The 238,936-nt window shown below is 38.8% G+C and overlaps 6 protein-coding genes and 1 pseudogene across 13 annotated transcripts; 6 read left to right on the top strand and 1 right to left on the bottom strand.

Moving 5' to 3' along the window:
- On the top strand, nucleotides 25,315–31,021 carry SIKE1 (suppressor of IKBKE 1). Its single transcript, XM_005677832.3, has 5 exons — nucleotides 25,315–25,561; nucleotides 25,796–25,901; nucleotides 26,973–27,115; nucleotides 28,463–28,576; nucleotides 30,159–31,021. The coding sequence occupies exons 1-5, from the start codon at nucleotides 25,403–25,405 to the stop codon at nucleotides 30,258–30,260; spliced, it is 624 nt and encodes a 207-aa protein (XP_005677889.2). The 5' UTR covers nucleotides 25,315–25,402; the 3' UTR covers nucleotides 30,261–31,021.
- Nucleotides 47,880–83,183, top strand: CSDE1 (cold shock domain containing E1). Of its 4 annotated transcripts, XM_005677836.3 has the most exons (21): nucleotides 47,880–48,011; nucleotides 54,939–55,333; nucleotides 62,303–62,449; nucleotides 64,076–64,274; nucleotides 65,824–65,933; nucleotides 66,331–66,423; nucleotides 67,048–67,145; nucleotides 69,510–69,591; nucleotides 69,879–70,007; nucleotides 70,117–70,242; nucleotides 70,849–71,061; nucleotides 72,733–72,873; nucleotides 72,963–73,127; nucleotides 74,168–74,275; nucleotides 74,853–75,028; nucleotides 75,648–75,760; nucleotides 76,754–76,873; nucleotides 79,589–79,767; nucleotides 80,600–80,763; nucleotides 81,320–81,452; nucleotides 81,871–83,183. In XM_005677836.3, exons 3-21 carry the CDS (start codon nucleotides 62,312–62,314, stop codon nucleotides 81,916–81,918), a joined length of 2,535 nt encoding a protein of 844 aa, XP_005677893.2. In that variant the 5' UTR covers nucleotides 47,880–48,011; nucleotides 54,939–55,333; nucleotides 62,303–62,311; the 3' UTR covers nucleotides 81,919–83,183. The 4 variants fall into 4 exon arrangements, with proteins under 4 accessions (XP_005677893.2, XP_005677895.2, XP_005677894.2 ...); XM_005677838.3 differs by lacking the exon at nucleotides 62,303–62,449 and having other exon boundaries at nucleotides 47,884–48,011; XM_005677837.3 differs by lacking the exon at nucleotides 66,331–66,423 and having other exon boundaries at nucleotides 47,884–48,011.
- NRAS (neuroblastoma RAS viral oncogene homolog) lies at nucleotides 82,724–93,165 on the top strand. Of its 2 annotated transcripts, none has more exons than XM_005677834.2 (7): nucleotides 82,724–83,432; nucleotides 83,929–84,056; nucleotides 86,104–86,282; nucleotides 88,241–88,400; nucleotides 89,044–89,167; nucleotides 89,488–89,529; nucleotides 89,635–93,103. In XM_005677834.2, exons 2-5 carry the CDS (start codon nucleotides 83,946–83,948, stop codon nucleotides 89,161–89,163), a joined length of 570 nt encoding a protein of 189 aa, XP_005677891.1. In that variant the 5' UTR covers nucleotides 82,724–83,432; nucleotides 83,929–83,945; the 3' UTR covers nucleotides 89,164–89,167; nucleotides 89,488–89,529; nucleotides 89,635–93,103. The 2 variants fall into 2 exon arrangements, with proteins under 2 accessions (XP_005677891.1, XP_005677892.1); XM_005677835.3 differs by having other exon boundaries at nucleotides 83,305–83,432; nucleotides 92,146–93,165.
- Nucleotides 104,704–127,389, top strand: AMPD1 (adenosine monophosphate deaminase 1). 2 transcript variants are annotated; one of them, XM_005677842.2, is made up of 16 exons: nucleotides 104,704–104,856; nucleotides 106,154–106,165; nucleotides 110,692–110,872; nucleotides 112,640–112,805; nucleotides 115,834–115,999; nucleotides 118,833–119,052; nucleotides 119,516–119,645; nucleotides 120,702–120,896; nucleotides 121,182–121,313; nucleotides 122,009–122,172; nucleotides 124,040–124,166; nucleotides 124,349–124,512; nucleotides 125,611–125,731; nucleotides 126,399–126,572; nucleotides 126,742–126,852; nucleotides 127,214–127,389. In XM_005677842.2, exons 1-16 carry the CDS (start codon nucleotides 104,736–104,738, stop codon nucleotides 127,370–127,372), a joined length of 2,343 nt encoding a protein of 780 aa, XP_005677899.2. In that variant the 5' UTR covers nucleotides 104,704–104,735; the 3' UTR covers nucleotides 127,373–127,389. The 2 variants fall into 2 exon arrangements, with proteins under 2 accessions (XP_005677899.2, XP_005677900.2); XM_005677843.2 differs by lacking the exon at nucleotides 106,154–106,165 and having other exon boundaries at nucleotides 127,214–127,383.
- DENND2C (DENN domain containing 2C) lies at nucleotides 130,279–219,827 on the top strand. Of its 3 annotated transcripts, none has more exons than XM_018045947.1 (19): nucleotides 130,279–130,386; nucleotides 179,609–180,623; nucleotides 181,991–182,127; nucleotides 182,548–182,660; nucleotides 183,443–183,613; nucleotides 190,086–190,182; nucleotides 194,344–194,388; nucleotides 196,242–196,429; nucleotides 199,514–199,623; nucleotides 201,220–201,289; nucleotides 201,822–201,899; nucleotides 202,497–202,637; nucleotides 203,102–203,250; nucleotides 203,724–203,901; nucleotides 208,999–209,040; nucleotides 210,324–210,429; nucleotides 216,293–216,529; nucleotides 216,758–216,844; nucleotides 217,900–219,827. In XM_018045947.1, exons 2-19 carry the CDS (start codon nucleotides 179,800–179,802, stop codon nucleotides 217,929–217,931), a joined length of 2,805 nt encoding a protein of 934 aa, XP_017901436.1. In that variant the 5' UTR covers nucleotides 130,279–130,386; nucleotides 179,609–179,799; the 3' UTR covers nucleotides 217,932–219,827. The 3 variants fall into 3 exon arrangements, with proteins under 3 accessions (XP_017901436.1, XP_017901434.1, XP_017901435.1); XM_018045945.1 differs by having other exon boundaries at nucleotides 216,290–216,529; XM_018045946.1 differs by lacking the exon at nucleotides 130,279–130,386 and adding an exon at nucleotides 174,541–174,627 and having other exon boundaries at nucleotides 216,290–216,529.
- Nucleotides 220,787–234,177, top strand: BCAS2 (breast carcinoma amplified sequence 2). The gene is made up of 7 exons (XM_018045943.1): nucleotides 220,787–220,983; nucleotides 221,090–221,182; nucleotides 223,776–223,846; nucleotides 226,142–226,303; nucleotides 232,108–232,158; nucleotides 232,680–232,760; nucleotides 233,868–234,177. Exons 1-7 carry the CDS (start codon nucleotides 220,891–220,893, stop codon nucleotides 233,992–233,994), a joined length of 678 nt encoding a protein of 225 aa, XP_017901432.1. The 5' UTR covers nucleotides 220,787–220,890; the 3' UTR covers nucleotides 233,995–234,177.
- On the bottom strand, nucleotides 228,739–230,092 carry LOC102189535 (annotated as a pseudogene).

The raw sequence follows: 238,936 nt of genomic DNA, 5'->3' as shown, positions 1-238,936 counted from the left end.
CATCCCTACAGTCTGATGAAGGCCCAGAATTTACGTCCAAGGTCACCCAACAGCTTGTCCAATTCTTACAGATACCCTGGAAATTTCACATTCCATATCATCCCCAGTCCTCAGGAAAGGTAGAAAGGATGAATAGAATAATCAAAGAAACTCTTACCAAATTAATCTGGATTGGACTAAACTTTTGCTGATTGTTCTCCTCAGAGTGCGGGCTTTGCCCAGAAAGCCCCTGGGGCTGAGCCCCTTTGAGGTGATGTACAGAAGGCCCGTGCTTCCTCCTAGACTCCCCCCGAACCTCCTCCCATACCAAGCTTCCTACACTCCCCTCTGCTGGAGGAACTCCGCAATGCCCTCTGGAAATACATCAACCACAATTTGCCTGCCCCTGCCCCCCAAATCCCCTTGCCCCCTTTACAAACTGGGGACATGGTCTATCTGTCAGATAATCCCCAGGGTGACCTAACCCCAAAGTGGCAGGGACCATTCAAAATTATCCTGCTTACCCCAACTGCAGCTAGACTCGAGAAGGTCACCTCCTGGGTACACCTCTCTTGCCTAAAACGGGTCACTTCTGATCCTGTGCTGCCCTCCTTAACTGACCCCATCAGGTCTCCCTCATAGGACCCACCTCCTTAAAATTCACCCAGCGACAACCTCTGTCAGCCATCCAAGAAGACGCTGAATGACCTGGACACTCATAACCTACAACTGTTCCTGACGCAACAGCTCCAACCCTGATATAACAGAAACATGCCTAGACAAAAGCCTGTAGTTAACTCTTATCACGTTATTGAAATAGACAACTCACTTTGCCTGAGATGTCAGCCTTAGACAGATTAGTACAAGTTCAAGCCAAAAAAAAAAAATTGAGGGCAAAGAGACCTTTTAAATCTTAAGGCAGAAAACTGTGAGATCTCTGAGAGTAAAAAAGGTTTGTGGAAAGTGAAACCCAAGAAGAAAGTTCTATGTGTGGTACATTAAGAGAAAAAGAAGTGTGGCTTTACAGATGGCTGTCCTATGAATGGGCAAATAAAGTGATGAATACAGAAAGTGTAAAAAAGCTTTGTGGCAAGTAGAAGAGTTTTGTGCATGATACAAATTTCTTAAACTGCCTTTGCAAAACAAACAAACAAACATAACGTTTCTATCCTATTACCCACTGGAGACATTCCTCAAAGAAGAAGAGGTAAAACAAATAGTCTACTCTACCCCGAAGGAAAACTTTCCCACAGAAAAAGACGAGCTGTCATAGCCTCTTTTCTGATTGGGGCTGGCATAGCAGCTGCCCTGGACACCGAGATTCGGGGCATCTCGACCTCGGCCCATTTTAACTACAAACTGTCCTAAGAACTTACTGAGGATATGGAGCAAGTAGCAGAGTCCTTCGTTTCAGCCCAAAGGCAAATTAACTCATTGGCTTCTGTGGCCCTACAAAATAGGCGAGCCCTGGACCTTCTCACCGCAGAAAAAGGAGGGACCTGTCTTTTTCTAGGGACTGCTGCTATTTTGTTAATGAAACGGGCATAGTCCAGGGCAGAATCAAAGAACTTAGAGACAGAATTGAACGCTGCAAAAAACAGCTACAAAACCTTTACACCCCAAAACCTGTTCCAACAAGCCCTCCCTTGGTTACTCCCTTTCTTGAGACCATTGGTACTTATCATTTTATTCCTCTTATTTGGACCCTGTCTCTTCAATCTCTTTCAAAGTTTTCTCCAGGAACGGATTTGGGCCATCTCTCGAGCCCAAGTCAAGACTGTTCTTTTGCTTGAAACTCTGACAGCAAGAATAAAAAGTCAACACTATGGCCCATGGACTTCCTTCCTCCCAGACTACAAACCCCTGACCCTCATTTATCAGCATGAAGAAGCCCTGAACATTAATGGTGCCCACATCTCTTTCTCTTTTTATATATATTCCTTAAGGTCTGGAATGAAGGAAAGTTGCATGGCTCAAGGTAGCCTGGAGTTAAAACTCCCCTCCAGAACTTTCTCACCAGAAGAAAAAAATAGACATTAGGTTGATTACACTCAGCTCCAAGGCGACCCAGCCTCTGGCCGATCTCCAGAACTCCTCGCCCCAGCCATTTAAGAGATAACTACTCCCAGCAACCTTGGAAAAGAACAGGCCCCCTTAAGACACTAGCTTTCTACATACATGCCTATATATGTTTACTCTTTTCTTACATAAGTGCAGCAGCTCACTAACCTGACAGCTGCCCCTTCTCGCCTCATTAAAGGTGATCTGTTCCTGTAGAGTGCCAGTCCTGCTCTTTTTCTGAACCTTGCCTATTCTAGCTCCGGACCTTACAGGAGGTACATGACCTCGGGAAGTGAATGAAGATTTCTGGAGTGAGATTTCACTTAAATTGAGTTTAAAGAGTTGTTAAAAATTGGTAAGACGAGGCAGGAGTGGAAGCAATGATGAGGTAGTGAAACAAGCTCACTGGAGAAGAAAAAAAAGGTTGGTTTGTAACATTTGATAATTTCCTTGGTGTATATATTCCTGCTGCTGCTGCTGCAGTTAAGTCACTCAGTTATGTCCCACTCTTTGCAACCCCATGCACTGTAGCCTGCCAGGCTCCTCTGTCCATGGGATTTCCCAGGCAAGAATACTGAAGTGGGTAAGGCAGATTCTTTAATACTGAGCCACCTGGGAAACCCCATATACACTTCTGGCATGGCCAATTTTAAGCTATCAACATGATGTCATATAAACATAGAGTTAGAAAGAGGTGCACACAATTGGCTTTCATAAGAGTATGAGTACACAACACTAAGTGGAAGGTGTGGGGGAAACAGCACACGCAATAAAAAAATAAATACCAATTTTCTTTCTTATACAAGACACTTTACCGTGGAGAAAAGAGCCAGTGGATCCCCTCCCCCACCAGTTGTCACTGCAATTAAAGAACAATGCTCAGAAACAATAACTGCATTTTCTTGGCATCATACCAATGATGAGCACCACAATGATTAGTTCAACTAAGGAACTTCTAGACCTTGTCCTGTAAAAGCAGATAATATTATTTGTCTGAGATCAACGACAAGTAAATGCAGAGGTGTGATTCAAACCCTAAGTAGCCTAAAGAGGATGCTTTTTCTACTACAGAAATCTTCTTTACTACCACATCCTGTTATGATACTTGGAAAATCTTCACTCCCCCATTAGTCTGGAATCAAATTTTTCAGAATCATTTTTGTAAGATGGAAAAGTCCATTTGGTTTTGAAGGAATTTGAAAGCCAGTCTTTAGCCCATACACTGATGATTTTGACAGGGTGCCAATACCATTCAATGGTGACAGAATAGTTTCTTCAACATATAGTGCTGGGACATCCCAACATCAACTTGCAAAAGTATGAAATTGGACCCCTACTTCACATCATATCAAAAAAATCAACTCAAAAATGGGTGATGATGGATAATGACCTAAACATCAAGATCCAAATCATAAATCTCTTATAAAAAAACATAGGAATAAATTGTCATGATCCTGGATTTAAAAATTGCTTTTTAAATATGACACCAAAACTATGAGTAACAAAAGAAAATATAGGTAGATTGAACGTCACCAAAATTAAAGACTTTTGTATGTTGAAGAACATTACCAGTAAGGTGAAAAGAAAATCTATTGAATGTTAGAAACATTTGCAATCATACATTGAAAATGGTCTGGTATCCATAATATATAAAGAACTCATAAATAAAAGAAAAAACTCAATTTAAAAGTGGGCAAAGGACTTGATTAATTAACACGGAAATGCGAACCAAAACCACACCACCATCTCTAGGGTAGCTATAATAATTAAAAAACAAACAGAAAATAAATGTTGACAAGCCTGCAGAGAAACTAGAACCTTCCTACATTGCTTATGGGAACGTAAAATGACTCACCATTTTCGTGGAAAATCATTTGGTGATTCCTCAAAAAAGTTAAACATGGCATTGCTACCTGACCAAGCAATTCTACTGTTAAGTACATACCCAAAAGAATTAAAAATAGGAACTTAAATAAATACATGTTCATAGCATCACTATTCATTTTAGCCAAAAATGTAAACGTCCATCAATAATTGAATGGATAAACTGTGGTATAAGGACTTCCCCGATGGTCTGGTGGGTAAGACTCTGCACTTCCACTGCAGGGGGCATGGGTTTGATCCCTGGTTGGGGGAGTTCTGCATGCTGTGTGGTGTACAAAAATAAATGAAATAAAGTAAACATGCAATGAAATACTAAGCCATAAAAGGAAATACTGGTATATGCTATAACATACATGAATCTCAAAAACTATTATGAAATGAATGAAAGTAAACACAAAAGGTCACATATTGTATGTTTCCATTCATATGAAATATCCAGGATAGGGAAATCCACAGAGACAGAACATGCATGTGTAGCTGCCAGCAGCTGGGGGTGAGGTGAATGGGAAGTAATAGTTCAGTGGGTATGGGCTTTCCTTTTGGGGTGATGAAAATGCTTTGGAACTAGAGGTGCTAGTTGCACGACACTGAATGTACTAAGTGCAACTGGAATGTTCACTTGAAAATGGTTACTATTTTGTGACATGAATCTTACCTCAGTTTAAAAACAAGAAAGTCCTTAATCTATAATTGAGGTTCATGTTAAGCAAACAAAAAGATTGTCTCAAAGTTGCTCTGATTTTCATTTTCTGTTAAGATCAAATGAATTTCATTTTGTGTTTTGGAATTGTTCTATTGGGTTTGAAAACTATACTATATGTGGCTTTCAATCCTAAACAAAACAGTAAGAAAGTTACAAGATTGGTGGTTTGGGGTTTTTTCCTCAAGTGTTTTAAAACATTTTTGAGATTTTTTAATAGTAAAAGGAAATCATATTTAGTACAGCTGGATCATTTCTACATAATTGGCTTTTCATCCTTGATCTGGGTTTAAACTGTTTACCCCCACTTTACTATTTAACCATTATCAGCTTCATTAATTAAATAGAAACAACCTCTAATCATTTATAAAATGCATGTCAAAGAAAATTTAAACAATAGGATCTGAGCAAAATAACATCTCTCTTTTTTTCTCAGTTTTTTTTAATATAAATTTATGTATTTTAATTGGAGGCTAATTACTTTACAATATTGTATTGGTTTTGCCATACATTGACATTAAAAGCTGCTCTTTAAAAGCTGCTGCAACTAATCATAGGAGTTTCCAAGTTATTTTGTTGTTGTTTTCCATTTATTATGAAAGAATATTGAAGACCTACAGCATTTCTCTTGGTGTAGTTATCTGAACTCTTTTAAACAAAAATAATTCTTTTAACAATACTTTTCATTGATATGAAAAATAGAATTTTTAGCAGCTTATTTATGTCTATAAGCTATTAAAGTCAGATTCCTATTTAATCAAGCCTTTAGATACATCTATTTGAATAGAATACTTTCTTATTCTATTTAACTTTTAGTTGATTGAGTAAAAAATAGCATGGGAGACAGTTTATGATATGCTTAAGAGAGTGTACAAGCAAAATTATCAGTTTGTATATCCATAAACAAAATTAGATTTAACTATTCAATTCCAAAAGATTGTTCTACTGCTGCTGCTGCTAAGTCGCATCAGTCGTGTCCGACTCTGTGAGACCCCATAGACAGAAGTCCACCAGGCTCCTCTGTCCCTGGGATTCTCTAGGCAAGAACACTGGAGTGGGTTGCCATTTCCTTCTCCAATGCATTAAAGTGAAAAGCGGAAGTGAGGTCGTTCAGTTGTGTCCGACTCTTAGCAACCCCATGGCCTGTAGCCTACGAAGCTCCTCCATCCATGGGATTTCCCAGGCAAGAGTACTGGAGTGGGGTGACATTGCCTTCTCCGAAAGATTGTTCTACTGGATTTTAATGAGATTCCCAGAAAGCTGTAAGTGATTTATAGGAAAATATGCTCCAATCTTGTAATTTTTCCCCCCAAGTCTTCGTATTTTATAGAGTTGAGACTATTAGAAAAATAAGGCAAAAAACTAGAATGCTAGTTCAAAATATAAGGGATAATGATGAGATGCAAACTTTATATATATATATATATATATATAAATGATGCTAGTGACTGATCATCAGTTGAACCTGTGCTTTGAGTTTCTTCTCTAGTTCACAATTGCACTTAACTGATTAAGGCGTCAGTCTGTAGCTATGGAGAAGGAACAGCTTCTTAGGCTGATTCCGTTAATCTTTTTCTGTTACTATCCCACTGGACTCTTGGTCTGCAGCTATCTTCTTCACTATTGCATTCCTAGTGCCCATTACAGGGCCTAACTCACAATCAATGCTCAATGAATATTTCTTGATTTGAATAAACAAATAAATTAAGAATGAATGGCAGCTATGCTAAACAGCTGAGTTAACTATACAGGGAGTGAAAGTAAAGATGTAAAAAAGTAATGCCTCTGGCATTTTTTTTTAAAGCAAGTCAAAATACCCAATTAAGGACTTCATTATTTTACACCTTCTGTTTTGAATTCAAGATTTATTTATTCTTATTTTGTGGGAGGAAAACTGAGCACTGGTAGTTGACAGTTTATGTATCTATTTTTAGCGCTTTTACTCCCTGGGCTATAAATTGGTTTTATTCATATTTATCTAATGAATTAATCATATATATACAGAGACCATGCTTATTTTTATTTCCCTGGTGCTTAATACATTCACTTGCACATAAGATATAATCAATAAATGCCTATTGAACCCAAAGTTGATACTTTCTCTAAAATATTTTCCTCTTCATTTTGTTTCTAGTATATTAATGTATCAATAGTACAGTCCTTTCAGAATACAGAAATTGTAGATAATAGTAGGGACATTTCTATGTATTTATAACTTATGCTTAATACATTAAAAAAATCTTATTGATTAGCATTGGTTTATGAAGAAACAGCTCCAAAAATGTATGGCTTCTAATTAACACTAAATAATATTTTATGATATTTCTTCACTCAGCTTTTACAGAATATTGTACATTTTTAAAGATCCTATTAATAAAATAATCAATGAAAAGTTAATTATCATAACAATCTCAATTTCAAAGGTGGGAAATTTTTCCTATCTAGAGAATTTTAAAAATAATGCTGCCCAGTATTTTCTCATAATACTAGTGAAAATCTTCAGAGAAAAAAGTATTATTTTTCCTCCAAAGTGGCAAAGGTATAGGACAACTTCTTAAGGGTTCTCATTTTGAGGGGAAAAAAAAAATCACCTGGTTTAAACAGCCAGGTAAATCTCCTTTGTGTGGATTAAAGAGCTGAATAATATCAGAGAAAAATTGAAAGTCACTGTTTATAATACTCACAGTCTTTACCTGGAAATTCACCTTTGGTTTTAGGCTGTCAGATATTTTGTATAAATACACTTTAAAATACAGAATTCAGTTTTCTAAGACTTCTTTTCATTATGCTTCCCCTTTTCCTTAATCAATATCCTATTTGGCATAATGTTATAGAAATGCACATGGTTTGTGCAGACCATTTAGTTTTGTTTTAGCTTTATCAGCCTATTTTATTTAATGGGGTATTAACAGATCCACTCAGGCTCTAACTGTAAAGATAAAATATAATTCACATTTTTAACATAGTGTTTATAAAATTTTATGTAATGCTTATAAATTTTTGTGTAGTGCTTACAAATACTTGGCATTTCCTTTTTTATTAGTACCAGAGTTAGAATGGGTATATTGAAAATTATCTATGAAGGAGGATAGTTATTATTTCTTGTTTTTTAACTAAATTAAGTAATTCTTTGTTAGCAGCCCTCCTGAGTCCTGCCAGAATGGATTTGTATTATTTTGATAAAATGCATGGTAAGCCTAAAAAGAATAAACGTGACAGAAAGTAAAAGCATTAGAAGGAAAAACAGTGTAAACTATTGTTTTAGTGTTAACTAATATAGTTCTCCAGTACTCTTGCCTGGAAAATCCCATGGACGGAGGAGCCTGGTGGGCTGCAGTCCATGGGATCGCGAAGTCGGACACGACTGAGCTGAGCAACTTCACTTTCACTTTTCACTCTCATGCATTGGAGAAGGAAATGGCAACCCACTCCGGTGTTCTTGCCTGGAGAATTCCAGGGACAGAAGAGCCTGGTGGGCTTCTGTCTATGGGATCACACAGAGTCGGACATGACTGAAGCAACTTAGCAGCAGCGGCAGCAATGTAGTTCTAATTTTTTACGACTAGTGAAACTAAAGTGTCAGAGAGGGAATTGTTCAAGAAACACTTTATCATTTAATCTTCAGAATTTCAAGATTATAGATTTGACAGTATCAGGAACTGGTTTATTAAACATTACATGAACACTCTAGATTAAAGGATTTTCAGGGATTTCCTTGGATGTCTAGTCGTTAGGAGTCCTTGTGCTCACTGTCAAGGATGTGAGTTCACTCCCCAATCAGGGAACTAAGATCTTGCAAGCCATGAGGCCAAAATAACAATAACAAAACAATTTTCAGATTAGAATATTTTAGCCCTCTAATCACAAATTGCTGCTGCTGCTGCTGCTAAGTCGCTTCAGTCATGTCCGACTCTGTGCGACCCCATAGAAGGCAGCCAACCAGGCTCCCCCGTCCCTGGGATTCTCCAGGCAAGAGTATTGGAGTGGGTTGCCATTTCCTTCTCCAACGCATGAAAGGAAAAAGTGAAAGTGAAGTCACTCAGTCGTGTCCAACTCTGTGCGACCCCATGGACTGCAGCCTACCAGGCTCCTCTGTCCATGGGATTTTCCAGGCAAGATTGAGCTCAATTACAGCACACCTGAATAGGGAGTTCTTAACAAATATTAACGACTGCCCTAAATTTGTTGCCACTTGACTATAAACTAAGCACTTCTCTGACTACTAAAACAGAAGATAAATAAAATATAAATCGTTTCTGATAGGAAGCAGGACATGTATGTAGGTAACAACTATAGAGGGTAGAACATAGTAAGTGCTAAGCAGACAAAAAATTATAAGGACACAGCAGAGGAAGAAATAAATAATTAGCATAGTCCACAATAAGCATTTCCATGGACTATACAGTCCATGGAATTCTCTAGATTGGAATGCTGGAGTGGTAGCCTTTCTCTTCACCAGTGAATCTTCCCAACACAGGGATCAAACCAGTCTCCCACATTGCAGGCAAATTCTTTACCAGCTGAGCCACAAGGTAAGCCCAGACATTTGTAGATGACATTTATCATTCTTTCTAGATACCTGGTACCTGAAACTTTTCACTGTTTGGAAAAGTTCCTCTCCTTATGATTCTTCATAGGGTGGAGCCCAGATTTCACTATGTAAACTAAAAATGTGGCCTTCCCTGAAGCGAGAACATGGGCCCATGACTTAGTTCCAACTGACCAGATATTTCCCCCACTCTCATTCTTCCAAATAGCAAAGATTGCACAGAACTCTCCATGGTAGTAGCTGAAACTGCAAACAATGTTACAGGAGCAACTACAGTAGACATATTTAAAAACTCTCTGCAGAACAAACTGAAGCACCTAGTAATAAAGATGGTGGTTGTAATATTCTCACCAGACAAGTGGTTGCACAACTATGAAGCTGATTTTCCAGTCTTCCTAGTGGATCTTTCAGCAAACCAATATGCTTAAAGCAAATGACTTTCCATTCAAATCAACCAGAATTTTATTATTTAGCTAGCATCTAAGAGGGCTTCCCTGGGGGCTCAGCTGGTTAAGGACTGGCCTGTGAATGCAGGAGATACAAGAGACATTGGTTCAATCCCTAGGTCAGGAAGATCCCCTGGAGAAGGAAATGGCAACCAGAGGAGCTTGGCAGGCTATAATCCATGGGGTCACAAAGAGTCAGACATGACTGAGTGTGCACACACACACACACACACACACACTCAATATCGAAGAATGTTGGTGGACACAGCACTTGATAAATGGTAGCATGCTTTTCTTGTGTCAAATTGCCATCTGCTACCCCAGGATGTTCAACAGGACTTTCTAGTATATGTAATGCAATGGTCTCTCAGTTCAGCTAACCATCAGAATCAAACTGAGGAGTTTTTAAATTCAAGCTAATGGAACTTGATCAAGGGGACCTGATGGCATCATTCATTCATTCCACAATATTTATTGAACACTTACTATTTTTCAGGCATTCTGAAGGTGCCAGGAATCAGTAACAGCAAAAATAAACATTATCTCAGATCTAGTGGAGATTACTGTCTTATGGGGAAACAAAGTAATCTCATAATCATATTGATGAAACATCACTATAAATAAAATAAATGTGTGAAAAAACATAGTTTTATGACCACATGTAATAAAAGAAACTAACCAAAACTGAGAGATTTCAGAAAACTTCCCAGATGAAGGATTGAGTTGAGATCTGAAGAAGTAAAGGCATTTTATTTAGTCCTTGAAGGATCTCAGGCAAATATGCAAGAGTGAAAGTGTCAGATCAGTGATCAGATTAGATAACATGTTTCATGGAACTACGAGAGAGCTAGTGACCAAGAGAGAGCAGCCACCTCTTTATTTTTTTTAATGGTTCTTTTTTGTTGTTATTATTGAGATATGTTGACATAAAACACTTTCAGTTTTAGGTGTACAATATAATGATTTGATACATATATATATTTTGAAATGATTATCAAACTGAGTCCAGTCAACACCCATTACCACACATAATTGCATTTTCCCCTTGTGATTAGACCCCTCAAGAGCTACTCTCCTAGAAACCTTCAAATATACAATATAGTCCTATTAACTATAGTTACCAGACTGCAAGACTTATTTATTTTATAACTGGAAGTTTGTAACCTTTTTCCACACTTACCAATTTCACTCATATGCCATTCCCACCTCTAACAGCCACAAATCTGTTCTCTATATCTGTGAATTTAGGAATGTTTTTTGACTGCTTGGTTGTTTGTTCATTTTTAGGTTCCACACATAAATGAGATCTTTTTTCTGTTTGACATTTCATTTGGCATAAGGCCTCAAGATCCATTCATATTGTTGCAAAAAGCAAAATTTTATTCTTTTTTAGGACCGAATAATATTCCATTGTATACATACACCATGTTTTTTTTTTTATCCATTCATCTGACTATGAAGATTAACATGAAGAGGAACACACCAAGACACATTGTAATCAAACTGACAAACATTAAAGATAGGGACTTCCCTAGTGGTCCAGTGGTTAAGAATCCACCTTGCAATGTAAGAGATATGGGTTCAATTCCTGGTCAGGGAGCAAAGATCCTACAGGCCATGGAGCAACTAAAACCTGATGTAGCCAACTACATAAATATTTTTTAACAATTAAAGGTTTCCTTTGAATGCTAAAAGCATCAAAGGAAAAGCAAAGAGTCATATACAAGGGAACTCTCATAAGATTATCAGCTGATTTTTTCAGTAGAAACTCTACAGGACAAAAGGGAGTGGCACAACATATTTAAAGTGATGAAAGGGGAAAACCTATGACCAAAAATATTCTACCCAGCAAGGTTCTCATTCATACTTGATGAAGAAATCATCTGTCAGTGAACTAAAGTCAATTCTATATCTTGGCTACAGCGTGTATTGTAAATATTACGGTGAACATGGGGGTGCAGATAGTGTTTTTTTCTTCACATAACTACCCGGAAGTGGAATTGGTGGATCATATTATAATTCTATTTTTAATTTTTTGAGGAACCTACATACTATTTTTCATAATTACTGTCAGTCACCTCTTAAGGGGGTTCAAAAAGATCAATATTATCAAGGAAAAGTCAAACTTCTAAAAAGGAAAGGAGATAGAAAATATGTTTGAAAAATTCAGTCAACTGAAAATTTTATTCACAAAAGAAAGGATGTTTCTGAGGGTACATCATTAAGACATCAGTCTCTAAACCAGCATACTGATAACCCTGGAAATGCATAAGACATCCTTATATCACTGAAGGATGTTCTTGAGAAGTCGATTTCAAGAACTCTTTTTTACAATTGATCTATGTGAGAATGGGCCTATATTCATAATAATAATTATCCTAGTTTATAAAAGGAGTATATATTCCTCATCCAATCCAAATGTTACCATGATACTTTCCCCTGTGTCATATTTCCAAAGCATCAAACAAAAGCATAAATGAAAATACCAGTTTGGGAGAAATCTCCTCTAATAAAAAAACAAAGCGCACTAACCCATCAGACAGCCTGTTTTTCTTAATAAGACTTAGCATTAGATATTGGGTATTTTGGTCCACATAGGGATATTCTGAATTTAACAGATGAATAAGTATAAAATAGTGAGAATTTTTCTTTTATATATAAATGTAATACATATTTATATATGTTACATATATATGTATAATATAGAGAGCTGCCTGTGGCTCAGATCATGAACTCCTTATTGCCAAATTCAGACTTAAATTGAAGAAAGTAAGGAAAACCACTAGACCATTCAGGTAGGACCTAAATCAAATCCCTTATGATTATACAGTGGATGTGACAAATACATTCAAGGGATTAGATCCAACAGACAGAGTGCCTGAAGAATTATGGACGGAGGGTCCTAACATTGTACAAGAGGCTGTGATCAAAATCATGCCCAAGAAAAAGAAATGCAAAAAGGCAAAAGGGTTGTCTGAGGAGGCCTTACAAATAGCTGAAGAAAGAAGAGAAGCTAAAGGCAAAGGAGAAAAGGAAAGATATATCCATCTGAATGCAGAGTTCCACAGAATAGCAAGGAGAGAAAAGAAAGCCTTCCTCAGTGATCAGTGCAAAGAAATAGAGGAAAACAACAGAATGGGAAAGACTAGAGATCTCTTCAAGAAAATTAGAGATACCGAGGAAACATTTCATGCAAAGATGGGCACAGTTAAGGACAGAAATGGTATGGACCTAACAGAAACAGAAGATATTAAGAAGAGGTGGCAAGAATATACAGAAGAACTATACAAAATAGATCTTCATGACCCAGATAACCACGATGGTGTCATCACTCACCTAGAGCCAGACATCCTGGAATGTGAAGTCAAGTGGGCCTTAGGAAGCATCACTACAAATAAAGCTAGTGGAGGTGATGGAATTCCAGTTGAGCTATTTCAAATCCTGAAAGATGATGCTGTGAAAGTGCTGCACTCAATATGCCAGCAAATTTGGAAAACTCAGCAGTGGCCACAGGGCTGGAAAAGGTCAGTTTTGATTCCAATCCCAAAGAAAAGCAATGCCAAAGAATGTTCAAACTACCACACAATTGCACTCATCTCACACGCTAGCAAAGTAATGCTCAAAATTCTCCAAGCCAGGCTTCAACAGTACATGAACTGTGAACTTCCAGATGTTCAAGCTGGATTTAGATAAGGCAGAGGAACCAGAGATCAAATTGCCAACATCCGTTGGATCATTGAAAAAACAAGAGAGTTTCAGAGGAACATCTACTTCTGCTTTATTGACTATGTCAAAGCTTTTGATTATGTGCATCACAACAAACTGGAAAATTCTTCAAGAGATGAAAATACCAGACCACCTTACCTTCCTCCTGAGAAATATATATGTAGGTCAAAAAGCAACAGTTAGGAGTGAACATGGAACAACAGACTGGTTCCAAATAGGGAAAGGAGTATGTCAAGGCTGTATATTGTCACCCTACTAATTTAACTTCTATGCAGAGTACATCATGCAAAATGCCAGGCTGGAGGAAGCACAAGCCAGAATCAAGATTGCCGGGAGAAAAATCAATAACCTCAGATATGCAGATGACACCACCCTTATGGCAGAAAGCGAAGAAGAACTAAAGAGCTTCTTGATGAACGTGAAAGAGGACAGTGAAAAGTTGGCTTAAAACTCAACATTCAGAAAACTAAGACCATGGCATCTGGTCCCATCACTTCATGGCAAATAGATGGGGAAACAGTGGCTGACTTTATTTGTTGGGGCTCCAAAATCACTGCAGACAGTGATTGCTGCCATGAGATTAAAAGATGCTTGCTCCTTGGAAGAAAAGCTATAACAAACCTAGACAGCAATATTAAAAAGCAGAGACATTGCTTTGCCAACAAAGGTCCATCTAGTCAAAGCTATGGTTTTTCCAGTAGTCATGTATGGATGTGAGAGTTGGACTATAAAGAAAGCTGAGGCCAAAGAACCGATGCTTTTGAACTGTGGTGTTGGAGAAGACTCTTGAGAGTCCCTGGACTGCAAGTAGATCAAACCAGTCAATCTTAAAGGAAATCAGTCCTGACTATTCATTGGAAGGAATGATGCTGAAGCTGAAACTCCAATACTTTGGCCACTGGATGTGAAGAACTGACTCATTGGAAAAGACCCTAATACTGGGAAAGATTGAAGGCGAGATGGTAGGATGGCATCGCTGACTCGATGGACATGAGTGTGAGTGAACTCCAGGAATTGGTAATGGACAGGGAGGCCTGGCGTGCTGCAGTCCATGGTGTTGCAGAGTCAGACACTATTGAGCGACTGAAATGAACTGAGCAGATAATATATATAAATAGAATATTTGGGAGATTCCCAAATATTTTGAGATACATTGACTAAAATCCACAGGTAAATGATGTGCTTTATTCAATTAATTATTAAAACAAAATATATCAAATCATATAATTGAATAGTCCAGTTAGCTAATTATCATCTTATAAATATTTAGTATTTTTTAATCAAATTTTACTTTAAAAATGAATTCAGATATAAAGAACAAACTAGTGGTTACCAGTAGGGGAGGGGCAAAGTAGGTAGGGGTGAGGAAATGGGTATAAGATAGGCTGCAAGGATGTATTGTCCCACACAGGGAAAATTGCCAATAGTTTGTAAAAACTGAAAATGGAATATAACCTTTAAAATTTTTATGAAAAATAAAAAATTTAAAAAGTCATAGGAAAGTATATTTATATTTATGATGAGAAATCACAAATAACTTAAAAATAATAAGTAGGTCAGTATTTCTTCAGAATTCTTGTAGAGAATATACAAACGTATAAGGAAAGTGTTGTGCTCATCTTTGAGTGAGCATGCATGGTGACCACAGTTGTTTTGGGCAAGCACTATATTAAAAAATATTTTTAATCTTTAGGTAGGGTTGTTATGGGGAGGCATACGCTCAAATTCTTCACCACAGAGCCTTCTACTTCCTATTATTAGCTCTTAGCTTCATTAACTAATTTGCTATTCCTGGTATGACCCCTCTTAGGCTAGAAATAGTATGTATTTGGAATAATACCAGGAGGTAGTTGTTGAGGGGCAGTTCTCCAAGGGTCTCTCACATTTATACACATCTTGCAACTGATGCATTTACTTCCCTTTATTCATACCATCTTTTCAAAGGTATTTGACTAGAAAACAACCTTTAAGTATAAGATAGCATTTCCTTCCAGACCAAAAGGAAGGCATGCTTACTACCCTTTATAAGATATTCACGTTCCCTAAACTCCAGGTTTTCCTATAGAAACCCACCACATGTCAGGTGTCATCCTGACCCCTTTACATCACTTTGTGGGGAAGCATTAAAGTGCTGATGCTCTGGCTCTTGTTATTGCAGAGAGTAATAAACTACCCTCATCTCTGACCCAGGAATTTCCAGCATTGTTCCCTCTAGTCTTTTATATGGTTCCCTCTCCAGCCTCAGGCAGTTTCCTAATATTCTTATGCTAATCAGTTTTTGGCTAAAGAATTTAGGTGGACTCTTCCTGAAGATCCAGGGCTGGGACTAGGAAGAGGTAAGAGAGGTGTCCAGGGCAAAAAAATTTAAGGAGGTGTTCACGTTGGGGCTCAAGCAAGAACCTAAGAATAAGTACCTCCTTGAAGTCTATGACCTGGACATCTCTTTTGCCTCACCCTAGTCCTAGCCATGTCCACATCTCCAGAGCACTCTTTCATTCTCCCCCTCCCTCTTCCTCTCTCAGGCTTTTTTCCCTCTAGTATTCTACCCCAAGAACCCTGGGATGTTGTGAAAAGTAAATGTACTAATATCTGTAAATGTTTGTGTGTGCACATGTGTGTGTGTGTGTGTGTGCTAAGTCGCTTCAGTTGAGTCCAACTCTGTGTGACCTGATGGACTGTAGCCCACCAGGCTCCTTTTTCCATAGGATTCTCCAGGCAACAATACTGGAATGGGATGCCACGCCCTCCTCCAAGGGATCTTCCCGACTCAGGGATTTAGCCCACGTCTCCTGCATTGCAGGCAGATTCTTTTACCACTGAGCCACTGGGGAAGCCGCTGTATATATTCATTGCATGCTTAAAACACAGAAAGTGCTCAAAAATGTTTATTTTTTGTGATTATTATTATAGGTATTTCGTGTTTTTTGATAGATACATTTGTTAAGTTTTGTTGCTGTTTTGTTTTTCTAACAAAGATGTTCCATTAAATCAAATTCACCAAAGAATTTCTCTAGCACTTTTTAAAGGAAAAAGATGACATCTAATGATATCTGGAAAATGCTCACATTGTTTAGAAACTGCACATTACAATTCTAAACCTTTATTAAAACCATATACAACCTTCTAAATGGAAAAGCTGAAACTTTGGCATCAGTCCAGAGAAGGAAGTCAACTACATAATCATTACTACCTCATTTGAGAGTAACAAAGCTAAAGTTATAACCCTGCCAGTACTCCCCACACATACACACATCATTCACAAGTGGGAAGAAAAGAAAAGAAAAAAAGTAAGCAAGCATGCTTACTTCATTCAACTTTCCGAAATATGTCAAAAATTAAAGCCACTATCTTCTTGAGAATTGTGGTTATATTGTGTGTGAAATTTAAAAACCTAATGTATCACCAGCTTTGTCTCCACTTGCTCTTACAGGACCTCTGTCTTCTAACAAAATTCACATTTATATTTATGGATGTCCACTCCCTGGGCTTGGCTTCCCTTGTAGCTCAGTCGGTAAAGAATCTGCCTGCAGTGCAGGAGACTGGGGTTCGATCCCTGGATTGGGAAGATCCTCTGGAGAAGGAAATGGCAACCCACTCCAGTATCCTTGCCTGGAAAATCTCATGGACAGAGGAGCCTTGTGGGCTGCAGTCCATGGGGTCGCAAAGAGTAAGGCACAACTGAGCGACTAACACTTACTCCCTGGGCTCAGCGGTAAAGAATCTGCCTGCCAATGCAGGAGATCCAGGTTTTATCCCTGGATCAGGAAGATGCCCTGGGGAAGGAAATGGCAACCCACTCTAGTAGTCTTTCATGGGAATTCCACGGACAGAGGAGCCCAGTGGGCTATGGTCCATGGGGTTGCAAAGAGTCTTAGCAATTAAACAACAACAAAGAATGTGTTACATGTGATAACAGACAGGACCAAAGACTCTGGTTTCACATTGTTTTGCCCCTCCTATCCCAGAAAAAGCCATAGTCTCTGCTAGGTGCTTTCTACTGGATGGTTCTGCCTTTATCAAGCATCACTCCCACTTCAGTTACATATAAGTCCATCCACGAGATACCATCCCCCCAGACCCACTGCCTTCTTCTTCAGCTGGTCCTCATCACTGATTCCCAAAGACCTCATTCTCAATTTGTCTCTAAGAAGTCAAACCATACTATAGAAAATTGTAAAATCATGGAGACTGTGCCATCACACAAGTATAATTTCTAATTTTAATCAGACCTCTAACACCTCTCATTTATTTTTAACCATTGGAACCTCTCCTTCTATGAGAGATTACAAATCTTCTACGGTAGACTGTAAAAATGGACTCCATCTTTTCCCTCCCAGAAAGAAGTGGGGTATATTTCTCCATCCTGTGAATGTGGGCTGGCCACATGATTTGCTTTGGCCAGTGAGACACTGTGGTATACATGAGTAAGCAGAGGTGAGAAAACACTTGCACATTTGGACTTGTATTGATCTTGTTATTCCATAGCCACATGAACAAGCTATGGCTAGCCTACTACAGGATGAGAGATCAATGACCAGTCACCACCATCACTCCAGTTAACAGCAGGCCTACCATCAGACATGTGAGTATACCAGGACCAGCTAGACCAACCAATCACAAACTAGAATCAGCCAAATCTGACCCATATGAGAAAGACAACTCAAAAGACTAGTGAGCAAAATAAATGACTACTGTTTTAAGCCACTAAGCTGTGGGGTAGTTTCTTATGTAGCACTAAACAAATGGTATATACCTCTGATTCCCTTCAGTAATTGCTTTATTCCAAACACTTGCATCACTTAATAACCATGCCCCACCACTGTCAGCACCTGATTTTACCTCCTTTTTTAATGAGAAATACACTTAACTCCTCACCCTACCCTGATACCACACTACAGTGTAGTAGTAGAGAGTATTGATTCTGAAGCCAGACTCCCAACTCTTATCTTGTCTCTAAAACATATAAAAAGTAAGACAAAATTACACATTCCTTCTCTGTTAAAGTAGGGATAATGATAATACCTACCACATATAGTTGTTGTGAGAGTTATTTATCAAGAAGCCTTTAGATAATTTCATTGCACATAGTGAATGTTCTAAAAATATAAGCTACTATTACTTTATTGTGCACTAACCAATGATAGGGGACTGGAATGCAAAAGTAGGAAGTCAAGAAATACCTGGAGTAACAGGCAAATATGGCCTTGGAGTATGGAATGAAGCAGGGCAAAGGCTAATAGAGTTTTGCCAAGAGAACGCACTGGTCATAGAAAACACCCTCTTCCAACAACACAAGAGAAGACTCTACACATGGACATCACAGATGGTCAACACCGAAATCAGACTGATTATATTCTTTGCAGCCAAAGATGGAGAAGCTCTATACAGTCAGCAAAAACAAGACTGGGAGCTGACTGTGGCTCAGATCATGAACTCCTTATTGCCAAATTCAGACTTAAATTGAAGAAAGTGGGGGAAATCACAAGACCATTCGGGTATGACCTAAATCAAATCTCGTATGATTATACAGTGGAAGTGGGAAATAGATTTAAGGGACTAGATCTGATAGAGTGCCTGATGAACTATGGATGGAGGTTCGTGACATTGTACAGGAGACAGGGATCAAGACCATCCCCATGGAAAAGAAATGCAAAAAAGCAAAATGGCTGTCTGGGGAGGCCTTACAAATAGCTGTGAAAAGAAGAGAAGTGAAAAGCAAAGGAGAAAAGGAAAGATACAAGTATCTGAATGCAGAGTTCCAAAGAATAGCAAGGAGAGATATGAAAGCCTTCCTCGGTGATCAATGCAAAGAAATAGAGGAAAACAACAGAATGGGAAAGACTAGAGACCTCTTCAAGAAAATTAGAGATACCAAGGGAACATTTCATGCAAAGATGGGCTCGATAAAGGACAGAAATGGCATGGACCTAATAGAAGCAGAAGATATTAAGAATAGGTGGCAAGAGTACACAGAAGAACTGTACAAAAAAGCTCTTCATGATCCAGATAATCACGATGGTGTGATCACTCACCTAGAGCCAGACATCCTGGAATGTGAAGTCAAGTGGGCCTTAGGAAGCATCACTACAAACAAAGCTAGTGCAGGTGATGGAATTCCAGTTGAGCTGTCTCAAATCCTGAAAGATGCTAGTGGAAGTGATGGAATGCCAGTTAAACTATTTCAAATCCTAAAAGATGATCCTGTGAAAGTGCTGCACTCAATATGCCAGCAAATTTGGAAAACTCAGCAGTGGCCACAGGACTGGAAAAGGTCAGTTTTCATTCCAATTCCAAAGAAAGGAAATGCAAAAGAATGCTCAAACTACTGCATAATTGCTCTCATCTCACACACTGGTAAAGCAATGCTCAAAATTCTCCAAGCCAGGCTTCAGCAATATGTGAACCATCTTGTCCGACTCTTTGCGACCCCATGAATTACAGCACGCCAGGCCTCCCTGTCCATCACCAACTCCTGGAGTTCACTCAGACTCATGTCCATCGAGTCAGTGATGCCATCCAGCCATCTCATCCTCTGTCGTCCCCTTCTCCTCCTGCCCCCAATCCCTCCCAGCATCACAGTCTTTTCCAATGAGTCAACTCTTCACATGAGGTGGCCAAAGTACTAGAGGTTCAGCTTTAGCATCATTCCTTCCAAAGAAATCCCAGGGCTGATCTCCTTCAGGATGGACTGGTTGGATCTCCTTGCAGTCCAAGGGACTCTCAAGAGTCTTCTCCAACACCACAGTTCAAAAGCATCAATTCTTCGGCGCTCAGCTTTCTTCATAGTCCAGCTCTCACATCCATACATGACTACTGGAAAAACCATAGCCTTGACTAGATGGACCTTTGTTGGTAAAGTAATGTCTCTGCTTTTCAATATGATATCTAGGTTGGTCATAACTTTTCTTCCAAGGAGTAAGCATCTTTTCATTTCATGGCTGCAGTCACCATCTGCAGTGATTTTGGAGCCCCCATAAATTAAGCATCTGAATGCCAACTTTTTCACTCTCCTCTTTCACTTTCATCAAGAGGCTTTTTAGTTCCTCTTCACTTTCTGCCATAAGGGTGGTGTCATTTGAATATCTGAGGTTATTGATATTTCTCCCGGCAATCTTGATTTCAGCTTGTGCTTCTTCCAGCCCAGTGTTTCTCATGATGTACTCTACATAGAAGTTAAACAAGCAGGGTGACAATATACAGCCTTGACATATTCCTTTTCCTATTTGAAACCAGTCTGTTGCTCCATGTCCAGTTCTAACTGTTGCTTCCTGACCTGCATACAGGTTTCTCAAGAGGCAGGTCAGGTGGTCTGGTATTCCCATCTCTTTCAGGATTTTCCACAGCTTATTGTGATCCACACAGTCAAAGGCTTTTTGGCATAGTCAATAAGGTAGAAATAGATGTTTTTCTGGAACTCTCTTGCTTTTTCCATGATCCAGCGGATGTTGGCAATTTGATCTCTGATTCCTCTGCCTTTTCTAAAACCAGCTTGAACATCTGGAAGTTCACGGTTCACGTATTGCTGAAGCCTGGCTTGGAGAATTTTGAGCATTACTTTACTAGCATGTGAGATGAGTGCAATTGTACGATAGTTTGAGCATTGTTTGGCATTGCCTTTCTTTGGGATTGGAATGAAAACTGACCTTTTCCAGTTCTGTGGCCACTGCTGAATTTTCCAAATTTGCTGGCATATTGAGTGCAGCACTTTCACAACATCATCTTTCAGGATTTGAAATAGCTCCACTGGAATTCCACCACCTCCACTAGCTTTGTTGGTAGTGATGCTTTCTAAGGCCCACTTGACTTCACATTCCAGGATGTCTGGCTCTAGGTGAGTGATCACACCATCGTGATTATCTTGGTCATGAAGATCTTTTTTGTATAGTTCTGTGTATTCCTGCCACCTCTTCTTACTATCTTCTGTTTCTGTTAGGTCCATATCATTTCTGTCCTTTATCGACCCCATCTTTGCATGAAATGTTCATAAATTTAACTACTGACCCAAAGATAAAAGGGACTGTAACACTGGAAAAGATGATCATAGAAAACAAAATTTTAGTTATCATTCCCCTAGAATCTACTGGCAATACTTTATGCCAGAGTGTTTCCTACCAGTGATCTCTCTCATTTATCCCTCTGTGGCCAGAGTTGTAGAACGGCAGCTGTCCTCTCAAAATCAGGGGTCACTTAGCATCATCTTTTCCTTTCCAAGCCATGAGCTCTCACTCTTTCTCAGACCCAGCCGGAGAAAAGGTTGACCTCTACCTAGGGGCCACATTTTCTCCTTAAGGATGATTGATAGCGGGAACAAGGATTGAATTCAGAAACGATCTTCTGTTTCCCACCATGCTAAGTATGATATGGACCCTGGCTCCAGAAAATCAATCCATAATAGTTGACAGTATAGTTTCCAAGTCCGACTCATTCAGTCTTAACTAGGACCATGTGTGGTTCACTGACTGTTCTACTCAGACACTGTTGTCAGATGCAGTCCAGTTTCTTTTACACACCTTTCCTCCAGGTAATAGTGAAAAGAATTTCAGACCTTCATGCTCCTGTTGTGGACTGTCCTCCGAAGTTATTATAAGGAAATACTTATAACAAAAACATGCACACTCCTAAAGAAAAATAATAATTATATTATGTTATAGAGAAGCATAAGACTGGAAATATCAAGAAAACTTTTAACTGTAGGCAGTTTTATTAAAATGCAATATATGTGCAAAAGATACACATAATTCATTCAAACCCTAGTGTTAAGTGATATACAGTATATGGATCTTAATACCTTTCTAAAGTATTAAGTTTTCTGAATCTCAGAAAACATCATGTCCCAAGGTTTTGAATAAGGAATTATGAACTTGTATAATCAAAAGCTGATTTAGGGAAAGTGGTCAAATCTGAAAAGAAAATTTTGTGCTCGCTAGGTAACACTAAAGCTCTCTGATGCATACGGCATTGTTTAAAGGAAATCTAGGGTTACTAGGTGACTCAGAAGGTAAAAGAATCTGCCTGCAAGTCAGGAGACCGAGGTTCAATCCCTGGGCCGGGAAGATCCCCTGGAGAAGGATCTTCTACCCACTCCAGTATTCTTGAGTGGAGAATTCCCTGGACAGAGTAGACTGGCAGGCTATATAGTTCATGGGGTCACAAAGAGTCAGACACAACAGAGCAACTAATACTTTCACACTTTCACAGAGGAAATCTAACACGTGGTAATTGTGAGGATTATATAACTGAATCACTATAAAGTCCTTAGAATACTGACAGGTGCAGAGTAAGCACTTAATAAACATCAGTGTTACTGTCAATACTGATAGCAATTATGATATAACTCTTTCTACAGACCAGGTGTTAGAGATGGTTATGATGCTACGATGTGTTACTAAGTCACTTCAGTAGTGTCCAACTCTGTGGGACCCCATGTTCCACCAAGCTCCTCTATCCATGGGATTCTCCAGGCAAGAATACTGGAATGGGTTGCCATGCCCTCCTCCAGGGCATCTTCTCGATCCAGGGATCCATACTGTGTCTCTAAAGTCTCCTGCATTGGCAGGCAGGCTCTTTACCACTAGCGCCACCTGGGAAGCCCTACAGAAGCAAAAAGCAAGAATATCTTCCAAACTTTGGTTTCCCAGGTCAGGAAAAAGTGGGGAAGGACAAGATCTAGACAGAGCAGAGAAGGGCAATAGGAAAAACCTTCCACAGGATAGAATAATAAGAGGTAGAATTCAAAAGTGTTGATTAAGTACTTTTGTGGCTTTTGAATAGACCTATAAAGTCTTCTTCCAGATTTTATTAAAAACAGATCGTATGAGTGTAGCAATAAGAGAATTATAGAATTCCCCTAGATTGTCTCTCCTATGGGCCACTGACTGTTGTGCATACTTAGCACCTCACCTTTGCATAAGGTAAATGTCCTGTAAGGCTGTGGTTCAGATGGTGAGGGAAAGTGTAGGAGAGCACTAATTGCATGGAATTGTGGTTTTAGTAAAAGAATATATTAAAATATTGTTTGCAAATTCTGCAACAGTGGGGTAAGTGGGCCAGCCGTATTATCTACAGGAGGTGTGGTAGGCAGATTTTCTTCCAGAATATACTGAGAATACAAAGGTAAAAGTCAGTTCTCCTCTCCAACTCCCTTCTCTGACCTCTCACTACTGTCGTGGCACTGTTGCCCTTTCACTGGGTTCCTAATTCTGTTACTACCTTCAACTATTTATAAGAGTTTGAATGCTTTCTCCCATTAGAATATAAACTCCCTAAGGGTCAAGACTTTGCGTCATTCTCTGCTGTATTTCCAGACACTAAACAGTGCCTGAAACAAGACTTTTCAAAATATTTACAGTAATAAAGTAATCAATGAAAAAGAACAAAGCTCAACACACAAGCTTGACAAGGTAAACATAAATCAATACAGTAGCACAACTCATTGCTGTTCTGGTTCTATTTATTTTCATTTAATAATTGAGCTAAAATAGAAAAAGATAAGTAAGCAGACAATGACTCTACGTCACACCCATTAAAATGGCTATTGAAGAAAACAGAAGAATAACAAGTGTATGCAAAGATGTGAAGAAATTGAAACCCTTATGTACTGTTGGTAAAATGATGCAGCCACTGTGAAAAACAGTTTGGTCATTCCTCAAAAATTTAAAAATAGAATGAACTCATGTCCCAGTGATTCCACTTCTGGATATACACTCAGAAGAATTTAAAGGAGGGATTCAAACAGATATTTATACATGTGTTCATAACAGCATTATTTACAACAGCAAAAAGATGAAGGCTACCCAAGGGTCCATCAGTAGCTGTCATTGCTGAGTCATGTCCACGGGTTGTAGCGCACCATGGGATTCTCCAGGCAAGAACAGTGGAGTGGGTTGCCAGTCCCTCCTCCATGGGATCTTCCTGACCCAGGGATAGAACATGAAGTCTCCTGCACTGGCAGGCGGATTCTCTACCACTGAGACACCATGGAAGCCTGTACACACGCACACACACATATATGAATATTAGTCAGTCTTAACAAGAAAGGAATTTCTGCTTGCATGGATGAACCTTGAGGACATTATGCCAAGTGAAATAAGCCATTCACAAAAATGACAATTATGATTTCTATGATTCCACTTGTATGAGGTATCTAATGTAGTTAAATTCATAGAGACAGAAAGTAGAGGAGTGGTTGCCAAGCGCTGGGAGGAAGGCAGAATAAGGAGTTGAAGTCTAATGCTGTTGTGTTTAGTTGCTAAGTAGCTTTCCACTCTTTGCAACCCCACAGACTGCAGCACACCAGGCTTTGCAGTCCTTCACCATCTCCCAGAGTTTGCTCAAATTTTCATGTTCATTGAATCAGTGAAGTTATCCAACCATCTTATCCTCTGTCACCCCCTTCTCCTCCCACCCTCAACCTTTCTGAGCATCAGAGTCTTTTTCAGTGAATCGGTTCTTAGCATCAGGTGGCCAAAGCACTTGAGCTTGAGCTTCATCATCAGTCATTCCAATGAATAGTCAGGGATGATTTCCTTTAGGATTGACTGATTTGATCTTGCAGTCCAAGAGACTCTCAAGTCTTCAGTTTTGCAAAATGAAAAGAATTCTGCAGATGAATGATAGTAATGACTGCATAACAACTTAAACGTACTTAATACTATTGGTTAAGATGATAAATTTAAAGCGTGTTTACCACATTAAAGGAAAAAAAATTTAAACGGTGATAACAATCCACATCAATCAAAACCAGTAGGAACAGGAGAAACTCAAGACTAGCCCAGGCTTAACACAACTTGACCACCAGGCAGTGGAAACAGGAAACCAAAGGCGTGACAAGGGCAGTCCTCTGGGGCCCTTGCACAGGGCGAGGATGCGAGGAAGCCACAGGTTAAAGTCGGTCACCAGCCACGGAGGCTGCCACTGCGCAAGCGCATATCGCGGCTACCGCCGAGGCTCCTTTTAAACGTACCCGGAAGTGACGTCTGTAAAGCTGAGACTCGCTCAGGGACGCGCTGAGTCCTTGGCACCGGTGAGCGGTGTTCTGACTGCGGTCCTGGGGCCGCTATGAGCTGCACCATCGAGAAGATTCTGACAGACGCTAAGACTCTACTGGAGAGGCTGAGGGAGCACGATGCGGCCGCCGAGTCACTGGTGGATCAGTCAGCGGCTCTGCACCGGCGGGTAGCCGCTATGCGGGAGGCGGGGACAGCGCTTCCGGACCAGGTCAGGCAGAGGGTATGGGCCCGTGCCCTCGGGTTCTGGGCACTTGAGGGGTGGAGGATGAGGTAAAGTGGAAACTCGGCTTGGAGTTTTTTCCTGGCCCCAGAGGGTGGCTGTGAGACCTTTCTGTGGGGTCGGGGCTGCCAGTGCTGTCCTGGAGTTCTGCCTCCTACCTCTCCAGTTGCATCTGCGGCTGTTCTGTTTACGGCGCGATTAGTTTGTCTCTTGTTTGTCCAGTATCAAGAGGATGCATCCGATATAAAGGACATGTCCAAATACAAACCTCACATTCTGCTGTCCCAAGAGAATACACAGATTAGAGACTTGCAGCAGGAAAACAGAGGTTAGTCAGGCCTTTTTGTGTGTAATGATTTTCTCATATCCAGTAATATTTCAAAAGTTCTTGCGAAAATGGCAAGTCACAAAAGGGCACATGCTGTGGTGGTGATTTAGTCGCTAAGTCGTGTCCGACTCTTGCGACCGCATGGACTGTAGCTTGCCAGGCTCCTCTATTCATGGGATTCTCCAGGCAAGAATAATGGAGTGGGCAATCCACTCTAGCACCCTTGCCTGGAAAATCCCATGGACAGAGGAGCCTAATAGGCTACAGTCCATGGGATCGCAAAGAGTCGGACACGACTGAGCGACTTCACTTTTCACTTTGCCATAGCCTGTGATGACCCAGTAGCAGTAAAGTTTATTACATTGCTCTTTTAAAGGTCATCTGACTGATTTTGTATTTAAACGCAGCTTATCCAAGAGGTGCTTAGTAAAGTTGAATTATTATTGCATGGCTTGTTAGGTGTCTGGAGATGGAGGGTTGCATAACGGAAGAGTTAATATCCTCAAGGGTTTAAGATTTAATGTTTATTGAAATAAACATTAAAGCTAAGATTGAAGGAATTTTTATGTTCTTATGCAAGGTGGAAGAGCTAAATTTAATCCTCAGGTGTATATTCTTGGGCTTGGTGAATATATTGTTATGATAGTAGTATGAATAGTTATTTGTATATAAATTTACAGAGGGCTTTCACATATATCATGCAATACATATATGTATTCTCATATGTTCGTTTTGAAGTAGACAAGCCAGGTTTTTATTATTACAAGGCAGATAAGAAATAGGCTCAGAGAGGTTACATGATTTAAGAATAGTAATCTAGTAATTCACAGAATTGAACTTAAACTCATGTCTTCTGATGCCACATCCCATGTTGATTCTACCAGATTTTGCTGCTGCTGCCTGGAAAGATATTTTTTGCATAGACCATGACTGTTGAGTTTTGTGGGCTTAAACACCAATTTACATCTTTGGGTTCATAATATTTCATGCATGTCATAAAATCCAGCTGTTTGAGTTTGGCTTTAGGAGGTATCTCAGACATCACTGCCAAGTTATTTTGTTTTTTGATAGAGCTGTGGGTTTCCTTGGAGGAACACCAGGATGCTTTGGAACTCATCATGAGCAAATACCGAAAACAGATGTTACAATTAATGGTTGCTAAAAAAGCAGCGGATGCTGAACCGGTCCTGAAAGCTCACCAGTCTCACTCTGCAGTAAGAAACTTTGATGGATAAATTCTAAATGAATTGAAATCTTGACATTGTTTTAGATCATGTGCTTGCTTTTGAAGTAAGCTTGTTTTCCTTTCATGTTTACCACATTTGCTGTAGGTTTTAGTATAGCTTTGTAAAGATATGAGTAGAAAAAAGGGGGTAAAGGGCCTTTTATCTGAGTAAGACTCAAGTTCATCCCTCCACCAAGATCTCTCTTCAAGATGTTAATGAACACTACGTTTTTCCACTGAACAATGTCAGTTAGCGTTAAAGTGAAAATGAAAGTCATTCAGTCATGTCTGATTCTTTGGGACCCCATGGACTATACAGTTCATGGAATTCTCCAGGCCAGAATACTGGAGTGGGTAATCTTTCCCTTTTCCAGGAGATCTTCCCAATCTAGGGATTGAACCCAGGTCTCCTGGATTGCAGGCAGATTCTTTACCAGCTGAGCCACAAGGGAAGCCTGTTAGTGTTAAAGGTAATCAGTAAATACTTGAGTTGTTATTATGGTACGTTTCACTAAACTGTAAGCTCCTTGCTTGTAAGGAGTGTGAATTTATCTTTTATCCCTAACATAGTACTTGTCATATAGCAGGAGGGTCAGTAAACATAGCATCATACTATGTTGTTAGGAGAGAGAAGTACGGTTTAAAAAAAAAAAGGCGTAGTTTCTATACTCTCGTTGCTTATGGTTTATTTTGCGAGATGCAGTAATTGTTCTTAAGTTTGTAGAGTGCTTTAGAGTTGTCTTTGTATGTTTGCATGTACTATATTATTTAATCCTAAATTAATAGATTGACACCTCACTATTTGCTGCAGTGGAATTTATGGAAGATAAGTTTCATCTTAGATTCCATTGAAAGCATTTTAATTAGTTCAACTAAATAAGGTCATAGGGAACAGGGATCTTTTAAATATGTGAATAACTTTCATCTGTGGTCCAAAGGAGAAAAACCTGATCCTTGAAGAAGACAGAATTTAGCTTATATGAAAAGCTTGCTAAGCGATATGTCCAAAGATAGAATAAGGTACCTTGGAATATGGCAAGCTTCCTGCCAATAAAAGTATTTAAATTTAAGTTAAAAAGCCATTTAGAGATAGCGTCCAACATCTAGTGGATGATTAGACTAGAGTCAATCTTCTGAAAATGAATTATCTGTGAATATCACAAGATAAGTTTATTATGGCTTTACCTCTGAGGACTTAGATTGTAGTGAAATTACTGTAACCTCTGTATCACAGATTAAATGAATTTTTAACATCATAATACGCATGTTCTCATGAACTTCATATCTGCTTTAAAAAAATGACTTTTTCACTCTTTTATTCTGAATATCTTCACAGGAAATTGAGAATCAGATTGACAGAATCTGTGAAATGGGAGAAGTGATGAGGAAAGCAGTTCAAATGGATGATGACCAATTTTGTAAGATTCAGGAAAAACTAGCACAATTAGAGGTAAGATTATTGCTATTTTAGGTTCACAATATCTTAGGGAGTTTTCAGAGTCTGAAAAGTATGACATCATTATATATCACTGCAGTGTATTGATGTTTCCTTTGTGGTCTGATTTAAAATTAAAACATCCTCCATACCCTTTTGAAGAAAGGAAATGTATTCAGAAGCAAACAATGAAAATGCTTATTGGCTAGAAATTGATATATCATACTGAGAGGGTAAAGGGAGTGGAAGGGACAGATTACAGGTGAGCTAAAGTCCCTCATTTGCTGTAAAAAGAACTCAAATAGATACTGTTTAAACATGATGATCAGGAAATAGCAGTACAAGACATATTATTTAGAATTATGGAAGTAAACACCTAAAGAAATAGATAAAAATATTAAAAGTGGTTGCCTTTGGGAAACAAAACCAAGGGACTGCAGACTATTTTACAGGTAGTTTTGATTTTTTTTTAAATCAATTTTTATTTTAAAGTCTTGATTTTTTTTTTAAGCTGTTTTAAGGTAATGTTTTGATTAAAATGGGAATAATTTACAAAGAAAGGCCTGGAGTGTTATGGGGCCCATACAATTGTTAAGAAGAAACATTACAATAGATGATTTGAATGTTCATTATTACAAGTTCTGCCTTGGGCCCTTTGAAAATTACCAGAGAGAAAAAGACAGGGTCCCTCCTCAGAGTCTAATGATAGCAATAAGACTAATAATTTTTTTTGGTATGAAATGGTGTGTAAATACGAGGAGAGAGATACAGGGTATGTCTTGGTGAAACCTGAGAATGCTGTGGTTTACCAGAATTTCCTGCAGAGAGAATAAGGATGAAGAGCGCAAACTGCCGTATCTGGAAATCAAGGGGAGTGGCAAAGACCCAGTTAGGATAGGAGTTAGTTAAAATGATAGAATGACCTTGTCTATGCCATCCCTAATTTACTTCAGTTATGGAAATAGCCCTAAGGAAATGTGAGACAAGTCTTACTTAATACTTTAAGTGGAAAAAATGTGGGCATCAGATTGAAACCAGCAATACCACATGCAGGTTCTCTGAATATGGGAAGGTTTTTGGGCTTTTGGGAGCCAGTGTCCTCATCGCAAAGAGAACATGGACGCAGACAACAGTGCCTCCCCTGCATATTGTATGAGATAATATATGTAAGACACCCATGCGGAACCTGGCTATGTGCCCAGTAATTATTTTCCCCCTTTCCTTGCTTTCTCCAAAACTATAGGACATCTAGGAGAGAAGGTTAAGCAGAATGAAAATATTATTAGGGATTTGAAAGATAGAAGAAACACTAGTAAAACTTGTGGGAATCATAAAGATTTTGACAAGCAGTGAATTCCTCTAGTGGAGCGGGACCCTGTTTTTTTCATGTATAGTCTTAACACGTGGCATGTGGAAATTACTCAGTAAATGTCTTGTAGCTGAACAAATAAGTAGAGTTTTAGGAACTTCTCAGTTCTTTTGTTTCTTTAAAACTTTTAAAAGTAAAATACTTTCTGTTTCAAGCCGCAAACAATGGGTTCTGATACGGTTTGACAGAATACCTGAAATGAACATACACTCTTTTTTTATTTCCCAGCTTGAAAATAAGGAACTTCGAGAATTATTGTCCATCAGCAGTGAGTCTCTTCAGGTCAGGAAGGAAAGCTCAGTGGACACTGCTTCCCAAGCCATCAAATAATTCAACTTCTGAATAATGCCTGGAGGTTGTTTATCAAGGAAGGAAGTTACTAACGCTATTCGAGTATTGTGCGTTCAGTGTCTTGCCTCAGACTTGATTTAATGTTGATTAAATGTATCAAGTGGCAGTTTACAATTTGCAGTCGAAAGTGGCTGTCCACAAAATAGTTTTAAGGTGTGTTAGTAAAAATACACACTGAGTTTCACTGTTCGTTTCTGTAAGAGACTAATTCTCATTTCTGGGACCTTGATTTATATAAACTGTGTTTTCAGTTCATTTTTTTTCTTTCATATCTCTGAAACTTATAGCATTTTGTTATAAGCCAGCAGTTTTATTTTATATCAGATTATAAATTGCAATTCTAAAAATCTTAAACACAGATTATCTTTTTAAGTCTATTTGGCATAAACCTGGATTTTTTTCCATTTGAGAAAAATAATACAGCTCCACAGAAGTTGATTGGCAGATTCTCTAATTTGTAATATAGATTCTCTAATTTGTAACATCATTCACCTTTTATGAAGTTTTAAGTCTCTCTGGTGCTAAGAGTTGGCACCTTATGGCCTGGTGTCTTTACTCTTGAGAGAACCTATTGCTAGTCCCCACAAAATATACTTGAAAGTAAGTCAACTGTTCTTGTCCAGTGATAGTATAATCATCGTATTGTTCAAAGAATGTTGAAAAATTTGTCCTGTGTATGTGTATACACATACATGTGCTTAGTTCAGATGCTGAAAATAAATTTTATTTATTCTGTTTGATATTATTAGTCAATTTTTCAGTTTTGTCCTACTTGGAAATCTTCAACTTGGATAGTTTATCCAGTGTGAAGAATATATAATAGGTTTATTCACATCATAGTTAAAGGTACTACATTCTGCAGTTTAATTTATATATAACTTGTAATTAAGAACCATTGTAATTAAGAACCATCACTTGTTTGGATGTCTTTCATCACTGGTACTAATAGTTGGCTTTTTTTTAAGATCCACTTTTCACAAGGAAGCAAAGTTTTATCACTTAATGAGAGTTTATTTCATTTCTGAAAGCTGTGTTGAGAGTCAAATGCTGAGTGATCAGCTAAGCTCACTTGTCATTTCATTCCCCCATCTCAGTTTACTCATATTTCAAATTTATAAATTACTCATGTAATACTATCAATTTAGGTTTGCCACCAAATAATTGAAATAATGAATGCTAAATCTGTCACTATTTCTCAGTTACCCTAAGCATCATACTGCATGGGACAGACACATCATTAGAAAGATTTTTGTTAGTGCTTTGAGTGGTGTAAACTTTCTTTTGTAATGCCATAAAGAATTAACACCAATTAAAACAACAGAATTTATCCAAGATATCCTAAAAGCATCTGATCCCAGTAATACTAACAGACTTTGCCTACAGTGGTAGGCTATAACGAATTGGTATATGTCATTTTTTAATTTGTCAAATTTCTATTCAGAGTCTTGCAAACAATTTGAAAAGCATTTCCACCCAAAGTGTGGATGTTCTTATCTCATTTCCTAACAGTATGTACATTTTTAGTCTGATCATTTATTTGCCTTGAAGTGTATGCCCTAAGTGCCACCGTGTCCCACAGTTCCATTCAGGAGGCAGAAAAATGCCATTTGTTAGCTGTCATGGCCAATTTTTGGTGAAAATGATAAATGACCCATTAAAATATAACATAGTGTCCCTTTATCTGCTCTATGTCCCTTTAGAGATGTTTATAGAGTTCTTTACATCTCAGATATCAGGATAAATCTAAATGCTAACTTTTCCCTTAAATCAAAAACTTAAAGCTTGAGTCTCAACACCTCTCAAGACCCTATATAATATAGAGCCTAGCTGGTGTTCATACTATGAAAATAGTGTGTAGTTAAAGAGGAGAAAGAATGATCTTGACTTTGGTTTGTGTATGAAAGTTTACTTTGCAGTTGATGAAGGAACTTGACTGGTTTCCAAATTTTAGTACAAACTTACCTTTTCTAATAAAAATCTCATTTTGAGAATAACAGCTAATATAACTCAGTAATGAGTCAAATTATTAGAAAGTGCAAAGGTTTATTTTCACTTATATAGAAAACTGTCAATTAGGGCTTTTCATAAATACTTCCTAATTATCACATTATAGTTAGTATAACCAGAAATAGTTATTTCTGAAATGGTGTTAGAGATCTCCTCATAGTTAGAAATCATAAGTTACATGATTACAAGTCAAATTGTAAAATTAAAACAGTTTGGAAGTATCCTGAAAATTAAGTATTATTGATACCTACCTTTATTGTGTTAGTCATTAGTTATATCTGACTCTTTGTGACCCCATTTACTGTAGCCCGCCAAGCTCCTCTCTCTGTGAACTTTTATTAGTATCATATGCATAATTTGATTCAAACATTGAAAGTCTATTTCAGTGTTCCTCAAAATGTGGTTCACTAACCTAAAATAGAAGTTGGGGGGTGGAATCTAGGAATTTATCTTTTAATAATCCCAGATAACTTCTAAGGACATGAGTTTGAGAATGTCAAACAAATTGACAAAAATATTGAGTGTTTTCAAAGAAAAATCTGGTAGAGGAGGCAAATGTGATAAATAAAAGGATGCATTGAGTACAGAGGAGGAGCTATTTACAACTTGAGAATCCTGTAGAGACAAAATAATGCTGAAGAAGCTGAAGTAGAATGGTTCTACGAAGACCTACAAGACCTTCTAGAACTAACACCCAAAAAAGATGTCCTTTCCATTATAGGGGACTGGAATGCAAAAGTAGGAAGTCAAGAAATACCTGGAGTAACAGGCAAATTTGGTCTTGGAGTACAGAATGAAGCAGAGCAAAGGCTAATAGAGTTTTGCCAAGAGAACGCACTGGTCATAGCAAATGCCCTCTTCCAGCAAAACAAGAGAAGACTACACATGGACATCACCAGATGGTCAATACCGAAATCAGCTTGATTATATTCTTTGCACCAAAGATGGAGAAACTGTCTACAGTCAGCAAAAAAAGACTGGGGGCCAACTGTGGCTCAGACCATGAACTCCTTATTGCCAAATTCAGACTTAAATTGAAGAAAATAGGGAAAACCACTAGACCATTCAGGTATGACCTAAACCAAATTCCTTATGATTATACAGTGAAAGTGAGAAATCGATCGAAGGGATTAGATCTGATAGAGTGCCTGAAGAAATATGGATGGAGGTTCATGACATTGTACAGAAGGAGGGGATCAAGACCATCCCCAAGAAAAAGCAAGGCAAAATAGTTGTCTTACAAGGCCTTACAAATAGCTGTGAAAAAAAGAGAAGTGAGAAGCAAAGGAGTAAAGGAAAGATACACCCATTTGAATGCAGAGTCCCAAAGAATAGCAAGGAGAGATAAGAAAGCCTTCCTCAGTGATCAATGCAGAGAAATGGAGGAAAACAATCCAATGGGAAAGACTAGAGATCTCTTCAAGAAAATTAGAGATACCAAGGGAACATTTCATGCAAAATGGGCACAATAAAGGACAGAAATGATATGGACCTAACAGAAGCAGAAGATATTAAGAAGAGATGGCAAGAATACACAGAAGAACTATACAAAAAAGATCTTCATGACCCAGATAACCCCAATGATATGATTACTCACCTGGAGCCAGACATCCTGGAATGCAAAGTCAAGTGAGCCTTAGGAAGCATCACTACAACAAAGCTAGTGGAGGTGATGGAATTCCAGTGGAGCTACTTCAAATCCTAAAAGATGATGCTGTGAAGTGCTGCACTCAATATGCCAGCAAATTTGGAAAACTCAGCAGTGGCCACAGGACTGGAAAAGGTCAGTTTTCATTCCAATCCCAAAGAAAAGCAATGCCAAACAATGTTCAAACTACTGCACAAATGCACTCATCTCACACGCTAGCAAAGTAATGCTCAAAATTCTCCAAGCCTGGCTTCAACAGTACGTGAACCGTGAACTTTTCAGATGTTCAAGCTGGATTTAGAAAAGGCAGAGGAACCAGAGACCAAATTGCCAACATCTGTTGGATCGTTGAAAAAGCAAGAAAGTTCCAGAAAAACATCTACTTTGGCTTTATTGACTATGCCAAAGCCTTTGATTGTGTGGTTCACAACAAACTGTGGAAAATTCTTCAAAAGATGGAAATACCAGACTACCTGACCTGCCTCTTGAGAAATCTGTATGCAGGTCAGGAAGCAACAGTTAGAACTGGACATGGAACAACAGACTGGTTCCAAATAGGGAAAGACCGTATACATAAGACTATATTGTCACCCTGCTTATTTAACTTATATGCAGAGTACAACATGAGAAACGCTGGGCTGGAAGAAGCACAAGCTGGAATCAAGATTGCTGGGAGAAATATCAATAACCTCATATATGCAGATGACACCACCCTTATGGCAGAAAGTGAAGAAGAACTAAAGAGCCTCTTGATGAAAGTGAAAGAGGAGAGTGGAAAAAGTTGGCTTAAAACTCAACATTCAGAAAACTAAGATCATGGCATCTGGTCCCATCACTTCATGGCAAATAGATGGGGAAACAGTGACAGACTATATTTTGGGGGGCTCCAAAATCACTGCAGATGGTGACTGCAGCCATGAAATTAAAAGACGCTTACTCCTTTGAAGGAAAGTTATGACCAACCTAGATATCATATTGAAAAGCAGAGACATTACTTTACCAACAAAGGTCCATCTAGTCAAAGCTATGGTTTTTCCAGTAGTCATATATGGATGTGAGAGATGGACTATAAAGAAAGCTGAGTGCTGAAGAATTGATGCTTTTGAACTGTGGTGCTGGAGAAGACTCTTGAGAGTCCCTTGAACTGCAAGGGGATCAAACCAGTCCATCCTAAAGGAAATCAGTCCTGGGTGTTCATTGGAAGGACTGATGCTGAAGCTGAAACTCCAATACTTTGGCCAACTGATGCAGAGAACTGAGTCATTGGAAAATGCTGGATGCTGGGAAAGATGGAGAAGGCAATGGCAACCCACTCCAGTACTCTTGCCTGGAAAATCCCATGGACGGAGGAGCTTGGTAGGCTGAAGTCCATGGGGTCACGAAGAGTCGGACACTTACTGAGGGACTCCACTTTCACTTTTCACTTTCATGCATTGGAGAAGGAAACGGCAACCCACTCCAGTGTTTTTGCCTGAAGAATCCCAGGGATGGTGGAGCCTGGTGGACTGCCTTCTGTGGGGTTGCACAGAGTCGAACACGACTGAAGCGACTTAGCAGCAGCAGTTGGGAAAGATTGAAGGCAGGAGGAGAAGGGGACGACAGAGGATGAGATTGTTGGATGGCATCACTGACTCAATGGACATGAGTTTGAGTAAACTCCAGGAGTTGTTGATGGACAGGGAGGCCTGTCGTGCTGCAGTCCATGGAGTCGCAAAGAGTCAGACACAACTGAGCGACTGAACTGAACTGAGAGACAAAAATAGTAGGAGAACTAGAAAGCTGGGTCCTTTCTAGTTATTGTAAAATCTCCATTTCCAGTTGTACTTCATTTTATAGATAGGCAGGTACACAAGGAGATTATTCAAACAGAATCCAAGATTCAAATGCAGACTTGAAACATTCTTAACCATTAAGATTGCTTTGAATGCCAAATACTGTTCAGAATTCAAGTGGTTCTTGATAAGCAAAATCTACCCTTATTAATAGTGCAAAAGAAACACCACAGCCCACATACTAGAAAATATCATGAATTTAATAATTGAAACCTGGAGAAGGAAATAGCAACCCATTGCATTACCCTTGCCTGGAAAATTCCATGGATGGAGGAGCCTGGTGGGCTATAGTCCATGGGGTCGCAAAGAGTCAGACATGACTGAGCAACTTCACTTTCACTTTCAGTAATGAGACCTAATTGTCATCTGTTTTCCAGTGTGTGCGTGCAACTGAAAGGACAGTGTTTAATCAGTGCTTAGCAATACTGACTACATACAGGAAATGGTGTGGTTCTGTCTTTCAAATCTGCCTCTTTAGCATGTTTTTCATCTTTCATACTATTTTCATGTTGCAGAAAGGTTGCTGCTGTGCCAGAAGTCATGTCCATGTTTGAAAGCAGGAAAAAAAAAAAAAGGAGGGGGGAAATAGCCTATGCCAGCTATACCTATTCTCTTTTATGAGGAAAAGCAAAGCTTTCCCAGAAATCCAGACAGAGTTTCCTTTGTCTTATTTGCCTGACCTGTTAAATTGTTAACTTCTAACAGCAAAGGAGGCTGGGTACATAGCTGCCCCAGATAAAATCAGTATTCTGTTAGGAAAGAGTATTAGAAAGCAGCTAACGACAGTCTTTACACTGAATAGTTTTTAACCATTGTGTTGAATGGCCAAGGAATGGGCTGCAGAAGATACCTGTCATCTCTCTTCTGGCTGCCCATTATCCTAACTCATACTATAGTTAGGGAACCTATCACCTAATGAGGCAGGACCTTACTCCCTCTTGACAAATTTTAAAGTGTCAGATACTTGTTTTCCCAGCCTCTTTGCAGCCAGGGAAGACAGCTCTGCCTTAAAAGTTAGTGATAGAAAGAGGGAGAGCTATGCAGAATTGTTTGAGTAAAGGCAGTGATATACATCACCGGCTTCTACATCCAGCTCCACAGAAAGCAACAAAAAAATAGCTGCACTGACAACACTCAGTATCCAGTGTCAGCAAAGTCCATGGTGTAGGCTTCAGTGTCTCTGCCCAACAGTGGAGACGATGCGGTCTTCACTGAAGCTATTATCTGAAGTGATTATAGAGGTTGTATAGTCTCTAAATATGGTTTTTAGGGTATCCAGAGATCCTGAGGATTACTTATTACCTTTTACTAATGTCACTGTTAAAATTAACCTGAATTGACTATAATTAAGAATGGAACCCTAACTGATAAATAAGCATAGTTTAAAAAGCAACCTTTTGAATATAAATTTTGTCCACACTTTATACATAATTTTACACTTAATGTTTTAATGTAATTTTTTACTTGCAAAAGGATGTGACATGCATATAAATTACCAAGCATAATAATTCATCTCCTAGTTTAGGAAACAGAGCATTACCCATTTGTCACATTTATTTATTTGAGCTCCTCTCCTGTCTCTATCCCTCTGCTCCCTCTTTTTAATAGTTTTGTCACATGTAGAAAGACCTGAAACATGTATCTCACCCTGAGGTGACATTTTTAGTTTGTTCCTTTTTAAGCTTTATGAAAGTGATATCAAACTGCATAGTAGCCTATGGGGATTTTATTTTTTTCACTCTTGGTTATGTTTCTAAGATTCATTGTGTTGTATATAGTTGTCATTCATTTTCATTGATGTATAAGATTTAATCATGTGACTACAGTATATTTTGAAGGGATACATACAGATAAAATAATAAAATTGTACATTTTTTTAAAAATCCTTGATACTGTCTCCTACTTTATAATTCTCCCTCCATATACCTTACTGATATTATACACATTTCACTATAAGCAAATGTATTTCATATTCTGTAATTATTTCACTTGAAGTTGTCACATGTCAACTTTCAAGGTGAATTAAGGAGTATTATCACTAACATGCATAGTGGAAAACAGGTGATGCTTTTTTTCTGTCGCTCTTCAAGAATGCTAAAGAGGAGGTGGAACCTTCAGAGCTTTGATGAACTACAGTTCACATTTTGTCTAGCCTCCTAGAAATATGTTTTTTTATGTTACTGATCCTAAGATTTATTTATATTTCATACTTTAATGTCTCTGAAATTGGGATATGTCTTGTACATGTAGGGGTTGTGGTCTAGTTGATTCTAAGCATAAGGAAAATTGATTTGCATTTCTGGCGGCATGACTGGACAAAGGCAAGCTCTTGATAGTTCAGTCAACAAACTAAGAGCTATTTGAAAAAGGAGTGGAGGGTTAGCTGTTTTCTGTGAACTTCTCATTAACACTTGTAAAATCAAGAGTGCATAAGAATTTAGGAGTATGGTTGTCTTATTTTTCTGTTGCTATATAACAAATCACCACAAGTTTAGCAGATTAAAGCAACAGCTATTTATTATCCTACAGTTCTGTAAGTCAGAAGTCCACACAGGGCTCAACTGGGTTTTCTCAGGATCTCACCAGACTGAAATCAAGGTATCATCCAAGGCTAGCATCTCATCTAAGGTTCTGGTCCCTCTCCCATATTTAAATGGTTGTTGGCAAAATTCATTTCCTTGCAGGTGTAGAACTCAGAGGCCTTCAAGGCCAACAGAAGATCATCTCTGACTTTCATTGTCTTCCAATTCTAGACCCCCTTATAAGAGCTCACATTATTAAGCCCACATAGAATAAGCTCCCTCTTGATTAACCCAACTGATGAGATACCTTAATTACATCTACAGTGATCCCTTTTGCCATTAAGGAGATATAAGTGATATCCTCTAACATCTACAAACTCAGACCATGCTCAAGAGGAAGGAATTATAGAAGGCAAATGTACCAAATGATGGGAATCTTGGTGGCCATCTTAAAATGCTGCCTACCACAGTGGCTTTTGGAAGCTTGGAATAAAATTGTGGAGACAACAACTGGTGGCTCCGCAATAAAGAACCCGCCTGCCAGTGCAGGAGACCGGGATTCAATCCCTGCAGTAGAGGAGAAAATGGCAACCCACTCCAGTATTCTTGCCAGGAACATCCCGTGGACAGAGGAGCCTGGCAGTCCATAAGGCTGCAAAGAGTCGGACAGGACTGAGCACACGTTACATACTCAGCATTAAGACAACAATGAAATGCTACATTACCAGTATTCTTGGTGGCCCCAGAATAATAATGTGTAGAAAAACCTGCACATCTATGAGACCAAAAAAAAAAAAAAAAAGATTTATTAGCAAGATCCACCAATGCATGCTAAAATGAGTGAACTAAAGTTCAATCAGAAAAAGGATATTTGCATAGTCTCCGTATCAGTTTCCCAGAGTTGCCATAACAAATAACCACAAACTGGATGGCTTCAAACAACAGAAATCTATTCTTTCGCAGTTCTGAGGCTGGAAGTCTGAAATCAAGGTGTTGGCAGGTCAGTTCCTTCTGGGGGCTCTGAGGAAGAATGTGTCCCATGCCCCTTTTCTAACTTCTGGTAACTCCTGGCATTCCTTGACTTCCAGATGCTTCTTTGCAATCTCTGCCTCCAAGCTTATATGTCTCTGTGTCCAAATTTCTTTCTTCTAAGGATGCTAGTTGTTGGATTAGGGTTTACCCTAGTTCTGATTTCATTTTAACTTGACTATTTGCAAAGATACTATTCCAAATAAGGCTACATTCTGAATTCTGGGTACACATGTATGTTAAGAGGACACTATTCAATCAAGCATGGTCTCAGAGTATCTCCCCCACAATATTTTATTATTATAAAGGGAAAAACAGTAATTTTACCATGAAAAATGCAGGCAGACAACACTCCGACCAATTGGTTAGGTAAACATCACTAATAATACTTTCAACATCATATAAGCCCTGTGTAGAACTAAAAAGCCTCTTGATGAAAGAGGAGAGTGAAAAAGTTGGCTTAAAGCTCAACATTCAGGAAACTAAGATCATGGCATCTGGTCCCATCACTTCATGGGAAATAGATGGGGGAAACAGTGGAAACTGTCAGATTTTTATTTTTGGAGGGCTCCAAAATCACTGCAGATGGTGACTGCAACCATGAAATTAAAAGACGCTTACTCCTTGGAAGGAAAGTTATGACCAACCTAGATAGCATGAGCTTCCCTGGTGGCTCTGATGGTAAAGTATCTGCCTGCAATACGGGAGACCCCTGGGTTGGGAAGATCTCTTGGAGAAGGAAATGGCAACCCACTCCAGTATTCCTGCCTAGAGAATCCCAGGGACGGAGGAGCCTGGTAGGCTACAGTCCATGGGGTTGCAAAGAGTCGGACACGACTGAGCAACTTCATTTTTTTCATTCATTTAGATAGCATATTCAAAAGCAGAGACATTACTTTGCCAACAAAAGTCCGTCTAGTCAAGGCTATGGTTTTTCCAGTGGTCATGTATGGATGTGAGAGTTGGACTGTGAAGAAAGCTGAGCACCCAAGAATTGATGCTTTTGAACTGTGGTGTTGGAGAAGACTTGAGAGTCCCTTGGACTGCAAGGAGATCCAACCAGTCCATTCGAAAGGAGATCAGCCCTGGGTGTTTTTTGGAAGGAATGATGCTAAAGCTGAAACTCCAATACTTTGGCCACCTCATGCGAAGAGTTGACTCATTGGAAAAGACTCTGATGCTGGGAGGGATTGGGGGCAGGAGGAGAAGGGGATGACAGAGGATGAAATGGCTGGATGGTATTACCGACTTGATGGACGTGAGTTTGAGTGAACTCTGAGAGTTTAGTGATGGACAGGGAGGTCTGGCGTGCTGCAATTCATGGGGTCGCAAAGGGTCAGACATGACTGAGCAACTGAACTGAACTGAGGATGCAATGAGAAGCATACATGACCTCTGTAACATTCTTTCAAGTGATGTATAATATCAATCTAAGCAAAGGAAACATCAGACAAAACCAAATTGAGGGAAGTTTACAAAATAACTGACCAACATTGTTTCAAAACATAGTTCATGAAAGAAGGAAAAACTGAGGAAATGCCACAGAATGGAGGTAACTATAGTATCAAGTGTAGGGTGGGATCCTGCATTTGATTCTGGGAGAGAAAATGGATGTTAAAGAAACTGCTGCTGCTGCTACTGCTAAGTCGCTTCGTGTCCAACTCTGAGCGACTCCATAGACGGCAGCCCACCAGGCTCCCCCATCCCTGGGTTTCTCCAGGCAAGAACGCTGGAGTGGGTTGCCATTTCCTTCTCCAACGCATGAAAGTGAAAAGTGAAAATAAAGTCGCTCAGTAGTGTCCGAGTCTTTGCGACCCCATGGACTGAAGCCTATCAGGCTCCTCCTTCCACGTGATTTTCCAGGCAAGAGTACTGGTGAAACCCAAATTAATTTTGTAGTTAATATTATTGTGTCAAGGTTAATTTCTTACGTTTCTAGAAAGCTTATTATGCCAGTGATCGAAAAACAAAATTTGAATGAGGCTTGAAACTTCTAATCCAATTCTGTGAATATAAAGAATTATATTGTTAAAAAAAAACAGGAAATTAACATGTGATACAGTATTAAAGTACAGATTATATTCAAACCTTATAAAATTTTATGCTAGTGTCTGTTTTCATACCTTATTCAAGACTCCACATTGTATTTAATCTCATTGAGCAGCTTTAGCTGCATGTAACAAATTCTGTTAAATTCTCTTTTCACTTTTAATCTATTACAAATACTTTTCTAATTTTCCTTGTTATGGCTTCTTAGATATACCCCTCCTTTAAAAGTGGGCATTAATGTCCAAATATAAGGGATTTTTTAAAAGTATCTTTGATATTAATGCCTCATTTAAGTGCTTTCTTCTCTGCAATCACCCACTGTTTTTTCAGTCTTCTAATTTTCAGTGAGGCTTTCAATGGCTAAATCAAAGATCTCTCTTGGTAAATGTCTCACTGCACTTGAAAATATGTAGGTTATTTTCAAATATCTTTTGATACTAATCTCAAACATAAGTCCACAGTAATAAGAGAACAGACTCTGTAAGATTTCAATATCTTTAGACCAGGAAATTTCTGCACCTGGTCTTATGTCTCTGGATATATTCCAGTGTCTCCTAGTTTATAGTTTATAAACTAGGGAACTTGAATAGAATTTTAATCTTACTGTTGTGTGAAAATTTTGCAGATCTTAATTATTTCGAATTGGTTCTTAATGCTTCTCAGGTCTACTATATTCTTGTGCTTCTCTGTACATTCATTCAATTAATTCTGAGAGTTTCATATGGAAACTCCAACGAAAAATCTTCATATATCTACTTAAAACAAGCAGCTATAATATATAGTGGAACTATGTGTAGCTTTGTTCTGTATTTTCCAAGGCTCCTGTAAATGTTACCATATTTTCATAATTTAAAAAATAAAAAAAGATAATTTCTTACTTTTCAAAACTGCTATGGCGAGGTAAGATTAACATACTAGAAAACTGGGTGAAAGGTTTATGGGAAATTTCTGTGCTATATTTCTAATTATATTGTGAGCCCAAAATTATCTCAGAACAAATAAGCATTCGCCTCATTACTAATGAGCCTGAGCATAATTTCAAATGTTTATTTGCCTATACAGAGATTTTAAAAATATAGACATTTGAGTTTTTCCTCCATTTTCCTCTGCTTTTTTTCTTATCATTTGATATGTATTAATTTAGTATATATTCATGATAACATTGTCAGTTTTATATGTCCCAAATATGTATTTTCCTAGTCTGTTGGTTTTTTATTTCTTTATGTTTCTTCAGTGTATGACATTTTAAAAATATGTTAAATTTTATTACTAAAAAGAAGGAGATTCAGAAGAAGAGAGCTGGACTCTGTAGAGCAATTTTAGGAATGCCTTAATTTATTTACTTTGCTTATTTTTTTTTTACTTTATATACACACAAGTGTGACACATGATTAAAAAAAGAAACTAGGTCTAAATAACTTTTTTGGTAAATTAATTTATTTAATTGGAAGCTGACTATTTTACATCTAAATAAATTTAAAAGAGCTATTTTAATAAATACAAAATTCTAAGTAATAAAACTATTATGTCATAGTGAACTGCCTCTTTTTTTGGCTGTGCTAGCACGGCTTGTGGAGTCATAGTTCCCCAAGCAGAGACGGAGCCCATGCCCCTTGCAGTGGGTGCACAGAGTCCTAAACACTGGACTTCCAGGGAGTCTCTATGTCAGAGTGAAAAGAGCAACACTTTTTCTTGCTGGTACATAATAACGATGTACCACATAATCAATACTGTCTTTTCTTCAGTTGCTAAGTTGTGTCCCAACTCCTTGTAACCCAATGAGCTACAGCACACCAGGCTTCCCTGTCCTTCACTATCTCCCCAAGTTTGCTCAAACTCACGTCCATTGAGTCAGTGATGCCATCCAACCGTCTCATCTTCTGTCGCCCCTTTCTCCTTTTGCCCTCAATCCTTCGCAGCAACAGGGTCTTTTCTAAAGAGTTGGTTCTTTGCATCAGGTGGCCAAAGTATTGAAGCTTCAACTTCAGCATTAGTCCTTTCAATGAATAGTCAGGGTTGATTTTCTTTAGGATTGACTGGTTTGATCTCCTTGCAGTCCAAGGGATTCTCAAGAGTACTCTTAGAGTTAGTTAAATAAGTGTAATTCATTCATTCAATGAATATTTATTAAGCATTTACTGTTATCTCAGTCACAATTCTAGGTTTAGAGGATACAACAAAGAAACAAACACAGAACTAAAGCTTACATTGTTGTTCAAGAAGTAGGGTAATGAAAACTTAAATTCACAAATGTGTTAATTTTGGAAAGAAATACATGTTATAAACAAGAGAGTTCCAGAACAACATTTACTTCTGCTTTATTGACTATGCCAAAGACTTTGACTGTGTGGATCACAACAAACTGTGGAAAATTCTTCAAGAAATGGGAATACCAGACCACCTGACCTGCCTCCTGAAATCTGTATGCAGGTCAGGAAGCAACAGGTAGAACTGGACATGGAACAACAGACTGGTTCCAAATAGGGAAAGGAGTACATCAAGGCTGTATATTGTCACCCTGCTTATTTAACTTATATGCAAAGTACATCATGCAAAATGCCAGGCTAGATGAAACACCAGCTGGAATCAAGATTGCTGGGAGAAATATCAATAACCTCACATACGCAGATGACACCACCCTTATGGAAGAAAGTGAGGAACTAAAGAGCCTCGTGATGAACGTGAAAGAGGAGAGTGAAAAAGTTGGCTTAAAACTCAACATTCAGAAAACTAAGATCATGGCATCTGGTCCCATCACTTAATGGCAAATAGATGGGGAAACAGTGGAAACAGTGACAGACTTTATTTTGGGGGACTCCAAAATCACTGCAGATGGTGACTGCAGCCATGAAATTAAAAGACGCTTTCTCCTTGGAAGGAAAGCTATGACCAACCTAGATAGCACATTAAAAAGCAGAGACATTACTTTGCCAACAAAGGTCCGTCTAATCAAAGCTATGGTTTTTCCAGTAATCACGTATGGATGTGAGAGTTGGACTATAAAGAAAGCTGAGGCCAAAGAACTGATGCTTTTGACCTGTGGTGTTGGAGAAGACTCTTGAGAGTCCCTTGGCCTGTAAGGGGATCAAACCAGTCCATCCTAAAGGAAATCAGTCTTGAGTATTCATTGGAAGGACTGATGCTGAAGCTGAAACTCCAATACTTTGGCCACCTGATGCGAAGAACTGACTCATCGGAAAAGACCCTGATGCCGGCTGGGAAAGACTGAAGGCAGGAGAAGGTGATGATAGAGGATGAGATGGTTGGATGGCATCACCGACTCAATGGACATGAGTTTGAGTAAAACTCCAGGAGTTGGTGATGGACAGGGAGGCCTGGCATGCTACAGTCGATGGGGTTGCAAAGAGTCAGACATGACTGAGTCACTGAACTGAACTGAGCTGAAAGACAATAAAATAAGCTAATATTATGAAGAGTAATGGTAATAGTGGTAATATGGAGAGTAATAGTAATAGTGGGCACTTTTACTTTAGAAAAGATCTTTGTGAGGTGGCAACATTTGGGCTTGAATGATGAGAAAGTGCCAAATATCTAATGATTTGGGGAAAGAGCATTCCAGGCAGAGGCAAGAGGAAAGGTAAGAATTCTGAAGTCTGAACAAATTTGTAATGCGGAGTCAGTGGATTGAAACACAGTGAATCAGGAGTTACAGACTTAGCAGGGACTAGTTCATTTATAGCCTGGTAGATCATGGTAAAGAGAAGGCAATGGCACCCCACTCCAGTACTCTTGCCTGAAAAATCCCATGGATGGAGGAGCCTGGAAGGCTGCAGTCCATAGGGTCGCTAAGAGTCGGACACGACTGAGTGACTTCACTTTCACTTTTCACATTCATGCACTGGAGAAGAAAATGGCAACCCACTCCAGTGTTCTTGCCTGGAGAATCCCAGGGACGGCGGAGCCAGGCTGCCATCTATGGGGTCGCACAGAGTCGGACACGACTGAAGCGACTTAGCAGCAGCAGCAGATCATGGTAAAAGAGTATGGATTTTATTCTAAATGCAATTGGCTTTATTTTTAATTAAATTTGAAAAAGGCTTTGCTCTATGCTTTTCTCTGGCTAATTGACAGATGTTATGGTTATTACTTTTAGTGTGGAGCTTAGCTTGTCCACATAATTCTTCTGTTAAATGCAATGTTGACATTTTAAAGGGAAGCATTATATTAAGCTTTCGCCCTATTCTTATTTAAGCTCTAATAATTGCTATTCTTATATGTTATTCTCAAAAAATCACTTTAACTGTTTGGGGGCTTGCTGATGAATAAAAGTTTTGGATTTTGGGGTTCTAAGATTAAGTCTTATTTGCATTCCTATAGAAGTAATATTCTTTATGAAAGTTTTTGCTCTAATTTGTGTTTTCCTGTTCTGAAATTTTGAATAAAATTCTGATTATTATTCCTTAATGGACTTAATATCTTCCCCAAATCTGTGATTATCCTTTTGTATAGGAAATGATTTTCCAAGTAACTTCACAAGCTTGTGCTTTAATTAACTTCAGTTAAAAAAAATAAACATGAAAACATTTTGTATTTTTTACTTGGCTTCAAAATTAATTTGAATAAATATTATTGCCTTAAAATGTGATCTAAAAATGAAACCTATCTCTACCTAAAAATGAAACCTATGAGTAGTACTTGTAGAAAGACTAAATCATTTAAACCAGTGATTTAAATCAAATTACTCCATCTGTTACTTTTTTTAATGCTTGGAAGCTAAAATATATGCTTCTGGGTTTATACATATTTGCATTTGTCTTAAATATAATTTGATACTAATTATGGATCAAGGGGGAATATAAAGGCAATTGAGGTGTACCAGAATAAAGACGATAAAATGGTTTCAGGTCTTACATGGTTTAAGATCTTTAGAAGTTACGTGTGAAGGTAGAAATTGAGAGTTTATTCTCATTAATAGGATTTGTACTTATAGAATTTAGTGAGACTACTATTTTTTACATTTTCCATTGCTGTGATATTTGAGACCTAATTCTACTTTTAGCCTGGCTTCACATGACCTTATTTCTAGTGCATGAGCCCAGAGCAGTTTCTCTGTAACATTAGATTAGAATATCCAAATGGATCTATTACTGGGGTGGAGAAATCTCAAGTTAAGATTCAGACAGAGAAAACAAAACAGCTAGTCTGATGTATTTACATTCTGTACTTCCCAACAGAACACTCCACTTTCTAACGTCTTACATTGTTGTTCAGTGCTATTCATTCAACAAACTTTTGAAGGTTGTCTTTGTCAGGCATTGTTAGGATAGAGCGATGCAAAGATGAATGTCACAGGCCCTGTTCTGAAGTATCACTAGCTAGTATAAACTAGCAAAAACAGAGTGAGCTTTCATAAAAGCATTGACAGTGCAGCCTGGGAAAGCTGGGGGGTGGGGGTGGGGGTGGGGAAGCTTCAAAGAGAAGGGGCATCTTGTGGGATAGCAGAAGAGTTGGAGAAAGCATCTTTGAACATCGGAAGTAAGATACTACCTCCTCTTATAATCCAAGGTTACATACTGTCATAACACTGTGCACCTCTCCTTCATTGCAGTTATTTCAATGTGTATGTTCAGATTTTGGTTTTGTGATTAAATGATGCTAGACTGAAAGTTCCTTGAGGACACCACAATGTCCATTTGTTGTTACTATTAAACATCCCAGCGACGACACATATAAGATGCAGGACAAATAAGTATTGAGAGGGAAAGTAAAGTGGGCTGGACAAATTCTCAGAAGCATGACTGGTCATTTTTTATTCAGTGTTCTCAAGTGAGAGAGCCACAGAATGTGAAAAGCATTCCTCTCACCAAAGAGGACTGCCTGATCTTTGGCAAGGTATAATTCATTGAACTTTTCTGTGGCCAGAATTAACATTTCCCTCCTACCCTCTCTCCTTATGAGATAAATCATCCATTTACCCAGATTTCAACCTTTTGGTTACCAATTCAGCCCCTTGGATCACACTATGAACACCTTCCAGTAACTAGAAAGGTCAGTTGAAGGAGTTTAATGGCCATGATACCTCGCTCACTGTCTGTTGCAAGCAACATAGTTTATGGGAGATAAAGTTCTCAGGGTGTTCAAATTAGCTTGCTAAAAATATAACTCTATACTAAATAAAATTCCAGTCTAATGTAGCAGACAAGAAAGCCTCCATTGTGAGAAAAATGAAACTGCGGTTTAGGAACTTCTGGATTATCGCTGAGTAAAGAGAAATCCTTTATATGACATTTCTGATACGTCCTCCAAATTGTTCTCCCTGGAGGTTCACCCTGGTCTCGCAGCCTAAAGCATATTCAAGTTTGCAAATATCAGAGACACTGAAAGTCACCCAACACCCCGCCCCGTGCGTCCCAGTGGAGTCAGTAAACAGAGATTGATTTCCGCAGCTCAAGGGGGAGGAGATCTAGAGGAATTTAGACACCACCTCCGTTGTGGTTAAGCACAGCGCACTGGCTGGCGTCATTCAGCCCTCGTGCGCAGGCGTACTAAGGACACACTCCCCCTCCCCTTCCTGTGCACGCGCTCGGAGCCTGCAACTCTCGCGAGAGAAGCGAGATTTATTCCTACGTACCGGGCCGTGCTGCTTATGGCGGCGCTGGAGAGGGGGCGCTGAGCTGTTGGGGTGAGTACGACCTCAGGGTCCAATTGGGGGTAGCAGGAAGCCAAGTTAAGGGCGGATGAAAAAATCAAGACAAATGGGAGAGACCTCTGAGTCAGGGTGGGCACTCCTAGAGCTCCGGGTAGATAACATCTCGCCCTGAATCCCCACCCCGGGCTTTTCCACCCGTTCCCCGTTCAACTGTCTAGGCCTCACATCAGGCTGTAGAGCCGAAGTGAAGATTGGAGGCCAGGCGCCAGCGCGTGGTGGTGCTGGTGTCTAAAGTGGGGGGAGGGAGCGAAAATGGAGGCTCCGACCGCAGCCAAGATGGAGGCAGGGGTGCGGGGCTCGGGCGCGGAGGCTGCTGGGAGTTGTAGTCTGGCTGTTTCCCCCTCTGCTGCTTGGTGGGAGAAACGAGAACTACAAGTCCCGGCGGGCGGGGCGAGGGGGTGGTGGCGCGGTCCTTTGTGTGAGACTGGAAGAGCCGGAGGCAGAGGAGAGCGGCCTACTCTGACTGTGGACACTATAGTTTCTTAGCCATCACCTGCTTGCGGATCTGCCTACCAGTACCAGAGCGCAGTGCGGCAGTGGCCCTTCCTTTGTGTATGAACTGAGACCCCGCTCCATCTAAGTTGCTTAGAGACACCTCCTTTCTTCGGCCACTTCTGGCACGCTAGCCCAGCCAAAGTGTCATCTTTATTGCCATTCACCCGGAGCTGTTTATCTTCGGTCTCAACCCCAGCTTCCCCGTCTAACCCTCTCCTTTAGCTTCTTGAGAAAGAGAACCGGCCTCTGAACTTAGGCACAGGGCTCTCACCCCGCTAATTCTAGGGTTAAAACAAACTCTTTTGAGAGCTCAGTGGCGTTCTTCTTACCACCTTCTCTGGTTCTTATGGTGTAAGAGCCTGGCCCATATTGTGCAATGAAAGGCTGACTTCGTCATTCTGTGCAGTTTTTTTTAGAGCTCTGGTCGCAGACACTTTGAGGTTCTTACCATTCTATCCTAAGTAGGAAATCTTATTGCCACTAAGAAATCTTAGTTCTTTGTGCTTTAAGGTTTTCCTTTGGAAACACCCGGATAGCTCCTCCCTTGCTTAACTTACAAGTAAGGCAGGGAACACTCTAAAACAGCCTACATTCCGCAAATACAAAAGACTGAACGTTGTTGTCCGAGGTAATTTCCTTGTTTTGCACCTACAATGAGCGAAAGAATGTGGTCTTAAACAGTTGGTAGACAAGATAATAAAGCAGGAGAGGACGCCCAGAGATCCTGTGATAGTTAAATCTTGGAATATTTCCTGTGAGAGATCAAGCTTTTTATCAGGATGGTGTGAACTGGCAGCTTTTGACTAGAGCTATTAATCTGTAAAATGTAGAGATCAAATTATTGGCGCAAATATTAAGTTACTCTGTTTAAAAACGCTGAGTAATTTTCATTTTGAGTTTCTAGAAGGTGAGCATTTTCAATACTACATTGAGGGCCAGTATAATGCCTTGTGTCATTTTGGTACTAACCAACATTGGGTATTCATGGTGTGGGTCAGGAGGGGGTTTATATACTTAAACAGGCATAGGCTTGAGTCATAAAATCTTAAAAAATTTTCAACCTTGTTTTGTTTTTTTCCTTTTAGCCATAGGCCCGAAATAAAAGAGATGGTAGTGGTTTGAGTGATTTTGCAGCTGCTCTGGATGCTTACCATCGAGATGAGTATTTATAGCAGCTGAGTTGAAAAGCAAAGCATTTGAGGCGCAGAAGATAGGTTTTCCTTTTTTGTAAATAAGTTCTGACTTAACAGGTATGACCTTTAGAGTTTGGTTGAAAATTCTGGTAAATTCCTACCAAATAAAAAATGAGAATGTGAAAACTGACTTGTCCTGCTTTATCTTACTCCTATTTTCCCTTCTCTCCACTTACACACGATGTAGGGCCAACATTTTTAAGATTATTTTTTTCTTTCAAATTGTAAAATACAGAACAGAATTTACCGTTTTAATCTTTTTTTCAAGTGTACAGTTCTTTAGCATTAAGTTCATTCACATTGTTTTGAGGACCATACTTTTAACAAGGTAGTTTAAAAATGGAAATGCTCTGTGGACACATTTTTAAGGAGTTGAACTTGAGGACTGTATTACAAAATAAAAATCTTGATCTTGTAAAATACAAGGCATTGGTTTATCATCTTCTTCTCAAAAAACAAAGTGGGAACTACTTTGAGATCTTTAACCCAGACTGTCTTATGGAGAGCTCTAACTTGTAGAATTTTTCATAATACGGAATTACAGCTAGAAGAATTATAACTATTCTTAAGACTTAATAGCTGGAATGTCTTCAGTGGTGACATTGCTGTGTTGGGAGTAACTTGTTTTCTTGAATCCCATCATTTCTTGCAGTTAAATACTTTCTGCCAAATTACGATTTTTAAAAATTTCTTTGTCTTGTATTGGAGTGTTTTCCGCTTGCATGTGTGAGTGTCTAGTTAAAAAACTGAATAATTCAGAACTTCTTTTCCATTTACTTAGATGTTTCTCTTCTGCTACATTATTTTAGAGGTATTAAACGGAGTATGGTGCATTGAAAGATTATTTTGGGAGCATTATATGTCCTTTTATACTGAGGTAAAACATTAATGTATAGTTGAAAATAAATTCAGCAATTTATTCACATCGAACCTGTGGACTATCCATTGGTTTGCAGTTGCTGCTGGTATATAACCGGTTAGTTGTTTGGACTTCTGCTTTTTGGATGTAATGATAGTGTAAACTGCCAATTGCAAGCTCTTTCTCTGGGTAGGTTTGCTACGTACTGCTGCTTTTCATCAGCGAAGGTCTTTGGCCAACGGCCTTACATTTGCTTTTGCTTTATTGGGCATGCCAATGCCTTTTCCCCGTAATTAGTCTATACCTGCTCTGGCCAGTGTGGTAGCCACTAGCTTTATGTGGCCTTCATGCCCTTGAACTGTGCACAGTTCTGAATTGAAATGTGCTGAAATATAAAATAAGCATTCAATTTCAAGGAATGGTAAAAACATGTCAGTTGCCTGTGGGAAGTGATGACATTCGGATTTGGCTAAATAAGCTACTTAATTAAAATGAATTTCACTGGTTTCTCTCAGCATTAATATGATTACTGGGATATTTGTAAGATCCATATATGATTTGTACAGTATTGCTGTTGGACAGTGCTGGTCTGCGCTGTTCTCATGTTTGTGTCTGGAGCATTTCTTCAGCTTCTTTCCACACTGCCGTTTGTCCTGTTTCAAAGTATTAGTGTATATAAAAGAAGTTAAGTGATGGGAGGGTATAATTGTAAGTGTCTAGTAATCACAATTGTTTCTACTACAGTGAACCTATACAAAAAGAAAGTTGCGGCAATTTGATGTTCTTTTATTTCCACTCAACATGGTGATGACTTAAATTGTTTTGAGGTAGTTAGTTATCTAAATTTTTATCACTTTCCTTAGATCCCAAAGTGAAACTGAAAACTTAGATAAAATTAAACTTGTCTTGAGTTACTGTATCAAGAAATACGAAGTGAGGGGAAAAAAAGAATTGTGAATTTCAGAGTTAAGGCAGGAATGAGTATTAGTCATATAAATCAACAGATAGCCTTTTCAGTTCCCTGCTGTCTGTTTGGGTCTTTGCTGTTGTTTTCAATGAAACTAATTTGAACAGAGTGGATTAGGTGGAGAGACTGGTTTATCATTTCTTTAACATTCTTCCCAAGTGAATGCTGTACAGACTTTGAGTATAATTTGTCAAAATGATAAACTAGGTTATATGATAACATTTTAGATGAAGTAATGCTGTAAAAATGTACTGGTTCAACATATGTATTATTTTAGTACCTACTATGTGCCTGGCTTCAGCTAGCTCTTTGAGATAAAGCAGGTAACTAGAGGAGACAGTAAATAACAAGACAGGTGATGATAATTTTAAGGAAGGTGAAATAGGGCATGACTGTTTGGATTTTCAGTTCAAGTAAAAGATTTGGCGTTAATTGCTAAAACAGCAAGGCATAGTTGTTGATAATTAGTGGTGATAGTGTTCCCATACAGAGCAAAGGGAAAGAAGTTAATTACCTAGTGGTCAGGAAGACTCTCAGATCCACATTTAAATTTCTCCTTAGTTTTTGTGGTTTTGGGGGGGGTTTTTTGGCCACACTGCAGTATATGGGATCTTAGTTCCCTGAGCAGGAATCAAACCCACGCCTGCTGCAGTGGAAGCAGAGTCTTAACCATTGGACCGACCACCGGGGAAGTCCCCTAGTTTTTAAAATTAGTGCTCTGTATAGCAAGTGTCTGGGGGGCAGGGGGGTACACTTAGGATTAAAGCAAAATTATTTGTCAGTACCACCCATGAATCTAATAATCTTGGCATGAGTGAATAGCCAGTTTATTTCAATTCCAGGTGGATGTCTTTTTTCAAAGAAGAGGTTACTTCTTGGTTGGATAATTAAGACTGTCCAGTTCAGTAAAAACAAAGTTTTTTGCAGTTGGTAGAAAAGTATACCAACTTGAATTGTCTTTTGCTTATTATCTATCATTGTCTTTTTGCTATATTAGTTTCTGCTGTGGAAAGTTAGCAGTACCTAGTAAGGTGCTAAAGTGGGCTGTGGTAAAGAAAGAAACTTGAGTTTGTCTCAGAAATTTGAAGCATATCAAAGGGACATGATACATAAACCTGTAAACCAAGTGCAGAAATGATTTGGTACCAAAAAGAATGATGCCAGCAGTGGGAGTTAATGCCTCCTTTAATGGGAATTAGATAATCTGTGCTAGAATGGTCAAGAAGGGATTTTTTTTTTTTTGGTAACATTTAAGATGACAAAATATATACTTTGTGGCAAGACCCATATGCACAAAGACTGGAATTCAGAAATCTCCCAAGAGTTATCTTTTAAGAATTAGGAAGGAAAATGCACCAATCTAGAAGAATTGGAGAGCAGAAGAAAGATGTAAAGTAGAACAGAACACACCTTGAGTGGTGGTGGTTAAATGCTGGCTGGAAGTCAGAAACACCTTGGGGAAATGGGTGGAGGAGGAAAATATCCCAGTGCCTAGGACCTAATCCCAGTTAAATTCGAATCTCATGTTGGGATCCAGGCTTCGATTCCCCGCACACCCCCCACCCCCAAGTTGTCCGGGTGCGTTGGATTTGCAGTCAGGATTAAGAAATTCCCATTTAGAGTGCTGGGAGAATCACTGAGGTTTTTGTTGAAGGAGATGAGTGAGATGAAATTGGAATTTTAGGTAAGTCAGTCTGGTAGTGTTACATGACAGAATGTGGGAAGAGTTGATACTGAAGTTAGCAAATGTGACTGGATAAATAGGTCATTGAGAACAAAAGATGAATATAAAAGATAGCTTGAAACATTGATAAGACTTGCACCATTGGGGGTGTAGATGGAGAGGGAGGACTCGAGGGCCATTACAGAAGTGGCCCTGAGGCAGGCCAGTCAGATTACTGTTTAAGTGGGGACTGGACATAGGCTTCCCAGTGATTTGAGAACCATTGCTCAAAGAAGTGTCTAGTCTGGGTAATAGCTGAATGATCCAAATAAAACTGAAAGATTGAACAGATGTAACATTTGATATTTGAAGTTACAGTATAAAGTCATGGAATATTTACCCAATGGCGGTAGATCAGCTGTTACTGACTTTTCGTTTTGCATTGTAGAAACTGAAATTCAGGGAGCTTAGATAACTTTGTAGCATTTACTGGTGATTAGTATTGAGCTCTCCTCCTCTAAGCTGTTTTACCAGCTCTGACCTCACCTTGTAGTCATTCTGATTTCTGATGTTCTTCAAATATGCTGTCCATTTCTCCACATATCTAAAACCAAATCCTCCTTTACTTTTCCCTGTATGTCATTTTGGTTAACAGCGACTTTTAGCTGACATTTGAGGCACTGCAAAATAATCATTTTTGTACAGCTAATAAAAGCACTATTTTGTGGTGAAATAGACATTTCATTTCTCTTTTGTTTTCTTCTCAATTGTTTCTCTTAAGACATTTCTTGCCTGCTTATGGCAACAACTCAAATGAGATGTCTGTTTCCTTCATGAAGTCATCTCACAGGATTTCAGGACTTCATACTGTCTCATCAAGAACTAACGCGCTCTGTTTCTTGTTATATATCAAGTTGAAATGCTTCATAATCTGGCTCTGATACATCTGTCACACCGTATATCTCATTTTCACTTTAACCCAGCACTCTGTTCTAGCCAGGCTAGTCTATTGATTCCTCTGAAACAACAAACCACACTTGTAACAGTCATTCACAAATAAAGCCATAGAAAATCAGGTATAGAAAATCAAATACATGGTCTCTGCTCTCAAGGGGCTTATGATTTAATTTCATATTCTGGTTTGGTTTATGTTATAGTTTACGCCTAGGATACTCAACTGTTTTCTTTTTCTCAAAAATCTGCCTGTTTCTCCTAATTAAGCTGAAATAATGCCACCTCTTTAAAAGCCTCTGACCATGTAGCTTTAATGCCCAGCTAGTGATGAATAAACCATAAATAGTATTTCTCAGATCGTATGTTAGTAGTAGATATCCATATATTAGTTGAGCAGATTAATTTTGGACATTTTGTCCTATGATCTGATTTTTTTCTCATGTGTAACTCTGTTTTTCAATAAGAGTATAATTCTCTGAGGACAGGAAATTCATGTTGTCCACAGTTCATAACACAGTGCTAGGTAGTTACAAAACACTACATTAAGTAGAACATTATATAACTGACTTTGTGAGGAGGGCATATCAATAAAGAATGTGAAATAATTTCAGGGTTTGAGTGTACAGTACCACAAAAGGTATCCATTAACACTTGAGAGATTGCTTAAGTGATGAATGTGTATGCTTCCAAGTTTTCTGCATTGCTTGGTTCTAAGTTAATGAGATGAGCTTTTCTATTTTTACTTAATGTCTTAATTTCTTATCTCTAGTATGAAGTGTAACAGAACAGACTTTACCACCTGAAACTGCTGCTTCAAGTTCAGATCAGGCAAGGAACAAACCTCGAAACAACCAACAAGACCAAAGAAGAGTACACTTAAGTTGAAGACACAACACTTGATCTGAAACAAGAAGTTTGTGCCTACTCAACAGCTTTGAAAGAGCACTTCCCAACGCTGCTAGTAGTCTTTGTTTTCTTCAGTGCTGTGCTGTGACATTGCCCGGTGCAGCAGCAGTTGTATTCTTTATTAGCTTGATAGATCGTTTTCTCTCGCTCTTTTTTTTTTTTTTTTAATACTAGCAACTTTCATTCTTTGAAACGTCTGCTGAAAAAGAAGAATCAGCAAATACTACTGAAAGTGCAATATTTGATTATCACTGCGAGGTAGGTTTATTGTTTCCTATTGGCAAGAGTTAGTTTATAATTCTGGATTTCCTAGTTAAGTATAAAATCTTAATCTACTCGCTTCTAAAAGTATTCTGAAAACAGTTTATATTTTTCAACTCTTCGTCTGAAAATATCAACACTAGTTTATTTTATTTAACTTAATTGTCTTTTCTTAGATGAGGACAATATTTATGGCCAGAACTGGGATTTTTTTCACCCAAGATGATATTTATTCATATATGCAGGTCTCTTAATTTGTTGGTCTCATAGAAAGAGAACTCCATTGGTACTATTTAGAAATTAGGGCTTCAGAAAGGAAAGCCCTTTGCAGTCTTGTTTGAGGTAATCTTGGGTAAAGAAAATCTGCAGGAAAAGGGATGTTTGAAGGTGAGTAGTATTTTGTTAAGAGAGAGAAGGGTCTTTGGTAGAGATATAGAGAGAACTGAATGAACCTATCTGGGGAGATCTGAAAGCCCATGATGTATATTGAGTAGTCCGTTATGAACAGAGTAGAGAATACAGTTTTATGGGGCAGAAAGAGTAACTGGAAAGGGATGCTTGCCAGAGAGTTCTAAAGGGCCCTCTATTTTGGCTTTATTCTTCAGGAAAGATACCAGCTGTTTATAAGCAAGGACTTAGTGGATTTTGTAGTTCAAACCTGAAATAGTTTATTAATTCAGATTTTAAAGTTATAAATTCACAAGTGTATCTTTAAAAGACAAACGGTACTGCTTTTAAGGGATAGGTTGACAATAGGAAGATGTGTTACAAACAGTGGACAGAGTGGAGGGAAGATAAAAGCTAGGGTAAAGGCTGAGAAAAAGGTAGACACTGCATGTTTTAATGGTAGAAGTAATAGTACTGGTGACCAGTTGAATGTGAAAATGAGGCTGGAGGGAATTAATTTAGTCTATCCAGCTGTCCAAGTTAGAATCCTTTGTTCATAGAAATAGAGAAGTTCAAGTGGGGACTTGTGGAAATCTATTTTGTTTGTAAGATAGTAATCTAAAGTTGAGGAAATATTATAGTATGAAATGCTCAACAGTGGTGGTTTGGGGGAGGTAGGATTGTGAAGAGCAGTTGTTCCTTTTAAATCTTTAGTTTCTAGATTTTCTGAGATCAGAAATAAAGACTTGGAATTGAGAAAGGAGTCATCACTTTATAGGTAATTCAGGAAGAAATGCCAAAGAGAAGAATGTTTAAAGAAGTAAAGGTAGCCAGGAAGGCAGACCAAGGAAGATAATTCCGGGGAGCACTTGGTAGTAATCCTTGTGTAAAATGCACGCTTCTCTGGCAGCTCAGTGGCAGACAAGCTGCCAGCAGTGCAGGAGGCGAGGGTTTGATCTCCGGGTCCGGAAGATCACCTGCAGGAGAAAATGGCTACCCATCCCGGTATTCTTGCCTGGGAAATCCCACGGATGGAGGAGCCTGGTGGGACACAGTCCGTCGGTCACAAAGAGTCGAACACGACTGAGTGACCGAGCATGCATGCATTGATCAAATAAGATGGGGAATGAAAACAGATCATTCTTAGATTGCTGTCTTACAAAAGCTTCATTACTGTTTTAAAAAGCACCTGGACCCGTATCTACAATTTATTTAAAGGTTGAAAGCTTAATTGTGGTAATCACCTTACTGTGAACCAGCATTATTTCTTAATTTAGAACTACCAGTAATACCAATTTATTTAAATTACCCATAAACAGACATTTAGTTACTTAGTTTTGGCTATTTTACCACTTGCTTTTTCTGTTTGTTTCTTCCTCCCTCCTCGTTTGACTTTTTAAAAATAATTTTAGACTGCTACCAATTGTGCTGAGTTAGATAAAATAATGGAGATTGAAATTGCGCAGCTTTTATCTTTATTCAGAAGGGTAAAAGACAAGATGCTAGAGCTTTGATTGCCTTGACATGAATTGTAGAAATGAATTTAAAGTAGAAATGCTTTTTGTTTAACCTAATCTTTGTATTCTTTTTCCTCTAGTAAGCAGTTTAGTTTATGATATAGGCTAAGTACTAATACAGTAAATATTTACAAACAGGTAAATGAGTGGGGATATTGACATTAAAACATGTTCTCATTGTACAGTTGTGAATTCCAGTTAAAAGGAGTGCAGCCAACGAAACAGATTTGGTAATGCAATAGATCACAGATTTTTTTTAATTTAATTTTTATTGGAGTATAGTTGGTTTACAATGTTACATTGGTTTCTTGCTGTACAGCAAAGTGAATCAGGCATACGTATACATATATCCACTCTTCGTTACAGATTCCCTCCCCATTTAAATCACCACAGAGCATTGAGTAGAGTTCCCTGTGCTATACAGTGGGTTCTCATTAGTTATCTATTTTATATTCAATAAATAGTAGTGTATATATATGTCAATCCCCATGTCCCAGTTTATCCCACCTTCCCTACTCCCTTGGTAACCATAAGGTTACTCTCTATATGAGAACCACGTTTAAGAGATGTTTGTTTGTTTGTTTGTTTTAAGACAGTTTAAAGTAGTACATAATTAGGAGTGAATAAATACTGAAGAATGGGATTGACCCTAAAAAATACCAAAAAAGACTAAGGTTTATAAGAAGTTTGATTGACATGTAAAGATAGACATGGATTGTTTTGGTGAGTATTTTGATCAAGACAGTTTTAAGATGACAGAAGGAAAGCAAAGCTAGAAACATTAAAAGAAAACTAAAGCCCCCAGTGAGTAAGGTGACAGGGTAACTTGCTGGAGTGTGCTAGTAGTTAATGGAGACCCATGACCAGGAACTTCACATGTCGTGATTGATTTTCAAAGTCAGGTGTGCAAACTTTCCAGCTTGCTCTTTGTCCATATCAAAAGTCCAGGAGCACAAAATAAAAAATTTTCAGTAAGATTTGACAGAGTATCTCATGATAGCATAGTGATCAGTATGTAAAGATATAGATTGCATAATAAACATTAAAAGACTTTGAATAATGGACTGATTTTCAAAGGGGTCTCCACATATGTGCTGCCAGATTCTATCCTCCTTCCCTTTCAAGACTTAGTAATAAGTAGTTACATGTATATTTATGTATAAGCATCATTCCAGGCTTTTTGTATGAAGTAACTAACCCTATTAGGTTTGTTTTTTCTTTAGTAATTGATCAGTTATAAGAAATAGGAGGAGAAAACCTCATTTTACTGATTTATTAAGAAGTAATATAGAGGATTTTTTTTCCTAGTTAAATGAAGTTACTGAAACTTTTTAGTCTACAGAATCAAGAAACATAATCACTCAGCACTGTCTGTATTATATTATTGGTCACAGTACAATAAGAGAAGTAGTGGCATGTACCTCAGTGGATAATTATTTAGAACATATCCAGAACACAGCAGTTAGTCTGAAAAATGGTTGTGTTCAGAAAACTGAAAGGAGCAGAGGAAGTTAAGGGAAGGTATGTTTAGATTAAGAAAACAGTCATTTTCTAAAACTGTTGTACAGTGAAATAGATTGGGGTTTTTTTGGTAAGAGTTTTATTTGAACATTTGCTGATTTCATTCGGGCAGTGGCAAACTTTAAGTGGTAAGGAGTGCTCCTACAATAGGAGCAGGGGAGAAGACTTACAGAGAAAAAGTGAAAGCAAGGATGTTATTGTTTGTAGCTTAAAGCCCAGTTGTCTGTGATTAGGTGACCTTGGTTTATTTTTGTTTGTTTTTAAATTTTTATTGGAGTATAATTGCTTTACAATGCTTAGATTTGTTATATTGCAAAGTGAATATATTTAGCAATATCCCCTCTTTTGTATTTCCTTACCATTTAGGTCACCACAGAACATTGAGTAGCGTTTTCTGTGCCAGTAGGTTCTCATTAGTTCTCTATTTTATATATAATATCGATAGTGTAAATGTGTCAATTGCAGCCTCCAATTCATCTGATTCCTTTCCCCCTTGGGAAAGGACTACCTTTTCTAAACTAATGCAAGCCCAGCAGACTAGGTTAGCAAAAACAGAGAAACAACTCAAGAATTGTTGCAAGAAGAAAAAGTCTAAACTTGGACTTGGCGATGTCTGTTTGTTGTGTTCACTACTATACAAGTAGAACCTAGACCAGCACTGTGACATTGTAGGCACTCATCCTGGTTTAGTGCCTATAGCAGTGGTTAGGAATGGGAGTGGTGGGGTGAGAAGGGAGTACTGGATTCTGTTCCCGTTTACCAATTTTACCTCCGTGCCCTTAAAACACCCTCCAAGTATTTTCTTGTCTGTGAGTATTAAAGTAGATTTTCATGGTCTTTTCCTTTTTAAAATACCAGTTGAAATCATATAAATATTTTTTGCCATTATATAAATTACTGTGACTTATTGACCCGTTGTTAAACTTTAGATTATTTCTAGAAATTTGTTATTAAAACAGTTTAGTGAACACATTTGTACTAAAGCCTTGTCCACGTTTCACATTTCCTCAGGATAGGTTTCCTGCAGTAGAATTATTAAGGAAAACACCCCCATGTTTTGGTACATGTGGTTAAATTTCAGAAAGATTGCACCAGTTTACCGCCATGAAAAAATATTAGCGTGTTCTTAACCTACTTTCTCAATATTTTTAAATCTTTTCTTTGGTAGTTTGATAAATGAATAATTTGCTTTATCTAAATATTTGCTTGCCACAATTGAAGCTTACATATTTTGTCTTTAATGAGTAATCTTTTAAGACTAATTTATTTGTCTTCCACAGTTCAGCAAATGAGTACTTCCTATGTGCTAAACACTGTAGCACTGGAGATTTAGCTTTGAACAAAAAGTCCCTGTTCTCATGAAGCTTATATTCTAGTAGTTTAATTCTTAACTGATTTGCTTAAATTCTTTAACAGTACACTTACATATTTACATGTGCTTTTGTTCTCTTTAGGTTTGAGTGTAAAAGTTTTTACTTCTTACATAATCGAATATAGATCCTTTCCCTTGCACCTTTTTCTTTTGACTTTAGATCTAGAAAGTCCCCTTTCCAAAATCTTTATAAATACACGCATTTTTATTTAATATTTGTTAAGACATTTAACACAGTTCATCTGAAATATACTTTTTGTATGCTATGAGTTGAACAACTATAGATTTTTCCACCTATTTTTTTAAAAAGCCAGATAACATTTATATACTGGTTCATTCCTCTCACCACCACCTCCTTTTTTGTTGTTGTCTTTAATTTTTTATAAACAAGCATCTGTTGCTGAGCTACCTGCTTTTTCCATTGAATTTCTTTTTTTATGTAATTGTTTGGTTTTATATGTTTTTTCTTTTTTAAATGACCTGCCATTTTGTCTAATGGTGTTTTCTTTAAAGTTTTGTTGGTGCTTGTTTAAAAAAGAATTTAAGTATACTGTTAGGAATTTTATTAAGGGTTAATGTACTGTCTTATCTAAAGTTGCTTGAATAATACATGGTTTTCCATTTTTTTAAAGTAGTTCTCAAATTGGATAAAGGGTCGAGAAAAAACTTAAGATACTAGGAGAAAAGAGACGTTCTGTTTCAATTCTGTTTTGATGTATTCATCTAAAAGTGTGATGAGACTCAAGCAATACAGCCTAAATTCCAGTACCCTCCCTGGGGAACAGTTTAGTCTTAGAAGGAAATGACAGCTGTAATCCCTTCTGATTCTGGTTCACTTTCCCTTAGGGTGAGAAAAATGAGTTACTACCTCCTACGTTTAGCTAGACTGCTAAGACTGGAGATGTGGTTTTTGCAGCTTGCTGGCCTATGTATTATAGATCATATCATTGCATTCTTACTTGAATGGTTAGAACTATAGTCTAAACGTGAAAAAAGCAGAGATTGAAAGTCATGATCTAAGTCAGTGATGGTGAAATAGTGGTTTTCAAATTAATTTGAAAATGTACATGTGTATATTTTTATAAATTGTGTGATTATACTTTACTTGCATTACAAAGCAGTGGTACAAATAGGACAAAGATAAAATAAGTAGTATTATAAAAGTAGTTTACCTGTTAACAGAAACTTGCCAGCCTCACTCAAAATACGTATCTGGATGCTTAGTTTGTAAGTGTTTAATTTAAAAACTTTATACTATCATGAATTAATATATCTAAGGCACAGTATGGATTTTGTGTTTTATCACTACTATTGCTGGCATAAGTATCACAGTCTTGATCTTAGTTTTTTGTGAGACTTGTCAGATCTCGTTAATGGAGATTTATTTCATAATGTGGAAGTACAAGAACTAATGCTCGGATTAGAAGCATTGGCTCCCAGTACTCTGCCTTTGCTTGCTTATCAGCATTATCTTCTGTCTAAGATTCTTCTCTAGGAATCTTTCTCAACACTTTTTCTATTTGTGAGGGCAGTATAATTAAACCAAATAACTAAATTTGTATGTGCACTTAGTTGGGGAAATGTAAATTTAATATGCTGAAAGTAAATAAATGAGGGCTTCGCTGTCAATCTCCTGTGAGGCCCTCCACTCAACCTCAGAATGCTTTATGTTTGACCTGTGATCTGATCTGACAAAGCAGTTCAGCCAAGCCTTTTCTATAAATACCTAATGACCATTTAAAAAGCTAATTGTTACCTCTGGACAAAATATATTTATTCTAGTTAAGATTCTTCCTACACACCATTGAATTATCCTGTGTATAACCTTCTTTAGGGAGACAAATGATTGAGAATATTGGATTCTGTGTGAAGTTGGGAGACATTTTGAAGACTTTGGGCTCAATTGTCTCAGTGTAGCAACTGCCAGACTTACAGCATCTTAAAAATTGTAAATGTTGTGGATTAGGGATTAAGTAAGTGCTTTAAAAAATGTATTTCAGTTTGACCTTTTAATGTTAATGCTATAATTTATTTTGTTGATAGAAATCTGGTTAAATGATTTCTATTTTGCTAGAGTAACCTAATGGTAAAGGTAAAGATATGCAGGTTGACTGTCAAATGTGTGTTAAATTGTTACTTAGTTATAAACATTGTGTTATGTTATCACAGCTGTTTGAGATGGAGAACCTTTTTACTGTGTCATCTGATCCTCATCCCCCTCCTGCAGCCCCTCCTTCACTTTCTTTACCTTTATCTTCATCTTCTACCTCATCTGGGACTAAAAAACAAAAGAGGACCCCCACGTATCAGAGATCTGTAAGTCAGGGAAGCAGTCATTCTAGCTTTTTTCTTTGTGTTAAGAGCATGACTAAGAAGCGTCACTCAGTTTGATTGAAATACCCTGCAAACTCACTTTCTAACTTCCCTAAGCATTTCCTTCACCTTCAGTCTTAAAAGGTAAGTTTGGTAGTTTAGGGCTTGCTACTCAAAGGGTGTCCAGGAAGCAAAAGCATTGATATCCCCTTGGGAATTTGTTAGAATTAGATAATCTCAAACCCCTGCCAGTGAGTCAGATTTTGTATTTTAACCAGATCACTGGGTAACTTCACTTTGACATGCCCTAGTTTAGAGTCTGTATTGTGCATATAGTTTTGAATCCTCTGTCTTTGACTTTTGCAGGTCATTTAATTTCAGTGTCTATTTCATCATTAGTAAAATAGGGACAGTATTACATTCTCCTGGGGTTTTGTAAAAACTAAATGAGTTAACACACATCCAGCACAAAACAGTGTCTACCATGAAAGAACTGGAACTAACCACCCATCAATGTGATGGCTTTGTTTTGCATGATTTGGCTATCCCACACAGTGTTTAACTACTTGAAACTTGGGTTTATCTTTTGATAATTTCAGTGGTCTTTTTTTCCTAATGAAAAATATTCTTAATGCCCAACATCAAACAAGTGAAAGTGCTTATGAGTCAAATTTTCAATGAAAAGGTCTAAAACTAGTTGTAAAGATGTGGGTATGTTGCTATAGATCAGTGATAGATCTAACCTTCCCTAGGGATTTTGTCCTGTGTCATGCTTCACTTAAATAAAATGAAATACCCACTGTGATAGACAGTATCTGATGATTAGATAGGTCCCAATACATTGCATTTAAATAGCCACTCTTTTACTGTAAGAGTGTTTTATTTTGCTTTATCTAATCATAGAAACAAATGACAGTATTTGGAGATTTCAAAGGTGTCTGAAACAAATGAAAAGATTTCTTTTAATTGTGCCTATGAAGTGATTGATGATTTTAGGATTGAAGAGCTCTTGTTGTCTTGAAGTTCTTAGAAAACTCTTGTCTAACTCACTGTTTTCAGTCGTCTTCCATTAAAAGACCTGAGCATGCATGCATTTTCTAGTTTGAAATAAGTATTGCATAGAAGGTTTCTTTTATTCTTTTTACTAACTTAAGTAATTGCCTCCAAGATGCATGGCTTACCAAATAGCATCAAGGTTTCTATTTATCTTTCAAAATAAGTATTAATAAATTCCTTAATGATATGTCTTGGTAGGTTGGTTTTCCATCTCTTGAGTATTAGTTCCCTCTGTCTGATGTTGTTTTAGTAATTTAATTAAAGGTAGATTTTACTTATGTGGTTGTTTTGTCTTAATATTTAAACTCCAGAAATTTGATTTGTGGGAAGTGAAAATCCTACCATAAATTGGGACGGTTCCCCAAAATAATTTGAATTACTTCCTCTGAAATGTTTTATTGGCTAAATTAACATTTCAATAATAAAAACACATAATCTTCCCTTTATTTGTATTACCTTTATTTTCTTTGCCTTTTCATATTAAAAGTTTAGTGATTTGTTAATCAGACGTGGTATGCTACAGAGAGAATGTACAGATCTGTATGTATTGAGTTCTTTCTCTTTTTAAAACAGATGAGCTTTGATCCAAACCTTCTCCACAACAATGGACATAATGGGTACCCCAATGGTACTTCAGCAGCACTGCGTGAAACTGGGGTTATTGAAAAACTGCTAACCTCTTATGGATTTATTCAGTGTTCAGAACGTCAAGCTAGACTTTTCTTCCACTGTTCACAGTATAATGGCAACCTGCAGGACTTAAAAGTAGGAGGTAATTTGTCGGTTCTCCTTTTTATAAAACTGATCCCAAATTTTTCTTGCATATCAACTTATTCCTGACAGTGCTATGGTTTTGGCCTTTTCATTGTACCAATTACTGAAGTTTGTCTATATAAATCAGCAGAATCCTGATTTCGCTTGTGGTGGTGATCTTTTTGAGGGATGAAAGAGTTATTGAGTAAGATACCTTTGAATATTTTTTAAGTAAATACTTGGTAGATTTGTTACTCCCCATAATAATGATTGTTTGGCTATTAGGTTTTAAGCCAGTAAAATATTAAACTTTATAATGTTAGTTTTAATTGTTTTGCCAGGTCCTAGTTTGTGTAGTAGCTGAAAAAAAAAACAACTCTTACGATGTCACCATTGAACTGTATGGAAATTCATTTTGGCTGACACCATAGAAATTACTTTCATGTGTAGAAAAAGCATGGCTTATTAAAGGACTGAAGTTACAGGGTCTCTGTGTGTTTTAAAATATCTTTGAGAAAAAAGAGCAATAGTTAACTCATTACTGACCAAGGGATTTTTGTAGAAACCAGTGTCTGATATTTTTATCTTGACTGGCCAGAAATTAATTCTGTCATTTCACTAACATGTAGTGGGTTATTATGTTCAGTAGTTAACACCTGACACACCTGTAAAGGCTTCTCCAGCACCATGAGTTTCATTTTCACTTTCTGTATCAGAATCGGTCACTAAGGATTTTTGTGTTTTTGTTGGTCTAATAGTCACATCATCTGAACTATATTTTGAAGAACTGTCATCTTCTGAGCCACTTGTATATATGTCTCTCAGATAGTGAGGGAAATAATCTTTGTAAAATTCACCAAAAACATTCTTCACTCAAAATTCTGCATTGTCATTTAAAAAATTTTTACAGGGATAAACTTGTATTTATTATATACATAGGGTTGGCACAAAAAGCAAAATGAATGATAAGAACAGTCGTAACTTGTGTAATGAACCTGTGGTAAATTTTAAGATCTAACGACTTTGAACAGTGATGTTGATTATCTTTCTCTAAAAATGTATTGATACATCTCTGGTCAATGTGTTAACGTGAATATCTGGCATTCCAAATATTGTACAAGAGTGTTATATTGGTTAATCCTCATTTTACAGATGAAGTAAGTAAGGGTGTAGAGGGATTTTGGCGGAGGGGGGAGGAAGCTTGCCAAATCATATCATTACGTTGCACCATTTGTAGTATGTGTGAGTGCCATGAAAACTAAGACTGAGATATGACTTAGTCTGAAGCAGTGGTTCTGAAACATGAGTGTGTATCAGAGTTACCTACGAGTCTTGTTAAAACATAGATAGCTGTACCTGATGCCCAGAGTCTGTGTTTGAGTAAGTCTGGAGTGGGCCCTGAGAATTTATTTACCTGTCTGCTATGCTTCAGGTGATGCTGCTGCTGCTTCCATTAGTCCAGAGACTACACTTAGAGAAAAAACTCAAATGCAGCATTAAGTTTAACTTTAAAGAGAGATTCCATTTTACCAAAATTAGTTCAACAAATATAACACTCTTTATTTTAGATGATGTTGAATTTGAAGTATCATCTGACCGGCGGACTGGGAAGCCCATTGCTGTTAAACTGGTGAAGATAAAACAAGAAATCCTCCCTGAAGAACGAATTAATGGACAAGTTAGTGATTTTTATGTTTATATTTTCTTAGGGCCCTGAATTTGCTTATCTTTCACATTAGAAAAGGAAGATTCACCCCATCTCCTCAGTTTGCACGCAAGAGAGATATAGTATATAAAAGTTACTATTTTAAAATTATATCAGAAGCACTGGCATTTCTTGACCTGAAATAAAAGTTTGGTCAAGAGTCATTTGGGTTTTTACATATAACCCTAAGTATATACTTACAGTCAGTTGATGTACTGTAAGTTGAAACTTGGCAGCATGACATCCTCTGTGGATCATATTAAAATGCATCCCTATGTATAGTATAGAGGATATTAAAATTCAGTTTATATTGCACAGTGCTGCTCCTGAAATGATTAGCAATGGAAATTTTTTTTTTTTTGACTGGTAGGTTGTGTGCGCTGTTCCTCACAACTTAGAGAGTAAATCTCCAGCTGCCCCGGGTCAGAGTCCAACAGGGAGTGTATGCTACGAACGTAATGGGGTAAACTTGTGTATTTTTCTTAAACCTTTGCCTGATCCACCATGTGATCTATAAGCGTACTTTAAAATTCAAAATAGAAAACGTAAGCTGCAGTTGATTAAAAATCAGTTTTAAATTTGGTTTCAAAGAGGCTTTGAGTGCAGCATAATCAAAAAATTTAAAAAGAAAAAAAAAATCCATAGGACTTCCAAGTGTCTTAGCTTGCCCAAGTGTGACCTTAGTTAGAACATTAAGGTAAAATGCTTCTTTTACTTACTTTTTGGGGGGGTTGTGGGAAGGGATCTTTTTTCTGGTTCCTTTTAAGCACTAACTCCAGCTTTTTTGTTTGGAATGCCTTATATAAAAATTGTTTTTTTGAAATGTAACTACAGCCTCTGGGCAAATGCTTCCACGTGTTTAAGCTTTTTGAAGTTGGATTGCTGCTCAGCTGTGGACTCGCAGAAGTCATCAGCACCTTGGAGGGAAAGTGTTTATATGAATAAGTTAATGTACTTGTCAAAAAGCCGTTTAATATTAAGAGATTCGGTTTTAAATGCCAGTTTAAGAAGTATTTAACAAAGTAAATCACATTATACAGTGAACATGCATCCTGCAATATAGTAATAATAACTTGTTAATTCACAGGAAGTGTTTTATCTGACTTACACCCCTGAAGATGTTGAAGGGAATGTTCAGCTGGAAACTGGAGATAAAATAAACTTTGTAATTGATAACAATAAACAGTAAGTTCTTTTCTCCCATTTAAGTGGATTTTTTCTTTTTGCAGTAAGAAGCTTGAAGTGAGTCAAAAACCTTACTTGTAAATCTGGATAATGTTCATGATCTTTTAAATTGTTATTCATCAGCTAAACATCTGAGCATTAGCTCTATGGTAAACACTATGCAGGGTGTCAGAAATAGGAGGATAATTAAAACATGATCAGAACTTTCAAGGATCTCTGCTGGAGATCAGTGAAAGTTTTGGCCAAACAGCAGTGCTTGAGGCACACTTTGAGATGAGGAGTCACTAGGGAAATGAGAAAAACATTCTGGGTAGAGGAAGTAGCGTTTGGGCAAAATGGCCGAAAGTTTGAGTTGATTGAATTGACTGGATCATAGAAAGATGAAGTTTGAACTTTATTCATTAGTAACAGGAATCTTTGAAGGATTTTAATTGGGGAAGTATGGTTTCAATTGTTGGAAGTGGTGGGGATGGTAGGCTTTTGGAGAGTAGGGTTGCTCTAGACAAGAGGCAGAGATGTGAGAGTTAAATATGAAAGATAAGGGGTTAATATGGATAGGCCAGTGGGTGGTAGGGTATAGAACTCAAATCACATAAGAGAAAAAAAATGACCAAGTTTAATAACTTGATAGAGGAGTATATTAGATCTAAGGGAAGAGGAATTCCAGATGCCATTTTTCTTGCTTAGGCTACTAGACAGCTAATGATAGCAGTAACTGGACTTAGGAGGTACAGCAGAAAGATAAAGGGTGGGAGAAGAATTATGCTAATTTTGGCATTTTGAATTTGAGGTGTCTGTGGGTGAAGATATTAAATATGTAGTTGTATGTATAGATCTGAACAAGCTAGTGACAGGCAGGAGATAGAGCTGTTGAATTCCTTGGCATAAGCAGTTAAGGAAAATGTAGTTAAGAAAGCCCAGTGATGGTTATTTTTACTTTAGACTGAAAAAGATAGTTACAAGCACAAAGGGAACTTAAAAATAGGAGAAAGTGCTGGGAATGGACTCTGAATGGCAGTACAGAATAAAGTTCCAGTAGTGTGTGCAGAATTATTAGCCTTGAGCTTTACCTCTTGTAAGACTAGAAGAAATCAGATTGAGTTACAGGTCTGGGTATTAGTAGTTCTAGTCTGAGGCCTCAAATTATATCTCAAGTAGGAAACTAGGGAATAGGGCTTGAGGTGGATGGGGAGCCAATGAAAGGGCTTTATTTAATCTTAATAAACTCTTGAATGTGCTAAGCTCTTGTACTAATTATTTATGTACAGTTGTTAATCCTCAGAACAGCCTTACCTGATAAGTCTTCCATGTGTAAAGTGAGGTATGTTCTCATAAAGTAACTTCCCTAAAGGCACACAGCTTTTAAATTGACATTTCAATCCCAAATCTGGTTCTAAATAAGACCTTTTCACTGTAGTGAGTTGCAAAAGCACAGGATTTTTCCAGCATCTTCTGTTACTCTGTTAAGTTTCTGAAATAAAAAGGACAATTGGGCTACACTTTGTCCATGAAGAATTAAGGGAAGTAATAGACCAATAACTTGGTCTGAAGATCTTTAAAAAAACACCAACAAATACTCTTCCATCTTAGACAGTTTGTGCCATCTTTAAGGGCTTCCTGGTAGCTCAGATGGTAAAGAATCTGCCTGTAATGCAAGAGACCTGAGTTCGATCCCTGGTTTGGGAAGATCTCCTGGAGAAGGGAATGGTTACCCATTCCAATATTCTTGCCTGGAGAATTCCACGGACAGAGGAGCCTGGTGGGCTACAGTCAGTGGGGTCACTGTCAGATTTACATGCTGCTGCTCAAAGATGGGGACAGTTTAGCAACATATGACGTCTGTCTTTTCAGTGGAGGTGAATGTCACTTTTTAAAGCTTAGCAAATGTCTCCTATAGTCACTGCATTTACTCAAGGTTTCTTTGCTGTATAATTGATGAAATAGCTACTAAATTCAGTATTCATTGCAAACAGGACCATCTCTTATTTATCTTGTTTCCCCATATGTTTGTTTGCAGTACATAATTCCTACTCAGTGTTTGTTCATGTAATGGCCTTTCTAAAACCTTAGCATTCCCCATCTGATGGCATCCAATTTGTGGACTTATTTTCAACAGCCCAAAAGGAAAATGGTTACATATATTTGTGCCCAGTTTCAAAAGCTAGGAAGTTTGGGCAAAAGTCCTTTGCATGTGAAGCTATATGAAAAGGATTGTATATTAGGAAATCTTATATTAGTGATGATGCAAAAGTCTTGAGGGCTTAGAAAACTATTGTTTCTCTAAAGTCATCATATCTAACCAGATCAATGCATTTTCTACCCCTCTTTGTTCCCCACCATCCCCACCTGATTCTTTTTTTCCAGTACTGGTGCTGTAAGTGCTCGTAATATTATGCTGTTGAAAAAGAAACAAGCTCGCTATCAGGGAGTAGTTTGTGCCATGAAAGTAAGTGTCATCAAATTTGACAAACTTGAGTTTTTTTCTTTGGCTGTGTTAAGTCTTTCAAACCCAAGTCTTTTGATTTTCCTCTTTGTCTATCCTTTAAAAAATGTTAACTTTAAAAGCAATCTGGTTACTAATTCTTTAAAATGGCCATTTCATTGGTATTAATATTAGACTTTACCAAATAATAATGTTGCCACTTAAAAGGCTTCTTAATTGTAAATTGTAATCATAAATATATATGCTGAATAGTGCATAATGTTTTTTTTTTCATATTTGTTTGCCTCTAGGAGGCATTTGGCTTTATTGAAAGAGGCGATATTGTAAAGGAGATATTCTTTCACTATAGTGAATTTAAAGGTGACTTAGAATCCTTACAGCCTGGAGATGACGTGGAATTCACAATCAAGGACCGAAATGTAAGATAGTTAAATAGCTTGATCTTTGACCTTCCTTTAAAGTAAGTAGTTAAAATTTATGAAACACTTGAAATGACATGTGTGCCCCCCATGCTCCCTTCTGGTTTAGGGTAAAGAAGTTGCAACAGATGTCAGACTATTGCCTCAAGGAACAGTCATTTTTGAAGATATCAGCATTGAACATTTTGAAGGAACTGTAACCAAAGTTATCCCCAAAGTACCCAGTAAAAACCAGGTAAATAGTCTTTTTTCAAGAGAGTCATCTTTTGCATCATCAGAATGGTGTGGTATACAAAAGTTTTATTATATTCAATTAATGTAATTTTAAGTATATAATGTGTAGAATTAAACTAAATAGGAACCATTGGTACATTCATGAATATGTTGTTTATTAGTTTGTTTTAGCTGGGTGATGTGGAGAAAGGGGCCAAAAAAAAATTGCTAGTTAGATGGGAGGGAAAACAATTCATGTGTGTGTGCTTGGGCCCCAGTTGGGCTTTTTTGTATGTATGGGGTCTGGGAGGAGTGAAGAGATGAGACCAGTGGTATCATTGTTAAGGAAATGTAAAACATAAGAGATTGGTTTTTTTTTTTTCCCTTAAATAAAATCTCTCAGTATCAGAGTGCAGGATCTTAACTGCAGTATCATGAGTTCATGGTTGTGTCATGTGACCCCAGAACACAAAAGCTTTCAAATTGAACATAGGTTTTCAACACCTTTTTTTCCTTTAGGGAATTATCTATTATAAATAACATGGGTTTACTGTGTGTTCTTCTTGTTTGACTTAGAACTAGGAAGGATGAGAAATCTCCAGCTAAAATAGTTTTTCCTTCTCATCAGAATGACCCATTGCCAGGACGCATCAAAGTTGATTTTGTGATTCCTAAAGAACTTCCCTTTGGAGACAAAGATACAAAATCCAAGGTGACGCTGTTGGAAGGTGACCACGTTAGGTTTAATATTTCAACAGACCGTCGTGACAAATTAGAACGAGCAACCAACATAGAAGTTCTATCAAATACATTTCAGTTCACTAATGAAGCCAGAGAGATGGTAAGTGTTAGACATTATTAGATTCGTATCCAATGTGGAAGGTAGGTGGGATGATGTTATATGTAAGTTTGTAATATGGTATTGAAAATTCTTTGAGGCATGACAGTATTGAATAGTTAACTACCTTATTAAGGTGATTAAGAATACAGACATTGACTCAATCTTGGTTTGACACCTAACTCTCCCAGTTACCTTGAAATAGATGTGAGAAGGTTTTAGAATGGAAATTTGGAGAGGATGATTTCTAAGGTCTTTTGAGAATCAGTGCTTCTCTGGTCCTTAAATATGAAGACTGAGTTGATTTAAGTTCATCATTGTAGAAAGTAGATTTTTCCAGATTGTTCCATAAAATACTCCACAAAGTAGGTTTTGTTTTTACGGTAGGACTTGCAATTTTTTATTAGTGAATGTATGTCTGGAAATGATGCCAGTGTTGCCCAAACATATTTTTAAAGTTCAGCTTTCATGAATTAGTTTTATCAAATGTAATATACATTTGGTGCTGTTTAGAGTTAATAGCTACAGCAGGGCGGTGGACTGGTCCTCAGCCTGTTAGGAACCAGGCTGCACAGGAGCAGGTGAGCAGCAGGCAAGCCCTCTGCTCCCCATTGCTCGCATTACAGCCTGAACCCCCTCCCTTCCCCCCACCTCTAGGTCCTTGGAAGAGTTGTCTTCCATGAAATGGATCCCTGGTGCCAAAAAATTTGGGGACTGCTATCTGTAATATTTCCCAGTGTTGTCGGTAGGACTGGATATGTTCAATGAAAATTGAAGTTTCTTGACACTTTCTTAACCATTAGGAGAGCTGACCTTGTTTGACATTTGCAGTGTTTTCAGAAAAAAGTTTCTTAGAACTGTTTTGCTTTACAGTATGGAGAACATTGTTGAATAGCTTGGTTGTCATCAGGATTTAGCGAGGATTAAATGTCAGAATGTAGCTTAGGCTATCTTTAAGACTGATTATAGAGTAATCATCTCTGTAATATGTAAATATGCAATATGTAAGTCATTGGTATGTTGATAGTAATTATGTTTCAATAACTATTCATGTATCTGTCATGTCCAGTTACTCTGGATATAAGGCCTTTACAGAACTGATAATTTAATATGAAGGGAAAAAACCATGAGGATGAGACTTTATATAGTTTATTTTTCAAACCTAAATTTTAAGTCCTCCTGTGCCTAAACTCAAAAGATTTTTGAAATTGAGATTATAAAGTTGTTGACTTTTGAGGTATTTGAAGTATTGTTCTGTAGATTTTTAGTTTCTGGAAGTTACAGTGTCATAAAGCTTGGGCATTATTTGGAATCCATTATTTGCCACTTAGTAGTTATGTGCTTTGGGCAAATTGCTTAACCTCTTTCAACCTCAGTTTCCTCATCTTGTTAAACAGAATATTTTTTTGACAGTTGAAAATTAAATGGAATATGCTGCATACATTTACTTCAGAAATAATTTTTCTACTGTTTATTGGCCAAGGAGTAGCATCTGGGGAGTGTCAGTTGCTGAGAGATTATTTTCTTGAAATCAGTGAATTTGTATTTAAATGGAAATTTTTTAATGTGGATACAAGATTTGGATATTTAATTTCCTAACATTTAATGTGATGATACTTCCAAACTTGAGTGTTGTCTTGACAGTCTTCACAGCCAGTATTATTTTGGTTTCAGGGTGTAATTGCTGCCATGAGAGATGGTTTTGGTTTCATCAAGTGTGTGGATCGTGATGCTCGTATGTTCTTCCACTTCAGTGAAATTCTGGATGGGAACCAGCTTCATATTGCAGATGAAGTAGAGTTTACTGTGGTTCCTGTGAGTAGTTTTTGAGAAAAGTATGAGCGGTTTTCTTGGTCCTTCCTTTTTCAGTTTTAAGTTACTTTTTTTTTTTTTATCATTTGTAGGATATGCTCTCTGCCCAAAGAAATCATGCTATTAGGATTAAAAAACTTCCCAAGGGCACGGTTTCGTTCCACTCCCATTCAGATCATCGTTTTCTGGGCACTGTAGAAAAAGAGGCCACTTTTTTGAATCCTAAAACCACTAGCCCAAATAAAGGCAAAGAAAAGGTAAGTTTTAATCAAAATGATTTTTGCAGTTTGTCTCTTCTCTTTAAAGGAAACCACTGTTCACACAATAATGGAGTGTTAGTCTTTCAGAATTCTCTATAATAGGAACAGTGAATCAATCTAAAGCAAAGTTTTTAATCTCAGCAATATTAATATTTTGAGCTGGATAATTCTTTGGGAAGGAGGAGGTGGGTAGCTGTTCTTTGTGTTTGGGGATGTTTAGCAGCATCCCTCACCGGCTTTTACTCAAAGGCCAGTATCTTTTCTCCCCGTGTGTGACAGCCAGACATGTCTCCAGAATCTGCCAAATGTCTCCTGATCACTCCCAGTTTAGAACCACTCATCTGAAATGATAGTGCTTGTCATCCAGGAAATTTAAAACTTTGAAATTTTGGTAGACTCAATTCATACATTGGGACTCCCCATTTTTTAAAAAACCCACTGAATCTAAATATGAAGCTATCCATAAGATTATTTTTGCTCTTAAGTAACAGATTAAGAATTGTATAGAAACAGGTTAATTCAAACAATTTTAAATGGCTGCTGTAAAAGGTCAGTAAGGGATCTTTGTCAAAAATTAATTCTTAAACTGACAGCATCTGGGACAGTTTCACTAAGGACATTGACATTTAATAGGTGGAGATAAATGAGGAAAGGATATTCCTCACGGAATAGAGGTACAGATGAGAAAGTCTCAAGGTTTCTTTATAAATGTAGCACTAATTAATTTAACAGGAAGATAGGGCTTTTTCTTTGATTTCTGATTGGCTGTGAAAACTAGCATAGACCTGCCAGTAAGTTCTCCCTCTCAACGTTAAAATTAGGATAAGACTTTAAGACCAAATGATAGCAGATTGAGTTGGCCTTGAGTTAAGGTAAGACCATGTTTTTATTCATACGAAAAATATGTATTTTAGAGAACCCTAGATAAGAAATTTCTGCCAGTTCTCTGGCTCAGGATTCTATAATAACTGTAATTGTGTTGATACTGTTTTTTCAGTTCTTGATTCTTTTTCATTGTTTTCTGTCTGTATCTCTAGGAGGCTGAGGATGGCATTATTGCTTATGATGATTGTGGGGTGAAACTGACTATTGCTTTTCAAGCCAAGGATGTGGAAGGATCTACTTCTCCTCAAATAGGAGACAAGGCAAGATAGTTCTTCTTACTAGAGGAAGGAGAGGGAGGGAGAGTTAAAGGTCATCATCTTAATCTTAAATCCTGAAAAAATGGTTTCTTTAAATTTTATCAAGTTGTGCTACAATTCTTTTGTGCATACAAGTTTAATATATGAACATCTTCCTATTTAAAAGCAGTTTACTCAATTAGAATAGGGTCCAGCAAGCTTTTGTTAAAAGCTTTTTGAGGAGTTAAGTGTTTAAGCATTAGATATGTCAAAAGAATTACCTTATTTAAAATAAATCATACTGGTAAGAAAGTTAAAACATCAAAGTAAAATCATACCAAAGGTTTTTACATTGCAGTTAATTTTTGTTGTACTTGGTTGGAAATGTCTGGTTTTCTCATTGACCTCCTTTAGAGAAAGTGAGATCTATAAGGAATACACACTGGAGAGCAACAACTTGATCCTTGTGAAAAATGGAATGAGAAATAAAAGTAATACTTCTTTATTTATACGGACTATTTAAGTGGAAAGCAAGGTGTGGGGGAGTTGTCATTTCCAGTTAGTGTGGAAATGTCATAGTAAGCATCCTTATTTTTCACAGGTTGAATTTAGTATTAGTGACAAACAGAGGCCTGGACAGCAGATTGCAACTTGTGTGCGGCTCTTAGGTCGTAATTCAAACTCCAAGAGGCTCTTGGGTTATGTGGCAACTTTGAAGGATAATTTTGGATTTATTGAAACAGCCAATCATGATAAGGAAATCTTTTTCCATTACAGGTAAGGATTGCCTTTTAAGAACTCAGAGCTTCCATTCCTTGGTTTTAGAGTAAAAAATATTAATATTGGGTGGTTATGTAGTTTTTAATCTCAGGATTTCATATTGGTAAAATTTTGGCAGTATATACAGTTGTCTACCTCTATATAGAAAACATGTGGTCAAAAGATACAGGAAGACCTATATCTGCTTTGAACATTGTATAGGACCCTGTCTACTTCAGTAAAAGAGTTCTGTTTTATATGTTGCTATGAAGAGAATTGTGTATTTGATTTGGTATTACAGCATAGTGGTTAGCCATAGCCCATAGTGTGGGCTCTTAGAACCATACAGTTTCAGTTTGAATCCAGGCTCTGCCACTTAATAGCTATGTTAACTTTTATTATCTTTTTATTGAATGAAAATAACCTCATAGCATCTTAGTTTCATTTTCTTAAATCTGGGGATAATGGTACCCCTTCATAGGATATTCTTGAAGATCATATGAGTCAGTGCTTAAAACCATATCCAGTTTGTAAGCACATCATGAATATTATAATAGAAGAAATAAAAGCTGCTTGCTCCCATTGATGTTTGTGGTAAATATTTATTCAAATGTCATTTCCTTCCCCTCCCCTGCAGTGAGTTCTCTGGTGATGTTGATAGCCTGGAACTGGGGGACATGGTTGAGTACAGCTTGTCCAAAGGAAAAGGCAACAAAGTCAGTGCAGAAAAAGTGAACAAAACACACTCAGGTAATGAATTGTGACTTCTGCTGCAGTCAAAGGCCAATTCTTTTGGTAAAAGGGTGAAGGGTAAGGTGGGAGAGGGAGCAAAGACCCTATTGTTCTAGGTCAGTGATCTCCAGGTGTGATCCCTAGATAACAGCATCATCACCTAGCCACTTGTTGGAAATACATGTTCTTTGACCCCAACCCTACTGAAACTTTGGAGATGGGCACCCTGTTTTACCAAATCCTTCAAGTGATTTTGATGAACACTGAAGTTTGAAAACCACTGTTCTAGATTATTTAGGTCATTTTGAGTTTATTGTCAATTCAATATCTCTTTTTCAGAAATAACCCCAAGATAATCTCCAGGGGGTTGGCGAGGGAGGCTTTCCTCTGGAAGATTTATTTAAATAAGAATGAGTTCAAATGTGAAAAATAATGGGAACTTCAGAAAATTGTTGCTGTTTAGAATCTTTGATTTCTTGCAACTTCCTTTTTGGGTTTTATGTAATACAATTCCCCAAATAACACTTTCTCTTGATGTTTTTCTAGAGAAATGGGAGTTAAGAATGTTCATTCACTTTAACAAATACCTAGATGTATGCTGTGTTTTAGATACTAGGGGTACAGCAGTGAAGAAATAAGACAAATTGGCAAACAAGATGAGTGAAATACTATGTGTAGTATGTTCAGAAAGATATTAAGATAAAATAAGTTGGAGAAGTATGTAAGTATTGGGGTTGCCACTACTTCTAGAGACCAGGGAATACCTCACTACAAAGGTGACATCTGGTCACCTGGAAAAGGTGAGAGAGTGAGACCTGTTTAAATATGAATACTTATTAATTCTTTGAACATCTTTAATAAGATTTTAGAAGTATTTTAAGACTAGCAGACAACCAGCTAGCCCTCTATTAACATTTGTCTTGATGATTTTTGCTTTTTGATTTTTAATCCTATGAAATAGTATTTCCATATAATTATTGCAAAAGAGGTATACATGCTTTTGTTTTGTAGTGAATGGCATTACTGAGGAAGCTGATCCCACCATCTACTCTGGTAAAGTCATTCGCCCCTTGAGGAGTGTTGATCCAACACAGAATGAGTACCAAGGAATGATTGAGATCGTGGACGAAGGTAAGAACATCTTTATCATGTTTTGAAATTTGCCTTACCTTCAGAAGAGCATGTCGAAGATTTTAAAATGTGGTGTTGCATTTGTCCTTAAAAACTGAATTAAGGAGAAGTGATTTATTTTCCTACCCATGCTTGGCTTTTATTTTTTTTTATTTCTTGGAAATGAGATCAGCCTGGATTTATGTGAATAAATGACTGATATGTGAGCTACTGACTGAGTTATAATAGACTAAGAACAAAATCTCACACTAAAAATATACATTTAATGGTTGATAATCAGACATTGACATTTGGCTGGGTTTAATACAATTTTGTTTCTCCTCTATTATTCATTGGTTATTTACATCAGTGTTGACAAAATGTCCTAGTAACTATTCAATTCTATAAACATTTTTGCTTCGTCTGTTACTTACAGGATACCGTGAGGATCCTGCTACTTGTCTCTAGGTCAGGGCTCCCTATTTTTCATTTTTCTGCCTTTTTTCCCCCAATCTTTGACAACTCCCTGAGAACTGCTGTAATGGCTTGCTCCAAACAGTACCAGAAAGACCAATGGGTTTGCAATAGAAATACAGTAGGGCATACTGGATGGTTAATATAGCAGAATTACTATAAGGATGAGGTTGATAAGAGGGTTTGAAATGCCAACGAAAGATGATAGCTTGATTTAAAAAGAATAAATCTTGTGCCATCTGGGAATCACAGAAGAACATAAAGTGGAAAGAGCAGGTCATTTGAGAGAAGGAAATTAGCCTTGATGAACCTGTTCTTTTATCACATGAGTTCTTAGGAATTTCTTTATTCTGTGAAACCAGTATCCTCATATATGCACATCTCCAAATATGAGTTAACTTTATAGCAAATCATCATTGAACTATGATGCCATGATGATTATCAAACCCTTAAAAGGGCCATGTGGGTGTGGGCAACTAACTTTAACTCATGAGATAACATCAAAATACCCTTTTTCCTCTCCTTCATTTTCCCTTTTTACTTTTTTTTTTTGCATTCCCAACCCCTAATCCACTTACTCTTCAACTTACTCTTCTTACACTTACACTTATGCTTTAGATACAGTCTAAAAGCAAGGTTTTGTAGAAAAGGAAACTTTCCTGAAATCACCAAGCCTAGAGTTTCTGGGACTATACAGATCACATTTTCCCCACTTGGTGGTGAGAACAGCTCTTTTAGGAAGACAGCTAACCTAATATAAGACCAGGGTTTCAGTGCTGGACAGACGTAGATCTGCACACAAGCTCTTCCACTTGCTAGCTGTATAACCTTAGACAAATTAAATCTTTCCTTACTCAGTTTCTTCATTTTTAAAATGAAGATAATATCTTCAACTTCAAAAGGTTCTATAAAGATTAAGTATGAATCAGTATAGTAAGTGTTTAATAAATGGTAGTTACTACCAATATCACTTAGTCTGCTGCTGCTGAGTTGCTTCAGTCTTGTCCAACTCTATGCAACCCCATAGACAGTGGCCCACCAGGCTCCTCCGTCCCTGGGATTCTCCTGGCAAGAACACTGGAGTGGGTTGCCATTTCCTTCTCCAATGCATGAAAGTGAAAAGTGAAAGTGAAGTTGCTGAGTCGTATCCGACTCTTAGTGACCCCATGGACTGCGGCCCACCAGGCTCCTCCGTCCATGGGATTCTCCAGGCAAGAGTACTGGAGTGGGGTGCCATCGCCTTCTCCATCACTTGGTCTAGTTGTCTCTAATACTTCTGTATGACTTGCTCTATTGGCAGTGTCTCCTCAAAGTTTTTAGTTCCTCTCAGTTTGAAAAGCAAATCTTCGCTTGCCTCTGTAATCATCAAGAGAATGGTTACATGCATTCCCAATTTTGAAGCTACTTCTTCATCTGATATTTTTACCTTCATTTCTACTTTTGTTGATTTAGTGAATTCACTATCCAGGTGAACTGATAGGTAGCTGATTGAACCCTTTGGCCTGGTTTTTATCTGTAGCCTGCCTTGACTTCCAGCCAACTTCTATTCCAGGGCAAAGCTCAGCAAATAAGATGACTTGTTTTTATTAATAAAATTTTCTTGAAACACAACCACAGCTGTTCATTTACATACTGTCTTTGCTTTCTCACTGCCAACAGCAAAATTGAGTACTTGTGACAGAGACAGGATTCTGTAAGATTAAAATATTTACTATCTGACATTAAGAAAAACTGTGATGGGCCATCTAGGAGAAAAATGGCTTAGGTTTGAGAGCGCCACAATCAGAACAAAGAAAGGAGGTGGAATGCCAAAAAGTTTGTCTACATTGTGTTTTTGCTTGTGCGTGGCTTGTTTAATGCCCAGGTAGGTATGGATCAGAAATGTTTTTGACTCGCTTATATTGTGCACTTGGAAAGAAGATAATCCAGTGGATCATGTGAGCAATCCACAGTGCTTTAAAATTAGGTAATGAGATGGTAAGTGATAGTGTTGTTGGAGTTTTTCATTTTCCCTATAAACTTGGTTTAAAGCTGTTCATTAGCTAGTACAGTGACAATGAGCTACAAGTTTTCCTTCATTTTCATGGTAGTATTTAGCATTCAGGATTTTATTGAAGCTTTAAAGTAGAATTTTTCAGGTATTAAAAATCTTAGTGAATATAATATTTTTAGCAAATTATTTATAAATTTATTAGGACCATCAACAGAGAGGGCTGTTGTGAAATATTAGCTTTTAGACTTTGTACCTGTTTCTCCCTACAGGGGATATGAAAGGTGAGGTCTATCCATTTGGCATAGTTGGGATGGCCAACAAAGGGGATTGCCTACAGAAAGGGGAGAGTGTCAAGTTCCAGTTGTGTGTCCTGGGCCAAAATGCACAGACTATGGCCTACAACATCACACCCCTGCGTAGGGCTACAGTGGAGTGTGTGAAAGATCAGGTAAGTGGTAATACCTCTGGATCCAATTCGATCCTTTTATGAGTTGGTAACCAAACCCTTGAAAATTTTTCAGCCAAGCAGGAACCATCAACATTCATTTTGTTTTTATTTTTACTTTATCTTCCTTTTCAATGATTTGAAGAGCTTATTAAAAACTGAAAAACCATATTTTAAAAATGGCAATAGTAGCAAAAGGAAAGTAAAAGTAGTACTAATAACTAACATAATGGGGAAAATAAGCTCAGAGTGAGACTTCCAGAATAGAAAGACATATTAACAGCTTTTCATACTTGAGTTCAGAGCTTCTTTAGTAGACCACACAAAGAAAGAAACCATGTATATAGAAGTTTTCATAAAGTAAACTTTGGGCAAACAAAACTATTCCTGGTACTTAAGATCTCAGTGGAATCTGTGAGTCCTTAGAGAAGACTTTTTTTTTTTAATTTCAGTACAGTGAATATAAACATTTTGTATGGCTGTTTCTAGTAATACCATAACCCAGCTTGATTTTGGAAGGGAGCAGAACGAGCATATGTTCAAATAACAACTTCTCTGATTTTGCTTAATTCAAAAGCTTGGTTCATGCATTATATGTAGGCACAAGATGACCTTTGTTACTCTGGCTGTGCTAGAGTGAATGGCAGTGATTTCAAAGATACATTTCTTCCCTAAGTTTTGCAGACGAGGCAGCTGAAGTGGAGCATCAGCATTGACACCATGTTTTATAAATCCCCTTCTAATTAGGGTCATGCATTGTGCTTCATTCAAAGTGAGTTTCCTTTTCCCTCCTATGGTGTGTCTTTTTTACACTACTGTCTTTTTAAATTTTCAGTTTGGCTTCATTAACTATGAAGTAGGAGATAGCAAGAAGCTCTTTTTCCACGTGAAAGAAGTTCAGGATGGCATTGAGCTACAGGCAGGAGATGAGGTGGAATTCTCAGTGATTCTTAATCAGCGCACTGGCAAGTGCAGTGCTTGTAATGTTTGGCGAGTCTGGTGAGTTTGTTGTTCATTAGTAACCTCCTTTGACTGTCTTTTAACTTTTGTAATCTCTGCTTTATCATGTTTCTTCACTTTCCACCACTGCTTTGTGTAATTCGCTTCTGCAAGTTTCTGGTTATTTCTTCATTGTCTACATTTCATAGTTTACCATTTCTGGCACTATTTTGTTTTAATAACACCATTAACATGAGAAGAGCTAAGAGTCTCTGGAAATACTTCTTCATATTTTTCCTTTTCTATGGTTTTTTTTCATACCCAGTACCTTGTTTTATGTGTCTGCAGAACTGGTCTTTCTGATTGTGGACTAGTCTAGGGATGAACCTCACCCAAATGATTCTTTCAGCTCCTACACAGTAATAAACCTTGAGTTGGAAGTAAAAAGATAAACCAAGTTGTCTGTCCTGTCTTGCTAGCCAGTTGGCTAGGTGAGGCAAGAGTCCCCCCTCATTAACACTGAGTCATTTGGGTATTAGGTAGAAGACACATTCTACATGTATTTACTTACTTCTCACCAAGTGTTGCTTATTCTCATCTCTTGACTTTCTTATAGCGAGGGCCCCAAGGCTGTTGCAGCTCCACGACCTGATAGGTTGGTCAATCGCTTGAAGAATATCACCCTGGATGATGCCAGTGCTCCTCGCCTAATGGTTCTTCGTCAGCCAAGGGGACCAGATAACTCAATGGTATGAGGGCATACAAATTTTAGCGGGGAAATGGGGGCAACTGATAAACCAACATACTACTTGAGGTCATATTTTAGTATAGTTCAAAGGGCTTAATTTACGAAAGTGCTTCAAGTATCACTATCATAATCAGTTAGGATTCCTGCCTATTGGGTCAGCCTCTAACATAATGGTTACTTACAATAAGAGGAACATTTCTGATACTTTGAACATAGTTTAGGTAATAGATCAGGAAAGCTTACTATAGATTTCCTCCTCTGCAAAAGAATTGGTGGTGATAGAGAGTAAACTTTGGTATTGTATATTAATATCACATATACATATATGTGATATATATATCATGTTACATTTTGGGATTGTGAATGTACCATGATTGTCACACACCTGGTTCATTAACTGCAATTTTATTTCTTCACAGGGATTTGGTGCAGAAAGAAAGATCCGTCAAGCTGGTGTCATTGACTAACCACATCCACAAAGCACATCATTAATCCACTATGATCAAGTTGGGGGGATTCTGGTGAAGGGTTCTGAATATCTCTCTCTTCATCCCTCCCAAAATCTGGAATACTTATTCTATTGAGCTATTACACCAGTTTTAACACCTTCCTCGTGTTATGTTTAAAAAAATAAATAAATTTAAGAAAACCATTTTAAAATTATGCACAGTTGCAGCCTGGAAAACTTAAGGTGGCGCCTTATAGTATCAATTTTAGGAGCTTTATTTGGTGCATTTAACGCAACTGGTAATTGCAAAATCCACTTCGCCTGTGTAAGAGAAAAATATAGACTGTTAACTTGTTGGCCCTATGAAATTCTGCACTTGATAGTTAGTATATACTCTACCTTCATTACTTCTGGCAAGATTTCTGCCTTAGCACTCAGTTGCATTCTTCTTCCTTTTCTGTTTATTACGCTTTAATTCTGAGGACCATATGAGGGTAGAATATATTAAAAATTACCAAAATTTGTATAGGCAAAAGGCAAACCATTTCCTTAAGTTGATGGCCAAATGTTAAAATGTTATTTTTCATATCATTTATAATCTTGTCACAGTCCACTTAACGAAGTTTGGTTAGATTTCAGTGAAAATTATCTTCCAGAGTAGGTTTTTTTTTTTTTTTTCTTCTGGCATGGGGGGTGGGTAACTTTACTACAATTAGTATGTATGGTGCAGAATTTCATGCAAATGAGGTGTGCCAGCAGTGTGATAATTTAAACGTATTTAAACAAAAAAAGACGAATGCACAAACTTGCTGCTGCTTAGATCACTGCAGCTTATAGGACCCAGTTTCTTTTACTGATTTCAAAACAAAACAAAAGAAAAAAATAATAAAAAAGTTGTGCCTGAAATGAATCTTGTTTTTTTTATAAGTAGCCGCCTGGTTCCTGTGTCCTGTAAAAATACAGGCACTTGACCCTTGGTGTAGCTTCTGTTCGACTTTTTATCACGGGAACGGATTGGTCTGATTTCTTGGCCCTCATCTTGAATTGGCCATATACAAGGTCCCTGGCCAGTGGACTGAAGGCTTTGTCTAAGATGACATGGGTCAGCTCAGGGGATGTGGGGGAGGGTGCTTTCATCTTCCCCGTTGTCGTTTGAGGTTTTGATCTTCTCTGGGTAAAGAGGCCATTTATCTTTGTAAACACATAACATTTTGCTTTCTCCAGTTTTCTGTTAATGGCGAAAGAATGGAAGCGAATAAAGTTTTACTGATTTTTGAGACACTAGCACCTAGCGCTTTCATTATTAAAACGTCCTGTATGGGAGGGGCGGGTCTGGGTGCGGTCTGCCGCGTGACTCCTGGGTCAGTGGCCCACGTGGCCGGGGCGGGGACTTGGGCGCAGACTGATTACGTATCGGGCGGGGCCGGAAGTGCCGCTCCCTAGTGGGGGCTGTTCATGGCGGTTCCGGGGTCTCCCAACAACTTTCCCGGTTGTGGTCGTAATCTATCCGAAGTGGAGGCAGTGGAGCTAGAGGTAAGGCTCTGGCGTGTGTAGCGTTCAGCTTTCGAGCCTAGTGATAATTCCTTGTTGCCAAAAATCGAGCGGAATCTACGAACTGGAAACAAAGGCCCTGGGCGGGGGTGTCCTTCGAGTTGAGCCCTACGGGGGAGTTCTCTGGAGAAAGGCGGGGAGCGGGGCGTACTAAGAAAGGGAGACAGCCTGGCGGCCGTTCCCCAAAACAGAAGATTTACAGGAGGAGTAGGAAGGGGGGTTTCCTTTACCTTAGTCTGAGGGCGGGGCCCAAAGTCTTGAAAACGAGGGTGAGGGTAGCTGGAAGATTAATCCAGAATTCTGAGATCCACAGTAACCTGCAAGTGTTTTTGCACTACTGAATCACTTTGAGAACCAAGTGGAGATGACCGTGTACGGAACCAATCCATTTCAAATTCTGGTTTTAGTTGCTGTTGATTACAGAAAGCTTTGAAGTTCTGTGATTCGCCAGTTAACCCTAATTGCTCCTTTCCCACAGGTTCTTGCTGGTGTGAAATGACTGAGTACAAACTGGTGGTGGTTGGAGCAGGTGGTGTTGGGAAAAGTGCACTGACAATCCAGCTAATCCAGAACCACTTTGTAGATGAATATGATCCCACCATAGAGGTGAGGCCCAGTGGTAGTCCGCTGACCGTACCTCTCTGTTTCCATTTAGTCTTACCCATTCCCTTCCCTGTACCCTTTAGCTAAAGGAATGATCAGAAGAGAAAAAGTAATTTGGGGCTCTGTGTTTAGTAATACAATAAATTAAGCTTTTTTTTACATGTTTGTGGGAAAGAATTCATTTTTATTAACTGCTGAAGATTTTATAAAAAGTTTACAATTTTTATCGTTTTGTAAACTGTTGCAAAGTCATTGTTGAACTCGTTTAGTTTCTTCATATGACAGCTCTGTTAAAAAGAACACAGGTCATAGTATAAGTATCTGAATAATAGCAGGAAGGAGAAAAAGGATTGAGAGATCTAGGTGTTTCTTACATAGTTGGAAGCAACTGAAACTGTGGGTTGAGGTAGAAAGAACATGAGATTTTGAGTCACTGTGCCTTGGAGTACCGTCCTATTTTCAGTTTTAGTTATGTGATAGTGAGCAATCACTCTCTTCCTCTAGTAAAGTACCATAAATTTGTCTTGCCTGACACACAAGCGATGTGAAAAATCAAGTATGTTAAATTTTTGTGGATGCTGATGCAGTGTAATTATTACTTATTTAAGGATTCTGTTGTGTTTGTAGGAGTTCATGTTACAGATTGATTTCAGTAAGTGGTATCTAAAACCTTTTACATAAATAGTTTGTAATCTTATTCTAATCCAATTTAGAAATGTAAAACTCTAGAGATTATTTTAATCCACACCCTGGTCTTTGTACTACCTAACCACTAAGTGTTTAATGCAAGCTATCTCTAATATAGGCATTCTTAAAAATTAGTCCTTGGCAAAATTTTATTTTAGGCTTACCAGCTTTAGTATTAATGGTTATAACGTTTTGATGTTTTTCAAAGTTTTATTGGTTAAAAGATAGTTTACATAAAGTAAGTCTTATAGCTACAGCTCAGTGGCTTTAAATTTGTGTACACCATGTAACCATCACATAGATAACAATATAGACTGTTTCCAATGCTCAGGAGAGTTCTCTCATGCCCCTTTCTAGTCAGTAAACCCCCTTGTCCTGCCAGGAAATAACCACTTCTCTGACTTCTGTTATCCCATTTTAGTTTGACTAAAACCTATCTTTATCATTTTAATTTTGCTTATTTCCCTAGAGCACACATACACTTGACCATATTTCATGCTTCAGGGAAATTTTGGCGATGTGAATTCTCTGTTAATTTGAAAGTATATTGCAGTCCTGAAACGCAGTAAGTTACTGAGGAGCTGTTGAATAGGCTGGCAAACTGTGTTACACACTGTTTCTGAAGCCAGATCTTTAGTGTGTGATAAGGTTATTTTCTTTGAATTCCCAGAACATAAACATTTAAAAAAAGTAAAAATTTTGTGTTTGAGCCAAATTGATTTTTTTTAATATGATCTGAGCATCTCTTTCTTCCCAAAGAATTAGTGTACCTTAACCTTGTTTGGAACTTTCAGGAATTTGATTCATGAATATTGGAAAAATACTCATGGGGATGAATATTCCCAAATATTCATGATGACAATCTGTCATGATGAGAAAAATAGTTTGTATTATTTTCTGAAATAAATGATATTTGTGTATATAATCATGAACACAAAAGACACTGTATCTTAGGGCAAGTTATAATTGGTGGAGATATGTTTAGAATAGTAAATTGACAATAGACAACTCAAACGAGAGAAGTGCAGTTCATACTTCAGTGAAATACACTGTGAACCTAATCTCTAGTCTTATCTGCAATAGAACTATCCTTTGAATTACCATGTTTTCTTCATCTTTTCCAGGAACAGTGACCATATTTTCTTTTCTGCAGGCATATAACATTTGGGACTTCTTCCTAGGGTGACCTTAAGTACTTTCTATGTGATTATGTATATATTAGCAGTTTGAGGGACAAAGCAAAGAGACAGAGTTGGGCTTGATTAGAGTTTATTTAACCTTGGCAGTAGCATTGCATTCCCTATGATTTTTAATAAAAATGGAATCTCCCTCTCTCCCTACCCTCCTACCCTCCACACCCCAGGATTCCTACCGAAAACAGGTGGTTATAGATGGTGAAACCTGTCTGTTGGACATACTGGATACAGCTGGACAAGAGGAGTACAGTGCCATGAGAGACCAATACATGAGGACAGGCGAAGGCTTCCTTTGTGTATTTGCCATCAATAATAGCAAATCATTTGCAGATATTAACCTCTACAGGTACTAGGAGCATTGTTTTTTCTGAAAGGATCATCTTTAAGTGTGTTCTGAAGTGTTGGGGTAGGGATGAGGATACCACACTAGGGAAGATACAGATTTTTAATTATGAAAAGAATTTCTTTTAGGTTGTGGTATTGGGAACCTGGGGTTATTACTGAAAGTTAATACTGGGATTTGTTTTACATAATCTACTTTGGTTAGAATGCATGGTAATACATGCATGGGGCTTGCTAATGGTAGTGATTTAGAGCTAGAGGCTTTGTTATGAGAGATCACAAAGAAATCTCGAGAGCAGAAGATCCCTCTGAAAAACATTCTTCAGTAACAGAGACGATAACAGGAAAAAACAAATGGGGAGAAGGTAGATAAAGATAAAAGCGGGACAGAGGAATGTAAAGATGGCCTTTCTGCACAGAACCTTTAACTTTCAAAGCTCAATTGGACCATATAAATTCTGGTATGACATTCTTATTTTACAGAAGTAAAGTTCAGAAGGAGGTTTGTTAGGTTTCATAGTCATGATTGTTATTAATAGACCCAGAACCAAAAACCCAGGGCTTCTATTTCTTAGACCTATGCTTTTTAAGCAGAATAATATAGTGGTTAGGAATATAAACTTTGCCTGGGTTGCAGCTTGGCTCCATCATCTCTTAGCCATGGAAGTTTGGGACAAACTACTAAATCTCTGAGCCTCCTTATCTAACAGTATGAAGACAGCGGTACTTACTCAGAGTTGCTGTGAAAATTAAATTAGTTAATAAATATGGGAATCCCTCAGAACAGTGTTTGCCACAGAGTAAATGCTACGCAAGTGTTCTGCTGCAACCTTGAGTCCTGGTGTACACTCCAACCATATGAAGATGGCAACTCTCAGAAACAAGTCCAAAACTGGTTTTCTTCCCCTAAACCTGTTCTACTTTCCATTTTCTCTCTGGAATTAATAAAAGCACTGAATAAAATGCTCAGTACTTGACAAGCACCTAATATTTGCTAAATTTCTATAAATCATTTTCCTCTTAAGCCCTCTTGCATTATCCCCTCACATAGGGTACTGCCGTCACCCCAAACAAAGCTCAGTTCTATAGATAGCCAGTGAAATGGATTTCAAGTTCATGATTGTGTGTGTAATTCAAAGGGAGAGTCTAGACCAGTGCCGTGCAGTATGGTAGACACAAGCCATTTGTGGTTTTTCAAATTGAGTAGAATTAACAATTCAAGAATCAGTTCCTTGGTCCCACGTTAGCAACTGACTTTTCAGGTGTTCAGTAGCTTCATGTGACTGGTAGACATAGCTGGACAGGGCGGCTGGAGAATGTTTCCGTCATGAGAATACCCGTTGGACAGGGTTGGTCCAGAGAATCTGGAGCAATAGTTTCCACACTGCTGTGTCTTGTGTCTTGTCGTTGAAGAGAGTACTATCAGTTGGGAGTTTCAGATCTTTTAATCTGCTGTTAATAAGAGCAGTTATAGTGTGTTCTAATTTATATCTTGGACTTCCAGCTGTAATTTTGTTTGAAGAAAATGTTTGGACACCACCCATCCAGAGAAGTGGATAGACTGTCTTTCATTAAATACTGTCATACTCCAGGAATCTTCGAAAAGTTATTTGGAGGCAGTAAGCTTTACTTTTTATACTTCAGACCTTAATCTAGAGTGTGATTTTGAGTTACCAGTTAAATCCAGAGCCCAGCTCTTCAGAGAATCAAGAAACCTAAAAGGGGCCTGTGTCAAGATAGAAAGTGAGCTGGTACTTGGCTTCCTTGTGGCTATTGCAAGTCTAAACCAGTCTTCTTAGTATGCAAGTAGTTAAAAAAAACAACAAAAAAAAAAACAGGGAAACGCAACTAGAAGCCAATAGGGCTAGCTGAAGTTTGTTAGATTTTATTTTTTACTTCAGACTGTTTATTCCTTCCTAAAAGTTTATTCTTATGTTACCATAATACATTCCCTTCTTTTAGAGAACAGATTAAGCGTGTAAAGGACTCGGATGATGTACCTATGGTGCTAGTAGGAAACAAGTGTGACTTGCCAACAAGGACAGTTGACACAAAACAAGCCCATGAACTGGCCAAAAGCTATGGGATTCCATTCATTGAAACCTCAGCCAAGACCAGACAGGTATAGTACAGCTTTCAGCATCTGGCAAGGGCTTAAGGCAGAAAAAGTTTGACTGATGGACTCTTTGCTAGAGATGTGATCTACACTCTTTGTTGTTTGGGTTGGTTTTGGTTTTGTTTTGTTTTTTATGAATTTGACTGCATCGGGTCTTAGTTGCTGCATGTGGGATCTAGTTCCCTGATGAGGGATCAAACCCTAGCCACCTGCATTGGGAACATGGAGACTTAACCACTGGACCACCAGGAAAGTCCCTGGTTGGGATTTTTTAATAGACTTCTATTTTTTTTAATCTGCAGTTTAAACCCAAAATAAATTTATTAATATTCTGATCTGGTTTCTTTTTTACGCCTGCTTTAACATGCACAAGTATTTCTAAATGAAGACCCTTGATTAAAGATACTTAAAACATTAGTCCTTTCTCCATCAACACCAGCTACTGTTTAAGGTATAGGTGCATGAATGTCATTTTTGCAAAAAGTGCTGTTTGTATATCAGCCTGCTAATGTGATACAGTAGGAATGCTCAGCCTATTTTTCAGCTAGTAATTGAATAATTGCAATTTTAAATCCACATAAGGAAATACAAATTAGAGCTTACAGCTTGGGTTGTATAAGCTGCCTTTATCATTTTCTCTCTTTTATAGGGTGTTGAAGATGCCTTTTACACACTGGTAAGAGAAATACGTCAGTACCGAATGAAAAAACTCAACAGCAGTGATGATGGCACTCAAGGTTGTATGGGGTTGCCATGTGTGGTAATGTAACAAGGTGAGCGAGCACATAGTCTCTTGATGGAGGTATAAGTACTATTTAGGCAATTTGGAGGAGTATTGCTGTTATCTTTTCTGTGTTGCTATTTAACTGAGAGTTTCACCTCACTTAAAAATCTAAAATTAACTGCTTTTCTTTTGGCAGCCTTTCTGAGAGTACTGCAGCCTAAACTGTTTTAAAAACATGTAATTATTTTACAGAAAGCGTTACCTTTTCAATAATATTAGAAATTAGAAGATTTTGTTTATGAAAGATAATACCAGAAGCGTAAAGGATCACTATTTGATGATGACATGATGTGTTTTCTTTTCTCATAGATACTTTTAAAGTTCTCACATCAGAAAAGAGCCACTGTCAAGGTAGGGCAAGTTTGGAAATGAATGTATTATCATTTATGTTGATTTCATAACTTTGTTTTTCCAATATTCTATGTGCCATTTATACAGATTCCATCTTTATTTCAGCTGCACTGACACCCTGGTCCTGACTTCCCTGGAGGAGAAGTAGTTCTGTTGCTATCTTCAGTCTCAAAAAGAAGCTCCTGCTATTTCCCCAACTCTCAGTAGATCAATAGAATATTCTCTGAGAAGTTCTCAGAATAACTACCTCCTCACTTGGTTGTCTGACCAGAGAAATGAACCTCTTGTTACTCCCAGTATTTTTCCACCCTGGGTTCTCCCCCAGCACACACAAACACACCTCTGCCACCCAGGTTTTTCATCTGAAAAGCAATTAATACTCTGAAACAGAGAACCAAACTGTAGAAACATGAAATTCTGTAGAAAACAATGTCTTGAGCTCTAAAGTAGCAACTGCTGGTGATTTTTTTTTTTTTCCTTTTTATTGTTGAACTTGGAACTATGTTGGTTTTTGGAGAAATGTCATAAATTAATGTTTTGCTGAGAATATAGTTAATGTTGCTCTTTGGTTTGTTTGTAATGTTATCATCTATATTCTATAAACTGGCATCTACTCTGTATTTAGAAATACAAAAATGAATACTGAGCTTTTGAGTCTACCCTCATCTTCTCAACTTTCTTGCAATTAAATGTAACTTTCACGATGAAGTGCCTTTTTCCTGGAAGTGACTTGTAGACTTCCTTTACAATACTTCAGTGGAATAGATGTCTCAGAAACTGTCATACATGAAAATGAATGTCTGAGATATGTCTGTGACCCATCTAGCTTTGAGGGAAAGATACACCAATATGATAGCAGATGCCATTTCTTACATCTATAAAGTTGATTTTCTGGAGACCTATTTTGGGGCTCTCCCGAGAGAAAGATGAGACTATAAATGATTAGGAATAATTTCACTTAATTTTTACCTAACCTCCACTTTTTTTTTTTTGGTAGTTTACTACCTGCAAAACATATAATTTGTTTCCTTTTAACTTACAGATAATCTAGTGTTCAATGAACTTCCATTCATATTTTAATTTGGATCATATCAGGAAGTCTACATTTGCAGGTGTTCACAAATTGTAAAGTGTGACGCAGTTTTATTTAATAGCTGTGATCAATGATTTTCATGCCTCAAATATGTTAATAGACACATTTTCACTGTATATCATGGTATTAATAATTATTGATGTATATAATTGTCCTTGGTCCCCTTCTCTGTTTGTCACCTCATGGCAGTGGCTTGATTAATTATTTCAGCTGAGTAAAGCATGGTGCTAATAGACCAGGGTCACAGTGTCAAAACTTCAGTGAGCCAATTAGCATCACAGAGAGAGAAATTCTTTCACATTTGCTCACGATTAACTCCAGCTAATAGTTTTGCCAGATGTGTGTGGTTAGTCCTGCAAGGAAAGGAGAAGTCGGTTAATACAAATTCTTAACCAGGACTGGAAAAACTTGTTTTCCTGAGAAGGGTCAGCTTAGAAGTCTTTATCTGGACTCTATTTTTAGCCACATGGAAATCAAATTAAGCTGATCTTTTTTCTCAAGTTTTTGAGAGTGAGGATGCCTCAGATCAATATTTTTAAAATATTCTTTATTCTTACGTTCTTTTAAGGGTTTAAAACAACATTGAATAATTAGTCTGGGCATACCAGGTAGCAAGCTGATAAGTTTGTGCTGAACTAGAAGTAGCCTTTGGATTGAAATTGCCGTTTTGAGAAGGGATAGAAAATATAATTAATAATTATGAGAATTTGGAGACTTGGCTTTTCTATTTGCAGATAATATCCTAATGAAAATAGACTTGGATAACTTTTGATAAAAGAATCATTCCAAAATGGCCACTTCTGTTCTCGTCTTCTAATGTGTACTTACTGAGGTCCTCTTCTAATAAGAGTTGTCATTTATTAAGCAAATTCCACATTGCCTTGAAATGAATTTGGAAGAGAAGGAAAAATCATACTGTACCCAGAGAATGAAAAATCCAGAGAATTGTGCTCCTTAGTGTTAATTCTGAAGCTTTCATAGTCCATACCCATAGACAGAAACTCTCTGCCACTTTGCTTCTGCTCCTCTTGGAGCATTGCGCTGTCATTTCCTTGGGGATAGACTGAGGCTTGTCAACTCGGTTGTATTGTCTTCCTCCTCTTCCTCTTGTCTGTGTGAGTGACAGTGTGACTCTTACTAATGTCGGATGTGGGGAGGTGGGGGGGAGTAGCTCATTTTAGGCTCTTGCACCCTTTACTGGTGTATGTTTGTATCTTTTAGTTTTCTCAAGTATGTTCTAAGCACAGAAGTATCTAAGTGGGGCCAAAATTCAGACTTGAAAATGTCCTTTTAATAGCTTCTTAAAAAGTTATACACTTTGGTGTGAATTTTGGCACTATAGAGTGACAAAGTTTTAAACGCTGAATAACTTCAGTTAGTGTGTTATAGTTTTTAGAATATGTTTGTGATTGCTGAAAACAATTATAGTTTACCTCAAAATATGAAAGTCTCTTTCCCCAAGTTAAGTGCCTGGCCAGCTGTCATAAATTGCATATTACTTTATGTTTGTTCGTTTTTTAAAGGTTGCACATTCAAGATTGTGAAAATAAGGTGTTCTGTCCGAAAGCTACCATGCCTGTCTGTAAATGAATCCATTGAGTGCTGTACTTGTTCCAACAGCTTACTACAGAATGCTACTTGGTAATATCATACTTGTTACAGTGTTCACTTCAGGAGTGTAATAGGTGAAATGATCCTAGGTATGTATTGTAGTGGGCCCCCTGTTTAGTCTTTCATCATCCTTTAAACTGCTGTGAATTTTTTGTCTTGACTTGAAAGCAAGGATAGAGAAACACTTTAAAGAGATACTTTGGTTTTTTTCCATTCCAGAATTGGTGAGCATAGTTATATTTTGCTTTACATTTACAGTCATGAACTCTTGAGCTGGCAGCTACAACCAAGAACCAAAAAAGGGTGCATTCTGCTTCTTGTAATTCATCTCTGCTAATAAATTATAAGAAGCAAGGATAACTAATTAGAAAAACTATTTTATTTGGGTGGTTTCTATAAACAAGGGACTATAATTCTTAAACATTATTTTTCATTTTTGCTGTTTCTTTAAGAAACCTAATGTGCCACGACATTATTTTAAGGTGTTTCTTAAAAGAATTGTTTTTAAAAGTGTTCTCATTTTCAGAGTAATTGTAGATATATTTCAAAATATAAGTGATAATTTTTAAAGGCCTGAGTACTGACCTAAGAAGCAATTGTATGAATTCTCTGGGGGGAAGGGAGGAGCTCAGTGAAAGCTGTATGACTTTTATATTTCTGTGCCATCAAATAAAGGTAAAAATGTCTATTGTGCATTTCTGCTGTTCAAACAGAAACTATTGGCCTCCTTGGCCCTAAATGAAAGGGCTGGTATTTTAAGTTGACTATTTTGTTGTAAATTAATCCATCCTAATTTTTTAAAATTTGGTTGAATGTTTCCTTGTTAAATGTTTAAAAAATAAAAACTGGAAGTTCTTTGCTTAGTCATAATTGTTTTTGCCACTGATGTGCCTTTATTGAAAGTTAATATTAAATTCAGACTTGGGATGTGATGTTTGGACTATATTGGAAGGTCTGAGTTCCTCATTTTGTCAGTATAAAATAAGTCAGAGCCTGCTTTAGTATGTGAAGTATGATTCATAGCTATATGTCAGATTCTCACACATTAACATGAAAAGCTAGAAACTACCATTGGATCTTTTGATCTATCTTTGTGCACTATTGCACAGTCTACCAATGTTGGTAGGTTGTTTTTTTTTTTAATTGGAATATAGTTGCTTTACAATGTTGTGTTAGTTTGTGCTGTGTAGCAAAATGAATCAGCTATACGTGTACATATATCCCCTCCCTTTGGATTCCTTTCCCGTAAGATGTGCGCTATTTTTGATGGTTGTGTAAGATTCCGCTATATGAATGAACTATAATTGATTTACCTAGTTGTCTGTTGATGGATTGTTAAGTCATTTCTGGTTTTGGGGGGGGCAGTGTGTTGGGGAAGCTATTATAAATAGTGCTGAGATAAACATCACTGCACACATACCCTTGGGCACATCTTCCAGTTTTTCCTTAGGATAAATTCTAAGAAATCGGATTGCAGATTCTGAGGTTTCAAGCTTGAGTCTTGGTGTAGTTTTGAGAGCCAGAGAACATGGGTTCCAACTATAATTTTGCTCCTCTAGCCAGTAGTTTCCTCATTTTGCAAAATAGGGAAGTTGAATAAGGATATCACAGATTTCCCAGTCCTAATTTAGGAGATATAAAAGAGTGATTTCAAATCTAGACTTTTTCAGTCAATACCAGAATACAGTGATTATGAGGACCTTGGTTCATTCTACCAAAGACATCAAATTTATTTTCACTTTTTTTATTTAAGGGCAGAGATGTGGATCATTAGTATTTGACTGATTTAATCTTATGGAAACCAAATTTAGGCAACAAAATAATGTTTCTAGCTACTGGGATGAGTATAAATACTTTAGATGGTAAAATGTATATGCCAAACAGAATCATAGACTTGGTATATCTAAAACAGATTTCCCCCTGAGTCAGTTACCTATGCCTCACATCAGATGTTTTGTTCTAATATTTGACCCCCAGATAACTGAGAAAGAGGAAAGAATATTGTCTTACTGATGGGAGCTGCTGTTTGCTTAGCAAAATGAAGCTATAGAAAAGACAGACGATGAAAAAGCTAAGGAAACTTGTTTATTTGGAATATAAGGGGACCTCCCTTATATCTCTGTGCTTTTAAGGTTTCTATTCTTAGAGCTAGCAATTCTCAAGGTCATTAAAAGGCCAACAGTTGCATGAGTTATTTGATATCCATAAATACATGTAAAGGGGCCAGGAGGTCATGCTAGTGATCATTTTGCAAAACCACTTAGGACACATTTCAGATTATGTCCAGCCCATGACTTGAGAGCATGGAGAGAATCAGTGTCTAGTATCCAAATGGAAGGGTATGCTTTTGTAATGCTCCCATTGTACTCTGGGCAATGAAATGTGGTCTTATACCTTAGTAAAGGAAAACTGGAACTCTGGGAGCATCCTAGAACATCCAAAATACAGATGAATAGCCTTTGCAGTGCCAAAGGGAGTATCAATGGTTCAGATTCGGGAACTGGAAGTAGACCTAGTGAATTAATCATTCTTATCTGGAGACGTTGCGTTCATGATTTACTTGGCATTTGCACCGAAGTAGTTTACTTATTATCCTATAGCGGGGAGAGGGGAGGTGTTTTCAATTTAATGTTTAATCTCTTAAAACTAGCATAAATACAGATTGCCATCGGTTTGTAGGTGTCATATAAAGAAAACAAGGGATAGTGCCTGTAGTATTGGGGGTTAAGGTGATGATAAATGTTTCTAAAGATAGAGGCAGCTACATGCCTAACCAGGGAGGATGTGGTTGAAACTGAGCAGTTGCCTGCTAGAGCCTTCAGATGCAGAATGCTGAAATACTGTCCTGGTTAGGAAAAGCAGTCTTCTAAGAATAGCTCCTGTGGATGTGATAAAATTGGCACTGTTGACACTTTCTATAGGAGCTCGAGATGTGTGAGTTCTGTATGATACTTGTCTGGGGGAAAACGGCACGTTGTTAAAGTCCAAAATGAAACTCTAGCATAGCCTATGAACTGAAGTTACCAAGGTCTATGTCCCTGTTCTATAGCTTATTCTCTGACATTTCCTCTCAGAGAACCAAGTTCAGGTTCCACTGTAAGACAGCCATGTGATGTTTTTCACTGGCTTGGTAAGTTTTCCTTCCTAATCTACTTAGCAGGTTTTTATTGAACCTACTACGTGCCTGGATGCTGCGCTACTCTGAGTGTACAGCAGTGAACCAGATAGACTGTCTCCTCATTCATTTTGTATTGAGAAGAAATCTCAAAAACAAACATTTCTTAGTTGAAATTTGGTGATTATTTCAAAGGAGAACATTGTTCCCTGAGACACAACTTGTCTAGCCTCGCTGATCCAGCTGCCACCCACATGACACTGCCCAAGGTCACCTCCTTCCTAATTTTTCGGAGAATAATCAAGGCTACCCAAGAGGCACTAGAACCTGTCTCAAGCTTCATTGCTTCCTGAGTCTCTTCTTTTCAAGTCAAAGCTCTCAAATAAGGAAATTGTATATTGCTTCACAGTTTCAAAGTGTCCTTACATGCATCTTGTTAAACCTCCCATAAAAGCTATGTGAGAGAGGAATGGTCTTTTTATACTGATGTAAATCGCATAAAAATAGATGGATTTACTCCAGATAATAACCCTTGAACAACACACATTTGAACTGGGCAGTTTCCCTTATACGCAGATTTTTTTCGATAGTAAGTACTACAGTACCGCACAGTCCAAGGTTGGTTGAGTCAAGAATACAGAGGAACCATGCACACTGAGGGCTGACTGTAGGTTATAGGTGGGTTGTCAACTTCGTGCAGAGTGGGCGCCCCTAAGTCCTGCGTTGTTCAAGGGTCAGCTGTAGTTTTCAAACCATGCTGCTCAAAGCCCTTGAAGTATCATAAAGGAGATGTCTGAGAAAGCCTGAGTGGGTGGGGTCTCCTCTTCCTCCCTTGTCCTTCACCTCAGGCTCCATTTTCATCAATTTTGGGATTTGGGGTGTTTTGTGTTTTTTTTTGCATATTAGCGAGATATTTTATTTTTATAGGCTTAAATATCAAGAATGACAATTTTTAATTTACCTGAAATTTGGTATGAAATGACCTCATCTTTCAAGTAGTTTCACTGATTTTATAATAGTAATAGAATCTGCCTTAAAAAATTGAAAAGGATTAGAAACCACATGTAGAATTGCAGTTAACCTTTACGCAAAGTTAATCACTTTAAAGTTTTGTTATTGTTGTTCTGTCATCTTTAGTGACAGATTCTTATGCACAGAGTCATAATTCATATGCACACTGTCATCTCTGTGTGTGAAAATTTTGTAATTTTTCACAAACCATCTAGTTCTGTACCTTATTCATTTCACTTAATATAAATTCCACACCTTTTCTATGTCAGCATATTTATAGCAACATCTTTCTTTTGAAAAGTATGTAATACTATAATTTATATAACCTCTCTACTGACATATATAGGCTGTTTATTTGATGATTTTCTCGTATCAGATATCATTATATTCAACATATATTTGCCAGCATAGGCATGGAGCAAATTCCCACAAAATAGTTGTTTGTACTTGCATTTTTTGTTTTAATACGTATAGCCTTACTTTTCCTCCAAATACTTTTTAAAATCATTTATTTCTGGCAGTGCAGAGTCTTTGTTGTTGAGTGCAGGCTCTCTAGTTTCGGTGAGTTGGGGCTACTCTCTGGTTGCGATGCCTGGGCTTCTCATCGCAGTGGCTTCTCTTGTTGCGGAGCACAGGCTCTTGTGCATCCCAGCTCAGGAGTCGTGGTGTGTGGGCTTGGTTGCTCCTCGGCATGTGAGATCTTCCCAAACCAGAGATCGAACCCATGTCCCCTACACTGGCGGTAGATTCCTAATCACTGAACTACCAGGGAAGTTCCAAATAAGGTTTTATGAATAGATTCCTTCCAACAGCACATGAAAGCATGTTTTATCCCAGACCTTGGGCAACTCTGGGACGTATCAAAATTTCAAACTCTCACCAGATTAATATGTAAACTGTGGTATTTTGTCTACTGTCCTATTTGCATTTCTTTATCAGTATAAGCATTTTCATCTTTTCGTTTTAGGCTTCCATTCAAGATTTAATTTGAACATTTCATAAGTAAATGTTTAAACACCCTTCGACTTCACCGGTCTCCTCCTACAACCATCTGTCAAGCTGGAATCACTAGTCACATCCGCATGTCTAGGTACAAAACCAAACACTCTGGGCACAGTTATGGTCATTGCACAACTAAGCAAGAGCGAGGCCATATATAACACCATGGTTAAGAGCCCTGACTCAGGAGCCAGACATCCTGAGCTTAAATCCCACCTCTACCACTTAATAACTATGAGACCTTGGACAAGTCAGTCTTTGTACCTGAATTTCTTCAACTGTAAAATGGAAGTAATGATACTTCCTCAAAAGATTACTGTGAAAATTAAATGCATTAATATATGTTAAAAAAACAAAAATACCTCAGAACAATGCTAAGCATTGTTGCTACTGCACAGACCCCAGGGCATGCTTCCCGTTCTCCTAACAGAACACAGTATACTGTTGATGCTTTGATTGCTTTGTTAAAAGCAAATTGCTGAATTTTCTTTCCATTCGAGAGACAGAAGACAAAGTCAGTTTGTCTCATGGAAAAGGATGAATCTTACAAATTTGACTTCTTCATTTTTAGGCATGCGTGGGAAATTATGACTGACAAAGAGATGAGGCTGAATCCGGTAAAATACCATAAAATTTCATAATTTGATTATGTTCCAAACTAAAACTCATCCCTTAGGTTTAAGTTAACTTTTACACACCTTTAAAAGGTGACCAAAAAAGTCCACAGTTAAAAGGGTTGTTATATTCCAAACCAGAGTTGTGAGGAACTCAGAAGTGCTGCCACTGAAGCAGTGTTACAAAGGATTAAGCTTATCCTGAACATTTACTATGGTACCCTGAGCCCTATAGAACGCTTCGGCACCTGAACCGTGAGTGCCTGTGAAGGCATTGAAGGGGGTGAGGTGAAGAGCAGGTTGGAAAGGGCTGGGAGCTCCCTGCAGGTTTTGCAGCAGGGAGGGAAACCAGCTATAGAATAGAAGGAGGGATTTCTGGACAAAAGCTGTGCACATAGCTGTTAAATGTCTGTTACCTCCTCCCTGTAGAGCCTCAGATTACAGGTGTCTCTAACTCGATAAAATACAAGAAATCTCAGCTTTAAAAAATAGTCTGTAAATCTGTTACTTGGTACTCTGAATGCTTTCCATTGGAATAATGTTCTAAATGATGGGAAGAGTGAGCTCCAACCAATGTAGCCATAATTTGGCTGAAATATTTCACATTAACAATTTCTAAAAGACATAAAATAGTTTTCTTTTGCTAAAAAACTAAAAAAATTAAACGAGACATTTATATACCAAAACTTGAAGAAAAAGCAAGTTTAATTACAGAAGAAGAATGAGTAGAAAGATTTGTCTCATTTAAGAGAACATCTGGACATTTTTATTTAAGGGCTATACATGATAATAGGACCAGATTATGTTTTGTTTTAAATTCATTTTTTTTTAAATGATAAAAATACTTGTTCATGGTAGAAATTGCAAATAAGACAAAAGAAAAAACAATCGCCATCATTCCACTGCCCAGACAGAACATTTGTATAAGTTGTCCAGGGTGTTTTCAATGTCTATACTGATAAATAAATTAAATGTCTTTCTGGGACTTACCTGGCAGTCTGATGGTTAAGACTGTGCTTCCACTGCAGGGGGCATGGGTTCCATCTCTAGTCAGGGAACTAAGATCTCTCATCCTGCGTTGTACAGCAGATAAATACAGAGGTGGGAGAAGAGGCCCTGGTGAACAGCTTCCAGTTTCCACACCTTTTCACATGCAGCCTTGTAGCCATGCTCAGCACCCACCCATTCTGCAGTCAGTGATCAAGCATGGTAAGGGTATAGAGTTGGACTGGTTCTGCTCAATCCTGAATTCCTACAGTGGGCAGTCTTTGTGGGAGCTCCCCATTTGGCTGGCTAAGATTTTTTCAGACTTCAATCTGAGGCTCGTCAGTCCCAACCATACTGAACTAATTACAGTTCCTCAGGTGGGTCATGAATTCTTGAGTACATCCTTGGAACTTCTCTGGTGGCACAGTGGATAAGAATCCACCTCCAGGGCCGGGGACACAAGTTCAATCCCTGGTCCACCCTGGTCCAGGAAAATTCCACAGGACGCAGAGCAGCTAAGCACTTGGGCCACAGCTACTGAGCCAGCAGTCTAGAGCCTGTGAGCTACAACTACTGAGCCAGCATGCTACAACTACTGAAGCCCGGGTGCTTAAAGCTCACGAACCCCAACAAGAGAAGCCACCAAAGTGAGAAGCCCTCGCACTGCAACACAGAGCGGCCGCCGCTCACCACAACTAGAGAAAGCCCGCACAAAGCAACAAAGACCTAGTGCAACCAAATAAATAATAAAATGTTTTAAAAAGTGCATTCTATGAACAAAGGACTGGACTGTAAAATAGGTGGATTTATAACAAATATCTGAAGAAGCACCAATGGAATAAGAGCATGAAATAGCAAAGATGGTCCCATAGGTTCAAGGAACCTTGTTTTCTCTCTGCTGCTGCTGCTGCTGCTGCTAGCACTCTGTAATCATGGGGAAGTCTACTCAAGAAGTTCTTCCATTCATATGGATAGAGTCTTTGATGATAGAGTAGAGAAGTATTGCTGTTGCTGCCGCTGCTAAGTCGCTTCAGTCGTGTCCGACTCTGTGTTACCCCATAGACAGCAGCCCACCAGGCTCTGCCGTCCCTGGGATTCTCCAGGCAACAACACTGGAGTGGGTTGCCATTTCCTTCTCCAATGCGTGAAAGTGAAGTCCCTCAGTCATGTCCGACTCTTTGCGACCCCATGGATTGCAGCCTACCAGGCTCCTCCGTCCATGGGATTTTCCAGGCAAGAGTACTGGAGTGGGGTGCCATTGCCTTCTCCAAGAGAAGTGTTGGAGGTATCTAAAAATCTATACTACCAATCTGAACAGTTCTGAGAAATGATCTACTCCTGCCCTCCATTATATTGATAGAATTGACTGGAAACCATCTCTCATCATTAGAAATCACCTTATTTTGTTTCACAACACCCATTACTACCTGAAGTATTATCTTATTGCGCATTGTGTACCAGAATATAAGCAAAGGGCTTGTCTTTCTTGTTCACTAAATGCCAATGCTCAGCACAGTGTCTAGTTAGGTTCAAAAGTTGAGGTCATACTACTGGTAAGAGGAGGAGACGGAATTGGAACTGAGGTCTTGTTTACGTTAACCACTTAAATTTGGTCTTCTTAAGTGCCCAAGAAATTTGTTGAAACAATGAAGAGTTAGCAAATGTTTTTGAACTGAAAATATAATGATCAAAATTATGTTTCATCAAGGTATAGTCTGGCAGCATTTTTGCTGGATTGAAGATGGGAAAAACAATTAGAACCTATTGCAGTCATCTGAATTTGAAGTCATTCGTGTTACTCAGAATTACATTGGTTGCTAGTAGCTAAAAAAGAACCCTGACTAATCAGTGGGTAAAACAAATTTATTTTTCTCATATGTTAAGAAGTCTGGTAGTGGGCAGTCCAGGGCTACTTTGGTGGCCTCAGGGCACTCTGTCCCTTTCTTTCTGCTCAAGTGTTCTTCACATGTGGCTTTTGTCCTGCTTGTAATTTGTGTTATGACAACAGTTGATTTGCACTTACCCTACCCTAATATTTTCTTATTATAGGCAGGAAGAAGAAGAGCAAAAGACAAAACATATGCCAACTGAGTTGGCCTCTTCTATTTACTTATTTTTTTAATATTTATTTTTATTGGAGAATAATTGCTTTATCACGTTGTTACTTTCTGCTGTACAACACAGTGAATCAGCCATATATATACGTATATTCTCTCCCTCTTCAACCTCCTTTCCACCCACCTACCCCCGTTCCACCCCTCTAGGTTATCACAGAGCATCAGGGTGTGCGCCCTGTCCTATATGGCCTCTACCCACTAGCTATTTTACACATAGTGGTGTGTATACATCAATGTTACTCTCTGAATTCATCCCACCATCCCCTTCCTCCACTACCCTGTATGAGTTGCCATTTTTTTAAAGAGCTTTTCCAGGCAGCTGACCCAGCAATTCTGCTATTCTATTGGTCAGACTGTGTCACATGGCCACTCTCACTGCAAAGAAGTCTAGCAATATAGTTTTTTGGCTGAGCGCATTGATAACACTTGTCAACGTTACTTAACTTTTGTTAATAAAAAATAGAAATGATTTTTGAACAGACAACTAGGGTATCTGTCACACACAAAAAAATGGGAAAATTAGAGGGCAACAAATAAAGGGAAGAGTCATTTGAAGGGGAAGCAGATTTGAGAAGGAGAATGTTTGGTTTGGATATGTCAATTTGTCAGTTCCGTTGGGAAATCCAGGTAGAAATGTCACACACACACAGAGTTCAAAAGGAACAAAAAATATTTTGGTTCAGTAACAACTTTGTAATGTATTCTACTGTTGTTGATTGAAAGCAGAGGATGGCCAAAAAGCAAAGCTACAAAATGGTCTCTTTTGCAGACAAAGAGGCTTATTCCAGCTTTCAGTAGGAAAGCAAAGATAAAAGATTATTCAGTTCAGGCCCACAATTCTGTTCCAGATCCAAAGTTCCACACTGATATTACTGTCTTTAATACACACTGTTACAATTTCATAAATTCTGCTGAGTCTACCAAAGGACTTTATTTACCTAACAGTAATTGTCGCAGTAAATATCGCAAAGATATTGCAGGTTTTGTTCCAGAACACCACAAGAAAGTGAGTATCGCATAAAGCAAGTCACACATTATTCCTGGCTTCGCAGTGCGTGTAAAAGTTAGGTTTACAGTATCTTATAGTCTGAAGTGTGCAGTAGCATTATGTCTAAAAAACAATGTACATATCTCAAGTTTAAAATACTTAATTGCTAAAAAGTGCTAACCATCGTCTGAGCCTTCAGTGAGTCTTAATCTTTTTGTTGCTGGAGGATTTGCCTCGAAGTTGGTATGGCTGCTGACTGATCAGAGTGGTGGTTGCTGAAGACTGGAGTGGCTGTGGCAATTAAATAAAACATTAATGAAGTTTGCTGCATCAATTGACTCTTCCTTTCAGGAATGATTTCTCTGTAGCATGTGATGTTATTTGATAGCATTTTACCTACAATAGAGGTAGGAGGTTATATCATTTACATCTATTGTTTAATGTAGCCACCTTCATTAAATACTTAGGTATATCTTCTGGATAACCTGCTGCAGCTTTTTCATCAGTATTTGCTGCTTTACCTTGCGCTTTTATGTTATGGAGACGGCTATTTTCCCTTAACCCTCATGAACCAATCTCTGCTACCTTCAAACTTCTCTTCTGCAGGTTCCTAATAAATCTCAGCCTTTGTAGAATTGAAAAAAGGGCCTTATTTGGATTAGGTTTTGGTTTAAAGAAATGTTGGGCTGGTTGGATCTTCCATCCAGACTAAAACTTTCTACATATTAGCAATGAAGCTGTTTTTCTTTCTTACCATTCATGTGTTCACTGGAGAAGCACCTTTAATTTGCTTCAAGAACTTTTCCTTTGCTTTCACAACTTGACTAACTGTTTGGCACACAAGGCCTGGCTTTTGACCTATCTCAGCTTTCAGCTTTTCTAGCTTTTGATTCAAAGTAAGAGACATGGGACTCTTCCATTCACTTGAGCACTTAGAAGTCATTAGGGTTATTCAGTGGCCTAATTTCAATATAGTTGTGTCTCAGAGAATACCAAGGCCCAAGGAGAGGGGGAGAGATGGGAACCAGCCCGTCAGTGGAGCAGTCAGAACACATACATTTATTAAGTTCTCATTTTATATGAGCGTGGGTTAATGGTGCCCCAAAACAATTAGAATAGTAACATCAGAAATCAATGATCACCAAACACAAATGATAATAATGAAGTTGGAAATAATTACCAAAATATGATACAGCGACATAAAGTGAGCAAATGCTATTGGATAATTGGTGCCAGTAGACATGCTCCATGCAGAATTGCCACAAAACTTCAATTTGTAAAGCAAAGCACTATAAAATGAGGTCTTCCTGTATTTAGGTGTAACCCGGACTTTGTGTTATTGTGAAAGGAGCGTGAGATTTTGGTCCAGAGCGCCTTAGCTTTGCATTAACAATTGGAATGCTTTGGGCAGAATACATCTCTCCTCAGAGCCTAAATTTTCTAATTTGCAAAATAAAAGTAAGGTACTCCTTGCCTTACAGAGTTCTAAGAATCATCAAATAGATAATATTTGATAAGTGCTTTGGATACTATAAAATGCTGTATGTAAGAAGGTTGTTCTCTTTGTAACAATATATTTAGTGAAGGTACCTGAGCACTCTAGGCTGCAGTTGTGTTTCCATAAGATTTGAAGTAGGATTTCCCTGGTGGTAAAGTGGATAAGAATCTATCAGCCAACGCAGGGGCTGTTGTTCAGTCGCTGAGTCATATCTGACACTTTGTGACCTCATGGACTGCAGCACGCCAGGCTTCCCTGTCCTTTACCATCATCTCCTGGAATTTGTTCAAACTCATGTCCGTTGAGTCAGTGATGCCATCCTCTGTCGTCAGCTTCTCCTGCTGCCTCCAGTCTTTCCCAGCATCAGGGTCTTTTGCAGTGAGTCGGCTCTTTGCATCAGGTGGCCAAATTGTTAGCTTCAGAATCACTCCTTCCAGTAAGTATTCTGCGTTGATTTCACAGGTTCAATCCCTGATCTGGGAAGGTCCCACATGCTATGGAGCAACTAAAACCAGTGCTCCACAACTGCTGAGCCTGAGCTCTAGAGCCCACGAGCTGCAACTCCTGAAGCCTGTGCACAGAGAAGCCACCACAATGAGAAGTCTTCACTGCAATGAAGAGTAACCCCTGCTCGCAGCAACAAAAGAAAGTCTGTGCACAGCAGGGAAGACCCAGTGCAACCAAAAATAAGCAAATACTTTTTTTTAAAGATATGAAGTAAATTTACCACTTACTAAGTAAATTCTGCCAGGTGAATTTCTGCTAAGTCAGGGATATATCTTACAAAAGTGTGTGTGCGTGTTGAGAGCTTGATGAATGTATCAGCATATTCACCAACCACAGATGGCTGTTCTCAGGACTGAAATCCTGAGAACCTTGACTTTCCAGAGCCTGCAAGACTTCGTTGTGTTCTGCTAGGGTGGAAAATAGTTATCAGTGGTCCAGTCAGAGAAGAACACTACACGTTGAGAGAATCCAATCCGCAGGAAGATTTAGAGAGTATTGCAATGCAATTCTTGGCCCACCACAGATATCTTGCCTAAAATCCCAGGGTAAACACTGAAGGCTTCACCTGTTATTCACTGTCAGTGCCTAAAGCTATAAATAGGTCTACAGCTTGTCTATCTCCTTTTAGAGAAGGGTCAAATTACAGGGGCAAAGCAGAATAATAAAATGAATGTCAGCGTGTTTTACAGTGTCAGTCGGTCGTCCCTCCAGTGTCGTGTCTCTTGCTTTCTGCTTTGCTGCCCCAGCACACAGGATCCCAGCACAATGCCTCTGTTGAAACTTCCAGGTAGGTGTGCAGAAGTGTTTGCAGAGTTCAGTTCTTTTGATGTGCAATCGTTCCTTTAACTATCATTTCAGGTCTGGGAATCCTTTATTTGGGGTTCATAGTGTTTTTAATTAATACACTTCAGGAAGAGACAAGACAAGGTTTTCAAAGGGTTTCTGGTGTTTGGTTTTAGGAGGGAGGTAATCTAAAACTGTGTCATGTAGTAGTAGCATTCTTGATGATCCTGATGGAAAACTATGTAAGAGATTGATTATCTACTCTGTTGGTCTAAACAAAACCTGTGCTGCCACACTTGCGAGAAGGATCATAAATAATGTCTTTAGCAATAGTATTAGCTGAAAATCCTGAGAGTAACAGCAGTTTTAACCCAATCTGTATATTCTGATGGTTCACAATCCAGGTTTGCACACAGAATAATTTTCAAAATAATAATAAAAGTCTTTTTCATTATAAAAGTAATACACAATTCATGTGAAATAAAAGAAATTTCACTGAAAAATAGAAGTAATAAACACTCATTTAGAGACATTGGGAAATCTAGAAAAGAAGTAATTTTTTTAAACCCACAATCCCCATCGTCTAAAGGTAACACTTTTAACATGTTAGTGTTTTTCTTTCAAACTATATTCTTTGCAAGTGTAAAGAATTAAAAAACACACTCACAGTTGAGATTATATTATACATGTGACTTTGTATCCTATCCTTTTGGCTTCACATGATAACTTAATCATTTATCATAGTACTCTAAACTCTTCCTAAACATCTCTTTAAATGGTTCTATAATATTTCCAATTTTCTTAACCAATCCCTAGGTTCTTTATGATTTTTTAAGTATAAATATGCTCTGACAATAATATTTGTACCTAAGCTTTTTCCTCACTAAGGATTATTTCAGTAGAATAGATTCTCAGAAATAGCTGCTTGGTAGGTGTTACTTGTTTACCAAATTATCTATTTTCATTTACTTGCTACCAGCATTGTATAAGATTTTCCATCCCTCTTGATCATGTTTTTAAAAATCACATTTTACAAAGCGGACTTCTTTAAAATTATAAACATAAATTTAAAGAGAAGTTAGAAAGGAAAAGAAAATGAAGAAGTATATGATGACTACATCCCCAGGGTTTTCTAATGGCAGCAAGTTGTAGAAAAACGGAAGAATGAGCTCTAATAACACATCCCACCACCCCCCTTCCTTGTACCAACCTACCTATTTCTATTCCAAAGCACTGATTAGTAGCCATGATTTCTGAAAGTTGTTCACATATTTTATCTTGTTCTATTTTACTTCATACAGCTGAAGGAAAACGTGAGTATCTGGGGCTATTTTCCCTGCCATTTGCCAAAGTATCAATATTTTAAGGATACCATTCTTTAATTCAGAAATATGAATATTTTTCAGCAGTGTTTATTAATGATATCATTGAAAACCAACAAAGATTTATAATGACCATAGATCTTCCAAAGCATAGCAAATGAACTCATGGATTTTCCTGACTCAAAAAAAAAACAACACAAAAACCTACATTTTTGAAAAAGACGCTTAGACATTAGCTAAGGGGATCTACTGAGTCCTGCCTTAGTAAACCCTCTCATGGTGAATTTTTGTGATCAGATAACATAAAATCCCATTTTTAAAATAAAATTATAACTTTTTATGTACACTACCTTCCATCTCAAATCAGACTTGTCCTTTGACCGACTAATAGTACTCATGATGCCTCTGAGTTCCTCTGAGATGTGATGCGGCAGATGAGAGGCCTATGACCCATCTTTCCTACATATTAATAAAGCACTGCTGAGAAATAAGCATGTTTTTCTGGACCTGTTAGGTGAAAAAGCAAGCATGATATTCATTTTCTCAAGAGTCTTGCACTTCCCATGTTAATAATAATAATCCCCAACTTCTGCATAGTACTATGCAGTTTCTTGTTTAATCTTTATTAAACAAGTCTCTGAAGTTGACGTTGTTATTATTAACATTCCTCTTTTATGATGATGAGCATTGAGGTTCCTAGTGATGCTATGATTTGTCCAAGGCCACCCAGCTGTCGCAGATACTTTTCCCCACTTGTAGCCCAGGGTTCCTTCTGCTTCACCACTCTCGTTTCGGTCCTCTTACCTGCTGCTGCTGCTGCTAACTGCTTCAGTCGTGTCCGACTCTGTGCGACCCCATTGATGGCAGGCCACCAGGCTCCCCCGTCCCTGGGATTCTCCAGGCAAGAACACTGGAGTGGGTTGCCATTTCCTTCTCCAATGCATGAAAGTGAAAAGTGAAAGTGAAGTCTCTCAGTCGTGTCCGACTCTTCGCGACCCCATGGACTGCAGCCTAGTAGGCTCCTCCGCCCGTGGGATTTTCCAGGCAAGAGTACTGGAGTTGGGGGTCCTCTTACCTATACTCTGTCTAAATGTGGATGTCCTAACCTCAAGACATTGCCACTCAGATGTTCCATTATCTCAAACATGCTCAAAAAAGAACTCCACGATTATCTATACAAACCCAAGGGAGCCCATAAATTAGGTTGTCGCTCAATCTTATCTACTCACCTTTTGAAATATCAGTTTCACCTTTTTCTTTCTCTAATCACCACCACTCCCTAAAGTATTTTTGGAAGGCAGGGCTCTTGAATTAGGAATCAAATTTCAGCTGTGTTACATGAAGGTAAAACAATTGGTTGATTTAGTGGAAGGAAATATCAATCGTATAATTTTTGGTGTTAATGTAAGCTACTTCTTGAGAGTAGAGTTTCTACTTTTCGACTGTCTATAGTGACTTAGGGAGATACAACCTTAGTAAAAAACAGTGTTTAAAGACATGAAACAAATAGACGTGTGCAGTCCCAAATAATGGATGCTTGTTTTGGAAGAGCCAAATCTCGAGCAAGTAGGATTTGGTTCTTGGGGCTCTGTTTCCATACTGTATTTCCTGAGGCCTCCCAAAGCTCTGCCACTGACCCATCATGACAAATCAGTTGCACACTCATCTTCATCCTCCTCCTCTTCATCATCATAGCCAACAGGCCTATTTCCATTCGCTCTGCATGGTGCCTGAAACCTCTTCTGATTTCTGCTTGTCATTGATCCTTGAGGTGCATGTGCTTGCCTGTGACGCTGCGGGAGGAATGATACTATTTCTTGGAAACGGTTGCGGGATGGGGAGGCAGTCTCAGGCCATCAAATGCATCTGCTTGGTGTTTTGTTTGTTCCTTTGTGGATCATGGCGCTTGCCAAAACAGTAGGCATAGCATCCAACGATGCTTTTCAGTTTCAGGAAGTGCTTGAGTTTAATGAGACAAATAGATGCATGAAGTTCAGCCAACACAGTGGGCTTCTCCATTACTCTGCTGTGACGAGCCAGGTTTGAAAACTGGCTGACCTGACTGTTAGAGTTGGTGAAGTTATGAGTCAATTACTATCATTTCCAGTGTATGCTTCGGCCTGTACTAAGCCATACCATTTATCACTTTCTTAATACCCCAAAGCGAATTCAAAATACCAAATATCTGTCTGATCAATGGTACCGAATCATATCATTCAGTTTAATCTGGTGTTTTATTTTCCTTTAAAAAATGCTTTTAAAAAAGCGTTTTCATAGACATTATCTCACCTGATGTCGCAAGACCCTTGTAAGGTTTGTAGGTAATAGTATTGCCACTTTATAGATAAGGAAACTGAAGCAGAAGAAGGTGTAGGAGTTGGTAAGTACAGAACAGTACTTGAATACATTACACTTACCTAAGTTATAATTGAAAATGTGTCATTTTGGAGACTTGTATTTGAAAATGTGTCATTTTGGAGACTTGTATAGATGTCAATGGGCAAGAGTGGGGGATCTATCTTTATGCCTGCAGTTTGCTTTGTTATTACATAAAGAATGTTTTTGTCTGGAACTATTACTCCAAATATCTAACTGTATGCCATTCTCATTATTTGCTCCCTGCTCTTTTCTGGAAGTACCAAGAGATTTTTATAATTATTGGGTTGACTAGAAAGTTCATTAAGGTTTTTCCCTGAGATCTTATTGGACCAGCTCAGTATCAGAGGTAAAGACTACTCATACAGAAACAATTGGGTATCTGGAAAATAGAATGGAACTTAACAGAAAAGCAGATACTTGATGGCATCACCACCCTATACAATAAAACTGGTTCTCTTTTCTCCTAAAAGTCTTGGGGTTGTTCATCGCCAAGCTAAAGATCATTCTTCCACCCATTGTAAGAATGGGAAAATTACAACATGTAAAAGTAAACTTGGCATTCCAAAGATCATTTATTATGGAAGCTACATGTCCACAAGAAATGGGATTCCCAACACGGGGCAGTAAATTTTAGTAACTCCCTCCCCTGACATCACCAAGATGTCAGGATTTGAAAAAAATGAGGTTGTGATGTGTGACAGCAACACAATTTCTGTCTTAGGAGGAAGAAAGGCTCTAAAGTACACATTTATTTCTCAAAACTACTGATATCGCTGGCTCTCTTTAGTAAGAAAACACCAAAGATCAACAACCCTACCACATCTTTATTTTACTTGTTTATTTGTCCATGCCCTGCAGCATGCAGATCTTAGTGGCTCGACGAGGGATCAAACCTGTGCCCCCTGCATTGGGAGCCCAGAGTCTTAGCCACTGGACCACCAAGGAAATCCCCCCACATCTTTAAAACCATCAGAAAAACTCTACCAACCTAATGGGAAGGACTATGCTGCAAGGTTACTATGAAATCAAACTTAGTCCCACCAGAAACAGGTGATCTTAGGTGCTAATCATATAAGAGCCCAATCCCATCTTTCAGTTCAGTTCAGTCACTCAGTCGTGTCCAACTCTTTGCGACCCCACGAACTGCAGCACTCCAGGCTTCCCTGTCCATCACCAACTCCTGGAGTTCACTCAAACTCACGTCCATTGAGTCGGTGATGCCATCCAGCCATCTCATCCTCTGTCGTCCCCTTCTCCTCCTGCCCCCAATCCCTTCCAGCATCAGGGTCTTTTCCAATGAGTCAGCTCTTCGCATGCAGTGGCCAAAGTACTGGAGTTTCAGCTTTAGCATCATTCCTTCCAAAGAACACCCAGGACTGATCTCCTTAGAATGGACTGGTTGGATCTCCTTGCAGTCCCAGGGACGCTCAAGAGTCTTCTCCAACACCACAGTTCAAAAGCATCAATTCTTCAGTGCTCAGCTTTCTTTATAGTCCAACTTTCACATCCATACATGACTACTGGAAAAACCATAGCCTTGACTAGATGGACGTTTGTTCGCAATGTAACGTCTCTGCTTTTTAATATGCTATCTAGGTTGGTCATAACTTTTCTTCCAAGGAGTAAGCATCTTTTAATTTCATGGCTGCAATCCCATCTTTAGGACCCTCCTAAAGTGTGCTGTGGGCTTCCCTGGTGGCTCAGACAGTAAAGAATCTGCCTGCAATGCAGGAGATCTGGCTTCAATCCCTGGGTCGGGAAGATCCCCTGGAGGAGGAAATGGCAACCCACTCCAGTATTCTTGCCTGGGAAATCCCATGGACAGAGGAGCCTGGCAGGGTACAGTACATGGAGTCACAAAGAGTCAGGCACGACTGAGCGACTAACACTTTCACTTTCAAAGCGTGCTGTAAGTATCTGACTTGTGATTCTGAGAATGAATTTCCTAGCGACCCACACAGAAACCCACTAAAGAGAAAATAGGCATTAAGCGCCATGAAGTTCCTGGCACACTTGTCAGAGAGCAGGGCAGACGTGTCTCCAGGGCAGTCCTTAGCACTGTGCCTTACATGTAGCAGAAACCGTTAGATGAGTTCTGAGAAAGTGCTTGAAGACTAACACATGAAAACCTCTTCTAGCTATTGATGATGCAATGCGTAGCTTTGCTGAAAAAGTGTTTGCCTCTGAAGTCAAAGATGAGGGAGGCCGCCACGAGATTTCCCCCTTTGATGTGGATGATATCTGCCCAATTTCTCAACAAGAGATGTTTGCTCACATGTTCCATCTGGAGGCTCAGTCCACCTCTACAGAAGGCAGGAGGTAAGCTGTATAAGGGGAATGCTTCATACCCTGGGACACATGGAAGGGGAAGTGTCAGGACCAATGGTTCACTCTGAATGATGATTCAACTTGGAGGAAAAACTCTGCCAGAACTAAAAATCCCCCCATCCACCCAGACACACACACACACAAACACACTATATCCTAGGGCAAAGTGACAAAGACTAAAAAAGAAGAAAACAGTGGCCTTCCTACCTTCATCCTCATCTGCCTTTAGTTGAAGCCTCCCTATCCACCCAAGCCCTATCCAGGTGGCTCAGTGGTAAAGAATCTGCCTGCCAATGCAGGAGACATAAGAGACCTGGGTTTGATGCCTGAGTTAGGAAGATCCCCTGGAGAAGGAAATGGCAACCCACCCCAGTATTCTTGCCTGGAAAATTCCATGGACAGAGGAGCTTGGTGGGCTACAGTCCATGGGCTGCAAAGAGTTGGACACAACTGATCACACACACATCCACCCGAGCAAGAGGAAATGATCTACCATGTGATTATTGTGATTATTCCAAAACAAAGTGGGGGATGGCTGCTGTGCACACATTCAATTTCCACACTATCAGTGTAGAAACTGGAACTCAAGAGCCTCATCTTCAGACTCTGTTCTTAGTCAGCCTTACTGCTGTGCTCCCTGACAAGAATCCTTCTCTCTGGCTAGTCTGACCTCCTCCAGGCCTCAGGATACAGCCCTTTATTTTTGCCCTCATGTCCTGCCCATCCTATGCTTGCGACGGACCCATAGTTACTACCTTCCCTGAACAGATCCCTCTCCGCAAACTCTATTTTCCCTTGTTTGAATCACTCTGGCACTCACTACCTGTTGCTGTGTGCCACAGTTTAGTCTTCAAACTTACTACTGACCACTTACTTGGAACTCCCTCCTCATAGCACTCCCCTCACTACCCAACTCCCCCTTCCCAGCCAGCTTCACTGGGAAAGATTGTCCTGCTGTCCTTCCCTTCATTTGATGTCTTTAAGGAAAGAACGGGCTTCCCTGGTGGCTCAGCTGGTAAAGAATCCACCTGCAATGCAGGAGGCCTGGGTTCGATCCCTGGGTTGGGAAGATCCCCTGGAGAAGATAAAGGCTGCCCACTCCAGTATTCTGGCCTGGAGAATTCCATGGACTGTATAGTCCATGGGGTTGCAAAGAGTTGGACATGACTGGGCGACTTTCACTGTCACTCTCAAGGAAAGAACAGTAATCCACCTCCTTTAGTTTCCCCTGTAGGACCTAACACAGGGTATGTGCCAAAGTAGAAACTTAATGCAGACATGTTGATTTGAGGAAGTAACATTGAGTAAGCAACTTAAAAGTTCCAGGTACTGTGCTAAGCATTTTCTAGACATTAAATCTCACAGAATTCCTATAGAGTAGACATTAATACACCATTTTTTTAGATAGAGAGACAACTTCACAGAATTTAAGGGACATGCACAAAATGGCACAGGTACTAAGTGACACGGCCTGTGCTAATGCAACACCCAGACTGGCTGTTCTGCACTGTGCAGAACAGTGTCGTGCTGGGAGTCTTCTGGTATATTCCCTAAGGCCCACTATTCCCAGGAAAAGAGGAACACTTAGGTGACACCTCCTTCCATTAGATCGTATTCCTGACTCCCAGCCCACATGGAATTTTCACTGTTTGTCTTCAAAATAAAATTGTTTCAAAATGATAAAACATCAAATTTATCACTATGAAACTCCCAATGAAGATAAAGTGAAATCTTTTTCTTTTTCAATTTCAAACTCAGAAAAAGGCGCTTCTTCGGACGGAAGACTATTAGTTTGTCCGTTCCACAAACTGAAACATCTTCCACCAAACTGTCCCTCATCGATGAGTACATTTCTTCGTCTCCCACCTACCAGACTGTGCCTGATTTTCAGAGAGTGCAGATCACTGGCGATTATGCCTCTGGGGTGAGTTGCTTCTTGCCTCCCAGATGTAGCTGCTGGGAGATACTCAGCTTCTTTTCTTCCTCCCCTTCCTTTTGAGGAAGGTGTTAGCTCACTTGCCCTTTGTTATACTTCATTATCTCATTCCAATAGCAATATGCTATGAATTCGGGAAATATTTTATTTTACTTATTTTTGGATGCGCTGGGTCTTCATTGCTTTGAACAGCTTTTCTCTAGTTGCAGCAAGCAGGAGCTACTCTTCATAGCGGTGAGCAGGCTTCTCCTTGTAGCTTCTCTTTTGTGGAGCACGGTCTCTAGGCACAAGGGCTTCAATAGGTGCAGCACACGGGCTCAGTAGTTGCAGCTCTTCGGCTTAGATGCTCTGCGGCATGTAGAATCTTCCCATATCGGGGATCGAACCCGTGTCCTTGGCATTGGCAGGTGGATTCTTATCCACTGTGCCATCAGGGAAGCCCAGAAAATTTTACTGAAGTATTGCTGATTTACAATGTTGTGTTAATTTCTGCTGTATAGCAAAGTGATTCATATATATATATATGAACATACTTATGAATATATATATGAATATATATATTTTTCCATTATGGTTTATCACAGGTTATTGAATATAGTTCCTGATGCTATACAGTAGGATCTTGTTGTTTACAACATGCTATGACATGTTTCTATTTTGCTTTGATCATCTCACATAATTTCTCTTCCTTTATCTCATTTGCTTGCCCATGAGAATATGCAGTAGAATGTGGCTGCATATTGTGTGTTACAGAAAACAGTGGACAAATTTTGGCAAAAGAACCAACGAGAGTAGCTACTGATCTAGTCTCACTGAGGTATCATAGAGCAAGACAGGGAGCCTCAGGAAGGCATGGAGGCTCTTGGTGGAAACATGTACCCAGAGCAGAACTTGGATGGATAGAAGGGCTGCAGGTAGCATAAACCAATCCAAGAAAACAGCTCAGGAGAAAGAGAGGGGGAAGAGGAAAGAAGCATAGAGAGACTGATAAAAGAAGATGAGAGAGGGGTTAGAACATTCTCATGGGGTTATTGTTCTTCCACCGACCGTCTTCTCCAATTTCACTGCAGATGCTTACACAGTGGATTACTATTTGCAACAGATACTAGTATGCCACAGCGATAGTAAACTCATGTTGCAAACAACTTGATCTGCCTGTCCTGTCCAGAACAGTTGTTCAATTAATAAATCTTTGCCACATGAGCTTGCAGAATCAGCATCATATTGGTGAAACTTCTGTTTAGCCATCAGTCTATGCTCCAAATATAGTTTTAATGACCAGTCCTAAGCCCTCTTATCATGTAACTGACCCACTTAATGTCAGTCCCAAGATATTTAAAAGTGACAGAGCAATCTGAGACAACCTAAAGGGGTGGGGTGGGGTGGGAGGGGAGTTTAAGAGGGAGGAGATATACATATACCAATGGCTGATTCATGCTGATGTATGGCAGAAACCAACACAACATTGTAGAACAGTTATCCTCCAATTAAAAATAAACCAAAAAAGTGACAGAGAAATGAAATGGACACTGTTTTTGTTTATTTGTTTTCTGTGTGGTAACATGGGTGCTCTACAAGTGGCAGAAATTTTAGATGCTAGATAATTGAAATGAAATGTTTGGTAGCAATTTGGAAGAGTCCAAAGTTCCATAAAACCACCAATATTAAGAGACAAACTTGATCCCTATGTGCTTAGTGGAAATGAAAACAGGAATGAAAAGAAAGAAGATGAGAAAAAGGACAAGGCTCATAGAAGTCGGGGAGTAGCTTCTCCTCCTATAAAAGCTGCAAGGCACCTGAAACCTTGGCCTAGAGTTTTTAAAGAACCAAGTATGTGGCTACACCTGTTGGCTGAAGGTGGCCAAACTGTTGAGCTGCACTTCACCTGGTCATGGTCTGTACCTGACCGTGGTCTTCACCTTCGTAACTGAACAGAGAGATACAGGGGGGAGTTAGAGTTCCCAAGGCCACTCATCCCAGATAAACAACAATTCAATGTTATCAGTCCTTATTGAGCACCTTCTCTGTGCCAGGCACTGTGCGCTAAGTGCTGAGATGCAAAGGTGAATAAGATCCAGCTCTTGTCCTCAAGGAGCTGATCGGTAGTCTGTCAGATGGCAAAGAAACAAACATGCCCTTGGAAGCAGATCCCTTAGACCTAGTACCCCTGTCAGAATCTCCTGGCTAAGGTCAGCAGGTCTTTAAAAAGAATTCAACTGTTTAGGATCAATAGCTGGACCTCAAGCCATCAGGGGCAACCTTATGTTGGGGTTGGTCCCAGAAAGTCATCAGGCTCTGATTATGAGCATGCAATGATTTCAAATTACAACTTCTTGGGCATGCCAGGCCTGGCCGGGAGTCAGGTATGGGGCAAGAGAAATAGACCAGTTTAGGAAATTTGCTGCAGTTCTAAGAAATTTTTACTCTAAAATCTTTCTATTTGTAATTCCAGATTAAATTTTCTTTGAAACCATCCCAAAGAATGAGTTCTTACAGGATGATGCTCTGTCGGTCTCTAGCTACAGAAGGCAGTGTGTGCATGGAAGGGTTTGAAGGCCATGTGATACCTTATTCCTCCCCCAGTATTTCCCACACTGACCAGCAAGTGGTTTGAGTTCTCAAGTTTGACCAACTTTGTCTTTCAACTGAGGTACTATCTTCAGAAGTGCATACTTAAAATGTTTGTCACCGGGAAGAAGTATTTTCCATGTTAGAATGGGTTCTTTTCACCATATTTGTTGGATGATTGCTTATATCTAACAAAAACCAAAAACAAACACGGGACTTCAAGGAAAGACTCATAGGACAGATATGCCTTGGTAGAAATAGAAGAGCTAGAAAAACTTCTGAATCTGCTCCTGGAGGGAGACCAAGGGTCCAAGTCAAGTGGGAAGCCCCTGGGTGGGCAGGGGAGGCTCAGCAGGGCCAGCTCACCAGGAGAGCTGGGAGATGCCAAAGGCAAGCTTTACCCAATTCTGCAATTTTTATAAGTGCTACTCTGAAATTTTCTTGGTAGGTTACAGTTGAAGATTTTGAAATGGTTTGCAAAGGTCTTTATCGGGCATTGTGTATACGGGAGAAGTATATGCAGAAGTCATTTCAGAGGTTTCCAAAAACCCCTTCCAAGTACCTGAGGAACATTGACGGTGAGGCTTGGGTAGAAAAAGAGAACTTCTATCCAGGTAAGTAATTTTCTTATATAATTTCTGGAATATAGTTTGAGGTTTAACTTGTTATTGTTCAGTCGCTCTGTCATGTCCAAATCTGTGACCCCATGGACTGTAGCCCACCAGGCTCTTTTGTCCACGGGATTTCCCAGGAAAGAGTATTGGAATGGGTTGCTGTTTCCTTCTTCAGGAGATCTTCCTGGATCAGGGATCAAACCCAAGTCTCTTGCATTGGCAAGCAGATTCTTTACCACCAAGCTACCAGGAAAGCCCTTAGGTTTAACTACTAATGATTAAATGTGCTCCCATGGTTTTAGGTCTAAACCATAAGTTCATGGTTTATAAACTTAAGGTTATAAGTATAAACAGTTTGAAGTATCATAATCATCTTCAGCTCCATCCTCTCTTCTGCCCCAAAATGCCCAATTATCTGATTCAGTCTGTACAATATCTCTCAGAACCTCCTCTTTTCACCATTCCCCAAGCCTAAATTTAGGCCCATATTTCTCTTTGTCTGGCTCATTGCAGTGGCTTCTTAATTACTCTGTTAAATGCTAATCTTGTTCTCTCTCAGTTCATCCTCACTTTGGTACCAGTTACTATAACACAGATCCGAGCACATCCTTCTCCTGACAAAAGTCTTTAATGCCTCCTCCAACAAAGTTAAGTCCAGTCTTTAGACTGGCATCAAGGCCTACACCACATCTGGCTTTCTTCTGTATTGGTTGTTTTTTTTTTAATTAAACAAATACTTTTTTTTGGCCATGTTGCACAGCATGTGGGATCTTAGTTCCCCAGTCAGGAATCAAATCCATGCCCCCTGCAAGTGTGGAGTCTTAATAACTGGACTGCCTGGAAACTATCTATCTTTTATTTGTCTATTACTTATTTATTTTTGGATTTGCACACTCAGTTTGGTTCAATCACTCAGTCGTGTCCAACTCAATCTATTTATAAACTTGCCTTCTTTACGCCTTTGAGCTTTTTGTTCTGGTCGGAAGCCATTTAGTTCAGCACATTCCTGCGCCTGTGCTGTCTCCACGCTGTTCCCTGTGCCCCACTGCCCTTCCCTTCACTTTTTACTATGTGTTCCCATATCCAGATCCAATGTCATCCTTCAAGGTATTGCCCAAACATGATCATTTCCTGCCTCCCTCTGGATAAAAATAAGCTACACGTTTTGACTTTCCATAACATTTTATTTACATGTCTCATTTTTGACTTTCTGTCTAGTATTAAGTACATATTTAAACATAATCAAATTTCAATAATTTCACAATTTAATAATTTCCATAGTATAATTATATCATAATTTATGTAATCAATTCCTATTTTTAAGCACTTACATTTCTGACTTTTAAAAATTTACTTCCAACAAGGTTACAATAAGCATCTTTATCATTAATAAATCATCTTTGTGCAGTTGCTTTTTATCTTTAGGAGTAGGCTTCTAGAATTGAAATTTCAGACAAGGCAAATATTTAAGGTTTTTTAACTATCAAACTATGTTGTTAAAGATTTCCAGTTCTAGAACCTCTTCTCTTTAATTCCTTTTATTATTAAAATCATATTAAACATGTATCCAGTTTGATAACTGGATTGGTTTGTTCATCTTCTATAATATTGACATTTAGGTTGCTTGTCTCACCTTTGTTTCTCCTAAATTACATTTTATATCTCTAGTATATTTAAGTGCAAGTATTTGAAAGTTGATATTTGACACAGTAATGTACTATTTTATTTCTTTCGTGTTCCTTATCTCTCAGCTTTGGGTAGAAAATATGCAAGCTTTTTCTTTCTATATTATTTTTCTTACTCTGACCTTTTAGTCATCACTTGCAAACAGCAGATTTTCTGATGTCTTGGACACATACTTGTTGAAAGTAAAAGGAGTGCTCTAAAGGCTATAACAATGTGGAATTTGTCCTCAGCTTTCTGAGGTTGAAATTGTTAGCAGTGGAAAGAAGGGGACTTTCATCCACATTATCCCTTCTCAAATCCTTTAGCAAAAATTTCATGTGCTTTACAAAGTGGGAAATATAAGTAAATAAGAATTATGTTTAGAATTTATATTTTCATTTGTATTAAAACCACTCTAGATGGAGTACAAAGGATTTTAGGGCAGGGAGACTATTTTGCATGATACTATGAGAGCAGATACATGTTATTATTCATTTGTTAAAACTCATAGAATGTGCACTACCAAGAGTGATCCCTAAGGTAAACACTCTGGACTTTGGATAATAATAATATGTCAGTGTAGCTTTGTTGATTCTAACAAATGTACCATTCTGACTGAAAATGTTGATAGTGGGAATGCACGTGTGAGGATAGGGGTATATGAGGACTCTGCACTTGGTGCTCAATTTTGCTGTGAACCTAAAACCACTCTGAAAAATTAAGTTTATTAAAAAGTAGCCATTCTAAATAAAGACCGATAGAGACGGTTTAAATAAGGGAAAAGTCCAAATTCTACTTTTTAACTCTATTTTTATTTCTATGCAATCATCTCATATGTTAATAAAATACTCTATCAAGAAGTCTTTGATAAACAAGTTTATTAAATAATTAAAATGATTTGTAAGTAGTGTAGCAAATTAAATAGCATTCTAAAGAACTTGAATATCATTTTTGCACTAGATAAAATGTTAGGCTTATTTTATACTACTAAATTAGTCACATTTGAAAAATAATGTAAAAATGAACTTTAGCTTAGCTTTGGATAACTACAACTTAATGACGTATAGAATTCCAAACAAATGAAATCTTATAGTATTTAATTTTGGCTATTTTTATGTGGTCATTCATTCTATATGCTGATATATTATTGTGTATTTCATTGAAAAAGTCTTTACCCCTCCTATGAAGAAGGGAGAAGACCCTTTCCGAACAGATAACCTCCCAGAAAACCTGGGTTATCAGCTCAAAATGAAGGACGGTGTGGTTTACGTCTACCCTAATGAAGAAGCAGCCAGCAAAGATGAGCCCAAGCCACTTCCTTACCCAAATCTGGACACCTTCTTAGATGATATGAATTTTTTACTTGCTTTAATTGCCCAAGGACCTGTGTAAGTGTTAAGACCTAAACAACTGCTACTGTTACTACTACTGATAGTAAGACTAAGGATTTATGAAGAGCTTACTATGTTCAAACACACATTAAATGCTTTGTATGCATTGTTTCTTTCACTCTTCATAATCATTGCATGAGGCGGATATTTTTTATAACTCTAGATTAATAAGCTGAGACTTTGATGAGTTGAGTAATTTGCCCAAAGTCACACAGGTGGCTAAGCCAGGATTTGAACCCAAATCTTCCCTCATTATCATTTATGTCCAACTTTGATGAAAAGATTAAGTCCTTGGAACCCAACACTTTTCAAATTAGATGAATGCAGAATAAGTCAGTTCCATTTGGAAACAAACATAATTGTTTGTGATAAAGGTGATAAGGGTACTGATGGTTTTGAAATTGACTGTGTTCCTTAAATGTCTGAAATTTTTTACAATTAGTGATTTAATTTTTCACAGTAAGACCTATACCCATCGGCGCCTGAAGTTTCTCTCGTCCAAGTTCCAGGTCCATCAGATGCTCAACGAGATGGATGAGTTGAAGGAGCTGAAGAACAACCCCCATCGGGATTTTTACAACTGCAGAAAGGTAAACATGTTTGCTGCTCAGAGATCATTCCTGGACAAAAACATTAATGCAATTGTTTCTTGAACAGGATAAGAAAGATACTGTTTTTCTGATTAATGTAAAATTTCTACAGATTCAGAGGAATTTAGTGAAAGCAAATAGATTATGTCTAAAAGATGCAAATGCCTTTCCTACTGTTTTCCACATAGACAGGGTTACCACATTATTGCCATAAAAGTTATACTTGTCATCAACAACCAAAATAACAAAAACAAATAAAACCTCAAAAGCCACTCTTCTAGGATTTAAAAGGTCTTCATTCTAGTCTTTTTCCTTCTACTTCCTGACTGTAAAACATTGGGGGAAGTGATGAAATATTTCTGAGTTTTGGTTCCCTCATTTGTAAAATTGGAAAATATATCTGCTCAATCTAGCTCACAGGAGGACTGTGAATATCAAATGATCCAAACCTTGTGGAAAACTAGTCAACTACAAACATTTCGAAGACGTGCTCTGATCATTTAAATGATTGCAAGGACGTGGGGGTAGGAAATATATGAACAGAGATTTGGGACCAAATCGTGGCTCTGTCATCCGTATAAGCTTGGGCACATTGCTTAATCTATCAAAACTTCCACTTATAAAATTGTTCTTATAAAAATACCTAACTCATAAGTGTCATCTCTGTACCATGAATGCATTATTTCAATCCTTTCTCCTCTTGGGGCTGAAAACTCTGGCAACTACTTCACTTCTAGCTGTGTCTCAGGGGTAGAAAATTGTCCCCAAGAATTTTGTGTGGATCAAATGCAGGAAGTAAACTGGATGTTACAGATATGCAAGAGAAGCAGGCAATATTATTTCATCCAGCCTAAACGTTCACATTCTTACAAGGGCACAAAAAGGTGCTATGTGTTCATTCTTGCTTGACCACCTATACCAACTGTCAGGTCACACCCCTATCATTTACTCCTTTCTCTTAGCACAGTGGGATTTGTGGGCACTGTAGCCTCTAACAGAGCAGCATAACGAAGCGTTACGGATTGTTGGTTTTTCTTGACCTGAATGTACACACAGGTGGACACTCATATCCATGCAGCTGCTTGTATGAACCAGAAACATCTACTGCGCTTTATTAAGAAATCTTACCAAATTGATGCTGACAGAGTGGTCTATAGCGCCAAGGAGAAAAATCTGACCCTAAAGGAACTTTTTGCTAAATTAAAAATGCATCCCTACGACCTGACTGTTGATTCTCTGGATGTTCATGCTGTAAGTTGATAACGTCAGTTTCATCTAATACTCAGAACCCACTTGCATTTCTCCTACAAACACTCCCTTCTCAGAGCTGTTTTAACCATGTGGGCTTACCGCGCTGACAGAAAGAACCCTTGCACAATTTCAAGGTTCTCTCATTGTCAGCTATCCTGTATTCCATTCTTGGAGCCCGAGCCCTTCCCCTCATACCAGGCCCTGGTTCCTTGCAGTCATTCCCTAACTCTCTGTGTCCAGGCAGCTCTGATAAGGATATACTTGTGTTCTTGTTTCCTGATGCAGGGACGTCAGACTTTCCAACGTTTTGATAAGTTCAATGACAAATACAATCCCGTAGGAGCAAGTGAGCTACGGGACCTCTACCTGAAGACAGACAATTACATTAATGGGGAATATTTTGCCACTATCATCAAGGTGAGGGGGAACCAGCCAGATCTACAGTACCTGGCCTGATTCTTGGGGCGGGGGAAGAAGAGAGGGAACGAAGGAAGAAGGAAGGGGGGAAGGAAGCAGGGAAGAAGAAGGGGAAGGAGGAAGGAGAGGGGAGGGAGAGTGCTATCACTTGGGTCAGGCACTACGCAAATGAATGGGGTCATTTCTTGTGAAACATCCACTGTAATGATTTTTGAAGACCTTGATTCCAAGGACAGAGAAGCTGAGGGTGTGGATTTGGGATTAAGGCCCTGGTTCTTCTAGGCTTTTGGAGTTGTAAGTTCGAGAAGAGTCAGGATCAGAACCTGCCCTGATCTTCGTGACACTTGAACATTAGGAGGCAGGAATGACAGATGCAGTTGGGAGATGTGTGTTTCGGGAGATAAGGGTTATATGAAAGTGGATTCGTTTGCAGCAGTGCCTTGGGATCGCATCATCTGTATCCGACGCTTTCTCTCTGTGGACTCCATCAGGTCCCATCAGTCTTCCATTGCAACTAGATGCCCCTCCCCTCTTGCTCTCCTTAAATCTTAACCTTGATAGTTCTCCTCTGACTTCCTTTCTCATGACCTCTGTTCTTCTTAGGACCTCTGGTTCCTGTCCCTAGACCCCTAAGATTCCTCTCCCTAGACCCCACAGGTATCGACTCCTGAGGGACTCCTCTCTTGGCTTTGCAGGAGGTAGGTGCAGACTTGGTGGAGGCCAAGTACCAGCATGCCGAGCCCCGCCTGTCCATCTATGGCCGCAGTCCTGAGGAGTGGAGCAAACTCTCCACCTGGTTCGTGCAAAACCGCGTCTACTGCCCCAACATGACATGGATGATCCAGGTCCCCAGGATCTAGTACGTAACCGCTCACTGTAACCCTAAAGCCTGCCTCATCCCACCTGCCCTCACCTCCTCCACATGAACAAAGACCAGGCAGCACATCTGGACAGATACAAACTTTGTTGACAGCACTCTGCTGGGTCCCCGGTGGGTGCCTGGTTTTGTCCACTCTAGGTTTAGCACTTTTAATCACAGACAGGAGTTAGGAAGATCATTTCAGCTCAGTTTTCTAACCAGGTTGTTTTTTTAAACAGGGCACTTGATGCAGATCACAAAATAACTTACTAAGAATGATTAAAACTTAGCTAGGAGAAAAACTACGTACAGTTTACTATACGTTTCTTTTCTCTCAGTCCTCTTCTCTGTGTCCAGCTCCTTCTTTCCCAAGCACATCTGTATTGGGGTGTAGCTTTCTTGTATCAGAACTTCAACTACTGTCTGCTGATTATCTCATCTACGAGTACTCAAGTTCTCCGTAATCAATGAATATTTATCAATGGTATTATCACCTGCTAATTACTCATTGCCTTCAGGAATATTCATATCACTGATCTTCTATCTAACTTAAGTGTTGATGTATTGTCTGGCCATCTGCCTCTGTGTTCTGTGTGCCCTGTGACAATGTAGAGCTTTATCCTCTGTCTTTACCAAAAAAAAAAAAAAAGGAACAGTTAAAAAAATTATTGTTTATTATTTGATTCTTGGTTCCTCTGGGTCTTCGTTGCTCTGTGTGGGCTTTCTCCAGTTGCAGAGAGCAAGGGCTACCTTCTAGCTGCAGTGCATGGGCTTCTCACTGGAATGGCTCCTCTCGTGGCAGAGCACAGGTTCTAGATCATGTGGTCTTCAGCAGTTGCAGCATGTGGGCTCAGGAGTTGTGGCACATGGACTTAGTTGCCCCAAGGCATGTGGAATCTTCCTGGACCAGGGATTGAACCTGTGTCCCCTGCATTGGCAGATGAATTCTCATTCACTGTACCACCAAGAAAGTCCCCAAAGGGTAACCTTTTGAATGGAGTAAAACTTCCTGTCTAATATCATTAAGAGAGAGAGACAGTAAAGTGTGGTGGTCAGAAGCGTGGGCCCTGGCCCTGGGCCGGCTATACTTGAATCATGACTCTACCAGTTACTAGCTGTGTGACCTTTGGCAAGTTTCATGACCTCTCTGTGCCTTAGTTTCATCATCTTTAAAATGGGGTCATAAGGGTACCTAATTTATTGTGTTGTTATGAGGATTAAATTAGCTAATACTTCTAACCACTCAAAAGAGTGGGTGGCAAATATTGAGTGCTGTATAAGAGTTTGTTAGATTGCCTCTGGCTACAGCACATCAGAGGAGTTCCTGATAAGCATTTCATGTTCACCATCTTGTATACCACAGACAAAAAAATCATTGACCCTTTCATGACATAGTTCCCATGTTCTTCATTCTCTGTCTGGCCTTAGCTGTGAAGATTTAATTTTTTTTTTTTTTTTTTTTTTACCACAGAGCGTTCGTAGAAGATACAGTATAGGTGCATGTGGTCCAGCAAGAAATTTATACGTCCTATGCCAAACCTAAGGTCCCCTGGAGAAGGAAATGGCAACCCTCTCTAGTATTCTTGCCTGGGAAGTCCCATGGACAGATGAGCCTGGTGGGCTACAGTCCTGAGGGGTCACAAAAGAGTTAGACATGACTTAGAGACTAAACAATAACAAATGTCAAACCCAAACTGAATCCTTCTTTATGGGTAACCAAGAAGAAGGTACCAGGGTGGACCTAAGATGGAAACACTAGGTCTTTTCTTAAACATGGCATTTGGCCCTTTGCTTGTCTTTGGCCTTTGCTTTGAACTATCAGTCCCAAAATCGTCTCCTCCTAAATTCTCTTCATTCCTGCCTCTAGTGATGTGTTCCGATCTAAGAACTTCCTTCCACACTTTGGAAAGATGTTGGAGAACGTTTTCATGCCAGTGTTCGAGGCCACCATCAACCCTCAGGCTCACCCAGACCTCAGTGTTTTCCTCAGGCACGTAAGTATGACCCTGTGGGCCTTCCTAAAGCTGAACATGAACCAGCCTGCGTACCTAGCCATGATGAATTCTTGATGCTTATCTCTGACATTTGGTCCTTGCCTCTGGGAACTAAAAGTCTGTCTGAGGGCCGGGTCTCTGCATTCAGACTAAACCAATTGCCTGCTCATTTTTCCTGACAGATCACGGGCTTCGACAGTGTAGATGATGAGTCTAAACACAGTGGCCACATGTTCTCCTCCAAGAGCCCTAAACCCCAGGAGTGGACCATGGAAAAGAACCCATCTTACACTTACTATACCTACTACATGTATGCAAACATCATGGTGCTCAACAGCCTGAGAAAGTAAGTAGATGAGAACTGGAAAGAGAATCTATCTGACACGCTTCTTTCCTCATACACTTGCACCCTCGGTGGTTGAGGGACGCTGCCAGTTGGCCCAGAGAAGAAATTTATTTCCCTTGACTTTTTCTTCAGTTTCTTTACTTATCTGGGGAGGGGTATGGACATTTTGAGTCTTCCCTGGTGGCTCAGATGGTAAAGCGTCTGCCTGCAATGCAGGAGACCTGGGTTCAATCCCTGGGTTGGGAAGATCTCCTGGAGAAGGAAACGGCAATCCAATCCAGTACTCTTGCCTGAAAAATCCCACGGATGGAAGACCCTGGTAGGCTACAGTCCATGGGGTCGCAAAGAGTCGGACACGACTGAGCGACTTCACTTTCCTATGGACATTTAGGCGTCTTCAGTAACTTTCACAATTCCTTTTGTTTGGAAGTTTAGGAATCTACACTTATCACTGTGCAATTTATGATAAAATTGCATACATTTTGCCCATCTTGGTATATCTGAGCAAGGAAGAAATATAGGACTATTATAAGGGGGTTTTCTGGAAACCTTTCCCCCCTAAAGTGTGAGTAGCAGAAAAAATGACATGGTGATATTGGTAAACTTTGGGTGGTAACTGAAGATGTTTCTGTTCAAGTAATCAAATCTTAACTTTCCTCCATAACCTCATATCCTATATTGCCTCTTTTTCCAAAAACTCTGTGTTTTAGAAAGTGTTTTTGGGCTTCCCAGGTGGCTCAGTGGTAAATAATCTGCCTGTCAATGCAGGAGATGCAGGTTCAATTTCTGGGTTGGGAAGATCCCATGGAGGAAGAAACGGCAACCCACTCCAGTATTCTTACCTGGAAAACCCCCATGGACAGGGAAGCCTGGTGGGCCACAGTCCATGGGGTTGCAAAGAGTCAGACACAACTGAGAGACAAAGCAGCAAAGATTATCAATCGGAATTGTCCGGTTTGCTGAATCCTTTGGATGCCCCACTCCCCTTCAGAGTGTTAATTTTTCCTACCAGATTTTCTATAAATCACTTTAGGCCCAGAATGGTTGTCAGGTTCTGGTCAGTCACCTGTGATTCCTATAATAGCTCCATCTCCCTAGGGAAAGAGGCATGAACACGTTTCTGTTCCGACCTCATTGTGGGGAAGCTGGAGCTCTCACTCATCTCATGACAGCATTCATGACAGCAGATAACATCTCTCATGGCCTGAATTTAAAAAAGGTGAGTTGGAGGCTCTCTTCTCAACCTTAACTTTTATGTGGGAGCAAGAGGGATAGCTTTTTCCTCCTTATCATTTTGTCACAAGTCATTATCAACACTGGGATCAAAATAAAGGAGAGCAAAAAATATTTTTGAGATCATTTACTGCATTTCATTTTACAGTGGTCCGGAGAAGTGAAGGAACTTGCTCAAGATTACCTAGCTAGTCAGTGTCAGGGAGGGGTTAATGCAGATCTTCTCCTTTTCATTTTAGAGCTCTGACAAGGGATAAATGCGAGGCAGCTTGGCCTACCTTCAACAGGTTTTTGCCAGATTTCATGTTGTAGCATGTTTCGAAATGCCTTTTTTGAGAGTCAGAACTTTCTTGTAGAGGAAAAAAAAGTTTCACGGTGAATTCTTTTGCCTAAGATGGACCATTAACTTAGACAATTAAAACTTAAACAATTTGGTTTGACTCAATGTTTCTGAAAACTGATCTCATAAATTTATTTTAAATAGTATTTATATTTAAAAACTATTCTTTTTTTTTTTTTTACAACAGGATTTAAAGAATAGGTGATAATTTTGTTGAAAGCCAAAACCTGAAGTAGATCATGGGGTTTTAAAATTTCTAGTTTGCGTACCTTTTCCAATATTTTAAAATATTTTTTTCACTTTTCCTTTTCAGAGTCCTGTGTTACAATACTTGTTTTTCTTAGCCCAGATTCCCATCGCTATGTCGCCATTAAGTAACAACAGCTTATTTCTAGAATACGCCCGAAATCCATTTTTAGATTTCCTCCAGAAAGGGCTAATGATCTCACTGTCTACAGATGACCCAATGCAATTCCACTTCACCAAGGTACACATATGGAATTTTGAGCAATACAAGTATATTTTGCTGAACTGTTATTTACCATCTAGAATTTTAAAGTTGAATCAATGATATTTCACTATTCTTTTGTGCAGGATGTGTGTTATTTCTTTTAATGCATCCCTTTTTCTTTCCCTCTTTAAATAAATAACCCAAGGAGCCCCTAATGGAAGAATATGCCATTGCTGCACAAGTCTTCAAGCTGAGTACCTGTGATATGTGTGAAGTGGCAAGAAACAGTGTTCTGCAATGTGGAATTTCTCATGAGGTAGACCTGCCTTTGACTGATTATCCTTCTGAGTCTGGAATTTGGTAACCTGAATATTGAAAACTTAGTTGAAGAAACACTTGTTGAAAAATTATTTCAGGAATCATGTGCAGTTACTATGGACAGGATCTAGAAAGAATTATTCTTTCTCTGGCCAGGACCTGTGGGCAAGGAAGATAAAATACACTTATTTCTCAGCAGATCATGCACATTGAGGCACTGGATGAGTGTGCTTAGCGGTTTATTGTTTGCCTCTTGCCTGCAGCTAATATAAGGAAGGAATCTTTGTGGAGGATGTAATTATTGTCCATATCAGGGTAAAAAAGTGACAACAATCATTCTGTTTCCTTTTTTCTTATAGGAGAAAGCAAGGTTTCTGGGCAACAATTACCTTGAAGAAGGCCCTGCTGGAAATGATATCCGAAGGACAAATGTGGCCCAAATCCGCATGGCCTATCGCTATGAAACCTGGTGTTATGAACTTAATTTGATTACTGAAGGCATTAAATCAGGAGAATAAAACAAACAAAATAATGACATGGGTGAGATTTTCATTGTAAGGTATAAATAGCAATGGTCACTAGTTAACAAATCCCTACTATAAGCCAAAGATTGTATTAGATGTTGGTCCATTGACATTATTTCATTTAATGCTTTGCACAACTTTATAGATATTATTGTCCCCATTTTGAGGAAAATAAGTAAACTGAGATTAGTAACCTATATAAGGATATGCCTAGTAAGAGGTCAGAGAAGACAATGGCACCCTACTCCAGTACTCCTGCCTGGAAAATCCCGTGGACGGAGGAGCCTGGTAGGCTGCAGTCTTTGGGGTGGTGAAGAGTCGGACACGACTGAGCGACTTCACTTTCACTTTTCACTTTTACGCATTGGAGAAGGAAATGGCAACCCACTCCAGTGTTCTTGCCTGGAGAATCCCAGGGACGGGGAGCCTGGTGGTCTGCCGTCTATGGGGTCGCACAGAGTCGGACACGACTAAAGTGACTTAACGGCAGTAAGAGGGAGCAATGGAGACCTGGGTTTGTCTGACTCTAGAGTCTCCATGACTTTCAGGCAAAATAGTTATTAAGACAAGGCAAAAATACAAGCAAATGATTAGTTATAGGGAGAATGCAGGCTTTTGGTTTACAGAATGGAACTTGCTAAAGGCATTTAGACCACTGAAAAGTCCTTTTGACAGGATACAGCTGAAGAGTGACTTTCTTAGACAAAAACAGGAGTGGTGTAACCCAATATAGAAAATCTGTAATTATGATTTGTTATAATTAGGGAGAATTTATCTTACAAAAGGATTCTTAGTTTTAAGAATGTAATTCACAATTAAGTTATACTTAGCAGTAGTGGTACATTTTAAATGATTTCATTTACCAAAAGAAAAGTTACACCTGTAACTTTTTAGAATCATTCCTGTTACTCAAGGTCAAGTGGAATTCCAATTAACCAGACTATACTTCTATACACATACAGTTGTGTTGCCATCTAGTGGTTGGGCTGATAACTTCATTCACCTTATTCAATAAACAGTTACTGACCCAACACCTAAAATATCAGTCAGGTACATACCTAGACAGAAAAGGTATAAGGAATAAGATCTCATTCTTTTATAGACTACAACTAGTATCAAATTGTTCACAGCATGAAGTTACAGCATGAGTAGGTACAAATGTGAAAAGGAGCATTTTGTGAAATATCTTAGAAAATAAAGACAATTCAAAAGGAAAAAAAAAATTAAAAGCAAATTCCTACATGCTTCCACATTCTGTACAGGTGGTCGTAAGCATAGGTGTGATTCCAACAACATGTTTGTACTAGCCCTGGTGTAAGAAATCTCTCCCTGGTTTCTGAAGTTGAAGTTCTCTTTGCTGGGTATTTTTAGGTCCCTTAGACAACCTGATTTTTCTTTTACCTTGACCTCTTTGTTATCAAAATAATACAAACTGCCAAATTAAACTTTCTATTCTCAGATTTAAAAAGGCATGAACTACCATTATGTGTATCTCCATCTTACCCATGAGAGGGCAGTAGAATACATACACGTCATTTATTACATCCATAGAGAGGATGAAGATGAAGATTTGGTTGCACATTTAGTACTTGGAATTTGATCTACTCATTTTGGCTTATAATCTTCCTGAATGCGAAGTTTGGAATAAATCTGAATTTTGAAATAAATTTCAAAACCACACTATTTTAGCCCAACATTTTATCTTAATTGTTTGGGGAGTTTTCTAACTACACAAGGATTTTTTTGGTGGTGAGAGGAAGGGGTCCTATCGTTGTTCAAAATTTACTACAAACAATATCCACAATATTCACGTTTATTCCTCATTGAGAAGTGATTAAAAATGTCTTGACATTCCTTCCCTCCCCGACCCCACCATTATAGAAGATAATTCCTGTTTTATTCCCCATAGCTCATGGTTTCACAACGGTTTGGGATATGCAGCTTTTACTCCTTTGGCTAAGTTGGCCTGTGACAGTCATCTGTGATGTGTGACCAAACACCGCTCTTCCTGGTCTTCTATTTTGGTACCTTCATGTGAACAGATGTGGGAAGAGTTTGGTCACCAGATCCAAGAGGCTCCGGTGGGGTGGCGCGGGGTAGGGTGGAATCGGGCGGGCCCAGGCGGGGTGGGGTAGTTAGCAAGGGCCTGGGAAACAGGCTCAACTCATCCTTGACTAGCAGCCTTAGTGAAACTGGGCTGCTGCTCCAGTAGGCACCGCGCCATGCACATACCTGAGGAGGAGCGTGTTGCAGGCGCAGCGCTTAATCATGTCACAACAGGGCGTGGGAGCCGACCTCAGGCACTGGGAGTATCAAAGGCAACTCTGCTCTGGGATTTCAAGCCTCAAGTGTCGGGAGCGTTATATGCAGCAGTACATTTCAAGTCGGGGCTGTATTGCAACTGCCGGAGACATTTTTGCCCCCCTGAGCTCAGCCTGAGAAATGATGCTGCTCTTTCACTGGAGACACCAGGCCTTCTACACTCGTTGGCAGGAGACAGTTGTACGGTTTCCTTGAGTGAGGTGCCATTTGAATTTCTTCATTAGGCTTTGTCTCACGGGTAGCTGTGAAAAGTCAACATTATGTAAAGTTCTTGTCCATCGCTGTGGAGCCTGTTGGACGGCAGGCACGGTGACTAAGGAGCTTTGTCTAGAGGCCTCGGCCGGACGACAGCCGTGCCTGCCGCTTGCCTGCGGGAGCCTCATCCTCTTGGAGACCAGGCTCCTGGGCAAGGTTCTGGCCCCCACACTGGACTCGAGTGGGGGCGCTTCCCCCAGGAAGGTCCTCGGGCGGTGCCGGGGGCGGGTCCAAGGGCGGGTCCAAAGGTGAGGGGTGGGAACATGAGCCAATAAGAACAGGGCTTGGCCGGGCCGGGGCGGGGCCTGTGGCCGGGTCTGCGGGGGCGGGACAGAGCCCACCCCAAGTGGAACTCAGCCGACCTGGCGCCTCTGCTGAGAGGACTAAGCCCCGCAGCCCAGAGGCGGAGGCGGCCTCGAGGCCCAGCGCAGGTAAGAGCGGGGTGACCTGGGGCGGGTTGTGAGGCCGGGGCTTCGGCCCCTCGCAGCAGAGGTTGTCGCACGTTGGAAGCCGGGCCTTGGAGCGTCGGAGCCGTCCGGCCGCAGAGCGGGAGCGGGCTGGCGGCGGTGTCGGCACCTCCCCGGCCTGGAGGGACTCACGAACGTGCGGCCCCGCGCCCAGCGAACGCTGGATTTGGGAGCCCGCTGGTCGGCGGAGGCGGCTGTGATGGAGCCTGACTGAGGGTCTCTTCGCCGCTCACCTCGGGGCGCGGGGACCGTCGTCCGGGTGGCGCTTGGGAGCGCTCGGCATTCCTGGGGAAGAGGCAGGGAGGAAACGCCGGGCGTTCGTCAGTATTAAACCGCGGCAAGCTGAGACGGTGGGTTTTTCAGACATTTTTGCTTCTCTGTGTTTTGAGGCTTAACAGAATCTGACGAGCACAGTAAAGTCGTCAAGTAGGATTTTGATTTAAAAAGTCTGACAGTGGAACATCCGAGAGTTACTATTATAGTATGACAGAAGATGATCAGAATATGAGTCAGGGGCGGGAGTTTCGGCCAGACCCACGTACCAGATGTGATACCTCGGTTAAAGTCGACTTTTCTGGGCCTCGTTTCCTTAGCTGTAAAATCGGGATGCTTTTTCCAGGCGGTATTCTTAGGGTCAAATGAAATGAGTGAGAGTGTCCTATAAATGTTAGGTATTGTATATTCTGTTAAACAACTGTTAAGCGCCAGGCACATAGTAGGCTCTTTGTAAACCTTTACCCTAAAGCTAGCGGTTCACCTAAGGTGTTTTAGATGAAGTCCTACATCTCGGTTTACTGTGTAAATTGTTTAAGCTCATTTTTTACAAATCACCATTGTTGGAAGTGTGGTCCATTTTTCAGTGATTAATGAATTTTTCTAGAATGGCACACTACACTGTTCCTGAATCGTTTACCAAGAAGTTTGGTAGCAGTTAATCTGTGCCTTTGCTTTAGGTAAATATTTGTAGTTTAAGATACCTGGTAAAGTAAGCTAGGAGTATTGCTTCAAATAGAGACTTATATTAGCTTTTGTAAGATTTAAGTCGTCCAAACAAAATATATTAATATATAGCTGCATTTTTGGTACAGCTTTTATTATAGACATTTGAGTTCTTTTCTGTGGGTTTGTGAATGTGTGAGGAGTTTTGGGGGAAGACTGGAAAGGAAAAAAGGAATACCAGTTTGTAACCACTACACTTTGACTAGGGATAAATGTAGGCGTGTTCCGAAGTTGTTTCCCAGGCAGAAACCAGGAAATGTAGTAATTGTGTCCCTTGGCTTTTCATTAGTTTGTGTGTGTGTGTTGATAGATTTTATTAAATAAGGATGTAAAGGAAGAATATTAATTTTTCTGATGTGACAATAGGCAGTTTTCTAAAACTGGAAATTATATTTTATTTTGTTATTTAAATAACTTCTTAATTTTTGGGTGACTGTGCCCGGTCTTCCCTGCTGCACAGGCTTTTCTCTAGTTGCAAGTGTGGGCTACTCTCTAGTTGCAGTGCCTGGGCTTCTTTTGGGGGCTTCTCTTGTTGTGGAGGACCAGCTCTAGATCGCACGGGCTTCAATAGTTGTGGCGCATGGGCTCAACAGTTGCAGCTGCCAGACTCTAGAGCACAGGCTTAACAGCTGTGACACATGGGCTTTGTTGCTCCATGGCGTGTGGGATCCTCCTGGATCAAGGATCAAACCCATGCCTTCTGCATTGGCAGGAAGGTTCTTGACCACTGAGCCACCAGGGAAGCCCTGGAAATTTTATTTTAAATGATCTCTAGTAAGTCTTACATTATAGACAAGAATTTTAGATCACTGGGTACCAAAACCAAATTAAATGGAGAAGTAGAGGGAAAGTTTCTAGTGAATATAATTTTTGTTTTGCTTTAACAGTTTTACATGTTTCAACAGTTCAGTGCAAGATGGATGTTTTGAAACACCAATTTCAAGCATGTACTCCATATATAAAGCTTGCTGTGATTTCTAATTTGTTGATCTTGGCGGACTGAAATCTTATATGCACATTATTTATTAAACATTGATATATTCTAAGGCACAGTTTTAGCATTTATGTTCCTATATGGGCAGCTTCCCTGGTGGCTCAGTGGTAAAGAATATGCCTGCCAGTGCAGGAGACGTGGGTTCGATCCCTAGGTTCGATCCCTGGGTTGGAAAGATCCCCTGGAGAAGGAAATGGAAACCCAGTCCAGTATTCTTGCCTGGGAAATCCCGTTGACCCAGGGCCTGGTGGGCTACAGTCCATGGGGTTACAGAAGAGTCTGACAGGACTTAGGAACTAAACATCAACCTGAGTCACCAGAGAAGCCACCCATACATTAGTGTAAGTGCTAAAACTGTGCATTGGCATGTATTAGGTGCTCAGTAAATAATGTGAGTATAAGGCTTCAGTCTGCCAAGATCAACAGACAGTAAAGAATCTGTCTGAAATGCAGGAGACCTGGGTTCAATCCCTGAGTCGGGAAGTCAGTCTCTTCTCCCTTGAGAAGGGAATGGCTACCCACTCTAGTATTCTTGTCTGGATAATTCCATGAACAGAGGAGCCTGGCAGGCTACAATCCATGGGGTCACAAAGAGTTGGACCCAACTGAGAGACTAGCAATTCTTGTATGGGCAGGATTTAATTCCTTCCATCTAGGAGATTACATTTTACCCCATGCTGCTGCTGCTGCTGCTAAGTCGCTTCAGTCGTGTCCGACTCTGTACGACCCCGTAGATGGCAGCTCACCAGGCTCCCCCGTCCCTGGGATTCTCCAGGCAGGAACACTGGAGTGGGTTGCCGTTTCTTTCTCCAATGCACAAAAGCGAAAAGTGAAAGTGAGGTCGCTCACTCGTGTCCGACTCTTAGCTACCCCATGGACTGAAGCCCCCCACAGGCTAGCATAAGTACAGATAAAGTTTTTTTAACAACTGATGATAATGATAATATCAACCAGCATTTATTGGGATGTGCTTTGGGCTAGGCATTGTTCTAAATTCTTACATGCATTAGCTTATTGAATCCTTAGAACCACCTTGAGGGGTGTTATTACTATGATCTCCTCTTTGAGCAACATAGAAAGGTTGAATGACTTTCCCATATCAAACAGCCTAGGTGCCAGAGCTAGGTAGGATTCAGACCAGACACTTGGGCTCCAAAAATCATGATCTTAGCCCTTTCACTATACTGAGTTTAGAATTCTGGGCATGAGATACAAGGAGTACTTAAAAGAAAGTTCTGTGAAGAACTTCTTCAAAAAGAAGGAAAGAGAGAGAGAACCTGATATTGCAAGATATAGATGAAGGCATATCCAAGCTTCAACTTAATTATGCTTTATACATATATGAAAATTATTTTTCCTGGTGAATGACGTGAGATTCTTTTTGTTTTTGAGCTCTCAGTCACTCAATTACTGCAATTATGGCATTATCTTAATACTGTGAGAGGTGATTATTTTTCAATAAGAAGTTTAAAATGTCTTTTTGGAGAAGATAAGTTAAATGTTAGAGTCAAGAAAATGTTTCCCTGACTTCAAGATGCTTATAACCAGACATATAAATAAGTCCCTACAATTTCAGGGTGATAAGAGTTATAACAGAGATACATGCCATGCTGTGCTTAGTCGCTCAGTTGTGTCCCACTCTTTGCGACCCCATGGACTGTAGCCCACCAGGCTCCTCTGTCCATGGAATTCTCCAGGCAAGAATACTGGATTGGGTTGCCATACCCTCCTCCAGGGGCCCCAACCCAAGGATTCCCAAACCAAGGATCAAACCCAGGTCTCCTGCATTGCAGGCAGATTCTTTATTGTCTGAGCCACCAGGGAAGCCCAAGAATACTGGAGTGGGTAGCCTATCCCTTCTCCAGGGGATCTTTCTGACCCAGGAATTGAACCAGGATCTCCTGCATTGCAGATGGATTGTTTACCAGCTGAGCTAGCAGGGAAGCCCATAACAGAGATATAGTTAAGAATTTAATTGGACCATTGATGAGGGAAGATAATTCTATATATGGTAAGAGGAGGCTTAGTGAGATGATACCATATTTGAATTTGACTTTGAAGGATGAATAGGAGTTTACTGAGTTAGGGAAGGGAACAGAAGGTATGGATGCAAACCAGGAATATTAGGTGGAAGTATATGGTATGTTTCAGGAATGTGTTTTGGTCCACATTGTCACTAAACGTCAGAGTGTATAGAGATGAGGGGTTGGGCTAAAAAAGATGGTGCCTGGAAATAAACTGGAAAAACCAAAAAGGTTGCAGAGCTTGGTTGCCAGTCATATTAGGATTGCTGAAATTTCTAGGAATTAGGTTAAGTATAGGATTTCAGTACCTTTCGTTTGAAATAAAGATTTTTTCCCCTGTTTGACATAGTCTTTCACTATAGAATATGGTGTTAAAGGTGGTTTTAATACTTTGAAGTGTAGGATATGCTATAAAACAACATACAGATTAGGCATGTAAAAAGTTATGACTCAGAGAAAGAGAGTCTTCATTTGGTGAAGGGCCTGTGTATCATGTTGAGGACTTTGGACTTGATTCTAAAGACAATGGTGAGCCAGTGAGGGACTTGATGTAGTTAGGAAAGATAACATGGTGGTGGTATGATGTAGATGCTGGATTGGATGGAGACGCAAAAGGTAGAGAGATAAGTTAGAAAGCTGGTGCTATTGAAATAGCTCAGATAAGAGAGGATAAGAGCTGAGCAGGAAAATAGTAATAGGGATGAAAAGGAGAGGACAGATGATAAAAATGTAGAATTTACAAGTGAATTTACACGTAGAATTTACATTTACAAATGTAGAATTTTAAAAGTGATTGGCTTTGAAGGTCAACAGAAAAGTAAAAACTTAGTTTCTCAGCTTGGGAAACTGGATAGAAGAGCTTGATTTAATTTTTAATGGGAGGGGGACGTTAATTGTTTAAGATTTGAACATGATGAGTTTGAGGTGTCTGTGGAGCCTCAGATGGAGATGGCAAGAGAGGATCCAGAGCCCAGAGAGGAGGCTGAGATTGGGGATTCAGATTTAGGAGTTAGCCAGAGTGGGAACTGAAGCCTAAATGCAGATGAAATTGCTCCGGGGCAGGGGCTGCAGGGTAGGGACACAAAGAATTTTGCTTTGTATGAATGGAAGGGATTATTTATTCATTTATACTAATTTTCTTATTAATTATGACTGTAAAACAATTAAATGGGTTTTATTTGAAGATTAAATAGCTTTTACATCCAAATGAATCCTGTTCTTTTAAAATTTCACTTGACAGTCATTCATTTATTCCCAAAGTGTTTTGCCCAAACTATTATTGGAGTATCTCTTTGTAAAAAAAAAAGCAAATTCACAGCCAGTCAAGAAAGTAGATCCTCTTTACTATAGAATTATTTTTCATCCTCTGTGCTTTGTAATTCCGTGCTTATCTAGATGGGCCCCAGTTTCAGTTGGTTCCACTTCTGTTATTTCAACTTTTGGATGGTGCAAAATTGGTGCATATTCAATAGAAACTATACTTGGAATTTTTCCTGGGCTAGCAATATGCTGTGTGATACTCTCTATTAATGCTGGGCAGAGGCAGGGAGTCAGCTCTTGTCAGCCACACAATCAGAAGGACAACCAACTGATACACTTATAACCATTTAGTACCCATACAACAATTCTCTTTTTCACTTCCAGTTCAGTAGTCAATAAACGACATGAGATATTAACGTTTTATTTTATTTTATTTATTTATTTTTTAATTTTTTTTACCCCATAGATGGCAGCCCACCAGGCTCCCCCATCCCTGGGATTCTCCAGGCAAGAACACTGAAGTGGGCTGCCATTTCCTTTTCCAAACGTTTTATTTTAAAATGGGCTTTAATCAGATCTTCCTGAACTTACTGTGGGGTTATGTTCTGATAAACTCATGATAAGGTAGAAATATCATAAGTCGAAAATACATTTAGCACATCTAACCTACCAAACATTGTAGCTTAGCTTCAGTTCAGTTCAGTGTTAGTCGCTCAGTCGTGTCTGACTCTTTGCAATCCCGTGGACTGTAGCCTGTCAGGCCCCTCTGTCCATGGAATTCTCCAGGCAAGAATACTGAAGTGGGTTGCTATTCCCTTCTCCAGGGGATCTTCCCAACCCAGGTAGCCAGCCCGGGTCTCCCACATTGCAGCAGATTCTTTACTGTCTATCTTAAATATGCTCAGAACTCCTACTTTACCCCAAATTAGGCAAAATCATCTAACACAAGACCCATTTTATGATACATTTATTATTTCATGTAATTTATTGAATACTGTATATGAAAAACAGAATGACTATATATATGGAAAGGTTGTAAGTGTATTGGATTTTCAGCCTTATGATCCTGTGGATCCTAAGGGAGCTGCTGGGAGCTGCAGCTATGCCCAGCATGATGAGTATCACCCTGCAGTCACTGCCCCTGGAAGTTTGTACGCTATCAGAATCAAAAATATGTTTGAAAATATTTTTCTGTATTCAGTACTCCTTATTGAGCCAGTAAAATGGCAATCTTTTTCCTTAGTGAAAGTGAGGACGCTGAAAGCTGGGTGGAATAAAAGACCAAAATTGGAAGTGTCCTGCACTGGTTCCCAGAGGATTGGACAAGATGGAATCTTTTGTCTTTTTTCTCTTAAAGCTGCATGAATAATTTTTCTCTAAGGAAAAGGGAACATGAAATTTTTCTTCACTTCAGGGACATTAAACTGGATTATAAGATTGAAGAATTAAAAATAATGGTGAGATAAGAGAAAGTAGTTCAAAGGACTTACTTCTTCACATTTGGCATCTGAGATGTTTCTCTTGCACCTCGTGTTTTTGAGGAGGAAATTTATGATTTTTTTTTGCTTATAAATCTTAGATTCCCGGCTAGCAACCTGAAAGTATAATTTTAACATTCAGTTCAGGCAGTAGTGGTCCATTTATATCAGTTATATATTTTATTTGTGCTCTCCTGTATTTCTTTAAGTTAGATTTCTGATGTTCATGGTTTTCATAGCAGAGATAAATGTTTATAACAGAGGACATGGACAATTATTAGTTTTATTTCGAAGTGTAAATTCATAAAAGTGACATATTTGTGATTTGTTTTTTCCTTGTGTGGATGTTAATGTTAGAGGATAGTTTTGAGGAGGGTGAGATTTATTCTTGGTGCTACTTAAAAGAAGTGTGCTCTTTTTCTTTCTCTCTCTGTTTTTCTCCATTAGAGTGAAAAAAAAAAACAAAACAGTCCAGCTGTCTAGGATATTTTTGAGTTGGTTACTTAGCAATATGAAGCATAATTTTGTATTTAAATATTTATCTGTATTCTTTGATACTCTGATTAAATAAAAGTCTATTAAGGCTGATGATATTAGAGCCTGCTGGGAGGAAATGACACAGCCTGGTTTTCAACAATATTTACTGCAAATCATCTTTTCCCTGGTACCTACTTAAACTGTAAGGGGTACCATGGAACAAAGGAACAATATTATTTTAATTAGAGTGATGGTCAGTTTGGCGATTATCGTAATGCAATGGTTATTGCACAGTTAATTTATATTAATGTAATTAAAGGTCAAGCAGAATGTAGCAGGATTTTCTTTGCTGTTGGTAAAAATGGTGAGACTCTTAAGTTTTATTTATTAACTTTAAATGCGTTCTTCAAGTGTGATGTTTTTGAGTTCAGTGATAATTGTTGTTCAAAAAGAAATTAGACCAATTTGCCCTCTAAATGTACTGTCTAATTAATTAGGAGAAGAAAGAACACATAAAGTGAAAAAATACAGAGGCTTGCTGCATCTGGAAGTGCAAAAATGTTGAGGAAAGGATGATTCAAGAAAAAGTATAAGATATCTTACATGAAGATCTTCTCTTTCACGAAGATAATTTTAAAAATGGGTTTATCAAATGTGCAAAACCTCATGAAAATGACTCCATGTATTTGTGTTAATGTTGCAAATGAAAGTTATGATCTTTTACATTGAACAGATTTTTGGAAGCAGCATTCTGGACTTTTCAGTAACCTTTTCAAATATTTTCAAAGAAAGAAAAGTATGTAAAACTATGTCAATTTCCTTTTTATTTCAGTCTCATTGTTATTTTATTTAGTTGCATTATCAGTGGAATGAGAGAAAAAGTGCTACATATTTATTGAAAAAAGTTTTTGTTTAAAATGCATGGATGAAAAATAATGCATGGATGTTACACGTATGATGTTTGGTGTTTAGTTGGTGGAAAATCAAAAATTTCACCTTTTCATATTGACATCTCTGTTCTATCATTATGGGACATTTCAACAGTGCTTATAAGGTGGCTACAATCTGATACAGACTTTACAATCCAAATTGATGAGATCTCTATTATAAGTTTCTAATATAATATTATTTTAAAAATACTTTTAAGTAGTAGAATCTCAAAAACGACAGAATGATCTCTGTTCGTTTCCAAGGCAAACCATTCAATATTACAATAATCCAAATCTATGCCCCAACCAAACGCCAAAGAAGCTGAAGTTGAACGGTTCTGTGAAGACCTACAAGACCTTTTAGAACTAACGCCCAAAAAGACATTATACGGGCCTGGAATGCAAAAGTAGGAAGTCAAGAGATACCTGGAATAACAGGCAAATTTGGCCTTGGAATACAAAATGAAGCAGGGTGAAGGCTAACAGAGTTTTGCCAAGAGAACGCACTGGTCATAGCAAACACCCTCTTCCAACAACATAAGAGAAGACTCTACACATGGACATCACCAGATGGTCAATACTGAAATCAGATTGATTATATTCTTTGCAGCCAAAGATGGAGAAGCTCTATACAGTCAGCAAAAACAAGACCGGGAGCTGACTGTGGCTCAGATCATGGACTCCTTATTGGCAAATTCAGACTTAAATTGAAGAAAGTAGGGAAAACTACTAGACCATTCAGGTATGACCTAAATCAAATCCCTTATGATTTATACAGTGGAAGTGAAAAATAGATTCAAGGGATTAGATCCGATAGACAGAGTGCCTGAAGAACTATGGGCAGAGGTTTGTAACATTGTACAGGAGGCTATGATCAAAACCATGAACAAGAAAAAGAAATGCAAAAAGACAAAATGGTTGTTTGAGGAACCCTTACAAATAGCTGAGAAAAGAAGAGAAGCTAAAGGCAAGGAGAAAAGGAAAGATATAACCATTTGAATGCAGAGTTCCAAAGAATAGCAAGGAGAGATAAGAAAGCCTTCCTCAGTGATCAATGCAAAGAAATAGAGGAAAACAACAGAATGGGAAAGACTAGAGATCTCTTCAAGAAAGTTAGAGATACCAAGGGAACATTTCATGCAAAGATGGGCACAGTAAAGGACAGAAATGGTATGGACCTAACAGAAACAGAAGATATTAAGAATATGTGGCAAGAATACACATAACTATGCAAAAAAGATCTTCATGACCCAAATAACCATGATGGTGTGTTTACTCACCTAGAGCCAGACATCCTGGAAGGCGAAGTCAAATGGGCCTTAGGAAGCATCACTACCAATAAAGCTAGTGGAGGTGATGGAATTCCAGTGGAGCTATTTCAGATCCTGAAAGATGATGCTGTGAAAGTGCTACACTCAATATGCCAGCAAATTTGGAAAACTCAGCAGTGGCCACAGGACTGGAAAAGGTTAGTTTTCATTCCAATCCCAAAGAAAGGCAATGTCAAACAATGTTCAAACTACCGCACAATTGCACTCATCTCACATGCTAGTAAAGTAATGCTCAAAATTCTCCAAGCCAGGCTTCAGCAATACGTGAACCGTGAACTTCCAGATGTTCAAGCTGGTTTTGGAATAGGCAGAGGAACCAGAGATCAAAGTGCCAACATCTGTTGGATCATGGAAAAAGCAAGAGAGTTCCAGAAAAACATCTATTTCTGCTTTATTGACTATGCCAAAGCCTTTGACTGTGTGGATCACAACATCTGAAAGAGATGGAAATACCAGGCCACCTTACCTGCCTCCTGAGAAATCTGTATGCAGGTCAAGAAGCAACAGATAGAATAGAACATGGAACAGACTGGTTCCAAATAGGGAAAGGAGTACGTCAAGGCTGTATATTGTCACCCTGCTTATTTAACTTATATGCATAGTACATAATGTGAAATGCTGGGCTGGATGAAGTGCAAGCTGAAATGAAGATTGCCGGAAGAAATATCAATAACCTCAGATATGCAGATGACACCACCCTTATGGTAGAATCGAACTAAAGAGCCTCTTGAAAGTGAAAGAGGAGAGTGAAAAAGCTGACTTAAAACTCAACATTCAAAAAACTGAGATCATGGCATCCAGTCCCATCTCTTCATGTCAAATAGTTGAGCAAACAATTGAAACAGCGACAGACTTTATTTTCTTGGGCTCCAAAATCACTGCAGATGGTGACTTGCAGACATGAAATTAAAAGATGCTTGCTCTTTGGAAGAAAGCTATGACCAACCTAGACAGCATTTTAAAAGGCAGAGACATTTCTTTGCCAACAAAGGTCCATCTAGTCAATGCTGTGGTTTTTCCAGTAGTCATGTATGAATGTGAGAATTGAACTATAAAGAAAGCTGAGCACCAAAGAATTGATGCTTTTGAACTGTGGCGTTGGAGAAGACTTTTGAGAGTCCCTTGGACTGCAAAGAGGTCCAACCAGTCAGTCCTAAAGGAAATCAGTCCTGAATATTCATTGGAAGGACTGATGCTGAAGCTCAAGTTCGAATACTTTGGCCACCTGATGTGAAAACCTAACTCATTGGAAAAGACCCTGATGCCGGGAAAGATTGAAGACGGGAGAAGAAGGGGACAAAAGAAGATGAGATAGTTGGGTGGCATCCACCGACTTGATGGACATGAGTTTGAGCAAGCTCTGGCAGTTGGTGATGGACAGGAAAGCCTGATGTGCTGCAGTCCATGGGGTCGCAAAGAGTCAGACATGACTGAGCGACTGAACTGAAGTAAAGCAGTAGAATTGCAAATACGGTTAGAAAACATAGAGGAATTATTTTAAACATTGTTTGAAGCTACTGATAATAGTGCTTTCTCCCACCCCCAAAGATCCACACTTTATGTTTTATTATTTCCTCAAAGCACCTTCCCAACACTTAGGCAAAGGGAGGAAGGGAGAGACAGAGAGACAGAGACAGTGATGGACAGAGATGGACATAGAGACAGCAGTCAAAGCAGCACAACGGACCGTGCAGGCATCCTCCTACTTTCTTCTGAACGTCCAGGGCAGCTGTTCTGCTGGTCCTTGAAGTTTAGCAAAAGCAGTAGACTGATCATGAGTGAGCACACTGCTCAGCAGGTCATCACTGGACTCTTCTTTCTGTCTCATTTGTTCTAAGTACTTAAGAGTCCTCTCTGGAATCACTGTTTTATGTTTACAGAGCTTTGGTATTTGCGGAAAACTCTCCAAATCTCTTGGATATATTGAAAAACATTGCAAGTTATTCATTATTGTAAAGGACACTTGATGAGTAGCCAGGATTTTAAAATGTGTTATTCAGAGCTGATTGTACCCATTCACTGGGTGTACCCATTCACCCAAACAGCAGAGTTTGATAGCTGTTAAGAGATAAAGAGCTAAGCAGATTGTATGGATCTAGAATTTTTCTAGTTGAAAGACATTCTCATTTGGCAGATGTTTTCCAATATTTTTGGATAACAAAATTGCATATTTAGCTGATATGTTTGGCAACCTAGTGAACTAAATTGGGAGCTCTATATCTCAGGGTTCCAAAACATTGTTTTTGCAGGTAATACGCTTGCTGTTTTACTCTTTCAAACATGTTGCTACATCTGAAAGAGAGCATTATCTCTGAAAAAAGCTTGAACAAAATAAAATGTAGAGATATAAAATTTTCTCTTGTCTCCAGACTGTTAATTATTATTTTCCTGAGGGGAAGTTTAAAACATTGAAGAAAAACATTTGGCTGAAAGATCCATTTGCCCTGCATCAATAATTGAGTTCAATGTGTATTCCAAGGAGAAAATGAATTCTTACAACTTAGTTCTTAATTTACTCTGAAGTGGTTATGAATAATACTGCTGACCATCATTTTGTATTAAGACCAAATAATTTCCGTTACTAAATAGAATAAGTTCAGTACTATTTTTACCTTTCACAACAACTTATTGTTTCATCTAGGGTTTTCAACCCTGACCCAATTTCAAGCAAGCGTACAAGACTCTATTGTGAACCTGCTAAGTATGTAACATGGTCCTTGTGTTTTCCAGACTGGAATTAGTTTATGAACAGGAAAGGTCACTCACTGCATTACATAGACTCTTCTCTAATTTTAATGTTTATATTGTGTATTAATTTTGGAATTTTAAATGTATTTAAATAATGATCAAATAATATTTGATGTTAACTTTATGTTTTACTTTATCACATGTAGTAAGGTTAATTGTTTTGTGAAACCTGTTTCTGTTGTGTGTGTGCATGTTTTGTGACTCAAATGTATTTCTTATCATGGGTTTTGGTCAGAAGGGTTCAGGAAGCACTGACCTATAGTGCAAGAGAAAGAGGATTTGGTTTGATAAGGCCACAGGGCCCTTAGGGATTCTGTGTGTTTGTGTGTGTGTGTATTCTATAAAACCGTACTAACATATACTTTTGCTGTTACTACTCTTAAATGATCTGTCTTTGTTTTTCCATCCTTCCTGCAAACAATTACTACTGATCACTATATCACGTCCCCGACTAGTATTATGTATGCCTACTTTCCTTGGGTCTATTGCTTCTCTTAAACCCAGGTTCTCACCGCAAACATGGCTCTCTCTCACAGCCCTAGACTTCAGTTTGGGTCTCATGTCACTAGGCTCCTTTGCTCCACATAGACTCTTTTCTAATTTTAATGTTTATATTGTATATTAATTTTGGAATTTTAAATGTCTTTAATGATCAGATAATATTTGATGTTAACTTTACGTTTTCCTTTATCTTATGTAATAAGGTTAATTGTTTTGTGAAACCTGTTTCAGTTGTGTGTGTGCATGCATTGTGACTCAAATGTATTTCTTATCATGGGTTTTGGTGATAACCCATGGTGATAACTTCTTTGCATACCAAGAAGCAAGGTATTCCACCTGCTGGATTAATTGCTAGTTTTCCTATCTTTGACTCCAGTTTGCTTTGTTCACTCTTGTGCCCAGGTTTAGGAGACAGATGAACAATCATGTAGGCCAGACCCTCTGTGAATCATGGTTTCAACGTCAATGAATATACCACCATTAATATATTAATTACTGAGCTTGTTGTTGAGCAACTCTTAAAATTTTTTCCTCAAGTAGATGGGCTTTTTCTCTAAATCTTAACATGGTTGTTATAATTTTTATAGATTAAAGTTATATAATACGACCTTAACTAATTTGGCTTGGGTTTTGTGCTGTGCTGTGCTCTGCTTAGTCGCTCAGTGGTGTCCAACTCTTTGACCCCATGGGCTGTAGCCCGCCAGGCTCCTCTGTCCATGGGGATTCTCCAGGCAAGAATACTGGAGGGGGTTGTCAGGCCCTTCTCCAGGGGATCTTCCCAACCCAGGGTCGAACCCAGGTCTCCTGCATTGCAGGCGGATTCTTTACCAGCTGAGCTACCAGGGAAGCCTGGTTTGGGTCGTAAGCATACATAAACCTTATCTTTTTTCCAGTTCCATAAGAAATGTCATCTTTCTCAAACTCCTGACACATCTTTCTTCCATGTGACTTAACTTTCCCCTCCCTCTTCCTTGTATTTATTATATCCTTCATTAATTGTTTGCTACAGTTTTAAACTACATAGTTTTTCTCCCCAACTTTAAAGCATTGCATTTATTTCTATTGGACTATCATTGCCTTACAGTGTTGTATTAATTTCTGCTGTACAGTGAAATGAATCGGCTCTGCGTATACATGTATCCCCTCCCTCTAGGGCCTCCCTCCCGCCCCCACCCCATCCGCTCCTTTGAGCCGTCACAGAGCTCTGAGCTGAGCTCCCTGTGCTGTGCAGCAGGCCCCCGCGATCTGTCTTACACATAGTGTGTGTGTGTCAGGCCTAACCTCCCAGTTCGCTCCGGCCTCCCCTTCCCCTTCTTGCATCCGCGTGTCCGTTTCTCTACGTCTGCATCTCTATTTCTGCCCTGGAAATAGGTTTGTCTATACTGTTTTTACAGATTCCACATATGAAAACTTTGTATTTAAAATTCCTTCTCTTTTTTGACCTTACTCTTCTCATTGACTTTACAATAAATGTTGTGTTCATACTTGACCCCTTTTCTCCCTAATTTTCTCTCTAAGCTTTAGCTGTTATCTCTGTCCTCACTGCCCTTTTGGCATTTATTTAATGTCCTGTTACCAGATACAAGGACGCTTTCTTAGTCTTTATTCTCCTCACCTTTCTTTTCTTTGTAGGACCTTTTCCTTTAATGATTATCCATGATTCTTATTTTGCTGGTTCTGTTACCACTCACTACTCTTTTTTCCACTCTTTATCTGATTCTCCCTTTTCTTTTCATATGTGGTCCCTAATAATGATTAATGTTCTCAAAGGTTTAGTCGCTAATTCTTTGCCTTTTAAAAACTCTCTGCTTATGTAATGTATATGTAAGTAACTATATGTCTTACTTTTTTTCTCCAAGATGTCTATTTTAAACTTTCTTTACTTTCCTTAACCCTTTGACTTTTCTCTCACTTTACTCTCAGCGAATAATTGCACATTATTAGTTCAAAGAGAAAATAGAATCCGTTAGGGGGCACGTTAATAAGCATGCAGGCCCCAAACATGTAAATGTACCTGCGTCCTTACCTTTCCTTCCTAATTACCTTCTGTCCCAGTGGAGGAGCTGTCCCTCTACCTGTCAGATGCTGATTCCTCCGGTTCTGTTTGGAGGTCTGTGCCTTCTCTCTCATTTGGGGTTTGCTCTCTACCTTTGTTTCTTCTCTTTCCTACCAACTCCTTCCCACCAATGTTTAAACAAGCATTTTAAGAAAGGTATTTTCTTTCTTAAAAAAAAACAAAAACAAAAAAACTTCCCTGGACCCCATGTTCCTCTCTAGCCACTACTCTGATGTCCACTTGCCTACCTGGATGAACTCCTTGAAAGGGTTTTCTGCAGGTGCTGTTTCCATTTGTCCTTTCCCATCAGCTTCTCACATCACTGTGCTCTTCCTTCAGTCTTTTCCGTGCCGCTGAACCTGCTCTTGCCGATGTCCTAAGGACCAGTAGACACTCAAGTCTTTACCTTATTTAACTTTTGACGGCACATCAGCCACTGTTGACCTTTCTTTTCTGTTTGAAAGGTTTTCTTCCTTTGGCTCCCATGATTCCACATAACCCATGTATTTTTCTCTCTTCTGTTATCTATTTCTATGACTTAAATGGCTATCTGTGATAGAAGAGGTCTGACCTGAATGTTCCAGAACTGACCTGTTTTGGATTAGTAATGTTTTTGGAGTTTATAAAGCCTAAGTCTTAACAGAGTATGCGATCTATGAAAGTCATTTTAAAAGTAAAATATATATAGTTATTTAGTAATAAAGGATTTGTGACATGATAAGTTAAGAAACAAATTTATTTTTTAAAACTTAACTGTTGTTCTATTTTATTTCCCACAATGCCTTTTATGAAGTGATTGCTCAGAACAAACAAGTGCTATATGAGTAATTTATATTTATTTTTTAAAATTAGATAAGCCAAAAGAAAACTCAGCCATAGTTCTAATACCCAGAGATAATCACTGTTAACATTTTGGTATATATACATATTTACCTTTAAATTTTATTTATTTATACATATAAAATTTTTTTTTTTTGGCCACAACACATGGCTTGTGGGATCTTAGTTCCCCCACCTGGAATTGAATCCGAGCCCTCTGCCTTGAAAGTGTGGAGTTCAAACTACTGGACTGCCAGGGAATTTTTAATTAACTTATGCTGCTGTTGCTGCTGCTAAGTCTCTTCATTCGTGTCCAACTCTGTGCGACCCCACAGATGGCAGCCCACCAGGCTGCCCTGTCCCCGGGATTCTCCAGGCAAGAACACTGGAGTGGGTTGCCATTTCCTTCTCCAATGCATGAAAGTGAAAAGCGAAAGTGAAGTCACTCAGTTGTGTCTGACTGCTAGCGACCCCATGGACTGCAGCCTACCAGGCTCTTCCGTCCATGGGATTTGCTAGGCAAGTGTACTGGAGTGGGTTGCCATTGCCACAGTGTTTTATAGCATTCTTCTTTTACTATGAACATGTTATGATTTCATAATATTTCCTTATACTAGAGATCTCTTCAAGAAAATTAGAGATATCAAGGGAACATTTCATGCAAAGATGGGCTCAATAAAGGACAGAAATGGTATAGACCTAACAGAAGCAAAAGATATTAAGAAGAGGTGGCAAAAATACACAGGAGAACTGTGCAAAAAAGATCTTCATGACTCAGATAATCACGATGGTGTGATCGCTCAACTAGAGCCAGACATCCTAGAACGTGAAGTCACATGGGCCTTAGGAAGCATCACTATGAACAAAGCTAGTGGAGGTGATAGAATCCCAGTTGAGCTATTTCAAATCCTAAAAGATGGTGCTGTGAAAGTGCTACACTCAATATGCCAGCAAATTTGGAAAACTCAGCAGTGGCCACAGGACTGGAAAATGTCAGTTTTCATTCCAATCCCAAAGAAAGGCAATGCCAAAGAATGCTCAAACTACCGCATAATTGCACTCATCTCACATGCTAGTAAAGTAATACTCAAAATTCACTAAGCCAGGCTTCAGCAATACGGGAACCGTGAACTTCCAGATGTTCAAGCTGGCTTTAGAAAGGGCAGAGGAACCAGAGATCAAATTGCCAACATCTGCTGAATCATTGAAAAGCAAGAGAGTTCCAGAAAAACATCTATTTCTGCTTTATTGACTATGCCAAAGCCTTTGACTGTGTGGATCACAATAAAGTGGAAAATTCTCAAAGAGATGGGAATACCAGACCACCTGACCTGCCTGGAGAAATCTGTATGCATGTCAGAAAGCAACAGTTAGAACTGGACATGGAATAACAGACTGGTTCCAAATAGGGAAAGGAGTACGTCAAGGCTGTATATTGTCACCCTGCTTATTTAACTTATATCCACTGTACATCACAAGAAACACTGGGCTGGATGAAGCACCAGCTGGAATCAAGATCGCTGGAAGAAATATCAATAACCTCAGATATGCAGATGACACCACCCTTATGGCAGAAAGTGAAGAAGAACTAAAGAGCCTTTTGATGAAAGTGGAAGAGGAAAGTGGAAAAAGTTGGCTTAAAGCTCAACATTCAGAAAACTAAGATCATGTCATCCAGTACCATCAGTTCAGTTCAGTTCAGTTGCTCAGTCTTGTCCAACTCTTTGCGACCCCATGAACTGCAGCACGCCAGGCCTCCCTGTCCATCACTAACTCCCAGAGTTTACCCAAACCCATGTCCATCGAGTCGGTGATGCCATCCAGCCATCTCATCCTCTGTCGTCCCCTTCTCTTCCTGCCCCCGATCCCTCCCAGCATCAGGGTCTTTTCCAATGAGTCAGTTCTTCACATCAGGTGGCCAAAGTATTGGAGTTTCAGCTTCAACATCAGTCCTTCCGGTGAACACTTCAGGACTGATCTCCTTTAGGATAGATTGGTTGGATCTCCTTGCAGGCCAAGGGACTCTCAAGAGTCTTCTCCAACACCACAGTTGAAAAGCATCCATTCTTCAGTGCTCAGCTTTCTTCACAGTCCAACTCTCACATCCATACATGACCACTGGAAAAACCATAGCCTTGACTAGATGGACCTTTGTTGGCAAAGTAATTTCTCTGCTTTTGAATATGCTGTCTAGATCGGTCATAACTTTCCTTCCAAGGAATAAGCGTCTTTTAATTTCATGGCTGCAGTCACCATCTGCAGTGATTTTGGAGCCCAGAAAAATAAAGTCTGACACTGTTTCCACTGTTTCCCCATCTATTTCCCATGAAGTGATGGGACTGGATACCATGATCTTAGTTTTCTGAATGTTAAGCTTTAAGCCAACATTTTCACTCTCCTCTTTCACTTTCATTAAGAGGCTCTTTAGGTCTTCTTCATGGCAAGTAGATGGAGAAACAGTGAAACAGTGGCTGATTTTACTTTTGGGGGCTCCAAAATCACTGCAGATAGTGAGTCCAGCCATGAAATTAAAAGACACTTACTCCTTGGAAGGAAAGTTATGACCAACATAGACAGTGTATTAAGGTTTTTTCCAGTAGTCAGGTATGGATGTGAGAGTTGGACTGTGAAGAAAGCTGAGCACCAAAGAATTGATGCTTTTGAACTGTGGTGTTGGAGAAGACTCTTGAGAGTCCCTTGGACTGCAAGGAGATCCAGCCAGTCCATCCTAAAGGAGATCAGTCCTGAAGTGTTCATTGGAAGGATTTATGTTGAAGCTGAAACTCCAAAGCTTTGGCTACCTGATGTGAAGAGTTGACTCATTTGAAAAGACCCCAATGCTGGGAAAGATTGATGGCAGGAGAAGAAGGGGACAAGAAAGGATGAGATGGTTGGATGGCATCCAGAGTTTGGGTAAATTCCGGGAGTTGGTGATGGACAGGGAGGCCTGGCGTGCTGCAATTCATGGGGTCACAAAGAGTCAAACATGACTGAACGACTGAACTGAACTGAACTGATGTATTTCCCATAATACATTTAAGTCCCCTACTGGAAATATAATTTATTTTAAATTATACAGTATTCTAAATCTCGTCTTGTGTGTGTGTGTGTGTGTGTGTGTGTGTGTATGTATATAAAGGTATATCTAGAATGCAATTTATTTGACCATTCAGATAGGTCCTGTTTTAAAATTAAAAACCACATTAAGAAATACATAATCCTAGTTTAAAAAAAAAAGGTCAAACATTGAGAAAAGCTATAAAATGAAAAATAAAAAACTCTCCCCTACTCCCAAGTTCTTGTCACTGGTCACACTGTTGTTCTTCCATATTCACTTTAATTCAATAAGCAGGATTTATAAAATTCAGTCCTGTAAAGCACTGAGTCATGTTATTATAAGGATAATCAAAAACATATTTTTAAAAATATGGTCTGATTGTATTAAAAGCACCAATGTGAAGATAATGGAACTTCTGTTGACACAATCAGCCATATACAGAAGTGAGAATATCCAGATGATCATAGAATGATCACTTCCTAACCACCTTCTTCTTCCACTTTGAGGAAGATAAGAGATCTATCCCACCCACCCCCATTTCAGAAAAGGGGACTCTACATGGTAGAGGTCAGCTGTGTGACATCCAAACTCACATTATTGCAAGATATTTGTGTGAGTGGGTATGTATAGATATATGTGTATCCTTTTTTAAATTCTATAGAAAAGGAACCATAATTGAGAAATGTTTTTCCCCACTGTTTTGGGAACATCTTTCCATATCTGCACACAAATCTCTACCTTATTCTTTTAATACTTGCCTGGAAAATCCCATGGACGGAGGAGCCTGGTGGGCTGCAGTCCATGGGGTCACTAAGAGTCGGACACGACTGAGCGACTTCACTTTCACTTTTCACTTTCATGCATTGGAGGAGGAAATGGCAACCCACTCCAGTGTTCTTGCCTGGAGAATCCCAGGGACGGGGGATCCTGGTGGACTGCCGTCTGTGGGGTCACACAGGGTCGGACACGGCTGAAGCGACTTAGCAGTATCAGCTGCAGCAGTATTTAGTCAGGATGTCCTATGTAATTGAGCAGTTTGTGTATTACATGTAGACACCCAGGTGAGGGGTTGAAGGTCCACTTGTCAGTACTCTTGACTAGCTGCCCCTTCCCACAAGGGTCCTCTCTTCACCCTGCTCTGGCTCTGACGGCCCACACCATCCCACCCATCAGGCTGGTACCCCCTTGTTCTGCTCCAGCACTGACATTTCACAGAGGCGGCCCCTTTGTGGAGTCATCCCCTCTACCCTTTGAAAGTCCTGACGGCCCGCATTCACCACCCTCCAGCACAGATGCTTTTCCTGCTCCTCCTGCTCTAGTGCTCTGGGGACCTGCCCCGCCACTGTGGCTCCATAGCATCAGGCAGGGAGGCCTAGCTCACTCTGTTCCACTTAATGACTTTCAGCTAAATTGTTCAGGAGGAGAGGGAAGAGCTGGTGATAATTTTTTATCTTAGTAATAACTTCATTTCTAAATGATATTGTTGGGCCTGAGGGTTAATATATTGCAGAGTTAATACTTTTATGTGTTTTAAGTGGTAATTTGAAGATTAGCGTTTACATTTAATAGCCATGTGAATGCAGTTTTACCCAATGAATGTGTAATTTGGTAATGTGATTTGAAAATCTGAGAAATCTGTCTTCTTGTTTTTTAAAAAGCTTTAGTATAAAGTGGGAATTTGCATTGTACAGTGGATATGAATGTATGCTTTTAGGAGAGCTTGTTATGTTTCAGTTTTAAACCTTGAAAAGTACATCTTTTTATACAACTCTAAAAAGAAAAGCAGGATACAATTATATATATACTATAAATGCATCTATATAAAAATATCTTATGAAATAAAACAGGAAGGAAATACACCAAAATATACCAGCGATTATGCTGGATGTGTTAGGCTTATAGATATTTCCCCCCTGTTTTCTATATTTTCAAAATTTCTGAAAAGTAACAGTATTACTTTATGACTTTTAAAATCCCTTTTTGAAAAATTGCTTCTTTTTAGTTTTTAGAAATTTGTCTCAACCTTTGAACACTCTAGGAAGTGAGAATTTTGCTTTTATTTTCTAATGTCTTACTGAGAACTTAACCAAGTTTGAGTTTATGATTTAAAAACTAGGTTATTTTAAGCATTTACAAAGGTGAAAAGTTCTGGGACAGTTATTTCTTACATTTAGATTTTTTAAAGAATAACTAAGTCAAACAGATTAAGATAAAACTTAATTTAGAAGATATACAGATGGTCAACAAGCACATGAAAAGTTGCTTAACATCACTAGTCATAATGGAAATGCGGGTCAAAACCACAATGAGATACCACCTCATATCTGTTAGAATGGCTGTTATCAAAAAGATAAGCAATAACAAGTGTTGGCAAGGATGTAGAAAAAAGGGAACCCTTGTGCACTGTTGGTAATAATGTAAATTGGTACAAACTCTATGAAAAATAGTGTGGAGGATTCTTAAAAATTAAAAATTAAACCACCATCTGATCTAGCAATTCCACTTCTGGGTATTTTTCTGAAGAAAATGAAAACACTGATTTGAAAAGATATCTTCACTCCCATGTTCATTGCTGCATTGTTTGCAATAATGAAGATATGGAAACAACCAAAGTGTTCATTGATAGATGAATGGATAAATAAGATGTGGTATATACATACACAGTGGAATATTACTTAGTCATTAATTTAAAAAAGAATGAAATTCTGCCATTTGCAACGTAGATCTTGAGGCATTGTGCTAAGTGAAGTAAGTCGGACAGAGAAAGAGAAATACTGTGTGATCTCATTGATATGTGGACTCTAACAGACAAATAAGCAAAACCCAAGCTCATAGATACAGAGAACAGATTAGTGGTTAGGAGACGGGGGATGGTGGGCAAAATGGGTGAAGGGATCAGAGGTACTTATAAACTTACAGGTATGAAAAAAAGTGGTGGGAAGGTAATGTACAGCATGAAGACTATAGTTAATAATATTGATTGCATATTTGAAAGTAGCTAAAACTTCTCATAACAAGAAAAGATTTATTAAAATATTGTAACTATGTATGTGGGTGGATGTTAACTACACTTATTGTACTGATCTTTTCACAATGATAGACATAACAAATCACTGTGTTATGCACCTGAAACTAATGTTACATGTCAGTTATACGGCAATAAAAAAAAAAGATAAACCTCATTTAATTATGCAGATAGTTACTAACATTGCATTAATGTAATGAAATTCTATAGTTTCATGCTCTTAAAATTAATTTTATGTGTGTTTTTCCGCATGTGGCATTCTGTAAAACTTCCTATTCTATTGAAACATTTGACTGTGGTATACCTAAACAGTTTTTAAAATTTAGCTCTGAGCCAGTTCTTTTCTTACCCACCCAACCCCCGCCCCCAGCCAGGTTTGGTACTTGTCGCATCCCTGCTACTTCAGGATACGTGTTAAAACACTCTGAGTGGTTATCTGGTTTCAGTTCCTTAGCTTGAGGTGGGCAGGAAGTTTCTCCCCCTTTTCCCTCAGGAGGCAGAGAAACATACACCACCTGGTTTCTTTAAAGAAGTCCTCTCTATTGTCCCTTGAAATCCTTATAATTAAAGAATTGAAGTTCATCTCATATCATCTTGGCAAGGGTAATGTACTGATGTTAGCAGAGCCAGGTTTTGGCCGCCCTACTTGTAAGCCTTGCACTTCTCTTTAGAATAGGGAAGTACTTGACTTCTATTGTTTTGATTTTGGCCTTTGAGGCCCCTGCTGAACAGAGAGGACAGGAAGGGTTGAATTTGACATCCTGTTATATTAGCTGATATTGTTATGTCTACAAAAGCAAGTAATATATAGTCGTTAAATGCACAAGCTTTGGAGTAAAGCAGAACTAAGTTTGTATTACCTTCAGTAACCATTTAATACTTAACCTGTTCAGTCTCAGCGTCTTCATTGACAAAATGGAGGTGATAATGACTGTCAAGAGTTTTGAAAATTAAATATAATAATGAAAATAGGTACTAAGCACAGTTCTTGACAGATACAGTCACTTAATAAATAATTGATTATCTATATGTCAGGCTTCCCTGGTGGCTCAGAGGGTAAAGAATCTGCTACAGTGTGGGAGACCTGGGTTCCATCCCTGAGTTGGAAAGATCCCCTGGGGGAGGGCATGGCAGCCCACTCGAGTGTTCTTGCCTGGAGAATCCCCATGGACAGAGGAGCCTGGTGGGCTACAGTCCATGGGGTCTCAAAGAGTCAGACAGAACTAAGTGACTAAGCACAGCATCAATATTTAAAATATTACACTACTATACAAATGTATCTTTTCTGTATCACCTGGATTTTTCCTCTATATTTTCTTTTTTGTTGTTGTTGTTTTTTTTAATTTATTTTTACTTTATTTTGCTTTACAATACTGTATTGGTTTTGCCATACATTGACATGAATCTGCCACGGGTGTACATGAGTTCCCAATCTTGAACCCCTCTCCCACCTCCCATCCCATATCATCTCTCTGGATCACCTCTATATTTTCTTATTGAAAATATTTAAACAGTGATAATTAGGTTCTACTGCAGATCGAAAATATGTAGGAACTAAATTAGACCGAGAGAACTGCTTTGACCTCAACCATGCAGTTAGGGAACATTAAATACTTGCCTGTTAAATTATAGCCTTATTTATAGGAGAGGAACATTGATGTAGATGATGAGCCATGTCAGTAGATTATTTAAGAAATATATTTTAAACTTAGATTATATGTTTTCCAGTTTTTCAAATTAACTTTATAAATTTATTTTTCTTGGATAAATTAAGTTGAATATCTTCAAAACACTGGTATTTAGTAAAACGTTATAGATTAGCTGCATTACACTAGTCTTTTATTCAATATAATTGTTATTTTTCAGTTCAAGGATGTGATTTAATCTATTTACCAAGTAGCATATATAACACTGGTTCTGCAACAAGAAAATTAGTTTTTCTGTAAATCCTGATACAGTCTTGGCTAACCTGGTGTCTCAGTGGTAAAGAACCCGCCTGCCAATACAGGAGATGTGGGTTCGATCCCCGGAGAAGGAAATGGCAACCCACTGCAGTATTGTTGCCTGGGGAATCCCATGGACAGAGAAGTCTGGTGGGCTACAGTCCACGGGGTCACCAGAGAGTCAGACACGACTTAGTGCCTGAACAGCAGCAACAACAACAACAAAAAAACATCATAGTATAAGAAGCAGGTTTGGGAAGTTAGTTCTTTTCCAACTTTATTTAAGGCCTCTTTCTCCAGTGGCCCGTATAGCCTTTTGGGACCAGCACATTTTTGGATAGGGCCTAGTTTGCAGTCATCATACTGCATTCTCTCTAAACTAGATTACTAACTGGAGCACTAGATTAAGGTCCAGCTGCAATGGAAGTATCGCTACTGTTGTGATTTCTAACCTCCTTGATATTTAGTTCTCCTAAATCACATTCATCTTTTCTTCTGCCTGTAGTGTTTCAATATATCTCCCCTATTAGAGACTTCCTTTATGTTTCACTGTCATTCAGGAAAGCCTGAGACCGATCCAGATGTAAATGACCTCTGTGGGCATGTACACCTTTCAAAAAAATAGTTCTTGGTGACTGTAGTTAACAATGCTGTTTTAAGAGAGTAGATCTTACATGGTCTCTCTAAAAAAAAAAGAGGTTATGTGAGGTGATGAATATGTTAACCAAACTTATTGTGCTGATCGTTTCTCAGTATATATATGTGTATATATACTATGTATGTATCAAGTCATCATGTTGTACATCTTAAACTTATACAGTGTTTTATGTCAGTTATATCTCAATAAACCTAGGGGGGTGGGAAACAGTTATTGCTTCTCCTGACTGTTCTTGCTTGATTTTCAAAGGGAAGAGTGTTTATATTTTCTGTTCATAGAGTTTGGAGCCACCTGGTTACTTTAGCAGACCCCTAAATATCCTCAGGTTCCTTTGTAAAATGGTAAGCATTAAAGCAGCTAATGCACATATAAGTTGGAATATCTTACTCTATACTCACGGTCTTCTGGGGGTGTGTAAGATGATATATTAGGATGTGAACAGAGCATTCAAGTTGTTACTTACATTTGTTTTCACCTTAAAAAGTAGTCAGTTAAAAAAGAAAAATGTAATAAGCTAGGCTTTGTCAAATATTTAATATACAGGTTGACACTGCTGCATCGAGTCTTATCAGATTTCATCTAAAGCATTAATCCCGAGGGGGAAATGGTCATTCTCCAACAAAAAGGACTCGACAGTGACATCCTTACTTGTCTTTTACCTATTGTTCACTTTTAGTTATTGCAAGTAATAATGGGTTTAGAAATTATATTTTAAATGATAGGGTCACTATAGTCCTAGAACATAAGAAGAACATTGGCATGAAGTTGCCAGACATGAAATGTCACACAATTTTCCTTTACCATAAGAAAGATTCATAAATTGTTGGTTTTCTGTGATAAGTCATAATCAGCAAAAAAATTGAATATAAACACATTTAATGTCTTCCTTAAAGACAAAAGTTAATAATCACTGAGAAATCATTTGTTTCCTAAAGAAACTCATGAAATTTAGAGAGGGAATTTTGATCATTGAGAATATTCCCATTGCTTTTTATTGTTGCCCAAGACAAAGTATGTGTGTCATCTGTAAAACTTCCATATCTGCACACTTAGCATGCTTGGAAACAATTTTCTAGTCTGTTTTGAAATCTTTTGAAGTAGTCTCAGTTCAGTTCAGTTCAGTCGCTCAGTTGTGTCCGACTCTTTGCGACCCCATGAATTGCAGCACGCGAGACCTCCCTGTCCATCACCAACTCTCGGAGTTCACTCAGACTCACGTCCATCGAGTCAGTGATGCCATCCAGCCATCTCATCCTCTGTCATCCCCTTCTCCTCCTGCCCCCAATCCCTCCCAGCATCAGGGTCTTTTCCAATGAGTCAACTCTTCGCATGAGGTGGCCAAAGTACTGGAGTTTCAGCTTTAGCATCATTCCCTCCGAAGAAACCCCAGGGCTGATCTCCTTCAGAATGGACTGGTTGGATCTTCTTGCAGTCCAAGGGACTCTCAAGAGTCTTCTCCAACACCGCAGTTGAAAAGCATCCATTCTTCAGTGCTCAGCTTTCTTCACAGTCCAACTCTCACATCCATACATGACCACTGGAAAAACCATAGCCTTGACTAGATGGACCTTTGTTGGCAAAGTAATGTCTCTGCTTTTGAATATGCTATCTAAGTTGATCATAACTTTTCTTCCAAGGAGTAAGCGTCTTTTAATTTCATGGCTGCAATCACCATCTGCAGTGATTTTGGAGCGCAGAGAAATAAAGTCTGACACTGTTTCCACTGTTTCCCCATCTATTTCCCATGAAGTGATGGCACCAGATGCCATGATCTTCAGATTGATTATATTCTTTGCATCCAAAGATGGAGAAGCTCTATACAGTCAACAAAAACAAGACCAGGAGCTGACTGTGGCTCAGATCATGAACTCCTTATTGCCAAATTCAGACTTAAATTAAAGAAAGTAGGGAAAACTACTAGACCATTCAGGTATGACCTAAATCAAATCCTTATGATTATACAGTGGAAATGAGAAATAGATTTAAGGGACTAGATCTGATAGAGTGCCTGATGAACTATGGACGGACGTTCATGACATTGTACAGGAGACAGGGATCAAGACCATCCCCATGGAAAAGAAATGCAAAAAAGCAAAATGGCTGTCTGAGGGGGTCTTACAAAGAGCTGTGAAAAGAAGAGAAGCAAAAAGCAAAGGAGAAAAGGAGATATAAGCATCTGAATGCAGAGTTCCAAAGAATAGCAAGAAGAGATAAGAAAGCCTTCCTCAGCGATCAATGCAAAGAAATAGAGGAAAACAACAGAATGGGAAAGACTAGAGATCTCTTCAAGAAAATTAGAGATACCAAGGAAACACTTCATGCAAAGATGGGCTCGATAAAGGACAGAAAGTAGTCTCGGGATTTTTAATCAGTTTCTTAAAAATTTAAATAGTACAATATGGTCCAATTAGTTTGCAAGTATAGTTGACAAACATTGGATAAGTTGGAGGTTACTAATCAGATTTCAATAAAAACCTTCTCTTAATTGGTGAATGAAATTGACTGATGAGTATTTTGATTCTGTCCATGAAGCTCTTCTTTCATTGACTCTATGTATTGTGGGGAGTTAATCCTATTCAGTTACTGTTTATGTAATTTATGTTAGTCAGATCAGGCTGCCATAACAGAGTACCACAGGCTGAATGGCTTAAACAGCAAAAATTTATCGTCTCACATTTTGGAGGCTAGAAGTCTGAGATTAAGGTGTTGGTATGGACAGTTTCTTCTGAGGCCTCTCTCCTTGGCTTTAAATCAGTAAATGACTGCCTTCTCCCTGTGTCTTCACAGAATCTTCTCTCCGTCTGTAACCAGATTTTCTTTACTTACAAAGACACCAGTCATATTGGATAAAGGCCCACCCTAGTGACTTCATTTTAACTTTACTACCTTTTTAAAGGCTCTCTTTCCAAATATCCATATTCTGAGGTATTAGGGGTTGGGACGTCAGCATGTGAATTTGGACATAATCAGCTCATAATACCCTTAGGACCAGGAATTGAAATAAACTGAATTTAGAACTAGATCTTTGGATTGCTGTTTCAAGGCAAAATCATCATGTTTAATCACATTGCTTTTACTAATATTTGTAATTAATCATATTTTAGTGAGTGATATGGTTATTTTACCCTCCTTTTACATACTTAATTTTTAAGAAAACTAATAACATGATTTATTAAATACCTCATGCTTTATAGTTTTTATTTTTATGTTTATAATATGCATGATGTGATTGTAGTTGTATGTGGAAAAGATCAGTTTTCATTCCAATCCCCAAGAAAGGCAGTGCCAAAGAATGCTCAAACTACTGCACAATTGCACTCATCTCACATGCTAGTAAAGTAATGCTCAAAATTCTCCAAGCCAGGCTTCAGCAACACATGAACTGTGAACTTCCAGATGTTCAAGTTGGTTTTAGAATTGGCAGAGGAACCAGAGATCAATTGCCAACATCTGCTGGATCATCGAAAAAGCAAGGAAGTTCTAGAAAAACATCTATTTCTGCTTTATTGACTATGCCAAAGCCTTTGTGTGGATCACAATAAACTGTGGAAAATTCTGAAAGAGATGGGAATATCAGACCACCTGACCTGCCTCTTGACATACCCATATGCAGGTCAGGAGGCAACAGTTAGAACTGGACATGGAAGAACAGACTGGTTCCAAATAGGAAAAGGAGTACGTGAAGGCTGTATACTGTTACCCTGCTTATTTAACTTATATGCACAGTACGTCATGAGAAATGCTGGGCTGGAGGAAGCACAAGCTGGAATCAAGATTGCCGGGAGAAATATCAATAACCTCAGATATGCAGATGACACCACCCTTATGGCAGAAACTGAAGCGGAACTAAAAAAGCCTCTTGATGAAAGTGAAAGAGGAGAGTGAAAAAGTTGGCGTAAAGCTCAACATTCAGAAACCGAAGATTATGGCATCTGGTCCCATCACTTCATGGGAAATAGATGGGGAAACAGTGGAAACAGTGTCAGACTTTATTTTGGGGGGCTCCAAAATCAGTGCAGATGGTGACTGCAGCCATGAAATTAAAAGACACTTACTCCTTGGAAGGAAAGTTATGACCAACCTAGATAGCATATTCAAAAGCAGAGACATTACTTTGCCGACAAAGGTCCGTCTAGTCAAGGCCATGGTTTTTCCAGTGGTCATATATGGATGTGAGAGTTGGACTGTGAAGAAAGCTGAGCACTGAAGAACTGATGCTTTTCAACTGTGGTGTTGGAGAAGACTCTCACCCCCCAGAGGATGAGATGGCTGGATGGCATCACCGACTCGATGGACATGAGTTTGAGTGAAACTCCGGAAGTTGGTGATGGACAGGGAGGCCTGGCGTGCTGTGATTCATGGGGTCGCAAAGAGTTGGACACGACTGAGCGACTGAACTGAAGTGAACTGAACTGAATGTCTATAATTTATAACATAAATCATTCTTTCTTGTTGACAGGGGTTTAAAATAGAAATTTAGAGACCCCTGACTTACATATTGCCCCCCTTTAATATGTCTATTATGAAGGTAATATGTTACATGTTATTAATGATAGCAAGGGTTTTGGGGTTCACATTCTACCTTTCCTACTTACAGTAACATACACTATGCTGTGCTTAGTCACTCATTCGTGTCTGACTCTTTTTGGGTCCATGGATGTTAGCCCACTAGGCTTCTCTGTCCGTGGGGATTCTCCAGGGAAGAAAACTAGATCGGGTTGCCATGCCCTCTTCCAGGGGATATTCCCAACCCAGGGATCGAACCCAGGTCTCCCACATTGTGGGCAGATTCTTTACCGTCTGAGCTACCAGGGAAACCCAAGAATACTGGAGTGGGTAGCCTATCCCTTCTCCAGGGAATCTTCCTGATCCAGGAATCAAACTGGGGTCTCCTGCATTGCAGGAGGATTCTTTTCCAGCTGAGCTACCAGAGAAGCCCCTATAAGAACATATACGAGCTTAAAAAGTTATCTAACCTTCTAAGCCTCAGTTTCTTCATCTAGAAAATGAAGATATCTTCATCTAAGTATTATTGTAAGGATTAAATGAGATTATACATGTAGTCCTGGCAAATAGGAAATGTACAAAAAAATTCTTTATTGTGATGCTTGTAATTATTTAAGTAACTTGTTTTGGTATTGTTCATTTATCTTTAAGAGCTTCCCTGGTGACTTAGCAGTAAAGAATCTGCCTGCAAAGCAGGAGCTGCAGGAGACAGGGATTCGATCGCTGGGTGGGGAAGGAACCCTGGAGAGGGCATGGCAACACACTCCAGCCTCTTGCTGGAGAACCCCATGGACAGGGGAGCTGGCAGGCTACAGTCCACAGGGTTGCAAAGAGTTGGACACAACTGAAGCAACTTGGCACATGTGCACATTTATCTTTAAAGTATACTAAGATGTTTTCATATTCTATGAATGGGGCAACTTCAAATCATTAGAGGCCCTTAAAGTAATAGGCATTGCTAATTTTCATAAACCTTTCCTTATTATATATTATTATAGTCAGGATTTAGTCATTCATTTAACAAGTATTTACCGAGGGATTACTGTCTGGTACATAGTCTTCTAAGTGCTGGCATATAGTAGTGAAAAAACTTCTGTTCCAGTAGAGGAGATAAACAAGTAAACAGATAACAGAATTTCAGTTAAGCGATAAGCTGTATGGAGAAAATGTAGTAGAGTGAAGGCATAGAGAAATATGTGAGGAAAGAAGCCTTTGAGATAAGATGGACATGGAATATGAAAACTGAGTAAAAATTGGAAAATGAGAGAGGGAGAAGTGACAGTGACATGGATTAATGTGATGGCAGTGAAGATGGTAAGTGGTTAGAGTTACAGATATGTTTGAGGGAGGAGCCAATAAGAGTTACCATTTGTCCTAGTAAGTTTGGGCCACTGGATAGCAAAAATTCCGTAGACTGGGTGGCTTGAACAACAGGATTTTAGTTCTCACAACTTGGGAGGCTTGGAATTCCAAGATCAAGATGCCATCCTATCCAGTTCCTGGTGAGAGTCCTCTTCCTGGTTTGCAGATGGCTGTCTTCTCATTGAAACCTCCCAGAGTGGAGAGAGAGATCGTCTTTATTGTGTCTCTTTTTGTAAAGACACTAATCTCATTCATGAGGACTTCAACCTCATAATTACCTCCCAAAGTCCCACCTCCAAATACTGTCATAATGGCACTTAAGGCTTCAACATATGAATTTGAAAAGTGAAAGTGCTCAGTTGTGTCCGACTCTTTGCGACCCCATGGACTACTCCAGGCCAGGTTACTGGAGTGGGTAGCCTTTCCCTTCCCCAGGGGGTTCTCCCCAACCCAGGGATCGAACCCAGGTCTTCTGCATTGCAGGCAGATTCTTTACCAGCTGAGTCACGAGGGAAGCCCAAGAATACTCGAGTGGGTAGCCCATCCCTTCTCCAGGGATCTTCCCCACCCAGGAATGGAACCGAGGTCTCCTGCATTGCAGGTGGATTCTTTACCAACAGAGCTATCAGGGAAGCCCTGTGAATCTGGGGGAAATATAAACATTCATCATTGAGTTAGTTATAGGAATAACCCCTAAGGTCACACAGCTGTGACAAGTAAAACCTCCGGTAGTACCCAGTAAAATCAGTGAACAGCAAAGAAGAATTATAATCATTTGGAAAGTTTTTGAGTAATGTGGATAACCAACTATATAGCACTATCCCAAAGTTAATAATTTCTGTCTTTGGCTTGTGCCTCAAAATTCTGAATATAATCTACATCAAATCAACTATCATTTTTTATTCTTTCATTTTAGAAAAATCTCAAAAATCCCATGACAGATGTCTCAACAGAGTTTATAGAATTGTTAAAATTCAGTTTTTTTTTGAAGAATCATATTTCTTGCTTTGTAGTTAGGCGGAATAACTACTGGAGATGTTTATGTTGTCTATTATTAGTAATGTTGGGGTTTTTTACATTTCTTTGCTATTTTGGGAATCATTTTTAGTTACCTATAAGGCTGTTTCCTCTGATAGGAGTGAGATAAAAGGCTGATATCCACCCTCCCCCCCAAAAAGAAAGCTAATATCCTGTATGTGCTTGCTTTGAAGATTTGTTTTTCAAGAAACAGCAAAATGGTAAAAGTTTTGAAAGGCAGAAGCCAGTCTGACACTTAATTTTTTTTTCCTTTGTTGCTTTATTCCTTTATCATTTGCTTTAAAATATTTTTTGCTAAATTTAATGACAAATTTTAGGTAAGTTTTTTCCCTGTGAGTTTTACTAAAAATTTATCTTCAGGCTTTACAGATTAAATGCTATATTAATATTTAATTAAATATATTTAATAGAAATTTTAAAAAGCAAATACCATGAGCAGTTCAAATTCCTACCCATCTTCCTGAGCAGATTTTATTATGTTCCATTTTCTCTGATGCATGTGTTAGCATCCTCTGCTGTAACAAGTACCAGAGTGACTTTCTGAGATTAAAGACATTAGGTCTTTCAAGACAGCATTGCAAGAGCTTCTCTGGTGGTCCAGTAGTTAATAATCTGCCTGCCACCCAGAGAGATGGTGTGGGGAGGGAGGGGGTTCAGGATTAGGAACACGTGTACACCTGTGGCAGATTCGTGTTGATGTATGGCAAAACCAATATGGTATTGTAAAGTAAAATAAAATAAAAGAAGGAAAATAATAATAATAATAATATACCTGCCAATGCAGGGGACATCGGTTTGATCCCTGGTCTAGGAAGATCCCACATGCCATGAGGCAACACAACTACTGTTGTGTTGTAAGTACGCCTGTGCACCACAACTACTGAGCCCACATGCTACAAATAAGTAAATCTCAAAAAATAAAAAATAAAAAAAAGACAGCATACTAGAAGCATTTGCTCCTCTTGGCTGTTAATGCTATCTCTCTTTTCATTTTCATCCCTGAGTTTCCTTTTTTTCCTAAATATACCCAGGAAGAATGACTCCAAAATATTAAGACTCTTGAGGTCATGGAGCAGTATAAAGAAGTATTTGTTGTAAGGAGTATTCAGTATTGTGAAACAATTACAGAATGCCGTTAAGTGTAATTGGGAGCACACAGAAAGAGGGATTAACACTGGGTAAAGGGCTAAGGAAGATCTCACAGGAAAAGTTTGGAACTGGTCTTAAAAGTACATTGTATGTTCATGAAGTTATTAATAGTAACTATCATTTACTGAGCAGTTACTAAATGCCAGGAACTGTTTTAAACATTTACATTATCTCATATTTAATCCCCACAAGAACTTTACAGAACAAATAAATACTTCTGTCTTTTGGGGCAGAGAGTGCTAAGACATATCAGTTACTTAACCTCTTTGTGCCTTGTTTCTTCATCTGAAAAATGGGAAAAAACAATACTGCTAACCTACTTATGCATTGTCACAAGAATGAAATGGATTAATACTGGTAAAGTAAGTAGAACTATGCCTGGCTCATAGTGAGTGCCCACTGTGTTATTACCTATAATCAAGAAGAAAGCTGAGCACCGAAGAATTGATGCTTTTGAACTGTGGTGTTGGAGAAGACTCTTGAGAGTCCCTTGGACTGCAAGGAGATCCAACCAGTCCATTCTGAAGAAGATCAGTCCTGGGTGTTCATTGGAAGGACTGATGCTAAAGGTGAAACTCCAGTGATGCGAAGAGTTGACTCACTGGAAAAGACCCTGATGCTGGGAGGGATTGGGGGCAGGAGGAGAAGGGGACAACAGAGGATGAGAAGGCTGGATGGCATCACCAACTCGATGGACATGAGTTTGGGTAAACTCCGGGAGTTGGTGATGGACAGGGAGGCCTGGTGTGCTGCGATTCATGGGGTTGCAAAGAGTCAGACAGGACTGAGCGACTGAACTGAACTGAATGGTGAAATGAAGAGAGATGAAGGGAAAAAAAAGAAATGAAGAGACGCATTCAGGAGGTTAGGTTGGTGAGGTTATGTACTGATTCCCATACACATACAGTATTTAAGTAAGTTGTGACAGTAATATCATAGGCTTTATTGCATACTTTGTGCAAGATGCTTTATATTAATGTATTATTTCATTTTATCCTTCCAATAACTGATGGTAAATCTTATTCCTTTGTTAGAGATTAAGGCTGAATTGGTTAAGAGTACAAGGCCATACCATAGAGTAAATTGTAGAGAGTTTAAATCCAGATGTCTTCCTCCAAAGTCTGCCCTCTTTGTACCATAAGCCATGATGCTGCCCATATAAATCAAATATTGTAGTCTCCATATACGTTCGTGACATTTCTGTGGTTTATTTCATTGATTGCTGAGTTAAAAGCTATTTATTCTCTTCACCAGGAATAGCTTTCCTACATTGAGAGAATATGCTTGGCTCTTTCTCCCACCCTTAAAAAAGAGATTTTGAAAAGATTTTTATTAAGGAAGCAAAATATAAAAAGAGCATATTTTCTCTCCAGAATCTTTCTTTGCACTCTTAACCTAATAATAGGAATCAGTAACAACAAATTGAATTACAATACATAGGTCCAGAAACTGGATTTAATTAAAAAATCAAAGACTGTTTATTATTAAAATATCTGAATGTGTTTTAGTCTCCTCTAACAGCAGTTGCCTATTATGGTAATTTTGAGTTTTATGTATTTTTACAGAGACTTATTTTGTTCTGTGTTGATACGTAAAAGCCTTTGGGTTTCTGAAAAGTTTGAATGCATGAAGTTGATCTAGCAGTAGACTGTTCTTTTTGCACATTGGTGTCCTAATATCCTTTTTCTAAACTTGTGCTTTATTCTGAGGCAGACTTCAATGTCTCTAGAGAAGAAACTTTCCAAAAACATGATAAATACATTTGTAAACTATTACGAACACACACACATCTGAAATAAACATATCTGAAGCGATGTTTTTCCTTATTTACATGCAGCATATTCTGATTTTTTCTATTTCGTACTATTCTATTTCATTAAAAACATTTTATGACTTTCTTTTCTAATTAGGTTTAGAAGGACTCAGAAAATATTTGCTCCCATAGCAGCAAGAAAATCTTGAACAAAATAAAAATCGCATATTTTTCTGGGGCTTCCCTGATGGCTCATCTGGTAAAGAATCTGCCTGCAATGCAAGAGACCTGGGTTCGACTGCTGGGTTGGGAAGATCCCCTGGAGAAGGGAATAGCTATCCACTCCAGTATTCTTGCCTGGAGAATTCCATGGACAGAGGAGCCTAGTGGGCTACAGTCCATGGGGTTGTGAAGAGCTGGACATGACTGAGTGGCTAACATAGGTAGAGAAGTGCATAATGAAACTTTAGTGAACTGAATTCCAAAATGAATTGTTTATAAGTGAGTGGAAAGCCACAGCAACTTTCATACCTGGGAACAAGCATGTGGTTTGAATATTGGAACCCTGACACAGATGGTGAGGCTTTACAGAGTCAAGGGGAAATCTTAGTTTTCCCTTAGTTAACTGTATGGACTCTTGGAATTGGAATGTGGATTGGAAATTGGAAGAATCCCAAATGCAACAATAAACCAGTTGGCCCAACACTTATCTGCTGTGTCTGCCATCTACAAATTTTTACTTAGAAAGCAGCATCTCAGGTGAGTGTGGGAGGCATAGAGAAATTGTGCGTTGATGCTCTGCCAGAGTTGAGTCCAAAGGTGAACCAAAAATACCTGAAACTATAACCAGGGGGAGAAAAGCAGATAGAAAACACTAACTCAAGATCTGAGAATTTCTACAGACCTCAAGCAAGATAAATATAACTGAAACAATACTTGGGCCACTGAAAAGCAAAGATAAAGAGTAAATCTTAAAAGAAGTTAGGAAAAAATAGCTATATTATGTACAGGGAAACTTAACATAAGAATGGCTGCAAAATTCTCGTTCTGTAGAAACAATGCTGACTGCAAGTCAGAAGAATGATAACTAAACTAACTAAAGAAAAATACTATCAACCTAGAATTCTGTATCCAGCAAAATTATCCTTCTAAAAAATGAAGGTGAAATAAAGTTATTTTAGATTAATAAAAGAGGGGAAATTTGTTCACCACAGAACTGAACTACAAGAAATATTAAAGGAAGTACGTGAAGATCAGTGATAAATCAGAATTTATAGATGAGAAAACTGAAGCCCCAAAAGGTAAAGTCACACAGCTAAGGTCACACAGCCAATTAAGTTACAGGGTTAGGACTGTACTCCATTTCTTCTAATTTCAACGAACTCTTTGTTTGGGGAACAGTGTAATATACTGAGTGGGAAAAGCAAATGACTTTGGGATAGCCACAGGCAGGTCTGAATCCTAGCTCCTCCAGCTGTTGAAACCTTGGACTGTTGAGAAAATGGCTCATCTCTAATTTTCAAATGGAGAATATGCAGAGAGCAATTAATATCTCCTTCATATGGTTGAGAGGAGCACTATAATTGTTAAAGGACCTTGTACACTGTATGCATAAAATGAATCTTAATCTCTTCACTTCTTTGTAATATGATACCTTTTTGAAAAATCAGTAGAGGTTGTTTTTGGGTGGGAGAGGGAATCATCTTTCTCAGAGATTTTATCGAGTTTTATCTCTACTGAAATAAGCCACCCTTATGACATCAGTAGTGATTCTGTTTTCATTTGGCTGTGTTCCTTCTAGTGTCTGAGTAGCTAGAATCTTTATGGCATCCATTTTCTTCAGATAGCCGTAGTCATTCTGGCATTACACCTGAAACTGGTGTTTAAAAAATAGGCATCTATACCTAAGCCCCCTCTTTTCTTCGGACAAAGGAATAGCTAAAAGCTTAATGAAAGTTTTGCAGTGAATAGTGTAGTATTATTGGGAGCCAAATGCATTTATGAGAAAGAAATGTCAGATTATTTAAATGTTTAAGAATACAGTTGTATGACAACTCTTTTTAGATTTCCCGACCAGTCTGTTGTTCAGAGAAAAGTAATAGTGATCCTATAGAATTTAGGCTTGAATACAAGGAGTGATTTTTGTTTATAGTTATTAGCATATCTTATTCATCATATAGTCACTGTTTCCAAAAGGTCTAAGATTCATTACACATGGGTCTGCAGTTCAGTACAAATATGGGCCCTTATTAAGTAGAGAACTTCCTTTGCATCCAAGCAGTAAGCCTTATGTGAAAATTGAATAGAAGATTATTTTAGTGAAAGTTAAATTGTTCCTAAATTGAAATTCATTGTATTTGGGTTTTGTTTACTTTAGTAACAAATTTAACACTGTTTAATTAAAAGATTCTCACTTAATTATTAAGGATAAAGAAGATCAGTAACACCTGTTTTGAGGGGCATTAACTTCAAAGAGAAGAACTTTTGTTTTTAAATTTGATTTTGGCAGTGTTTTCCCCTAAAATATTCAGATTCAAGAGGTTAAATCTTGTTGGCTTTTTTTTTTTTTCTGGAACGGCATACTATCAGAGAGCTCAGTCTCTCTGTTTGACACAGGAAAAACAGGTTGAAATTAACTGAACTGTCAAGTTTTTAATAATAGCTGTGATATAGAAGAAAACCTTGGACTTTGTGACCTGGGCAATTCATTTATCTTCTCTGAGGACTAGTACCCTCATCTACAAAACTGTGTCCAATAATATAATAATCAAGGTTGTTATGAGGAACAAAGGAGATAGGCTAACTGAAACTGTTTTGTAACTGAACTACTGTGCAAATTAATTTTGAATTAAATGACATGTCTTATCTTTTTTGTTGTTTTTTTTTTTAACTTTTTATTTTGTATTGCGGTACAGCCAATTAACAATGCTGTGATAGTTTCAGTGAACAGTGAAGGAACTGTTCACATACATATATGTATCCATTCTCCCCCAAACTCCCCTCCCATCCAGGCTGCCGTGTAACATTAAGCAAAGTTCCATGTGCTGTACAGTAGGTCTTGTTGGTTATCCGTTTTAAATATAGCAGTGTGTACATGTCCATCCCAAACTCCCTAACTCTCCCTTCGCCCCATCCCTCCCACCAGCAACCTTAATTTCGTTCCCTAAGTCTGTGAGTCTCTTTCTGTTTTGTAAGTCAGTTCATCTGTATCATTTCTTTTTAGATTCCACATAGAAGGAATGTCATACATATTTCTGAAGTAAATGACATGTTTTAAATGTTTTAAAAGTCAGGATGATTTTTCTCATTCAAATTAAGAACAAAAATACATGGGATTTTCAGTGTACTAAATATTTTACCATTCACCTTTTTTTTTTCACATTTAAAAACTAACTTCACTGAGATAAAATTTCAAGCAGTAAAATATACCCGTTTTATAATACGTATAAGATCAGTAACTTTAACAGATGTATACAGCTATGTAACTGCTATCCCAATCAAGATGTGTAATATTTGCATCACTCCACAAAGTTCCCTTATATGTCTCTGTGGTTAGTTCTTACCCTCCTGGCCCTAAGCAACCACTGATCTGGTTTCTTTCATAATAGATTAGTTTCGCCTGTTCTTGAATTTCATATGAGTGGAATCATACTGTATGGACTGTTTCGTTTATGCATAATGCTTTTGAGAGACATCCAAGTTATTGCTCATATCGTTAGTTCTTTTTAATTGATGAGTAATGTCCTATTGTATGATTATATCACAATTTGTTTGTGTATTCACTTCTTAATGACCTTTTTGGTTGTTTCCAGTTTGGGACTAGCATGAATAAAGCTGCTATGAATATTCATGTAAAAGTATTAATATTTGTGTGAACATAATATTTTCCTTTCATATGAAATGCCTAAGTGAGATTGTTGTAGAGCCTGGTTTTTGGACTCTTTAATCAGTAGAGAAGTTGATGAGAAGCCAGATAAGAAATTCGGGCAAGGCTTTAATGGTCCTCAAGAGGCAGCACAAGGAAACAAAAACAAGTAGGTTTCCTTGCTTTCTCCCTGAGGTTGGGGGATGGGGTGAGGGAGTGAGCTGGTCCCTTGAATAGGGTGTGAGGGTAGGGGTGGCTTCGGTGGTCTGCCCACCCCTTTGGTGATGCCTTGTGTAGGGATCATGCCCTGTACCTTGCTTTTGTACCTTGGATGTGGCAGTTACATATTTGCTCATTTTGTATCTTGTTCATTATTTAACCCAACTGCTTATGCAAACAGTTATTTTTAGTTCCTTATAATTTCTTTGTATTCTGTTGCTCTAGGAGACATTTTTCCAGTCCTAAGGACTGCAGCAGTGTCCCAGGTCCCAGCCCCCAGCCTATCTGATAATTATCTCATATGGCACTCACTGGGCTTCCCAGGAGGCACAGTGGTAAAGAATCCACCTGCCCGTGCAGGAGATGCAAGAGACATGGATTCGATCCCTGGGTGGGGAAGATCCCCTGGAGTATGAAATGGCAACCCACTCCAGTATTTTTGACTGGAAAATTCCATGAATAGAGGAGCCTGGTGAGCTACAGTCCATGGGGTCACAAAGAGTCAGACATGACTGAGCGACTGAGTGCGCACGCACACACAAGGCAGTCATGTTATTAGTAATGTTATAAGCAACTGCCAGACTGTTTTCCAAATAGTTGTACCATATTACAGCAGCAGTGTTAGAGTTACATGAGCTCCAGTATTTACTACTGCAGTAACTTTTAATTTCAGTGATTCTAATGGGTATGCAGTGGTATCTTGTGTTGTAATTTGCATGTTTTTGATGACTAACGACAGTGTACATTTTTCAGGTGCTTTATTGTACTTACTGGCTACTCCTAAAATCTTTTGTAAAGTGCCTCTTCGTATCTGATGCACATTTTAATTAAGTGAGATATCATTCATTTATTCTAGTTCTTTATATAGTGAATTTAAATCTTTGCCAGATGTATGTATTGTGTATAACACTTCTCACTGTGGTTTGCCATTTCATTTTTAAAACATCTTTTGAAGAGCAGAAGATCTTCATTTTGATTAAGTCCATTTTAGCAAGTTTTTGCCTTTATGGCTAGGATTTTTGTATTCTAAGAAATCCCTTCCCTTCCTATAGTTACAGAGATTTTTTTTTTCTGTTTTTTCTTCTAGAAGGTTTATAGGTTTAGCTCTTAGGCTTAGGTTTATGATACAGTAATCCTCCGCTATCTGTGGTTTCAATTTCTGCGATTTCAGTTACACACAGTCATATGTGGTCCAAAAATACCAAATAGAAAATTCCAGAAATAAACAGTTTATAATTTGAAAACTGCATGCTGTTCTGAGTAGCATGACGAAATCTCCCACCATTTTGCTCTGTCCTTCAGGAAACATGAATAACCCTTTTGTCTAGAGAATCCACGCTATTTCTGCTACCCATCCATTATACGACAAAACAATATATATAGGGTTTGGTATTATCAGCCATTTCAGCATTCACTGGAATGTACCCTTCATGGATAGGGAGGGGACTCCTGTACATTTCAAGTTAATTTTGGTACATGGTGTGGGTAAGGGTTGAGGTTCATTTTTTCCATATCAATATCCATTTGTCCCAGTGCCACCTACTGAAAAGATTACTCCTTTCCAGTTCTGTGGAAATCAATTGTCTGTATACATGTGGGTCTGTTTCTGGGCTCTGCTGTTCTATTGATCCATTTATCTCTGCTTTCACTGATACACATAGTCTTGATTTTCACAGCTTTATAACGCCTTGAAATCACTTTGTTATCTTTGAAAATTATTTAAGCTAATCTAGGTCATTTGAATTTCCATATATATTTGAAAATCAACTTGTCAGTTTCTACTACAAAGCCTGCTATGAATTTGATTAGGATTGTGTTGAATCTGCAGCTCAATTTTGAGAGAATCAGACATCATAACAAAATCAAAGCTTTTAGTTCATTAATGTGGTATATCTCTTTTTAAAATTATTCTTTAATTTTTCTCAGCAATATCTTGTACTTTTCAGTGTGTAAGGCTTTTACTCCTAAGTATTTATCTCCTGTTTTACATCCTGCTATAAATGTTATTTTAAATTTTATTTTCCAGCACTCTCAGTATCTATGCTGCTGCTGCTAAGTCGCTTTAGTCGTATCCGACTCTGTGCGACCCCACAGACGGCAGCCCACCAGGCTCTATAAGTACAATTAAATCTCAGTATCTATAAGTATAATTAAATCTTAAATACTGACCATGTATCCTGAAAAGCAAAAGTGAAGGCATTCAGTCATGTCTGACTCTTTGCGACCCCATGGACTGTAGCCTACCAGGCTCCTGTGTCCATGGGATTTTTGAGGCAAGAATACTGGAGTGGGTTGCCATTTCCTTCTCCAGGGAATCTTCCCAACCCAGGCATTGAACCTGTGTCCTCCCACATTGTAGGCAGATGCTTTTACTGTCTGAGCCACCAGGGAAGTCAACTGAGACCTTGCTAAATTCTCTCATGAATTCTACTAGCTTATAATAGTGGATTTCTTGGGACTGACTAAATATATCATCATGTTGTTTGCCCCCAAAAATGTTTTACTTCTTTTCCAAACTTTAAAAAAAAATTTTTCTTCCCTTATGGCATTAATTAAGACTTCTCATACAGGGTTGAATAAAAGTGGGGAAAAAAGACATTGTTGCCTTTTTCCCAATCCTAAGGGAAACGTGTTCAGTCTTTTACCACTTAGTATGATATTACCAGTTGTTGTTTTCATAGATGCCCTTTATCACATTGTAGAAATTTAATTACTCATTTTCTAAAGAGTTCTTTTTTTTTACAGTTATGGATGGGTAAGAATTTTTTCAAATGCTTTTTCTGCATCTGTTTGTTTTAATTGAGATATAGTTGGTATATAATATTATATTAATTTCAAGTGTGAAACTGATTCAAAATTTTTATACATTATACTCCATTTATACTTATTATGGAATATTGCCTATATTCTCTGTACTGTGCAATATAACCTTGTAGCTTATTTATTGGAGAAGGCAATGGCACCCCACTCCAGTACTCCTGCCTGGAAAATCCCATGGGTGGAGAAGCCTGGTAGGCTGCAGTCCATGGGGTCACAAAGACTCGGACACTACTCCGCGACTTCACTTTCACTTTTCACTTTCATGCATTGGAGAGGGAAATGGCAACCCACTCCAGTGTTCTTGCCTGGAGAATCCCAGGGATGGGGGAGCCTGGTGGGCTGCCGTCTCTGGGGTCACACAGAGTCGGACACGACAGAAGCGACTTAGCAGCAGCAGCTTATTTATTTTATACATAGCACTTTATGCCTCCTGATTACCTTCCTTTATTTTGCCCCTCCTTCTTCTATCTCCTATTGATGTTTTCTATATCTGTGAGTTTGTTTCTGTTTTGTTAGATTCATTCATTTGTTTCAGATTGTAGATTCTACCTGTAAATGATAGCATACAGTATTTGTCTTTCTGTTTGATTTATTTCACTAAGCATAATACCCTCCAAGTCCATCCGTGTTGTTACAGATGGCAAATTTTGTTCTTTTTTATGACTGAGTAGTACTCTATGACTGTGTGTGTGTGTGTGTACACAAAACATCTGTTTTATCCATTCATCTGTTGATAAACACTTAGGTTGTTTCTGTATCTTCTTATTATAAATAGTGCCACTATGAACATAAGGGTACATGTATCTTTTTGAATTACAGCTTTACAGAAGTGGGATTGCTGATGCGTATAAGTCTGTTTTTAGTTTTTTTAAGAAACCTCCATACTGTTTTCCATAGTGGCTGTACCAATTTATACTTCTAATAACTGTTTACAAGGATTCCCTTTTCTCTGCACCCTCTCCAGTGGTTATTATTTGTAGGCTTTTTGATGATGGCCATTTTGACAGTGTGAGTGTTTTTTATTCCCTTTATGTCATAAATGTGATGGCTTTTGCATCGTTGTTAAACTGTACTTGGTCACTTTTTATGGATTTTTTTTGGCTCATACTTTAGAATTTTTGCATTTTTTTTCATGAGTCTTATTATTCTTCTCTTGTAAAATCTTTGTCTGGTTTTCTAACAGGGTGATGCTGGCCTCATAAGATGAGTTGAAAAGTGTTTCTCTTTGTTTTATGAGAGAGTTTGTATAAGATTGATATTATTTTTTACATGCTTAATGAAATTCACCAGTGACACTCTCTAGACCTGGAGTTTTCTTTATGGAAAAGTTTTTAATTAAAATTTTTAAATTAATTTTAAAGTAAGTATAGAGGTCAGAGAAGGCAATGGCAACCCACTCCAGTACTCTTGCCTGGAGAATCCCATGGACAGAGGAGCCTGGTAGGCTGCAGTCCATGGGATCGCTAGGAGTGGGACACAACTGAGTGACTTCACTTTCACTTTTCACTTTCAAACATTGGAGAGGGAAATGGCAACCCACGCCGGTGTTCTTGCCTGGAGAATTCAAGGTCGCGCAGAGTCGGACACGACTGAAGCAACTTAGCAGCAGCAGCAAGTATAGAGATGTTCAGAATGCCTGGATTGTCTTACGTCAGTTTTGTCACTTTGTTTCTTTCAAGAAATTTGTCTAAGTTGTCAAATCTACTAGCATAAACTTATTCATAGTAGTCCTTTATGTCCTTTAATGTGGGATCTGCAGTGATGCCCCCTTTTCATTCCTGATATTGCTAATTTGTCCTTTTTTTCTCTTTTTTATTTATTTCATCTACCTAGTGGTTTATCAATTTATTGATCTTTTTAAGTAACTTTTTTGTCTTATTAATACTTTTCCATTATTCATGTGTTGCTGTTTCATCAATACTCACTATTATTTCTTTTCTTCCATTTGCTTTGGGTTTATTTTTTTCCTTTTTGAGGGAGAACATTAAATCATTTATTGTTCATGTCTTAGGTGAAATGAATACACCCAAATTTCACTGCATGGTTTAGAAAAATGTAACTTTGAAAAGAACGGTAGATTTTGTGCTGAATTGGCTGTAAAATAATTTAGACAAATGTTAAGCTAGAGCATTTAATCTGGAGAGAAAATTAAAATATAACTTGAAACTTAATGGGATAAAATGTGTTCCAACTTAAAACACCAAGAAATAATATCGTCATTCATTGTTTTTAAACTTCTTCCTTTTGTAATATAAGTGTTTATTTCCAAGTATTTGGGGATTTTCCTTTTGGTTTATAACTGATTTCTAATTCAGTTCCATTGGGGTTTAGAAAACGTTCTCAGAATGATTCAATCCTTTTAAAATTATTAAATCTTATTTATGGCTCAACATATGGTCTGTTGGTAAATGTTCTATGTGTATTTGAATTACATTGTTGGGAGTAGTATTCTAAAGTATCACTTGTAAGTCAAGTTGATTGATAGTAGTATTCAAGTCTTTTATATATTTACTGATTTTCTATTCTTCTGTCAATTACTACTGATGAACAGTGATGAAATACTTACTAAAATTGTGGATTTGTCTATTTGTCATTTTTAGCTTTGACATTTTTGGTTCTTGCATTTTGAAATTCTATCAAGTACATATACATTTAGGACTGTAATTCTTCTTGATGAATTGACTCTATTATTTGTTTGAAATGTCTCTTTTTATTTGTGCTAATTTTCTTGCCCAGGAGTCTGCTGTTAATATAGACAATCCAGTGTTCTTATGATAGTATTTAGTATTTGTATCTCTACTTTAACTTGATCTATGTCTTTTTATTCAAAGTGCAATTTATAGAAGTATAGAATTAGGTCTTGCTTTTTTAGAAAGTTTGATCATCTTTGCCTTTTATTTAGAGCTTAGCTTATTTATACAACATAATTATTGGTATGGTCATATTTAAGTATATCATCTTGGTATTCATTTTTTGTTTGTCCCATGTGATTATTTTGTGGTTGCTGTTTTTCTTGTGTCTCTTCTCACTTCCACATCTTTTTTTGCATTGAGTATTTTTTAGAATTTCATTTAATATTTTTTATTAACGTCTTGGCTATTCCTTGTTTTTCTTCTAGTGGTTGCTCTTTTAGAATTTACACCATACTACTTCAACCTATCCCCTTCAAGTAATATGCCACTTAATACGTAAAGTAAGAAACTTCGTGTTCTACTTCTGTTTTTCTTTCCCTCCTTTGTGTTCTTGTCTTACATTTATTTTGACATTATTTTAAATTCCACAGTACCTTATTATATTTACTGTAAATAGTCTTTAGAGATTAATAATGGCAAAAATGTGTTTTTCTAAATTTATTTATTGATTTTTGGCTGTGCTGGGTCTTCTTTGCTGCACAAGGGCCCTAGAGCACAGACTCATGAGTTGTGAAACCCGGGCTGAGTTGCCCTGAGACATGTGGGATCTTCCCAGACCAGGGATCAAACCTGTGTCCCCTGCCTTGGCAGGAAGATTCTTTACCACTGGGCCACCAGGGAAGTCCCATGTGTTTTTTATTTATCTATGTGTAGCATTTTTTGGTTCTCATCGTTTCTTTGTTTATATGCAGATTTCCATCTGGTATTTTTCTCCAACTTGGATAACTTTCTTTAACGTTTCTTATGGTGTAAGCAGGTCGAGCTTCATGGGCATATGATCAATATAGTTACACAGGTTCCCACACTTAGAAGAGCCCTATGAGATTTTATGCTGTGCAGTAGCCATCTAGAAATTCTAATAAATGTTATCTTTGAATTTGAGTTTTGTAAGTAAAGTCTGATTGGACAATGTAGTGGGCACTAGGGGCTTGGAGTCATAATTCATAAACAGTCTGACTTCCTGCCATCTCCTTAGTATGGATTCTCAGCTGTCCTCTCTCTGACTCCCTGGCATATCTGGCCCTGCCCTATTGCCCCTTTCTCACCTGTACCGTCTGATTACTGCCACTCTCTACTCTCAGCAGACGCTTGGGTGTTTGAGGGTTGAAATTGGATGTATAAATGGCTGTCCCACCCCATACTGACAGTACCGTGGTATATCTGGCGAGCCACAAAGCAGAGGTGTTGGTTTTGCAGGGGCAAGTCTATTGCCCACCACCATCCAGAAATCAAATGTGTTCTGGCAGAGGTTTAAAGACTCTCAGGGGCTGCTTGTCTGTCATGAGTTAAAGAGACAGGCCTATGAAATGGAGAGACACCTGACTGCACTTGCCCAGACCTTGCCTCAGCTAGAGCGTGGCCTCTTGGTTTGGTGGGTAGCAGGCGGAGGATTCCAGCAGCCATCGGGCGAGGTTAGCCTGTACATGCCCCATGTCACAGGACTGGGCTCCCAGGTTCTTGTGAGGATCTGTACTCGCCTCCCAAGTATCCCTAGGCTTGAGAGCATTCTCTTGGCTAGATCCCATGCCCGAGGGGACCCTCTCATCCTCCTTCCAACCTTCTTGAATCTGGCTACATTTGTCTCTTGTGGCCAGCTGGACAGGCCACAAAATAGAAATTGTTTTACGTTTATTGATTCTGCATTCAAGTCACATGCTCTGATATTTGCATTTAAAATGGTGTTCTATAATATATAGATGAATGGAAAAAGCTTGCAAATGATTTAAATTTAAAATTTTTTTACAAAAAACATTAAGTAATCGATTTAAAACTGAGACAAGTTGAAAGGGAGACTTCTAGGAAAAAGGAAAAAGCTTTGTATATACCTTTAAAGTACTTTGAATAAGGGCCCTCACATTTTCAACTTGTCCTGGGGCCCACAAATTATGTCACTGGCCCTGAGTGCAGATCGGCAGTGACAGATTCACAAGTCTTGAAGGATTTGTCTAGAATTCTAGATTCACAGTTTTTTTTCCCTTAGCATTTAAAATTTTTGTTTCGAGTGTTTTTTGGGTGGGGGAGGGGTGAGCTGCCTGCCTTGTGGGATATTAGTTTCCTGGCCAGAGATTGTACAAGAGACTCAGGTTCGATCTCTGGGTCAGAAAGATCCCCTGGAGTAGGAAATGGCAACCCATTCCAGTATTCTTGCCTAGAAAATTCCATGGACAGAGGAGCTGGCGTGCTGCAGTCTGTGGGGTCGCAAAAGAGTCAGACACGACTGAGCAGCTGAGCACACAGGACAGGACAGGACCAGGGACTGAACCCAGGCTGCGGCAGTGAAATCGTCAAGTCCTAACCACTGGACTTCTATGAGAGTCCCTAGATATTTTCCATTGTTTTCTTTAAAAAAAAATTTTTTTTTTTAAATTATCTGTTTGGCTGTACCAGGTCTTAGTTGCAGCATGCAGGATCTTCAGTCTTCCTTGTGGCATGCCTCATCTAAAGATGAAGTTTGGAGAGATCTAGGACTGGAATGCTGGGCCAGCACTTAGGGATTAGAGTGTCTAATGATAGTGGAGGTCAAGGCAAGAAACTAGAGGAGTGGGGGAAGGGATATAAATCTTGCAGGCTAGGAGAGCCATGAGGGAGGAAGAGGAGGGTAGCAAAGCAACTCAATTTAATTAGGCCAAAAAGGACCATCAGATGTGAGAAGCCTGTAAGGAAAAAACAGACAACTCTTGGTTTGGTGATTCTTATTTTTTGGATAGGACAGAATCACAGCTTATATATAAGATTAGGCAAGTCACATTCCAAAAAGTTTAATTTGGCAAAAATTAGAGCTTTGCATTGATGTATAAAGATAGATTCTCTGTAATATCAATGAAGGCATCAAGCTAGTTAGAATGCATTAAAAATTTTTGGCTTTGAAATAGTTTGTCAGTTTTAAAAAGCTGCAGCGTCTTAATACATACATTTAGTTGGAGAAGGCGATGGCACCCCGCTCCAGTACTCATGCCTGGAAAACCCCATGGATGGAGGAGGCTGGTAGGCTGCAGTCCATGGGGTCGCTAGGAGTTGGACACGACCGAGCAACTTCACTTTCACTTTTTACTTTCATGCATTGGAGAAGGAAATGGCAACCCACTCCAGTGTTCTTGCCTGGAGAATACCAGGGACAGGGGAGCGTGGTGGGCTGCCGTCTGTGGGGTCGCACAGAGTTGGACACAACTGAAGCGACTTAGCAGCAGCAGCAGCAGGAGAAAGTAGTATTTCTCTGCATACTGCCTACCAATTAATATATTAGGAGTTTCATGGTGCTATGCTGCTCTGTTGCCCCTGAAACACCATGAACACACATCATTTATATTTGTATATGAACTCTGTAGGCAACAAATTGCATTTGTTGCCAGTGCTTTTTGAGTTAAACACTTTTTTCTTGTAGCCCAACCAGTTTTCATCTTTTTCTTCGCAGTTTGACCCATTCATACTTAAAACACATTAACAAGGGAAGAGTAATGAAAAAGTTAACAAGAAGTACCGAAAACCTCAACTAGTCTCACAGTAAAGAGAAAAAAAATTACTATTTTGTCTGTAGTAAAGAAAACCTGAGTCTCAAGGATACCTTTAAAAAGCCTTAGGAATCCTCTGTAAACATCAGAAAATAGAAAAGGATTTTCAGAGTTTTAATAATGAGCAGTAGAAGCTGATTTGAAGTTCAGAGCCTATGCTTTCATCTTTTGTCAAGAATTCTGCACAACAGCTTTTATATTTAGGTGCTGTGTTTTGTTTTTTTTTTCACTCATGTGAGTTTAATTTCTTAAGATTTTTAAAAATCTTTTTCTTTGCATCAGACCCTCATCAAAGTTTACTTGCTAGCAGAGCTGGTTTTTCTGCAAACTTGAAGAAATATTTTAAATAGATAGAAGTCCTGATTAGCAGTTGCTTTGCCTACAATAAATTGTGTATGTGTGTGTCATGTATGTATCAGTTTGGTCAGGGACACTGACAGAGCTGGGCCAAGACTTTTTCCTGCCTGTTAATCAAGGCCACACAGACAGAGCTCAAGGAAGGATGACCCCTGCTTCAGGAAGTATTGAATCAGTTGCTATTTTTAACCAGTATACAGTAGAACTTGAGACTAGGTCGTTACTCAGTTACTAGGAAAAGTTCTCTGCCAAATGTTGCATTTGAGGAAACAGTTAATGGGCCTAAATGAGTGAAGCCTCTGCAAGAAAGGAAGGGATGTGACAGTGGCTGTAAGTATTTTTGCTGATATGGGTCAAGGATGTGGTGGCAGAGATGTGGAAAGTTCAGTTAGTGATGAAATAAGTAATTACATTTCAAAGTAACTGGTAGTTGATGGCACCTTGGATTGTCTTTAGCTCTGCGCATATGGAATTCTTCCCTGGTGGTAAAGAAACTGCCTGCCAATGCAGGAGATGTGGGTTTGAATCCTGGGTCAGAAAGATCCCCTGGAGAAGGAAATGGCAATCCACTCCAGTCTTCTTGCCTGAGAAATCCTATGGACAGAGGAGCCTGGCGGGCTACAGTCTATGGGGGTGGCAGAGTTGGACACAACTTAGTAACTAAAAAACAAAACAATATGAAAATCTGGGCTGCTAATAGCAAGGTTGAAATATGGGTATGTGATGAGCTAGTATTATCTCTCAACATAGGACTAGAAAAGGAAATCAGCTATTGGTGTGTTTTCAGACTAATTGACTCTTCCTCTGAAATTATACATAAACTTTTGGTATTTGAGATGTATTTCTGATAGTACTCTGTTGCTCCTTTTTCGTTAAGTGAAAGTTTCATAAATAATTGATTTATGGGGACTTTCCTGGTGGTCTTGTGTTTAAAAATTCAATCCCTTGCAATGAGGGGATGCAAGTTCAATCCCTGGTCAGGGAACTAAGGTCCCACATACTACGGGGCAGCTAAGCCCTCATGACCCAATATGCAGCCAAATAAATCAATAAATAAATATTAAAGTTTCTTTAAAAAAAAGAATTGATTTATTACAAAATAATGTTGTATACTACTATTATAATCTCTTATAAAACCTCATTCTACTTAATATTAGGAAATATGCAGAACATGAAAGCAGATAGTTTGAGAAATACCATAAATAGTATTTTCTCTGTAATATTATGCCACTATCTTAGGAATGCCTTAATGAAGTTGAATTACTTAATGGATGACAGGTACCTCTTTACTTATGAAATATAAGTGAGTTATCTAGGGATAGGTGGGCAGTGTTTTAGTGTAATTTAAATTAGGAAATTATAAACCTGTGTTAACATATTCATCTCATTTTAATAGGATTATTCAAGATAGAGCTGTAGCCATTTTCAACAAGGATCGATGATAAGAATTTTTCTTTTTAAAAAAAGATTTTCAAGTTAAAGATGAAAGGAAAATACTGGAATTTTTTGGATTCTAACTCGTGAGATAATGAATATAGTTTTTCACAGTGACTTCTGATGGAACCTTAGTAAAATTCATTGTTTGTCATGCACCCAACTGGGAACATGGATGTTGGCTTTTCTCGTTCTGCTGTTCATACACTGTCAAGAAGCCACTGCAAAAACATCAAGCAAAAAATTTCCCAGTGGGAAGGAAGAACTAATGGTATATCTAACCCAGATAAGTGGCATCCAAAGGACTTTGGAGTGAGATATAATAACTGTAATCAAGAGAGTCTTCTTAAGAAAACGCCTATTGCTGAGGGAAAGAGCAAAAAGCTGGATGTAATCAACACTCAAAATGTTGATCAAGGTATTAATGAAGACGCCAAAAGCCACAATCAAAGTGAGGATGAAAGTGAAAAACGTGAATATGATGATACACGCTTATTTAAAAATGAATCAGAACCCAACTGGGTGTGTTCTCGGGTCAAACAAATTGAAAACTGGAAAGAAGTTTTAGATCCAGAGACTTCATTACCTCCGGGAAATTTCTATACCTCACAAATATTGTGGAAGAAAATAGAAGCACTTTCCCCAGATAAAGTCTTAAATTTGGCTTTGGAGCATTGTGGCTCTTCAGAAAAAGAACTGAATTTCAGAGTTCTGGATAGTTCATGTGGAGTAACAAAGAGCTTAGAAAACATTTACTCTGAGCCTGAGGGACAAGAATGCAGACCTTCTATAAATCCTTTGCCAAAACCTCGTAGGACATTCAGATATTTATCTGAATCTGGCGTTATGCCATATAAAGAAAGAAACTGTGACAGAGAATACTGTGAAAATAATTCTTGTGCAGAATCTTCTTTGGCCTCTTCTCAGGAACCTGAACCAAAGAAATATGGTGGAAAAATCAGAGGGAGATCTAAAAGGTATGTTTTTATTTGAAAGGTAATGATTTTCAGTATTCTCCTTATAGAACCATTGAGCTTTCTCCTTTTCAAACCAATTTCCATTTCCATGTGTGGGTTACACTTCTAATTTGAAATACAGATGTTGATTGACCCAAGGGGAAAATACCTACAAGAGTTTTAGGAGTACAGGTAATATCTAAGACAATCTACTGACACAGCCATAGAAAAACTTTTATTTTTTAATTAAAAATTTTTATTGAAATATTATTGACATGTAACATTATATGAGTTTCAGGTATACAACATAGCAATTTGATATGTATATGTATTGTGAAATGATCACCACAATAAAGCTAGTTAATAACACAATAGTGCATATTTGAAATTTGCTAAGAGATGTTAAGAGTTCTCATCATAAGGAAAAAAATGTAATTATGTGTGCTGAGATAGTTTAATGATCATATCAAGTAATATTCATAAAATATATGTACCTGGAAGAGAGTGGATCTACATGTTAGCCACGTTATTTTTTAAAAACTTTTTATTTTGTATTGGAGTGTAGCCGATTAACAATGTTACGTTAGTTTCAGGTGGACAGCAAAGGGACTAAATAAAACATATACATGTACCCCTTCTCCCCCAAACTCCCCTCCCAGCCAGGCTGCTCATTACATTGAGCAGAGTTCCCTGTGCTATACAGTAGGTCCTTCTTGGTTATCCATTTCAATTATAGCAGTGTATACATGTCAGCCCCAAACTCCTTAAATATCCATTCCCCTCATCCTCCCCCTGGTAACCATAAGTTCATTCTAAGTCTGTGAGTCTGTTTCTGAAAAACTTCCATTTTCTATCTTTAAAAACATATAGGGAAGCTAGTACGTTCTTCTTTTTCATTTAGGGCATGCTAGCTGTAGGCTCACTTTTTATTAGAGAGTAAATTTAATAAAGTACCCAAAGAAGAACATGAATGTAATTGGCTGTGTGCCTGTTAAGTTGTTGCTTCAGTCGTGTCTGACTCTTTGCAGCCCCATGGACTGTAGCCAGCCAGGCTCCTCTGTCCATGGGATTCTTGAAGCAAGAATACTGGAGTGGGTTGCCATGCCTTCCTCCAGGGGATATTCCCAACCCAGGGATTGAACCAAGGTCTCTTGTCTCCTACATCAGCAGATGGGTTCTTTACCAGTGGCGCCACCTGGGAAGCCCATGCAATTGGCTAAAAACCTTCCGTTTTCTCATGGTTCATATAAGGCTCCAGCCTAATTTATTATTTTTAGGTATATGATAAAAACATCTTTGCAATTTTTCACACAAGTCCTTTACTTATTAATTTCCGTCATGCCATAGTTTTAAAAGATACAACCTTAAAGTATATCTCCTTTCTTAAGGAAATCCTTTGAGTTCGAGGACATTCAGCACTTTCGAAATCGGAACTCACGGAAGATTCATGAAGAACTTGGAAGACACTCTGGCTCAGCACTTTATTACACACAGTCTGAGGACAATATCTATGAGGATATCATATGTAGGTGTTCACAAACTCTGCAGTTCAATTTAATGAGTATGTACTTGGGCAGCCCTTAAGTAGAGTGTGGTATTTTCTTTTACAATCAAGCATGTCTTGCTCTAGATTTTCCTTTTTAATATTGAAACCTTTGTTGTATAAATTCTTTTATTCTCTAATGGATTTTACATCTAATTTAGTGGACTCTTCAGTTCAGAAGTAGACTTTTCCAGTGTGGTACCTTGCAAATTCCTTTAGATTGGTTAGATGCCTGAGTGGTTTGTAAGTGTAAAGTACCACTGATTTTAAGACCTATATCCCTAAAGCAGTGTAGAGTAGAGAGCTGAACCAGTCAGTTTTTTCTTTTCCTTTTACGTGTAGTCACTTTGTTCTCATGTAATTATGTTCCTCTAAACTTCTTCATTTTCCTTTTTTTTCAAGATCCTACCAAAGAAAATCCATATGAAGACATTCCAGTGCAGCCTTTGCCCCTGTGGAGATCCCCTTCAGCATGGAAGCTCCCACCCCCTAAAAGTGCTTTCAGAACACCCAAGGTATAACCAGAGAACTGATATAAAGAACATTAGAATCTTATTTATGCTACAAAAAAAGGTTAAAATGGTTTAATTAGGGCCGAAACTGAGAGGCACTGAAATATGGGTTTGTTGTTCTTTGTTTTGAGGGGGCAGCACAAAACTATCTTTTAATTTGGTTTGGGGGAGGGGTTTTGTTTGCTGTTTAACACTTCAGAAAACTCGAATGTAAACACCTCTGGACAAGCCATAAACCTCTCAGTTCCCTCTAGTTACCACAGCTCCGTAATAGGTTTGCATCACCTATGGCCTAAATTACCTGTCTGGTCCCTGAGAGCACTCACCACCCCCAAAAGCAAAGGCTGCCTTGAGCTAATGAGGACTCTGAGCTGTTGTTCTCTGTAAATTCAATTACATTGTTGCTAGAAGAACTTTGGATTAGAATCCTGAGAAATTTCTTTACAGTGAAAAAGAAAGTACGGTATCCTCACTTCGTGGTGGTGGTAGTTGTGGTTTAGTCACTAAGTTGTGTTTGGCTCTTGTGACCCCATGGACTGTAGCCTGCCAGGCTCCTCTGTCCATGGGATTCTCCAGGCAAGAATACCGGAGTAGGTTGCCATTTCCTTCCCCAGGGGATCTTCCCCACCCAGGAATCGAACCCGGGTCTCCTACATTGCAGGCAGAATCCTCATTTGAAATGATTTTAAAGGAAAGATAAATATTTGGGAGAGAATAGCTTTGACTTTGAGAACATAGGCATTACCTAGGTGATCTTACCCTTACCAATACCTCTTCTTTTTTAGCTTCCTCCCAAACCTCATTTCCTTCAACGGAAGACTATGGAACTGAAGAACTCACAAGCTTATATAAGGTCAAAGCTCACAAAAGATACTACATTGCCAGTCACGTTAACAGAATGGAAGCTTTTCCGAGCTGGAGAAGTTGCAAACAGGAAAAGGAAAAATCTTCCAAGGGTAAGAACTCCAGTATTTTCATTCTTTGACTCTTATTTCAGCATTTCCACAAATGAGAATAAATCAACTTTAGACTGAAATGAATAGCAGGATAAAACTGACCTACTGGAATTAGAAGATTTGGAAAGCAGCCTTAAGTTTTAAGTTTTGCTCATGCAAGAAGAATGCATGAATGGCTTTTGCCAAGGTTTTTGTGTGTATGTGTATGGATTTGTGAAATTGATTTTAGGTGAGTGAGTGAGTGAAAGGCATTCAGTCATATCCTAGTCTTTGTGACCCCATGGACTGTAGCTGCCAGGCTCGACTGTCAATGGAATTCTCCAGGCAAGAATACTGGAGTGGGTTGCCATTCCCTTCTCCAAGGGATCTGATCAACCCAGGGATAGAACCCTCCTTTCCCGCATTTCAGGCAAACTCTTTACCATATGAGCCACCAGGGAAGCCCTTAGAGGGCTTCATTTTGGTAATCTTTGTTGTTGTTGAGTCACTCAGTCATCTCTGACTCTGCGACCCCATGGACTACAGCATGCTGGGCTCCTCTGTCCGCCACTATCTCCTGGAGTTTGCTTGAATTCATGTCCATTGAGTCAGTGATGCTATCTAACCATCTCATCCCCTGTGCCCCCTTCTCCTTTTGCTTTCAATCCTTCCCAGCTTTGGGGTCTTTTCCAGTGAGGCAGCTCTTCACATCAGGTGGCCAATGTGTTGGAGCTTCAGCTTCAGCTTCAGCATCAGTCCTTCCAAAGAATATTCAGGACTGATTTCCTTTAGGATTGACTGGTTGGATCTCCTTGCTGTCCAAGGGACTCTGAAGAGTCTTCTCCAGCACCACAGTTTGAAAGCATCAATTCTTTGTTGCTCAGCTTCTTTATGGTCCAACACTCACATCCATACATGACTACTGAAAAAGCCACAGCTTTGACTATATGGATCTTTGTGAGCAAAGTGATGTTTCTGCTTTTTAATACACTGTCTAAGTTTGTCATAGTTTATCCTCTGAGGAGCAAGTGCCTTTGAATTTCATGGCTGCAGTCACCTTCTGCAGTGATTTTGGAGCCCAAGAAAAAATCTGTCACTGCTTCCACTTTTCCCTCTTCTATTTGCTATGAAGTGATGGAACGGGATGCCATGTTCGTAGTTTTTTAAATATTGAGTTTTAAGCCAGCTTTTTCACTCTCTTCTTTCACCCTCATCATGAGGCTTTTTAATTCCTCTTCACTTTCTGCCATTAGAGTGTTATCATCTGCAGATCTGAGGTAGTTGATATTTCGCCCAGCAATCTTGATTCCAGCTTGTGCTTCATGCAGCCCAGTATTTCACATGATGTACTCTGCATGTAGGGTTCCCTAGCAACCCAGCTGGTAAAGAATCCACCTGGAATGCAGGAGACCCCAGTTCAATTCCTGGGTTTGGCAGATCTCCTGGAGAAGGGATAGGCTTCCCACTCCAATATTCTTGGGCTTCCTTGGTGGCTCAAATGGTAAAAGAATCCACCTGCAATGCAGGAGACCTGGGTTCAGTCCCTGGGTTCGGCAGATCCCCTGGAGGAGGGCATAGAAATCCACTCCAGTATTCTTGCCTGGAGAATTCCCATGGACAGAGGAGCCTGGTGGGCTACAGTCCATAGGGTTGCAAAGATTCAGACACAGCTGAGTGACCAAGCACAGCACACAGCACTCTGCATATAAGTTAAATAAGCAGGGTGACAGTTTACAGCCTTGTCGTACTTTCCCAATTTGAACCAGTTGTTCCATGTGAGGTTCTAACTGTTGCTTCTTGACCTGCATACAGGTTTCTCAGGAGACAGATAAGGTGGTCTGGTATTTCCATCTCTAAGAATTTTCCACAGTTTGTTGTGATCCACACAGTCAAAGGCTTTCATGTAGTCAATGAAGCAGAAGTATACATTTTTCTAGAACTCCCTTGCTTTCTCCATGATCCAATGAATGTTGACAATTTGTTCATTCCTCTGTCTCTTCGAAATCCAGCTTATATATCTAGAAGTTCTCGGGTCATGTACTGCTGAAGCCTACGTAGCTTCAGGGATTTTGAGTATAACCTTGCTAGCACGTGGAATGAATACAATTGTATGGTAGTTTGAACATTCTTGGCATTGCCTTTCTTTGGGATTGGAATGAAAACTGACCTTTTCCAGTTACCATGCTGCTGCTGCTAAGTCACTTCAGTTGTGTCTGACTCTGTGCGACCCCATAGATGGCAGCCCACCAGGCTCCCCCGTCCCTGGGATTCTCCAGGCAAGAACACTGGAGTGGGTTGCCATTTCCTTCTTCAGTGCATGAAAGTGAAAAGTGAAAGTGAAGTCGCTTGGTTATGTCCGACCCTCAGCGACCTCATGGACTGCAGCCTACCAGGCTCCTCCATCCATGGGATTCTCTAGGCAAGAGTACTGGAGTGGGGTGCCATTGCCTTCTCTGTTCCAGTTACCTTAGTTCTCATTAAAATCAGCTGCCCATGTGAAGGAAGCACTCAAATCTCATGTAAAAGAGCCTTCTATTAGGCTGGCTTCAGTGATTCTCACTCATTTGTGTAATAGCTAAAGTTAACTCAGCTTTGTGCCTGAGTTTATAAATTTCCAGTAATGACAAAGTATATGCCAAAATTTCCATTCAGAGGAAGGAAAAAAGAAATTTTACTCTTAGAAATATAAATTTTTGCCAATTATACTGAAAAAATGACTTCTCTCTCAAAGGAGAAAAGGAAGTAAGTGTGTAAATCATCTCGATGAGAGCCATTGAACCAAAATGAAGAAATTTGGGTTATTTGTAATACATAATATTTTTAAGAGAGACACTTAAGAAATTACATGAAAATATTTAAAAACTCTTTATGTTACTCTGTTCTTCTGTAATTCAGAATGTTTTCAGGATTACTATGCTGAAATGAAGAAATGAAATCTTTTAAATATTATTTCTTCCCTTAAACCCATCTCAGTTAGTTATATGTATTCATTTAGCCCATGATTTTTGTATCGGATTTTAACTTTAAACAAAAGTCATAGCTGTTTCTTGGTTTAGTAACTGCTGATTGGTTCCTTGGGAAATACTCTTTCCACAGTTACTTTAATTCTTCTGATCCATTTCCTGCCCTTCCCTCTTTAACATATGAAGAGTTAAAGACACAGAGTTTTTTTTAAAGCATTAAACTGATCTCTCTGGGAAAAAAAAATTTTCAGGTATTTATTTTCCTGTGTATGGTGAGGTCTACTTAAAAATCAGAGGTTTAAAGAATTGCCAGGATATACATAATATATAGGGCTTCCCAGGTGGCTCAGTGATAAAGAATCTCCCTGCCAATGCAGGAGACATGGGTTTGATCCCTGGGTCGGGATGATCCCCTGGAGGAGCAAATGGCAACCCACTCCAGTATTCTTGCCTGGAGAATCCCGTGGACAGAGGAGCCTGATGGGCTATAGTCCATGGGATCACAAAGAGTCAGTAGGGCTTAATGACTAAGCAACAACAACAAAGTATATATAATGTATAACTGAATCACTTTATTATTCACTAGGAACTAACACAACATTGTAAATCAGCTATGGAAGTGAAAGTTGCTTAGTCCTGTCTGACTCTTTGTGACCCCATGGGCTATACAGTCCATGGAATTCTCCAGGCCAGAATACTGGAGTGGGTATCTGTTCCCTTCTTCAGGGGATCTTCCCAACCCAGGGATCTAACCCAGGTCTCCTGTATTGCAGGCGGATTCTTTACCGCCTGAGCTACCAGGGAAGCCCACAACATTGTAAATCAGCTATACTCCAAAAAAAAAAAAAAAGAATTGCCAGGCATTCTGCACAGTTCTCTTTGATGAATCATGCTGGCACAACAGAACAGATCATGTGTTCACAGGAGCTAGATCACAGACACATAGTTCAGTTCAGTCGCTCAGTCGTGTCTGACTCTTCGCGACCCCATGAATTGCAGCACACCAGGCCTCCCTGTCCATCACCAACTCACAGAGTTCACTCAGACTCACGTCCATCGAGTCCGTGATGCCATCCAGCCATCTCATCCTCGGTCGTCCCCTTCTCCTCCTGCCCCCAATCCCTCCCAGCATCAGGGTCTTTTCCAATGAGTCAACTCTTCGCATGAGGTGGCCAAAGTATTGGAGTTTCAGCTTTAGCATCATTCCTTCCAAAGAAATCCCAGGGCTGATCTCCTTCAGAATGGACTGGTTGGATCTCCTTACAGTCCAAGGGACTCTCAAGAGTCCTCCAACACCACAGTTCAAAAGCATCAATTCTTTGGTGCTCAGCCTTCTTCACAGTCCAACTCTCACATCCATACATGACCACTGGAAAAACCATAGCCTTGACTAGACAGACCTTTGTTGGCAAAGTAATGTCTCTGCTTTTGAATGTGCTGTCTAGGTTGGTCATAACTTTTCTTCCAAGGAATAAGCGTCTTTTAATTTCATGGCTGCAGTCACCATCTGCAGTGATTTTGGAGCCCCCCAAAATAAGGAATTGTATTAAAATATGGTTCTTGGAATAACATTAGCAAATATTTAGAAATTGTGGATTATGGAGTTTGATGAGACCCGAGGAGATTTGCAGTACTTTTGATTTCATCCCTCAGTGTTTATGTACTGTGGATCCCTTGAGTACTCAAAGCTTGCTCTCTTTCTGATTATAGGTGAGATGATTCAACTTTTCCTGTTCTAATATTTTCCGAAAGGTTTTTTTGAGAAGTTAGGAAGACAGAATGGTTTTTGGAATTCTTGATTGTCAGGCAAGAACAAACTGTTAGCATTTCTGTTTGTAAGCCTCAAGCCTCATTGGATTAAACCCCTATAGGATATTCTGTTTGCAATACAAATTTTGGTTTTGGACTATCTTTGGGAACAACATTCCATGAGGAAAGCAGTTTTTGCTTATTTCCTCTTTGATGACTAGAGCTTTCCCTGGAAGGGAAACTGGTTTCATAGTTTGAAAATAACTGATCTAGTCCATATGCCTCTTCCCCACCCTTCCTTTCTTTCTCTGCTGTGGAAATCTGTGTGGGATTGTTTGCTAGAGTAGGTTTCCTAATGTTTTATGTTGTTTGTCTCTAGTGTGTACACAGCAATATGGTTTCCATCATTCTTAGAAGAACATTCTACAGTATTTTCTATAGCTAGAAGGTAATTATAGGCTCCTCTTCCTAGCTCACAATCAAAATTTTAATTTTATTATTTTATCTCATATTTCTGGAGTAGATAGTTCCCTTTCCTTTATAACATTTCAGTGTACTTTTGAGTATACTTCTCAAATGTACATGAATATTTTTACTATTTTTGGTCCTTGTGTACCCAAAATGCATGTTTACTCTCAAACATCTTTCCTATAACCCCTAACAATAACTTTATATGTCTGGATCCTCATATTTGTTTATAATGGTAATATTTAAGAATATGGTAACTTTTCATTTGAATTACAGCTGCAAATATCATTAAAGAAAAATCTTTTAAAAGAATAAACTCATCCAAAAATGTGGGAATAATCTGTGTATTTAAAGCACATGTTTCTCACATGTTATTTTTCTTGCAGTGTTCTGACTCACTGCTTATGGATTGCCAGGACTGCTAGAGAGACAAGGACAAAGGAAAAAAGAGCATTTTTCTCAAGCAACTTTGTTGGTTATCATCTTACATTAATATAATGCTCCTAACAGTTGTTAATTCTGGGCACTAAATATGTTAAATCAAGATTAATAGTTAAAAAACTTGGAATTTTAAGAAAAAAGAAAAATATACATAGAAAACCTAATCAGTTTCTCCTTTTAAAAGTAGCTGTTGATCTTTCCTTCTTTTTAAGCTCAGTCTGTATCTGTCTCTTGCTCACTTTTATACATACTTCTCAGAAGCAAAGAAAGAATTGTAATGAATAACGCATGTTAAATGGAACATGGTTTTTGTATTTAGGCATATTTGAGAATCTCCTACTTTTATGACATGTTTCTAAAATAAATTGTAATATTAGTGTTCCTGGTAGTAAAAAGAGTATTTCTTTTGACTAAAACTTTCTAAGTGTGATTATCCTCTTTTTGCAAAAGTTCCTGGGAGCAAAAATAACTGCGCCTCACCCTGCCTTCCAAATGAACAAATGTCTCACTTCTTACTCTGCGCATGCAAAACCTTGAGCCCATTGGTGAGGCTTGGTCAATGCAGAGAGTGCAGTACCCAGATTTCCTGCATGTTGTGACATGGAATGACAAGCAACCTCTCTAGGAGCCTGTGCTGAATTCCTCTAGAAAGGAAATATCCTTTCCCACTTATCTTACCCAGATTAAATGGATTTTGTGTTAGAATAGCATGTCATCTTACTAAAGATAATTTTAGATTCAAAATTGAAAAATGTAAAGGTTTTATTTTTAAAATGGATCTTTCTCTGAGTGAGAATCACTAATAAGTTAATATTATCAAGCTGCAAAACTTGTTGGTGTTTTAACTTGTACTTGTCTGGTCTGTTTTTTAGCTTGTATTAAAAATAGATGATATATTTGAGTCTAAGAGAGGGAAGAAAAGGGTAAAGTTACACCCTTACACTGGAAAAGATGTACCTCCCTCTAAAGGTAAGAATTGTTCCAGCTGTCCATAACTATTAGCATATGTTAGGCAGATCATTATATAATTTAATGGTTGATGTGAATTATAATTTTTGGTTTACTTTCCTGTCTCTCCCACTTAAACATAAAACTTCTTTAGCCTAAGGGATTATTTCTTGTTCTTCCTCAAATCCGTTTTATTTAGTTCTGGTTGTTGATGTTCACTCACTAAGTCATGTCTGACTCTTTACCAAGTAATAGCTACTGGATGAATAAGTAAATAAATTTTAAAATAGTTATAAACCAATGAGAATGACTTTTCATAGACAGATTTCATCCATATTTTATAGTCCTTTGATTTATAGTCTTTTGTCTGTAGACTTGTTCAATGGAGAAATGAAAATATTAAGTGTATATATACTGAAGGTATGTGGTATTCAACCTATAGTCATCTAATAAGTTCAGTAGTTTTCTCCTTCAGATGCCTAGATAAAACTTAGATTCTCTTGACTGAGAACCTTTCAACATTCATAATGAACTATTAGACTTTTCTTTACAACAAACTTGCTTGTCTGGCACAGAATATATAGAAGTTAACAATTTTTATATATGAGATTCATAGGTGAGAAACAACAGCCAAATCATACCAGAGAAGAATATTTCATATTTTTGCAAAGACTTCCAAAGACAGAAATTTCTTAATTTCCATTAAAAATCTATTCCTCATTCTACGAGTGAACTATGTGAAAATAAACTTCTGCGTTCAGTAATTCAAAGCTCTTTCTTCTTTGTGATGATTAAAATCATCCTGTCATCACCATTTAAAATGTGAATTTTCATATTTTCAGAAGCAATTATTAAAACATTTTAGTCTTCTATAGAAGAAATACTTCTGGTCATTGTTAATAATAATAGCTACTACTTAACTGAATGAAGTAATAGTTTCTTTATGTACTTTATCTGGTGTATAAATATGACCACACTGGGAGGTGTGGGACTATCCTAATTTTACAGAATAAGAAGCTGAGTGAGAAGAGGAAGCATCAATTTGAATCAAGGAACATGACACCACAAAGTCTTATTCTTCTTTATCAGCAACAATTACTCAGCTTTTGATTTTTAGCAGTTTGACTATCTCCTCTCTGTATGTTTTCATATGTCCAGTAAAGATACAGTCAAATGCTTTTTATTTGTATAATTCAAAAAGAGATACAGAAGATGGAAAGTAATGCCAGATATTCTGCTGGATCCTTTCAGATACATTACGACTGTCTTTTCTAAATAACTGTATGTAGCAAATATTATTATTTTATAGATAAGGAAATAAATTATAAATTGCAAATTATATGAAATATCAAGACACTGGAACCAGGACAAATTCTTAGAAAAGATTGTCAATTTTCCCAGATTAACAGCAGTCTGTTGATAAGTATATTCACCAGATATGCTACTCTAAGTACATTAGATCTGCTAGTAGATTTGTTATTTTATGTGTATGCTTTATGGATTAGGAAGATTTTAGTAAATTTGACTCTAAGAAAAGTTTTTGAAGCGTCAAATCCTTTTCTTCACTGTCTTTATTGAAAAGAACAAAAAATCAACAGCATAAACTGCCAACTTGTAGCATATACACACGAAAGGAGGAGTCCCTACAAGTTTATTTTCTTTTGTGTGGCTCAAAGGAAATGTGCATTTACCCGGTCCCTGGCCAGCCTCTTCCCTGGACAGGAGTTTCTCTCATGCTTGAGGACTCCTGGCTCAGTAGTCACAGTTCTCAGGTTTTTGTTTTCCTCCTTAAGCTTTTGTCTGTGTATCAACAATGCCTCGTAGAACCAGATAATTCTGTTTATCTACTCTGCCAGTACATGCTAGGTTTTAGTGAATCTATTCCAACCTAAACATTTCTGAATTCTCAATTCTCAAGTATCACAAAATGATTTACTGCCCTTCTTCAAAAGTACGGTTTTGTGTGTAAAAGTCAGTTATCAAAAAGGGACAACCTAGTACTTTTTTGATCCTTACAGATTCTCAATACTGGCTTATAAACCCCTTAACCTTCATTCCATGTCTTGGAATGCAGGTCATCAAAACCCAGAGGTGAATATGTTAAAGCCATATAAATGATCTTTTGTAAGGTCTTTGCCAGGTAAATTGCCTTTCCTCCCTTCCCATTTTCTCCTTCTTTTCTTTTCTTTTTTTCCCAGACACCTCACAGGCTCCCAAGAGGTGCCTGGTGCCAAGGATATAGATAGGGTTAAGTAGCTCACAGTGTTTATTCTTACTTATTGATTAATAGGATAGAGCCCCAGTATACTTTGTGTCATTGTAGTTTGAACTTATAAAACCTAGATAGTACACAATATTTAGATGGCTACCTTTTCTGTAACATCTCTTGTGTACTTTTCACGCCTGTCTTATGGACAGACAGCATTTTTTAATCTTCTCTTCTCCCTTATTACAAAACTAAAATGAGCACAGCAAGAAATTGCAGGAATATAGAATAAGATGAAATGGAAAGCCAGTGTTTCCAGAACTTCCTGCTACTACTCCCAGAAAATTTTATGTGCATGCAAATGTTTTTTCTCCCCAAATAACTTTATACTATGTCTTGCTTTTTTTAAAAAAAAGTATAATTAATATACTTTGGAGCTCTTTCAGTATCAACACACAGAGATCCACATATCTGTACTGCATTTCTTTGTTTAAATGTAAAAGAATTTATTTAGCTGTTTCTAACATATTATTTAATCTGTGGATAATTAAGGTTTATAAAGAGATATAGGTTTTTTTCTCTTCAAACAATGCTGTGATATACACTTTTTACTTATATATAATTTTGTATATTGGTTAGAATACATCTATAGAATGAGTTCTTAGCAGTGGACTTAATCAAAGCACACATACTTTAAAGAATGCATAAATTAATATTTTTATAACTGCTAACCGAATTGTCTCATAAATAGATTGTAACAGTTTACATTTCTATGAACAACTTTTGAAAATGATATTTTCTCATTATCTTAGTTAATTAGAGATTTTTATTTTTTACCAGTATCATGGTCGAAAAGTATATCTTACTTATTCTCTTAATTTACATATCTTTAATTATGAATTTGGACAGTTATGTTTATCAAGATTTATCAGTCTTTTTCTATAAATTGCCTATTCCTACCTTTTATTCATCTTTTGTTGTGCTGTGTTTTTCCGTATTCATTTATGACAGCTATTTGAATATTAAGAAGACAGCCCGGTGTCTACAATGTATACTACAAATATTTTCCCAGGTTGTTCGCCTTTTGAATTTACTAATGATTTTTTGTTAGATTATAAATTTTACATATTTATACAATCAGACTTACATATATTTTTCATTTACCACTCCTAGTCCTTGTTTTTCCTGATACTTAAAACTTTTTCCCTTTCTTTACATTTTAAAATTTTGCTTTAACTTTTTAAATTTAATTTAGAAATTTTTCATTCACTTGTTTACAATGTTTTATCTTTTGGTTGCTTTGTTGTTGTTGTTTTATAAATTGGCAATACACCTAGTATTGTACACAATATTCCCTTCTGAAAACAAAGCCCCTTAGCCCCAAAACACTTAAAATCCAATTGTGGAAAATAAGAGCAGTTCAAAGCCATCTGAGTACTGTAAGAATTCAGAGTAAAGTTCAGTTCAGTTTGGCCTTCGAGGTGGCTTAGAAGCATCATAAAAGAGGTAGAATGTAATCTTTGGTAATCTCATTTGGTAATCTTTCTTAACTTTCTTAACTTCACATTTTCTTATTAATCTAAACTCATAGTTTGTTCCATGTTGAGACTTTTGGTTAGCCAGGTTGATGCTTCTACCTGTGATACCTTATTTGGGAATCAAAAGACAAATATATCTACATTCTATGAATGTAGAAATAGAATCTACTCTAACCAAGACTTCCTGCAGCTAGTTTGAACTGCTGTTAAAGTCTAGATTTAGGGATGCGAGGGGAATTAAGGAGGGAAGTGGGTGTGGGAAGAAGGTGGAATGGAGTAGTTTCTTCTCTGAGCCTCGATACAGCTAAGTGGTTTGGAGAAAGTTTCAGCCTCCTTATTATTCCTTGCTCTTAAGTCCCCAGGTCTTTTCCATTATTCTCTTCCTCGTTTTCCTCCTGCTGTTGTTGGACAATACAAATGGAAATTCTTTCTTTTCAGGTGAACCTGGTGGGTACGAAAGTGATGCCGAGTATCTACCAAAGAGTGAGTGAGTCAGTGGGGCTGCTCCCTTTCGCGTGATGATCCTGGTTATAGGTGGAGTCGCACCTACCTTTGTGATGAAGCATATGTTTTCTACACCAAGTTTCACTTTGTCGGTGATTTCTTCATTATAAGATCCTGTTGAGATTTAGGGAACTAAACAATACACTGTCAGATGTTATGACAGCATTCAAAATCTCCCATAAAAAAAAAAAACTCCCATAATTGAGAATAGATACATGTATATATGTATGGCTGAGTCCCTTTGCTGTTAACTATCATAACATTGTTAATCAGCTATCCCCCAATACGAAATAAAAAGTTTAAAAAATCTCCCATGGTGGTGTGAGGCAAACCTATATAGTTCTTAAGATGGAATGTTCTGAGGGGAGCGGCAGAGCTGCGTGTTCAGACACATATGCAGCCATTTCCCAGCAACCAAAACAGAGCATGTGAGTCATCCTCTGAGACAAAAATATCTGATTTTTTCATAGTCATTCAAGTGTAATTCATTAAGTGTCTTGAGATAGGCAACACTGATCTGTTTCTTATTTGTAGGCATTTATATTCTAAATTACTGTGCCATTTACTTTCTGTTAGAGTACAAACTACGCCATGCATTTTTGGTTGTACTTGTTCAAGTACTCAGAGGCTCTGTATCCTGCATCTAATGGATTTTCACAGCAAATTATTTCGTTTCTGTTTAACTGAGGCATGGGGAAAGTAGGAGACATGAATTATCAAAGCCAAGAACAGGGCAGTTTCAAGTCTGATATTCTGACTTTATGATTAATAATCATGTGCTCCTACCAGTAGCCTCAGTTGCTTCAGGTGTTTGATTCAGTAGCCTGATTTAAGGTGAAACCTAAGTCATCATCAAGTTCAACTTGGATGTGTAAAGATGACTAACTTAGTGCTGTCGCTACTGAGAATCAGCCCCTAAAATTTTCTTGATATGAGCTAAGCCCTTTGTAGTAAGAAGGCTTGCCTAGAGCACTTTTTAAAGTGTTCTTAATATTTTGATCCACATCATAACTTCTTTGGGGCAGAATGCATCACATCTCGAAAGAAAAGCAAAACAATTAGAGGGTGAGTCTTTCAGTCATTGGCTTAGAATGACACATAAGCAAATCTCTGGGATCCTTAGATTCTGCAACTACTGCGTTCCCCCTGGTGGAGACTATCCCAAATTATCCAGAATTTAGAGCGATGAGAATAAAGGATAAATGTTACCCACTTTTGAGTGGGATCGCTCACACTGTATAAATAGTATGCTTCTATAAATTCTTTTGAGAAACAATCTGCTAATGAATATCTTTTCCTCTTGTGTTAAGCACCATTTATTGATAAAAGTATATGTCCATCATTCATAATAATGCCAAAGAGAGAAGGGAAAACAATAGTTTGTTTCATGTGAGGATAGTTTTGTTTTAATTTTATAAAAATTGTCTCTTTATGTACTTACCTTCTATAGGGCTCAATTATTTTATCAGATCTTTTCCCCCACCTATGATTTCATGGTCTCAGCAGTGGCATCTGTGGTCTGGCCAGTGCTTTTGCTGGTGTCATGCCATGAAAGATGGGATAACACAGAGTATGTGTTGGGACATGCCTAGGTATCAATTGGGACACAGAACATCAGCCCCACTGCAGAGCCCCCAGGTGCCTGTGAGAATCTGCACTTGTCCTCCACGTGTGTCATAGCCCTGACAAGCACGTCTGGGTGCAGACCTTTGTTAGTCAGCACTCACTCACAACCACTGAATGAGGGTTAGCCCCGCATGGGTCATGACCTCTGGGTGCTAGAGGGAAGATAGGGCTACAAAGGAAGACAATGCTCCATGATCTCATTGCAGGTCGCCACAAGCGCATAGCACAACTGCAGCAGTCTTCCAAGAGGAATCCGCACTACCAAACTTTAGAGCGGGATCTGATTGAATTACAGGAGCAGCAGCTCTTTGAACTCTTTGTGGTGGTGTCTCTACAGAAGAAGCCGTCAGAAGCAAGCTACGTTCCCCAGGTCATACAACAATTCCCTAGCAAGGTAGGTGCATAGAGACCATGAGACATCCAGGAACGGATGGCCTTCCTGTGTCTCTGTGTGTTTATCCTTCTCCTCTTGTTTACTGTTGTCTCCATCAGCTTTTACTAACTGTATACTTCTTGTAGGACATGGATCTGACGATATCTTGTGTCAGGCGTGAGCTGCAACCAAGGGGGAATAAAACTCATTATTCAAGTTGGGTTTTTATTTTTTGCTCTACTGCTTACTAAGTGACCTTTAGCAAGTTACAAAGCCTCAGTTTTCTCCTTCTTAATGAGAGCGAGTGAGTGAGTGAAAGTTGCTCAGTCGTGTGTGACTCTGACCCCACGGATTGTAGCTCCCCAGGCTCCTTTGTCCATGGAATTCTTCAGGCAAGAATACTGAAGTGGGTTGCCGTGCCCTCCTCCAGGGGATCTTCCCAACTGAGGGACTGAACTCAGGTCTTCTGCATTGTAGGCAGATTCTTTACCCTCTAAGCTACCAGGGAAGCCTCATTTTTAATGAGGGGAATGATAAATGTGGCAGAGTAAGGTAGCAGGTCAGAGCATGGACTGTGAGCCAACTGTCTGCAATTGCCACTTATTAACTCTGTGACTTAGAGTAGTTAAACTGGTCTGCGTCTTGTTTTCTTCATTGGTGAAGGAGGGGTAATCGTAACAGTGTCTACCCCATTTAGTGAGGATTAAATGAGCTCATTATATAATAATTAATATAACGCACTAAGAACAGTGTCTAGCATATAGTAGCACAATATAATGTTATCCTGTATTAGTGAGGATTTAATGAGATAATGTATATAACATGCTTAATGCAGTTTCTGGCACATAGTAAGCATGTGATAAATGGTTACAATTATTAACAGTATTATTTCCTTTACTTTGCCTTTTCCACAAAATCATTCATTCATTTCATCAGTATTTCATAAATACCTACTTTTTGCCAAGATTACATGCTGAGAACACAACTAAAATAGATCTGTTTGGTCCCTGCCCTCACAGAGCTTACAAAATAGACCCTAAATGTGGCTCTGAGCTTTGTGACTGTAAAAATAAAGAACGTGATCATTACATCAGGGCTTACAAACTGATGGCCTCTGAGCTTATTAAGCCCACAGACATATTTGTCGGGGGGGGGGGGGTGTTGCTGTAATATAGTAATAAAATAATAATAAAGTTTTTGTTAGTTTTTTGTTTAAAAGTCAAATTTCATATAGAAATCTGTATTTCGGCTTTTTCCTGAGAAACTAGAAAGACTGCCGGCACTCAGCCCACATTCCTAAGTGGCATGAATTGGCTGAAGCTGAGTAAGGAGCAGGACTGACTTCATGGGTCTGTGACCAGTGCAGTCACAAAAGGCATCTCTCTCCTAGAAGAGCCCAGCTCCACAGGAAACTCTCAATTTATATTTGAATTTGTGTTTTGTAAGTGAGGAGTGAGGTCTGATGAGACAATGGGGCGTGTACCAAAGTCTTAAAGCCTGGCTTCATGCATGGTCTCACCTGCTTCCTCCCCAAAATGGGTTCTCTAGGTGTCCTCACTCCTACTTCTTGGTTCCCCAGGTCCTGTCAGGCCTTCCCCCTTTCCAGCCTCACTCATTGGCTGCTGCCACCCTCTGCGGCATGCATGGGGAGGGTCAGGATCAGACAAGCATTAACCCTGCAGTGTCTTAAGCAACGCATGGCTTTGCTTAATGCCTTAATGCAGTGTCTTAATGCCCTGCCCTGGGCATTGCTACTACTATTCATTGGGTGGTCTAGAGGTGCAAGCCTTTTCATCACCCCCAGTCCAAGTACTGAGCATGTGTGGAGGCTACAGCCCCTTGAGAGTTGCCCAGCTGCTGTGGGTTGGAATGGCGGGCTCATAGTAAGGGAGTTACCCCGGCTCAACTTCCCTACCTCTAGTCAGGACACAGGGTTTGAGTCCTGCACCTGGCCTGAGGGGGAAACCCCGCAGCTGGTGAGTCAGTTGTGCACCAGATTGTGAGCCAGGGTCCCTGAGCACCTGTGAATGTCCCCACTTATCCCCAAGATCCTCGTGCCTGAGGGAGCATGCCTTTGAATACAAAATCAAAAACTCTGTTTTGTTTTAGAAATTAAAAGGTAGGTCATTGATATAAGTTACATGAAGTCAATATGGTAATTAGACTTATCTGCTTATTTTCGTACTAATTTTTAAATGTCTTTTGACTTAACTAAATTTAGACTGTTCTCTAAAGTACAATACCAAACTTGCACAAAAGGGTCTTCCATGCTAGAATTTTACAGGAAGTCGCAAACCCATAATTAGGTAACAAAGATTACATGCTAAGGGAAATGATTATACGTGGGGTGGATTCTAAAAATACTATTTTTTCTAAGTAACGGTCATCTGACTTTTCAAAACATCTTGGATTATTGATCAGAGAATATCTTGAGCTGACTAGGTTTTTGCTATCAGTATATTATAACATAGATTTTCATTTATTTTATAGTCCATGATTCATAAAAATATTCTGACTAGTATGTGAATACTTGATTCTTTCTCTAGATAAGAAACTATTTTCAATAATTTCTCTCTTACATCAGATTATAGGATCTCCTCAAGTACCCTCTCTATATAAAAACAGAATTCCTTTTACATAGAAACTGTTCCTTAGAAAATTTCAGTGATTAACAGTCTTGGCCCTCCTGTTTTATTAAACTGCACAAAACCACTCTGAGATAATTGCTGCTGCTGCTGCTGCTGCTGCTGCTGCTAAGTCGCTTCAATTGTGTCCAACTCTGTGCGACCCCATAGACAGCAGCCCACCAGGCTCCCCTGTCCCTGGGATTCTCCAGGCAAAAACTGGAGTGGGTTGCCATTTCCTTCTCCAATGCATGAAAGTGAAAAGTGAAAGTGAAGTCTCTCAGTCGCATCTGACTCTTCGAGACCCCATGGACTACAGCCTACCAGGCTCCTCCGTCCAAGGGATTTTCCAGGCAAGAGTATTGGAGCAGGTTGCTACCTCGACTTATCGGATACCCTTTTCCTGAGAACAGGCTGAGTTTTTTATTTCTACACTCCACTTACATAGAATATTAGTCACTTTCAGTGTTATTTTTTTCAGGGTGATCATGGCTTTAAGCAATCCAGAGACACTGAAGAGAGGCTCAAAGTTATCCCCAAATTTTGTTTTCCTGATTCAAAGGACTGGGTGCCAGCCTCGGAACTCAAGAGGTAAATAGACTACTTTATCTGATTTCTGTTTGTTGAAACTGCAAAAGTAGAATCAGAATGTTCGAGAAACAGATAGAACCAGTAGTGAAGCTATGTGTACTCTGTGGCAGGGAAGGAAGGAAAATAATTAGGACATTTCCTATGTGGGGCTCCCAAAAGGAAAGCACAGTGTTAACGGGAAAACAAGTTTGAGAGTCTCTTCAGCTTGCCAATTCTGCAGGGAAAAAAGTTCCACTTTACATACAATCAGAAATGCCACCAAGTGGACATAAAAGGGAAAAAAGTACTGAACTTGAAAACAAAAATAAAACATGGCAGTGTCTGCATCTTGTATCTCCCTCAAATTGTTAGAAAAAGCTATAGCCCAGATTGTATGTTCCCCTGTCAAACTTGTACAAAAAGGAGGCTGGAGTTTGGAAGGTATAAGTATATTGGAAAGGAATTATAAGAAATTTCTTCCCAGTATCTAGAGGAAATTACTATTTTCAATTAATAAGACATCATCATCTCATATCCTGCTTGTAAATAGATGACTGCTTCTTTCAAAACTGGAATTACTGGTCATGTATTTAGGCTGATAAGCATGATTATGTGAACCATATCACATGCTGATGACCTGTTGGAAGACAGCCTCAGCTGTTGCCTAAGTGGCTGTGCCTTTCCACGCCGCGTTGCCTCCAGACTAAGCTGCTGCCTCTCACAACCAGTTTGGCCTGATCGCCACTCTCATCTCTGAGCCATCAATCCTGATGCCTTTGTGCTGTCAGTTGCACTGCTGACCACATAGGCAGCTTCTTTCATATCGACCTGGCTGTTCCATGGTTGGCTTTTCCCTCTCCCTGAGTTATGTGTGTTCATTCTAAAATACATGGAAAATACAGAGAAGTAAATACAAAGCAAAAATTAGAAATCACTGGCATTCTGGTTTACTCAGAGATAGTCACTGTAAGTGTTTTGAGATGTTCCCTTCCAATCTTTAATTCCTGGCCGTATATAGACATATGTATATAATGTTGTTCAGATTTGAATTCCTTTTGATTGTTAATGAATTTATTTCTTGGGCCTCTCTAGGTCTCATTTTGTAAGTTATCTATGCATTTTATCTTTTGCCTATGTTTCTAATGAGATATCGATTTTCCTATTAATTTTTATGTATTAAGAATATAATCTTTTGCCTATCACTGTTGCATATGACCTCTCAAAACTAAGTAGAAGAATTTGGAAGGGAAGAATAGCTTATTAAAATCCTTTTTAGCTTACCTATGTGTTTGGCTAAACTGAGCATTCAACAAAAGGAAAACAGACTTGATTAATAGCTGACCGGATAGATAAGAAAGTGAAAGGAGGTGGTGGCTTCAGCAGCTCATCCCATACCTGTTCTCTCACTCCAGTACAAAGCAAGACATTCTCAAGGGCTGGACCTTTGAGAATTTGAGAATTTCCCCTCAGGAAGAACATGACTTGCAATAAGTATAATATTAATGCTTCCTCTTACATCACAAAATTGCTGCTGTTAGACACTAATTTTTAATTGCTTGTTCCGAGGAATGTCATAAGTAGTAGTTTGAATCTCAAACTATTGACTGTTTTTTTCAGTGAAACCTTCTCCTTTGTCTTAACTGGTGAAGATGGGAGCCGGTGGTTTGGTTACTGTAAGAAGCTCTTGGTAAGTCCCAGACCTGTGCTGTAGGCAGCTTTGGTCAAGAAACAATAGAGTCAGACTAGGAACTTCAGAAGCATAATTTCTAGATGAGTCTGGGGGCTACTCAATGATCTGTGTATTACAAAGAAGCTGTGTTAGCTTTAAACAGTAAGAGCAGGGTGGAGGTTAGCTACAGAGTGTTTTGGAATAGAAAGGGTATGGATTTATTTTATTTGTTTGTCTCTAATAGATAATGAAAGCACTGACATTGTAGCTGAAGTCAGTCTGCTTATGTTTGAGGAATGGAGTACAATGAACTAGTCGAGGGAGCTCTGAGTTACTTTCTTCTTGCTTAGATGCCTTCATTAAGCTGGAATGAATCATACCATCTTTTTTCTTTTTTTTTTTTTAGCATTTTTCCATCTTTCAGTGTTCACTGAGAATGAGACCTTTGGTTCCTACTCTATACTAAGGAGTATTAAGAGGTATTAATAGTCCAAATTAGTAAAGACTTGTGCTACTTAATTTTTGCTTTGTTGTTCTTGTTGTTGTTTAGCCAGAAGGCAAAGGAAAGCGACTCCCTGAGGTGTACTGCATGGTCAGTCGCCTAGGCTGCTTCAACCTTTTTTCAAAGGTGAGTGGAGAATGGGTGCTATGAAAGATGGTGTCCTTTCTGAGCTCTGAGTACATCTTTGTTTCTGATGACTTCACTAGGCAATGTTAAGTGGCATAGACTTTTAACATTCTACTTTAGAAAGGGCTTTCCATTAGTAGATTCGAACTACAGGTTTGAAGGCTTAAACTTAGGTCTCTAAACCACATGATGTTGCCCTATAATCCTCATTTCGGTTTGCTAAATCTTGCTGCTTAAAGCGGAACTTTGCCTGAAGTTTATCTTGTCTCACGTCTTTCCCAGGCACCAAACTGCAGGATATTATTGTGTTACCTTCTTTGTCCTTTCCTTGGTGATATAAAAAGGGGCTCCTTTCTAAAATTAAATTGATTCATTTTAGTAACTTTTCTTAGAGCTTTAAAGATACCTCCAAGAGAAAGGAGGCCTTTAATGAACTTTTTTTAAAGGTGGCAGAAGCTTATCTGTCTTAAAATCTGGTGACCATATTATTTTCAAGTTTGTGCACCCAGTTTTTCAGTTCCTTTAATAGGATTCTTTTATGTTTTTGAACTGAGTCCTAAATTTAAAAAAATATATATATATGTTTTGTGTATGTAGATTCTGGACGAAGTAGAGAAGAGAAGAGAAATGTCTCCAGCTTTGGTTTACCCCTTCATGCGAAGTGTCATGGAAGCTCCTTTCCCAGCTCCTGGACGCACCATCACAGTGAAGAGCTACCTCCCTGGGGCTGGAGATGGGGTAAGTTAGTTAATTTTGAGGAGACTCGCTAGCTGCCAAAAAGCAGTCCTTATACTAGTAGACCTTACGTGATAGAAACCTTTCTCCTTTTCATAAATTGCACAGAGTGTGTTTCAGTCCCAGAAGCACTAGAGAAACATCCAGTTCGTCGGTGAGATTGTTGATCCTAGACCCCAAGAACCAGAGGTTTCTCTACCATTCATAGACTGAACCACTCATAGGTTGACCTGCATGAGGTCAATTTCAATATGATAAATGTTGTCCGGTGGGATAAAAGATTTCACCAGAAATTTATGGCATGAAACTAAAGTATTAAGTGTTGAGATCAGTGTAGGCTGCTTCACGAACTCTGCAGGAGCCCCTCTCTTGAATTTAATGTGTACAAGAGAGACAGGGTCCATTAGTATTGTCATTAAGGGTCTCTTCCCACCTCAGCTCCCCTGATTGAAGTGTTTGCATTTCAGTCCATTGAGCTGTGCCGACCACTGGACTCGCGGCTGGAGCATGTTGATTTTGAGTGTCTCTTTAAGTGCCTGAGCGTGTGCCATCTCATTCGAGTCTGTGCCTCTCTCCTTTTGGAGCGGAGGGTAATCTTTGTCGCCAACAGCCTAAGGTGAGAAATAAGTAAGATATGCCACATCGGACTGGGGTTTTACTTGTTCTCAGTGTTTTAGAATTTGGCCATATTAAAAAAAACCCAAAAACATTTAGGTAGGACCTCAATTACTTAATGCTGTAGCAACATGGATAATCCAAAAGCTATTTGTGTTCAGCTATACCAGTTTCTTTTGAGGGTTGCAATTAATTTCCCTTCAAAATGTGTTTTGTTGAAACTTGTTAAAAATTGGTATTGCTTCTCTGAGTATATACTAGTTTTTAGCAATATAAATTGTGGGAAACAGCTGGATTGAGATTAAAGATTTTCAGAAAATTAAGTTAAAAATTTAAATAGAATGTTAATGAGTAATCACAGAATTGTTAATCTGCGATCACTGGCACCAGTTTGTAATCCTGTAATGTCATATCTGACATGCCCACCGTATGTTGCTGTCTGTGTGACATCAGTTTGCTTTCTCCTCTGGCTAGCACCCTGTCAAAATGTGGTCATGCGGTGGTTGCCACACTGTATCCGTTCACCTGGCAGCACACCTACATCCCAGTCCTGCCAGCATCTATGATCGACATTGTGTGCTCACCTACTCCATTCCTTATTGGAATCCTGTCTTGCTCCTTACCACAGCTCCAGGACCTACCCATTGAAGAGGTAATATGGGAGAATTCGTACCTGTGAAAAAGATTGGAGCACTGGCAAATGAAAACAAGTGATTTTTAACAGTGATGGATATGTCATTAATTAATAATAATATGTACTTATTATTGTTATGCTATCATAATTTCATATCTGCTTATTAAAATGACAAAAATACTATAGTACACGTGAATCTGAAGTTAAATCTTATTTATAGCATTGAACCATGGGCTAATTCTTGTGTTATTCTGAAGAATAGATCTTTTTTTTTATTTTTTTAAATCATGCACAAAAACTACTCTGGGTTAATTTTTAAATTCTTTCAAATATAACATACATATAGATAAGTACCCAAAACAAAATGTATAGCTCAGTTAATTATCACAAAGTGAATGCTAATGGTAACCAACATTGGAATAGAATAGAGACATTACAGCCATGGAAACAAAGTCCTCATCATGCCTTCTTTTTCTTGTTTAAAAAATTTTTTTAAATTATTCTTATTTATTGTTTGGCCACACTGTGTGGCATGTGGGATCTTAGTTCCCTGACCTGGGATCAAACCTCTGCCCCTGCATTGGGAGCTCGGCATCTTAACCACTGGACTGCCAGGGAAGTCCCCCTCATGCTTTCCTCTAATCACTGTTCTCTTCCCCACTCCTTGCAAAAGGTAACTATTATCTTGACTTTTTTTGATGCTCATTTTCTTGTTTTTATTTATAACTTAATATCCTGGGCATGTATCCCTAGACAGCATAGTTCAGTTTTGCCTGGTTTTAAGCTTGATATAAATGGATTCATACAGCACTATTTTTCTTTTCGTTTTCTTTCTTAGTCTGGCTTCTTTCAAGCAACATTATATCTTTAAGATTCACCCATGTTGATGAGTTTAACAGTAGTTTGATCATTCTGATTGTGTATAGTAATCCATTGTGTGAATGTACTGCAATTTTCTCATCCATTCTACAGTTGATGGACATTTGAGTTGTTTCCAGTTTGGAGTTATTATTAATAATGCTGCTATAAATATTCTTGTTCATGGCCCTTGGTACATATGTGCATGCAGTTTTATGGGCAAATATTTGGAAATGGAATTGCTGGGTCATAGAGCAAACATATCTTCAACTTTAGTAAGTAAAGTCAAGCTTTTCCAAAGTAGTTGTGCCAAGTTAAACTTCCTCCAGCAGTGTATGAGAGTTCCTGTTGCTCCATATCCTTGTCAGCACTTGTTGTGATCAGTTCATATCATTTAGCTTATCAGATAGTTGTATTTTATTTTTGTTTTATTGCTATTCCTTGATTATGGTTGAGGGTGAGCATCTTTCTATATGTTTATTAGCCATTTGAATGTCATCTTCTGTAAAATCCATAGGCTATCTTTCTGCTGAATTATTTACTTTCATTGATTTGTAAGAGGCCTTTTCGTACTCTGAATATGAACTCCTTTGTGGTTTGCCTTTTCATTCTCCAAAAAGATTTTTTTTTAATATGGAAATATTCTTAATTTTAATGTGGCCAGAACTGTCAATCTTTTTTTTTTAGTGGTTAGTGTTTTTGTGTGTGTGTGTGAACTGCTTAAGTTTTTCTTAATATTAGCTTCATGGAAATAGCCTCCTCTGTTAGTTCCTGGAAGCTTTATTATTATGCCTTTAATTTTTGGCTCTTAAGCCTGGGAATTGATTTTTTATTTTTTTGTATATAATAGGAAGTAGGGGGAATTCCCTGGCAGTCTAGTGATTAGGACTCAGCACTTTCACTGCTGAGGATGTCAGTTCAGTCCCTGGTTGGGAAACTAAGACCTCACAAACTGCATGATATGACCAAAAAAGAAGAAAGAAAGGAGGTAGGGATCATTTCATTTTTTTAAATGTGGATAACCTACTATCCAAGTACCACTTAATGAAAAAACTCTTCTTTATTACACTGATGGGTTAACCTCCCCCTCCAATTTTATTGAGAAATGATTTACATATAACATTGTATTAGTTTAAATGTACAACATTATGATATGATATGATATGATATATGCATATATTTGAGGGCTTCCTTGGTGACACTAGTGGTAAAGAATCCACCTACCAATGCAGTAGGCATAAGAGACGTGGGTTTGATCCCTGGGTCGTGATGATGCCCTGGAGGAGGAAATGGCAACCCACTCCAGTATTCTTGCCTGGAGAATCCCATGTACAGAGGAGCCTGGCAAGCTACAGTCCATAGGGTCACAAATAGTCAGACATGACTGAAAGGACTTCATACACACACACACATGCATATATTTCAAAATGATTACCACAGTAAGTTTAGTTACTATCCATCACCTAACATAGTTAGAAAAAATTTTTTCTTGTGATGACAACTTTTAAGATGGACTCTCAGCAAGTTTCAAATATACAGTATAGTGTTGTTAAATGTAGTCACATGCTGTACATTACATATCCAGCACTTACTTACCTTATAACTGGAAATTTGTGCCTTTTGATCCCCTACACCCATTTTATCTATCTCCCAACCCATCTCCGGCAACCACCAATTTGTTCTCTGTTTCTATGAATTCGGTTGTTTTAGATTCCACATGTAAGTGAGATCATAGGGTATTTGTCTTTCTCTGCTTGGCTTATTTCACTTAGCATCCACACTGTTGCCACTGGCTGGATTTCCTTCTTTTCATAGCTGAATTATATCCCTTTGTATATATGTGCCACCTCTTTATCTAGTCCTCTGTTATGGCCAGGTTGTTTCATTGTTACGGCTGTTGTAAATAATGCTGCAGTGAACACGGGGGTGCAGCTATTCTTCAAAATAGTGATTTTGTTTCCTTTGGATACATGCCCAGAAGTGGCGTTGCTAAATTATGTGCTGGTTCTATTTTTAATTTTTTGAGGAACCTCTTTACTGTTTCCAGAGTGGCAAAACCAATTTACATTTCCATAAAGAGTACGCAGTAGTTTCCTTTTCTCTACATTCTTGCCAGTATCTGTTATCTCTTGTCTTTTGTTAATAATCATTCTAACAGGTGATAATATCACATTGTGGTTTTTTGGTCTGCATTTCTTTGATGTAGAGTACCTTTTCATATGTTTATTAGTCATCTGCATGCCTTCTTTGGAATAACATTATTCAATTCCTCTATCTGTTTTTTGTTTTTTGGGGTTTTTTCCCCCCTCTGCCATTTTTAAATTGGATTCTTTGGGGTTTCTTTTTTTGCTGTTGAGTTGTATGAGTTCTTCATATGTTTTGGATATCAACCCCTTATCTAGTATATGAATTTCAGGTATTTTTCTCCCATTCTGTAGGCTTTCTTTTTATTTTACTGATGGTTTCCTTTCCTGTGCAGAGCTTTTTAGTTTGATGTAGTCCCACCTGCTTATTTTTGCTTTTGTTATCTTTGCTTTTGGTGTCAAATCCAAAAAGTCATTGCTAAGACCAATGTAAAGATGCTACCCTGCTATGTTTTCTAGGAGTTTCATGATTTCAGGTCTTATGTTTAAGTTATTAATTCATTTTGAGTTGATTTTGTGTATGGTATAAGATAGGGATCCAATTTTATTTTTTAGCATGCAGCTAATTTTCCTATAACCATTTATTGAGAAGATTGTCCTTTCCCTGTTGTATATTCCTGGCTCCATTGTCATAAGCTAATGGGCTATTTGTGAGGTTTATTTTTGAACCCTGTATTCTGTTCCATTAAGCTGTGTGTCTGATTACTATAGCTTTGTAATATAGTTTGAAATGAGAACATATGATGGCCTCTACCTTTATTCTTCTTTTGTAAGATTGCTTTGGCTCTTTGGAGTCTTTTGTGGCCCCACAGAAATTTTAGAATTGTTCTATTTCTGTGAAAATGGCCATTGGAATTTTGATAGGGATTCCACCGACTCTAGATTGCTTTGGGTAGTACAAACTTTTTAACAATATTGATTCTTCCCACTCCATGAGCACAGAATATCTTTCCATTTTTTTGTGTATTGTTCAGTTCCTGTTACCAGTATCTTATAGTTTTCAGCATAGATATCTTTTACCTCCTTGTTTAAATTTATTCCTAGGTATTTTATTCTTTCTGATATAGTTGAAGATGAAGTTGTTTTCTTAATTTATTTTTCAGATACTTTATTGTTAGTGTATAGAAACATTTCTAATTTTGGTATTAACCTATTTTTTACCTTGTTACTATGGAAATTTTAAACATATGTAAAAATGAAAAAAGAGTAAAATTAATTACCCTCCTTGCTGCTGCTGCTGCTAAGTCACTTCAGTCATGTCTGACTCTGTGTGACCCCATAGACGGCAGCCCACCAGGCTCCCCCGTCCCTGGGATTCTCCAGGCAAGAACACTGGAGTGGGTTGCCATTTCCTTCTCCAATGCATGACAGAGAAAAGTAAAAGTGAAGGCGCTCAGTCGTGTCCGACCCTCAGCGACCCCATGGACTACAGCCTTCCGGGCTCTTCCGTCCATGGGATTTTCCAGGCAAGAGTACTGGAGTGGGTTGCCATTGCCTTCTCCGAATTGCCCTCCTTAAATACTTTTAAAGTTGAGGCTAATTGTACTACCTCTCTCCCATAGTATTTTGAAGCATATCCTGATGTCATTTCATAATTCTAAATATTATGATATGACTCTCTAAGCCTAAGATCACTTTAACATAATCACAATACCACTATCACACCTAAAAATTTAATAACAGTTTTTTAATATCAGAAAAATTCAATATTCATATCTCTAATTATTTCAAAAATTTTTTATAGCTTGAATTAGGTCCCAAATAAAATCTATGCACTGTATTTGGTTGGTGTGGTTTTTTTAGTCTCTTTTAATCTCTAGGTGTGCCACCATCATTTTTTTTAACTTGAAATATTTTTTACTAATGATGAGTTAGCTTTTAAATGGGCTAAAACTTTAATGCATAACAATATCCAATCACTTTATATACTGGAAACTATTATAATATTTAAGTCAGTTATATTTCAATTAAAAACAGAACCAAAAAACCCTTTAAGTCTAAAACTATTCCCATTGCATGAAAGAATCAAAACATTCTTCCTGATCTAACAGCACCTAATGTATTTCTCTCTGAATGTCTCTGGTTTAACTTGTCTGGCTCCTTTATTCCATAGGTGCTGATAGTTGATCTCTGCGCAGACAAGTTTTTACAGGAGGTGAGTGACAAAGGAGATGATTACATAATGTTTGGGCATAATTGGCCAGAAAATATGTGAAAGTACTTAGAGAAGGTGACTCAGGCAAGACCTATAGTTCCTGCACACACACTTGACTTGACACTGTGGCCAATCATACAAGATTGGCCTGAAAAATTTGTCTTGGGTTCATAGCTGTCTGTCTCAATTTAAGGAAGGAGGAAACAGATTAAATGTTATTCTCAAAAGAGGTAACCCTCCCTTCAAGTCTTATGGGTTGATATATAGGCCTCTAATTTAATTAAATTTAACAAGCATTCAACACCAATTATTTCTAGATATTCTGCTAGTCATTCAGAAACTAAAGATGAGTAAGACACTCAGCTTGATCCCTCAGGCCTTATAGTTTACAGTGAGAGAGGGAGCAGATATAGCCAAAAAGTTTTAGAAATGATATATATTTGAAATTTGCACAAGATACAGTAGGGGCAAAAAGAAATGGTCACTTATTCTGGACAGTGAAGAGGAGAATTAGAAAAGCCTTAGAGCAACCCTCTGTATGTAACCTGTATATAGGTTTGTGAGCACTGAACATAGGGTGAAAAGAATGTTTCCTGAGACTTTCTTTTTTCATAATCAATCAGCTTATCACATTTGAAGCACCATTTATTTGGGAACGATCTTTATAATATATCATAAGACTTGGAGATGAGAACTATTTGGTTTGGAAACTTCCAAAGAGTCTTATAAGACGTATTATTTATTTTTCTTAAATTTAATTAAGATGTTCCCTGGAGAAGGAAATGGCAACCCACTCCAGTGTTCTTGCCTGGAGAATCCCAGGGATGGGGGAGCCTGGTGGGCCACCATCTATGGGGTCGCACAGAGTCGGACACGACTGAAGTGACTTAGCAGCAGCAGCAGCAGCAGCTGGTGGCACTGATGGTAAAGAATCTGCCTGCAGTGCAGGAGACCAGGGTTCAATCCCTGGGTCAGAAAGATCCCCTGGAGAAGGGAATGGCTACCTACTGCAGTACTCTTGCCTGGAGAATCCCATCGACAGAGGAGCCTAGCAGGCTACAGCCCTCAGGGTCATAAAGAGTCGGACACGAGTGAGCGACTAACATTTCCACACCATAAACATCATGGATTCTGTCCAGTGTAGGGAGGGAAGCTTCAGACAGACTCCTTTTAGCAGAAATACATACAAAGCCACCTGTGGAACCTGGGGGACTTTAATAGGGCCCTAAGTTTGAGACTTTCTTTCTCAAAGCTCATGAAAATCTCAATTTTCTTCTCTTAAGGTATCTGATGAGGATGAAATTCTACCACCTAAGCTACAAGCTGCCCTGATACAGATTTTGGAAGAACGAAATGAAATATTGGCTCAGGAGCAGAATTTTTCACAAGGTATGAGACAAGTGGCAGAGGATTTATGGTCCAGACAGTAAAAACCAAATGCCCAGCATCCTGCCAAAGCATATACAAAAATAGTCTGAGATTGCCTGTGCCTTCATAAGCTGATAGCTTCCTTGCTTACCCTTGATGTACCAAGTCCCCTTTATCAGGACTTTGGCATTTGCTCAGTTCCATGTATGGAATGCTATTCCCCTAGGCACGTGGCTCCTGCTCTTTGTTCTTGTAGATCCATGCTCAAATGTCACTTTCTTAATGAGGCTTTTCCTGACTGTCCTGTTTAAAATTGTCCCCATTCCCTTAGCACTTCCTGTCCTCCTTCCTGACCTAATTTTTCTCCAGGGTCTTCATTACCATCTGATGTGCTAGAGTGTAAGTTCTATGAGAACAGTGACTGTCTGTTTTCTATTTCCAGTACTTTGAACAGCATTCACTAAATAGATACTCAGTAAGTATTTGTTGAATGAAAAGATGAATAATATTTATTAGGTGGCTTACTGTATGTCAGGCATTGTTTTAAGCACTTAGCATACATCTTGTTTGATCCTGTAATATCTGTATGAAGCAGGTATTATTATTTAATCCCCATTTTACAGATGAGAACTCAAAGGCTGTTTGCTGATGGGGATCATTAGAGAAGGAGCAAGTTTAGAGGAGTAACTAAAAGTTCAGTTTTGAATATTAAGTTTGAGATACCTGAAAGTGAAAGTCGCTCAGTTGTGTCCAACTCTGCGACCCCATGGACTATGCAGTCCATGGAATTCTCCAGGCCAGAATACTGGAGTGGGTAGCCTTTCCCTTCTCCTGGGGATCTTCCCAACCCAGGGATCGAACCCAGGTCTCCCGTGTTTCAGGCTGATTCTTTACCAGCTGAGCCACAAGGGAAGCCCAAGAACACTGGAGTGGATGGCCTATCTATTCTTCAGCGGATCATCCTGACCCAGGAATTGAACAAAGCGAACTGGGGTCTCCTGCATTGCAGGCAGATTCTTTACTAGCTGAGCCACAAGGGAAGCCCAGGAATACTGGAGTAGGTAGCCTATCCCTTCTCCAGTGGATCTTCCCAACCCAGGAATCAAACTGGGGTCTCCTGCATTGCAGGTAGATTCTTTACCAACTAAGCTATCAGGGAAGCCCCTTGAGCTACCTATTGGATACCTATCTAATATCTTGCAGACATTCTGCTGGAGATATCAAGTAGGCATTTACATACAAGAATTTGAAATTCAGAAGAAAGATTTAGGCTAGAGACATACATTGCTATTTTAAAGCTGAGGAACCAGATAAGATAACCCAATAGAGTGAGTATAAGCAGAAAATTTAAACAATTTAAGGCTTGAGCCCTGGTTGGGAATGATGTGCTTGAATTTACATTTGACAGTTGGGAAGAGAAGAATCCTGCAAAGGAGACTAAAAGGAGCAGCTAGTGAAGTAGGTGGAAAACACAGGAGTATGGATTGCAGAAGCTGAGTGAAGAAAGTATTCCATGAAGGAAAGAGTAAACAGTTATATTTAATGCTGCAAAGAGGCCAATAATATGAAAACTGAGAATTGACCAGTGGATTTGACAATGGGAGGGGTCCTGGAAACCTTGGTAACAGCTGATTCAATGAAATGGTGGGAAGAAAGTGAGACAGGGGAATGTTCAAGAGAAAACTAGAATGACCTTCATCTTTTTGTAAAATTTTAGTGGAAGTGCAAAAGGCCAAGAATAGCTGAGACACTCCTGAAAAAAACCAAGATTGACGATCTTGCCCTACAGAACATCAAGATTAACTATAAGTCATAGTAATTGAGATTATTTAGTTTGGGTTCAGAAAGAAGCAAATAGAGCAATAAAAATGGGAAGAATAGAGAATGCCCGTGCATAAGGAAACTTGATTTGTGTCAGTCAGCACCAGCACTGAATAGCAGTGGGAGAAGAATGAACCAATCAGTAGACAATTCTAGGGCAATTGGTTTTCCACATGAAAAGAAACAGAGATGGATCTGCACTCCACATTATACACAGAATTAATTCGGATAAATTAAAGACTTAAATGTTACAAGTAAAACATTAAAAATGTTTAGAAAATGATAGAAAATATTTTATGTTTGGGGACAGTAATGGATTTCTGAAATATGGCACAAAGAACACAGACTATAAAGGATAAGATTGATTAATTTGACTATGCTAATTAAAAAAATATTTACCATATATTGATTTGGGTCTTTATTTACAGCATGTGGGATTTTTTTTCTTTTTAGTTGTAGCACATGGAATCTTTTTGTGGCATATGAGATCTTTTTTAGTTGCAGCCTGTTGGGTTCCAGTTACTGGACCTGGGATCAAACTCAGGCCCCTGCATTGGGAGCATGGAGTCTTAACCACTGGACCACCCAGGAAAGTCCCTGACTATGTTAAATTTTAAAAATTTCTGTTCATCAAGGGACACCATGGAAAAGGAATAAAAAACAAGATACAAACTAAATGAAGACATTTTCAACAAATATAACTAACAAAGGAATAGTATCTAGAATTTAGTTTTAAAAATTCCTCCAATTTAAAAGTAAAAAGATGATCAACCCAAGAGAAAAATGGGGGAAAGATATGAATAATCATTTCATAGAAGAGGAAACATGAAAGTTCAACAAATATATGAAAAGATACACAACCTCATCAAAATCAGGAAAATATAAATTAAAACCACACTGAGATACCATTTTATATCCACCATATTCGTAAAAATTTTAAAAGTCTGACAATATCAAGTATTGATGAGAATGTTTAAATTAGTTCAATACCTTTGAAAAAAACAATTTGGCATCATCTAGTAACGTTAAAGGTATATATATCCTGCTGCTGCTAAGTCGCTGCAGTTGTGTCCAACTCTGTGCAACCCCATAGATGGCAGCCCACGAGGCACCCCCATCCCTGGGATTCTCCAGGCAAGAACACTGGAGTAGGTTGCCATTTCCTTCTCCATATATATCCTTCAACCCAACAGTTCCATTTTAAATATATACACAAGAGAGCTCTTGCACATGATAACTAAGAAACAAGTATAGTAATTTTTGTAGTGGTATTGTATGTGATAGCAAAAACTAAAAACAACCTACATTTCCACTGACAAGAGAATATAGCATTAAAAAAGAGTCTTAAAAACACACACTGAGGACTTCCCAGTGGTTAAGAGTCTGCCTGCCAATGCAGGGACACCGGTTTGATCCCTGGTCCCAGAAGATTCCACAAGCTGGAGCAACTAAACCTGTGCGCCACAACTACTGAAGACTGCACACCCTAGAGCCCGTGCTGCAATAAGAGAAGCCATGGCGGTGAAAAGCCCACGCACCGCGACTAGAGAGTAGCCCCCACTCCTTGCAACTAGCGAATGCCTCTGCGCAGACACGAAAACCCAGCGCAGCCGAAAGAAACAAGATTAAACACACACACACACACTGAATAAAATAATAAGTTTCAGTAGAAGATACTGTTTTATATAATGTTCAAAGACATACAGAACCTTGTTAGGGGTTGGGGTTATGTTGCTGGGATTGCATGTGTGTAGTAAGACTATGGAAAGTAAATGAAATACCAAAATTCCAAGTAACAGTCACCCTCTATTGGAAAGTAGGGGAAGAACACCACTGAGAGGGCATCACACAGAGAACTTCAGAGATACACATGATGTTCTATTCTAAGCTGATGGTGGGCATTTGTATGGTCGTTTCACTGCTGGGCTTATAAAATATTCATGCATGTAAAATAATGTATAATGTATATACATTAAAAGAGAAACAAAGAATGGGAGGTAAGTTATTGAAAAACATAATTTTTAAAAGAAAGGGAATTAGGTGTAAGAAAGTGGGTTGTTTAGTCGCTAAGTCGTGTCCTACTCCTTGTGACCTTATGGACTGTAGGCCGCCAGGCTTCTCTGTCCGTGGGATTTCCCAGGCAAGAATACTGAAGTGGGTTGCCCTTTCCTTCTCCAGGAGATTGTCCCAACTGAGGAATTAAACCCAAGTCTCCTGCATTGGCAGGCGATTCTTTACCGCTGAGCCACTAGGGACCCCCTAAGTATAAACAAATCTTCCAAGAAATTGTTTGCTGTAAACTGGAGGAGGGATGGGACAGTAACTGAAAGGGATGAGAGAGTGGGGCAAGGGTGTTGGCCATAAAAGCAGTGATGGATTCTCAGTTGCAGAAAAAAACAGATGAGAAGAAAATCTGTTGAACAAAATATAATGGAAATCTAGATTAGAATAAAAACATACGGACTTCCATGGTAGTCCCAAGGCTAAGACTCCACGCTCCCAATGCAGGGGTCCCAGGTTCAGCCACTGGTCAGGGAACTACATCGCACATGCCACAACTAAGACCCATCACAGCCAAATAAATAAATAACTTAAAAAAAATTTTTAATGTAATGTCAAGAGTGAGGTTTGGGGGAGAAAGGATACACATATATGTATGGCTGAGTCACTTTGCTGTGCACTTGAAACTATCACAACATTGCTAATCGGCTATACTCCAATATAAAATAAAAAACTTAAAAAAATGTAATGTCAGAAGAGACCTTAGAAATTGCCTATCAGCCACCTCATTGTACAGATACAGAAAGAGAGGCCCTAAGAGGTAAAACAAGTTGCCCACTATTATACAGCTGTTTCATGGTAGAAATCTGATTAAACCTCAGTCCCAGATTCCCAGTCAGCCCATGGGAAAGAGCAAGAGACACATTGTGCTAGATTACAGTGGTTACGACTCACCTGACTTGGGGGTCCTGCAGCTTCTCTCTGGCACTGGGTGAGGTGACCTAAGAATGTCTTTGATTTGAGCTTTATTTTCCTCAGCTGTAAAAGGGAAATGATACGTCTGCCTCTCTGGATTATTACTATATTTGTAAAAGCACTCATTAAATTATTATTTATTATGGAATAATCATGATGCAATATGAAATGAGAAAGTTGAGCAAGAAACTGATTTGGTGGAGAAATATAATGAATTTGGTTTTGACATGCATTGTTTATTTATGTGATTCATAGTCTACCAATTTCCTAAAAGGACCTGAGATAGTGACTTTTTGTTTTTGGCCAAGCCCTATGGCTTGTAGCATCTTAGTTCCCAGACGAGGGATGAAACCCGTGCCCTGGGCAATGAGAGCACAGAATCCTAACCACTAGACTGCCAGGAAATGCCCTAGATGGTGACTTTTAGACAAAAGGAATATAAATGCTAATGGGACAGCCAATTGGTGATCACCTAAAATGTAGCCTGAAAGTGTGAAAGGTGAATTTTTGTGAAATATCAGGACTGGAGATCTGAGGTTGAGAATTATTGACAAAGAAGGTCAGCTGTCTCTCCATGCCAGTTAGCTCTTTAAGGAAAGGAATATTGAAGAGAAGGGGTCCAAAGACCAATCCCGGGAAGAGGAAGAAGAGTCAAGAGTAAAACAAATGTTTGGTCATAAAGGCAGGAGAGGAATCAGGAAGAGCATCCGATTGTGGGAGACAGAAGGAATGAGGAGGAGGGTAGCACAAGCGCAGCATAGAGTTTTAAGGAGGATTAAAAATTGAAGAGTGGATTAGACTCAGCTGGTTCTCACTGGTGGTCTTTGAAAGAGCAGGTCCAGGGAAATTACAGATATGCAGACCACAGTATGTGTGGGAAGACAGTGAAGGTAAGGTTATAAGCCATTTGCTATTTTTCTGGTCATGAAGAGAGCAAGAAAGCTGAGAATGAGGATTCCTATATTTATTCTCTGACCTTTAATCTATGGTTCCCTAGGTGTCACTTTTATAACCAGAGCCAGTGTCCCTATAAACACAAAACTTAGGGGATTTTTCCCCCTTTCTATTTTCTTTCATTTTGCAGAAGATGTGACACTCAACTCTCTGGTGTCTGAAGCATTTGTCAGGTTTTTTGTGGAGCTGGTGGGACATTATTCTTTAAGCATGACTGTCACTGAGCGTGGGGAGCGTGTATTCCAAAGGGAGCCATTTCGTAAATCTCACACCTCCCGAAGCGTACGCCACTTCCTGGATCTCTTCATGGAAACTCAGATGTTTGCAGGATTCATCCAGGACCGAGAGCTTCGGAAAAGTGGGGTGAAAGGTCAGTTTCATCATAAAGGTCTCCCTCTGTATTTAGTGAGCACTTGAAAGATTTGAAAATAATATAAACAAAAAATAAGGCTACAAGGACTCATGATCAGTTGTTTATTATGGGAAAAATTTTATTTTGTTATATTGTTTTAGCTCTGGAAGTACACTGGTAATGAGCACAGAGTTTTTTTCAGTCTTGAGTGTATGACAGTTTGAGCAGCATGAGTTTTCTTTGTAGGTTTGTTTGAGGTCCGGGCGCTCCAGTATTTGGAAACAATTCCTGAGTCTGAGCCCAGTGGAGTGAATAGAATTTTGCGAAGTCTTGGTAAGTTGCTGTGTTTTCCTATTATTATTAGATAAATATAGTTTAAAAAAAAAAACAAGATAACAAAATTTTGTGTAAGCATGCCTCATCACAAAAGCTTTACCATCACATCAACGATAGAACCTCACATACAGTGGCCAGAAACCATGGCCCTATTTCCACAGTGTTTGGAGGATGACAGGACTCTCAGCGGTTAGGATTCTCCGTCAGAGTTGTCCATGGGACTGTTTTCCTCAGATGAAGCTTCCTCATAGTATAAGAATGTTGCATATCATAATTGTTCATCTTTTTCTAGACCACATCCTATGGAGAATCTTATTAAAAACTGCACCTTTTTCCAGAAAAATACCCTTGGAGTATATAAACACATTTTGCAAATACTTTTAGGGTGTTCATGGACCCCCTTGAAGCCCATCCATGCACTCCAGGTTAAAAATAACCTGGTTAAGGGCATCTGAAGCAAAAGAGGATTTTCTGCAAGTCTCTAATTTTACACTTCAAATTATGCCTGGGGCTGTTACTTCATCTTTATACCACAGTGTTAGATTAGATCAGTGGTTTTCAGCTGTGACTACAATATTAGACTCTCTGGGGAACTTAAATGAAAATTCAGGGAATTCCCTGGAGGTCCTGTGGTTAGAACTTGGAGCTTCCACTGCAATTGGCATGATTCAATCCCTTCTCAGGAAACTAAGAGCCCACACTGCAGGCTGCATGGTGTGGCAAAAAAAAATTAATCAAACCCACTCCCACCCCTCACCAGGCTCCAGGAAATCTCTGGAGAACAGGAAAAGCGATTTTAACTGCAGTCAGATTTGAAAAAGGCGGGATTAGATGATGTCTGAGTTTCCTTCTGTGTCTACAATTAGACATTTGGGGGTTCTGTGTGTGTATGTTTGGTTTGGGTTTTTTTGGTGGTTAAACACATCAACTGATAACTTGAGATGGCAACCTACTCCTGGGCTGTTCTGAATGACTAGGTTTAATCCCTTGCATCAAATAATATATCCTAAATAAAAATGAACTAATCAGAGTTCACTCTTTTTTTCCTTTAGGAAGTAAAATGAAATTTCTGCAGAAGAAATGAAATTTTGACTGCCTCCATCCTGAATAGAACAGAAACTGCCAAAGAAACTATTTTTCCAAGAGTCAGGATGCCCTGAAGTATTCTACAAAATGTTGAAATGTTACAGAGTGGGCCAGGTTCTTGGAGGAGGATTCTCCTGTTGCTGCTGTAGTAACCATTGGAGAATTGTTAGGAGTAGTCTGGAACCTATACTTCCTTTAGTCTGTCTGCCTCCAGATTTTTTCAAGTGGCCTTTTGAGTCTTGGCTCATTCTTTGTGTTTTGAGTTTAGCCTATGAAGACACTTGTCTTTTACAAGAGAAGGACATGGTGTTGCATTTTTAAAAACAGCTCAAAGTCGAGCACAGTGAGAAAAGTGCTGCATTTAAGGTACTAGGGAGGCATGATATAAGTAGAGGACACAAGCCCTTCACACATAATTCTCATCACTGAAATACCATCATGGCAGCTTTAAACCTATGGGCTGTTTAAGGAATATACTCCTCTCTTTTTTTAGGGGCGGGGGGGAAGTGTTTAAAGCTAGGGGAATCTCACATGGAAGTCCTATTTATTAACACTGTTGTTGAGTATCTTATAAAAATAGATACCCTACAACATTCCTTCCACATTGTGTGGCACTTGGGTAGCTTGTCCCTCATGTATCAACATTAAACATTGGGAAATTATAGCTAATAGGGGGACTTCCCTGGTGGTTCAGTGCATAAGACTCCACACTTCCACTGCAGGGGACACAGTTTCCATCCCTGGTCTGAGAGCTAAGATCCCACGTGCTGTGTGACATGGCCAAAAGAGAAAATATATATAACTAATAGGAAAATTTTGTCTCAAGGGCATGAAAACTACCTTCTTTTCCAGGGTCCATCTTGTGCCATGAATGGTATGTGTGTGTATGTCATCTTTAATTTAGTTTTTAAATCAACTGTTTGCATCTCTCATTTTATTGAAGAAAGTGGAATTCAGAGAGTTTAAACAACTTTAAACTGAAGCCAGGACCATTCATTTTTTAAACAAAGCTGGTTATTCCTACAGATGGAAAATTGGGCTCTGTGGGATTATAGCTATTGGAAAAAGTTATTTTGTTTTGTTTTTTGTTTTAAGCTGAAGTGCGCCAGAGCCAGCTTGCAGCTCTGAGGATATAGGACTTCATGCTACAGGTGTCCAGCTGAGACTCTTTTCTTGGTTCTAGAAATGTTGGACTTTTTCTCTAAATTGGACTCAGAATATGGACATTTCCTGGGCACACACCACATAAACACCCCAACTTTTAATATCTAAAGTAGCCGTGATTTGAAAGAGAAATTTGTCAGCCATGGTGTAATTTTAATTGATAAATGTTATAGCAAGTGTTAGTTTGTTTTCTTCAACTCCTGCTGATGGCTTTAACTGCATAAAAAATATTCAAACTTAAAACATCGTAAGTTGTGTTATGATACTGACTTGTGCAGTATTGTCATTACAACCCATTCAGGTGTGTGTGGATGGATCTGAAGCAGACAACATGTAAGATGGGTGCTGTATACTACAATTCCTATAGATTTGGGTCCAGAAAATAGAACTGAGCCCGCGTCTTAAAAAAAAAAAATGTTTATTAAGCAGCTTACCCCAGTGGGACTTTTACCAGACATTTCCCCATTTGGTCTCTTCTGACACTCCCACCCTGAGGGAACAATCAGTAACTGGGAACTGAGTGTTTATCCCTCTGTGAGGAGCCCTTTACTTCAGGGATGGGAGTCTTATTTTTATCCCTCCCATCTGAAGCTGCTTCCTTAAGTCTGTTTTGTTTTGTTTTTGTAAAGAATTACGAATTCTGGACATATTTGTAAGATAATCGCTCAGGATTTGTATAAAATATTGTTCACAGATCTTTTAATGAATAAACACCAAAAAATACCATGGATCTCTTGGAGAATTTGAAATAAAATTGCTTAAGTTGTAAAGATGTTTTACTTCATTTAAATCTATAGCTAACACACTTATCTAAAGGTAGGTAAAGGATAAACGGTCCTAAATTAACCAAGCCTGATAACCGTGGCCAACAATTTCAAGCTCTTGGCGAAGTCCGGGTCTAGATTTGCACACCGGGCACAGTGTATAGTGCTACTACATTTTTTGTTCTTTTGCTGCTTGGTCGAAGGGAACTGGAAGCCAGGGACCAGAGACTGGGCATCAGCAATAGCAGGAATGGCTGGAGGCAGTGAGAAGAGCTCTTCTTTACCGAAAGGTAAAAAGGCAAAATGATTGGATTTTAGACACGCCCAGACGGCAAAAATCGGCCTTTTTAAAAGATGGGATTAACGTGCAATCACCTGTCTCGCCCTGGGGCGGGGAGATCAGGTTCATTTCCTTCAGCAGGCCTAAAGCCTCGCAATTTTAACTGGACTAGAGCCCACTCCCCGCATTTATTCACTGCAAAGCTCCTCAGGGCGCCGAGAACAAAGAATAGCGGGAATACAGGAAGGAACTGCAAAGGAAAAGAAGTTTAAGGGAAGAAGGTGGAAGGTTACGGGAGTAATGCCGAGGTGGGAACCCAGTATCTTTCTCCCCGCCAAATCCTGCAGCCAGTTCCCTCCAAAAATTTTAAAGGATTCCACTCCCAGATTCTTTTTGAGTCAGTGATGCTATCCAACATCCTGGTCGAAACCGAAAGCCCCAAATCCTCCGCACTTCGTTGCCGGTCGACAACAAAAAGATGCAGCAAGCGGGAACAGGAAACAGACGCAACGGGGACTCTGGGAAACCACGAAGTGACGTCATATCCGACCAAAACAAAAAATGGCCGGGCAATTTCTAGCGGGCGTGCCCTCAGAATTAGCAACTGGGCGTGCACCAAAGCAGATGCACGGGTGACGTCATTACGTTAGTGTCGGGCGCAGGTGACGTGATTACGTTAGCGTCGGGCACTGGAATATCGAAGTGAACCTGAGCCCGGGTAGACTTAGAAAACACCGGTGAACCTAAGGATGGCGGGCACTGGTTTGGTGGCCGGGGAGGTTGTGGTGGATGCGCTGCCGTATTTTGATCAGGGTTATGAAGCGCCTGGTGTTCGCGAAGCGGTAAGTTCGGGGTTTTGTGTAACTGGCTCAGCGCTCGCTGGCCCATAGTGCCGGAAGAAGCGCCTAACAATCTGCTGCTCCTACCCTGGCCTCTTCTCGTCCTTAGGCTGCGGCGTTGGTGGAGGAGGAAACTCGCAGATACCGACCTACGAAGAACTATCTAAGCTACCTGACGGCCCCGGATTATTCCGCTTTTGAGGTAAGTGTGATGTTTTGAGCCCAGCGCACAGTGAACCCTTTTGGATAGGGAGCCTTTGCCATTTAAAAGTGAATTGTAAATTCCAGCTAAGTGTTCCTGCTTCACTGCTACTTACCCTGTTGTCAGTAATGTCAGTCAGTTGAAAATAGCTGCATAGATAAGCCTTCTCCAGAGTTCTGAGAGCCACAAGACTTCCTAGGGCTCCGCAGACTGACCTAACAATGCAAAAATTAGTGTTACGTCTTTTTGCGTAAATTCTCAAAGGGATCCTCTTCCTCTAAGTATAAAACAAGTGATCTAGGCTTTTTTTAAATACACAAAAGCCTAATTACCTAAGCTTCTGAGAGCCACAGGATTTTGGCCTTTGTTTCAAAGCCTAAATACTTAATGTATGTCGTTGCTTGTAGAGACAAATAATATCTAAGTGAACCATATCAAACCGTTTAGATATTTAGCCTAGAAGTGAAACCAAAATACTGTGGGTGGTAGTTTAGTCGCTAAGTCGTGTCCAGCACTTTGCGATCCCATGGGCTGTATGTAGCCGGCCAGACTCCTCTGTCCATGGGATTCTCCGGGCAAGAATACTGGAGTGGGGTTGCTATTTCTTTCTCTAGGGGAACTTCCCAACCCAGGAATCGAACCTGAGTGTTCTGTATTGCAGGCAGATTCTTTACCAACTGAGCTACAAAGGAAGCCCATCCAAAATACTGTTTTGGGTCTAATTGTTGTTTAGTCGTGTCTGAGACCCCATGGACTGCAGCGCACCAAGGCCTCCCTGTCCTTCACTATCTCCCGGAGCTGGCTCAAACTCGTCGTGTCCATTGAGTTGATGAGGAGAAGTGGGCGGTAGAGGATAAATGGTTGGATAGCATCACTGACTCCAAAAAATAATGGTTAAGTTTTAAGTAGGAGAGAGATGTTCCTACTGGCACGCTTGTTTTCCCATGATTTTTTCTAGATGTTGTTACCCAAATATAGATGTTACCACATTAAGAACTAAGGACAGTAATGAGTCCTTATTAGCTTGATTTCTGAAAGTTTCAGATAATTGCATTCAGTCACAAACTTAAATACTTGAGCCAGTTTTGTGTTTAGCTCTCTTAGATACAACCTGTGCTTCCTATCTTTATAGTTCGTATACTGATTATTTCTATGCTTCCTGTCTTTATAATTAGTATACTGATTATCTAGCGCATTTTATAGTGGAAGCTAATAATATATTGCGCTCACTATCTCAGTCCTAAAAAAACTGTGTAAACTATATATGTTTAATATCCCAATTTTTTAGATGGGAAACTGGAGCTTAGGCTACTTAATTTGCCCAAGACCTTAAGCACTCCTCAACCTGCCTTTGAAACTGCTCTTTCATTAGTTCATTTAACAACTAGAGAACAAGAGTTTACATTCTAGAGTGTGGAGACAGATAAATCAGAAAATACCAAATTGTTGATAAAGCTATACAGAGAAATAAAGTAATAATATGATATAGAGTGACTAGGTGACTACTTCAGATAGTTTGAGGAAGGCCTGTCTAAACTGAGATGAGAATGCTTCATGAACAGGGATCTTTTTCATCTTCACCACTGTATTTTCATCACGTAAAACAGAAAATAGGCATTCAAATATTTATCACTGAATGTATGAAGTGGTTCTAAGCCAGTTGTAATGAATGCTTAATGTATGCCATCCATGCCTAGAATTCCTTTTATAACTTAGCCCTGTGAGTGCTGCCTCAGTCTTTGAAGAGAGGTAAGTTAAAATTTCAGATATGTCACTTGTCATGTTGAGTTAGGTAAGGGCTCTGATGTTACACGGCTGAAGACAGCTTGTACTGTATATTTGTAGTTTCTTTCTTCCCTAATTGTTAATTTTTACTCTGTCACTGTGCATAGGGTTCTATCTAGAATGCCTTAGTTTCTACCAGAAACTAAATAACCATATTTTCTTAGAGTAATGTGAAGCTCAGCAGTAGTCCAGAAAAGGCTCTCTCCAACGAAGAAATACTTAATGCAAAACTTCGAAACAGTGAATGTGGACTTCTAGAACCCCTTTTTAGCTTACTCTTTAGTCTAAATGAAATAGAATGTTGACTGAAACATTGGACCTAAAGAGGTAGAACTATACCACATTTTTTCGAAAATAGTAAGATTGTTAGAGGCCTCTCAGGTGGCTCAGTGGTAAGGAATCCACCTGCCAATGCAAGAGACATGGGTTCCATTGTTGGGTTGGGAAGATCCCCTAGAGGAAATGGCAACCCACTCCAGTATTCTTGCTTGGAAAATTATGGACAGAGGAGACTGGAGGGCTATAGTCCATGGAGTCACAAAAAAGTCAGACATGACTTAGTGATTAAATAACAAAAACGGCTTTTCTTTGAGGGCTCCTTTCCATATGAAATGGGTCTGTGTCTGTGCATGTTTCACATTCTAGAGAGCACTGACTGCAGAGAAGAGTTGGGGGTGGGGGGTGATCCATTATAATAGGCAGTAGTAAAGTATAAATATTTAAGTAGGTTAGATCCGTTACTTGTTTGGTGGTTTTTAATTTGTTTGTTGATATGATTTTGGAAATAATTCTTCAATTTATATGTCAGACAGACATAATGAGAAATGAATTTGAAAGATTGGCTGCTCGACAACCAATTGAATTGCTCAGTATGAAACGGTAAGTCCTATTCTTGGTTCAGCTGGGCTCAGATCATTCTTTAATTTTAATTTATTAGTAAAACTTTTGTCAGTTCAGTTCAATTCAGTCTCTCAGTCATGTCCGACTCTTTGCAACCCATTGACTGCAGCACACCAGGCCTCCCTGTCCATCACCAGCTCCTGGAGTTTACTCAAACTCATGTCCATTTTGAGTTGGTGATGCCACCCAACCATCTCATCCTCTTTCGTCCCCATCTCCTCCCACCTTCAATCTTTCCCAGCATCAAGGTCGTTTCCAAGAGTCAGTTCTTCACATAAGGTGGCCAAAATATTGGAGTTTCAGCTTCAACATCAGTGCTTCCCATGAATATTCAGGACTGATTTCCTTTAGGATGGACTAGTTGGATCTCCTTGCAGTCCAAGGGACTCTCAAGAGTCTTCTCCAACAGCACAATTCAAAAGCATCAATTCTTCGGTACTCAGCTTTCTTTAAAGTCCAACTCTCACATCCATACATGACTACTGGAAAAACCATAGCTTTGACTAGACGGACCTTTGTTGGCAAAGTAATGTCTTTGCTTTTGAATAAGCTGTATAGATTGGTCATAACTTTTCTTCCAAGGAGTAAGCGTCTTTTAATTTCATGGCTGCAGTCACCATCTGCAGTGATTGTGGAGCCCAAAAAAATAAAGTTAGCAACTGTTTCCACTGTTTCCCCATCTATTTGCCATGAAATGATGGGACCAGATGCCATGATCTTAGTTTTCTGAATGTTGAGCTTTAAGCCAGCTTTTTCACTCTCCTCTTTCGCTTTCATCAAGAGGCTTTTTAGTTCCCCTTCACTTTCTGCCATAAGGGTGATGTCATCTGCATATCTGAGGTGATTGATATTTCTCCCGGCAACCTTGATTCCAGCTTGTATTTCTTCCAGTCCAGCATTTCTCATGATGTACTCTGCATATAAGTTAAATAAGCAGGGTGACAATTGTTACTTTCTCTAAAATGGGGAATTGGGTTGCTTACCATCTGAGGTCCCCTTCAGCTCTAAGATAACTCTGAAATGATGAGAACCAATATATAATCTGGCAGAGCGGAGAGGGCCACGTGAACAGTGGAGTTATCCTCTCAGTATATGTACAGATTATAAGAGGGATTTGAGCCTATAGAACCAAAGGACCGGATTTCTTCTTGTCTTATGCTCCATTTCCTATCTGGCCTGACATGATAAAAGCAGAAAAACTTCCAAGGCTCCTTAGTTCTCACATTTCTAGGTGCTTCTGCTCTAAAGGTTTTCACAGTAGTAGCTCTTTCATAACAGCATATTTTAAACCCATAAGTAGGTTATAATCCATTAAGCAGTTGATTGTGAAGTTTAGTAAGACATCACAGCACTTTTTTTTAAGGAAGATTAAAAAACAAATCCGAATGCATTGCATGTAAAGTTAAGTACTGTTTTGTGAAACTTCTGTTCAGTTCTGTGTATTTGTATACTATGTCACAGTGTAAAATATTTCTTATTGTTCGTTATGATCTGAAGTTCTTAAAATGATACATTTATGATGTATGTGTAAAGTTTGCTTTAAAAAAAAAAGAAACGAAGTGGTTTATTACTTCTTAGTCCCAGCTGTGTGTCCCTCAATTTTTCATAGGAATGATGTGAAGTTTTTACAGTATCTAATAAAAATAACAAAATGGAAATTGAAAGTTAGTTTGTAACAACTCAGTAATGAGCTGGGATTTATGAAGAGTATATGTTGCTGGCTACATTGGCAGTATTGAAGGACTGGGTATTATTAAAAATAGGGAAAAGACTGAGTGTGAAATGTAAAAATCATTGTATACCTTTGTCATTTTTTTCTCTAGAGGGGTGTAGATATGTGGGTAGGAGGGTGCATAGATGTAGGTGTGTTTTACAAAATGCTAGCATAGTTTTTCATATCCTGATTTTTTACCCTTAATGTATTACAAACATTTTAATATTCCAAGTATTCTTTAGTAACATTTAATAGCCAATATAACAGTCCTTTTTGTGAATGTAGGCTGTAGCTTATTGTATCATTTCACAATGAAGTGAACAGTTTTTTGTTACTGTATATCATAATGCTAAACCTTATTTGTAAATCGATTCTTAGCATAAATGCGCTTCTTATTATTGCAAGGTCTACGTGTTATCTTCAGTCTTCTGGTTGGCTTTTTTTTTTTTTTCCAGTCTTCTGTTTTTACAGTGTGGGTAGATCTATGAGGCCTTCTGTTGGGAGTAGAGAGAAAGATTTGGAGGAATATATGGTTTTATTTCATTGTTGTTTAATTTCAGATACGAACTTCCAGCCCCTTCCTCTGGTCAGAAAAATGACATCACTGCATGGCAAGAGTGTGTAAACAATTCTATGGCGCAGTTAGAGCATCAGGCAGTTCGAATTGAGAATCTGGAACTAATGTCCCAGCATGGATGCAATGCCTGGAAAGTGTATAATGAGTAAGAACCCTTTTTTTTTTTTTTAAACCCATCCCACCTGTTTAAGGGGACCTAAACCTAACACATTTATTGTGTAACATTGCAATAGCAAGTTCTGAGGTCTGATTTACAAAACAGCTTGGTAGTAGACTATAATCGTTAATGTGGGGGGTTGCTTATACAGTCAGCTCTCATTAGTTGCGCTTTCTGCTTTTTAAAGTGGCCTTGAATATTGAATTAGCAAATACTGAACCATTTCAGCATTTGGGAGAAATAACATACATGTGTATATATATACACATCTCACATAGACGATAATCTTACACACTTTATAACAACTCACCCTGACAGGCTCTGTATTCCTTTATTTTATAAAAGAGAAGACAAAGTTCAGAAGTGTTAAGTAGCTTGCCAGAGTTGGAAATTACACTCTCTGCTCTGGTTATCGCTGCATGAGACCTGAAACAAGAAGGTGGAGTATCTCCTTGTTCTGCTTTAGCTGGAAATGCGCATGTCCAGCAACTCTGAATTTTTTGCTGCTCTCGAGTACATCCATGAATGATCACAGAACTCTGCATGGATTGATTTGGGGGTTACAAATAAATTTGAGTTAATAGGCAAATTCTCTTATACAGAATCTGCAGATAATGAGAATTGATTGTAAGTAGAGACTTAACATCAGAAACAAGAGTGCTACTGAACTCCTATTTCTTTTCCACATAATTAGCTTTAGGTTTTGCTGTCTGTAGTATTTAAGGTTCAGTTTCCAATTTGTAAAAGTTAGTGGTTAGATGATCTTCATGGCTTCTTTGAGCCCTAAAATCACACGTTTCTATTAACAGTTTAAGGCCATTGAACCTCATGACTGCATAAAACCGTTTGTTAGACGATGAGTCCTGAAACAGTAGAGCAAAAATCACAAAATGGTAAATAGCTTTTGTCAAGTTTTCATAATCATCATCAAACTTCTGTGGGCACATAAGGATCTGTGGGCAAAATCCAGAATTTAAGAAACTGCAGAACAAACAATTCAGTTTCTGTTGTGAATGTTGCAAGGCAAATAAAGGGACAGTGGAGTCAGGACGATTAAGAGGTTAAAGAGAACAGATGAGTCCAAAACAGCGTGTATTTCTTAAGTGGGAAAACGTGATTTTTGTTCTCAAGAAGCTTTCTTTATCTAGTTGAGGAGGCAGGATATTCTAGGCCAGATACCCAGGTGGTGCATTTTGGCAGTGTGGAGGCGTGCGCTGCATTGTGGTCTGTAAGCTACAGCGATCCAGAGAAGGGGACGTCAGGGATTAGGTCCACTGTGAAAGGATGAGGTGTGAGGGTGGGGATTATTGAAGTACAGTGGAGTTTCGTGTTAGTTTGAGATGTATGGCATAGTGATCTGGTATTTTTTCAGATTATACTCTATTACAAGATAATGGGTATAATTCCCCGTGCCATACAGTATACCCTTGTTGCTTATCTACTTTGCATATGATAATTTGTATCTGTTACTTCTCCCTAATCTGTCCCTCCTCCGCTTCCCTCACCTTTGTTAACCACAAGTTTGTTTTCTATATCTGGGACTCTGTTTCTGTTCTGCATGTATATTTTATTTGTATTATTTTTTGAGATTCTGTATATAAGTGGTATCATACAGTATTTGTCTCTGACTTATCTCACTAAGCATAATATTCTCCAGCACCATCCGCATTGCTGCATATGGCAGTATTTCTTTCTTTGACTGAGTAGTAATTCCATTGTTGCTGTGTACATATGTGCCACACCTTAAATTCAGTCATCCGTTGATGGGCACTTGGGCTGCTTCCATGTTTTGGCTGTTGTCAGTAGTGCTGCTACAAACATTGGGGTGCATGTGTCTTTTCAAATTACAATTTTCATTTTGTTTTCGGATATATTCTCAGGAGTGGAATTGCTGTATCATATGATATTAATAGTTCTATTTTTAGTTTTTTGAGGGACCTTCATACTGTTTTCCATAGTAGCTGTACCAGTTTACATTCCCATCAGCAGTGAAGAAGGTTTTCAGAAAAGGGTGAAATATAGATGTTTAGAGGAGAGTGAAAACATTCTAGGAATGGAGGAAAACATAGATGTGCGGCAGGGGGGAAAGAGATGCCTCAGATTGAACATTGCTTCCATAATTAAAGCTGTAAAGCTTTAATAATTATTCTTTACTTAAGGTCTAGGCTATTTTTTCTTTCTTTCTTTCTTTCTTTTTTTTCTGAGAAAAGCCAGCATAAAGCACTTTTATTGCAGTCATGTGTAGCGCAGGGGGTGGGGGTAGGCTGGGGGAGTGGACGGCAATTTCTCTCACCAAATCACTACACAGGACAGTAAAGAGGTGAGAGGGGGCAAGGAGAAGCCAGGAAACTGTGAGATCAGCAGGGGGGGCTGAGCATCAAAAAACAGGAGATTCTGAAGCTGTGATGACCAGCATCATCTTCTTAAGACAACACTCAAGGATTTGTCATGATGGCTACGCTTTCATGGGTGTTAAGTGCCTGCAAACAGCACCTTCAATTTAACTTTCGATTAAAGTTCTTAAAATTTAGGAAGTAGAGCTTGGATAGCTATGCGATTACAAAAATCCTGGATATCCATTAGAAAAACCACAGGACGGAAGAAAAAAACAAAGGCCAGGCCATGAAGGTTTCAGAAGTCTCTGCTGGCCCAGGGAACAGACATCTGCAATGTCCAACATCTCAGTGAAAACGATCTGCTTTCAAAAGGCAGAGGGTCTACAAGGAGGGTGAGGGTGGGGCAGTGGAGGCAAATGCTCTCCTCCTTCCCACTGCAGCTTTGGGTAGGGCTTTCAACTCAACCCGAGGACATCTCTCAACTTGGAGAATAATTTGGCCCTCAAAAGCGCCTTAAATCTGCTATGGCTTTGCAGCAGCAAAAACGTTTAATATATAATAGATAAAACTTTCATCCAAAAAACTAAAGATTCTTGCACCCCGCCCCCCCCAACACCAATTCCTAGTCTAAAGTTAACCCGTTACTTGTGCTGTTGATACTTGACTAATACTTAATTGGAAACCTAGATCCAAAGGACTGAAACTCAGTCTTCACCCCAAAACAAAAACAAACTGAGTAATTTGAGGTTTATGGCATATAACTCAGGTCAACACACATACGAGGAGAAAGGGGAAGAGCAAAGCCGGTGACAGAACACATTCCTCTGGGAAGACGCCTCTACAGAGCGCAGTGGAACGTCAGGAGGAGCTCCATACAGACTAGGTGTGTGCGTCTGGAGGCGCCAGATCCTCCTGTGGCACACCCAGGAACGGGGAGCTCGGGGAGGAGGCCACTCCTGCCATTCCAGTTTTAGAAGTTCCACGTCAAAGATGAGAGTGGCATTTGGTGGGATGATACCTGGGTGCCCAGTGGCACCATAGGCATAGTCTGGGAAGATAGTCAGCTTGGCTCTCTGACCCACGCTCATCTGGGCAACCCCTTCTTCCCAGCCTCGGATCACCTCCTGCTTGCCCAGCACAAACTTCCAGGGCTTGTTTCTGTCCCGGGAGGAATCGAATTTCTTCGCATCGTCAAGCATCCCTGTGTAGTGCACCACGCCGGTCTGGCCGTGCTTCAGGAAGGTGCGCCCGTCTACGGGAGAGAGGGTCTCCACCTGCACTCCCATGGCTGCGGTAGCAGCGGACGCTGGGGTGGCCGATGGGCTCTGCTAGGGCAGCGTGGACCAAGCAAGGTCCAGGCTATTTAACGTGATATTCAAAGCAAAAGTCTAGTGCTCTCTTTGGTGACTATCATAGAATCTGCAAGGAGATCTAACCAGTCCATTCTGGAGGAGATCAGCCCTGGGATTTCTTTGGAAGGAATGATGCTAAAGCTGAAGCTCCAGTACTTTGGCCACCTCATGCGAAGAGTTGACTCAGTGGAAAAGACTCTGATGCTGGGAGGGATTGGGGGCAGGAGGAGAAGGGGACGACAGAGGATGAGATGGCTGGATGGCATCATGGACTCGATGGACGTGAGTCTGAGTGAACTCCGGGAGTTGGTGATGGACAGGGAGGCCTGGTGTGCTGCGATTCATGGGGTCACAAAGAGTCGGACACGATTGAGGGACGGAACTGAACTGAACTGATAAAATCTGCCTCTGAGCCTTTACTCAGGCCTTACCTCCTCCTGAAATACCTTTTAACTATGCTGTCCAAATTCAGCTTACTCAAGGCATGACTTTAATCTGTTTCCTTTTCTTCCCTGATTAAAATTCTGCCTCTGTTACTCTCCCTCTTTTGAGTAACTATGCAGATCACTGTGCGCATCACTGTTTTCCATTTAATTGCGTAACACTTTCTAGTGTCGGTCTTTCTTTTGCCCATTATTTTGTCTCCTCCAAACCCAATGGATGTTTCTCCAGAGGAACTATACTATATCTTATCAAAAGTAAATTTTCTTTCTTTTTTGATAGGATTCACAGATGTCCAATATGCTGGGCAGAAAACTTTTCAGTTTTAAGTAGGTCTTGGTGGAGAACTACTTTTAAAAAAACAGTATTTCACTAATAAGGAGGGAATTCTTTACTTGAAACTGAAGGGAAACCTTCAAGGTCAGCCCTTGATTTTACACATAAACAGATTTAGCCCTCTTGATATCGAATGGCCCATCCCAGGAAGCATAACTATTTAGGGCAGAGCTGAGACTAGACGTCAGGTCTTCTGATTCCCATGGTACGGTGTGGTCAGTGTGAGCATTCAGAATACTTGAGGAGGGACCTGTGTGTTTTAAGAGGGAAGCTAAAAGAAGGGAGAAAACAACAGATAAGCCGGGCTTTTAGAAAGAGGTGATTCAAAGGAAAGTTCCCTATTAATGGTCGGAGGTCAGGAATACAGTACTAAGCTTTATTGTCTCCAGGGTGGAATAATTGTCAAAGTGGGGTGAGCTGAAAGTAAGCCTGGAGAGGCACCACTGTTTGAAGACCAAATTTCTATAGAATTAGAGTTAGTTTCTGAAAATCAATTGGTAGAGATAGGAGAATTAACTCAGAAGGGAAGCAGGGAATTTGAGCCACAAAAGCCCGGAAATAATCCTGAATCTAGAGCAAGAGTTTAGCAGAGCCAGTATGGTTGAAATGGACTCTACTGCCTTAAGAGAAATTGACAGGGTATGTGAGCTATATCTTAGTAAAGCTGTAGTTTAGGAAAAGAGAGAGATTGAACTCTACCCTTGAGTCATTTCTCTAATGATAATTGCAGGGAACTCTGTCTAACTGAACGTCTCCCCTCTGCTGGTTCAAGCTGATTTGGACTGGAATCTGAACCTGCAGCCTTCCACAACAGTTCTTTTCTTCTCTCCAGTTAGCAGTAGACAGGAGGAGAGAGGGACACACTGAATGTAGGTGAAGAAACAGAGATAAAAGGAGGTACACACATGAATGATGAAACAAGTATACTCATCAGATACTCCCTCACCTTCTCCATGTAAAGAAAATAACAGTTTAAGACTTGACATAAGTACACGAAATCAGAATTATCAGTAAACAACTTGGGTTCAAGAGTTTTGTAAGACCTGAATCCACCTCTGAGGCTTAATCATGTGTGTTACCTTGACCAAGTTACTTAATCTGAGTATAGTGTCCTAACCTGTGAAATGGGGATAATGATGTCTACCTCAAAGAACTCTTGTGAGAATTAAGTTAGTATTGTAGAGTGTCTAACATGATGTGGCACAGGGAGCTCAAAAAATACTGGCTTATTTTTAGCAGAAAAACTTGGCCTTGTGTCAACTAGACAGTATACTTTTAGTTAGCACTATTTGATTTTAATGTACATTAATCTGATTTTCTTTTTTAGAAATCTAGTTCATATGATTGAGCACGCACAGAAAGAGCTTCAGAAGTTAAGGTAAATTGTTTTTATTTCTATTTTAGAATGAAGTTTAGGTGAATCCTTAGTAAATACAATAAGAAGGAAAAGGAACCACTGGACTGTGGTCATATAAGAGTAAATAATTGATGATCCACTCTGTCCACTGTTAAGTGTTGGGTTTGCCCTACCTGAGTTGAAAAGAAATAGACCTGAGATCTGAAAACATCTCTCTGGGGTCATTTGCAGTTTGCAAGTTTGCAATTATTGAAATGATACTTTTAGAAGGAAAAGTAGTAAAATAATATGTATAATATGATTTATATTAAATTAAACACACACACACACCCTAATCTCTGTATGCATATACACATACAGGAAAGTATCTGAAAGAATACTCACCAAAAACTGAGCAAAAGTTATCAGAGAGAAGGAAAAGCAGGAAGGAGGGACTATCCATTCTTAAGCAATTAAAGATATATTAATTACAGACTTTTCTGTTGATTTTAGTCTTACGTTAGAATGTAGGTGGGTTGTATAAACTTTTTTTTTATAAACAGGAAACATATTCAAGACTTAAACTGGCAACGAAAGAACATGCAACTCACAGCTGGATCTAAATTAAGAGAAATGGAGTCAACGTGAGTATCTGTAATTCCATCACCTTTTAAATTGTTTGGCACATGTTAAGATCAAGATTCAACAATATGATTAAAACAGTATTCAAATAGAGTGCCACAAGTATCAAAGAAATGCTTTTCCGGAATCCCAGTCTTCACTGCTTCTGCCTGTTTCTGAAGTATGGGCTTGAAAGAAAGTTAGAGTTACAAACACAAAACTGAACCACTGCTAATTTATTCTGATTTTAGAGCCCCCTGTTTTCCATCCACTACTTCTGTTCTGAATAGAATTCTGCCTTTTAAAAGGAAAAAAAGTCTATTTTTAAACTCTTAAAGGAGGGGAATTCCTTACTTTCTTGATCATTTGTGTGTGTCTCAGGCGTTTTTCCCCTTTGTTTATATATTTTGTTTTCTTAATGTTGTTCTTCATATACGCAAATAAATTTGTACAAATCTCTGAATATAGTCATTTTTTTAATCATGTCTATTTTGACTTGCTCTTTCCCTGATCTCCCTGCCTCCATCACCCACACCACTGTCCTTATTCTACCTTCCCCTCATCCTCTGAGTACCCCATGTTATCAGTCTATTATTGCATCTTTCCACACTGTTCTTCAAACTGATATAATCTGCATGTACATGTGTGTTTGTTTCATTTGTCCTAGAGATTTTTTTCTGGTAGAAGGGGAAGGTTCTTTGAATCTGTGGAATTGTATCTTAGCAGCTGTAGAAATTTCTTCATCACTTTTAACTATTGCCTTTGCCCTATCTTCTATCCTTTTCTAACCCAATTAAATACTAACTTCAATCACTCTTTCATATCTCTTCAGCTCTTTCTGATTTGTTCTTTCTTTACACTTTTTATTTTGAGATAATTGTAGGTTCACATGCAATTTAAGAAGTAGTGCAGAGGTCCTATATACATACCCTTTACTCACTTTCCTTCCTTAATTGTGCCTCAGCTTTTGAAAATGTAAAGCTAAAAGTGAAGGTTAGTATTATGGTTAAAAATATATATACTGGTTAAAAATGTGTGTACTATAAATGTGTATAGTTATGTGTATACTATAAACATCTTGTAAGAGAAATTTCGCTTTAGGTAATTTTCCCCTGTGTTTTCTTTTCTAGCTGGGTATCCCTGGTCAGTAAGAATTATGAGATTGAAAGGACTATTGTACAGTTAGAAAATGAGCTCTTTCAAATGAAGCAGCAACACGGAGAGGCAAACAAAGAAAACATACGGCAAGACTTCTGAAATAGACTGGCTCAGTGGGTAGAGAGGAAGGTACACTGGGCTTTCACAGAAGATCAGGCATCTTAACTATGAGGAACATCAGCATCTTTTGGAAACCGTCAGTGGTTATATGTTTAGAAACCATAAAATGTGGTAGTTGTATTCTATTTGTACATTTTAGCAAAATAAAAAACTTAAACATGATGGTGGTTTTGTTTTGTGTTTTTGCTATTAAAAAAAAAGAGAACTTTAGATTTCCAAGATTAGTATGGCTTTAGAATAATATTTTGTTCTTAAAATTAATTTTGAGTCACTGTGACCATATTTTGTACCCAAGAGATCCTTACTGAAAGTTTTCAACATGTACAAGAAGTTGGAAATTTTGGTTTATTAATATAAGTATTTCAAATAAAGAGGTAGTTCTAAACAAATTTTTAATTACTAAACAAGACTAAAGAAATAGAGTGGCTCTATATATGTTACCTGTGATCGTCATCACTGTAAGCAGCAGTTACATTAAGCTTAGTATGTGCTGAGCACTGTCGAAGCACTTTAGGTAGATGAACTAAACTTACATGAGTTAAAAAAAAATGGATCCTCACAAAAGCCTATGGAATTACATATTCTTCTCATATACAAACTGACAGGTTCTGATGAAGTAATTTGCTGAAGTTTTTTTAGCCAGAAAGTGTCATTAAGGTTTTGAATCCAGTAGTTAGCACCATGGGTGTGTTCTTATCCCTCTACTTGTAAATATTTAAATTATAGAAGATTCCTAAACAATTCAGAAAAAATAATGGCAACATATCAAAGGATACATAGTCTTCCTGTACAGAGACCTTTTACAAATCACTGAGATGAACTCCCACCAGAAAAAAGTTAAACAATGTTTAGCATTAAAATCTAGAACTTGTCAAACCTATTACATTAATAGTGCTTTTTGTTGTTCAGTCACTAAGTCATGTCCAATTCTTTGTATCCCCATAGACTATAGCACACCAGGCTTCCTTGTCCTTTACCATCTCCTGGAATTTTCTCAAACTCATGTTCATTGAGTTAGTGATCCCATCCAGCTGTCTCATCTTCTGCTGCCCTCTTCTGACCTCAATCTTCCCCAACATCAGGGTCTTTTCCAGTGAGTCACCTCTTTGCATCAGGTGGCCCAAGTATTGGGAGCTTCAGCATCAGTCCTTCCAATGAATACTCAGGATTGATTTCCTTTAGGATTGACTGGTTTGACTTGCTGTCCAAGGGACTCAAGAATCTCCAGCACCACAATTCAAAAGCATCAATTCTTTAGGACTCAGCCTTCTTTATGGTTCAACTCTTGGCATCTATACATGACTACTGGAAAAATGATAGCTTTGACTCTACAGATGGTATAGTGCTTTTTTGGAGGTGGGGTATAATTGACAATATTAAGGGTCAGTGGTTTTAAAGCTACAAAAAAGTCCATAATTTGTATATGACTTTTTTTAAATCAAAATTTTTGTGTCGATGCAGTCATTCTTTTTCTATATATATAATAATATGGAGTTTCATTTATGATCTATCAAATATTCAGTATTATTAGGTAGAGTTCATACCATCAGCTTTCAGTTCAGTTCAGTTCAGTCGCTCAGTCGTGTCCAACTCTCCGTGACCCCATGAATCGCAGCACGCCAGGCCTCCCTCTCCATCACCAACTCCCGGAGTTCACCCAAACCCATGTCCATCGAGTCGGTGATGCCATCCAGCCATCTCATCCTCTGTCGTCCCCTTCTCCTCCCGCCCCCAATCCCTCCCAGCATCAGAGTCTTTTCCAATGAGTCAACTCTTCGCATGAGGTGGCCAAAGTACTGGGGTTTCAGCTTTAGCATCATTCCCTCCACTGAACACCCAGGACTGATCTCCTTCAGAATGGACTGGTTGGATCTGCTTGCAGTCCAAGGGATTCTCAAGAGTCTTCTCCAACACCACAGTTCAAAAGCATCCATTCTTCGGCGCTCAGCTTTCTTCACAGTCCAACTCTCACATCCATACGTGACCATTGGAAAAACCATAGCCTTGACTAGACGGACCTTTGTTGGCAAAGTAATGTCTCTGCTTTTCAATATGGTATCTGGGTGGTCATAACTTTTTTCCAAGGAGTAAGCGTCTTTTAATTTCATGGTTGCAATCACCATCTGCAGTGATTTTGGAGCCCAAAAGAATAGTCTAACACTCTTCCCACTGTTTCCCCATCTATTTCCCATAAAGTGATGGGATCGAATGCACCATCAGCTTTACTCATCTTTTATATAGCAGTATTTATATAATGTATTGAATATTTTCATATGTTGCTCTTAAAAATGACTGGAAAATGAATATATGAAATTTGTTGAAACTGGCAAGTCTTTAGCTTCAGTCAGAAGCCCATTGGCCTTGAGCTGTTGACTGCTTAGTTAGAGAAGGACAATAGAGAAATGTATGAAGTACTTAGAAAACATGTCCAAGAAAAGATACAGTGGTGAAGTTTAAAAATCTTTAAAGATTTAGAATCAGCATCTAAAAGGCATCGCAGTAGCCCAAACCCTAGGGAAAGTTCAGTAGCATGTTAAGACTGTTGAAGATAAAGCTCACTATGTATGTCTTTATGATGGGGAGGGGAATTAATTACACTTTAATTTCAACAATTTTTAAAAGTTTTATGATGTGTTGAACATGACTCGGTCAAACACGACTGAGCACCATGAGTTGACAGTATACTTTTCAAAGTTAGCCACATTCAAAGGGAAAAGTCCTTGTATGATTTAGGATTTTTCTATGTTCTAGTTTCCTGGAAACAGCATCCTTCTCCCACCCTCTCCATTTCTACTTCTAACTTTTCTGAATTTATTTAGGAAAATTCCTAAGTAATATACAAAAGGAAGTGATTTTCTATTATATGGGCAAATATCTGAAAGGTTCTACACAATATTTTTAATTGGTTTAAGATCTATGAATAGTTTCAGGGGTTCCATGAACTACTTCACATCCTGTTTTATATGTGTGTATGCATTTTTTTAACAGTATAATTTACATCAGATTCCCAAAGGGGTTCATATGCAAGAAAGATCCCTCCCCTGGTAGACATGACTGTTGTATCACATCAAGTTCCATTCTCCTCTGTTCTTTCTCTCCCTTCTCCCCAGATTCAACCTCAGCTGAACTGCGTAATTTTTAATAAGAAGGCCATCATCTCCAGGTGTCTTCTGCACTGCCATGACTGAGTGGTTGGATGGGAAGCACATGATTTTTGGCAAGGTGAAAAGAGAGTAAGGGACTTCACCAGTGGTCCAGTGGCTGACTCTGCAGTCCCAGTTCAGGAGGCCCAGGTTCCCTGATCAGGGGATTAGATCCTACATGCCCATCCCACACACCACAACGAAGATGGAAGATCCTGAGTGCTGTAACTAAGACCTGGTACAGTCAAATTAATTTTTTTTTTAAAGTATGAATATTGTGGAAGCCATGGAGTATTTTGGGTCCAGTAATTATAGCAAGACCAGCAGGAAGATCACCATTGCTGACTGTGGACAACTAAGAAATTTGACTCCCAGACCATTTCTCCTGTAGCTCCGGGGAGCACCCTCTACCTCCATCTGCTCGCAGTCTCCTATAATCTTTGTGCTTTTGCTGCAGTTCCTTGGGTTCCATGTTTTCTTTACCTTCTGCCGGATTGCAGAGGTAAGTTTATGATTATGTTATAATGACAGCAAAGCCTGTCCTGCAAGATCGCAGGGACGGGAGATCTGTTACATATTTGAAAAAAAAAAAAATCAATCAAAATATCTTCCAGCTCATTCAACATCATTTCTGGAAGCTAGAAAGAATGGAGGCATACCTTCAGAATTCTTACAAAAAGTTTACAACCTAGGCTCAACAGGTGGTCTAATTATCAGTTAAGAATAAACAGAATAAAGACATTTTCAGTCAAATGAGATCTTAAAAACATTTACTTCGTGAGCATTGTAAGGAGCTACTGGAAGATGAACTCTTCCGATCTAACACAGGGGAAAGGTAGAGGGACTCTTCCAAGGAGATGAGTGAAAGAAGATCCCAAGATTATATCTGTACACCCAGTAGAGGGTAACCAGTTCGGATTGGAGTGATGTGATTCGAGACAAGCATTTGAGAGCTCTCATCACAAAGATGTCCACTACCATGGTATCTTTATACCTTGAGGAGCAGGATGCCCAGGTGAGCTGGCACACATTTCTAACTTGCACTTGACTTGCTCAATGTCCTGATGAAATTCCTATTCTCCTCCGCCTTGATCTACTGGGAGTGTTCTACTGTGTCCTACTTCTGAGGAGTTTTAGTTCAGTCACTCAGTTGTGTCCGACTCTTTGTGAACCCACAGACTGCAACACGCCAGGCTTCCCTGTCTATCACCAATTCCTGGAGCTTGCTCACACTCATGTCCACTGAGTCAATGATGCCATCCAACCATCTCATCCTCTGTGTCCCCTTCTCCTCCTGCCTTCAATCTTTCCCAGTATCAGGGTCTTATCCAGTGAGTCAGTTCTTCACATCAAGTGGCCAAAATATTGGAGCTTCAGTTTCAGCATCAGTCCTTCCAATGAATATTCAGGACTGATTTGACTGGTTTGATTTCCTTGCAGTCCAAGGGTCTCTCAAGAGTCTTCTCCAGCACCACAGTTCAAAGGTATCAATTCGTTGGTGCTCAGCTTTCTTTATGGTCCAACTCTAATATCCATACATGACTACTGGGAAAACCATAGCTTTGACTATACAGACCTTTGTTAATAAAGTAATGTCTCTGCTTTTTAATATGCTGTCTAGGTTTCTCATAGCTTTTCTTCCAAGGAACAAGTGTCTTAATTTCATGGCTGTAGTCACCATCTGCACTGATTTTGGAGCCTGAGAAAATAAAATCTGTCACTATTTACATTGTTTCCCCATCTATTTGCCATGAAGTGCTGGGACCAGATGCCATGAT

This window comes from Capra hircus, chromosome 3, assembly GCF_001704415.2.
Source record: "Capra hircus breed San Clemente chromosome 3, ASM170441v1, whole genome shotgun sequence".
NCBI lineage: Eukaryota > Metazoa > Chordata > Mammalia > Artiodactyla > Bovidae > Capra > Capra hircus.
This window is presented reverse-complemented; position numbering and strand designations above follow the sequence as displayed.

Excerpts from the sequence above, each read along its gene's own strand:
- SIKE1 (XM_005677832.3), top strand. The coding sequence starts at position 25,403 with ATGAGCTGCACCATCGAGAAGATTCTGACAGACGCTAAGACTCTACTG. Across the intron at positions 25,562-25,795 it reads GGACAGCGCTTCCGGACCAG|TATCAAGAGGATGCATCCGA; the intron begins GTCAGGCAGAGG and ends TTGTTTGTCCAG. Across the intron at positions 28,577-30,158 it reads AAAAACTAGCACAATTAGAG|CTTGAAAATAAGGAACTTCG; the intron begins GTAAGATTATTG and ends TTTATTTCCCAG.
- CSDE1 (XM_005677836.3), top strand. The coding sequence starts at position 62,312 with ATGGAGAACCTTTTTACTGTGTCATCTGATCCTCATCCCCCTCCTGCA. Across the intron at positions 70,008-70,116 it reads TCACAATCAAGGACCGAAAT|GGTAAAGAAGTTGCAACAGA; the intron begins GTAAGATAGTTA and ends CTTCTGGTTTAG. Across the intron at positions 81,453-81,870 it reads GGGGACCAGATAACTCAATG|GGATTTGGTGCAGAAAGAAA; the intron begins GTATGAGGGCAT and ends ATTTCTTCACAG.
- NRAS (XM_005677835.3), top strand. The coding sequence starts at position 83,946 with ATGACTGAGTACAAACTGGTGGTGGTTGGAGCAGGTGGTGTTGGGAAA. Across the intron at positions 84,057-86,103 it reads AATATGATCCCACCATAGAG|GATTCCTACCGAAAACAGGT; the intron begins GTGAGGCCCAGT and ends TCCACACCCCAG. Across the intron at positions 88,401-89,043 it reads CCTCAGCCAAGACCAGACAG|GGTGTTGAAGATGCCTTTTA; the intron begins GTATAGTACAGC and ends TCTCTTTTATAG.
- AMPD1 (XM_005677842.2), top strand. The coding sequence starts at position 104,736 with ATGAATGTCAGCGTGTTTTACAGTGTCAGTCGGTCGTCCCTCCAGTGT. Across the intron at positions 112,806-115,833 it reads CTGGCGATTATGCCTCTGGG|GTTACAGTTGAAGATTTTGA; the intron begins GTGAGTTGCTTC and ends TTTTCTTGGTAG. Across the intron at positions 125,732-126,398 it reads ATGGCCTGAATTTAAAAAAG|AGTCCTGTGTTACAATACTT; the intron begins GTGAGTTGGAGG and ends TTTCCTTTTCAG.
- DENND2C (XM_018045945.1), top strand. The coding sequence starts at position 179,800 with ATGCACCCAACTGGGAACATGGATGTTGGCTTTTCTCGTTCTGCTGTT. Across the intron at positions 183,614-190,085 it reads AAAGGAAAAATCTTCCAAGG|CTTGTATTAAAAATAGATGA; the intron begins GTAAGAACTCCA and ends TCTGTTTTTTAG. Across the intron at positions 190,183-194,343 it reads AGATGTACCTCCCTCTAAAG|GTGAACCTGGTGGGTACGAA; the intron begins GTAAGAATTGTT and ends CTTTCTTTTCAG.
- BCAS2 (XM_018045943.1), top strand. The coding sequence starts at position 220,891 with ATGGCGGGCACTGGTTTGGTGGCCGGGGAGGTTGTGGTGGATGCGCTG. Across the intron at positions 220,984-221,089 it reads CGCCTGGTGTTCGCGAAGCG|GCTGCGGCGTTGGTGGAGGA; the intron begins GTAAGTTCGGGG and ends TCTCGTCCTTAG. Across the intron at positions 223,847-226,141 it reads GAATTGCTCAGTATGAAACG|ATACGAACTTCCAGCCCCTT; the intron begins GTAAGTCCTATT and ends GTTTAATTTCAG.